Below are 240241 nucleotides of genomic sequence, written 5' to 3'. Positions count from 1 at the left end.
ACTCATCGTACACGAATCTTTTAAGAAGTTAAGGAGTTGATAAATTTAAGTAATTACAACAACAAACTTTAAAGAAAGTAACATGGGGGGGATCAGTGAAATTTCAGTAAGGCACCTCCCACGTTTGAGGAGCTGAGATCTACTCACTTCTCACAGGCATTAGGAGAATAACCAGTCAAGAAAAGAGGGAACACAGCATAAGGCTCTGAACAAAGAGCTACAATCCTACCTTAATAAAAGCTGAAACAAAACTCTACTGAGGTCACTTCCTGAATGAAGCTAGGGTTCAGGAAAAAAATGGGAGTAGTCCAACTTCAATTCACTAAGACAGAACATAAAATTAATGTATTCAAATTAAAATGGAGAAAGCAGGATGTAAACTCTGAGAGCTAAAAACAGTGTCAAAGAGCCTGAGATAACAGCGAGGCAGGAAAGTTCTGGAAGCCAAGAAATTTTGAGAAGCAAGGGAAATAGGTAAACTGTCCGCAATAATTCTGTAGGAAAATCAACTCAGTGATGGCCAACTGCAAGTAGTGACTGTATTGGTGGAATTTTTTCACTCTCCAATGAGAAGATGTCACTGTTCTGACACCTATCCAGAAGCATTCAGCCCATTCTGAAAATGCAAATAAATACACTAAAGACCAAGGGGGTGGGACCTATATAAATAACTGGCCTAAAGAAAGGATTGTCATTGAGAAAGAATGAAACCAGAGAACATTAGGAGATTGGAGATGCAGAAAACCTGTTCTACTTCTCAAAAAGGCTGGAGGGTGAATTTTATAAAGGTATAAAGGGTAGAAGGAAGAGCTCTTGATCTTGACATCTCACAAAACTATAAAATATAATTTGTAGAATGTGGTTTGCACTTGGAAAATATATATCTCTGGCCCTAAATATACTGTACTAGAGGCCCTGTGCATGGGTGGGGTCTGGCTGGCCTGCCCCGATCTGGCAAATGGGGCCAACCGGCTGTGGAAAGGGGATGCAGGAAGTTGGCTGGCCAGCCCTGCCACCTGGTCAAACTCGTGGTTGAACTCCCAGTTGAGGGGATAATTTGCATATTAACCTTTTATTATATAGGATACCTAGGGATTCACTAGGAACAAGTCAAATGCTGCCTGCCTTATTTCCTTTTGGATAAAAGAATAGAAGAATAAACAAACAAACAAACAAACAAACAAAGACACAGTGTATCTTCCATTTCAATAAGGGATTTAACAAAGTGTAAAGTTCTACCAGATAGATCTAAATGTTCCCAAAATAACCACACACTGTAGGATTAAGCATTCCTCTGATCAACAATAGTTCATGTCCAAAACAACAAGAATTTTGATTCAATAATGATTTATTGTCTACCTATTATATGCCAGGCACTATTCTATATGTTGGATATACTAATACACTAATAAATAAGACAGGAAATGTTCCTGTGGCTATCATATTATATGACATTGGGTAGAGGAAAGAAACAAATAGCTGATGATAAATTCTATGACTTTGCAATAAGCAAGAAAGGAGGATGGTAAATGATGGGGATGAGAGGGGTGACATTTCGCAAGGACCTGAAGGAAGGGATGAAAGCTGTGTGTATATCTAAGGGAAGACTGTTCTAGGCAGAGGGAAGAGCAAGTGCAAAGAGTACAGGCAGATCTCAAGAACATGAGAGGCCTTTGTGGTCAGAGCCCAGGCTGGGCGCCACACCAGGAGGGCCTTACAGACAATTGTAGGATTTTGGTTTTTACTCTGAGTAATGTGGGAAGACACTGGAGGGCTTCCAGCAGAGAAGAGATCTGGCAAAAGTTTTAACCGAATCACTCTCACTGCCGATTAGTAAGCAGACACTAAGGGACAAGGGTAGATGCAGGTAGACCAGCCAGGGAGCTACTACAGCAACCCAGTCAATCAGGTTGAATAAAAGCTTAATATGAGCTGTAAATCCAACTTGGCTTCCCAACAAAAGGCAAATCCATCTTAGATTCTCTTACACTTTGTTAATACAAGTATTATATGCAAATTAATTTAGAGCATCATGCTCATTTCTGATAACCACAATGTAGAGAGACACAGGAGAGCATCCAGAGGAAAATAAATAAATGGATCTAAGATAATGTCATCTGACGCACAGTTCAGACATGGAAGAGAAGACTTAGGGTGGACAGTTCTCCTCCATCATGGGGCCGTCATTTAGAAGACTTAACTAGCATAACAGATTTACTCTGCCACTTCTTACTTGTGTGATTTTAGGCAGGTAATATTCCCTGTACCTAATTTCCTTATTTCAAAGCTGATAATAATCTCATAGGGATGGTATAAGTATTATATGAATCAATACTTGAGAACACAGAGAAGAATGCTGTGAGCCTAATAATAAAAGCCACTCGAAATGAGAGGAGCTGTGTCATAATTAGGGAACTTTGAGAAGTGAGGGAAACGGGAGAATTGTCCATAGTAGTTCTGTAGGAAACTGGTATAGTCCAAGAATAAACAGGCTCACATAAACAAAACTAAAATGTACTGCTTGGGTTATACCAGTTTTGCATTTTTAAACCATTTAAGGTAGAAATGTTTCTAAAATATATTCCATCCTAATCAGGATATTGCCTGTACATTATTTTGTATCTCTCTCTTTTTTTTTTTTACAATGACTCACTGTCATCAATTTGAAAATTGTTTACTGACTAAGCTGTAATGTGACAATGTCTTCAAGGCTTTACATTGAATGGCTCCAAACAGCTTTATTACTCTTAATTCTGCTATCTGTGTAGGCTCTGAATTCACTGTCACTTCTTAAAGAATCTATTTCTAGTAGCCCTGCCCACCATAAATCCCCTCCCTGTTTCTGATATGCTACCAGCTAAAACCTAAATGGAAACTAGATAACCATGGAGTTCAATCAGAGAGCGCCCTCTTCATAGGCTCAGATCTGAGGGTGGGTCTCCACTCTGCTGGAGCAAAGTGCATAGACTTTGAGATCCATAGCGCCCTTATTGCTCATACTTTTTACATACTTCCAATACTGTAGCCATAAATGGTGAGATCGCCAAATAGCTCTAGCAAAAACTTCTTCAAATTCCTCAAGTTGAGAGGATAACTTCGGTAAACTTCAGAGGAAAAAATTATGCTTCAGGCAATTTCTTAAAATTGATAGAATTAATGCTTCTGACAGAAATAAGAAAGCATATCAAGAATATAAAGCGTATAGAGTTTAAAACTTACATGGCCAAGAATTATTTTCATTTGGTACAATTGGTTTTGACCACATATTTATTATAAAAAGTGACTTTATAAGTACTTTAGAGAAAATAAATAAGTTGGCTTTTTAGCCCAAAGGAAAAGCTAAAACTCTTTCCTGTTTACATTTCTAGTTGGATAGTGGTCGTTTTTTCCCTATAGATAGAGCAAATATAATCTTCAGTAGCCAAACTGAAAAATATTTCCAACAAAGTTCAAACTTGGGAGGACAAACTGGATTTCAGGGAGTTTGTACTGATTATCAATGACCTGAATTTATGATAATACAGTGCTTGCCATGTAACCCTACTTTATTTTCATACCCAGACTGAAAAATATCAGGCAACACTAGAGCCACTAGCATAAATTTACATCTAGAGCCATAGGAGCAAGACTTGAGCCTTTATCCTAAGGAAAATTATAACCCATGGCAGAGTTTGAACAGAGGAGTGACATATCTCACTTACCTTTGAAAAGAATCACTCTGCTGTGTGGATAACAGACTACATAGGGGCAAGACTATAGGCAGAAAGACCAGTAAGGAGGCTATTGAAATAATCCAGGTGAGTTATGATGGTGGCTTGATGCTAGCAGTAAAATTTGTGAGAAGTGGCTGGATCTTGAATACATTTTAACAGTAAAACCAACAGGACTTACTGGTGAATTGGATGTGGGCTGTGAAAGAAAAAGAGTCAAAGATTACTACAGGGTTTTTAGATGGAACAAGTAGAAGGACAAGGTTGACATCTATTTAGATGGAGAAAGTTGCAGGTAAAATAGTTTGAAGGGAAGAGTAAGAGTTCAGTCAAGTTTGCGATATATGTTAAAGATGAAAGTGAGGGTGTTGAGAAGGCAGTTAAATAAATCTGCAGCTTGGTGGAAAGATCAGGGATGGGGATAAAAATTTGAGAACTGTCAGCTAGAGATAGTTAACCAAATATGTCTTTTCAGTTAAGACCAAAAGGAAACAATATTAATTCTTCACACTCCCAATGTGCTGAAAACTATTACTTAGTCCCAACCTTGAAAGGAAATTTGGATGGATAAATAAAGAAAAATGTTACTTGAAACAACCCCCAGTCCCGAGGAGCCATCTGTGAACTAAACAGGGAGGTTCATGAATTTGGCCAGAGCATTACATTTTTTCATTGGTTTATAGCAAAGTAGACACATCTCAGGAGGACAAGAAGGTTGACTTGGACCAAGGAAGGGAAGGCAGCTGACATGAGAGATGGTCAAAGTCAAGTAGCTTAGAATCAGTTCAGGTCAAGGCCAACTGGGCATTTAAAGCATAGAAACCTCCTTTTGGAACCAGCTTCTGCCTCCCAGCTAGAGTATGAGGTGACTAAAGATTTTACACTTTGGTTAATTGGTTAATAGTTCCCAATTGGCTCTAAATAGCTTAAAATAAGCCTGCATCCCTATTGGCCTCTACCTCAGGCTTCAGAATGAGGCCATGTTTTCTGATCCAACTGGATCACTCTCACGGCCGATTAGCAGAGGTAAGCTTGCTTTCTGGTCTAAAGGACAAAGAGAACTTTGTTAAGGCTTTGAAGTTTTCTTCTAAATTATCCTGTAAGACTCTTCCCAAAGATGCTAATGTTTATTTGATTGTAGAACTCCTTTGTTGTCTCTCTCTCTCTGGAACCCAAGCAAGTGGGAGATGTAGCAGAAAGTACAATGAATCCAGTTTCCCAAATTGAAGAGATGGGGAGTGGATAAATCACATTATAAATCCCGAGTGCCTAACATCTGAACTTCAAGGAGGATCAATCTGGAAGTTAAAAATTGAAGGGTAGCCTGGCTGGTATGGCTCAGTGGTTGAGCACTGACCTATAAACCAGGAGATCATGGTTGGATTCCCATTCAGGGCACATGCCTGGGTTGTGGGCTTTATCTCCAGTAGAGGCTGTGCAGGAGGCAGCCGATCAATGATTCTCATCACTGATGTTTCTATCTCTCTCTCCCTCTAGCTTCTTCTCTGAAATCAGTAAAAATATATTTTTAAAAGGGTAAAAGCTTTAATCCCATGTTCACATGATTACATTCAATTGAAATTATAATGGATCAGCCTTACTGTTACTTCATTCTTTGTCATTAAAGGCCCTCCTGATATTTGTCCACCTGTCTTCAATCTCGTCAGGAAACTTCTTTGGTTAATAAATATGTTCAGTGCCTAGAAAACAATACAACATAAATCCCAAGACAGCATGCATCTTTCCTGGAGACAGTCAGAATGTAGTGGATATTGAGGATATTAATTTGGATTCTATCCAGAAAGGAATCAAGGCCTTATGGCCTTGGAATTTGGATAATGCCTTTGGGCTACAAGATGTTATTTTCTTATCTCAGTGACTCTGAATGGTTTAACTTAAGATTAGGTAAAGCTTCAGCAACCTCTGTGAGGGTGACATCAGTAAGCAACTGAGAAAATTGAAAACTTGAGAAAACACTTGCAGGAGCTCTCATACTGAGTGTTTTTCTCTTCTCGGCCTTTTCACTGGATTTTGTGATTGGTGTTACCCAAAGCTTTTTTTTTTTCCTCTCCCCTATTGCAACACTGGAATCTCCCTAAAATTAGCCAGGAGCAGGAGTCAGTTACAGCTCACTGGGTAGCTTGATAATATTTAGGAAATACTTCGGCATCCCCTCTGAATTTATTTGGTGAAGAAGTCCTTAGGCCCATGTTTTATACAAATTCAATATGAACCTGAAATTCAGGAACAACTCCAATACTTCAATAAAATGGTGCTGAAAAATCTATGATGCTTAAGAGCACAGACACTCTAGAGATACTTTTGGTAGTCTGGATCCATGCCTCAAAGTAACACTCTCCTTAGTAAACTGGAGAAACAGTGGGGGTGGGAGACAAAAATCTCCACCTATTACTCAATTGGAATTTCAACCCTGGCTCTCCTCTAAGGAGAAAGCTACTGGTAATAAAAATTCAGAGTTTTCAAGGCTCAGGACAAGGCAGCGCATTAGGCCAGGCCCCAAGACACTCATCAGTGAGCATTAGGCCTTGGCAATCCAGTACCTTGAAGCTCTCCACTGGGGCCACAGAGCTTCTGACATGTATGGAGATGCTGTGGTCAAGCTGCCAACTAGAATAGTAATAGGGTGATGAGTAAAGGCAGAATGGATAAAAGAAAATTACCTAAGTTTTAACAAAGAGAGGAGGAGAAAATGAGAAAGAGAATTCTAGGGCATTAACTAGAGAATATGGATCTGTCTTTATAGATTATAAATAATGGTTGATATTGATATGCCATGAACTGTGTTAAACAATGTATAAGCATTATCTTCTTGAATCCTCACTGTCACCCTATGAGTAAGGAACTATTATAATTTCCATTTAATAATAGTATACATGAAGACTTAAAGAGGCTAACTAAACAGCCCAAGTCTAATTAAAAAGTGGAGGTGACCACATTTTAACCCATTTATTCATCATAATGCTCAACTAATTAGGGAGAGGGCTTTGCAAATATTTACTATAGGATATCGGTAGTATCTTGTAAAACTACTTCTTCACTTCTCCTTGTATCAACATCCTTTACAATGTGACTTTGCAGCATCTCCCATCAAGAGATATAATGTATTTCCTTTCTTCTTGAATCTGCTTTGGCTAATAGAATGTAGCAGAAGTAATAGTAGGCCAATTCTGAAGCTAGGCCTCAAGAATCAATCTCTCTCTCTCTCTCTCTCTCTCTCTCTCTCTCTCTCTCTCTCTCTCTCTCTCTCTCTCTCTCCCTGAGAGCCAAATAGCCACACAGTGAACAAGACTGAGCTGAACTCCTGGAGAGTGAGAAACCACTGGACCAGAAATGAGACAATCACACTCAGGCCATTGTGTACCAGCAAGCCTCCAGCTTCTCTGGCAACTGACCTCAGATGTATGAGTGAGAGCAGCTGAGAACAGAACTTCCCGGGTGAGCACAGACAAAATTGTCAACCCATAGAATCATGAACTAAATAAATGGCTGTTGTTTTAAGCCATGGGTTTTTGAGGTGGCTTTTAATGTAGCAAAAGCTAATTGATACATTCTCTTAACTTTTCCAAAGTCTTTCCAAATTATCTGTTTAGTCAGGATGCTTTGGGGCTGCAAGTAAGAAGCCACTCTTACTCAACTGCTTAAACAATAAGGAAAACATATTAATATACACATAAAAGACTTGACAGGTTAAATCCAGAGTTGGTTAACTTAGTGGCTTAATGATATCATCAAAGACCTCGGTTTCTTTCATCTTTCCACTGTATCACCCTCAGCATGTTGACCTCTGCTCTGATTAAAGCTTCCCTCGTGGTCAGTCACAAGATGGCTACATTCATTTCAGGCATCACATCTAAAAACAACAATGTGGGAAATGAGGAACTGTTTCTTCCTGTGAATCTCTCTTTTTTAATGAATTTTTATTTATTTTTATTTTTTTAAATATTTTTTTATTGATTTCAGAGAGGAAGGGAAAGGGAGAGAGAGATGGAAACATCAATGATGAGAGAGAAACATCGATGGGCTGCCTCCTGCATGCCACCTTTTGGGGATTGAGCCCGCAACTCGGCATGTGCCCTGACCAGGAATCAAACTGCGACCTCCTAGTTCATGGGTCGAGGCTCAACCACTGAACCACACTGGCTGACTTCAATGAATTTTTATAATAACAAGGGAAACTTCCCCAGGGGACTTGGATAAATGGATTAAACTAATAAAGTATACATCTGGTTTATGTTGGAAAATGGTAGACATCCAACTAAACTTGGTTCTGCCTTAAGGAAGTAGGAAGGCATGTCTTTCATATAGGTAATAAAGGTAGTGCTTTTCCACCCACTGTAGAGGGGTTGTTTCTGGGGATATTTTCTGTTAAGAAATTTTATTCCAACCATGAGTTTGGGTGCTTATGAATTTCAGGCACAGAAGACAGAACATGCAAGATCTTCCTGAACTGTACCTTGGTCTGGAGGGAATTTCCATCTTAGTATCAATATCATGCTGATGCCTCTACCCACTGACTATGTAGGATATCTATATATATAAAAAGCCAGTGTCCGTGACGACCAGGATGACCAAACGATCGGTCACCATGAGGTGCATTGAGCACCTCTCGGTTCCTCCCCCACGGCCCACAGGCTCCAATCGCAGCAAGGTGGGTGGCAGGCAGGCAGGGCAGTGAGCATGGCGAGCAGCGGTGGGCAGGTGGGCGGTGCTGCAAGTGCAGCAGGGCAGCGGGTGGGTAGGCAGGGAAGCGAATGGGGTGAACAGCAGCGGGTGGGTGGGTGGGGCAGCAAATGAGGTGGGGCGGGTGGGTGGGCAGGTCTACAAGCACGGTGAGGCAGGCAGGTGGGCAGGGCGGCAAGCAGTGGCAGGCTACCAAACACGATTTTGCACACTGGGCCTCTAGTAACCAGATAAGAGTGGGCAAACCATGTTAACTCCTTACCCAATAAATGAGATGCATGAGAGAATGCAAACCCTGTGGAACACATAATCTTTGGCTCATACAATCTGTGTTGTTGGAAAAATTTTACTCAGATGATACACATAAAAGATGATGTGAATAAACTCTAATTTGTAAGATTATAAAAGTTTTCATGATTTCAGAGAATTAGAAGGTCAGCATGGGCCCAAGAAATCAGGTAAGCTTTCTGAAGGAGATGAGACTCTGAATCATAAAGACTAATACTACTAATAACAGTAACAATAATAATATTGAAATTTTGTTGCATGCTTATTATGTGCCCGGCAGAGTTTAACTGCTGTACTAGTATATGTTCTCCCTCATTTAATCCCCACAACAACTCTATGCAGTGAGCAATAGTACCATCCTCATTTCTAGGTGAAGACAGTGGGGCACTGAATCAGGATCACAAAGCTGTAAAGCAATGAACTGGGATTCAAACCTCAGCAGTCTGGCTTCAAGTCCATACTCTTTGTGGTCAGAAAGGGATTTTTGAAACAATTCTTATTGCAGACATGGAAGAGAGGGATAGTCAAGGCATGAAGAAGCATAAAAGGCATGGAGGGACAGCTCAAAAAATGGATGACATCAAACTTGCATTAGTTACCAACACAGTTTCTCCTTGCACTTATTATATTGCACTTATTATAGTGCACTTATCATGATTTTCACTGAGAGGACAGCATCGGGGCTCTACACTACCTTGGTAAAAAGCTATGTTTTTCTCAGTAAGGTGAGAATGTTCAGTAATAGGGAGTAATTAGAGATCATAGATTCCCAGATGACAACTTCAGATGGCATGGCAATAATTTTGTTCTCTTTAAAGCAAACCTATATCAGTGGAATAGAGCAGTTGTTCTCAACCAGGGTGATTTTGCTTCCCAGAGGACAACTGGCAATGTGTGGAAACATTTTTGGGTTTTACAACTTGGGGGAGGGTGCTACTACATCTAGGGATGCTGCTAAACATTGTACAATGCCCCAGACAGGGCCCCACAATTGAGAATTATTTGAGCCCAAATTTCAAGTGCTAAGGTTAAGGGACCCTGGTCTGGATAGTGCTATAAACATAGTGCTCTCAAGAACTAACATATGTACATGATTCTATCTCAGTCAGGACCAAGCACAATAGTAAACTACCTATTCCCAATAGTAAAGCTGCCAAGGTGTGTGTGTGTATCATATGTATAGACACTTTGAATATTTATAAAGGTAGTGTTTATTAAAATACATTTCATTTTCAAAATGTAAGAGGTATCAGCTGTTAAAGTGTGTATATATTTTTGGGACATCCTGTATGTGTATATATACACCAGTCTCTTTACATACTGGGGGTTTAATGTACAGCACAGAGAATAGAGTCAATATCATTGTAATAACTATGGTGACAGGTGGTTACTAGACTTGTGGTGATCACTTTATAAGGTATGTTGAATCACATGGTTCATTTTATTCACTAATTTTTCCTGATTTTATTATTTATTTCATTCAATATCAAGTGTTACTAATCCTACTTAAAAGAAACAGAGAATAAGCCAATTTAAATGTCTTGCCCAAATTATACAGTATTTTAAAATGCATTGTGTTAAAGAATTCATAGCAACTGATTCTTTCAGTTTCCATGTTTTAATTATTACCGTTAGACTTTTAGCTTATTTCCATTTTAAAAATGCTTTGTCATCAACTCCTTTCCTAGAGTAAGTTGCATATGTCATCTATGCCGTGGCAGGTGTGTACTCAATGGAGGACAAGAACTGGTATTGGGGTGCCTGAAACTCCATGCCTGAGTAATGTGCAGTGCGATTGCTAGATTATTCTTGGTCCATCCTGAATACAGAACTATGGGCAGTGGCATGGAAAGAATCAGAACCTTAAATAGATTGGATATATTTCACAACTGGAAATTTTTAAAAATTGGGGTCATATTTTTGCTTCACTATTTAGCACTTTCAATTTGTTGGCCATTTCTGTGCTATACTTGATTTAGATCATTTGCTATTTATGCTTTGCTTGTGGGTAATACAGGTCACATTTTAAAGGCTATAGTAACAAGAACTACAACCTTCCTTTTTTTAAAATTATTTATTTTTAATTATAATTGATATATGTAAGGCACCTATTTGGATTCCCAACACAAAGCAAAAAAGAACTATGAAACTATGAGGAAAACTGCCAAATACTATGATTTCTAGCCCTCACAACACCTCAATCCCCTCCCCCGAAGGACTCTGGTATAATCCTTGGGGAGGTTTTGTAAATGACATTTTGTTTGCTCATCTATTGGAATGTGCTGTGTCAAAGCATTATGTTTGAAACTATAAACCTGAGGTTTTCTGCAATCATTGTACAATTAAAATGAACCTTGGTATTTCCCTTTATGGCTAAGCAGATGATAATCTAGCAAGCAAATACTATAACATGTAATGGGAATTAGCATGGGCCTCAATTAACCTTAAATAATGGCAAAGAAATTAACATTGGCAAGCTTCTGTCACTTTTGAGCAAGCAGATTTGAGTTCTTATATTCATTAATTTAAATTTTCTTTAGTTCTTCAAAGAACATGTTAGATTGTCTATGGAATTGTATTAAATAAAGGCCAAAGGCTTATCGTATAAGTGAATTGTTCCACTGCTGGCTGTGGCCCCATCCTCCCAAGGACTTTGAATCTGCTTGTAAGAGCTCCAGGAAATGTAAAAACAGAATAGGTGACTCATCCCCATGTACCTGGCAGATAAGTCACAGGATCCAATCCTCAATGTAAGAGTTTAAATATCATTAGAATTTGACTACATACACAAGGTTCTACCATATTGACTAATTAATTCAACAAAACAGCTTGTCCATCAATCAGATTTTTTAAACTGAATTGATTGGTACACTAGTTGATTTAATAAATGTCAACTGATTCAATGATAGTCATAAAGTAAAATAAGAATAATCATTTAAAAACATGATGATCATTACCTACTTGAGTTAAAGTTAATACTGGGATAATTAGCTGAGTTACCACAAGTTTGTCTCTGTCTCTCTTTAGGGATTATATAGGATGATATCCTCTGGGGGGTAAGTTATGTTATTATTAGGGTTAGAGGTAATGTGTACTTGAAAGATTTTTCTTAGAGTTTTGTGAGTTTTTTTCTCTTTTTCTTTGTGTTGAAAATGCCTACCCACTATCTCCCTACCAGATCTACATGTGGTTGTGTATTTCTAGATGGATATTTATTCTATTCATGCTTTGCTTGTGGGTAATGTAGGGCACAGTTCTGAGATTCAGCCATTATAGATATGAATATATAATTATATAGTAAAATAGTTCCCTTAAATTAGCCCTTTTATTCCTCTTTATGGCCTCAAGTTGAGTAGTCTCAATACCAATTTTATTTTAGTTTTTAATATATTTTTATTGATTTCAGAGAGGAAGGGAGAGGGAGAGAGAGATAGAAACATCAATGATGAGAGAGAATTATTGATCTGCTGCCTCCTGCACACCCCCCATTACAGATTGAGCTGCAACCCAGGCATGTGTCCTGACCAGGAATGAACTGTGACCACCTGATTCATAGGTCAATGCTCAACCACTGAGCCATGCCAGTCAGGCTCAATATCAATTTTAATAAAATGTTATTCACAAATCACATTTTATTAATTTTGCTTTTTTATTATTTATTTCATTCTATTCTCACAATAACACTTTGGGCAAATAGGACAAATATTAGTTTCTTTTTAAAGCTAGTCTATTTATATCAAATGGAGACAAGCTACTAGTATTTCACTGGATTGCCTTCTCTCCACTTTTACGAATTCCTGCTCACCTGGACCACCCAATTAGTAAATGGTGGTGTTAGAATTAGAACTCAGGCTGTATTGGTGGTATTGTGCATATGCCATATATTAATCTACTCCCAGTAGAATCCTATTGCCAAACAACTTAAATATTTCTGCATTCAATAATATCAAACACAATAGATACATATCATATGGAACATCGCATCTATTCAGGTCAGGTGTTGCTGCCAAGCAGTTTTCATAAGTTTTTGGATTTTGGAGTTGCAGATAAGGAATTGTGACATGTATTCTTCTAGCCCTGGTGCTCTCTACCACTATGTGAAGCAACTAATCATTTAATAAACAATGACTACTTGCACACTTTTTTCTCCTACTCTGGATGGAAACCTATTGGTGGTCATCAGAGAGAATAATTAATCCCAAGTATTTTCTCCATTGCCTTCATTATGCACAAGATGCAATTCTTTCTTTTCACTATTGAGAATTACACTACACTTGACACAAAAAATCACTCAATTTTTCACCTGTTTATTTCTTTCTCTTTCAACTTCTCTATATCACAGACAATTCAAGAAGGGAGAGTGTGTCAAAGGGGGATATAGGATGCCCCTACACAGTAAAATGATTCAAAGAGATTCAAGAGGATGAAGACTGAGAAGCTGTGACCTTGACAACCAGAAATTCACTAGTGACCTTTGAGGGAGCAGTTTCCTCGGGGTTATGGGAATGGAAGCCAGAATGCAAAAGTTGGGGAGCAAGTGGATGATGATGAAGCCACGACAACTCCAAAATCCAAAAAAAATTAAAACTTAATTTTTAATTAGCCAGAATCAATGTCCTTTAAAGGTTTTCATCGTGTCTATCAGTTCCTTTTGCTAGTTCCATGTACTTTCTTATTCTCATTAAAATCTGCTTTTCCTCAAGCACTGACAATCAAAACACAACCAAAGCTGGTACTTATTAAATTGTCTTTTTCTTTCATTGAATTGCTGGCATTATAACAATTTTGTCTTCTAACATAAATGAACAATATTTCAACTATATCAAAGGTTAATATACTCCTGTGAGCTGGCCTGAAGATTGTCTTACATGATGTATTTACATGAAGCATCTTTAGGAACATCTTTCCAAAATTCCAAGGAACTGACTAGCAAACTAATTGCTTGACCTTAAGAATTTGCCATTTTTCTAAGTCAAAAGTTTTTGCATAGCAGCAATTTCATATGGTTCAACTTCAAGTTTTCAAATGCAACGTTGATAAAAACTGAATATTGCCACAATAGTTCATTGTTCTCTAATTATGGTGGGCTGTGAACCAATGATTTAGGATGACTAAGAGCAATTGGAACCTGAGTCTTCATTGAACTTTTGCTAAATTTTTTAAGTAAGAGCTCTTTGTTCAATGTAGCAAGGTACCTAACAATGGCAACTTCCAGGCTTGCCTACAACCAGTGGCCAATGCTGACCTTTGTTCTATGCCATTCTCAAGAGCTTTTGTTCTACCCTTCCCAATGGGCATGGATATGACCTATCCCTGTTGTTCTGGAAACCTACTTACAGATTGGGACAAAAGACATCAGACACTTAGAAAAATAGTATCACTCTCTCTGGGTCTGACTAAATGAATTCCTTCATCCAATACCCTACATCCATATTATTGTTATACTAGAGGCCTGGTGCACGAAATTCGTGCATTCGGTGGGGGGGGGGGGTCCCCTCAGCCCATCCTGTGCCCTCTTGCAGTCTTGGACTCCTCAGGGTATGTCCACCTGCCGGCTTAGGCCCGCTCCCCTAAGCCAGCAGTCAGATATCCCCCGAGGGGTCCTTAGCACTGCTGTGGAGGCAGGAGAGGCTCCCGCCACTGCCACTGTGCTCACCAGCCATGAGCCCGGCTTCTGGCTGAGCGGTGCTCCCCCGTGGGAGCGCACTGACCACCAGGGGGCAGCTCCTGCATTGAGCGTCTGCCCCCTGGTGGTCAGTATGCCTCATAGCGGCTGGTCCTTCTGCTGTTCAGTCAATTTGCATACTAGGGTTTTATTTTATAGGCTGTTCACTAGTCTTCAAAAAATATAAGCACCATCAAGGAATAACTATGGAAAAATGACATGGAGAGACACAGTTGTCATTTCTTTACTGGCCAAACTCCTTTACTGCCCAGTAACACCATAGAGATTTACACCAACTACTACTACTACTACTATTACTACTACTGCTACCCTAATACTATGACCACTGTGTTAGACTAAAGAGGAAACTAATACTATGCTTTATAAATTGGCTCTTATTCTGCACCCATAACTGATAAAAATTATTTTTTAAACAATGCTATGAAAATAAAGAGCACAATAATTCAAAAATAACAACTGGAAATTATTCACTCATTCATTTGTTCATTCATCCAGTCAAGCCAAAATTCCCAAATGAGAATGGTATTCTTAGTAATAAACTTAATTTTGTCATAAATAATGAATGAGCCCTTTCCAGGACATTCTCTGTTTATGTTTTCTGATCCTTACATGATATCTTACATAGAGTGGACATTTCAGTAAATTCTTGAGGCAGGAAAGAAGGAAAGAAGGAAGGAAAGGACAAAAAAAAGAATAGTAGGGAAGAAGAAAACTTACATTTTTTTATGTAATTGAGGTAACTAGATATGTGACATTTTAATGAAGGAAAACAAGATGTAAAATGGTAAACAAAATACTATGTTAAGAGGCCCCATGAATGTGAAATAAGGACTGGGTATTTGAACTCTAAGAAATGTTTTACTGCCCAAGCTGGTTTGGCTCAGTGGATAGAGCATTGGCCTGCAGATTGAAGGGTCCTGGGTTCTATTCTGGTCAGGGGCACATGCTGGGATTGCGGGCTTGGTCCATGCAGGAGGCAGCTGATCAATGATTCTCTCTCATCTTTGATGTTTCTATCTCTCTCTCCCTCTCCCTTCCTCTCTGAAATCAATTAAAAGTAAAAAAAAAAAAAGAAAGAAAATGTTTTACTACTTTTGGTTCTTAACCTGTGTTCTCTCCTATTCCTTGTTCCTTATCCAATAATCATAAATATGCATATTTCACTTGGTGATATTCACATTTGAAATCTGATCATGTATCATCTAAATTCAAGAACTCACTGCATTATTTTATATAGTGATATTTTGTATTGGTAAGTCCTGATGAAAAATGTGGAAGAGAAGACTACACCTCCCCCAAAAAGTTTTGTATCTACAGTGCTTCTATGAAACAAGTCCAGATATCACAATACCAGCTAATTTTTTCTGTAGTGACTTGGTTTTCACACACTTCTATCTTTCCAGTTTCATTGTAGTTTTTGTTAAGGACTTGGGGACTTGAATGACAGTGATATTTCCAATCGCTTTACAACATTTTATTTCCAGTACATATCACCTCGAAATGTGTTCCCTTGTGGCACATAGCAGGATCATTACATTAAAAATGGAAGGTGTAGTTGATGATTGCTACTCTAATTACCCAGAGTGTTTGTCAAAGGCATTAGGCAGGACACATAAGCTCCATTTTGCTATTATATTGACTGTCAGGTTTACAGCACATCTCTGCTAGCATAGAAGACTTACCCAACAAGTATATTTAGTGGAACAGACCTTTGCAACTGGAATAAATCCCCCTCAGCATCAGAATAAATAGACAGTGAAGAAAATGATTTAGTGATCGAATTGGTTTATCTATACCTTAAAAATAAGAAGCCTATCTAGAATCAGTGTTTCTCAACCATTTTTCCAATTATTGAGACATTTTAGACATATTTTCCTGATAGCTTACCCATGAAATTTTAATGCCATAGATATACTTTGTATCTGTTTATGTACTGTTGCCCTTTGGAGGAATATAAACCACTGTAATATCTAAACTCTTTTCTCCCTACCAAGAACAATTTCCATCCTCATGACAATACATGTCTTGGATTATGCTTGCTAGTAATTACACTGATTACATGTGTCACATATCTAGTTACCTCAATTACAAGCATTGATTAATTCAGAAGATGTTTCATCAGTTCTATATGCAAAGATACCCTATTCTGGTGTATACAACTCAAGAGGATGTAAGATAGAAAATGGTTCTTTAGTAAATCATATGTTGCCAACTGAGAGATCAAAACTCATTCCTCTCCTAAAAGTAAGGAACCTCTAATAATATTAAAGAGCATATGGTTCCCAAGTAAAATGGTGTCCAAGTCAAAAACCTTGCACCCACAAATTCTGCCTTTGCTCTCAGAAGAGATGAGACTATGAGCTTGCAACAGCTACAATTCCATGTGCTTGTTTATAAGCACACATTTATTGAGCTCTGACTATGCAGACTTTTAGCTCTATGAGGGCAGGGTCTGTGTTCAGTTTTGCTCACCATTGCAGAATAAATGAAAGAAAAAAGGGAGAAAGGAAGGGAAGGAAAGAAGACAAGGCAGTATGCTAACTGATTTGAAAACTGCTTCTAAGAATATTATATTTAGGGTGAAGATAGATATGTAAACAAATAAATAAAACGAAATATCATAATCATTTCAATTGAAAATTTATATCAATATGGTGAGGTTACAACCCAGTAATTAGTTCTATCAAATTAGAGGTGGGAGCAAACTAAAGTGGGTTATGAAAATGTTTAGAGAGACAGGCTATATTAGGGTTTTGGGGGGCCCTAGGGCATTCTTGATTTGTGGTCTCCTTCTTCCATAAAATACACTTAAATATAACGTACAAGATGAGCATAACTCTCTGAGCATTCTACCAGCACAAAGCCAGGAGGTCCAGCAAAGACCTCCAGGAAGGCAAGATGTTTAAGTGAAATAGACCCTAAGGATAAGCTGGAAGAGTAGCTGAGAGATACAGAAGAGTGTTCTAGGTAGAGGGAACAGCTTGTTCAAAGACCTAGACGTTGAGGGAACTATTATGATTGATGAAAGAAAGGCAAAGAGATAGAAAAAGAAGGGGTGAGAGATGAAGTTAGAGAGGAAAGTGAAGGTAAAACTACAGTTGGCCCAGTGTTAAGAAGTCTGGCTTTATCCTAAAGAAAATAAGATGCCATTTAGTGAGCATACAATAGAGTCTACAGATGTTAAATTATAAGATATACAACTGAAAATTATATGATATCATTATCAACCAATGTCACCTCCAATATATATATTTTTAAAAATAAATAAAAATAAAAGCTTCTATGTTAGGAACCAACAGGAGTAGGTTTGCATGTTGGATATTCATTCAAGCTATACTGTAGCCAATGGACTGGAAAGGGTGTGGTGGACATTCTGGGGGTCCACAGGCCTTCTCTTCAGGGCCCATGTACATATATCCTCAGCTTCTGAAAATATTGTCTTTTAAAAGTCTCACAACTGAGTCCTTCAATGGGAATTGTCCCCAGCCACAGGGAGCCAAGGGCAGACCCTCTCCGACAGCACCCATGGCCATAACTGGCTAATGAGATACAAAGGCCCATCCATCTTATCTCACTCAATCAGGGACAATCTCAGCTCCTAACCTCCCTGAAGGATCGACTGAGGCCTCTGCTGTAACCATGTTGCTGGTCACTTCTTGCTCTACCTAATCCTACTTTATTAGTTTCCTATTGCTGCATAACACATTACCTCAAACTTGGTACCTTTAAAAACACACATTTATCATCTCACAATGCCCATGGGTCAGGAGTCTGGGCACAGCGTAACTGGATCCTCTGTTCAGGTTGCCAAGTGTTGGCCAGACTGTATTCTTATCTAGAGACTTGAGTCTAGGTGTTGACAGAATCAATTTCCTTGTGTTTGTAGGACTGAGGACGCCAGCTTCTTGCTAGGGCTGTTGATTGATTGGAGGCTGCCTTCAGTGCCAGCAGGCCACCAGCAATTCCTAGAGGCTGCTTAGTTTCTTTCATGTGGGCTTCCTAACAGCCACTTACTTAAGCCATCAAGGCGAGTCTCTAGAACAGTGGTTCTCAACCTGTGGGTCGCAACCCCTTTGGGGGTCGAATGACCCTTTCACAGGGTTCACCTAAGACCATCGGAAAACACATATATAATTACATATTGTTTTTGTGATTAATCACTATGCTTTAATTATGTTCAATTTGTAACAATGAAATTGGGGGTCACCACGACAGGAGGAACTGTATTAAAGGGTTGCGGCATTAGAAAGGTTGAGAACCACTGCTCTAGAACAAGTCTGCTTAGACATAATATAAAGTAATTGCAGGAGTGATGGCTCATCACCTTTGCTGTATTCTATTCATTAGAAGCAAGCCACAGGTCCCATCCTCACTCAAGGAGTGCAGGTTGCATGGAGGTGTAAACATCAGGAGATGGCAGGTATCTTAAAGTCTGTCTGCCACACTCTCACCTTCCTCACTTCTTACAGGTGTATGTCCTGAGAGCAGACCTCAATAAACCTTCATGCAAGCATCCATTTTAGAGTCGATACCCAGGGAGCAGTATTGGAGGCAGGGAAGTGAGCTAGAAACTGTTGCTGTAACATCAACTATGGGGATAGCAGTAGGAGACTGAGCACCAAATTCTCTTTCTATTAATAAATGTATATTATTAGCATTTAGAATGACACATGGCCTATCTGAAAGGAAAACCAATTCTAAAAATTACAAGATGTCTTCAAGGAAGGATACATACAACAAAAATAATTCTTTTCTATATCTGTAGAACAGATTAAATATAACTAATAAAAATTAGGCTTACTATGTTTCACAGTGTCAAAATAAACCTCAGACCACAGTCACATAATCAAAAAAAATAATTAGCACTTTATTTATTATAGATTGTACTTTTACAGATTGCAGAAAAAGTCAACAAATAGAGCTGCACTAGTAGAGATTGACAGAAAATACATAAGCAATAGTTATAATAGGATCAAATTCTACCTTGTTTATCAATACTTCCATTTTTATCCATCCCATGTACAATAATTACTTTTATCCTTGCTTACTTAGTCATATACAGAATGATATAAATAATATTCATAATTATTATAGGGATTCTCCATTGGAAAAATATTTTTCCTTAGGTCTCCAGAGTGTAAAATATATATAGTCCTTATTTTTGAAAATGCTTAAATACTGATGGACTTTTAAATCAATAATCACAAACACCAAATGACTACACTTACACACTGTGTTGTCAGGGAAATACTTTAAAATATTTGGAGTAGTCAACAGCTTATGATTCCAATGGTCTTCACAGGTATTACTGATTCACTTTCATGCACATTCAAATTTTCTTACAAAGAAGAATGGTGAAACAAAATATGTAATCTGCCCTTAATAATTTATGGTGCTCAACAGTTGCACAGAAACATGTGTGAGTTTCTTGGGAAGCAGAACAGCAGCCCTTCAAAGAGGGGTGAGCCGCTCATCCTCTGTCATGAAAGTGTCATTAATGTGCCATCCCTTCGTATCCAGGGGGTCACAGGGGATGCCATTTTCAATAGTGATCGTGTTTTCACTCTTATCTTCAGTGTCATCCACTTCAGATGGTTCTTTGTTCTTCCTAAATGCACATAAAAAGAATTATTGGGATCCAGGAGAAATCATGGTCTTCTACACAAATAGGGAAAGCAGGAAAGGAAAGAGGAAACTTAGAATGATGAAAAATTGATGCTATTTATCTATATATATAAAACCCTAATACACAAATAGACCAAAAGGTGTAAAAACCGAACAATTGGTTGCTATGACGTGTGCTGACCACCAGGAGGTGCACACAGAACATGGCGGGTGTCAGCTGCAGAGGGATGGTGGAGCAGGTGAGCAGGGGCACCATACCAAGGCAGGGCACCAGTCGCTGTCATCAGGGCAAACCTCTGATGGTTTCTGAAAATTCTTTGCTCCTGTGCACCACAGACCTGCCCAGCGCTTGCACCTGCAGCTGATGCTGGCCCCACTCACACCTGCTGCCAGCACCAGAGCCACCGCTCGCACCCACTGCTGGTGCCCGGCACTGGTCCCTATCGCTTGGCGCCGTCAGTGGGTGTGAGCAGTAGCTGCCATCCCCAACTGCCCCTAAGGGCTTCTCCATCTCCCCCTGCTCCTGAGGGGTGATCAGGGCAGCAGCAGCTGCTCACACCTGCTGATGGCACCAGCCCCACTCACACCCACTGCCAGCACCAGCCCCAATCACTCCACGCCATCAGCAGGTGCGAGTGGGGCCTACTCTATCAGTGTGTGGGAGCAGTGGCAGCAGGAGCAAGGCTGCTGGCAGACCGGGGACCTGGGGCCACAGTGGGAGGAGCCGGGCAGGGGCTTGGAGGATGGGCCGAGACCAGCCCCTATGCCCACCGCAGCCTCACAGCCCACAGTTCCTTTCAAGGTGCATGAATTTGTGCACTGGGCCCCTAGTTTTCAAATAAGCTTCAAAGATCATAAAGAGCTGATGTGGTGAAAAGATGCTATCAAGATAAGAAGTCTGCATGGATGACATATACATATTGATCAAAATGAATGATCTTACTTAGAATACATATATACAAATGCATATGTATATTTATATAAATGAATATGTTTGCATACATACATATATACATTACATTAACACACAAATTGAATGAAGGCATATGGAGGAAATGTATGGTAAATTGGTAAGTTAAAAAATTTGGCTCTAGGACAGCGGTTCTCAACCTGTGGGTCGAGACCCCTTTGGTGGTCGAACGACCCTCTCACAGGGGTCACCTAAGACCATCCTGCATATCAGATATTTACATTACGATTCATAACAGTAGCAACATTACAGTTATGAAGTAGCAACGAAAATAATTTTATGGTTGGGTCACAACATGAGGAACTGTATTTAAAGGGCCAGAAGGTTGAGAACCACTGCTCTAGGAGAACTTAACAAAAATTGAATTTAAAAAAAGTAATAAATTCCTCTCATAGAATTTGACAAATTAATGGTCTGCAAATGTTGAGTGAAAATCAAATTGAAATGACATATGAAGAAGCAAACTCACATTACTTTAGAGCAAGGAAGTAAACATTATATATTGTAGGTATCATTGCTTGGCTCTACTTATTACAAAACAGTTGTATTTATTTTTAAGCCAAGTTTCTGGAACTCAAAACACATTTTACTGATTATATTACAACTTGTAGCTATAATTCCAGGTCATTTCAAAAATACTACACGACAGGATAAATTCTGAGTTTTCATTCTCAGATCCTTTGTAGACACTGCTACCCCACCCAAGTGGTAAATAGGCCCTTAATATTTCTTTGGAGTGTGGAAAGCTGTAGCCTTTAATTCAAAGTTCTTCCTGTCTTTTGTGAAAGACCAAAAACAGTTGAGCCAATTATGCTTGGTATCATAGAGGTAAGGAGCAAAATGGAGAGGTGGGTACCTCTAGGCCAGTGGTCGGCAAACTGCGGCCCCTTGAGTGTGGCTCTTCCACAAAATACCACGTGCGGACGCACACGTACAGTGCGATTGAAACTTCGTGGCCACACTCAAGGGGCCAAAGAGCCACATGTGGCTCGCGAGCCGCAGTTTGCCGACCACCGCTCTAGGCAATCACAGAGAGGAAGAGTTTCCCTGAGGCTTATCGCAAGTTAAGTGTTGGGGCACAGTGGAGGCATGATGTTAAGCACAAAGCTCCCAGACTTACCAATTATTCTATTGTCCCAGGAATCTAAGGAAACTCCAAAGAGGCAGACCTGAATGATCACATGTCTGGGATGATAGGCATTGCTGTGGTGACTGGGACAGACTCCCACCACTATGGAAGTGCCTTAGAACCTTAGTAACTCTGGAAGGTGAGGAGGTGGTGAAGATACCCCAGTGATGACTGAGGTAGGGTTTCCTATTAGTCCTATATGAAAGTCTACTCCAATATGCTTTAAAGAATATGTTGTAGGAAGAGAGAGAGAAAAGAAAGAGCTTGTGTTTATGAAAGAATGGTAGCTGATGTAGAAGGAATAACAGAAAATCACCACTATAATAATAATTTATTCTAATGAGGCTCATCAATGGATACTAAACCACTGTGTGAGAAATAATTAAGGAACAGGATATTTATATGGTCTCAATATATCACCCCACAAGCAATGTACTAATTATAAAGAGACATTTGTATTTTGTTAAAGGAGGAATTTGGTGAACATCACCAACAAATGAGACATATTCACAAGTGCCTCCAGATGTGACATACTAAAATTATATAGTATATATGTAATTCTGTGTCCCTGCCCCACCCCATCACCAATTTTTTCCCTTAATCTCTCAGGAGGAAGTAATCAGAGAAATCAAAATCCAAATAAATGTAAAGATACGTTGTAAAACAGCTGATCTGGACTCAGCACAGAGTGGGCTTAGAATTGGATGAACAGACACATACGTGGCTGGCTACCTAGTTATACAGAGGGTAAATGGATGGATCAATGAATGTATATCAATGAGTGACTGGCTGGATAAAAAGTTAATGGATGGATGGACTAAGTTACTCAGACAGTACCCGAAGGTGTATCTTGAATGGAATCCACTGCAAAGAAAGAGGAAAGAGAGAGAGAGAGAGAGAGAGAGAGAGAGAGAGAGAGAGAGAGAGAGAAGAGAGAGAGAGAGAGAGAGAAGAGAGAAGAAGAAGAAGAAGAAGAAGAAGAAGAAGAAGAAGAAGAAGAAGAAGAAGAAGAAGAAGAAGAAGAAGAAGAAGAAGAAACAATGACGACAGAAGGAGAAGGAGGAGGAGGAGGAAGAAGGAGGAGGAGGAGGAGGAGGAGGAGGAGGAGAGGGAGGGAGGGAGGGAGGGAGGGAGGGAGGGAGGGAGGGAAGGGAAGGGAAGGAACACATACACGCGTGATATTTCCTGTATCTCTTGTATTGTTATTTTTTCAAATGGATGGAGGAAAATATTCATTATCCTACCTTAGGAATTAAGAGTTAGTATAGATTTTGCCAGGCTTTGTTGATGGTTTATTAGATAATTTCAAATAGCTGGAGTTCGTAATGAAAGTAGCATCCAATAATGTAGATCCCACTGTCATCACTTGAAAGTATTGTGCCATTTTATATGCCTCTGTCAAATGTGTCACTATAAGACCCAATGCTGGGTTGAAAGTTGGGGGTTATAATCCCAGAGACCTAGGAAAGGATAGGCTTCTGTGTTTCTCCATCCTCAGAGTGAGGCACTACAATGGCTATTCCAGGCCCCAGCAATCAGTGATCAACACAGGTTGGGGTAGGCATAGTTTTATGTGATGAGAAGGTCCTCCTGCCAGATGATGTCACCTACCAGAGGATTAGAATACCTTGGCCCCTCCTCTTCTGGACAGGAGTATTGTTACTTTCCACGTCCTCCAGAAAGCAAAAAACAAAACTGACATTCTGTAACGATCAATCCCATCATTTCATTTATAGTACCCAACATTCATTGAGTAACTATGTTTTAAGTGCCTACTATATGGTGGAAGAGACACAGTCCATGTCCTAAAGTGAAAAGAAAAGATTCAATAAAACGGAAAAACTCCAAATTTCACTCATGCTCCCTCCCTCCATTTTTTTATGGATTATAAAAGAGAGGAGTGATATTTCAGTAGGGATGAAGCCCTGGAAACAAATGTATATTTATAAATTATCATTAAAAAATGCCTAGCTCAATCAATTTTCCCCCAAGTCACTCCCGATTGGGCTTGGAGTGAATAATAATATCCATAATAATAAGGAGATTTTAAACAGTCCAATCTTACCCTAAAAATTTCTGTGTTAAGTATGAAAGCCATATTATAAAAATCTTAGTGGACAGAGCAGTCTGAAGTGGGTGGCAATGTAACACAGTGTTGGAAATAACAGTTGCCAGTGTTTATTTACCAGTTTCTTCACTTTAAAAATGTTTTTATGGAATTGGAAGAAAAATTGCAGACAGCTGATCCCAGGCAGATCACTGCAAGGAATCTTGCCTCCTGCTCCTCAACCACAAAGGAAAAATAATCCATCCGTCACTACAAAGGAATGAGGAGGAACTAAAAAGGAAGATGCACACAGATGAGGACAAGTTTTATTTTTTAGAAGAAGGATTTCTCAACCCAAAGAGATGCTGAGTGAAACTGCTGTGGAAATTTAGCAAACTGAGCTGTGTCAGTGGCAAAGTAGGTACATATTGTTCTTTTGTGACCTTAGAGTCAGTCATACAGAGTCTTGACATTGCTGGGCTTCACAAATTGCAGTGTCAGTAACATTCTGGCTGGTGGACGTGATAAGCAGTTCAAAGGTGATCTTACAGTAGTAATACAGCATTTTGTCACGTTTCATAGTGCGTACTGTAATAAACTGATTCACTGCCTGTGCTAAGAATAATAAAACTTAACTATCTTTCTGAATCATTCCGATTTGTTGTTCTGAAAAAAAAACAACCCTGAAAAATAAAACTAAGCGTTAAATGACTTCCGCTGTTCCTGCAATGTCAGGTAGTTCAGGAAGAGAATAAAAAAAAAAGTGACGGGCCCAGCTGGCATGGCTCAATGGTTGAGTGTCGACCTATGGACCAGGAGGTCACGGTTCGACTCCTGGTCAGGGCACGTGCCCGGGTTGAGGGCTTGATCCACAGTGTGAGGTGTGCAGGAGGCAGCTGATCAATGATTCTCATACATCACTGATGTTTCTATCTCTTTCTCCCTCTTCCTTCCTCTCTGAAATCAAATATATAGATATATATTTTTGAGTGACTAAAATACCTGAAACTAGCCCCTAGGAGCCTTCAGAGTGAATAATCTCCCACAGATCTAGAGAGAAGAGGGACAAAAGAGGGGACAAAAGAAGTATTGTGTGTCCCTCAGAATTAGGGGGTGTTAATGAATAGGGATTGCTCAAGATAAAGTAGTGGTGGCGAAAGAGTACTTCTGTCTTCCTTCAAAAAGACAGGGCTGAAGAGCCAAGGCCCAAGAATAGCCATGAAAACAACAAAAGATAGACAAATATGACTTTTAAACATATAATAAATTATTGGGGAATTGGGGCTGTACTCATAATCAATATGGATGATTCCTGGGGAAAATCGTGTTGCTGGAACAGTTTCAGTGGGCATTGCAGCACAGTGAGATTGGTGGGCTTTGGGATCAAGCCTGCCTTGTTTTAAACAATGGTACCAGTACTTTCTAACCATATATCTATAGGCAGATTGCTTTATATCTGCCATGTGATAGCAATAATAATAATAATTAGTATCTATTACATGGCAGAAACCAGTGCTTTGCGCACATCATTTCATTTAATTCCCATTGCAATATTATGAACAGTGTATTGGTGTCCCTACTTTTCATATTTGAGCTAAGATTCAAATATGTAGAATAACTTGTCTTTCAGAATGCAACAAGATTGGTGAAAGCAGTGAACCTAGAACTCTATTTAGTCTCGCAGGCTTCACTAAAAACACATATGTGATTCCTATTGAGTATGTACATTTAAGAACAGCAAAGAAAAAAACATAATTATTAAGCTCTAAAATTTCTGAAACAATTAGGGAGCTAGGTAAAAAATATTCTCATTTGCCATATGTGACATACTAAAGGTCACTCAGCTAATAAATGCCAGGGTCTGAGACGAACCTAAAACCAATAGTATTGATCCAGTGCTCTTCCTACTAAAACACACACAGCACATCATCGACATCACCACCATTACCATTATCACATCACCCTCACTATTATAAGCATCATTGTCAACATCATCATCCACCATCACTATCACCATTATTACTACCAACACCATCATCATCATCACCATCATCATAAGGCTGACAAGAGAACTAAAACATCTACATCTGGGCTGGGGCTAGACATAGATCTAGTACAGAAATCATTGTGAAGTATATGCAGTTCATCTTGTCTCCCTCAAGACTAAAGGTTTAAGGGACAGATCATATATTTTCCATGATTAGAAAAGGCTTTCATCACAAGTATTAGGGCTCTCTCCACTTCAAACTATACCTTCTCCCACTCTGAAATAATACTCTGCACAAGAGAAACCCACCAGATTATAGCAAACTTAAAACACAACTAATCAATTCATCTTCAGAACGTTGTCATAATTGTCCTGACTATATTTGCTAATTATTGATGCTCTCCAGGTTTACAAAGAGATTTGTCCATCTGTTTTCCTAGTTTGAACATGAAATGAATTTGTGGAGGCAAAGCTGTGACAACAGCCTCACTTCTCCCAGGCAACAGATTATGATGCTACACACCCAATTATTATATTACTGTAGAATCTACTCAGAAGGAAAGAGCTGATCCCAGCATAAACTAGCTGAAAGGCCAGCAAATGGCAGGATAATAAAATAATAGTAACAGCTAACACTTATTGAGCGCTCGCTGTATGCCAGGCACCACTCTAAGCACTTTACTGCATTAACTCTTTTTACCCCACCAAGTTAATTATTTCTAGTATACCTCACTGTTGCTATAGACAAGTTATCTACACACAGAGGAAAAAATTAACCAACATGATTCTAGCACCACAAACTATATTCTCCTGAGCTTGATTTCTCTGACTCATTGCCTGTGCTTCCTGATATTCATACAGTTAATGGATTATATATAAGAGCAGAATCAGGTGATAAATACTTGGAATCTAAGCAGTTTATCTCCAGAGTCCATTTTTTAAACTCCTATGCTATATTGGGAAATATAGGAGATAAAGTCAATCCATAAAGGTTACAATCAATAGAATCCATAGAATTATAGCATTTTAGGATTAATGCAAAACTGTAAAGTATTAAATGTAGGTATTCAAATATTACAGAGAATATTTCTTAATATTCTAAAAAATAATAATAAACAACTTGTACCAAGTCTCTTTGTATCACATATCATGCCAAGTTCAAGAAAATCAAGCAAGCACAACTTGATCTCAATCTTTGAGTTTAATTTGGGACTAGACATAAATCACATTTATTCCACAGCATTTCACTTATCATTTGTGAAAAATTATAAAGCCCATGATTTAAAATGATTCCCATGTGTTAGTAACTAAGGCGAAACATATGGAAAGTAGCAAACCTCAGGAGAAACATTGAGTTGAACACACACTTGGCCAAACAGATCTTACATGTCCTATCTGGGCATCAACCCTTTTGAAAACAATGTATGTCCCACTTATCAGAATTTTCCTTTCTCGGTATCAGAAAGAAAGGTTTAGAAGCACCCAAGTGGTCCAGTGAAGAGTTGAGGCCTCCCTCCACTTCCCATCTGTATCAGAGGTACTTGTAAACAAAGTTTTCTCCTTTCATCAAACTGAGAAATCCTGTCTCTTCTCAACCTGCCCCACAACCTTACTAACTCCACCACTAGTCTGAAGTTCTCTCTTGAAGTAATATCATTCATTTAGACAGCAAAATTTGCAAGTGTCCCAGAATCCAGGTAAATAAACTCAAGGAGTAGAAATTTATTCATAAGGTGCTAAATTGGAAGCTGTCAAACTAAATTAATTAAAGTAACCTGAATATTTATTAAAATGCATCCCATTCAGAGATTCTAATTTAGTGGGTCAGTGATAAAGCCAAGGAAACAAGTGCTCCAGGTGAGTCTGATGCAGGGAGTTTATTCAAAGGCCACTTGGAGGAACGCAGTTCTATATCATACCATAAGCACTAGAGGGATGAGCATCATCAAAGGGGGGAAATATAAAACAGCCAAAAAGTATCTGGGACAAGATGGCGGCTACAGGCACTGGGCCAAGAAGAGGTAGGCCAAGGTGGGGAGGAAAGAACTGTGGAACTGCTAGCATTTGGAGGTGGATGACTACCAAAGACTAACTCTGCCTACCCAAAAAGTCTGCTTAGCTCTGTATATCTAGCTTATAAAATCATAACGTAGATTTAAAATTGACTCTGGATATGTAACATTCATATGGTGTAGAATAGAGAGAATTATAGTAATGGAAAGAAGCATAATTAAATAAGGGACATTGGACTCCAAAAAGCCTCTAAAAACAAGAGCATAAGTGATATTTTTTAAATCATCATTTTTTTTCAAAGTTTCAGATATAAGGCATTATCTTCAGCTAGGGACAAACCCTCTCCTTATTTTTCCAAGTCATGAGCAAATAGAAAAACACTCTTTAATCATTCCCTTCCAATATCTTACCTTCTACGTTGCCGGATTCCTGATAAAACCAACAGCGTGATTGCAACTATGACGATACAAAATACCACACCAAATATAATAATCCAGATGGGCACAGATGGGTCAGTGGGTGGTGCAAGAGTGGAAGGAATTTTTAAGAATTCCAGAGTCTGGTCATTCAAAGAAAAGGCACTGTTGATCCGGTTCCTATTCATTCTAAAATACAATGACAATAAAAACAAACAAAACAAGACAGAAAAAAATTAGGAACAGAAAATGTAGACCTATCTCTCCATGATTAGGCAGTTTGACGAGGGCATTCAGCTGTGGTATTCTTTTCATAAGTGCTGTGCTCTTCTATGCACTACTGCCCTCCCTTGTTGCAAATGTCCTAGAAGTAACCAGAAGTCCTGAACTTTGAGCTCTGCCCACCATGTTTTATTTCCTAAGAGGTAGCATCTAGATTAAAATGACAATAATCTATTTAAGGTGATTTGCATAAATACCAACAGCCCCGAAAGATAAAATTATATGTTAACAAGTGAATGATGAACATGACAACAAAAGAAAATCAGGAAGAGAAAAGAAAACATTAATCCAGGAGCAGTTGCAAATCCATCAGTTTGGTCTTTTTCCCCCCATTAATTCAACAAACATTTGTGGAAACCTTACTAAGTACCAAATACTGTGCTAGGTGCTATAAAAACAATGTGAAATAAAAATACTAAAGACCCTACAGTCTAGAATCATGACAGATCGGCCCCTCTACAATCACAGTGCAAAAAATGTTCTATGAAAAAGGCAAATATGGGTACAGTTGGGGAGCCCAGCAGAGGGCTAAGTACATCATAATGAGAAGTCAGGGCTGCTTTCCTGAGAAGGCAACTTTTGAACTGTGTTTTGAGGAACAGGTAGGAGTTCTTTAGACCAAATTGTGTAGTGAGTACAGGAATGGAGATATGGAATAGTATGATTTTCTCAGTAAACTGCAAGTAGTTCTATATGACTCAAGTAAATGGTGCTTTAGGAGTCCAAAAGTCTAGAAATCATAAAGGTAAATGTGCTACTTTTCCTGGGGAAAAATCTGCATTTTTGGTGATGTTACCAGTTAGGGAGGCATGGAAACATGCCTTAGGGAAGGGTTGGTTATAAAGACTTCTTTGACTGAAACCAAAAAAAGTTAATTTCTAACTGGAATTTGAAAACTAGATGAGATTTCTTAGAGATACGGTATGACCTTTACTGAATTCACACTGGACAAGCTGACTTCATCTCCCTCTAGAGCAGCCCTGAAAAATAGAAATACAATGTGAGTCTTATGTGTGACTTAAAAAATTTTAGGAGCTGCATTTTTTAAAAAAGTGAAAACAAACAAGTAAAATTAATTTTAATAATATATTTTGCCCAATACATCTAAGAAAAAATAATTTCAACATATAATCAATATTGCCTTGGTTCACGTCTTATTTTGTATTAAGTATTTGAAATTCAGTGTAGTCTTTACACTTAGAGCATATCTAACCTTGGACTAGCTACATTTCAAGTGCTCAATAGCCACATATGGCTGGTGACTACTGTCTTGTACAGTGCCCGTATTGAACTTGACAGTAATGGCTTGAGAATCTCTGCAGATCCGCACCAAGCTATCAGGAAAGACCTCCTTTAGCAAATAAAAATCTATGCTGAGGCATGATTATTCATTAATATAAAAGATAATCCCAACCAGATAATCTATAGCAGGAGATAATGTCAATGTGATTTTTACCAAACTGTAGAATGTTTTCTTTTTTTACAACCTAATATTGATAGTCCAGGAACACAAATATTTCCACAAAATAATGAACTCCTCTACTAAGGTGTAAGTCAGAGTAAAATGAAAAGTTGCTCTGCATTCTCATCCTATCTATTTGGTTGGTTAACACTTTGCCATTCTATCACCTTTCGGGCTGATTAGAAGTTCCAGTTCAGTACAGACTAAATCTCAGTCCACCATTGAAATCCCCAATAGGTATCAATCAACAAGAATCTTTCAGCCAAGATTGGCCTTGAATATGGGCAGACCCTCACAAAACAGCTAAAACAGACATCTTAGAACTGGTCAGTCATTCCCTCACCTGATTCTATAGGTGTAAACACTCCAGTAGAGAGAAAAAAATCACTGGACTTGGTGGCAGCATGCCTGGGTTCAAGTCTCACTGTTTATTTTTCTAGCAAATCAATTAATCTCCCTGAATCTCAATTTCCTCATTTATAAATGAGGAATAAGAATAATGACTCAAAAATGACTGGCATTGGTCTTAAATGCCACAGATGCATAAAAACATGCCTGTGAACCAAAAAGTGTTGGGCAAATTAGGTATAACTAATATTATTTTGCCCAACTATGTAGATCCTTCAGACTTGAAATTTCTCTTACCTGTACTGTAAGTACCACATCCTTCTTTTCACTCTATCCTTTGCTCTTGATATTGTTTCCTTTATTTTCATACAATCCTGTTGAGCCCTATCCATTCCCTGACATAAATTTCCATTCTATTAGCCATCCTCACCCCCTGAATATTTTCTCCTGCTATTTGAAACAAACATTTTGTTGTGAACATATTCATCTACATATCTACCTTCACCCCAAACACTTCCTCCTTAACATGAACTGAGGCCTGGTTTAACCACAAGTGCCTTCATTTTCCTTGTAGCCCTCCCACACCACAGGGCTTGAATAAAAGCCCTTTTCACGTGAAATACAATATTCCTAGATCTTACTACCTAAGTGGTGGGTCTTAACAGTATTCTTAGTAGCAAAAGTGTAGGAACAATTTAGTTCAAATCATCATTTAAAGCAGATTAAATCATTTCCCATTGGTATAGATCAGGAGTGGGGAACGTCTGGCCCGCAGGCCAAATAAGGCCCTCAAAATCATTTGGTCTGGCCCTGCCAAAGCATTCGTGGTGAGTTAATGAAATGTTTGACCAAATACCGCAGGCTAATTTTTTAAGTTGAACATTTTCTATGGCCTACAAATAATGTTATAAATATCCAAATGGCCCTTGGCAGAAAAAAAGGTTCCCCACCCCTGGCATCAATAACTTTGCTTCAGCAAGGGAAATAGATGATTGTTCACACAAAACCTTTGGCATTTGATCATGTGCTCATTATCTTAAATGTTAATATTTTACAGAAAGCAAATGAGTTCTTTCACTAGGTATTTCACCTGGGTAAAGACAATAATGTGAACCTTAGTAACTTATAAATCTATAGTAAAGAGAGTTCTGTACTTTGTTTCATTTTTCTTTTTCACAAAATACAGGGTGTCCCAAAAAATGTATACACATTTTGCATAATAATTAATTCCAATGGGTTAAATCTGAAAAGAAAGAAACATCAACTGACCTATCAGCTGGTAAAGTGTGTGTACATTTTTGGGATACCCTATAGTTTGTTTCTTCCAATACACCTTTGCCCAACATTAATCATGCGTGGGACCTGAAGTTTTGATACATAAAGTGTGCACAGTAATTGAAATAAAAACAAATTGCATCCTTCTGCTTCTATGACATAAAGGCTACATTTCCCTTTTCAAAGTTTGTTATGATCACAAGGAGAGGAAGAGGGGAACCGTGAGGAAAACCTGTAAATCTTGAAATGGGCAAAAAAATATCACTGAGTATCTGACAAGAACACCTTTCTGGACAATTTCTGCCTTTTATTGTTTATGAGTTATTTTGCAAATCTGTAAGTTGTATATAAAACTAACATAATGTAAATGATCCTGTCCAAAGAAAATCAAGTGAATTGTGTCTGGTGGAACATGATTGATGACTACTTGATAAATAAACTGGTGATCTTTCTTTAAATGAATATCACCATTCTTCGATTCCTATGTATGCATGCTTCCTTGAAGTCTCCTTTGAACTAGTTTTAATATTTTACTAGTTTCCTCATTAATGAATGAAATAATAAAGTATTTGATAGAATTTATTTTTTATTTGTATGAATCCTAATTTTACCTCTTTTTCTAAAAAAGGTATCTTTTACAAATTGGTAGTCACAAAATAGTCATGGGGACTTAAAGTGCAGCACAGGGAATATAGTCAATAATATTATAATAACTATGTATGTAGTTATCTAAAAGGTATCTTTTAAAGATAAAGACTATAACATTGACTAAGGAAGGTAAGTTCTTAGAGACCCAAGAAATCTGAGCTAGGGGTATCATATTATTCTTGTTTTATAAATGAAAAAAAGAAAGCAAAAGAGGAGAAGTAATTTGTCTATATTCAAATAATTAGCAAGAAGCAAAACCAGAATTAACAACCTAAACATATGGCCTCCAGAATCCATGTGATGAACCATCACACAATAGTTCTGTACAAGGTGTTCTTGCTTTTGAAAAAAAGACAGTACTAAATATTCTTAGCTAATATTTAAACCAGGGTCTCTCAACCACAGCATGATTGACATTTGGGGTCTAATAATTCTTTGTTGCGTGATACTGTCCTGGGCATAGTAGGATGTTTAGCAGCATCCCTAACTTCTGCCTGGTGGCAAACTTCCCTCTGCCCCATGCTGTGACAGCAAAAATATCTGGAAGCATTGCCAAATGTCTCTTCGAGGGAAAAGTACCCCTTAATGAGAACCACTGATCTATAATCTCTAATACAAACTAGCAAAATAAAATCCTTGACATCTTAGTAAATAAATATTGTGAAGCAGAGATAACTTTCTTTAATGCCTATGAAAAGAGTTGAATTAATCAACAGGCTGATTTCCTGGTAGAAGGCATATTTCACAGTGATTACCTTATGGCTGACTGTATCTCATCAGCAGGAAGTGTGTAGTTTTTCGTAGGATCTGTAACCACAAACCAGAATGACACCCTCTGGGTTATATTGCAAAGTAAGACATGGGAAATTCTGCAAATGATGGGAAGAAAAAAAAAACACTGTAAGCAAATTATACCACATTTCATTGGACCATCTACTCTGGTGTTATTACCATCTTAAGAGATGTCTTAGCTATTAACGAAAAGTAATTTCTACCATTATGAAGAGAGGTATTATTAAGAATAAAATTACATAGGAAATTTCTTTTTTTCAAAATCATATACTTGAGGACCATTCCTTAAATAAGGACTCTATCAAAAAAATAAAATCAAGAAGAATTATTTAGTAGAGAGCTTTAGGGACCTCACTTTCCATCACCTGTTAACTGGCAGCACCCCTGCCTTCCAAACACTGGGCCTCTCTGAACCACTGAAGCTTCTCGGATCCAGATAAATCCATTGCCCACTCTTGATCCAATAGTTGCTCTAATGGCCACTATTTCTGTCCCTCTCCCACTCCAGTATTGGGGCTGGACCAATAACAGACCTCCAAACTGAAGTGTTATGTTCAGTTTACCATAAACCTTTGAACACTGTTTTTGCAGTTACCTGCTTTCCAACCGTAAATTGGAAATGTGCTTCCCTCTATTCATATACATGTATCCACCCACCCAAGGGCACCCTGACCTCTGTGCTAAGGAGACAGTACTGAGGCCTCTCAGCCAATGCAAGAAAAGAAAGAGGAAATTTGACAGACATCTCTGGTTTGAGACCCTGACACCAAGAGAAGGAGGCCAAGCCTAGAGTGCAGGCCGTCTGCCTTCAAGCCCGTATGGAGAAACGGAGTGATCCTTTCCCTTGTGCCCAGGCCTGGGACTCTGCTCCTGGTGCAACAGGTCGAAAGGAGGACAATACCACTACCCTGCCGTTCCTGTCTGTCATCCACCCTGATGCAAGGACATCACCAGCACAGGTTACAGAGTCACAGCTGGAGACTGTGAGAGAACTGTCATGCTGGTGTCTTATTATTTGAGGCCCTGCCACCACCAACTCCTAAGACTCAAAACCACAGTTCTTTTACCCTGATGAGTGCTACTCTGCCCCTGCATGAGTCAAGGATACTACCAGTCACCCACCAGCATCCCAGCTGGCAGGTCTGCCAAGCCTCAGAACCCCCTCTCCTTGTCTGGTAGCACCCACATATAGAATCACTGCTAATAATCAAACATTTGCCTACCTCCCACCCACCCACTCACCCCTACTGCCTTTTCCTAGGAACACACTAATGAGGAAGGCATTTTTCACCTCTGCTTGTCCAGTTTGCATACTAAAAAGTTTGTTCTTATTTTAAACATTAAGTATAGGCATCGTTATTATCTTGGAGATTGTCACAGTCTTTCTTTCAAAGATTCATATAATAGGATTCTTCCACTCCAGCTTGGTACTGTTAACATTTGGGGCCAATTCTTTCTTGCTTGTTGGGTGCTGTCCTCTGTATTGCAGGGTTTCAGAAGAGTCCCTGGTCTCTAACCTCTAGGTGCCAGCAGCATACCCACATTGTTAAAATGTCATTGCCAAATATTCCAGGATGTGGGGGTGGAGAGGCTTGGAAGGAGGGGTATGTGTGTGTGTGTGTGTGTGTGTGTGTGTGTGTGTGTGTGTGTGTGTGTGAGAGAGAGAGAGAGAGAGAGAGAGAGAGAGAGAGAGAGAGAGAGAGAGAGAGACCCAAGTGGAGAATCTCTGAGAGACAGTGACCTCTACTGGCAGAAACTGTTAAGCTTGTTCTCCCAAAATGTGTGAGTTAAAACATGTCCAAAATACAGAGAGATGAACAAAATAAAGTGCATGCTTGGCAAAATTATTTTCCCTAATTTTGTAGAATGCTGTAGTGTGTGAATTATTCATGGTTTTGCCCTTATTAATAATCAGTGTAAAGTGTTTTTTTTTTTAATGAGCTACTCATTTAAGCTCTTCAGGTAGCTAAAAATTAAAAAGTACAATAGCAACAAATGCTGGTAAAGATGCAGAGAATTGGAATCCCAGGCAGTGCAGGGGGTGTCTGTGGGTCCATCCATTCTGGAAGTGTTTCCTGGAACAGAATGTGGCTACCAGCAGTTCTCTTACAGAGAGAGAGAGAAAGAGAGAACTGTATCAGTGAGACTGTTCTCTGTCAAACTCTTTCTCAGAGCTGAGAACTGGAACAACCTCAATGTCCATCAGTAGGGGAATGGATCACGTAAATCTGGTCTGTGCTATCAAGCGAGTCCACAGATTGAAGGAAAGAAAGAGCCCAGGGCATCTGGACTATTGAGCCAGATAATTCTGTGTTGGGTAGCTGTGCTGTGCATTGCAGGATGTTTAGCAGCAACCCTGGCCTCTCTCGAGTAGTTGTCATTAGGCCACCTCCGCTAGTGACAATCAAAAATGTCAGCAGGCATTGCCAAATATCTCCTGAAAGACAAAGATCACCTCCAGTGAAAAGCTACTGAACTAGAGCTACACTTTCATAAATAAAAGGATAAATCTCAAAAATACATTTATTGAATGAAAAGGATGGGAGGTGTAATGTTATATGTAGCACATGCCATTTTTATAAATTAAACAAACACCAAGTAATACTGCTGGCATGAGAGAGGAAGCAGGAGCCAAGGAAGTGGTCATTTGAACACTTGCCTATGATTTTCTTCCCACCTAACATCTCTTTAAATACTGCTCAAACATGAATTTTGTGGTATTTGTCTTTAGAGGCAGAAAATAGCTGTATTCTCTCTTGGAGCTTGATTTCTAAAGGGGTGGGGACAGATGATAACCAAGTAAATAAATGTACACACTGCCAGGTGGGAGAAATGCTGTAAGAAAAATAAAACAGGAAGAGGAATGCATATACTCCATCAATTCTTCCCTGTGTCCTCCTCACCATGAAACCACACTGTCTCTTACTATGAATTCAAGTTATTTATTCAGTGTTTCTTTGGTGTGCCAACTCATGCTTTAATACAGCACTTTGGCAAATAAAGTAAAAACATTTGAAATAAAAATTCCCAAAAGACTAAAATGATGCTGAAAAGAGTAAAACCAACATTTTCAACGAAGATAGTTACTGTTAGATACAAAAAGACTTGGACTAAAACTCTATAAATGACGCTTTTCTTTTGAGGATTACTTCCTGTTATTTGCTAGATTAGAGACTAGGCTTTTCACTCTACATGACTAGAAAGGGCTTGAGATCTTAGTGTGTCAATGAGAACACTGCTGGCATTTTGAGTAGGAAATTCCTCATTATGTGGCGATGTCCTGACATGGGTATCACATTGGTTATCTCTCATCCCCACCTTCTAAATGCCACAACAATTTCCTATAATAGATATAACCCAACAACACACCATTTCCATATGCAACCTTGATATGCTACATGGCTGGAATCAGTACTATACCCAGGTGAAAAACACTTGTAAATCTCTTCAGACATGTCAAGGTCATGAAAAACAATGGAAGATGGAGAAACTGTTAGATTGAATCAGCCTAAAGAAGAATAGATTCTAGAACAGAAACAGGACATTAGTCTAAAAAAGGGAAATTTGAAAAATGCCACAGTTTAATAACATAGAGCCAATGTTAATTTCTTAATTTTGATATATTTATCATAGTTATTTAACACTAGAGGCCTGGTGCACGAAATTAGTGCACGGGTAGGGTCCCTAGGCCTGGCCGGTGATCAGGGCCTATTAGGGCCTCCCGGCTGCTGACCGGGGCCTTCATTCCGTGCCGCCCCCTGGTGGTCAGCACATGTCATAGCAAGTGATTGAACTCCCGGTCTCCCAGTCGAACTCCTAAGGGGACACTGCATATTAGCCTTTTATATATACAGATAATAACATTAGGAAAATGGGTCTAGAGTAGAAATTCTGACCCTCAGTGCATTTTAGGCAGCTAATTCTTACTTGTGAGAAGTTGTCTATTCTTTTGAAGGATTTATGCAGCATGCCTAGGCTCTACACACCAGATGGCAAGAACATATCAAATTGTGAAAAACAAAATGCCTCCAGACATTTCCAAATATACTCAGGAGCAGTGAAGGGACAAAATACCCTCAGGTTGAGGACTATTGGGATACAGAATCTCTCTGCATTATCTCTGCAATTCTCTTGTAAATATATCTTTTTTTCAAATTAAATACAAACACACAAATACAGGAGCAAAGCAGTTATTTTTAAAGTTCCCTGGGTACACTAAAATGATCTACAAGAATAAAATAAGACAATGGATTAAAAATAGTTCTTACTTGCTTCATGGACAAAGAGATAACAGATACACATGTACTTAGAAAATCAGGAAGAGCTGTGTTCAAATGCAAGATAATGGCATCTGTCAGCATAAGGGTGCTTTTAATATTTACACAAAATTTTAAAAATGTGTTCTGTTGTGTACTAAATTTTATCCAGTATTTATTAGGATACCGCCCCCCCCCCCACTGTACTGGTGTCTTAGGAAGCACTATTTCCATAATTTACCCAAGACTGATATTACCAAAAAAAGGGCAATACTTTTAGCTGCATAGGGTCTTCTTCAACCGAATACTAAGTATACCTCCTGCATGGCGCTTCCAGGGAGAATAGTAAGTCTAAGGCGTTAAACAAACAAAAAAGTCACTGCCTTTCCTCAAGTGTGGGGAGCCCTGGACTGAAGGTGATTCTCCAAGAATTGGCTCCATTGCCATTTCTCATCAATGGCGCCAGACAGGGCCAAGTGCATCCAAGGGGTCTAAGAATCAGGCTCTTGTTTCTGGAAATCAAAAGGACTAAATAGGAGCTGGGATGCTGTCTTACAAGCACAAGGCTGTTAATCCCCTTACCATGGATACAACAGCACGTTGTTCCTTGTTTAGATCACAAGACTTTTCCTTGAATAGGCAGAGGAGGAAACCCATTTGTGCCCTACACCATTAACTCAGAAAGAAAATGTCATGCCTGAGTTAGACTTCTACCTCTCTTGCTAAAAATGATAGATTATCTTAAAAGGCAATATCTGAGTAAAATTTTACATTTAGATTATATTTTCCATAGAAATTATTTTCAATATTTCAAAGTTCCTGTGAAGCTATTTTAGTAAATCTGGCCTAAATCTTATTGTAAAATCTTGAAAACACCTGGTTGTCATCTTCAATCAAAGTCCCAACAAAACTTCAAGTAACCTGACATAACGAAATCAGAACTTTCTATCATTTAAATTTTTCTATACATCTTCTATTCTAGTATTAAGAAAATCCAAAAAAAGAAAACCACTTGATATCAAGGATTGTAAGAAAATACTATGAGCACTAGGATAGGGGTGGACTACAAGGGGTCAGTGGGAGAAAAAAAGGGGCATATGTAATACTTTCAACAATAAGGATTTTTTTTTAAACAAAAAACATTTGTTAGTAATGATTCCAAAAGATTCATATTTAGTCCGTCCTCCTATAATATCTGGTAGAGCCAGCTTCGTGGGTGTGGGGGCCTAAGCTGTATGAAACCTGGTTTTACCCATCATTTAAATATCAATGCCTACCACATACTACTTTCTATTCTTAATTATCTGGATCCAACCACAGTAATAGAGTTCAACAGGCCAGCCTCAGTAGACCACAATAAAAAAAGAGGTCCATGTTCCCCTCACCATTGCCTTTGGTGCTCTGTCAGCTCTTGCTTCTTGAAGGCATTTGGAGCAGCTGGGTAGCTTTCCTGTCACTTCTGGCTATTACAAAGTCTCTCCCCTCACATACAACCAGACAACTGTACTCTCTGTGAGCAACTCTCCACCTGACTGGAGGCTGAAAGGGAATCAAGTAAGGCGATCACTCAGAACACACAGTCACTGGTGCGGCATGGGCCCCAACTCTGCATGGGCCCAGCTGTCAGCACCTCACCTGGCTGCAGGGTGTATACACATTGGAACTCAGTCCCGCCCGAGTGCTATGGGGAAAAGAGTGGAAATGCCACAGCCTCTCTGTAGCCTCACACCCTCTGCCTCTCTGAATCCCCAGCCTTCTCTCCCACTGCCTGCTTGGGCTGATGGGGACTGGACCGGTTCAGCTCTCCAGCACCCCCTGCGTGCATGCAGCCAGGCCTCCCTTTAGAAAGGACATTCTCTTTCACAGTCAGTCAGTGTTACACTGGACCAAGAATATGCCAACTGTGGGTTTCCCAATATGCCAGGACATCCTCAGGAGATACTGAGCTTGCTGTCATTGGAGGTGATTAAGCTGGTATAAGAGATACTATAGTAAGGACCAGGCAAAAAGTGGGATGAAAATGAGAGTACTCATTATTCGGTTTATTTCTTGACTATCGTTAGTGAGTTACTCTTTACATTTTCAATTCAGTGCATCTCAGTATCTTCAAGTTTTCTGTAATATTCATAGAATAAGGAATAATGGGGTGGGCAAAACAATAGACAGCAAATGTTCAAGATTTGAATCCCTGAAGCCATCCCAGAAAGGGATATTTCCAGAATTCACTCTGTTTCACACTGGCACCAAAAGGCCTCTGAAAGGCAATATACTTTATTTATTTATATATTTATTTAAAATATGTTTTTTATTTATTTTAGAGAGAGAGGAAGGGAGAAGGAGAGAGAGATAGAAACATCAATGATGAGAGAGAATCATGGATAGGCTGCCTCCTGCACGCCCCCTACTGAGGATTGAGCCAGAAACCCGGGCATGTGCCCTAACCAGAGTCAAACCATGATCTCCAGGTTCATGGGTCAACGATCAACCACTGAGCAACACCGGCCAGGCAAGGCAAAAGACTTCAAACCTGAGCCAGTTGCCAAGTGTGTCTTCCATGCACCCACCACATGGGATATGGTCACCTCTCTGCAAAGTTATCTTTAAGCTCACCTAGCATTCTGTGGTGCCCTTTCCCACAGGGGAAGCATTTGTGTAAAGATGAAGCCTCCTTTATGGCAGGGCATGTAAAATTCGGCCCAGCACTTTGAATTGCATTTTAAACACATCCTAATTCATTAGGCAGACTTGTCACTCAGCCCCAACAACAGTATTGCTGGGACTCAGAGCCTGAGCCTTTACAGAAAAAAGTTTGCTGACACTGATCTAGCTTTGCATTTTTTATTTATTTTTTTTCAACTGATTCTGGCAACAAAAACCTTTATATATCTTCTGCACCCAATTCCAAGGAAAACATATTTTGGCAATTAATCCAGGTCAGATACTCCAAGACTCCTACAATGCCCAGAGTTCTGAAAAAAAAAATGTTTTTAAAGTGAATTCCTCAAAATTAATCTGAAATGTTTAAATGAACTTTTCCTAAGAATGGAAACATCTCATTTAACAGTAATTTACAAGATGAAATTTAGGCACTTAGAGGATATAATAGTAAAATGAGCACAGCAACATATAAAACCTGCTAAATAAGAAGGACTAGAAAATAAAAAGAGATTAGTTAAGGGATTAGTAATGTAAGATGACTAGTAGCTTTTTTTCTTTTGAATTTTTTTGTGATGCTATTATCTAATTTTTGTTTAAAAAAATTATAAATAATTGTGAAAAGAGTACTGGAGGTTCAAGGCATCAAATAAAGGCAAATATATATTTTCTAAACATCTATAAAATAGTAGAGTTCACTCAGAGCATAATTTTGTTTTACTATAGACTTCATATATGTATGTGTGTGTGTGTGTATGTACACACAAATACATGGATCACATGTTTAATTCACTCCCCCCAATTCCACTCCTACCTTATTTCTTGTATTTATAGCCCATTCATCATATATTGTGTGGGTTTGAGGGAGACCAATAAATAGCAATCCTCGTTATCAGCTTCTGATGCATTATAAAGTTAAGACGAAAGAATGCATCAGATAGGAGACCAAAATAAAAGGCTGGGTTGGAGGATGTGACTTTAATCAGCAGACAAATTTCCTTCCTAATGTAAAAAAAAATCCTTAAATGAAATCAATTCCTCTACAGTGTCCCATGTAGAACTGAACTGAGGCAGCTATCACCACACACTGGAGTATTATACAAGATATTCAACACCTTATGACCTGCACCTACCAAGCTAAACAGTGCTCAGCTGTAACCAGCACACACAGCATTCCAGGTGTGTGCCTGCCCATGCAGGGCCAGATTCTGTACTTACTGTAGGGAGCAGCAAATGGCTGCGGCCTGAGGGCAGGAAGGCTCTGAAAAAGAAGAGAGCCCAAGCCCAATTTCTCCTTGCAGCTCACCAATCAGATCATTCATTTTTACCTCTTAAGAGAAAGAATGAGGGATAGAGGAGAGAGAAACCAGGAGTGTTACCTTAATCACAGATAGAGATAGTAGGAAATATCATAAGTAGAGAAAATTCTTCCGGATGAATAGATAAAAATGTAAAACTATTAAAAATTGTCCTAAAGCCTTTAAGAAAATAAACAAGGTACTATGATAGATACCAGCAAACCTATACATATTTATTTTCAAAATGAGTACTATGGATTTATTTGTCCCCCTCCCTCCAAATCATATCTTGGAGCCCAAACCCCAAATATAACTGTATCCTATATAATAAAGAGGTAATATGCTAATTGACGATCACACCCTCACAAGATGGCAACGGCCACAGCCACAAGATGGCAGCGCCCAGTCCCCTCAGCCCCGGGGGGGGGGGGGGGTGCCGCAGCAGGTGTGCGGCGCGGCTGCCGTCAGAGTCCCCCAGTCCCCTCAGCCCTGTTAGCAGTGAATTTTCATGTGACCATTACCTTTTTAAAAAAATCCTTACCTAAGGATATGATTATTTCTTTTAGATCATCTGTTCTTGGGGAGCAGGCCAAAGCCAGCAGGTGGGCATCCCCCAACGGTCCCAGACTGTGAGAGGGCGCAGGCTGGACTGAGGGACCCACTGTGTGCATGGATTTTCATGCACCGGGCCTCTAGTTTGGAGATAAGGGCCTATAGGAGGTCATTATGGCTAAATTAGGTCATAGGTGGAGCCCTAACAATATAGGATTAGTGTCCTCATAAGAAGAGATACCAGAGAGCTCACTCTTTCCCCTTCCACTTCCCCTTTATTGAAGAGGTCACATGAGCACACAATTAGCTGGGAGCACCTGCAAGCCAAAAGAAGAGCCCTCAGAATGAAATCTACCTTGGCAGCACCTTAAATTTGGACTTTCCAACCTCCAGAACCATGAGAAATAAATTTCTGTTGTTTAAGCCACCCAGTCTGTGGTATTTTGTTACAGGAGCCGAGCTGACTAATACAATGAGAGTCGAGTTCTTATCTATACTATCTATCTATTCATTAGCAAGAGAAATATGCATACAACAGAAATGCAGAAAGCTTTTGTAAAAGTTAAACAAAAATGTGGTTCCCTTAAAATGAGATTAATAATGTTTTTTCATAATCAAGTTTTAAATTATTACACTATCTCAAATAATACTGCAAGTTATCAATTAAGATTTTTCACTGTTTACTTACTCTGTTTTTTCTCTGTTGGGAACTTTCCTCATGGAGAAAGCCACCATTGCTTTGAAGAGATATTCTTCATTTGTATCCCAGGCATACTGAAGAGAAGTAAAACAGAAATAAAAAGCAAAGAGGCATGAGGTAAAAATTAGTGCACTGGATTGCCCTGGCCTGTGTTGCTAAGTGGTTAGACTGGATTCAATTCCCATTCAAGGGCACATGCTGGGTTGGGGATTCACTCCCCGCCCCCAGTCAGGGCGTGTGTGGGAGACAACCAATCAATGTATTTCTCTCACATCACATCTACGTTTCTCTCCCTCCCTCCCTCTCTCTCTCCCTTCCACTCTCTCTGAAAAGCAACGGGGAAAAATATGCTCAGGTGAGGATTAACAACAAAAATGGTGCACTGGATCCTAATTGTGGTCACAGTATTCCACCCCCTCATCTTTCTTATATACTAAAAACTGGAAACTATGATAGATCATATCACCATAATGTTCAGGATAGAGTTTCTTGTACATTCTATCATTCCAAGTGTGGTATGTTTTCCATTGTATTATCTTCTTCAGATCTGCAGTATTAATAGCCAATAAATATGACATTTGGACAACTCATAATGGACAAATACAGTCAGTTCCCTTCCTCCCTTTCTTCTTTCCCACAGAAACTGATTCCCCCTCTCAGCTTCCTTCCTTTATAAACATCAGTGCAAATTTTCTTAGCTTGAAACCTGAGTGTATGTACATGTTACGGGCTGAATTGGGCTGCCTCTCCCAAAGAAACATTAATTTTTATGTCCTATCCCAGTACCTCAGAATGTAATCATAGTTAGAGATTGTGTCTTTATGAAGGTGATTAAGTTAAAATTAGATCAATAAAGTGGGCCCTAATCCAATATGACTGGTGTACTTACAAGAAGAGGAAATTTGGATACACACACACACACACACACACACACACACACACACCACACACACCACACACACACTGAAAGAAGACATGTGAAGATATAGGGAGAAGACAACCACCTACAAGCCAAGAAGAGAGGCCTGGAATGACTCCATCCCTCATGGAACTCAGAAGGAACCAACCCTGATGATACCTTGTCTTGGATTTCTAGCCTCCAGAACTGAAAGAAAATAAACACTGCTGTGTTTAAGTGACCCAATCTTTGTTACAGAAGCACTAGGAAACTAATGTAGCCTACTCATATTATAGTGAGTAATCAAGTATTACTGGAGAAAATCACAAAACAGGGTTTCTTGGTTACTCTAAATTCATGGTGACCTACTCCCAAATTGTCTTAGGTTTCCCCATCAGTTTTCTTTCTCTCATGGTTCACAATAACTATTCTAAGCCCTCTTCAGTCCCCACAAATCTCAGTGCTATCCATCACATCTCACTAGATGCTCTTGCTTCATAATTTATAGATACATCTCAAGTCATCAATTTAAACTCCCCCAACCTCCTGTCACCAAATACAAGACTTCCTCCATAGACACACATTCTATTTATATCCTTCCCTGAAGGGACAGATGTGGTTTTTCTCCTCCTGTCCATGGCTATTCCACCCACTTCTATTAGGAACACTTCCCTTCTGCCCTCCTCAGGCTCTAAACAATATCAGTTTCCCCCCTCCTGTTGTTCAATGCTCCTTGAGCCTGTCATTTGACTTTCAACCACACTCAAGTCTTTCCCATAAAACAACAGCAAAACCGAATCACTTTACTCAGTCTTCCTTTTTCCACCTACTTATGTCTCTCTCTAGTCCTTCACAGCCAAAATATTTGAAAGAGTTGTCCATACTTCTCTCATTATATGTTCAATGACCATGACCACTTCTTCTTAAACCCCCTCATTATCTGCCTTCCAATTCTGCAATTCTAAAAGCACAGCTCTCTCTAAAGTTACCAGTTATCTCCACATTGTTTAACACAATGAGCATTCTTCATTCTCATCTTGCTTGGCCTCTCAACAGCATTTGCCGCTCTTGAAAACTCCCTTCATCTTGAAGCGCTCTCTTCCCAATTGTGATACAAGAGTTTGTTAGTTTTCCTCTTGCCCCCTTTGCAGATTCACTGTCTTCTACAAGGACTTCAAGTTTTAGAGAAACTCAAAGCTCTCTCTCCTCTTGGACCTCTGTACTTTCCCCCCTGGGCACTGTCATTTACTCCATTATCATCTTAGAACAAATGACTCAGGAATGTATATCTCAGCTCTGTCCTTGCCTATTTATCAATAATAGCTCAAACACAATAAGTTCAAAATTAAAGTCTGTTATTGTCTTTACCTGGTTGCCTAACTCATAAATAGGACATCACCCATCCAGTTGCATAATTAGAAACAAAAGCTCCATCCCTGACTCATCCTTGTCATACCATCCCAGTGGCTCTCGAATCCCTTCACTACTCTCTACACACACACAAGTATCTTTCAGTGTGTGTGTGTGTGTGTGTGTGTGTGTGACAAATGAACATCACCTCTCACCTACGCTATGCCAATCACCTCCTAATTGATGCCACCTTTCTACTCTAGCACCCTCCAATCTGTCTTCCACACTGTTGTTAAACTGTCTTCCAAACACAAATTCTATCATGACATTAAAGGTAATATCAAAACTCCCTAACACAGTCCACATATTCTTTGGCCTGACCCCTCCTTTCTCTCTAAGCTCATCATGTGTCATGCTCCTCCTCACTGCTCCAGTTCCAGAAAACTCAATCTCCCTTCTACCCCTCACTGTCACCAAGTTCCTTCGTGAAGAATCCTTTGCACATGCTGTTTCCTCTGCCCTTTTTTCTGTTATCCCTTAGTTCACTTCTACTCATGCTTCAGACCTCACAGCAAATGCCAGGTACTGAGGCCAAAACCCACTTGTACTTCTCCTTCCGGTAATATTCGTCCAGAATGCACATTTGCATTTGGTTCACTGACTATTTAATGGCCAACCAATTCTCTGACTACTATAATTCCATAAGGATAGGGACAAGCCTGGGTTTAGCTGCTCTGCATCCCTAGAACCCAGGATCCTGGGATAAACAGTATATAGCACAAGGAGAGAGAGTGAATCCTGCAGCCAGACTTGTCTGGGTTCCATCTTACCTTTACCAACTGCTGACTTGAGATCTTGAGCAGGTCACTTACTTTCTTTGCACCGCTCATCCATTTGATGAGAATAGAAATACCTGTACTACATTCCTCAAAGGGTTATTGTGACAGCTAAATGAGCTGATGTGAGCAAACTGCTCTAGAAGGTGCCCAACTAGAAAGTAAACTAGGTTCTCAATAATGATTACTCATTGAGTGAATAAAATAAAACATAGCCTCTAAACAGTATACCTCTAAGTTTCTTTAGCGGTTCTCTACTGTTTATAGTCTAAGCATCTTAATATCACCTTCTATTGGGGGAAATTTTCACAGACCATACTGGAAAACTGAAACTAAAGTTATAAAATACCACCTTATTAATTCGATACTCTTTACTGTTCCTATAACTACATGAGCACCATAAGTATTAAATTTCAATTTTATAACTATACATTTCATGTTATTATTTTGATACTTAGGAAGAATTAAGAAACTTCATGTGAGAATGTGAAAATTTGTGCTATGAAAACTCTTAAGCGGATGAAATATGACCTCTTTTCAATGTCTACAAAACTGAGGCTAACAAAATTCAAATGACCACAATAGTGAAGCACAGAACCCAACCAAGACCTAACTGCCAGATTCAGGCCCCTTTGCTGCACTATGCTGGGTTGAAATGTTCAACAGTGCAAAATTGTTTTGTATAATACAAACCTTCACATATTTTCTAGCATAAACTGTAAATAAAGTATTTTAGGCAAAATCATTTTATTAACAATTTCTATTTTACTATAATATTTTCATTTTTAAGAAGATACTGGATTTGAGGTCTTTAGAAGCAAGCTATGCAACTTTAAAATAACCAGGTAAAGAGGCTCATTATTAGAGAAAGCACAATGTTATTAGCAAACAAAATTTAAAATGAACACACAGGTTCTCCACTTACTGCTTTATCTCCCAGAGCTGTTCTGATACTAAGTCTCACTTTAAAAGCATTTTCTGCATCTGCCAGAAAGAAAAAAGAGCAGTGTATGATAAAATCTGCCCAAACTGAGCCTAACAAATCCTAATATCTAATGCAAATGAAATAAACAGAACACAGAAATGCAAATAAACTGCTCCCCAAGTTCCTCAAGTTTAACTGTAATCACCTTAGGTGGTTTAAAATTGTCTTTCAAACTCATAAAACAGCTCAACTTTCAAGCCACAACATGTCTATAGATTTTGAAAAATAAAGAGGTCTTTCAATCAAAGACTTATCAAACATTAAAAATTATTCATCTATTTTTAAGTTTCAGGGCTACATACCTGGTTGACAGAGTTCGGCATGAATAGCAGTTACCAGAAAAAAGAGCAGCCACAACATTCTTTCAGAGAGGAAAACACAAGACAAACCAAGGGAAAAATAATCCACCCTCCACTTAAAGCTGCTTTAGCCATTCTGTGACCTGGATTAGAATAGCAGAGAAACAAGCAAACCACCAGCTAGAAGGTTTAATGATTAATCCCCATCACTTAGGTTAATACTTTGATAAAACAACCCCATCTCCTGTCAGTTATTTACAAAAACCTGTTTGGAAAACAGGTTAGTTGTGCTTTGCAAACTCTAGCTTGAAAGAATGTTTCCTCTGCTGACTCAAAGTCAGAATTCCCCCCCCACACACACACTCCCTTTGTTGTCTGGTTAAGTGCAGGATGGAAAGAATTGAGTCCTCTCTGGAGGTTTTTTCCAGGTATGAACTTCCCATCTTTTCAGGCCTAAAGTATCTATCTGGCTGACAGATAAGCTATCTTAATTTGGAAAGCTAATATCACTCCTTTCTATCTCTGGAGACAAAGGCCTTGCAAGAAGGGCCTTACCTGACTCACACTTCTGCAGGTACACATCCTGGCCCAGCCTCCAATTCAAAGGGAATGATTTTGGTCAGACCGAAGGTGTGGCAGCTGTGCAAAATCACAGCTGATGACATAGCGCAGCACTGTCCAATGGAACACCCTGTGATGATGGAAATGCTCCTAGCTGCACCACACAGAGTGGTAGCCAGTAGACATGGGTGACTGTTGAGCACTTGAAATGGGGCTGGTGCTGCTGTGAAAGGAATTCTTGATTAAATTAAGCAGCCACATCGCTTCTCGGCCTTTTGGCTAAGATCAAGTGTAAATTAAGCAGCCACATGTGGCTGGTGAGCACACTGGTCAGTGATGCCATAGAGCAGTCATTAAGAGCTGCCCACCACAAACTAGGTCTGCTGGGTTCTTTCTTTAATCCTCCAAAGAGCACCTCACTGGTGCAGTTGTTCTAATTACCTTACAGCGAGGAAATGAAGGCTCCTGTTCAAGGCATTGGTGGCAATGGGAGGAGTGAATAGGTGTCACTTGAACCCTCTCTCCGCCACACTGAGCCACACTGCATCTCAGGTCATCATGGTGTAAAAGCTGAGACTGCAGCAAAACCTCAGAGATGCTCTGAGTAAGATAAAGAATGGACGAGACTCCTTCCCTGGGGGGCACTCTGTAGAGGCCAGTAGAAGCCCCACAGAGGGTCCATGTCAGGGCTGTTCTCTCTTCCATTCTGCCTCTTCATGCATTTGCTCCCCAAACTCGACCTTGTGGCTTGAAAACCATGAGTGGGAAAATTAGGTTGGGTGACCCGGATGTTAAATAGACAGTTTGGATTTTTAAAGCAACAATGAGAAAATGCAAACAATGACACTTCTTCAACACTTTGAGAGTCACACCATTTCCCCCTCCTAATTAGGGTGGTATGTTATCATCTGACCCTTTTGTGTTTGCTAACTCCACCTGAGGAAACTTGTTTGCCTTTCCTCCACTTTGGTTGCAAAGGCTCAGAGTCAGGCGAAGTTAGACTAGAGGGAGAGGCAGCCAAAAGTTAGCCCAGCCATTTTAGAAATTTCACTATTAGGTAAAATGGAAAGTTCCTAGAAGTAAGAGTTAATATAACTAACCCCTGCAAACAAAGTCAGACTAGATCAAGTTATCATGGCAAATGTTAGACAAGATAAAGTCATCATGGGAAGGAAAAGTCAATAGAGACTGTAAGAAAGGTGAAAACTGGCATCAAGGAACAAAGCCATGTTAGAGACAGAAATCCAATTCAGCTTTCCTTTAGCCTGAAATGTCATAAAAGTACCAAATACCTCTCTTTTGCTTTTACTTAATCATCTACATGACTAGAGTTGAAGACAGGAAAATGCTGAATTGTAATCTAAGCCATTCATTTGAAGAGAGAAAATATTTTCCCTTTTAAGTTATGATTTCTCAATGTTGTCTCATTTTAAAAACAACAAAAAATTTGCAACACAAATTCTGTACAGAAAACATAGAAAAGTACAAAACACCCATGATGAACTAGCACAGATGACCAATATTAATATATTTTAATAGTTTATACATACTTTCCTTAACCTTGGATCTTCTTGCATGATGTTGCTGTCATTTTGTCTCATTGTAGCAGCACTATCAGAACAGGATGATGTAATGGGAATAACATGAACCTTGTCGTCTTCCTCACTTTAATGGGATTACTGGTCTTCCACAGCATCTGGTGAGTCACATTAAATTTGATGTGTTATAAGATAAAAGTCTCCTTTATTTCCAGTTTACTATTTTCTTTTATCAATAATTAATGTTGAATTTTATCAACTGTCTTTTCAGCATCTCTTAATATGATCCTAGAGTTTTTACCATTTGGTGCATTATATTAATAAATTCCTTACACTGAATACTCATTTTGATGATTTTTAACATGCTTCTAGACTCAATTACTGCTTTTTCCCTGGGTTTTTAAACTTATTTTCATAGAATATCATGTAGCTAATTTTTTAAAAAATATATATGTTTTCATTGATTTCAGAGAGGGAGAGAAAGGGAGAGAAAAAAACATTAATGATGAGAATCATTGATAGGCTGCATCCTGGATGCCCCCATTAGGGATCAAGCCCACAACTGGCATGTGCCCTGACAGGGAATCGAATGGTGACCTGGTTCATGAGTTGATGCCCAACCACTGTGCAACACCAGCTGGGCTCAAGTGCTGATTCTTAAAGTTTATTTTTTCCTGCTTTTATATTGCCATCTTGAAATGTTATAGAAAGATTTCTAGCATTGTCTATGTTTACAAATACTTAAAATGCAGAAAAAATACAAAATTCAGAGTTGAAGAATGTGGACCATATCTATTATGGAAGAAGTGTTATTTCAAAAGTTTCATTTCTTGTATTGCCATTTATTATAGGTTTCATATTTCTTTCTGAGTCCATTTTGGCTACTGACAACTTCCATTCATTTTATTAAGATTTTCCAGTATTCTCATGGACTTTATATTTCTTTGCCATAAAAAAATCTACATTCATTGCTTATATTCCCTTTATATTTTCTGGTGTGTATTTTTTTCTCATTTTCCCATTATCTTGCCATAGGTTTACCTAGTTTTGTTGTTGTTTAATCAAAGAATAAGATCTTGAATTTAATTTTCAATTCTTTTCTTTCTGCTTTGTGATTCATCAATCATATTTACATTCATTAAGTCCTTACCCCTGTTGTCATTGTACTGGCTTTCTTGTTCTTTTTATAACTCTTGAGCTGGTTAATAGGCTTATTTCTTTTTAATCTTTCTCAGTTAATAATGAAAATATCTGTGGCTATTAATTTTCCTTGGAGTATTCTTCTGGCACATGACATAAGAAGTATAGATGCACAGTGATCTCATCCTTCTTTTCAAAAAAGTCTATAATTACGTTTTAATTTTTCTATATTCCAGTATTGCTTAGAAAAGTATTTGACAATTGCAAAAGAAACAGCAGCCCAAAATGAAATGATTAAAAATATCAACTTTTGCCCAGCCTGTGTGGTTAGGTGGTTGAACATTGACCCATGAATTAAGAGTTTCATTGGTTCAATTCCTGGTCAGGGCACATGCCTGGGTTGCGGACTCAATTCCCAATAGGGGGCGTTCGCATTCGTGAGGCAGCTGATCAATGCTTCTATCTCTATTTGTCTCCCTTCTCACTCTAAAAATCAATAAGAACATATAAATTTTTTTTAAATATCAACTTTCATGGGTCCCGTCAGGTGAATAGAAAGAGAAACTATAAAGTAAGGCATTGACTTAAAATATGAAGGTTCTTAAAAGGTATGGATCACTTCAAACATGCTAAAAATGATTTAATAAAGAACTTGATAGCTCAATAAAATAGGTGGAACATAGAACTAGATACTATTGTTCTTGCCTCTTAATATACTGTCTTTACTTTCTTATACTTTTCAAAATCTTGTATCTACTCTTTATTTTCATGTACAATTTTAAGTATTAAACCTCCTGAGAATTCATATCAAACTTGCTTCATACAATGCTCATTTCAGCAATTCCACATATTGGAGCCTAATACCTTATTAGTAGCCATGGTAATGATGACAAGTAAAGCAGTTTCAATCATTCTGAATATGTTACTACTGACTTCCTTCTTAAAAAATCCAATCTTTATTGTTGAAAGTATTACATATGTCCCCCTTTCCCCCATTGACCTCTCCCACCCCACCCCTGCTCCCCACCCCAGGCCTTACTATTGGCTTTCAATGTCCCAAGCTTAGAGAACATAAATAAAAGGTTGAGATTATTGTTGCCATGAGCAATAGGAAACACAGAGAGTCTCTTGAGGCATAAAAAAGAAATTGATTTTTCCATGTTTTTGCATACTCCACAACAGTATTGAAAAGCAGTTTCTCAGCACGTAACTATTGATCTACTGCTCAGGAGGGTAAATTAAATATGAGATCACGTGAAAACATGTGGGTTGTTCTTTTCATTCATGTGAGATGCCTTTTTAAGATCATCAGAGCTGTAAAAGCATGTGGGGATATATATGCTCCATTTACCTTCAATAAAACAAGAGGTAGGAAGAACCAATGCTGCTTTTAAAACTTAACCCCAATTATTGTTTCATTACCACATACAGGTGTTCATAAAACCATAACACCTAAAACTAGTAAACTGTGAAACCATTTCAAATATAACTTTACTCTGCACATTTTATTGGGTTTTGAGAAACGTACCCAGCTGTGACACATTAAAAGAAATCAAACTTTTAATAGCTGAACATTTTGTACCTTTAAAAACTATTGGCTCTACTCATTCATTTTCTAAAAGTTGTAGAATTTTTAATAAATGTGATTCTTCATCATTTAAACTGAAATGAAATTGATATGCTATAAAACAGTATCAAGATGTTTATAGTAATTAGTCTAATATTTTCAGTATAATTAGGAGGTAAAAATTACTTTTCTCTTTAAATTTTCAGTGTTAAGGTACATGGGAAGATAAAGTAGTTTGTCTATTGTGAAAAATACTATTTTAACTCAGTGGTTGTCGATGGAGGTGGGGGTGGTGGATTTTTTTTTCTTACAGAAGTCATTTTGGCAACTCAGGACATTTTTGGTTGTCACTACTGGTATCTGTTGGTTAGAGGACAGGGATGCTGCCAAACATCCTACAAACTTTAGAAACATCTTTTAGGCCTTTATATAGTACCTTTCTGCTCCTTGTATTTGAGTTAATGGAAATAACTGACAAAAGGAAGTACAGGAGATAAAAGGAAACTAAATGTGTGTGTGTAAAATCAAGCATACTATGAGATTTTAACATCATTTGTTTCATATTCTGAAATTATTATAATAAACTCATTTGTTCCACATTCTGAAATTATTATTAAAATAAACTCATTTATCTTTTTATTAAGATGGCTAATAAGAAAGAACAAATGCCTGGTTGCTTGACCCAGTCCAACAGCCCATTCTATATAATAAATGCCTAATATGCAAACTGACCAAACAGCAGAATGACCAGTGGAACGACTGGTCGCTATGACACACACTGACCACCAGGGGGCAGATGCTCAATGAGGAGCTGCCCCTGGCTTGAAGGCCCTGACTGGTGGTGGCGGCGGGGGGTGGGGGGATGCCAGGCCAGCCAAGGCAGGTGCCAGCAGGGACCCCTCAGTCACCCTGCCGGTTGCCCCACAGATCGGCCCTGATCGCCAGCCAGGCTTAGGGACCCTACCTGTGCACAAATTTCGTGCACCAGCCCTCTAGTGATTAATAAGCAGACATCTAAAACACACTATCACTGAATGATGTTTCTGTCCTTCTTGTCATTTACAATGAAGTCATTTCCACATGAAATCTTCATTAGCACCCCTTTGCCTATGTCAGACAATCCAAACTCTTGAACCTGTTAAGATCTGAAGCTAGCCGAAACCGGTTTGGCTCAGTGGATGGAGCGTCGGCCTGCGGACTGGAGGGTCCCAGGTTCGATTCCGGTCGAGGGCATGTGCCTGGGTTGCGGGCACATCCCCAGTGGGAGATGTGCAGGAGGCAGCTGATCGATGTTTCTAACTCTCTATCTCTCTCCCTTTCTCTCTGTAAAAAATCAATAAAATATATTTAAAAAAAAAAAAAGATCTGAAGCTAAGTTGGGCTTTTAGGACATATCCACATTAATGCTGCTGCTCCATCCTCCTCTAAGCCATTCTGCCAGCTACTCTGCAAGTGGGCTATATCCTACCTCTGTTCTTTCTGTGTGTTCTTTTCACACTAGTTCCTTAACTTCAATACTGGGAGCTTTCCCTTTTTCATTTTGTACCTTTAAACATATTAGCCATTTTTACAGGCCTATCTCAGTATCATCTCCTTTGAGAAAACTTTCTTTAGTTTTTGTTATCGATTTTTATTTGTTGTAAACTTGTCCAAACTACTAACTTTCTATTCTCTCTTCCTGCGTTCTTACAGCATTTTGTTCACAGCCATACATGCATTTATTGCTAACATGATTTACTTTCGTATCCTACAAACTTTAAGTTTCTGGAGAGCAGGGGATATATTTGGTTCAATTCTACATTTCTCATGCCCCTTGAATATTTGATAATTTAATAAAACTGAATTGACTTATATGAATTATAAACTGACATTCTAAGTAGCTCGAGACTGTGAAAATGAAGTACCTATGAGGTACACTGCAATTTTTTTCTACATTTTTGGCCAGAAAATAACAACTTCATTATCATTGATAAACAAGAAATCCTAGGCTTTGTAATATTTTTGTTTCCACTCCCATATGATATGCCCTTTTTAAGATGAGAAAAAAATCTGAAGGTTCATCAAATTTTTAGGGTTAATAAAAAAACCATAACCATTATGAACTTTATCCCTTTTTTTCACAGGGTAACATTTTTCTAGTTCAGAGAAAGTTAATCACTACTGTGTGGAAATAAAGATTAATTCAGACAAACTGAGTGAGTGTAATCCTGCCAACTTAATATTCCTAAGGTAGGAATTTAAAGGACATTTTTAAAATATATATATTTTATTGATTTTTCACAGAGAGGAAGGGAGAGCGATAAAGAGTTAGAAACATCCATGAGAGAGAAACAGCAATTCAGCTGCCTCCTTTATACTCCCTACTGGGGATGTGCCCACAACCAAGGTAAATGCCCTTGACCGGGATTCAACCTGGGACCCTTCAGTCCACAGGCTGATGCTCTATCCACTGAGCCAAACCGGTTAGGGCTAAAGGACACTTCCTTAAACGGAATGCCTGTGTGCTTGTCTTCGTGCTTCATCTTGTACATGAAGACCAATACATTAAAATGGGTTCTGTATAGTAAAAGCAAGACTTTACTGACATTTAATCCTAGATGTTTTACTGTTTCCAATATTGTTGGGTTGTTATACAAAAAGAGTATTCTCAGTTAGGTAAGTCATGATTTTTTTTTCTAGGCTAAAATTATTGCAGCCATGCTCTATAGAGTAGCATTTTCCATCCTTAATCTTCTATTTGGCTGACAGTCACCCTGTCACATTTAGCCTAGCCTATAGGTACTTCCTTTGCCAACCTCTATAAAGAGGTGGAGGGGCTATTGGGCCATGTGTCTTTTTGGTTAGAGGTTCTCCTTTTCATAAAAGAATCTTAAACTATCCTTGTTTTGACTGATATACAAAGCATATGAATTAATCAGTATATCAACGTTTCTGCCCTTAAGTTTGGCCAGCAATAATGACCTTGATCCTGCTATTGTGTGAAAGTCATCAAAAGCCTATAGTAAAAAATGTTGTTTTTGAGGACTGCCTAAAAGACATGCATGCTAGACCTTTATTACTACAAATCTGAAATGCCAGATAGGTTGCTGCAACCACTCATCCATCCTGCACCCACCACAGACTTTGTTGTTTTATTAGAGAACTTAGTCACAAAACTTCCACAAGCAGTTGACATGTGAGTTGAAACTTGCCATAATGGGGAGTGGTGACCTAAATGCTGCCCTGAATAAAGCCTGTGATCTCAAATGAAAAGGAAACTTGGGAGTGTCATAGAATTGATCTAATCCACCGTGCTTTGTGATTGTGGCCATAATTTACATTGAGAGTATCTATATAAAACTCTTTATCGTCCTTTGTTTCCCATTTAGTTCTCGGTATCATGATGAAGAATCAGAATTTCCCTGGAGACTAAAAGTCAAGAAAAACTATGTTTCTCAAAAAACAAACAAACATGGACCTGAAGGGCATTATGCTAAGTGAAGTAAGTCAGACAGAAAGACAAATACCATACAATCTCACTTATATGTGGAATATTAAAAAAACTAACAAAAGCAACAAACCAAACTCAGATATGGAAAAGAGACTGGTGGTTGCCAGAGGTGGAATGAGGGGTGGGGATGGGGGGGTGAAATGGGTGAAGGGAGTAAAAAGGTACAAATTTCCAGTTGAATAATAAATAAGTAATGGGATGTAACATACAGCATGGCAACTACAGTTAATAATACTGTATTATAGATTTGAAAGTTGCTAAGAGAGTAAATCTTAAAGTTCTCATCACAAGAAAAAGAATCTGTAACTGAGTAGTGAGATGTACGTAAACTACACTTACTGTGATAATTTCAACATATACACTAATATTGCATCATTATGTTGTACACTTGAAACTAGTATAATGTTATATGTCAATTATATTTCAATTTAAAAAAAGACCAGCATTTGCCAAGTCCTTTTCCACCTAGTAAACAATCCCCATACTACACCTTCCTTAACTTTCTCATCAAATCTTGTTCCAAATTCGAGTCGGGGGGAACTTCAGGCTGTAAGCTTCTTGTGGTTTTCTTATTTGTCACTGGAACTCAGTACTTCATAAATGCAATTTAAACTAATGAATACCTGAAAGGTTAATGGAAAGTGCCCTGCCCCCAGGAGATCCCATTCAGAGATTTCGGGGCAGGAAAAAAAAAAAAAGCTGGTAATAACCGCTTCACTTTTTTTTGTGGACCCAGAATTGTAACTGGAGGGGGTAAAGAAGATAATTTCAGAGTAGGGGGCCGTAGGCAGAGGTTTAAGTGTGGTATTGTCTCCACAGGCCCTACACACAGGGTGCCTAGGAAAAATCATCTGAAGGCTACATCAGGAAGTAGAGGCGCATGCTTACTCCGTGCAGCTGTTTAGCACTAAAGGTCAGCCGAGGGGCTTGTAGGAACACAGTTCCAGTAGGTTCCCAGTTATGTTTCCGATCCGGATTCTGCTCATAGTTGTGGTGTTTGGAGCTGGGAAAAATATGAAAAAAAGTAAATTACTAGACAAGGATCTAGGACCCCCAGGCCTGTTCCCTTATATAAATGCCTCCGACTTCTAGCTCTGAGACCTGGGAGGTTTTCTCTGGAAACTCATGGGCCCCACCCACTCCTCCATGGCTTCCCAGGAACAAGGAGGGAGAGCGGGAAGCGCGAGTTATTCGGGAAGGAACCAACAGTGGGTGGCCTGGGAACCTAGGGAGAGGCCAAGACCGAATGTAGGAAAATGCGCAAGAGCGGGATGGGCCTGGCCAATGGATCTTGCCACGTATCAGAGACAGAACGTCGGAATTGGTCAAGACAGAAGGGCGTGGAATGCAGGAAGGAAGAAATGCGACGCGGACCTGAGGGGCAGAGCCTGGAACCAAGGGAAGGAGCGCAGGCGCCCGCCCTGTGGGTAGGGGCGTGGCCTTGGCCTAGCCCAGAGACTGCGGGAGGGGTAAACTCAGGCACAGGAATGACTAGAGTTAAAAGCAGGGACAGGGCACAAGGGACAGAAGTGGAGTCAGCAGAAGGACGACGAACACCAATAGAGAGGAGGGGCCACGGAGTAGTGTACGCAAGGACGTACCCTGAACCTGAGGGCGCGCCCAGTCCGCAGGGCGTAGCTTTGCTGCCCTCAGAGGCGTCGCGAAGACCGTCCTAGGAGGAGGTTTGAACCCAGGCGGAGGGGAGGGGCGGGGCCACGTCAGCGCGCAGGCGCTCCACTGTGGAAGAGGCTCTGAGGAAAGCCCAGGTGCCCTTAGGAGGCGTGGCCAGGGCGTGGCTTAAGGCATTGTTGGGCGGTCGGGGGCGCAATATGAATACGTAAGCGAATGACACGCAGGCGTGAGGGGCGTGGCGAGACGTGAGGGGGCGTGGCCAAGATGGCCGCCCGCATGAACCTCATCCCTGTAGCAAGTGCAGGGGTTTGTGCTCAGAGCTTTCGGGTAAGGTTCCCGGGCGATGTGGAGCGTGGGCAGCAAGGGGACCTGGCCTAATAGAGAGGACAGGGACCCTCTCACACACACAGCCACACTCTGCGATGCGTCCCGGAGCCGGGGCAGCTGTTGACCTCGGGAGGATGGCCACAGTCCCGGCGGGAATTCTCTGAAGAATGGTGGGGAGGAGGTAGGGAATCGCCCCTTCCTTCTCTAACCCTGCTTCTCCACTCCTGAGTGTCATTGGACAACTACACCCCCTTAGAGTTCTGTCCATTTAAAAGTAGAACAGCTGTCCCAAAGAATTCGGGTGCTGGGGATGTTGCAGTTGCAGAAACCGAGGAGCCTGTATCTGGGTCTCACTCAGACCTGCATTGTTGATCTTCCCCGGAAAGATTCACAGCCACTCCCAGAGCAGAAGGTCGGTAGCATAGCTGTGTTATTTGGACTACTCTGGGCCTTCTCTACTTCTCAATTCTTTCTTCTTTCCTTTTTCTTTTGTATGCAGTCCCGGGAGCTTGAGGGGAAGAAACTACAAAATACAAACCTTGTTGGTGCCTATGATTCTTTGTGGCAGGAGTTAACAACTTTTGCTATAAGGCTCCTGGAAAGTCGTTCTTATAATCAGTGTAATCCCCACCCACCATTTATTTTTGTTGAGAAATATGGGGAGGTAATGAAGATGTGTACACATTAATTTAGGTAGGATTTATTCTCTGTCAGACAGTGAAAACCATATTGCTTTTTGCTTTCCCTTCTTCCTTTACTTACAATCTGGGTATCTCCACTTTGCTATTTCAGAGTCTTGCTGCAATATGGTGAGAAGTCAAGAAATCTCTGGTGGGAAGCTGCCCTACACCCTACACATAATCTGCCCCTGCATATCCTTCAGAAAGGTTACTGTTCTCAGCCTGCATTGGCATCTACAGTGAACCAAAGTTCATCCCACCCACCTTCCCTTCTGGGCCCTGGTAAGGAACTGCACTGTTCTTAAATATTTTCTAAATGAAAACCTTTCAGCTTTCTAGGGCTTTCCTCCTTTACTCAGAAATTGTAAACTCAGTACCAGGACTGAAATTCACCTAATGGTGAAATTCACCAAAGCTTCCATTCTTGTGCCCTGTACACACCTGCCATACAAAAGTTTACCACCACTCATAGTTGGAACACAGTAAAAGTTAAGTGAATTTTGTCAGAAGGTGAATATTGTGAAAATATGATGGGAAGAGGAAAGTGCATATCAAAGGCTGCACTGGGGCGGCACACAAAAGAGGTTAAGAAATGTATTTTGAAACCTTAGGCAACCCCAGATTAGGGACATACTCTCAGAAAAAGAAGAGGGTGAAAGGAGGAAGCTAAGCTTTCTCAGTTAAGACATGGAAACATAACCTCTAATTTAAATTTCAGAGAATTGCAAGAGGCTGACTTTCTATATCAGGAGATGAGAAAATGAAGGGTCAATCTGATAAGAATCAAGGGATTTTTTTCAATGTTATCATAACCTTTAGTAATTTTTTTTTGCTTATCTGTCATATATATATATGACAGTTTAAGAGCTGAGGCATTTAATAAGTACATGATTTATGAGTGATTTTACAAGGCTGTTAGAATCTTTTCTTTCTTCACACATTTCTAAGTCTGCAAAACAGATGAGGAATGTGTAAGTAAAATTTAATGTCATACATAATCAGTGATAGCAAAAGGCATGTAGCATAGAAAGCTTATCTTCCCTGTGACCCATCCAGCCTATGGTCCCATCTTCAAGGACAGACATATTGTCTGTGAAATCCAGTAATGTAGGTCATTCATTCATTGTTGTCTGCTGTGTTTGAGGACTAACATTATTTGTGGTTTCATAATCTTGGGTTTTTATGAGGTACGTGAGTAAGTTTAACCACTTCTCGATAAACTGTTACTTTTCATTTAAGAATTGTGATGGGCTTTAGGCAGCAATGCTGACCTTGTACAGTATATATCTTATCTCTGAAGTGTCTATCTTTTTATGTCTTGGTGTATAATTTTGTTCTTAAAGCTAAAAGGCCATAGCTGACTTGGAATTACTGAATATCTTTAACAAGGTAAGCATTATTTTATACTAGAGGCCCAGTTCACGAAATCCGTGCATCGGTAGGGTCCCTAGAGGCTGCTGGCCACAGGCCAGGGCCTCCCTTCCCCCCAGCTGCCTGCTGCTGTCGCAGCCAGCGGGGGCAGGGTTAGCGGGGGGAGGGGCCATGGGCAGTTGTCCAGACGGCCCTGCCCCCTGGTCAAACTCCCCTTCGAGGGGACAATTTGCATATTAGGCTTTTATTATATAGGATATTTGAAATCCTGTTATTTTAAATATGTATGTTTGAGAAAGGGAAGTATTTATATTCTAAAATTTTATCCAATGAGCTTTGCTGGTGTGACTCAGTGGTTGAGCGTTGACCTATGAACCGGGAGATCACAATTCTATTCCTGGTCAGGGCACATGCCCAGGTTGTGCCTCGATCCCCAGGTTTGTAGGGGGCAGCCGATTGATGATGCTTCTCTCTCATTGATATTTCTATCTCTCTGTCCCTCTCCCTTCCTCTCTCTCTCTAAAAATCAATAAGGACATTTTTTAAAAAGTAAAAGAGTAATTCATCTTAAAATAAAAATATAAATTGCTAGAGCATTGCAGTTTGTTTTTTACAAAAAGGAATTCATTAGTAATGCTAATTTAGTTAAACCCATTGCCTTGAAACTGCTTCATACATGTATTTTGAGAGTATATTTATTTCCTCCACATTGACCGTGTTTTCATTAAAATGAACTGCCCAGAGTTTTAATACATTTCTGGTTGCTGGGTGTGGCTTCCTATCAGCAGGCCCACATCCTACCCAGTTTCAACACTGGCACTTTGAGGCTTAAATAGGAAAAAAATAGTGATATTTATCTGCTTAATAAAGTTTTACTTTTCTTAACAGAAAGTTGAAAGGTATAAGTCTAAAATCCAATATGCTCATATCTTTAAGATAGTTTTATTTCTTTTTTGCTGACCAAAAAAACAACAACAAAAAGTAGTGGTGGCTTGGGGAAATGGGACTTCCCTTGATTAATTCCCACATTAGATATTCTTGTATGTAAGTTGCTAAGAAAAACAGGTGACAGTCAGCATTTGATTTTGCTTTTGTCATATGACACCATCCCTCCCTGTTTTCACCCAGGATGGTCTCTGCTGCCCTGGGCCAGTGAGCATGTCTTGTGCTTATATCCTGGTATAAAGATAATCCTCATTGTTTCTGGCAGCTCAGTACCCCAGCAGAAGGCCCAGTTCACTTGTGACCAAGAGGGAGTGACCCAAGAATGTTGGAGGTTAGCAGAGATAACTGGCAAGTCCTTAGCTGTGCCTGCCACAGAGAGGACTCCCTGTTGGTGGCTATTCTGATCCTGGGATTATAATCCTCATCACCATCTTTCTCATCATCATAGGCTCAGTGTCTCCCTCAAGTGTTTCACTTTGACCATTTTTAGGATGGGGTGAAGCAAATTAAGCTGTCAATGAAGGAGGAAGATACGGCAATTTCAGAAGGCAGCATTTCACTAGAGCCCTGTGTTCCCTGCTTTACCTTCACTGCCCCCCCCCCCCCGCTAGCTAATCACTGGCTGTAAACTCAAATTGCTGTTTGTTGTCATCTCAAGTAGCAGACAGTAAATGTTGACAGTCTTAACTGTGGGGACTGGTAACATGATAAAATAAAGATAAAATCCTTGCACCTGTTACCCACGATGAAAATAAAATCAGTTTCACTTAGTGTATTTTCCCGTGAAATTTAGACTAATTGTCACATTCAAGTAATTTAGGCATGAGATCTTAGACCATAAAAAATACATTTAATTATGTTAATTCTTAATTTAATGAAATACAAAGACTATCATCTAGAGTGGAAATAGTACAGTTTTGTTACTAGTCCAATGATTCTTAACGTCATGATCTCCTTACTTTTAGAAGAGAAACATTTCTTTGTAGAACAACTTGGAATAGAATGGCACTGTATAAATGTAGCCACTAGCTTCATGTATGTACAGTAGGTCCTTGGGTTACATCGGAGATCCGTTCCTACAGCGTGACAATGCGATTTTCGCCATAAGTCAGAACCCACCTACATAAGCTCCTGTGTCACTCACATGGAGCACATACACAGCAGTAATGAAGTGAAACAGTAAAAAAATGTAAAAGAAAGATAACTCCTGACCTTTACTTGTGGTAAATAAATAATAAAAAACATAAAGCACATATGTGCATACGTCAAAATGACGGAACTTTTTTTATATATAAATAAATGGGAGATGGTGACATAACCACGAAACGACGTACGTCAAGTCCGATATAACCCGAGGACTGTCTGTATTTACATGTAAATATAAATTTATTAAAATTGTGTGGCTAGCACTTACCATATTGGAAATGTCCATTGTTAGAGGAAAGAACCATTCTGTCTGACAGGACTGGCCGATATTATAACTGAACTCTATTAGAAAGTTGTTCTATATTTCTCCATTTAATTGTGAAGAACACAAATAATGCTTGGAGAACAAGAGTATAGTAAGTGCTCACCTACAGGCGTGGATGGGTGCTTGGAAACTGTGACTAACCAGTATTATCATAGGCTCATGGATATAATGAATAAGAGTTAAGTTTCTATGGCATATTTCTGTATATCAGTGAACCTATAGTAAAATTGGTTGCCTTATAAGTCATTTTGCTTAAAATTGCAGTTTCCAAGAACTATGTTGAGGGCTTAACTGTACTGTATTTATTTTACAATGTTTTCTTCACAAATAATTCTGTCAATCCCCAGATAATTTAGGTCAGGACACCCAGCCTGTGTTGTCTTTCATTAACTTTCAAGTAGTCTTGAGAAACAATGGGCAGGTTAAGAGCCCCTTGGGATTATATTAACAGCCCCAGAGGTATCTGTAGCTATGGGGAACTAACAAATAGGGCTGAATGAACTGAGCACCAAGAAGTGTGGGCTCTAGTCTCCTCTGCTGATAATGTGCTAATTCAGTGGTTGGCAAACTGCGGCTCGCGAGCCACATGCGGCTCTTTGGCCGCTTGAGTGTGGCTCTTCCACAAAAGACCGACTTCTGCGCATGGGCCACGAAGTTTCAATCGCACTGTACGTGCGTGCCCACACGTGGTATTTTGTGGAAGAGCCACACTCAAGGGGCCAAAGAGCCGCGTGTGGCTCGCGAGCCGCAGTTTGCCGACCACTGTGCTAGGTTAATTGGGTTCAGCATCAAAGTGCCTTTTACAGCCCTGGTGCTCTAATAAAATAATTTACTATGATCATCCTCACAAAGTCACCTGGAGGGTCCTTGTGTGTCCAGTCCTGCACTAAGCTCTAGGCCTACTAGGTCTTTAATTAAATGAGGAAATAGCACATCTCAAGTTAAAGTACAGTACAGGGGCAAGGCACAGGAGAAAAAGCTAACAAACATGTAGAGTAATGCTTTCCAATAGATGTAATGTAAGCCCTGGCCTGTGTGGCTCGGCTGTAGCATCATCCAGTGCATCCGGGTCTCCAGTTGTATTCCTGGTTACGGCACATACCCAGGTTGTGGGTTTGATCCCCAGTTGGGTGCTTACAGGAGGCAGCCAGTCAATGTTTCTCTCTCACATCGATGTTTCTCTCTCGCTCTCCCTCTCTGGCGTGTTCTCTCTCTCTCCCCCTCTCCCTTTCCCTCCTTCCCTCCCTCCCTCCCTCCCCCCACCCCCAAATCAATAAAAGCATATATATCCTTGGGTAAGAATTTATATATATATATATATATATATATATATGCCATAAATATATATTTATGTAAGAGCCATATATATATAATATACGCCACATAGAAATCTAAATACAAGCCAAGTATTTCTAATGAAAATTTAGCTTCCAAATTAATGTATACTATACATGTAAGATAACAGATTTTAAAGAAGTATGGAAAAAAGTGTAAACTGCCTCAGGAATTTTTCATATTGATTACATGTTGAAATGAATGGCCATATTTTCAATATATTTGGTGAAATATGTTATAAAAATTAATTTCTCTTTTAAAAAATCTTTTTAAATGTGACTCCTAGAAACTTTAAAATTACCTCTGTGGTTGGCATTATATTTCTATTTGTAAGCATTAATGTAAAAGGATAAAAGCAAATAACCCTAAATAAATAATGGTTAAAATGTGAGCTTAGTTAAGAATAGTTTTAAATGGAATAAAAAGATAAAGGCAAACAACTAGGGAAAATGAACATAAAAGGGAGTAATATTTATGAGTGCTGTGTGCCTATACACTTTGTTTATGTTCCTAAGAGGTTTCTGATAGCAATAGTGTCATCTCTGTTTTTCAGGTGAAGAAAGTGAAGCTCAAGGAGGATAAGTGCTTTCCTGCCAGGTCACACAACTAGCAACTGGAGAACTAGATTGAAAATCTGGGGACTACACTCTGCACAGGGCCTCTGAGCTCCTGCAGGTTCTGCAGGTGCAGGCCTCCTGCAAGCTCCCTGCTTGGGTCCACTCTGGAGATTGAATGTTTAAAGGAAACCCAGGATTTGGTTTCATCAGGTATGGGAAGACACACAGACACGGAAATGACTGTCATGAAGGAAGAATTTTGTTATACTCACAGATCTCTAAAAATAGGAGGCCTTGGCATACCAGCCAGGGCCACGTGGGAAAGCACCAGGCATGGTCAGGAAGCAGTGAGAGAAAAAGAAGACATGGAAAAAGTCTTTATTGTGGAGTCCATGGGAAAGAATCGGGGAGGCAGCATAAGCAGGTTTAGGATTGGGTGCTTTGAATAATTTCAGTGGGTTCTGGGGCAGAGAAGCTGTCCATAGTTCACTGGTCCCAGGCCCTGGGGTGATTAGGGCAGAGGAATAGTGACCCAGAGATTAAGAACCCTATAAAGGAGGTGGCTGGGGTCTGGACTCCGGATTGGTTGGTTTGCAGATGAAAGGCATACTCCCAGTTGTTTGTTCTCTCTAGGAATTAGCTAACCCTGGGAGGGGCCACCCTTCTACTTCAGCAAGATGTCAGATATCAAAGCATCAGATACAGAAACTGGAAAACATGGTTACTACAATGAGGTTTCTGGACAGCTTCAGCCTCCGGAGCTTCTGCAGGCCAAATGCCAGTGAGGCTCAGAGTGGGGAGCAAATGGAGAAGGTGACACCTTTCCCTGTAGACTGTGGGCTCCAGCCTGACAGCAAACAACCTATTCATTTGTTTTGTATCTGCTTTCATTCAGTGACGTTTATAACATTCTAAATTGTCAGTTTAAGTGTAGTTTCACTACTGGGGATTGTTTTTAGGTAATCACCATGGGTCTGATTTTAAATCACATTCTATTACAATTGCATAACAAAGTGAGATGTCAATTGTTTTAATGTTTTCTTATTTATTGTTCTTTAGCTACACAAGCATCTTAAGGAGCTACAAAAATTGGTGGATATATTGCCATCAATTAAGCATAAGGTAATATTTTTTTTGTAAATCACTTGAAATATATTTTATGTTTCAATCTCAGACTAGAGACACTAACAAGGCCCTTTGTATTGGGAGATGTACTTCACCTCCGTGGATTCTGTTAGTGGGCGCTAGCCACTGGTTTTGCTGCCATGGCCTGAGCATTCGAGGACTTGGGAACATAATGATCCAGGTGACGGACTCGGAGAGTGGTGGGGTAGTCAGGGATCCTGAGTAGGTCCAGTAGTCCGGGCAGGTGGGCATCAGGCAGGCTGGGTCGAAAGACCCAAATTCCACTATGGTACCCTCCTCTGCTCCCGACACCTGCTCCCTCTCAGTCCTTGTGGACACACGTAGAGCAGCCTTCTTGACTCTAGCTACCCTCCCTCAGGCAGGAAGCAGAGAAAAGTTGGACAGAAACTTGGCTTGTCCACCTCTAAATAATAATTACACATATCCTTCAGGACGGATACCTTTGTCCAGCCCCAAGATCAGTTGTTCAATATTCAGAATCCCAAAGGGGCTGCTCCCTGGAAGTCCATATGTTGCTCTCTTTCTCTTTCCTTCCCCATCTCCCCCTCTTTCCTTCCTTCTTCTTTCTCACTCCCCTTTGACTAGGATCCTAGCTCCTAATTTGCATTGCATTTTAGAAAGGAGGATGCTATTAGGCTTTTGAAAAAGAAAGCCTCCTTATTTGTGCACCAGCCACCACCTCATGCCCCCCAAGAATTCAGAGGAGACCACCTGCTAGAAACTCACTAGAATGGAGGGGGAAAATGGGTTCTGCTGTGTTCCCACTGAGGAGTGTCAGAAATACAGAGTTAATTGCAGCCATGGGCATGTGTGATTCTGTCCAGAGAACCTAAGGAGCTCCTCTGGACACGGCTGGTCCCCAGACACTCCTAGAGTTGTTGCCTTGTCATCTGATTCCTGAGTGGTTGTCATCACCATGAAATGATAGTTTGGTGACCCTTTCTCTTGGCCAGGATACCATAGTGGAATTTGGGTCATTCGACCCTTCCTGCCTGATGCCCACCTGCCCGGACTACTGGACCTACTCAGGATCCCTGACTACCCCACCACTCTCCGAGTCTGTCACCTGGATCATTAAGAAGCAGCCTGTAGAGGTTGATCATGATCAGGTACATTCTTTCCATGTTTCTGTATAAGGAAATTCTAGTTTTCCTCTTCAAAACAAGCCTGGGCTCAAACTTTGGGATCAGTTTTTAACTTACAATGCTTATACACTTATATTAAAATGTGCTAACTTCTTGTCTAATTTGGGAATGAATTAGAAAGCTTTAGTGAACCAGGGAAAGGTGTTAAAACATAGAACATAAGCTTTTTGCTTTCATTCTTGACAGTGACCTATATTTTGCTGTATACACATTGGGTAGAGTCTCTATAAAAATTAAAACTCTTTTAAATGAGAAAAAATGAAGGCTGGAAATAGCTGTTTAAAACGTTTTAGTTAGGTAAATTTTACTAAGGAATCTTAGAGTAGAGACAGAATCCAGTAAAGCCTAAATAGAAATTTTATTCTAAGTTGGGAGTTTAGACTTGGTATTTGTTTCTCCTTTAGAAATTTAGTGTATTGTATCAACATACAAAATCCTGTTTAATAAATCAACTAAATTATAAAAACTGTTTTTACTTGTTTATATTGGATTTTTATTGATTTTTTTTCATAACAAAATCTTCCAAATTCTTTTTTTCAAGGCAATGTAACAATGAAACTAAAACACACTAAATGTTGGGATTCCCCCCAAAAAGTAAACAGTAGACCAATATCTCTCAAGAAAGTTTAGGAAAAAAGAAAGCTAAATAAAATATTGAAATGGAATCCAGAGTGCATCAGAAGAAATATATACTTTGTCCGAGTGTAGGATATTTTTAGTATTGCAAGGATGTTTCAGTATTAGGAATGATATGATTAGGTACCTACTATTATTAGCGTCTATTTATATAAAAACCCTGGGTGTTCACCTGTCACATCCAAGGCTCAACCAACTGGAAGGAAGTCAGTCCTGCAGGGGTCGCCTTGGCGACGGCTGCGCCCTCCCCTGAGCTGTTTCTCATGAGGGCAAGGTTTGAGGCAAGAACCGGCCCTCAGAGTGTGGACATACTGAGTCCTGGGTCACCTTGCCAAGGACTGCGCCCTCCCCGAGCTGTTTCCCACGAGGCCTGAGAGAAGAACGTACCCTCGGAGTGCCAGGAATGCCCAGCGGCAGTCAGTCCTGGGTTGCTGAGGCAAAGGCCATGGCGTGGTAGAACTCTGGGTCTGGCCCAACAGGGCGCATGGCCAGCCTTCAAACCAGACCCTGACAGGAGGGAGGAGGGAGCCCCGTTCCTCCTGTTGGATAGTTTGCTGTCAGTTGTCTGCCAGCCAAGAACCCCATTCACCTGCGTATCTGTATAAAGTTTTAATACATTATATTAGAGGTCGTGGTGGTACTGTTTTACCCACAGCGTATACAGGAATTGCTGCAAATTTACTTCCAGGTGGAAGGACCTTTCATTCCCAATATAAATGACCAATTCCATTAAATGAAACTTCAATTTCTAGACTTGATATAAACAGTGAAGTTGCTAAACCTATTAAAAAGGCCCAACTTCTCATTATTGATGAATGCACCATGGCATCCAGTCATGCTATAAACGCCATAGACAGATTACTAAGAGAAATTATGAATTTGAATGTTGTATTTGGTGGGAAAGTTCTCCTTCTTGGAGGGGATTTTTGATAATGTCTCACTGTTGTGCCGCATGCTATGTGATTAGCCATAGTACAAACGAGTTTAAAGTACTGTGATGTTTGTGGATGTTTCATAAAGTTGTCTCTTACAACAAATATGAGATCAGAGGATTCCTCTTATAGCGGATGGTTAGTAAAATTTGGAGATGACAAATTTGATAGCAATTTTCATTTAGGAATGGATATTATTGAAATCCCCTGTGAAATGATTTGTAATGGATCTATTATTGAAGCTACCTTTGGAAATACTATATCTATAGATAATATTAAAAATATATCTAAAAAATGCGATTCTTTGTCAAAAAAATGAGCACATTCAAAAATTAAATGAAGACATTTTGGGTACACTCGATGGAGATTTTCACACGAATTTGAGTGATGATTCCATTGATTCAACAGATGATGCTGAAAGGAAAATTTTGCCATTGAATTTCTCGCATTTTTGGATTCTTTTTTCATTTTGCTTTTCCGGTTGGGTGTTTTTTGCTTCCTCGCATTTCAAATCATTGACTTGATTCTTGCGCTCCTCTGGTCTGCTGTCGGGAGTCTGTATAATATTCGTTATTTCAGTCCGTGTATGCTTAATTTCTAGTTGGTTCCCCAATATAAGATCGAGGGTCTTATTAGTTTTCTTGTAGATCTCATTAAGTTTATCGGCGGCTTCTAAACAGTTCTTGAGAGACCTTAAAAGTGTGGTTCTGAACTTTATATCTTCCATTGACAATTTTGTCCTGTTTCTTTGTCTCCGCATTTTGTTATGCTTCCTTGGTGCACCCCCTAGTGGTCTTTGTTCGCAGTCTTATAGTTAAATCTTGATTGTTGTAGCTAATTCCAGGGAGGGTTTGACCTCCAGGCCAAGTGGCTATGAGAATCAGCTGTGTCAGCAGTGAGAGAACTTCTGTCCTCTAGGGAGGTGCTAATCTAGCCTTTGCCTGAGGCTATCCGGCAAAAGCCTCTGTGCAGGGCTTGGGCAGGGCGGGTAGCACAGGATCAACAGAGTGGGCTGGAGAGAGCAGTTATGGCGGCTCTCAGTCCTGTCCCCAGGGGCTCTGCCTCTCTGAGTCCCAGCACCCGCTGCAAAGCTCGGAGAGAAAGCTGCACTCGCTCTGACCGAAGCCAGACAGTCCCACTTCTCCCGTTTGAGTCTGGGTCCCTGAAGACTCCCCTGTATCTGGAGCTCAGAGTCTGCGACTCCCTCCCGATTGAAAACGCCAACCGCGCCCTCCGCCGCCAGCCCGCTCGCGCACTCCGCACCTCAGAAATTGACTTCAGCACTGCACCTCCTCTGAGTGTCCGTATGCGTTTCTCTTTCCTCCTAGTTGTAGGACTTCCACTCAGCCAGCGCTCCTGTGGTTCTGGGTGATGTCCCTTCCGTTTTTTGGTTTCACTTTTGAAGTAGTTGTTCAAAGCAGCAAACTCCGGCGTTAACCTATGCCGCCATCTTGGTTCTCCTGAATTTCTTAATAGTGTTACTCCTTCGGGAATGCTGTGTCATAAATTAAAATTGAAAGTGGGTGCAATCATCATGCTATTGAGAAATCTTAATAGTAAATGGGGTCTTTGTAATGGTAGTAGATTTATTATCAAAAGATTACAACCTACAATTATTGAAGCTGAAGTATTAACAGGATCTGCAGAGGGAGAGGTTGTTCTAATTCCAAGAATTGATTTGTCCCCATCTGACACTGGCCTCCCATTTAAATTAATTCAATGACAGTTTCCCGTGATGCCAGCATTTGTGATGACTATTAATCACAAGGACAAACTCTAGACAGAGTAGGCATGTTCCTACCTGAACCCATTTTCACACATGGTCAGTTATATGTTGCTTTCTCTCGAGTTTGAAGAGCATGTGACGTTCAAGTTAAAGTTCTAAATACTTCAGCACAAGGGAAATTATTCAAGCACTCTGAAAGTGTTTTCACTCAATGTGGTGTACAGGGAGATATTAGAATAAGTTTGATCACTTTATCAGTCATTGTTTGCATCACTGTTCTTCTTCTATCGTGTTTTTGTTGTTTTCATATCATGTTTTTGTTTTTATATCATGCCTCTGTTATATCCTTTTATTACTCTTTATTAATAAATTTATATATTATTTTCATATACATTCTACTAATTTCCTTTCATCTCTCACACTTCTATTACAGAGAAAGGGCAAATAGCAATATTAAAATATTTCCGCTAATTAATTCCCTTTTAATGTGCATGAATTTCATACACCGGGCCACTGGTAGTAAATAAAATTGAATTAAATTCCAGTAGTAGCCACTAAAGTTAGACAAAATAAAAGATTAAGAATATTAGAGAAACAATCAGTGGAGTCCCATATTAATTTATAGAAGTCAATTCCTTTGACGTATAAAAATCACAATTAGAAAATATAAGGGATGGAAGAGCCCAACTTATAATGGAAATTGAAAAACTAAAATACTTTGGAAAGAACTTACCATAAAATGTTAACAAGAAAACTGTAAAACATTCCTAAGGAACACAATAAACTTGAACTAATAAAATTTATACCTTGCCCCGTCTGGTTTGGCTCAGTGGATGGAGTGTCATTCTGGGAACTGAAGGGTCCCGGGTTTGATTCTGTTCAAGAGCACGTACCTTGGTTGCAGGCTTCTCCCCAGCTCAGGCCCTGGTTGGAGCTTGTGCGGGAGGCAACCAATCGATGTGTTTCTCTCACATCAATATTTCTCTCTGTCTTTCTCTTCTCTCTTCCACTCTTTAAAACTCAATGGAGCCCTAACCAGTTTGGCTCAGTGGATAGAGCGTTGGCCTGCGGACTGAAAGGTCCCAGGTTCGATTCCGGTCAAGGGCATGTACCTTGGTTGCGGGCACATTCCCAGGAGGAGGTGTGCAGGAGGCAGCTGATTGATGTTTCTCTCTCATCGATGTTTCTAATTCTCTATCCCTCTCCCTTCCTCTCTGTAAAAAATCAATAAAATATTTTTTAAAAACTCAATGGAAAAATATCCTCAGGTCAGGATTTTTAAAAATTTATTAATTAATTTAAAAAATAAAATTTATACCATGTAATTGAATAGAAAGTCATCCTAAAAACATCTTTAATGTCAATTTCCCTTAAGTTGTTATTCTCCATGAATTGTTTATTCTCCATCAATTTTATCTAGTCCCAGTAAATATACCAATGGTTATGTTGTGGGAGGCTGCCCTGTGGTAGGATGTTTAACAGCATTCCTGGACTCTGCCCATTGAATGCCAGTGGTACCCCAAGTATGACAGCCAAAATTTTCTCATCATTCTTTAATGTCTATTGCAAACTCACCCTAGTTGAGCACCACTGATATATGCTAATCTCCAATATCTACTAACTAATGAAATGCATTACATCATGATGCATGAGAAAAAGAAACTGATGTGTCTTCAGTGGCTATGAAAATGGGTTTTATCTAATCAACATGTTGATTTACCAGTAAAACCATATGACTAATTGACTTATGTCTATATATCTTACCAACAGAAGACTGGTTTGCTACAGGGTCATTAGCCTCAAACCAGAACGACACCCACTGGGTTTTATTGCAGATAGGATGTGGGAAATTGTGTAGACATTGGAAAAAAATGCATGATAAAAAATCCATACCCAATGGCATTAGACTATTCGGTGTGATGCTGTTACTACCTTAAGATATGTTAGATGTCTCTGAAGAGTTATTCTATCATGTAAAATGCCTTAAGAAAATTTCACCATAGGAATTTTTCTGTTTTCAAAATCATACACCTGGGTATCATTCCTTAAATAAGGAATTAGCAAAAAAATTCATCAATGAATGGAGAGTCTTAGGGATCTCATTCCCCAATACCCATCAGCTGGCCACACCCCTGTGTCCCAAGATAATTAGCCTATATGGACCTCAGAAACCTTCTGGTTCTCCCTCATTAGGTTTAGTGTCCTCGCCATTCAGCTGTCCACCTCTCAGATCTGGATAAAATCTGTTGCCCACTCTTGGATTTTATTGATTGTGGGCTGTTATTTTCTTTCTATCTCCCATCCCAGCATTGTAATGCCTTCTACGTGAGCTTTTGAGGATAATTTTCACAAGGAGAGATTGAGTCACACCACCTTGAACCAGCCTCCAAAGATAAGCACTATAATCAGTTCCCCAGAGCCTTTGGCTGCTCTGGTTTTGAACTTGGATGTTTTCAACTATAGTGGAAAATGTATTTCACTCCAACATTACCCGTAGAAATGAAAAGAGAGAAATGACATTAGTGTTCAGAGAGAACAAATCTACCCGTGAATGAGTGAAGATGGAAAATTATGTGAGAGTTCCCCTAGCCAGTTTGGTTCAGTGGATAGAGTGTCAGCCTGCAGACTGAAGGGTCCCAGATTCAATTCTGGTCAAGGGCACATGCCTGGGTTGCAGGCTCAATCCCCAGTGAGGGGTGTGCAGGAGGCAGCTGATCAATGATTCTCTCTCATCATTGATGTTTCTGTCTCTCTCCTTCTCCTTTCCTCTCTTAAATCAATAAAAAATATATGTATTTTTTAAAAAGAAAATTATGTGAGTCCATATTAAATCAACGTCGTCAGTACTAAAACATAAAATCCTGAATGGCTTTCACCATTTCCTTAAGAGCAAAATTGCAAAAAGTGACATTAGCAACCATTCTAGAAGAATGAAACAGGAATCCTTTACTAGTACTAGTAAAAGTAAATCCATTGTTTTTCCTTAAAATAGCATGCAAGTGTATTATGTTCATTTTTTCAATAATGAAGCAATGTGCCCTTCTGTTAATGTTCTGTGACTTTATGAACCTGGTAGAAATGATTACATTTTATCCCTTTAAATGTCAAGTACATAAGTCAAGGCCTCCTAGGCCCCTCTGCCTAGAGCCAAACACCTGGGGCCAGCAGTGTGGGAACCTGAGGTTCCCCAGGCCTCAGAGAGCAGGGGGCATTTTGTGAGGTTATAGTGTGCAGGTGGCACTGGCCTGGCATGTGCAGGATCCAGTGCACAGATGGTCCTCATATGCCAACACCCCACATGCTGTCCTTGCACCCTGATGCCCACTTAACCACCTAGCCCTTGTTGATCTAGCCCTATCTGCTCTGCATCTCCAAAAAACAGGAATGATTGGGAACCCAATAGCCCCTGGCGACCCCCACCCCACTACCCTGTAATCATGGGCAGCTACCTGGAAAGGTACCTAAGCACCAATTCATATAATAGGGTTCTTCCACACCACAATTTCTCCAGCTTGGCACTGTTAACATTTGGGGCCACATAATTGTTGGGTGCTGTCCTCTGCATTGGTTTTAGCAGAGTCCCTGGTCTCTAACCTCTAGGTGCCAGAAGCATACCCACATTGTAAAAATGTCATTGTCAAATATTCTTCCAGGGGGTGGGGGTGGGGGGTTGGGAGGAGATGAGAGAGAGGGAGGGAGGGAGGCTAGGGAGGGAGGGAGGGAGGGAGGAAGGAAGGAAGGAAGGAAGGAAGGAAGGAAGGAAGGAAGGAAGGAGGGAAGGAGGGAAGGAAGGGAAAGGAGGAAGGAAGGGAGGAAGGAAGGGAGGGAGGGAGGGAGAGAGGAAGGGAGGGAGGAGGGAAGGAAGGGAGGAAGGAAGGGAAAGGAGGAAGGAAGGGAGGAAGGAAGGGAGGGAGGGAGGGAGAGAGGAAGGGAGGGAGGAGGGAAGGAAGGGAGGAAGGAAGGGAGGAAGGAGGGAAGGAAGGGAGGAAGGAGGGAAGGAAGGGAGGAAGGAAGGGAGGAAGACATTGGTGGAGAACCGCTGAGGGAAAGTGACCTCTACTGGCAGAAACAGTCAAGCTTGTTCTCCAAAATGGTGTGTTTAAAACATTCCCAAGATACAGACAGAGATGAACAAAATGAAGTGCATGCTTGGCTAAAGTATTGTCCCCAGTTTTGTAGAATGCTGTAGCATGTGAATTATTCATGGTTTTGCCCTTATTAATAATCAGACAATGTAAAGATTTTTTAAAATGAGCTACTCATTTAAGCTCTTCAGGTAGCTAAAAATTAAAAAGTACAATAGCAACAAATGCTGGTAAAGATGCAGAGAATTGGAATCCCAGGCAGTGCAGGGGGTGTCTGTGGGTCCATCCATTCTGGAAGTGTTTCCTGGAACAGAATGTGGCTACCAGCAGTTCTCTTACAGAGAGAGAGAGAAAGAGAGAACTGTATCAGTGAGACTGTTCTCTGTCAAACTCTTTCTCAGAGCTGAGAACTGGAACAACCTCAATGTCCATCAGTAGGGGAATGGATCACGTAAATCTGGTCTGTGCTATCAAGCGAGTCCACAGATTGAAGGAAAGAAAGAGACCAGGGCATCTGGACTATTGAGCCAGATAATTCTGTGTTGGGTAGCTGTGCTGTGCATTGCAGGATGTTTAGCAGCAACCCTGGCCTCTCTCGAGTAGTTGTCATTAGGCCACCTCCGCTAGTGACAATCAAAAATGTCTGCAGCCCAGCCGGCATGGCTCAGTGGTTGGGTGTCAATCTGTGAACCAGGAGGTCACAGTTTGATTACTGGTCAGGGTACATGCCTGGGTTGTGGGCTAGATCCCCAGTGTGGGGTGTACAGGAGGCAGCCAGTCAGTGATTCTCATCATTGATGTTTCTCTCTCTCTCTCTCTCTCTCTCTCTCTCTCTCTCTCTCTCTCTCTCTCTCTTCTCTCTCTCTCTCCCCCTTCCTCTCTGAAATCAATAAAAATATTTTTTAAAATGTCTCCAGGCATTGCCAAATATCTCCTGAAGGACAAAAATCACCTCCAGTGGAAATCTGCTGAACTAGAGCTACCCATTTTTTAATAAAAGGATAAATCTCAAAACTGCACTTATTGAATGAAAAGGATGGGAGGTGTAATGTTATATGTAGCACATGCCATTTTTATAAATTAAACAAACACCAAGTAATACTGCTGGCATAAGAGAGGAGGCCAGGAGCCAAGTAAGTGGTCATTTGGACACTTGCCTATGATTTTCTTCCCACCTAACGTCTCTTTAAATACTGCTCAAACATGAATTTTGTGGTATTTGTCTTTAGAGGCAGAAAATAGCTGTATTCTCCCTTGGAGCTTGATTTCTAAAGGGGTGGGGACAGACGATAACCAAGTAAATAAATGTACACACTGCCAGGTGGGAGAAATGCTGTAAGAAAAATAAAACAGGAAGAGGAATGCATACACTCCATCAGTTCTTCCCTGTGTCCTCCTCACCATGAAACTACACTGTCCCTTACCATGAATTCAAGTTCTTTAATTATATTTAATGTTTCCATTGGGACACAACTCAGTGGGTTTAGAGGCTTTCTTTAGTATATACAGGTTGAAAAGGGAAACTTGGCAGATGCCCCCTGATCCAAAGCATCAAGTTCAACATCACCAGTGATGTGATGTGGACGTGATGCACCCTGACACCAGATGGGGAGAAAGCTACTTTGCCTCTGTGATTCTCTTCTCCGAAAATCCTTAGATTGGTAAATCATGAGAAACCCTCAGGAAATATTAAATTGTGAACTCTGGAGTCCATAGTATTGATCCAGCATTAATTTCTTAGTTGTGATGAATGCATTGCTTCAGCAAGATAATAGCATTAAAAGAAGCTGGGTAAAGAGTCTCGAGCAGGGTTTCTCAATCTCAGCACTTTGACATTTGGGGCCTGTCCTCATGTTGGCAGCTGTCCTGTTCCTTGTAGGAAGTTTGGATCATTCCTGGCCTCTACCAACTATATTACAGTACCACCTCTCTTTCATCATATCCCCTTACCTACCACAGTTTTAAAACCAACAATGTCCTCATATGTTTCCAAATGTCCTAGGATGAGGATGGGACACAGAATTGTCCCAGTTGAGAACCATTGTTAGACAGGAACTCTCTGTACAACTCTTAAAATCTAAAATTATTCTAAATTAAAACATGTATATGTCCATATAAATTAATATATAGATATATTTTAGCAAGAGCTAAAGAGTAATTGAAAACCTTGTCTGGGTATGATATAATGAACTATAGATATGACATAAATGTTTACTAAAAACTAACATTGATTAGTCAATATGGTTAGGGATGGTTAGGAAGATTTCCTACTGCAAGGGCATTTAGATTCCATGACCCTGCTCATAAGTGCCAGGTGCAGGTGTTTAGTGCCACTAAGACCCTTGAAGACCAAAGTCACAGTGTCCTGAGGGCACCAAAAGATGAGAAACCCAAGTGGAAGCCAATAAGTCCTGAGATGTCAGAATCTGCACACAGGACTCCATGCCCTGTCTGAGAATAGACCCAGGCCAGTGGGGAGGGCAAAGGGCACCTTTGTCAGAAGGGTTGCTCATCCCTGCCCAGATTTGAACTTCATTGCCTCCAAGCAAAGAGCATCCCTGGTGAGGGGCGCTAGGGAGACTTTCAAAGATGTTGTCATCTGCCACACAAAACTTCTCTGGGCTCTGGGACATGAGGTCAAGGCCCAAATCTGCCCTACACTGTGAGCCCTGGTATTCTTGGCCTGTGGCCAATGTGGGCACTCAATAACTGAAAAGAAGGGGAGGATGAATGAATTGCAGAATGGAGTAATGAACTCTCTTGTTTCTACTCACTGTGTACATTATTCTAAGAGGGACAAAGAGAGAGTAAATTGGGTCAGGACTGCAAAAATAAAAAAGGGGTAAAGGAAAGGAGAAAGATTGCTTCTACAGAACTTTACCCACTCAGAGATATTCAGACAACATAGTAACACAAATAACTGTAGTATACAAAGATTCCTGAACATAGTGTATATAGGGGTAGCTAAGAGGAAATGTAAATGTGAGGAAAGTTGGTGCTAAAATGGAAGTAACATGAAGACTGATTGTATAGACTAGTGGTCGGCAAACTGCGGCTCGCGAGCACATGCGGCTCTTTGGCCCCTTGAGTGTGGCTCTTCCACAAAATACCGACTTCTGCGCATGGGCCACAAAGTTTCAATCGCACTGTACATGCGCGCCCGCACATGGTATTTTATGAAAGAGCCACACTCAAGGGGTCAAAGAGCCGCATGTGGCTCGCGAGCCGTAGTTTGCCGACCACTGGTATAGACTTTAGTGGTTAACAACTAAAGACACAAATTCCTTCCATATATAGATTGTGTATAAATAAGGTGACTTCTTCCCTGATCTTTCTTCCAAATGGGACCACACTGAAGTTCCTCTAAGGCAGTGGTTCTCAACCTTCTGGCCCTTTAAATACAGTTCCTTATGTTGTGACCCAACCATAAAATTATTTTCGTTGCTACTTCATAACTGTCATGTTGCTACTGTTAGGAATCGTCATGTAAATATCTGATATGCAGGATGGTCTTAGGCGGCCCCTGTGAAAGGGTCGTTCGACCCCCAAAGGGGTCGCGACCCATAGGTTGAGAACCGCTGTTCTAAGGTTTGCCCAAGTGGATAAATTAATCAACCAACACTTACTGACCTAAATATGTCTTTTAAAGAGTGTTTTAATGTAATAAACTGAGATGCCATTAGCACAGCTAAATAGAAACTCTACATTTTCAGACTGTAAATATAGATGGGTCTGATGGAATTCTTTAAATTTACTTCAATAATCATTTTGACCAATAGTTTTTACCAAGAAATGATTTTGATGCGTACATAAGTGGCTTCTTTCAGCAAATCACTAAAAAGGTACTAGTGCCCAATGCCTTTCCTCAAGTGTGGGGAGCCCTGGACTGAAGGTGATTCTCCAAGAATTGGCTCCATTGCCATTTCTCATCAATGGCACCAGACAGGGCCAAGTGCATCCAAGGGGTCTAAGAATCAGGCTCTTGTTTCTGGAAATCAAAAGGACTAAATAGGAGCTGGGATGCTGTCTTACAAGCACAAGGCTGTTAATCCCCTTACCATGGATACAACAGCACGTTGTTCCTTGTTTAGATCACAAGACTTTTCCTTGAATAGGCAGAGGAGGAAACCCATTTGTGCCCTACACCATTAACTCAGAAAGAAAATGTCATGCCTGAGTTAGACTTCTACCTCTCTTGCAAAAAAATAAATTATTCTAAAAAAAAACACATTTGGGTAATCTTGGGAAATAATCTAAACTTAGATTATATTTTCTATAGAAACTACTTTCAACATTATAATATGCCTGTGACTTGCAACTAATAGATAAATAAGTCCTAGAGATTTAGTGCACAGTATAGTGATGATGGACAATAATACTATTTTGTAAATATCAAATTTGCTAACAGACTATGTCTTAAGTATTCCCATCACACAAAAAAATAATTATGTGACATGATGGAGGTGTTAGCTAATGCTACAATGGCAATCATATTGCAATATATAAATGTATCAAATCAATATGTTGTACACCTTAAACTTACACAATATTTATATAAAATACATTTCAATTTTTAAAATTCCCGGTGAAACAGTTTTAATAAATCTGGCCTAAATTTTATTTTAAAAACTTAAAAATTGCTCAGCCTGCATGGCTCAGTGGTTGAGCATCGAACTATGAACCAGGAGGTCACAGTTCGATTCTCATTCAGGGCACATGCCCAGGTTGTGGGCTCGATCCCCAGTGTGGGACCTGCAAGACGCAGCTGATCAATTGTTCTTTCTCATCATTGATATTTCTATCTCTCTCTTCCTCTCTGAAATCAATAAAAATATTTTAAAAAAACTACTTGAAAACATCTGTTTGCCATCCTCAATCAAAGTCCCATGAAAACCTCAGGTAACCTGACCTAATTTAACTAGAGCCTTCTTTCCAGAGAATTTTTCATCCATTGTCCTTTCTGGTTAAAAAAAAAAAAAAGAAAGCAAAGGGGGGTGGTAAGAGATCAAACAAAGGATGTGTATGCATGCATATAAGCATAACCAAAGGACACAGACAGTAGGAGTGTGGGGACATGTGCTGGGGTGGCGGGGGGGGGGGGGGGGGGGGGCGGGGGGGGGCAGCAGGGGAGAGGTCAGTGGGGGAAAAAGGAGACATATATAATACTTTCAACAATAAATAATTAAAAAATTTTAAAGCAAATAATAAAACCATTTCCTAACAAAATTTGTAAATAATTACTTCAAAGGACTTGCCTCATTTTCATCATGTTTAATCTAGCTTCCTATAATCCTTGCCAGGGCCAGCTTTTTGGGCACGGGACCAGGGTGACACACAGGCCCCTGCCTTTAAAGTTCTGCTTTTGCCATGTTGAGATTCTTAATCATTTTTTAACAAGGCCTGCATTTTGGTTTTGCATGGGGTACAGTCAATTACATAGCCCATTCTGATTTTTATATCTACAACTATAGAATAGCACAATGGGAATTCCATAGAGATTAATAATTTACGACACATGGTTTTTCCCTGTATGCTTCAAAGTAGTTCACATTATTTAATTTGATCTGATTGATGTTCATTATGAAAGATTAAGACCAATTCACTGTAAGGACTATCATTAAAAAAACAATTTGTCATTGAACTATTTCTAAGAGGTTTTCTCTTGCTAGATTGACACCCTTTGGGATCAGAGGTCATGGCCTTCTATGGGGGCTAGCAAACTTTTCTGTAAAGGGCCCACTAAATATTTCATGTCTTTCCTTGTCTCAGGAAAACAGCCATAGACCATAGGTGCCCAAATTACCATGGCTGTGTTCCAATGGGACTTTATGTGTGGACACTGAAATTTGAATTTCAGATACTTTTCATGTGTCATGAATATTCTTCCTCTTTATTTTCTGACCATTTAAAAATGTAGAAGTCATCTTTTGTTTGTGAACTGCATAACAGCATGAATCAGGCTAGATTTGGTCTTATCCGTTATAGTAATTTCAGGGCTAGCACATAGTAGGTTTTCAGTAAGGTTACAGAATTCTCTGGATTCTACCACAGCAATGCGGTTCAACAGACCGGCCTTAGTAGAGCACAATAAAGAAAGAAATCCATGTTTCCCTCACCATTGCCTTTGGGTGCTGTCAGCTCTTCCTTCCCCACTCCTTGATGACATTTGGAGCAGATGGGTAACTTTCCTATTGCTTCTGGCTATTACAAAGTCTCTCCTCTCACAGACAACTGTACTCTCTGTGAGCAGTTCTCCATCTGACGATCACTCAGAACACACAGTCACTGGTGCGGCATGGGCCCCAACTCAGCATGGGCCCAGCTGTCAGCACCCCACCTGGCTGCAGGGTGTATACACATTGGAACTCAGTCCCGCCCGAGTGCTATGGGGAAAAGAGTGGAAATGCCACAGCCTCTCTGTAGCCTCACACCCTCTGCCTCTCTGAATCCCCAGCCTTCTCTCCCACTGCCTGCTTGGGCTGATGGGGACTGGACCGGTTCAGCTCTCCAGCACCCCCTGCGTGCATGCAGCCAGGCCTCCCTTTAGAAAGGACATTCTCTTTCACAGTCAGTCAGTGTTACACTGGACCAAGAATATGCCAACTGTGGGTTTCCCAATACGCCAGGACATCCTCAGGAGATACTGAGCTTGCTGTCATTGGAGGTGATTAAGCTGGTATAAGAGATACTATAGTAAGGACCAGGCAAAAAGTGGGATGAAAATGAGAGTACTCATTATTCTGTTTATTTCTTGACTATCTTTAGTGAGTTACTCTTTACATTTTCAATTCAGTGCATCTCAGTATCTTCAAGTTTTCTGTAATATTCATAGAATAAGCAATAATGGGGTGGGCAAAATAATAGACAGCAAATGTTCAAGATTTGAATTCCTGAAGCCATCCTAGAAATGGATGTCTGCTACTGTGTTGATAGGGTTGCTGTAATAAATACTGCAGACTAGATAGCTTAAACAACAAAAATGCACTTTCTCACCGTTCTGGAGGATAGAAGTACAAGATCACGGCATGGAGAGGGTTGATTTCTTCTGAGGGCTCGCTCTTTGGCTAGTCAATGGCTTTCCTCTCTTCACATGTCTTCCCTCTCTGTACCTGTGTCCTAATCTTCTCTTCTTTTAAAGACACCATTCGTATTAGATTAGGGCCCATGTATAAGACCTCTTTTTACATTAATTACCTATTTAAAGACCATATCTCTAAATACAATTACATTCTGAGGTACTGGGGGCTAGGATTTCAACATGTGAATTTTGAGGGGACACAATTCATTCCATAACAGCTACTCTCCAGAATTTATTCTGCCCCACATTGGCACCAAAAGGTCTCTAAAAGGCAGAAGATTTCAAACCTGAGCCAGTTGCCAAGCATGTCTTCCATCCAGGGGCCACAAGGGATATGGCCACCTCTCTTCAAAGTTATCTTTAAGCCCATCTAGTATTTTGTTGTGCCCTTTCCCACAGGGGAAGTGTTTGTATAAAGATGAGGCCTCCTTGGCTGGCCAGTGTTTCCCAGTGGTTGAGCATCGACCTATGAACCAGGAGGTCACAGTTCAATTCCCAGTCAGGGCACAGGCCCAGGATGCGGGCTTGATCCCCAGTGGGGGGCATGCAGGAGGCAGCTGATCAATGACTCTCTTCATTGATGTTTATATATCTCTCTCCCTCTCCCTCTCTGATATCAATAAAAATATATTACAAAAAAATAAGATGAAGCCTCCTTTATGGTAGGGCATGTGGAAGTCAGCTCAAGACTTTGCATTGCATTTTAAACACATCCTGATTCATTAGGCAACCTTGTCACTCAGCCACAACAGCAGTATTGCTGGGACTCACACTGTCTGGCAGCAGGACCAGCACGTCCCTCCATTCAGGACGTCCTGCCAAGTGCCAGCTCCTCCTGCCTGGAACGTTGCTCCCCTTACAGGCTTCTTGTTAATCCAGTCTCAGTTTAAATCACATCTCTTCAGAGAGGTCTACTTCTGATCACTCAACATAAGCAGCCCCCAGCCCACCCTATTGTTTTCAAAGTAGTTCTCTTCCTTCGTAACACATGTTTACCACCATTCTCTCCACTGGTCTATAGTCACAATGAAGAGCATTTCCTAAGGACAATCATTGTAGTCAACCATGTTGCCCAATTTGGGTTTGGAAAATGTTGTGTACCATACGAGTAGCAACAGCTACTCTGTGTCACTTACTTATTGCTGGTTTGTTCTTTGTTTTGTTTTTGTTTTTTTTGTATGTGTGTGCAACTTTACACGTGTAAAGGTGCAAGTATGTAGACAGTAGTGGCCCCATGGAATGAGCTGGGGGGAATTTAGCCTATGGTATTTTCCATAAGCCCCTCTCTCATAGCCATTCTATATAAATAGATTTCAGTGAAAGGGAAGCTTGCTTGTAATTTCAACATAGTTCCCCCATAGCCTTCCCACTCATCACTAGACAAAATCTGAAGCCACCACTGTGTTCGAAGTATTCTCACTGACTGAAAACCAGAGGGGCTGTCTCATATGTCTATTGGTCATGGCTATTTTGCTCACAGGATGGATTTTTTTTAATATATTTTATTGATATTTTACAGAGAGGAAGGGAGAGGGATAGAGAGTTAGAAACATCGATGAGAGAGAGACATCGATCAGCTGCCTCCTGCACACCTCCTACTGGGGATGTGCCCGCAACCAAGGTACATGCCCTTGATCAGAATCGAACCCGGGACCCTTGAGTCTGTAGGCCAACGCTCTATCCACTGAGCCAAACCAGTCAGGGCAACAAAGGATGGATTTTAAAAACTAATTTACATTGTAGTGAAACAACTCTCTGAGCATAAAGGAAGACTGGGTTTAGATAGGCTCTCTTTCACTACCTATAATAAATTCAGACATAAAAAGAATGACTTGCTGAAATACAAATAAAACCCAGATCTTCATTTTAGTGACTAATTTTGATAATCCTCTTTCCTCAAAGTGACTTTCAAAATATAAGGGAAAATGAGTTTGAGTTTCATTCTCCCTTTGGTTCCTCTGACCTGCTTAAAGAGCTGAAGTGTAGAAAGTTTTCATGTCTACAAACTTCAAAAAAGACCATTGTTGTTCAGTGTTAAACACAGACATTATTTACACAGGAAAGGCTTATTAACAGAATGCTGAGATGGAGATAAGCCTGCTCAAATGAATATGAAAATGACATGCTCAGTGAAGCAGATGTAGATGAAGATGCTAGCCAGATCTACTTGGAGCCTGAGATTAAGTTGTTTTTCAGATGTTTGGGATAATTTTCCTTGATCTTCTGTCTTTTCATTGCTTCCTCTTAATTCCAAGAGTGTAAACCAACTGGTGTTGGGTACGAGTTGACTTTTCTTCACAAAACCAAAGCATCAAATGATTTAGATTAAAACAGGACTGACATAGTTCTAGATTAAGTATCCTGCCAATGGAACTACTTATCTTGGGTAAGTTTTAAAGGATTGAAAGCTAGAGCATTCAAAACATTTCGAAGAGATAGTCTCCATGCATAAAAGGAATGTAAATATACAATTTACAAGATGATAAGGAAAGAGTTACTAAAGCTAAATATGCAATTTCACTCCTGGTAAATCTCCCAGGAAAAGAAAGCATACCGGAACTACATTTAACCTTTTGGGACTATTTGCGACAGGAATGTTCATAGTAGTTTAGCTGCCTGCTGTGCATATACTTGACACATAATAGGTGCTCAATGAATGTGTGAAATTGAAAGGAACACATCTTTATATCTCACATGTGGCTTCACAAATCCAGCAACACATACTAGTTGCATATATTTATCCATCAGTTTGGATATCTACCATAAATACTTTAAGCAAAACCATTTTATTAATAATTTCCATTTGAATCCATTATTTAATAAAACATCAGAGTGAGGTCTTTGGAATAATTTATTCAAGCTTAAAGACGGGCCCATTACTAAAGAAAGCACAGTGTTATTAGAAACTAAGTTTTAGAAATGAACACATAGATGCTCCACTAACTGTTTTATCTCCCAAGCTGGCCTGATACTAAGTTCACTGTAAAAGCATTTTCTTGCAGAGGGAATGGTTTTGGTCAATGCTAAGGTCTGGCAGTTGTATAAAATTAAAGCTAATGATATAGAACAGTGCCATCCAATGAAACTATCTGGAATGATGGAACGTTCTGTATCTGTGCTGTCCAATATGGCAGACATAGGTGGCTACTGAGCACTTGAAAGAGCAGCATGTGATGGCAAAATGTGCCAAACAGAGCCTGCAAAATTATAATATTTAATGCAACTGGAGTGACCAGAAAACAGAGCTACAAATACTTGGCTGCAAATATTCCCAAAAGGTTAAATTCAGTTCATAGATGTTTTAATAGTTTTATCCAAATTAATAGAACAGAGGCTTAACTTTCAAGCCTTCATTCAGTTGCAAATTTAGAAAAATAACTAGTTCTTTAAGTCAAAGACTTGCCAATCAGACAACGGAGAACTCAATCTATTTTTAAGTTTCAAGGTGACATACCTGATTCCCAGAGTTGAACATGAATAGTAGTCACCAGGAGAAAGAGTCCACAACACAGTTTCATGGTGGAAAGCTAAGCGCAAACAGAGAAAGGAAAATATAAAACAAACCCTGCCCTCCACTTAAAGCTGCCTTAGCCATTCTATGACCCAGATTAGAATAGCAGACAAACAAGCAAGCCACCAGCTAGAAGGTTTAATAATTAACCCCCATCACTTGGGTTAATACTTTGATAGAAGCAGCCCATCTCCTGTCAGTTATTTACAAAAACCTGTTTGGAAAACAAGTTAGTTGTGCCTTGCAAACTCTAGCTTGAAAGAATGTTTCCCCTGCTGACTCAAAATCAGAATTCTCCTGCCCTAGCCGCCCCCCCCCCCCGCCCCCCGCCTCTCGCCCCTTGTCCTTTTGTTGTCTGGTTAAGTGCAGGATGGAAAGAATTGAGTCCTCTCTGGAGGTTTTTTCCAGGTATGAACTTCCCATCTTTTCAGGCCTAAAGTATCTATCTGGCTGACAGATAAGCTATCTTAATTTGGAAAGCTAATATCACTCCTTTCTACCTCTGGAGACAAAGGCCTTGCAAGAAGGGCCTTACCTGACTCACACTTCTGCAGGTACACATCCTGGCCCAGCCTCCAATTCAAAGGGGATGATTTTGGTCAGCCCGAGGGTGTGGCAGCTGTGCAAAATCACAGCTGATGACATAGCGCAGCGCTGTCCAATGGAACACCCTGTGATGATGGAAATGCTCCTAGCTGCACCACACAGAGTGGTAGCCAGTAGACATGGGTGACTGTTGAGCACTTGAAATGGGGCTGGTGCTGCTGTGAAAGGAATTCTTGATTAAATTAAGTAGCCACATGTGGCTGGTGAGCACAGTGGTCAGTGATGCCATAGAGCAGTCATTAAGAGCTGCGCACCACAAACTAGGTCTGCTGGGTTCTTTCTTTAATCCTCCAAAGAGCACCTCACTGGTGCAGTTGTTCTAATTACCTTACAGCAAGGAAATGAAGGCTCCTGTTCAAGGCATTGGTGGCAATGGGAGGAGTGAATAGGTGTCACTTGAACCCTCTCTCCGCCACACTGAGCCACACTGCATCTCAGGTCATCATGGTGTAAAAGCTGAGACTGCAGCAAAACCTCAGAGATGCTCTGAGTAAGATAAAGAATGGACGAGACTCCTTCCCTGGGGGGCACTCTTAGAGGCCAGTAGAAGCCCCACAGAGGGTCCATGTCAGGGCTGCTGTCCTCTCTTCCATGCTGCCTCTTCATGCATTTGCCCCCCAAACTCGACCTTGTGGCTTGAAAACCATGAGTGGGAAAATTAGGTTGGGTGACCCGGATGTTAAATAGAAAGTTTGGATTTTTAAAGCAACAATGAGAAAATGCAAACAATGACACTTCTTCAACACTTTGAGAATCACACCATTTCCCCCTCCTAATTAGGGTGGTATGTTATCATCTGACCCATTTGTGTTTGCTAACTCCACCTGTAGAAACTTGTTTGCCTTTCCTCCACTTTGGTTGCAAGGGCTCAGAGTCAGGCGAAGTTAGACTAGAGGGAGAGGCAGCCAAAAGTTAGCCCCCCCATTCTAGAAGTGTCACTATTTAGTGAATTTTCATGTCACTAAAATGAAAATTTCCTAGAAGGAAAAGCTCACATAGCTAACCCTTGCAAACAAAGTCAGACTAGATCAAGTTATCTTGGCAAATGTTAGATAAGATAAAGTCATCATGGGAAAGAAAAGTCAATAGATAGAGATTGCAACAAGCTGATAACTGGCATCAAAAAACAAAAGTCAGGTTAGAGACAGAAATCCAATTCAGCTTTCCTTTAGCCTGAAATGTCATAAAAGTATCAAATACCTCTTTTTCTTTTGCTTAATCCTCTATGTGACTAAGGTTGAAGACAGTAAAATGCTGAATCGTAGTCTAAGCCATTCATTTGAAATGAGAAGAAAATCTCTTCCCTATTGAATTATGACTTCCCAATGTTTGTTGCATCATTTTTTAAAGGTAAAAACAAAAGCAATTTAAGTTCTTTATAGAAAATAACAGAGAAGCCAAAAGACAAAAGTAGAAGTCACTTGTAATTCCACCAGCATCAATGACCATTGTTAATGTCCAAATATTTGGAACATATCTTTCTTAGCCTTGGGTCTTCCTGTGTGTGTGTGTGTGTGTGTGTGTGTGTGTGTGTGTGTGTGTGAATACAAATAGATTTCTTTTTAAAAACAAAACTAGGAATTGGAGCCGTGTTTAAGAGTAGAAACTTGAAACCAATAAATAAGTCTAGGAGATCTAAGGCACAGCACAGTATGGACAAAAATACTGTACTATAAATTTCAAGGTTGCTAAGAGACTACATCTTAATTGTTCTGACCACAAAAAAGAAATTATAATTATGTTATGTGGTAAAGGTGTTAGCTAACACGATGGTGATAAGCATATTGCAATATATAAATGTATCAAATCAACTTAGTGTACACCTTAAACGTGTATTGTTTCTATTAGTCTCATTAACAAACTTGAGGTTATACTATTGTGAAGCTTTGTCCCCTTCTTGCTTGAACTTAGTGTATTTTGGATATATTTCCACATCATTAACTATTCCTCTATAATATAGTGGTAATGAATCATTTGTTTTTTATTCTAATTTCTTTTTTTAAAAATATATTTTATTGATTTTTTTACAGAGAGGAAGGGAGAGAGATAGTTAGAAACACCGATGAGAGAGAAACATCGATCAGCTGCCTCCTGCACATCTCCTACTTGGGATGTGCCCACAACCCAGGTACATGCCCTTGACCGGAATCGAACCTGGGACCTTTCAGTCCGCAGGCCGATGCTCTATCCACCGAGCCAAACTGGCTAGGGCAATTCTAATTTCTTATTTTCCATTTTCCTATAATAAAAATGCTATAATAAATATTCTGGGTGCTAACAATTTTTTGCTCACTTGTAATAACACCTTTGGTATAAATTCTTAAAATTTAAGTTTTGGAGGCAAATGATATACAAAAAATGTAAGATTCTTTTCAGAACTGTTATGTCTGTGTACATATCTCTCTTGCACTATGTGTGTATTTATTTTTCATTGTCCTGCATCAAATGATATGCAAAAATGTAAAATTCTTTTCAAAGGTTTTATGTCTGTGTACATATTTTTTTGCACTATGTGTAAGTTCATTTACCCGTGTCCTTAAAGCTCTTTTGGCAAATAAAATGGTACAGCAGTGTATAAATACTGCTTTGATTTGCAATTTTTTTGTTTCATGTAAAGCTGAACATTTTATATGTTAAATGGTCATTTGTATTTTGTTTGTAAATTGCTTATTTAATGCTTTGTCCTTTTCTGTCAAAGTGTTTGTCCTCAATTTTTTTGCACCAGTGTGTGTGTGTGTGTGTGTGTGTGTGTGTACAGACATTCTTTGTCAGTTATTCATTTTCCCTTTCAATTTGATATGATTATCCTCTTGCATTTTCCTGGTAAGCAATCCTATATTTCATGTCATCTACACATCATTTTAAATGTATCTCCTACTTTTGAACAGTAATACCTAACTGTTGATGCTGTTGTTGTTTTGTCTCCTTGTAGTGGCCCTATCAGAACAGGTACATCATAATGGTGAGAATAGTATGGAGCCTTGTTGCCTTCCTTACTCTAATGAGAATGCTGATCTTCCACAGGATCTGGTGAGTCACTGTCAATATGATGTGTCTTGAGATAAAAGTATGTTTTATTCCTAGTTTACTAAAAGTTCTTTCTATCAGTAGTTGATGTTGAATTTTTTTCAGCTGCCTCTTCAGTATGTATTAGTATGATCATTGGGTTTTTAATCATTTGGTGCATTAAACGAATAAATTTCTTTACATTTATCCAACCCTTAGAAGTACTCATTTTGAAGCTGTTTAACATGCTACTTTACTTATTTTGCTATTGTTTTCCCTTGGATTTTTAGATCTAATTTTATAAGAAGAATAGCACATGGGTTCCTTTTCATGTGCTAATTCTTGATGATTTTTAAAAATCATTACATTACCATCTTGAAAATTGGATAAAATAGTTCCAATATTTTCTATATAGAGAAATATTTTAAAAGCATAAGAAATAAAAACTTTACCAGTAAATGATCTGGACCTTGCATATTTGGGGCAAACAGTTCTCTGAAAATTTTCCATTTTTTCTCACTTTTAGTCATTTCAGAATTTATTCTTTTTTTAAATATATTTGTATTGATTTCAGAGAGGAAGGGAGATAGGAGCATCAATGATGAGAGAGAATCATTGATTGGCTGCCTGCTGCAAGCCCCCCACTGGGGATCGAGCCCGCAACCCGGGCATGTGCCCTGACTGGGAATGGAACCCATCACCTCTTGGTTCCAAGGTCGATGCTCAACAGCTGAGCTACACCTGGCTGGGCTTATACTTCTTTTAAAATATATTTAGACTCCTTATAATTTCTAAGAAAATCATTGAATTCATTCATATTTTCCAGTATTCTCATGAGCTTTATAGAATATTTCCCATAAAATATGTGTTGCTATGTTCCCTATATATTTGGTAATGAATACATTAATTTTTTTCTCATTTTCCATTAGACTTGCCAGAAGTCTTGCTATTTTTTGTTGTATTTTCAAAGAACGTGTTCTTGGATTAATTTCATTTCTTGTCTTTCTATTTCTGATTTATCTATCTTATTTACATTTATTAAGTCCTCCTGTTAGAGGCACCTCTCACCAACCGCAGAGAGGTATTACCAGACAGGACAGCCCAGAGTCAGTGGAGAGGGCTGTACCCAACATTGATCCTTGTCTTCTCATATAAATGAATTTATACCAGAGACCTTGACTCTGTTGTGAAAAGCCAATTTATTAAAGCAATTAAAGCATGCACCTTTATTGAAAAATCAAAATAAGCAAACCTATATACAGTGGGGGCTTGACTTACAAGTTTAATTTGTTCCGAGACCGAGCTCGTTAAGGAGCTCCTTACCTCAAATTACTCTATCAACTCAATGCAAAAAATCGGCTGAGACAGCTGGTATCTCAAAAAACTCGTTAGTCGGGACACCCGTAAGTCAAGGCCCCACTGTATCTGGCTTATGAAGTGCAGATGGGCTCTCAGCTCATCTGAAGAGCAGGTTGGGTGGGGTCCAAGGCATTATATACCCTCCTATCTATAGGTTTCAAAATTCCTCTGCTGAATTTTTTGGTACACAGTAATTTTTAAAATCTCTCTCTCTCTCTCTCTCTCTCCCTCCCTCCCTCCCTCCCTCCCTCCCTCCCTCCCTCCCTCCCTCCCTCCCTCCCTCTCTCTCTCTCTCTCTCTCTCTCTCTCTCTCTCTCTCTCTCTCTCTCTCTCTCCAGAATTCACGAGAAGCACCTGGCAACTTGATCTTGCCAAGTCTTGAGACTGCTGGCTTCTCGGCTTAGGGCAGTGGTTCTCAACCTTGGCTGCACATTAGAATCACCTGGGAATCTTTTTACAATCCTGATTTCTGAGCCTCATCCTCCAGAAATTCTCTTTGTGATGGGGTGGGGCCACAACATTAGTGACAAAGAAACAGAATTTCCGGAGGATGAGGCCCAGAAATCAGGATTTTAAAAAGATTCCCAGGTGATTCTAATGTGCAGCCAAGGTTGAGAACCACTGGCTTAGGGAGTAAAATGGCCCTTTTCCCTTATCTCTTTTCCCCTTCTTTTCTGCTTTCTCTCATTAGGGAGGTTTTTAACCATTTGCTCTTGTGTCCTTGGCTGGGGAAGATAATGGCTTGTTAGTTACAAGCTGGCTGCAAACTGCCCACATTGTTTGGCCTTGTTTTAACTTTCCTGTCTCAGTTTCCCTATTCCTCCTGCCCTGAAATCCTGTAACACTCCTTCCAGTTGTTCAACTTGTGTTGCTATTCTTTTAATAACTCTTGAATTGACTAATAAGCTCATTTATTTTGAGTCTTAGTTAATAATGAAAACATCTGTGGCTGTTAATTTTCCTCACTATTATAAATTTTCAAAATAATCATAATTATAGTTTTCATATTTTTCTATAACCCAATAATTACTTAGAAAAGTGTTTTCTGCCCTGGCCAGTTTGACTCAGTGGATAGAGTGTCGGCCTGTAACCAAAGGGTCCCAGGTTCAATTCCAGTCAGGGGCACGTGCCTTGGTTGCAGGCTCCTCCCTGGCCCTGGCCCTAGCCTAGTCCCTGGTCGGGGTGCGTGCAGGAGGCAGCCAATTGATGTGTTTCTCTCACATCGACGTTTGTCTCTGTCTTTCCTTCTCTTCCACTCTAACAGATCAGTGGAAAAATATCCTCAGGTAAGGATTAACAAAAAGAAGAAAGAAAAGTGTTTTCTAATTTTCTAAGTACTTTTCAGATTTAACTATAAATATATGTATATATTACATTTTAAATAGTATTCTTATTAGTCTCAAATGCATTAATACATTTTAATCTTAGAATTTATAAGTGGCAGTCTGTACAATTTACCCATTATCTCAAAATATGTTTTATTAAAAACTTCAAATAAGCATCTTATAATATTCTTTTTAAAGGAATCATGAATAAACACTACACTGATAGAGTAAATTTCCTGTAATTATAATTATAAAAGCATTATCCATGACTGTTTCATATTGTTTTAAAGTAGATCAATCATGGTATTAAAGAACTATGAAATGGAAAATTTCTCAAGGTAATAAGATTTTGATATCAGGATAAAGTAAATTCCTGACAATGGGCTGATGTGCTTGTATGTTTGGTCTTTTTTTATAACAACAAAAGAAATTGTCAGATGTGTGGCCCAATGTGGCGTGATTCATCTTTTATTGGTTCTTCCAGGTGAATAGAAAGACAAAACCTTAGTGACAAATGTGAAGCACTGTCAATAACTTGACTTCAAATCCAAAGACACCACACATTACATATCACATAGAAAGTGCTAAAAATGAGTTAATTGTTAAATAGCTTGGTGGAAATCTCTATAAAATAGATGGAAAACAGTTATTGTACAAGTTTTAAGTAGTGAATGTCCACAGGATTTGTATCCTTGTAACTTGCTTCATACAATGCTCATTTCAGCATTCCACATATAGGAACCTAATAACTTATTAGTAACAGTGGTAATGATGACGGATAAAGTAGTTTCGATCATTTTGAATATGTTACTATTGACTTCCAATGTTCCAAGTTTAGAGAATGCAGATAAAAAGTGAGATTACTGTTTACCATGAGCATTACGAAAAGCACCGAATCTCCTGAGACAGGAAAAAGAAATTGATTTCTCCATGTTTTTCATACTCCACGATACTCTTCAAAAGCAGTTTCTCGGCACATGGCTATTGATCTACTGCTCAGGAAGGTAAATTAAATATGAGATCACACAAACAGAAAACACGTGAGTCATTCTTTTTACTCATTCCAGATGCCTTTTAAAGTTTTAGAGTTGTAAATGCATGTGGGCATGTGTATGCTTCATTTACTGTAAGAAAACAAGAGGTAGTGAGAACTGATGTTGCTTTTGAATTTCGATCCCCAATTATCACAAACAGGAATTTTCTAAACCTATAGCACCGAAATCTACTACAGTAAATTGTGAAACCATTTAAAATATGATGTTACTTTGTACATTTTTTATGTTTTTGGAAATATATCTGGCTGTGACACGTTAAAATAAATCAAAACATTTTATCTTGAATATGGAAATCTTTTATAAGATTTTTAAAAATCCTGCACTTTTAAAACTAGTATCTATTACAATTATTTAGCACCACTCACTAATTTTCTAGAATAGAAGTGGTAGAGTTTTAATCAAATGTGATCCTTCACCTTTTAATTGTAATGAAATTGATATATAATAAACAATTTAAAGAGGTTTATAATAATTACCCCAATATGTTCAGAATAATTAGAGAGATAAAAAATGATTCTACTCTCTTTAAACTAAGTGAAAGTGCAGGCCTTCACTTTCTACATTTAAACTATCTATCATTAGGTTAAGATAGATATGGTGATAAAATATTTTTGCCTCATGTGCAAACCGATTCTATTTTAAACCTAGTGGTTCTCATCAAGGGCAATTTTGTCTCCAAAGAACATTTAGAGACATTTTAAGTTGGTGGAACTTCAGGGGGCTAGGAGTTCCGTGATTTCTAATCGGTAGGTGGGGCCCAGGGATGCTGCTAAACATCCTACAGTGCACAGGACAGCCCCTACAGAAAAGTGTTCTCCAGCCCCAGATAACAATAGCACCAAGTCTGAGGAGCTACTTTCACTGTGCAGATGCTTTTGGGTATGAGACCGCGTATTCCTTCTTAGTTTCCCAGTATCAGAAACAGCAACCTAGAATCTAGTATATTGGAGACAGTTGATGCTGACACTTGGTAAATTGGCATTATTACTTTTATTGTTCACATGTATAAATAAATAAGCCAGATGTCATTCTGAGAAAAACCTCCTAGCTGTAGGTGTAGTGAGTTTTCTCATTACCTGTCTCATTATCTGTTCGTCCTTGAACCGGGTACCAATGATGAGGTTCAGTCTTAACTGTTGGGTGCAAGCTACTTAGGTGTGCACAGTTTACCTTGAAGAGTTCTCAGGTTGGACACACCAGTATTATATTGAAAGAATGCAACAAGTTTGCTTTTAATTAACTTTTATACTACTTGTGGAAGTGAAGTTTGACCCAAGTGTCTTCTCTTTTAAAACTGTTTTCCCAAAACAAACAAACAAACAAAAAAAAACTGTTTTCCCTATGGTGACTACAACCTGTTGGTTGTTCAAAGCTCTATATTTATGAAGGTTTCTCTCCATATTGCTACCACCAGTGTAACTTATCAATTTACAAATTTCATAAATCTTTGTTTCCCTTTATTATTATTCTTATGTGGGGTTATTTCCATTAACACAACTAATAAGGAGGAAGAAAGGACCAGTTAAAGGCCTAACTAATGTTTCTCTAAAGATTACCATTTAATAAATTTATAGAATACTGGTTAAATGAGAGATCAGTTTAATATATATAATATATAATTTTTATCACATATTATATGCTTATAATATATTATTTGCTCTATATTCTGAATTTACTATTACAATAAGTTCATTTATCTTCTTATTAAGATGGCTAATTATAGACTAGAATAATCAAACCTATGATCTTATTTCTAATTAAATCTCAAGATCATTATTACCATAACTGATTAATTTTACCCTCCCTTATCTACTTTATCTGATTTGCCTAATTAGAATTTCATTTTATTTTTCTGTTTAAGCCGTATAGAAAAAAAATCTTGCTTCAAATTTTAATATAAAGTTTGTACTCAGATTTTATCCCCTTTACATATCCCATTCTTGAGTAAACATTTAACTATTAGTATTAAGTAACAAGATTGAGAAACCCTTACAAGAAAAGACTATATGGTTGCAGCACCTTCTTCTTGGGACCAGTGAGTTGATTCCCACAAAGGCTGTTGGGGAGGAAGCCACTTTTCCCCTCCTTTGTCCCCACTGGGTCCTGCAGGCCTTCACTTTCTACAACATCCTCTAGTTTAGGACATTGGGGCTGTTTGAAAAACTCCTTTAACTAAAATGCATGTATACTGCCCATATCAATGTGCATTCCACTCACTAGTACCTAATGCTTAGTCCTTGCACTTGATAAGTACTCACAGGTTGCTCTTAATAATAATGTTAAGTTACAGATTTCTGATGGAAAATTGGAATTTATGTAGCTTTGGATGTATCATATGGTTCCAAAAGATCTAGCTGGAAAGTAATAATAATTGATTTTAGGATTAAAACATTCTTAATAATATAAGGGTTGCATTTCTCATAGCCCATCAATATTGGATTGTTTAATATAACTCAGTTGGCTAATCATAATCATAACTGGATTTCTAAGACACCTAACACTGTTGGGAATGAAGTATCTTGAGGTACATTACATTTTATTCTCATTCCTAAACAGAAAGAACATTTAAAACACTTTCAGGATCTATTATAAACAAGGATTTGAAATATTTTTGTCTTCATCCTGATATTTTATGCTTTATTTTAAGATGCAAAAATCTTATGAAACTAGGATATTCAAACAGCTCATCAAATTTTGTAAGTTAATTGACAGCCATAACCATTATGAACTTTGGTTTATTTTTTTACAGGCTAATGTTTTTTTTTACTTCAGTGAAAGTTAATCACTATTGCTTGAAAACAAAAATTAGACAAACTGAATGAGTGTAATTTTGCCAGTGTTATATTCTTACAGAGGGGACTTAAAGGGCAGTTACTTAAATTGGATGCTTGTGTGCCTGTCTATGTGTCTCATCCTGTGAATGAAGACCAATAAATTATGACTTCCATGTAGTAAAAGCAAGACTCACACTGAGTTTTCTGATATTTCCTTGTAGATGTTTAAATATTTACACTGCTTCTTGAATGTTACATTGAAATTTTTCATGGTCTTGGTACACAATGCTTATTTTTCTAAGCTAAAATCTTTGCAGCTAGAAAAATATAGTTGGGCTTTTTGGTCTTTTATATGTGCCTCAGACATGAAACATCTCTGGCCACCAACACAGGCATCAAGTTAGGATGAACTAAGGACTGTATATCTGCTTGGCCTCTGATTGATATAAGAGCAACATCACCAATCAGGTGTCTCCTTGCCCACTGCCAGGGGGTGACTTTTCTGGTCTTTAATCACCTAATAGGCTGTCTGTTGGAGTTTACCCAAAAGTGTTTAGCCCTGCCCATATGTACTTCCTCTGCCAGTCTTTATAAAAAGGTGATGGGGGCCAATTTTCATAATAGAACCTCAAACTACCTTCCTCCTCAAAGCACATGAATGAATCAATATCTCAAAGTGTCTACCCTGAAGTTTTGGCCAATGGCAATGACCTCGTACTCTCTACCACACAGAATAATTCTCAGCACCCTATAATGAGAAATGTCACTTTGGGAAGCTATAAAGACCTGCATGCAAGACCTCTATTCCTACAAATCAGAGGTGCCGGATAGGTTGTTGCTCTCAGCCAATCCCCCATTATGCAGTGTTAATCACAAATGTGGACACAGCCACCAAACTTCCCAGCACAAGTTATTCGGACAGTTTCTGTGAATGAATCAAGAGTTGAAGTGCAAATTGAAATCTACTTATCATCCTGGGTAGCAGTAATCTAGATGCTACTCTGGCCCTGGCCAGTGTTGCTCAGCAGTTAGAGCACTGGCCAGTTAGAGCATTGGCCCACCCACCAAAGGGTCACTGGTTCGATTCCCAGTCAAGAGTAGGTATCTAGGTTGTGGGTTCGCTCCAGGGGGAGAGGGAGTGTGTGCAGGTGGCAACCAGTGAATGTGTCTCTCTCATAGTGATATTTCTCTCTCTCTCTCTCTCTCTCTCTCTCTCTCTCTCTCTCTCTCTCTCTCTCTCCCCCTCCCGCCCTCCCTCCCTACCTCCCTCTCTTGTTCCCCTTTCCTTGATTTCTTCAACTATGTCTTTCGTCCAATGTTGCCTATATTTTCATCAGTTGCATCAAATCCTTGTAAAGGAGTAAACTATTGCTAACTACACAAAAATTAAAACAGTAACTTGCAGAGTCCGTATTTGGTCTCATCTCCTGTTATTTTTTTAAGGCAATAAATGAATGATATTTAAAATATTTTGTATAAATGAAGCAGAGTTTTCAGGGTCAGAGTGAGCCTATAATGAAAGTGTTCTGTTGCAAAGTTGTTCTTTCCTCTGTGTTCCTTGTAGCACATTTGTGAATATTCCCAACTGTCTTCAAGGCAGAAATGAAATGGAGGGTGAGAAGGGAACTAATTTGTGATCTTAAAACCTTTATTGCTGGCATATGAAAAATTATATGTAGCCCATCTTGTTACTACGAAGGGGAAAATGTAGCACTCCATAGGAGTTAAAGGGGCATATATATTCAATGGTGATTTATTGGTAATTTATTGTGTAAGGGGCTATAGTGAGTACTCTAAAAGTTGCTTCCTGTGTTTTCTGGCCAAAGATACTCATACTAATCAGATCAAGACCTGTGGTTACTGTCAAATGATTAAACAATTTAGTAACGAGTTTGATGGCCTTTATGCAAGGAAGGGAATATAGTCCATGGGTTGGGGGGTGGGGTGCATTGCCTCACAGGCGGAGGAGCGCGCTTCCTGAGGGGGTTTGGGCAAGAGCGAGTTTTATATAATGTTAGAAGAGGCAACATGGAAACGGCAGGATGAGCGAGGAGGTCAGGGATTTCTTTATGAGGCTAACAGCTCCTGTTTTCTAGGGTAAAGTAAGCTAGCTAAGCTGACTTGGACAATTGTGATTGGTATGTTTTGGATTTCCTTGACAGGTGGGTCCCATAAGTGCAGGATGACTTAGGCTTAGATTTGTGACATGGGCTGGGCCACTAGGGTGGCCTCTATTTTGTGGGTCCTAATATACAAATTAACTTTACCATTACAAGCCCTTTCCATCTACCAACACCCTTAATACCTTCCTTTCTAGTCATTTCTTACTGTATCAAAACCCAAGTTGGGGCAACTTCAAGCTGTAAGCTCCTTGAGGTTTGCCTTATTTGTCACTGGAATAAAGTACTTGATAAACATGGTTTGACTTGATAAAGTGACTGAATGGCTAATGGAGAGAGCCCTTCCCCCAGAAGTGCCCAGTTAGATATTTCTGGACAGGAAAGAAAGCTGGTTATAACCTCTTTAATTGTTTTTTCTTCTGACCCAGAGTTGTAAATGGAGAGAGCAAGGATAGTATGAGTACTAGATCACTTCATAAGTTATATAAATGTCTAATCACTATGTTGTATGCCTGGAACTAATATACTATTGTATGTCAACTGTTATTGGAAAAAAAAATTTAAATCTCTGGCCAACCTTAAACAACTGTTTTGGATCTGATGGCCTGCTAATTTATCATTGCCTGCATTAGTCTCCTTCCATTAAGTCCCACTTTTCCTTGGCTCCTTCAACTATTTCTTTTATCTAGTGATGACTATATTTTAGTAAGCTCCCTCAAATCATTGGTGGAAGAAGATGAGGTAGAACTAATTGTATACCAATCAACTCAGTAATTTATATAGACTGTATTTGGATCAATTTCTGTGAGTTAATTTTTCAGGCAAATATGACTGACAGTTGAAACATTTTATAAATGAGGCAGGGTTCTCAGGGTCAGAATGTTCTGTTGAAACATTCTTTCTCTGTGTTCCTTCTAGTGCAACATTTGTGAATGTTCCCACTATCTACGAGCCAGAAATGCAATGGAGGTTGGGAAGGAAAAAAGTAACTTAATATGCTATTATAAAAGTTTTATTGTTGATATATGAAGAAATAAAAGTAGCAAATATTACTGAAAGGGGGATATGTTATCTTTCTCCACATGTGAAAAAGACAAATATTCAATGAAGATTTCTTGAGAATTTATTAAAGAAATGTATTCAGTCCTATAAAATGGTTTTTTGTTTGCTACCCAAAAGCGTTCCAACTAATGAATTCAAGACCTGTGAATACCAAATCCGTTTTCACTTGTCAGCCCCTTGCCACATCTTCTCTAATGTTCTTGTCATAATTTTCACCCCTAAACCCAAGTTGGGACAACTTCAGACCGTAAGCCCCTTGAGGCTGATCTTATTTGTCAGGGGAGCATGTATTCAATAATATGATTTAAATGGATGAATCAGATTTCTGTACAGGGCTAGGAAAGCTGGTTATAACCTGGTCACATTATTCTTGTGGACACAGAGTTGTAAATGTAGAGAGAAAGGCAAGCAGAGTTTCAGTCTGTGAATTGTCTCGACAGGCCCTAGACAGCAGGAGCTCACTGGATGCTAGGAAAGTTCATCTAGAGGAGACATCAAGAAATACAGGAGTTCCGTTTACTCCACGCATCTGCCTAAGCGGTTCTCAACCTGTGGGTCGCGACCCCTGAAAATACATCCTGCATATCAGATATTTACATTACGATTCATAACAGTAGCAAAATTACAGTTATGAAGTAGCAACAAAAATAATTTTATGGTTCGGGGTCACCACAACATGAGGAACTGTATTAAAGGGTCGCGGCATTAGGAAGGTTGAGAACCACTGCAATACCAGTTCACAATTCAAGTTCAGAGCACGTGAACACTGGCTCAAAGAAACTCGGGTGAAATGGACATGAAAACTAGCTGGAAGGAACCTGGCTGCAGGATCTGTTCAGTGTTTGCGTGTCCCTCCTGAGCCACCTGCTCTCACTATATTGTATTGATGTTTGGAAATGGGATAAACCGGAGGAAAATCATTTCTTAGGCTCTTAAGTCTGACTTCACCCAACAAAATCACGCCAGTGCTCAGTTCTCTGGCCGGAGGGTTTCTCTAGAGACAAGTTGGGGGGCCGCCCAGGCGACATCCAATTCCCGCGACAAAGTTCCGCCCGGGAGGAGGGGGGGCCAGGAGCTGGGGGTGGCCAGGAGCTGGGCGGAGCCGGAGGGGAGCGCAGGGGCGTGACCACGGTGGAGGGGCGGGCCCAGGCGGAGCTCAGGGTCGTGACCGGGAGAGGGGGGGCGTGACTGTGGCAGGAGGCGGGTGGCCTGGCCTGAAGGCTGAGAGGGGCACCTTCTGGAGTGGCGTGGCCAGGGCAGCAAGTAAGGATCTGGAGGTGGAGTGATCAGTCATATGGGGCGTGGCTTAGAGGCGAGGGGCGTGGCTATGGCCCTGGAACACGGCGAGGGGGTGTGGCTATGATGGCTAAGTTTGCCAGCTGCGGCCCCAGGACTAAGTAAGGTTCCTGCTCCTGGGAAAACGCTCAGGTAAGGGCCAGTGGCCGAGTGGAGGGGGGTGGCTACAGCGGGGGCTGGCCGGCCCGGGGAGGGCTGGACCTTCCTCACCCCAGCACTGCCCTACCTGGTCTTGGAACCAGGAGAGCTGTTTGCGCGTATTGCTGGGGTCACCGAGGGGCGCAGTGGACTAGTTAGGCTGGGAGGGTATTACCCTCCCCCCCTCCCCCCCCCTCCGCAGCCCTCCTCTATGGGAGTCACCAACCAAAAGGCAGAACTTCCTTTAGGGTTACTTGCACTTGACGGGAAAACAGCTGCCCCAGGGGATTTCTGGGGAGTTCCTTAGGAGGGAGTGTTGCCTGGGCTGGTTGGATGTAACTAGCTCGAGAAAGTCCAAACTGCTGTGAAATAGCTGGATACAGGTAAGGACTGCAAATCTGAGATTGTGGTTCCACGAGCCGAGGCGCGGCAAGCTGGGACTAACTTGCGTCAGCATTGTATTTCTTCCCTCCCCTGACTTTGCCGGGGTCTGTGGATGGAGTCATGGCCACCCCCACCCCAACGCGAGGGATCAGCATCACAGCTGTGTCTCAGGAACAAATCTCAGTCTTCTGCTTTCCCCAAGTCCTTCTGGCCTTTTTGTTTTCGTGCCTTGCCCCAAAATTGGAGGAGAACCTCGGAAGTAAATGTTGATGGCTGTGAGTCTTTGTGGAATTCCGTGTTAAATGCTACTGCCTTGAGGCTGGTGGCAACTCATTAATATTCATGTAAGTGCCCTCCCTTCCCATGTATTTTAACTGGGAAAGTTGGAGAGGTACAAGAAGTTAATGTGTACACCTTAATTTGGATAGAACTTATTCTCTCACAGCTACTGAAAACCACATTGTTTTCTGCTTCCCCTACTTTCTTTACTGATAATCTAGTCATCTTTATTCTCCTATTAAAAGTCTTGCTGGAAGGTAGAAAGGAGTAGCCAGATTTCTCTGGTGAGGGGAGCTGCCTGGGACCCTACCCCTGATCCATCCTTGTACATCCCTCAGAGCCGGCACTGTTCTTGGATACGTTGGAAATGGGAAACCTTTCAGCTATGTAGGGCTGTCCTTTACTCAGGTAATTTTTGCATCAGTACCAGGACTGAAATTCACCAAAAGACCAAGAGCAGCAAGGACACGATTCTCTGTGCCTGTACACACCTCTCTGGAGCCAGGGGAGAGGCTGTGAGGGCTCACAGTTGGAAGGCAGTAAAGACTGACTGAATTGTGAGTGAATGAGTGAAAATGAATATTTTGGAAATGTGATGGTAAGAGGACAGGCCACACTTGCATAGTTTGTTGCAGCACATTAAGCAGTCACTGGAAATGTATTTTGAAACTTTTGGCAACCCCAGATTAGAAGCATACTCTCAGAAAAGAAGTGGGTGAGAGGAGGAAGCTGAGCTTTCTCAGTCAAGACATGGAAACATAACCTCTCATTTAAATTCAGAGAATTGCAAGCTGGCTTCCTTTCTAAATCAAGAGGTGAGAAAATTAAGGGTCAATATGATAAGAATAAAGGAATTTTTTCAAAGTTATCATTACCTTTAGTAAGACTTTATTGCTGTCTGTTTTGCATACATGTAAATATCTTAATCAGGCAGAGTTCAATCTACTTGTCATTTAATAAATACATGATTTATGAATGATTCTTTCAGTATCTTTACTTTTTCACACATTTCTAAGTCTGCAAAACAGCAGGTAAGGGACCTGTTAGTAAAATTCAAGACATGCATAAATAATTAGTGATTGCATAGTACTATAGTACAGAATACTTAGCCCTCTTGGGCTTGTAAAAATTAATGGGGATGGAGTCACTTCAAAATGGAGTCGGAACTGTCATCCCAAAGGAGCCTTGCATATCTTACTTCTCAAACCTTTGGATTGTTAAAACTGAGCAAATAAACCTATGGCATTGTATCCCAAACAACTGTTTGCAAAGCTAATAGGAAAGTAGATATGACTACATGACTGAAAACGAAAGACATTCTTTAAAATTAATATCATATGTTCCGGTGGTTGGCAAACTGCGGCTCGCGAGCCACATGTGGCTCTTTGACCCCTTGAGTGTGGCTCTTCCACAAAATACCTACTTCTGTGCATGGGCCACGAAGTTTCAATTGTACTGTACGTGCGCGCCCACATGTGGTATTTTGTGGAAGAGCCACACTCAAGGGGTCAAAGAGCCGCATGTGGCTTGCGAGCCGCAGTTTGCCGACCACTGTGTTAGCCTATCTGCATTTATAGAAATTTCTTCCTTTGCTTATTAACACTCAGAGAAATTCCTTCTATTCCTGCATTTATTCCCCTTTCCTTTCTCATAAAAACCCCTTGTGCCTTCACCTCCTAATCAAAACATTATTTGGGTTTCTGCCTGAATCAGTGCTTCCTGAATAGCTCTTCTATTGAATCTTAAACACTTGTTGCCTCTCACTTTGACCTTTTATTTTTATGTTAACTGTCCCATCTTTAAGGACAAACTTAAGTAAGGATAAATTTTCTGTGAGAGCCAGTAATGTATGGTAGTAGTTCATTCTTATGTATTATGTTTGATAATTAAACATTATTTTGTGGTTTCACAAGCTTGGGTTTTATGAGATCCTGGGTAAGTTTAAATAACCACCTCTATAACTTTTAATGTAACAGACGGGATTGGTGTTAGGCTTGAGTATGAATAATCTCAACTATTGTTACAGGTATTGTAGCCCAGCATTAGCTAAACTGAGTTTCTGTTTATTTGGGTTTTCATGGAACCCTCTTTGCCTCTGACTTTCCATGCTCTGTTGCTTCCTTGATTGCCTTTAACTGTTCCTCTCCATCCCTCGGACTCCTTAATCACTCCATTTTTTCAGTCTCCCTCTGTACACCTGTTGCTCCTTGTTGGAGAGGGTGGGTGTACCTTCTCTTTAGCCTTGTAGCCTCTCCTAAGGACCAGAGCTGCTTTGCCAACTCTCCTAGACCTTTCCTCTCATCTGTACCTTGGACCTCAAATCCAATGTATAATTAGATGAAGAGGGTCATCATTCCCTTCTCACCTACACCTTGTGCCAACTAATGTTTCTCTGTCAGGGATCCTCATTCTACCACCAGCATCATCTAGCTGTAACACCATGAAGCCTTCTTCAGCTTCTTCCCTTTTCTCTACTCCAGTTGAATGCAAATCCTATTGTTTTATTTTTAACCAAAATGGTGATCTCTTAATGCAGAGTGCCTTGTTCATCTCTACTGCCACTGTCAAGTTCAGTATTTTATATTCTCCACTTGCATCACTGGAATTTCATTTTAAACTTCACATTCCCAACTCTGAGCTACTGAATTCCCACCCAAAACCTGTTCGACACAATATTGTCCTCATCTCAGCTCATGGCAACTCCATTCTTCTAGTTGCTTAGGCCAAGAATCATCCAGTCATCCTTGACTCCTCTCTTGCACATTTTACAGGCTGTATTTCCAAGTTGTAGCTAAGACCCAACCACCTCTCACCACCTCCACTGCAACACCCTTAGATCCAACCCCTGGATTATCTGAATGATTTCCCTGATTCTTTCCTGCCTCACATCCCACTTGATTTCCAATAGAGTACCTTGAATGATCTTTTAGAAATATAAATCCGATTATGTCCCTTCTCTGCTCCAGAAACTTAATCGTAACCCCATTTCTCTTAGAGCAGTAGTTCCCAATAGAGCTGATGCCCCTTCTCCAAGGAACATCTGCAATGTCTGGAGACAGTTTTGATTGTCACAGTTGGAGGGAGGGTGCCACTGGCATCTAATAGGTAGAGACCAGACAGACTACTAAATGTCCTACTATGCACAGGACATGCCCCCCCCCCAAAAAAAAGAGTTATCTGGTCAAAAATGTCAACAACGCCAAGGTTGAGAAACCTGAGTTGGAGAAAGAACCTTTACAGTGGCCTAGACATCTACTTGATCTGGCATCCATTACCTCTCAACCTCATCTCCTATCCTATGCTAGTTCACTCCTGTCATATTGGCCTCTTTACCATCCCTTGTATGTGCCAGACACACTCCCACCTCAGGGTCTTTGCACAAGCCATTTCCTTTGCCTAGAATACCCTTCACCCTGATACCCATATAATAAATTCCTTCACCTCCTTCAATCCTTTGCTCAACTTCACTTTCTCAATAAGGCCTCCCCTGAGCAATTTATTTAAGAATCTGACACCCCCTTCTCACTGGCACTCCAAATTCACCTAACCCTGCTGTACTTTTCACTGAATCCATTATATCATTGCTGTTTATTGTCTGTCTCCCCCTACTAGAATGTAAGTTCCACAAAGGTAGAGACTTTGTTTTATTACCCTGTTGATCCTAGAACAGTGTCTGGCATTTAATATGTTTGATTGACATCTTGATGAAAGAATGAATAAAAGAGTGATGGGGGGAAAAAAGAGTGATGGAATTGAAGGAAGGATGGTTGAAGGAATCATCTCATCACTGACTTTCCTGGATCCACTCTTTGCCCACTTCCATCCATCCTACGCTGTGCTGACAGTCATTAGAAACCATCAGTGCTTCCTCCTGTACACATGGAATAATATTTGAAAGTCTTCCAGTCTATTGGAAATTTATATTCTCTGAATTAGTCTCAAATCCAATCCTTCCCTACTTTCCACTGCATCTTCTGGGCATCTGCTTGACCAATACCTTAACAAATATTCATAGCAGACTTGAGATTATGGGAAGTTCAGATACATTTGGCTTCATTACCAAAAACAGTATTTTGATTTTATAAAAAAACACAAGGTCATTTTCAGAGTCAGTGTCCCCTGCAGTGAGATGGACTGTATTCCTAGGAGACAAACAGAAGTTCAGACTTCCAGACTATTACATGCAGCCCACTATTGGGTGGGCTTTGTGGAAGAGGAACTAGAACAGCGGTTCTCAACCTGTGGGTCACGACCCCTTTGGTGGTCGAACCACCTTTTCACAGGGGTTGCCTAAGACCATCCTGCATATCAGATATTTACATTACAATTCATAACAGTAGCAACATTACAGTTATGAAGTAGCAACGAAAATAATTTTATGGTTGGGTCACAACATGAGGAACTGTATTTAAAGGGCCAGAAGGTTGAGAACCACTGAACTAGAAGGTGAGGTTGACATCAGGCCTCTGGAGCTCTTGTGTCCTCCTAGTCCTCGAGAGCCAGTCTGGAAGTGGGCAAGAGACACTTCCTCTGGGTGAAGTGTCATCAGGTGCCAGCCTTGGCATTGTGCACAGATGGCATGATTACAGAATGCAGAGCAGTCCCTAAAGGCAGGACTGCTCCAGCCTGTTGCGCCAACTCAGACTTGTCCTAGGGCTTTCCTGATGGCTCTGGAACTAGACCAAGGATCAGTTATCCAGACTTCTCTGGGCGCCTCGGTAACAGGTCTCAGACCCTCACATTGCCCCTTGTGCAGGGCCAAGAGCACGCCCACTCATCTTTACAACTCCCTGCTGACCTTGTCTTATCACAACATTCTCTTTGAAGGGCAGACCAGCAAGTCCCTTCTGTTGAGTATACTTTGTCCTTGGCATTGTGTTCCTAGAATTTACTGTCTTTTTAAAAAAATCTAGATTATAAGCAAGAAAGAAGTCCTTTTCCACATGTTTTCCCACCTCCCCACAACACTGGGATTGATTATGAAATAAGCCCAAGGTTCTACCTGTTTCAACTTCAATTGTTCTCTTTGGCCTTGGTTCCTAAGCACCCCTGCCTCCCCCACAATATCCTCCTCATTGCTGACATTACCCCTGTCCATCTCTCTGTCTTTGTGCCTCCTATTAAAATCGTCTCTCTCCTATGACACATGTTTCAGATGTCACCCCCTCCTGAAACTTAGAGCCTCTGTCCTCTACTCTCATTGAATTAAGTCAGGGCTGTCTTCACATCTGACTTGATTAAGAAGTATTTGTTTAATTGTGTTAATTGAAATAAACCATACTCAGAGGAAAAATATTGTATAATTCCACTTATATGAAGTATGTAGAATAGGCAAATACATAGAGACAGAAAGTAGAAAAGAGGTTACTGGGGTTTGGGGCATCATGAGAAATGAGGAGTTATCTTTTAATGGGTAGAATTTATACAGGGGGTGATGAAAAATTTTGGGTATAGATACTGGTGATGGGTACACAACATTGTAAATGTATTTAATGCCACTAAAAACATGAAAATGATAAATATTATGTATATTTTACTACAATAAAAAGGTAACCAAAAAAACCCCACAAAAGTTGTTTGTTTAAATAGCTTTTCCTTGTAGATTGCAAGTTTGTGGGAATGGTGAAAAAACATAACTTTTTCATCTTTACCCAGCACAATGCTTTGGATGAGATAGTCACTCATTATTGCTTCAAATCAGGGATAGAAAGAAAACAGAAATAAGGTACATTTTGACATATCTGCTGCCTCCAAAATGTATATATACAAACACACATAAAACTGCTATAAACAAAAGTGATTCTAATTTGGTTTGAGAATTTCCAACTCCTTTTGTCAGTGAAGACATACTTGAGGTGTCACTGCCCTAAAGACCCAGGTAGGAAGTCAGACCTCTGTGTGTTTGAAGAACTTCCTGCCAGTCCCCTTTCATGTGGAGTCATACATTTCTGCTCCCTGAGATCAGTGTGATCATTGGCAAAGTGTTGCGGACAACAGCACACAGCACATACAATATTTGTCCAGGCACATGCACTAATAGCTAATTAAAAAGAATTCTGCCTTGAGCTCGCAGTTGTTCCTTTCAGGGTAGTAATAGGAAGTAACTGCCCTATGCCTTCACTGGACACACCTCACGGTTCCCATTGGGTTTAGCCTTCTCTCCTCTGGCTCAGATCTGGTGGGGTCAAGGGTAGAAGAGCTAGTTCACAGCCAGTTAACAGCAATGAGGTACATGAAGAGAAGAGATGGTGAAATCAGGACAGGTGCCTCCTTTCTCTGCATTCCTGGGTATCCTAATGTGCTTTTGTTTTCATCTTACACTCTTCTTGGAAAGACAGTGTGAATGTTAAAGTTCAAGCCTCTAAGTGATGTGTGTCTTTAGTGGCTTCTCAGTTTCTCTTTTTTGTGCCTTTTGGCAGCTGCCCTCCTCTGACATTGCCAAATTGTTTAGAGGCCTCCAATCGGCTGAGGGCAGAATCTGAGGAGCACTAACACCTGCTGAGAACTGGATTGGTGTGTATTTCCCTTCCCATGGGATGTACATTTCAAGAAGCTCCGAGAAGGGGACATTGCACACCTGGAAGCTAGAGTTCATGTCTTGTTCCTCTTTGCATCCCAGCCCCCAACATGATGCCTGGGGCAAAGGAAATGATAATAAATGTTTCCATGAAAATGATTACTGGCAGAATTCCCATCTCTGTGACACCAGATTGGGTTCAATAGGTTCCTCTTGCAGATCAGACAGAACTTTGGGGGTCCTTCATATCTTATAGGAAGGGATATGAGACCCTCCTCTTTAAAGACATTTAAAAGTGTTTTCATAAATGTATATAAGTACATTTATACATTTCAAAGTGTATAATAAAAATACAAGTGGGTGATGGTGACGTGTAGGAAAAGGAAAAATCCCTTCATATTGGGAACATACTAGCAGTCACTTCACTGTTCTCAGTTCTTGAAATTAGGATCTAGGTCAGCCGTGGGCAAACTACGGCCCCGTGGGCCGGATCCGGCCCATTTGAAATGAATAAAACTAAAAAAAAAAAAAAAAAAAAAAAAAGACCGTACCCTTTTATATAATGATGTTTACTTTTAATTTATATTAGTTCACACAAACACTCCATTCATGCTTTTGTTCCGGCCCTCCGGTCCAGTTTAAGAACCCATTGTGGCCCTCGACTCAAAAAGTTTGCCCACCCCTGATCTAGGTCTTTCCCTCTTCAGATCATCAGGTAGCCATCATGTGCCAGACACTGTATCCCTAAGAGATGCACCTGTGACCAAGATAGAGATAGTCCCTACCACCATGGGGCTTAGATACTGTGGAGATAGAGTCATAAATTACATTCCTGGTGAGATATTTAATTCAACTCTGACCAAGAACAAAAGGGCCCTGTGCTCACCAAGAGAGGCCACAGTCAAGGGAGGCTTTTAGGAGGTGACAGTGGATGTGGTCATCAAAGGGTGGATAGGAGTTAACCAGCCACAGGGGGAGTGAGAGTGGTCTATTGAAGGAGGAACAGCTACATAAACCCTGAGATTAGAGGGAGCATCAGAAGTTGGAAAAACCAAAGTCCATGTGGCTGGTGTGCAGATAGGAGTGTGAATTGGACATGAGGTTGAGAGGTGCTAGAGCAGGGCTAGAGCACTCAGCTGTGCAGCCAAACCATACTCATTGTTGCTCAAATGGTGTCTGAACAGTTGTCTGAATGCATCTCAAGTAATCACTCTAACCAGCGGTTCTCAACCTGTGGGTCGCGACCCCTTTGGCGGTCGAGCGACCCTTTCACAGGGGTCGCCTAAGACCATCCTGCATATCAGATATTTACATTATGATTCCTAACAGTAGCAACATGACAGTTATGAAGTAGCAACGAAAATAATTTTATGGTTGGGTCACAACATGAGGAACTGTATTTAAAGGGCCAGCAGGTTGAGAACCACTGCAAACACTTTAAATTCTATAGTGGAGTGAATATATAATCAAGGAACATTTTTTTTTCATTTTTGAACTTGTTTGCTTACTTGATACAGGGATAGAAGTTTCAGGAAAAGTGGATGAAGCAGTATTGGGTGGGGAGTGGGGAAGAAGCATTCAAAGTTAACATTACCATAATTTCAGAACACTGTAGTGAATGCCTTGGAAAGCATAGTCTTCTGAGACTCTCAACTATGAATATGTGAGAGGTAGGGAGGTCATCAGTGCAGTCATAAATGAATATTCAAATTGAATCTACTTGTAGATTAGTTCAGGATTAATCTGCATATTCCCATTAACCAAGGGAAATATTGCTACACTTAAAATTGGCAGTCACTAGTTATATTTAAGCTTGGATTTCAAAACCACCCCTGACTATTTTGGCAGGACATATCTTGGATTGTTGTTTTTAAGCAATCCATATGCAGACTAATTTTTTTTTTAAATTTAAGCTGCCTGGAGGGAGCCTTCATCTTTGGTTACTTCTTATATATAAAGTAGAGGGCCAGTGCATGAATGCGTGCATGGGTGGGGTCCCTCGGGGTGACCTGTGGGGATTGGGCCCCAGCTTGCACCCCCAGCCTCGCAGCCCCACAGCCCCGCCTGGCACCCCACCGTGGCCTGGCACCACCCCCTCACCTGCTCCAACATCCCACCTGCGGGGTGATCGATCAGGGCGGTGGGGGGGGGGGGGCAAGACCCCCCTCCCCCCCAGCTTGGCTCCCTCAGTCCCTGGGAGCCGGGTGGTGGTCCCACCCCCCGCCGTTGGTCACTGTCTGCAGGGCGATCGGTGGGGCCATCAGGCCCCCTCTCACACCTGCCTTGGCCTGGCACCGCCTGCTCACCTGCTCCATCATCCCACCGTGGTCCTGCTCTAGTCAGGGCCCATTGGGACCCGTAGTGCCTCCACTGCCTTCCGACGCCCACCCCACCTGGTGGTCAGCACACGTCATAGTAAGCGGTCAAACTCCTGATCAAACAATTTGCACATTAGGCTTTTATATATATAGATATCATGCTAGACAGTTTGGGTTTCAGGAAGTATCTTTTTCAATTTTAAGAACGGTACTGTAAACAGTCTATTTATTCTTTTGGTTAAAGAGGATAGTTTCTCTGGACCTCTAATATTTGCCAATCTCTAAGGAAAGGCAGGGTGCCTGACTTAGTCATCCAGACTCTGCCAATGAGATGACCAATGCCTTTGAGGAACAAGAGTGTATAAACTGTTGACTCTAAGTTTGGGCCTCTCTCACCCCATGGTGTGTAGTGATAGTCTGGATGTTCCCATCTTACTTAGGGGATTCCACATGGTCCTCAATCTTGACTATTTACAGCTTTTCCTCCTCTCTCCTCCTGCCTCTGGGTTATTAGGTTCCTGCAAGTTCCCTGCAAACTGCCCAAGACTTCAAGTCAGAGATTGTGGTGATGAGTAGCCTGCGGGTCATTCTTCAAGCCTCTTTATGCAAATCGCTGTGGAGAAGATGCCAGATTCTGAGATCCATGCCAGTGAGGCCCTGCAGCCTCTACACCTGCAGTTACAAAACCCGGAACCGAGCCCGTGAGTACCCTGCTGCCTTAAGTAGAGCAGGATGCTTGTTTCATAACAGTCATGCATGTTAAAGATTTGTGGATAGGATGTCAGTGGCATTCCAGAGTGGGTGTATATGCCTTAAGAACTTTGAGAATTAATTACTTGTTTCTCTATCGGTCCTCTAAAAGGATTGTGGAAAGTTCTTTTTGCCCCAGTTTTACTGAGATATAATTGACACATAACATGTATAAGTCTAAGGTGTACCACATGGTGATTTGATACACATGTATATTGCAAATGATTACCAGTATATATTACTGTATATTGCAGTAAGGTTTGGAAAGTCCTTTCCTTGACCAGTTTGAACATGTTAAAATTATGTCCTACAGAAATGGGACAAGGGTGAGATCCAGTTTCAAATAATTTGAAACCTGTTCTTTATTGTTCCTTGTTAGCAATTGTCTTTTTAAAAATATATATATTTTTATTGATTTCAGGGAGGAAGGAAGAGGGAGGGAGGGAGGGAGGGAGAGAGAGAGAGAGAGAGAGAGAGAGAGAGAGAGAGAAACAATGATGAGAGAGAATCATTGATCGGCTGCCTCCTGCATGCCCCTGTGCCATTGATTGGAATCGAACCCAGGACCCTTTAGTCTGCAGGCCGACGCTCTATCCACTGAGCCAAACTGACTAGGGAAGCTATTGCTTTTTTTTATTAAGGTTGGTCCACAGATTGTGAATGATTTCTGTGGATCTGAACATTCTAGAAGATGCATGTTAATGATTGCCAGCAGTTCAAAACAGTAGCATCACACCCTGGAATATTCTTTCCTGAGTTACACATTGTGGTTGCTTCTAGCAGACCAGCTTGTTGAGTGTATGCTCTGCTGTAAACATAGCAGATCAAGTGAGGCAGCAGATGGTCTCTGTTGAAACCTCTCACATCTAATCCCCCTGCCAAAAGACCAGTTACCATCTACCTCTCTATGGGGCAGGGATTCTCCACTGCAGCACCACTGACATGGGGGTGGGTCATTCTGTGTTGTCAGGGGCTGTCCTGTGCACTGTAAGATGTCGGATGGCATCCTTGGCCTCTACCCACTAGATGACTGCAATATCCCTGCCCAGTTGCAACAACCAAAAATGTCTACACATTACCAAATGAGCTCTGAGGGACAAAATTGCCTCTGGTTAAGAAATGATAGGAGAGGATAAACTGTGTATTTGTGGAGAGATGAGTTTGAGTTTGTAGAGAAATTAAATGGATAAATATATCATTGGAGAGGTATTTTTCATATTTTCCATTAGTTTAAAGGGGTTGACTCAGAGTTTCCAAATATTGGCTTGCTTCTAGGTCAAGGTTTCTCTATTTTTTCTCTTTGGGTTTAGTCTCTTTTGATCCCATTTGCACATAATAAAAGCATAGGTAAGAGAAATGCTTGTAAAATAGGCATGATAATCTAGCTAAAGCCAAGGACTTGAAACTGCTCCATAAATATATTTTTATTGAGAGTGTATTTTATTTCCTCTCACATTGACCGTGTTCTCATTAAAATGAACTGCCCAGTGTTATAATACATTTCTGGTTGCTGGGTGTGGCTTCCTACCACCAAGCCCACATCCTACCCAGGCTGGCTTATTCTCAATATTGGCACTTTGAGGCTTAAAGTGGAAAAAATATTTATCTAGGTAATAAAGTTTTACTTTTTTAACAGAAAAGTATAAGTCCCTAACACTACCTAGTAGTTAAATAAAGTGAACCACAAAAATGAGCTTTGTAGGCAATTCCTTATTTTCTAATAGTCCCACCTAAAAATGAACAAATAGTATGTCAATTGCATCTCAATAAAACTGGGGGAAGTAAATTTTGTTCATTTGTGTAATTCTACTAATATAGAAAATATAGGTGAAATATAGTATATAGGTGAAATAAATTTTACTAACATTTTATTTAACATAATAGATCCAAAATATCACTTTAAAGTAAGATGAATATAAGGATTATAAATGAAATGTTTTACTTTCTTTGTTTTATACTAAGTCTTCAAGGTTCCTCAGTGTTTTACATTTATAGCACATTTCAATTTCAACTAGTCACACTGGGTGTGTGGGTACCATGTTAGAGAGTGCAGGTTGCCTAGGAGTAACAGTAGATGAGAGGATGCTTAATGTAATGTGCAGCTGTCAGGAAAGGGGTTTGAACTGACCTTGAGAGCCAGTAGGATTTTCACAGATGGGAAAAAAACAGGCAGATGTGATCATGTGAATGCAGGAGGTGTTCTGGGTACACTTGCTTGCCTGGTTGGAGAGACTATGAGTGAGAGGTAAGGTTAGAGAGCCTTAGTATCAACTTGTTTGGTTTTCTCTATCAGTAAGGTAAGCATTAAGTTCCTCCTTTGTGCCTGGTACCAAGTTCAGCCCTGGGCCTGTAGCAAAAGTACAGGATTCAGGCCCTAGGGCTTAGAGTTGACACAGGCCCCTTGAGCAGATAAAGTAAAGGCACATTGCATGAAACATGGTTAAGTGCTAAATGGTGTGAGGGTGAATGCAGTGTGAGTTCAGCAGAAGGAAAGGTCAGGGTGGTTGGAGAAAATGTCAAGACTGGAGTTTGGGAAGATGGAGTAGAGGTGAGAGAGGAGGCAAAGCAACCAAGAAGCATGGTATGAAGTCTGGGCTATAGAGACCAGAACTAGGCTGGTGGTCATGGGTGAGACAAGAAAGAGATAAACCTAAAATATTTTTAAAGAAAAAATAATGTGGTAAGTAGGGTAATCTATATATATATACTAGAGGCCCAGTGCACTACATTCGTGCACTGGGGGGGGGGGGACGGTCCCTCAGCCCGGCCTGCACCCCCTGGCAGTCCAGAACCCCTCGCTCCTTACCGCCTGCCTGCTTGCTGCTCCTTACTGCTCGCCTTGCTGCTCCTTAGCTCTGTTGTGGAGGCGGGAGAGCTCCCGCCACTACCGCTGTGCTTGCCAGCTGTGAGCCCGGCTTCTGGCTGAGCGGCACTCCCCCTGTGGGCGTGCACTGAGCGTCTGCCCCCTGGTGGTCAGTGCACATCATAGCGACCAGTTATTCTGGTTGTCCCGCCGTAATGGTCACTTAGGCTTTTAAAGCCTAATATGCAAATTGTCCCTGTGGGAGTTCACCAGGAGACTGATCACTCGCTGTGATGTGCGCTGACCACCAAGGGTGGCGCAGAATGAAGGAAGGCCACGTCCGGCAGCCGGCAGCCAGAAGGAAGGCCCTGGCTGGCAGCTGGAAGGACCTGATCGTCCCTGATCGCCAGCCAGGCCTAGGGATCCTACCTGTGCATGAATTTCATGCACCGGGCCTCTAGTGTGAAAGAAAGATAAAAAGAAAATGAGCCCTCCCCAGTTATGTTCTTTATTATATTCCTTCATTCCACAACTGATTGAAAGCCAGCTCAGTTCTCATTTGCAGAGCAGCAGGGGAGGCACATTGTATGTGTAGGGGAGGACAGATTATTTTCATTCTACCCTTCTGAATTATTGCCCCCCCCCAAATAAAGGAGAGACTAATCAAAGGAAAACAAACAGAATTTTAATAACACGGATGCCAGGCCAAAAAAGTGGGGGGGGGGAAGGGGTTTGGGGAACAAGTTAACATATAATATGGATTTATAAAAAAACATTAATTGTCTTATACATTTTGATAAGTGGCAGCACCAGCTGCATTTGTGACACAGTTTGGCTTCATCTGGAAGGTCATCTGGAAGGACGTTTGGCTGTCCAGTCTAATTAGCATATTATGCTTTTATTATTATAGATGTCCCCTTGCTGTAGTTGTCTCTTCATATACTGCTATGGATAAGCCCCTGTAGTGCCCCTCAGCAGCTGAGCTACTGAGTAGTTATCAATGAGAATAAATGAGATATCCTGACTCAGATTATATCACTCATATCCAAACAACCTATAAAAACAACTTCATTCTTAGATCAAAATAATTTCACTCTTAAAAACAACATTAATTTTTGTCATAAGTAGATTTTAAATCATATAAAACTGATACACAATAAGTGTGAATTCTCAAGTTCCCAGCCACAAGTCTGAATATCTCAGAGGTGTTTCTAGAAGTTTAAAAACATCACACAATCAAATACAGTTGTTTATTCCAACAATAGCAGTTCAATACTAAATTTAAAAGGCATATACCAGATAAGGCACTACAAGACAATAAAAAAAGAGGAAGATACGGTTCCTGTCTGCAAGGAATTTGCATTCTAATCCAATTATAATATGAGTATATTATACCAATTCATATACATTTTCCATTTTATATTTCTGAAACAGAAAGTTCTTGTTCTTCACAAGTTATTTTATATTAATGGAGAAACCCAAAATATTGATTTCAGACCTCTCTACAGGCGAGAGTACTGCATTATATGAAAAAATAGAAAGAGAGAGAGAGAGAGAGAGAGAGAGAGAGAGAGAGAGAGAGAGAGAGAGAGAGGAAGGATACTTTGAGTTTGTCTTTGCTTTTAGCTCCAAGATTTCTCTACTTTAGCCTTGTTGAAATCCAGGGTCAGATCATCTATGCATTGTTTAGCTGCATCCTTGGCCTCACCCACTAGATGTCAGTAGCACCCTCCTCCAGTTATAACAATGAAAAATGTCTCTAGACATTGCCAAATATCTCCTGGGGGGCAGAATCCCTCTGTTGAGAATGACTGGCCTAGAAACTGCCAGGAGAGCTTTATGTTTGTACTGCTGGGGTACTTTTCCCAAAAAGAAAAGGTTAAGATCTTGCACTTCCAGCTTTGGGCAGCTACCTCAGAAAGAAGAATGTTTCCTATGTAAGAGTGAATCAGAGGCAAATTTCTGTTTTTTGTTTTTGTTTGTTTTTTTTTAATGAAAAGAAGGGTGTCAGGGACCCTGCCATGCACAAGGATATTTGACTGTATAGCAGCTGCCTTGTCAAATCCTTAGACTCATTCATAGCAGTGAGGTGAGGTGCAGAGGGTCATTAGTAATGATTTCCTGTTGGTCTTGGTTTTACCCACGTATGGTGCTTCTAAAGGGCAGAGAACTGTAACACCCCAAATTCTACATGTGGGTTCAATCCATCATGCATGGATGTCTCAGAAGGTCTGTCTGTGTTATCAGGAAGTCTGTGGAGATTTCAGGGACTTGCCACAAAGACTGTTCCAAACTAAAGAGGTTCATTTGCCTATATGCATCAAAGCCCAATAAAACACGAGCAGGAGTATGCAGCAAAGAAAGTAAAGGTTTATTTAAGAAAGTGGCACCAAGCCTGGAGACACAGGTGAGCTAATGCTCAAAGACCAGGCTCCCCAATGGCCTGTATGAGGGCAGATTATATACGGGAACAATTATTAATCATTGTGACTAAGGGAGTTGAGGTCATGGGATCTACTGATTATTTGGGGCCAGGATAGGAAGTAGTGGTTATTGATGTCAGCTGTGGTGTCGTTCTGTCCAGTCTTGTGAGGGTAAAGATGTTATGCTTTCATGGGCCTGGGACTGACACACAACTGAGGCCAAGATGCCATGTTCAGTTTGAAACTGTTCCCTTGATCAACAGACCTGAGGTTTTGTTCCTAAGACCTTATGATGCTAACCAGAACCTGAGGTCCTAAGGACTTTGTGATTAAGGGAGTGGACATGCAGTATGTCGTGATGCTATTGACTGGACAAAGCTAGCTTGAATTAAGGGGGAAAGTCATATTAAAGAAATGAAGTTCCTGTGCAATTACAAGACCTGGTTCTTGAATTTTTGGTAGAAAAATCAACATTAGTGATGTTATCAGTGCGCATGTGGGACAAAATGTGTCTGTACACTTAATATTATAAACAGAACTCCAAGAACCTTCACAATGGTAATATTCTACCCAGGTTTTACAGAATGGCCTCGTAATCTTCAAAATATTGCATACATAAGAGGTGAAGTCAGCATACACACTTAAATAGGACCATATAATTCCTCCAATGGGATTTATCTCTCTCTGGTTCTCTTTGGTCTGACATACTTCTCTGCTGTGATTCAAGAAGTATTTGAGTCTGTCCTTAAGGCCTTAAGTATCTCTATTTCCCCCACTTTCCTTTCTTCTGAATGATATGACAGTGTAGGGGAAGAAAAATAATTTTTGCTCTGTACTTCTAGGTTCTGGACTGAGACCCAACCCCCTCCAATAATAAAAGACAGATTAACAGGAGAAAAAAAAAAACAAACAAAAGTTTAATAACATGGATACCTCCTGTATACATGGGAGAGACTCAAGAAAACTGAATAACTCCCCCAAAAGGCCCAAGCCACCACCTTAAATACAGTCTTCAGCGAAAGACAAAAGATGTTGGGGCAGGACTCTAGTGTAGGAGGTTATCAGGAAAAGCACAGTAAACAAGAGTAAGGTTGTTATACAGATTTAAGTCAGTGCCTTCTCCATTGATCAAAGTCTATGGATTTAGTCTTCTTCCTGGTATAGAGAGGGCTATACCCTTACAAATGGAGATTCCCTTATAAATATAAATGTCTCTTACAAGAGGATAACTTCTACTGCATTTTCATACCTTCTCATGTATCAGTTGTTTCTTTAAAAAATTCAGCCTAAAATAATTCTTGTGCCAGAGATATTGGGGTGACTCACTCTGCTCTCCATCAACAGGGCCCCTAAACCCTGAACATCTTATAGGTCTCAAACTAACAAGAAATGACTCCTTTTCTTCTCACAATCATCAGTATCTTTCTTAATTTTTCCAAAACCCTAGAGAGCAGTGATGGCGAACCTTTTGAGCTCGGCGTGTCAGCATTTTGAAAAGCCCTAACTTAACTCTGGTGCCGTGTCACATATAGAATTTTTTTGATCTTTGCAACCATAGTAAAACAAAGACTTATATTTTTGATATTTATTTTATATATTTAAATGCCACTTAACAAAGAAAAATCAACCAAAAAAATGAGTTCGCGTGTCACCTCTGACACGCATGTCATAGGTTCGCCATTACTGCCTAGAGTGTGCTCTAATGTCAACTGGCAGTCTACAATATTACATTGTGTGTAAGGAATCCAGAAATCTTCAAAACAGCAAGCAAAATTACAGGATGCATGCAATGCAAGCCTTTATTTCTCCTAGCCAACCAATTAAAACCTTAATGGTTGATTGAACATTTGCTTTCCAAAAATTACTTCTCCTCTTTCCCCATTTACTTTGTTGAAAATATGTGCATTATTGAAAATGTCATTAATATGTTCCTGTGTTTAAAACTAGTTTAGCAGTCTGTTCTCTGTATCTATGAGCCTGTTTCTATTTTGTGAGAAAAAAGAAAACACACCAAAAAACTCATAGACATAGACAACAATATGGTGATTACCAGAGGGAAAAGGGTGTGGGGGGGGGTAGAAGAGGGTAAAGGGGGGATAAAAATGGTGATAGTGATGAAAGGAGACTTGACTTTGGGTAGTGAACACATAATACAATATACAGATAATCTATATTATAAAAGGCCAGTGGCCGTAACACCGTAATGCCGTAACGACCAAACAACCAGTCACCAGGAGGTGCATTGATGGGTCTCGCGGCGCTACGGGTCTGGGGTCCCACTGGTGCGGCGGGTCTGGGGTCTTTCACGATTTCGTGCACTGGGCCTCTAGTGTACTATAAAATTGTACACCTGAAACCTATATAATTTTACTAATCAATGTCACCCCAATAAATTCAATAAAAATTTTAAAATACAAGTAAACTGGGCATATCCCTAAAAAAACCAGTTTAGCAGGTGGAGCCCAGGAAATTATCAATTCTAATCTCTATGCATTTTTCCTGTTATCATAAGACTATGCTGCATTTGGTTTAAGTGAAATTAGAAGGTGGACTGAGAGGCTGCAGTTTGACAAGACATCAGAGTCTGCTCCTTTGCAAAGGGCTCTCTGACCTGCCCATGTCCATGTCCTCTGCTTTAGTCAGTCCATGAAGCCCCTAAGTGGCTAAGTCCTGAGACTTCTAGTTTCCATTAGCCTCAACACGCTCTCCACAAATAAAACCGCCTGATGTGTGATCCCAGATAAGGGACATCCTGATGGCAGTCCTGATGTGCTTTCTCCTAGTGCACCCACTCTGGGAAAGAATGGACCTGGTCCCAGGGGGCGAGCGCCAGTCGCCCATCAATATCCGGTGGAGGGACAGTGTCTACGATCCTGACTTAAAACCGCTCACCATCTCTTATGACCCTGCCACCTGCCTACACCTCTGGAATAATGGATACTCTTTCCTTGTGGAATTTGAAGATTCTACTGATAAATCAGGTGAGAGCCAGACTGATAGTCTCATCTGGAGTTAAAGGCACAGTTTCATATGGGCACAGGTTATATCACACTGTCTCCATGGAAGCACACCTCTTTTGTTAGCAATGATGGGACACATTGGACTTACTTTTTCAATGTAAGTTTTTATGCATATTTTCTTAGTATAGGTAGTATTTTTATTGCTAAATAAGCATATTTCTAAGTATAGATTTATAATTGATATAGAAGATAGGGTGTGAAATGAAAAACTGTGTCCAGCCAGAACCGGTTTGGCTCAGTGGATAGAGCTTCGGCCTGCGGACTCAAGGGTCCCAGGTTCGATTCTGGTCAAGGGCATGTACCTTGGTTGCGGGCACATCCCCAGTGGGGGGCGTGCAGGAGGCAGCTGATCGATGTCTCTTTCTCATCGATGTTTCTAACTCTCTATCCCTCTCCCTTCCTCTCTGTAGAAAATCAATTAAAAAAAAAACTGTGTCCAAAATTTATTTTGTAGGGTTTATGAATATGTACTAATTTTCTCTGCTTGTTGACTTTACAAGACACTTTTATGTTAAATAGTAACACTGTTTAATTAGATTTAACTGATCAGATTTCAATGCCTTTGGAATGGTGAAAAGAATATTCATGTGTGCATGAGGTTTTAGTCTTAACAACTAGCTAAAGCTAGTAATATATTAGAAAAATGGAAACTCGCATTCTGTTAATTTTGTTAGTTAAGCAGTGTTACCTAGTTTAAAATAAACACACTTTTATTTTTAATGTGTTTTTATTGATTTTTTTAGAGAGAGAGAGGAGAAGGGAGAGGAAAGAGAGATAGAAACATCAATGAGAGAAACATCCATCAACTGCCTCCTGCATGCCCCCTACTAGGATTGAGCCCGTAACCTGGGCCTGTGCCCTGACCGGAAATTGAACCAGTGACCTCTTGGTTCATGGGTCAACACTCAACCACTAAGCCACACCGGCCAGGCAAGAAACACAATTTTAACAGATTTTAAAATTCACACATTATATTGCTTTTGAATATTTTTTTTCTCTTAGTCAGATATAAATTAATCTGAATGATTTCAAAGTTTACCTGAAACTTTAGAGTGTGATGAATTCTACACAGGTTTTTCCTTTCCTTTCCCAAGCCAAATTTGATGTTATCAAATAGTCCTAATTTCATTGAAATAATTATTATTTGAAATAGTGTGTCTTTTTAAAGAGAGGTTATCAACCTGTGCCAATTTTGCCACCTCTTTTTTCCCAGGACTGGGGACATTTGGCAATGCCTGTAGGCATTTGTCATCACAACTGGAGGGTAGTGGTGTGACTGACATCTAGTGGGTCGAGGCCAGGAATGCTGCTAAACATCCTACAATAGGCAGGACAGCGTTCATGAAGAGTTATCCAGCTTCAAATATCAATAGAGCTGAGATAGAGAAATCCTGATTTAAAGGAAATTAATCTCCTCTTCTGAATATGAAGAAATGAGTCTGTGAAAGTTCATAAATCAAGTAAAAGTATGGGTGTTCACTCCTGTGTTTATCCTGACTCTAGGATTCTCAACCGTATCTTGGTTTTCCTTGCATTTTCCTAGTGATGCTCTGATACCTAGACATGGCCCTCTGACCAACTGCAAACAGACTGATCCTGCAATGGGGTTCATCTCTCCTTAAGGGCTAAGGTGTCTCTATGTTGTACCCCATTTTTTTCTTTCTCCTCCATGATATTACATGATCCCCAAACCCTAAACATCTTATTTACATTTCTCAAGCTAGAAACTACTCCTTTTCTCCAGATTCATCAGTGTCTTTCTTCTTCTATTTTTTAAACCCTAGAGTATGCCCCCATCTCAACTGGAAAACTATATTTTATATAAGGATTCCAGAAATCCTTAAAACAGGAAGCTAAACCATCTTGCACTATGGTGGGCTCTACTTGTCTACCTTAGAGCTCTACCATTACTCCTGCCAGAGCTAGAGTAATGGACAGACCCAATCCACAGAACACCAGCTCTCATATGTTCACTCTGGATGCATAGCAATCCCCTCAATTAATTAGTATCAGCCCCAGCTGGTCCTTAGAAACCTTCTCTTCTGACAGTTATTGGTGGGGTGCTCTCCATGTCCCCATCTGTCACTGGTGGAAGTGGGCTTCTTGGGATGCTGCAAGAATAAGAATTTCCGCGCCCTAACTGGTTTGGCTCAGTGGATACAGCATCGGCCTGCAGACTGAAGGGTCTCAGGTTCGATTCCAGTCAAGGGCATGTACCTTGGCTGCGGGCACATCCCCAGTAGGGGGTGTGCAGGAGGCAGCTGACCGATGTTTCTCTCTCATTGATGTTTCTAATTCTCTATCCATCTTCCTTCCTCTCTGAAAAAAATCAATAAAATATATTTTAAAAAAAGAATAAGAATTTCCTGAGGCTCCCATGGGAGGATGAGGTATTGTGGAAAGCTTTATTGATGAGGTAATATTAAGGGGCTTTCTTTCCAAGGTCCCACTTCCCTCTATCTTGCCATGGAAAAAGTCCCATTTTATCTTCAGCAGGGCTAAGATCAAAACCATTACTTAGAGTTTCTGCTCCATATTTGCACAGTTCAGTCCAGCATCTGGCTAGCTTAGTTTGTGTTCCCAGCTGTGGTCCAGTGCATGTGGAGGCCATATGGCCATGGGCCATGCAGCTTCTAGGGCCACATGACTCTGGAGGCACATGGCCCATGCGGGTCATGGAGCAAATGAGAAACAGTAAGTAGTACAGTGGGAAACAGGAGTTCAAGTAGCAAGAGGAACAAGAGAGAATTCTTTGGGGAATTTTACCCTTCCAAGATTTTTCAGGCTTGTAGTGGATCCACCCCTAGCCTATTATATTTGTTCCCAGATTAGACTGACAGACAAGCACCTTCCCTACATCACCCTCACTTTACTTGCATGCACCCATCTTCCCCTTTGTTGGACCCCTTCTTCCAGTGATTTTCAGGAAATGGAATGGTGGTTCCCTGGGAAGAGTAAAATTGCAGCTTTCTGGTGAAGCTGCCCAAATGACCATGCTTACAATGTTTGCCCTTCCCTTTGCTCCTTTCCTATTATTACTATTAATAAACTAGCTAGTTAAAATGGTAACATGAGGATTCTAAATAGTGATCAACCTTCTAATAACTTTGATAGTTTAGGGACTTGCCAATATTTTATTGCTTTATTGAGCTAAAAATCTTAGGAAGTTGTTTAATGGGTTTCCTAATCAAGTGAGTCAATCCCAAGATCGTTCAAGGCAAATAGTTTTTTATTTTATTTTTAAAAATATGTTTTTGTTGATTTCAGAGAGAGGAAGGGAGAGGGAGAGAGTTAGAAACATCAATGATGAGAGAGAATAATTGATCAGTTGCCTTCTGCATGCCCCCTACTGGGGATAGAGCCTGCAACCTGGGCATGTGCCCTGACTGGGAATCGAACCTTGACCTCCTGGTTCAAGGGCCAACGTTCAACCACTGAGCCACACTGGCTGGGCGTTTTGTTTTAATTTTCAGTCATGCTCTTCTCATTTGAACAACAGACCCAAGAATTTTCATCCACCTATTTGCAAGGGCAATCTTATATGAAAAAAAAAAAACACATACATTTTCCTCATAATAGTTCCCTAGATACTTCCCAACACAGCAAGCTGAATTATTCCTTAATCTTACCTCCCCTAGGTGAGTCAGTTTCACACTCTTTTTACAAAATGCAAGAAAGTTTGTAAGGAGGTTGCTAATTTTCCACTTGTTTTGTCAGGAAGGACTAAAATAGGTAATCCCTTTTCATTGTGTTTTAATAATTATTTTCTTTCAGATATCATTAATCTTTAATAAGTACCTAACTCTATCTCTTTTTCCACATTTCAGTGACTACCTCCTATCTCCTGCTTATTCTGCACTGCTATTTCTCCATGCTGTTTCAAAATAATAACATTCAAAGAGGAAGAAAGAATGAATGATCATAAAAAATAAAGAAAATTAAAAGAAAGCAAAGACATCCTAGAAAGGAAGGAAGGCATGAAACAACTCTAATTCTAGAAAAGAAAGGATCTAATAAATACTAATGTCTATAAATTTCCCAGAAAATAACGTAGGAAATGCTGCTACAGTGTGCTTTACAAGGAAATGAGGATAAAGTGTGCAAGGGAACAAGCTGGGGAAGGTATGTGACAAAAACAAAATATACCAAACCTTATGGGATGCAGCAAGAGCAGTGCTTAGGGAGAAATTTATAAATGAAAATGCCTGTACTGGAGAAGAACTTTCTCAAATTAATAACCTAGTCTTCTACCTTAAGAAACTAGAAAGAGAAGAGCAAACTAAACCTAAATCAAACCAAAAGAAGGTCATAATAAAGAGCAGAAATCAGAAGTTGGTTTTTTTTTTTGGAAAGTTCAACAAAATTGACAAATGTTTGGCTAGTTAGACCAATGGGGAAAAATAAGAGAAGACTCAAATTACTAAACTCAGGAATGAAAGAGGGGATATCACATCATGATCAGCCTTACAGAAATTAAAAGGATAAGAGAAGGGTTGTGAGCATTTCATACCACTGCCCTCTGCTGAGTACTGTGTTGTTTGGCTCCCTTGAATAGAATGCAGTTATTGATTTTAATGAGTGCATATGAAGGATGCAAAACATTGTGGGAAAGGGCACTGAATTATATCTAGGCTGAGTCCTATAAATGATTCCTATAAATTATCACCTTCACTGAGATTACTCTCATCAGCAATATCAGGCATTATATTGTTCTCCTAAGGATGCTTCCTGATCCATTTGGCTTCACTTACTTTACACTTTTAGGAGCATCACCCATGAATCTACTAAGAATGCTTATACAAACATTTTAAGTTCTTCCGTATTTTTGGTCCTATATCTACTTTTTTGGAAAAAACAAAATAATAGTTTTTAGTAAATTTACAGAGCAGTGCAGCCATCATTACAATCCCCATTTAGAGCATTTCCATCACCCCAAAAAGTTTCATGCCCATTCCTGTGTTTTATTTTATTTGTATGGGACTTGTGTGTTATCTTCCCCTTCACCATCCTTTTCTCTGTTAGCTCCCTCACCTCTACTTTGGGGAAGAAGGGGCAGGAAGAGATTAACCAAAGAAGTTTTATGCATATATGTATAACCCATGGACACAGACAATAGTATGGTAGTCCTTGGAGGGTCAGGGTAGAGAGGGTCAATGGGGGGGTGGTAAGGGGATATCTGTAATACTTTAAACAATAAAGATAAGTTTTCTAAAAAGCAAAAGAAGGGAGTGAACATTACATAGGCGGTTTACCTGACACTATGCTAGGTGTTTTATATTTGTTATCTAATTTTTACATGTTTAATCTCTTCTCATCTTTAGAGCACAGAAAGAACAAAATATCAACAACCTCAAATAAATAAGTATATAAGTATTTGATATATCTTATGACTGCTCTGCTTTCTAATTCACTAACTTCTGTGTCCATTTTCTGTCCCATTTCTTGCCGACTGTACTTGCCCTTCTCATCCACACATCTGCCCTGCCTGGCTTCACCATTTTCCTTGCTCTTGTTGAGGTCACCAGTGATGTTTCAACTAACAAACGCTTTCCAGTCTATTTTTTTAGTTCCTGTTTTCATTGAGGATCTCCTAAGTGTCAGGCACTGTGCCAGGTGCTCATAATAGAAAGAGGAAGAGGGGAAGGTTTTGCCTTTAAGGAGCTATAGTGTGGTAGGAAGACAGAACTGTGGGACCATCTAAAGGGGGCCACCATTTCTCCTGCCCAGCCTACTGTCACCCAGTGGAAGCACGTGCCCAACATGGTCAGGACGTCTCATTTTCAAGTTAAGTTGGAAGCGTGGATTTTTATGTGAAATCATCCAGATTTAAATGTTGGCAACGAATGTAAAAATGTCTTTAGTATTATGTGGGTGAATCCAAACACACCTGAAGACCTGTTCTGCCCTTCTCACTTGAAGCCACCCACTGGTGACATCTCCTCTCTGCCTTGCTCATTGTCTTTGGAGAAGACACACATCGTAAGTGTCCAGGAAATTTTGCCACTGTGTTTCTGGGGATAGGAGAGAAAAGCTTACAGTCTCATCTGCCCTGGTCACTAAACTTGGGACCCGAACTTCAATTGAATTAAACAGATTAGATTAATTATTTGCCAAAGTCATGCTCACAATATGGAGCTGGCATAGAAAAATAAGAATTTTGGGGAGTCGTTTTATTTTTATATCAGTACACTTTAGTACCATCCTCCTATTAATTTAGTGAATCATGTGGTATTATTCTCTGCACCTTCCCTGCACCCAAAGAAAAGTAGTCATTGGTGTCTTTGCTCATTTCTTACAAAACTTATTTTTAAAGAGGAAGTTAGGTAAAATATTTTCAAAAGCCAGTACAATACATAGAAGACCATTGTATGACATGTCTAGTGTATTTGGTCCTTGGGATCACTGTACTCAATCATTTGCGCATATAAAATTCAACAAATGATGCGATAAATGCTAAAGATCATTATGATAGATGAGATGGATGGTTTTCATGTTGTATTCGTTTAACCATGAACAGATATCACCAAGGTCTGATTAGATGGAAGAAATGAGGAAATAAAATGCTTTAGCAAATTCAAGCAAAAGAAAAAAATTAGCACCACCCAAAACCTGAGGAAGGGTGAATTGAAAAACTCACATCCAAATATTTTGCCTGTACTGTAATGTATTGATTTCATGAGTTTCAGAAAACATTAGTCTAAAGAAAAGGCATTTATTATCCACCACGGTGAACCTAGTGGTGAAGTGTATGGATGACACAGTATTCATCTGTCCAAAGGGAGATGGGTGATAATTTTTAACTTGCAAATTTCCTATTCTATTTCAATGAAAGGGAAGGGTATCTACAAAAATTGAAAAGCCAAGTATCAGTGCATAAAAAATAAATAGAATACCTTTTGTCCCCATATTTCAGCTTTATGAAATTGGGTTGGATATATATGCTAAGAGAAATATACATTTTACTGTACCCACAAAAAACTGGGCACAGTAGATGCAGAATATAAAAGTAAGTCAAGAATTGACCTTTAACAGTTGTATATAGCTTGGAGTGTAGTTAAGTCTCAGTGTCATTCAGAGTGCAGATCTCCCCCTTAGCCATGTATTAACTGCGTGGAAATTAAGTTTATAAACACTTGTATACAACACAGTGTGTTCCACTTAAGACAGTTCATATAGAAATTTCACCCACAGAGGTGGCCTTTCCCTCCATTTTCCACGGTGTGAAAAACTGTCCCCTAAAATTGTTGGATGTGTCATTTCAGTGATCAAGGGAGGACCCCTGGAAGATAACTATCGATTGAAGCAGTTCCATTTTCACTGGGGGGCCATTGATGCCTGGGGCTCTGAGCATACTGTGGACAGCAAATGTTACCCGGCAGAGGTATGTTGAGAAGCTCGGGAACAGTGACAACTGCGGAGGAGTGGGGATAGTTCTGAGTTTCTAGTTTGAAGAAATTATCAGGAAGAATCAAGTGATTCCTATAAATCTAAATAGCTCTCTCAGGGGCATATTAGATAGATTATTCCCAATTATTACATGTAAAATGATAACTGCCCTCATCTCAAATAATATAGCTTAAGTCAACCTTAAGATTACAAAATGGACTTCTTTCAGAATTCTAAGCTAAGTTCAAATCATAGGCTAAAGTAAAAACCTAGGCAACAGTGCAGGACCACCACATCTAATTAATCCAAGTGAGAGATGGTGGGAACCGAAATGAAGAAATAGACATAAAGAGTGAGATTTAGCAAGCATTTCTAACCTGAGAGCAACAGCACTTGAGGCGGGGTCCTCTTTAGGAAAGGAGAGGAGAGGAAAGGAAGGTAAGCATGTCCTTGAGGGTCTTACTTGGGAGGCTGGATAATGAAACATTCATGAATGATGGATGAGGAATAATTTGTAGTGAAATATAGGGAACACATAAGCACATAGAATTTCTTCTAACAATTTCCCCCCTAATTTAGTTTTGTGTTAGCTTTAAAAGAAACATTTTAACCGGTTCTCACTCAAAGAAATGTGTCTTCAACTCCTATCTAATTCCGTAGGGAGAATCTATTTCTCTCAAGATAAGCATCTCTCCTTTATATGCAAATGGATTTGGGATATGAGTGTTTCATGCACACCAGGGTGAGAATGGACAAATGTTGTTCCCTCACTGAAATGTTACTCACTCTGCTATATATATTTTCTTTTCCAAATGTCTTCCAAATTAATATCTGCTGCTGCATACATTTCTTCTTGTTCTTTATTTTGATTTCGTATGCTTTTCCCAGTGGCTTTATTATGGGTGAGGAAACATGTTAATGTCGAATAAGGCTATTTTTGGTCGATCCTGAGTGGTCATGTGTCAAACCATCTTTTAATGGCATTTCAGCTGCACCTGGTGCATTGGAATTCAGTCAAATTTGAAAACTTTGAGGATGCAGCACTGGAAGAAAATGGTTTAGCTGTGATAGGAGTATTTTTAAAGGTAAGAAAAAGTTACTAACTTTAATTGATGTGTATTATTCTAGGATGAAAAGACAGAATATTGCATGACTAAGTTCTAAGAATATTGGGATAAAAATAAACAATGGTTAAAATACCAGATTATTATGAATATATTTTAAATGGTGTAAAAATGCACGGTCCAATAGAGTAGTCACAAGCCACATGTGGCAACTGAGCACTTGAAATGTGGTTACTTTGTGGAACGGTTTTTAATTTTAATGAATTTAAATTTCAGACCTTATAGTTAAATGGAGGGGCACCTTTCCCTGCAGGCATGCTGATCTTATCAGCAAACAGCTTGCTCTTTTGTTCTGTTCTAATTTAATTCAGTGATATTTATAATATTCTAAATTACCAGTTTAAGTATAGTTTAAGTAGTGTGGTTTGTTTTTATGTAATCACCAGGTGGTTAATTTTAATTCACATTCTGTTGTAATTTCAAAAGTGAGATGTCAATTGTTTTTAATATTTGCTCATTGCTTTTTCTTTAGCTAGGGAAAAATCATAAAGAGCTACAAAAATTGGTGGATACATTGCCATCAATTAAACATAAGGTAATTTTTTTTTTCAAAAGCACTTGCAATATATTGTATGTTTAAGTCTCAGAGTGGAAATACTAACAAAGCCCTTTGAATTGGGAAATGGAATTAACTTCAGTGTAATTCAGGTTATCTTTGAAAGTTTCCTAGACAACAATTTGGCTTTTGGTGCTTGTATGTTGAGAGCACCCCTGGCCCTCAGGGTACAGCAGGGATTTCTTTGGTGGGCACTGGCTGCCATGCCCTGAGCATTCAAGGACTTGGGAACATAATAGGTCCCCTCTTCTGCTCCCGACACCTGCTCCCTCTCAGTCCTTGTGGACACACGTAGAGCAGCCTTCTTGACTCTAGCTACCCTCCCTCAGGCAGGAAGCAGAGAAAAGTTGGACAGAAACTTGGCTTGTCCACCTCTAAATAACAATTACCCATATCCTTCAGGACGGATACCTTTGTCCAGCCCCAAGATCAGTTGTTCAATATTCAGAATCCCAAAGGGGGCTGCTCCCTGGAAGTCCATATGTTGCTCTCTTTCTCTTTCCTTCCCCATCTCCCCCTCTTTCCTTCCTTCTTCTTTCCCACTCCCTTTTGAGTCTAGGATCCTAGCTCCTCCTAATTTGCACTGCATTTTAGAAAGGAGGATGCTATTAGTCTCTTGAAAAAGGAAGCCTCCTTATTTGTGCACCAGCCACCACCTCATGCCCCCCAAGAATTCAGAGGAGACCACCTGCTGGAAACTCACTAGAATGGAGGGGGAAAATGGGTTCTGCTGTGTTCCCACTGAGGAGTGTCAGAAATACAGAGTTAATTGCAGGCATGGGCGTGTGTGATTCTGTCCAGAGGACCTAAGGAGCTCCTCTGGACACGGCTGGTCCCCAGACACTCCTAGAGTTGTTGCCTTGTCATCTGATTCCTGAGTGGTTGTCATCACCATGAAATGATAGTTTGGTGACCCTTTCTCTTGGCCAGGATACCATAGTGGAATTTGGGTCATTCGACCCTTCCTGCCTGATGCCCACCTGCCCGGACTACTGGACCTACTCAGGATCCCTGACTACCCCACCACTCTCCGAGTCCGTCACCTGGATCATTAAGAAGCAGCCTGTAGAGGTTGATCATGATCAGGTACATTCTTTCCATGTTTCTGTATAAGGAAATTCTAGTTTTCCTCTTCAAAACAAGCCTGGGCTCAAACTTTGGGATCAGTTTTTAACTTATAATGCTCATACATTTTTATTAAAATGTGCTAACTTCTTGTCTAATTTGGGTATGAATTAGGAAATGTGTCAAATTAACCAGAAAGAGAAGTTAAAACTTAGGAAACAGCCTGGCCAGTGTGGCTCATTAGTTGAGTGTCAACCTATGAACCCAGAGGTCACTGGTTCAATTCCCAATCAGGGCACATGCCCAGGCTGTAGGCTCAATCCCCAAAGGAGGGCATGCAGGAGGCAGCCAATTAATGATTCTCTCTCATCATTGTTGTTTCTCCCTCTCTCTCCCTCTCCCCTCCTCTATGAAATCAATAAAAATATATTAAAAGAAAGAAAAGAGAACATCTTAAACAAACAAATAAAAGGGTAACTTCTGGGTCTTTAGAGCTTCTCTGTGTCTGCACTTTAATAAAAATAATCAGCTCAAAATAATCCTTCTGCCAAAGGCATATTTTGGGGTCACAAATTCTGCTCCCCTTTATCTCCAAATGGGGAAAGCTTTTCTAACTATGTATCAAAACCAGAATTCGTAAAGAAAGCAACTAGTGAATTAGACTGTGTATTTTTTTTAATTCTGTGTGACGAAATCCATTATAAACAAATGGCAAAATACAGATCTTGCCTGCCCATAAGCCTGGGCTTGGTTGCCTATACATTTAATCTGCTACTATCCTTCATATGTAAAAATTGACATGACACTGAAAAATAAGTAAATAAAATAAATAAACCATAGGTCAGTGTCCTATATGGAAGACTTTGGAAATAAAATTTCAACAGAAAAAAAAAAAAAGATAGACCTGTCATCTATAATCCTAGTCACCTACAATCTAACCACTCAGTGTTAATCATTGTTTGGGTAAATCCTTCTGGTTTATCTGTATAAATATATGTAGTTTTTTAAACAAAATGGAATCATTCTGTATGAACCATTTTGCTGCTCTTTTCACTCATTGATGTGTGGAATACTTTGTAGATAATAAACATTATCTTCAGTATTATTTTTAATGGCTATGTACCAATCCACTTTATAGATCTAATGGTTTTTGGGCTATTCCTAATCTTTGCAATTTGTGAAGAAAAAAAAAAACACCCAAAACCCAGAACAACCTTAGTTGCTTAGACACATTCCTATTTAATGAGGGTATGATGATGTAATTTGTAAGTAGGGGAATTTTTTGGTGCTTGCCTCTGGTCCCAATCCCGCCTCTGTAGCTCTACTGTGCCTCAGGTTGTCCTTCAAGCTGTATTGCACCTGACTGAATAATGAGAAAGGTTGTGAATAGGTTTTCCGGCTGGCTTGAAGTTGAGTGTCCACCCCATAGTTGCCCAGAAAGGCAAGGTGCTACTGATTAATGCTATTGCCACATTAATGAGCCCTTGATTTGGGGTTGCTCCTTTTGTACTGAGCTGCTGTGTCTAATACATCAGCCACTAGCCCGATGTGGTCATTTAAATTTAAATATAAATACATTAAAATAAAGATTAAATTAAAACATCACTTCCTTGGTCACACTGGCCACCGTTCAAGCGCTCAGAAGCTATCTATGGTTTGTGTCTACCCTAATGAACTGCAGAGGACCTTGCCATAGTTTAAGAAAGTTCTTTTGGACAGTGTCAGCAAGGTGCATCCCAGTGTCCAGGTGCGGTAAGCAATCAAGGATACATTGTGTTAACAATTCAGTTAAAATTTGAAAAGAAAAAAAAAAAACCACCAAAAAAACACCCCACAAAAACATTTTTGGTGCTGTTACTTTATGTACCAGGCCTTTCCTTTTTCATTCAGTGAGCTGCTGTTTTAACTATTTCAAGACGGGGTTCCTGGAATCAAAGATGAAGTGACTTGTTCTTGGCAAATGGCCAATATGTGGGGGACAGGGCCTTTGACCCGTAGTCCTTGGGTTCCAAGTGCCCGGTTGGTTTCCTCCCTGTCCAGTGCTGAAGGCATTCCTACCCAGAATAAGTTCTGCTGTGTCCAATTTTAGAGAAATGTTTCAGAGTCGTAAAAATGAAAGTAATTTATTAATGCAGTGAAGCTGTTTTTCCATTGCAATTATTTATGCTTCCTGTTTCTATTTCTAGCTTGAGCAATTTCGGACCCTGCTTTTCACTTCCGAGGGGGAGAAAGAAAAAAGAATGGTGGACAACTTCCGCCCCCTGCAGCCCCTCATGAATCGCACTGTCCGCTCATCCTTCCGTCATGATTATATCCTCAATATACAAGCAAAATCCAAGCCTTCGACCAGCCAAGCTAGCCCCTAAGACGCCCATATGTAGGTGGTGTTTTGCTTTAATACATAATAGGTTTTTAAAAACTGTTAACTAAGACTATTCTAAACACCTAATACTAATTATAGAGGTGCATTTCTTGGTATGGTAGTGCTCCTTCAGTCTTTTATTGATAATGATGTTAACACTGAAGTAGCAACAAGAAACACAAGTTTCTCTTAAAGCAACCTGTTGGTTTTTATAATGTCTTTTAATGTCTGACATTTTTTGAGCTGTCTTTTTATATTATCAGTTAGTGGTTATATAAGTAGGGATGACAATCAAAATATTTAACCACTGGTAAGGCACAAACTGGTACTTTCTGGCTGAACATTGGTCATGATTTTAGGTACATTTTATTTTAAAACATGGATGAATTTTCTTTTATAAGGCCTTCTCAGTGAGCATATTTGCTCTGATCTTTAGTTATCTTACTAGTAGATGATATGTTTGCTTACTTACTATCAACTTATGATACAGAAAAAAATATTATGTAATCCTAGGAAAACAAAGATTTACTGATACCTGAAAATATTTTTGCATTTCTGAAGATCAGATATTTTACTTAAAGGCCTGATCATATAAAAAGCATATACAGTGTAGAAAATTTTAAAGAAAATGCTTGAAGTGCCTGGAACTTACAATTCTTTCATGACATAGTTATGGAAGTATTTTTCAAATGATTAGTAATATATAGTTTATAATATTATTTTGCATTATTTGTACACTGTTTCATAGACAAAACAGTCTTAGCTTCCCTTTAAAACTGCCTGAACTTTATTTCCTTAGTTGATGTTCTAGGCAAGACAGGTGATCAAAATAAGTCTCCCAGTTTATACAGTGGCTTAGAAAACTTTTGCTACAGTAAGAGGGGGAGAAACTTGTCAGAATGGCTGAAATCTAGGTAATTCTACATATTCCATGGAATCCATGCCACTGTTGCCCCTGCTTGTAAATATCTTGGAATGTTTCTAATGGCCAATAAGCCTGTGTTCAGACTCCATATTGCATTAATTAGTAGTATTTCTTTCATGAATATGTTAATCTGGTCTGCAAGATAGAGTTGGATAAATATACTTAACACTACTAGACCATACACTGAAAAAAGTTAAGATGATAAGTTTTATGCTATGTGTATTATTAATTAAAAATAAATAATTCGGTAGGAAGAAAAGATAGAATTGAAGTTGTATATGTAAACTTCGGGGGATATATCTGCCCTAAAGAAGGTTGGAAGGGGGAGTGAAGGCATTTGCTTCTAGGGCGGATGCCTTTTCTGGGAAAGGAAAGCAAGTATACCTTGGAAAATGAATATAATTCTTAAAAAGATAAATTTGGGGGGGAAAGTTTACCTCAATTGATCTGTTTCAAACCATAGTTGTCTTTGAAAGGGTAAACACATAAGATATACATTATTCCTCTCACACAAGCTTCCCTCCTAGGCCTCTTGCAAACTCTCATTGCAAAATTCTATTGCTATGAGTGTTCCAAATTGGAGCCAGAAGCAATGTACAGAACACCCGCTTACCCTTATATCTTAGAGATACAAAGGGTGTACAGTTGACCCTTGAACTGCATTTGAAATGCGTGGGTCCACTTACACGAAATTTTTTTTCAATAAATATGCACAGTACTGGAAATATTTTCTCTTCCTTATGATTTCCTTAACATTTTCTTTTCTCTCGCTTACTGTATTGTAAGAATGCAGTACATAATATACAAAATATGTATTAATCAATGGTTTATTATCAGCTAGGCTTCTAGTCAACAGTAGGCTATTAGTAGTTAAGTTTTGGGGGAGTCAAAAGTTATATACATATTTTTGACCGTTCAAGGATGTCAGTGCTCCAAGCCCTGCATTGTTGAAGGGTTAACTGTACAGGGTGGGGCAAGAGTAGATTTATAGTTGTTTGTATGGAAAATAATACAATAATTAATAAATTAAAATACAAGAATAAACTCAGTGTTTTGCATACTCACAACTGTAAACCTACTTTTGCCCCGCCCTGTATTTCTAGGGTGTTTCTCAGTTTATAACTCCTGATTTACTTACACCTCATGTTCTGGTGTAATTTATAACAGAACCCTCTTCACTCTTAGCCATGTCCTGTATGTATGTCTGCATAATACATTTTTGGTCACCTTCCCTGCGGAGGTTATGGAAACTGCCTTGGGGTGTGGTTTCATGCATGCCTTAGTTATCTGCCCCCAAAAGGGATAATAGAGATTCCCTGGCTACTGAGACACCCTAGCAGGAAACATTTTATGTCTTCATGTCTCCAAAAGTGTTTTACTGCTACCTTCCTAGACCTGAAGGGGATAAGATCTGTCAAAGGGCTTGAGAAAGAATTTTGTATTTAAATTGCTGCTCATCTTCATTAAGTAATGCTAGATTAATAAAACCATCTTTATAATATTAGTATTTGTTGAACGAGCTTTTCTTCCTATTAGTTGTTTTGAGTATGGAACATGTGTGTAAAATTTGCGAGATATCCTAACATGTAGATCAGAAAGTGAATGGAAAACTCATAAGGATTTTACTAGAGAAGCCAGAATGGAAAGAAATACCTGCTCCCCCTCAGCTCACCTCTTTTTATGAAACCAGGGCATGATCTGCTGACATCACCAATAGGGCAAGCTGCCAGCCCCTTTCTCCTTTCCCAGTGCTACATGGGTTAGCAGTGGTCGGCAAACTGCGGCTCGCGAGCCACATGAGGCTCTTTGGCCCCTAGAGTGTGGCTCTTCCACAAAAGACCGACTTCTGCGCATGGGCCACGAAGTTTCAATCACACTGTACATGCGCGCCCGCACGTCGTATTTTGTGGAAGAGCCACACTCAAGGGGCCAAAGAGCCGCATGTGGCTCGCGAGCCGCAGTTTGCCGACCACTTGACCGTTAGGGTAATGTTGGCTATTCTAAAACCAGGCATCCACCTCAAAAAAGTTTAGGAAGATGTGTTTCTGGGGGACATGATATTAGCAAAAATACAGTATTGAAATTGCTTTAGGTATTTTTGTCACTAGAAGAAACACATTATTTACTTGATATTTATTTAACTTAATGTTGTATTGTATTTTTAATTCAACTTGGTTAGTTAAGTTGTTTCATATAAAATGTTATTGATCAAAGTGGGTAGTTCATTTAAGTGAATAAGCTCTAATTTTACCATATAATTAGTACATATAAACAATACCAGCTACTTTACAGATAAATAGTAACGCATTCTTGTGTTTATGGACTGAGTGTTTATGCCCCCGCCCTCTCCCATCCAAGATTCATATGTTGAAATCCTAACCCTCAAAGTGATGGTATTAATAAGTAGAGCCTTTGGGAGGTGATTATATCATGAGGCCGGAATCCTCATGATGAGGTTAGTGCCCTTACAAAGGAGTCCCCAGAGAACTTTCTCACTCCTTCCACCATGTGAGGACACATGGAGAATATGGTCATCTATGAATCAATAAGGAGGTACTTAGCAGACACCAAATTTATTGGCACCTTGATCTTATCCTCCCAGCCTCTAGACTGTAAGAAATAAATTGTGGTGATTTATCAGCCATCCAGTCTCTGGTACAGTGGGGCCTTGAGTTACGAGTGTCCCGACTAACAAGCTTTTCCGAGATACGAGCCGTCTCTCGGCCGATTTTTTGCTTTGAGTTGACAGAGTAATTTGAGTTAACAAGCTCCTTAACGAGCTCCGTCACGGAACAAATTAAACTCGTAAGTTAAGGCCCCACTGTATATTGTTACAGCAGCCAGAACTGACTAAGATATTGTCAGTATATGTACATTTTTATTACTGTTTTTTTTTTTAATTCAACCAGTCTTCAGAAATGGTACTTTTGTTTGGGTTCTAGGTGGGGAGATCAATTCTGCCACCATTCATTCTCAAACCACCTGAAGTTGTGTTGCTTTGACCTTATCACTAGACAAGACTCAAATAACAACTATCATTGTATAGTTCTCTCCTCCAAAGAAAACTTTTAATCAGTTTTTACAAATTAGCTTTTTTCATATTAATATGCATTCATAAGTACTTTATCTTGCCATTTTAAGTTATAACTGTAATCTGGAATATATATATATATATATATATATATATATATATATATATATACATATCCATCCATCCCTCGGCATAGCAGTGAGGGTTGCAGAGACTTGAGACCCTGTTGTATGTCCTTGGACAAATTTAATACTGAAATAGTAGGTAAAGAATGAAATTTTCTGCCCAGCCAGTATTGCTCAGTGGTTGAGCATCAACCCATGAACCAAGAAGTCCCCAGCTCAATTCCCGGTCAGTCAGGGAACATACCCAGGTTTCAGGCTCAATCTCCAGTTGGGAGTGTGCAGGAGTCAGTAGTCTCATTGATGTTTCTATCTCTATATCCCTCTCCCTCTCTCTTTAAAAATCAATAAAAAAATGTTTTATAAAAAAATGAAATTTTCTTTCCTGAGGGTTTCTGCATTGACCATTGAGTGAATCCTAATACCATTGTCCTACTAGAGCAAGAAAAAAAAAACTAATTGAAAGAGTCCAAACTTGACATTCAGAGTAGACATTTTTTTAAAAAAATATATTTTATTGATTTTTTACAGAGAGGAAGGGAGAGAGATAGAGAGTCAGAAACATCGATGAGAGAGAAACATCGATCAGCTGCCTCCTGCACATCCCCCACTGGGGAAGTGCCCGCAACCCAGGTACATGCCCCTGACCGGAATCGAACCCGGGACCTTTCAGTCCACAGGCCGACGCTCTATCCACTGAGCCAAACCGGTTTCGGCGAGTAGACATTTTTTAAAAATCATTTTATGCTTGCAGTAAATAAAAAATATACTTATGGGCTATCCTTTGGTCTCTTTATATTAACTAAGACATTTAATAATAGCATTATCTACTACATGATTTATATAAGTAAAATATTTTTTAGATAATCAGCTATTTTCTACTGACAACATAAAATAAAAATTTAGGCATTTTCCCATAGAAGACACATAAACTGAAATATACTTACTTGAGAATAAGTAGATATATTTTAGTCACCAAGGAAAATAGGAAATGTATGTTATATTGCAGAGTAAAGATAACCTTGTTTTATTTATTGGAATATCAAAGCAGAATGTATCTTTGCATTAAATGTTTACATACCTTATTTTTATCTTATGATTTATCCATTTAAATCAGTGGTTCTCAACCTTCCTAATGCCGCGACCTTTTAATACAGTTCCTCATGTGGTGGTGACCCCCAACCATAAAATTATTTTCGTGGCTACTTCATAACTGTAATTTTGCTACTGTTATGAACTGTAATGTAAATATCTGATATGCAGGATGTATTTTCATTGTTACAAATTGAACATAATTAAAGCATAGTGATTAATCACAAAAACAATATGCAATTATGTATGTGTTTTCCGATGGTCTTAGGCGACCCCTGTGAAAGGGTCGTTCGACCCCCAAAGGGGTCGCGACCCATAGGTTGAGAACCGCTGATTTAAATGATGGTAACTATAATTTGGAAATGACTTTTAAAATTAGGAGTATCTTCCTAGAAGACATTCCTTCTTGTTATTATGTGAAAGTCTAGTGCAATTTATAAGAAATGTTACAGCAACCCGAACACTGATGCTTTCAGTATGGCAGTAATTCTCAGCATAAGTCCTGGTCACAGGAAATAGAAAAATGGTGATTTGCATAGGTACATTCTGCATCACTCAGGGCAGTCTCTAGTTTCAGAATATAACTGCCAAGTCTCTACCTTCAAGGAATTAAAGATTCAGTGCAAGAAGCAGACTTGTGAAAGCAACAAAGTGCAATATGTTGTGATAGGTGTTACGAAAGGAGAAATATCTACGCTTGGAGCGCAAATACCTAACCCACTTTTGAGGGGGTGGAGAAGTTTTCGCACCGGTGATGATATGGCAGCTATTGCCAGGCACCATGCCAATACGTAGCATACGTTTGAAAACTATTGTTACTATCTCGATTTTTACAGATAAACTGAGGACTAGACATTAAGGAATTTACTCAAGATCAGAGAGCCAAGGCTTGAGTTTCCTAGTCCATCCAACTCCAAAGCCTCTAATTACTGATGCACTGAACCGGACAAGATCAACTTGGAGGTGTGTTACTCCAAGTGTCTAAGAGGGAGTAGGACAGGATTTATGTAGAGTTTGTGCTTTCGTTGAATGATTCCAAGGAGGAACTAGGGGAAGCCGGGGCAGTTTAGTAATCGGCTAGCTCAGTAATTTTGATTTGGAGGCCAGAGGTACAAAGCTAGACCAGGGAGTTAAGTTCACCTCTGCAGCCCGCAGATGTGAATGGAAAGGGGTGAGTCTGGAGCTTGGTCTGAGGCGCTGATTGGTGGAGTCTCGGCAGGAGGCGCAGCCCGGGAAGTCGGACTGGGAAGCAAGGCGAGCTGGGGGCGGGGGGAGGATGAGGAGAAAAGAGGAAGAAGTGTCACTTTAACCTCATGGCCACAAGCCATTCCACTATGGTGTCGAGAGCGGTAGGAGGGAAGAGATCCTTGCAGGCCGGCATAGCGATTCTCGAGAAGGAGACATTTATTTGTGCAGGGTTTCGGAAGACGCGCCAGCGACGGCAACCTCCCGTTTTCTATGTTGGGTGCGTCTGGGCGGAGGCACGCCCGCGCTCCGGAGCGACCGCCGGGCACGTGGTTCCGTCCGCAGCTGCGCAGCTGCGCGCTCCCCGGAGCCCGCCTTTCCGGGCAGGCTCTTGTGGGCGTGGCGGCGCCGGCAACATGGCGGCGCCCCAGGCGGTGATGCTTCCGGACAAACTAAGGTAAGTTGTGCTGAGGGAGGTGAGCTGGTTAGAAGAGGGGACGGAGCGGGCCGAGCCTGGCATGGAGGGTGTGCAAGCAGGAAGGAAAGGGGAGGTAGCCGGCGGCCGCGGCGGCTCGAGCCCTCCCGGGACGCTCTCCTGTCCCGGATGTCGGTGGGCTCTCGGTGGGCTCCGGGAGGTGAGCAGGAGAGCAGGTGGCGGGATGAGAACACCTGCCGTCTGGGCGGGAAAGGGCGAGGGATGGCAAATGCATGTTCTGTAAATAAAGCACGGGAAGCAAGATTTCACTCCCGAGCGGCCGAGGGATTTCCTGTCACTGGGCGCCGAGGAGAGCGGAGCCCAGGCAGGCAGCGCCTCAGGTGCGGCCACTGACGCCGAGTGTGCTTGTCTGCTTTTCGCAGCCACAAAAAGTACAGGGCCGCCCTGAAGAAGGAGAAACGGAAGAAACGCCGTCAGGAACTCGCTCGATTGAGAGACTCAGGTAACTGGCCTCTTACTCCGTTTTCTGTGTATGAATGAAGTTGCTCTCCCACTGCCCTCTTAACTTGCCCCTGTCAGAAGGATGCTGAGAATTGTATCTGGTAGGAATTGCTGGGGCTCCTGCTTCCCAAGTCAAGTTATGTTAGACCCATGTCGGAAACCTTGTTACCGTACTGCAGAGGAGGAAAAGGTCTTGGTGAATCATCACCCACTGATTGTGTGTAGGTACTTAGGAACTATCAAATATTACAGGTGCACACATCATGAATTACAGCAGCTAGCACAGCCCTTGCACGTATTAAGTATTCGGTGAATGTTTTTCTTTGCAAAACCAGCAGGAGTTGAGGATTTTAGACATTTTGCAAGTTTCTCTCAAACTTTAGTAATATAAGAGACCCTTTGTTGACTCAAGTTGTTATTGATACGTTATTGAAATATATAAGTATAAAACTAGTTACCAAACTCTTACTTAACTATAAGTAATATATATACAAAACCAAGTGAAATTACACATCCAGTAAAAATCACATCTATATTAATGTGATGTTACAGGTGATGGGAGACAGATACAACATGAATATGGCACTGATTGGAATTTGAAATCCTATTACTAATACTATTGCCCTGTGGTTATTTTTCTGTTAAAATACTGTGGAACATTCATCTGTACTGGCCATGGTATCATTTGTCCTTCACATGGCGAATCTAACATTTATATGTTAAACCTCTCTGTTTAATATAATGAAATTAGTACTACTAACTTAGTTATAAAATTATATAGTAGTTACAAATGTAGATGGAAGCACTGAAATCATATTGGACTACTGAGTTATAATGGTTGCTGTACAGATTATCCAGAATATGCTTATTAAGTTATCCTGACAATTCTTGAAGTTCACAGACCCTGGCCTTAAGTAACTAGGATTCTTGGGCCTTGAGAAACAAAGCCATAGAAGTTTTATTTACCACTGGAGTTGCCTAGTAATTATTTAGAGCAAACATGTTAAACTCAAAGGCTAACACAGGCCAAATAAAGAAGGTTTAAGTTTATGTGGGCTGCAAAAAAACCAAAAGCATCCATTTTCATAGAAACGTAGGTTTATTTCAATAGAGATATGCTGAATACAAAGGGTTGCAATAAATGCGTAATCGTTAACATAAAATAATAGAACATTTTAATAAAAATTAATATCTTTTTCTTGAACATTACTTTACCAGACACTGAATTACTGCACAAATTAATAAGCGTAACACAAATAAACCTATTTTTCTTGTTCTTGGAAAGAGCAGTATTTCCTGTTGCGCACACCAAAAAAGTCAGTCCAAGACTAATGACATGGCCATTGGCTGCTAAAATATTCGCTGCTGGTATCAGTGGAGAGAATGGTATGCCTGCACGTAAGGGGAATGAATGCAACATGATTAGTAATCAGTCATTAGCGATGTTGTAGTTCATTATTAATAATTATGTATAACAGAATATTGTAAAAATTAAGTTATGGAATTTTTATTAAAACACTAGAGGCCCAGTGCACAAAATTCGTGCACTTGGGGGTTCCCTCAGCCCAGTTTGTGCCCTCTCGCAGTCTGGGAGTCCTTGGGGGATGTATGTCAGTCTCTGTCAGTCAGACATCCTTAGCGCTGTCGTGGAGGTGGGAGAGGCTCCCGCCACCTCCACTGCGCTCACCAGCCATGAGCTCAGCTCAGGGCTTCTGGCTGAGCAGTGCTCCCCCTATGGGAGCACACTGACAACCAGGGGGCAGCTCCTGCGTTGAGCGTCTGCCCCCTGGTGGTCAGTGCACATCATAGTGACCGGTCATTCTGCCATTTGGTCAATTTGCATATTAGCCTTTTATTATATAGGATTTCTTACATGCCATTATATTGGCTGGGCCACAGACATATTCATCGTGGGCCGCATGTGGCCTAGGGGCTGCGAATTTGACATGCTTGATTTAGAGGCAATGCTTGGGATATTTAGAATGGAAAAAGTGTGTTTAACTGCAACCTTTGTTAGCACCTCCTTTTTTATTCATTTAAAACTGGTCCACTAGAGGCAGGATAAAGTATCAGGGATAAAAGGAAAAACAGGGTGAGTTCAAGTTATTGATGCTGTTAGTGATTTCCCCACCCCCTTAAAGTTCTCAGCTACCTTTATTAACCTGTTTTCTTCTAACACTTTTTTTTAAACCTCTTACTTTTTTTCTTTCCATTTTAAATCCTATAGCTGTTGTTTGTATTGCATTGGATTTTTTTTTAATCCCCTTTGACTTTGCAGAGTGCGTTGGGAGTGAGCCTTTGTGGAGAGGCGGTTCATTATAGCACACATTAGATGGGTAAACAGTGCCCAGAAGGTTAGATTATAGAGGTATTCTAAAAAATTGCTATAAGAGTGAGTTGACAAATGATTGGTAGAAATTTCTGAAATGTCGGCCTCTCAATTACACGTAGTCTCTTTAGCACCAGCTTCTACTTAAAATAACCTGGAATGAGCTGCCTTGTCAGCAAGTTGTAAAACTGGCATGATTCCATACATAATTGCATGTATAATACAGTTAGATATATTGTATGATCAAATATATGCAAGGATACATATATGTAGAGAATAGGCTACACCCAAAACTTTTAGTGATCACCTGGAGTGTGTGAGCTTGGTTTGAGGCATGATGAGGAGTTGAGCAAATCAGGCAACAGATACTTTTGCATATTGGCTGTGTCTAGGCCAGTGGTTGGCAAACTGCGGCTCGCAAGCCACATGCGGCTCTTTGGCCCCTTGAGTGTGGCCACGAAGTTTCAATTGCACTGTATGGTGCGCGCCCGCACGTGGTATTTTGTGGAAGAGCCACACTCAAGGGGCCGCAGTTTGCCGACCACTGGTCTAGGCAGTGTCTAGTCCAGCGGTTCTCAACCTGTGGGTCGCGACCCCTTTTCATTTTGATGCTCAGATTGTACCAAAGTTGGGCAGTTAGAGCCTTATTATTGGAAAGTTTTGAAAACAGGACCATACCATAAATGTAAAAATTAAAGAATGTATCTGTATTTTTTCCCTGTAATATTGACTAAGGTTTTGTTCTCAGATAGTTTAATAAAACATTTAAATTCCCCCAGGACTCTCACAGAAGAAGCAGGAGGAAGAGGAGGAATCTTTTATTGAACAACAAGAAGAGAAGCTGTTGGAGATAGAGAGGTCAGCATAGACTGAGCACTTCTTGTGAAGCCAGTTATTTCATTTGAATATTATGTCTTTACTAAGGAGTATGAGTCTTTTTTCTAGCACCCTGTCCAAAATAAGTCTTATAAAATACCTTGGATAATTAAATCTCTAGCTGACAGGCTATAACTAGATGTTGTCATATTTTTAATGGAAGTATTTTTCTGTTTTTGCTAATTCATAAATGTTTTCGAAAAAAATCCAAACAAGAAGTGTAAAAAGTGAAAGGGCGTTAATGAACTCACCACACCCAAAGATAGTCACTGTTAAGAATGTAAAAAAGAGCCCTGGCCTGTGTGGCTGAGTTGATTGGAGCATAGTCCTGTACACCAAAAGGTCATGGGTTCGATTACCAGTCAGGGCACATACCCAGGTTTTAGGTTCAATCCCTGGTCGAGTGCCTACATGATGCACCCAATCCATGTTTCTGTCACTCTCCCTCCTCCTTCCTCTCTAAAATTCAGTAAAAAAAAATCTTCAGGTAAGTATTAAAAAAAAGAATGTAAGAGAGAGAGTGTACATGTATTTCTACAATAGGATGATATTTATATGTTTTCTGTACATTGCTTTTTTTGCTAAATATGTAGGTCATTTAGTGTTGATGCAGAGATCCAATTCAACCAATTCAATGGCAACATAGTATTCATTGTATAGATATAGCATAATTTATTCTTTATTCATAATTTAAAATTTACTAATGGACATGTAAGTAATTTACTATTAACTAACATTTGCTTACTATGTACTATTAATTTACATTCAGGGTTTTACTATTATATAAAAAGTTGTATTTAAAAAGGCACTGGCTGGTGGTTCAGTGGTTAGATCATTGGCCAGAGCACTGAAGGGTCACAGGTTGGATTCCCTGTCAAGGGTATGTACCTCAGTTGTGGGTTTGATCCCGGTTGGGCAGCATATGGATGCAATTGATGTTTTTCTTTCACATCCGCCTTCCTCTCTCTCTGAAATCCATGGAAAACATGTCATCTGGTGAGGATTTTTTTTAAAAGTTGCAGTGACCATATATATCCTTGGTAACTGTCCTGTTATTTCCTTAGGAAAATGCCTGGAAATGAAATGGTTGCGATCAAAGGATAAATACACATACAATGTAGATGGGCAGGTAGGAAGGGCTTCCCAGTTTGCAGTCTGCAGCCCCTCCAACAGTGAATCAAGGTGCCCATCTCCCCATACCTTCACTTGCACTAGGTATTATCAATTTTATAAACTCCTATAGTCAAAAGTTGTATTTCATTGTTTCAAATGTACATTTCTTAATTAGTAGGGTTGAGTATCTTTTTATATATTTTATTACATATTTATAGATTGCTTGCTTAAGTCTTGCATATTTCTCTTTTGTTACATATTTTTTAAGTTTGTTGTGTGAGCAATGTTATTACTTGATTAAGAATATTCTTTATCTGTCATATGTGTGATGTGTATTTTTTCTCATTTGTCATCAATCCTAACTTGGCTTACAGCATTAATTACCATCATTTGATTTTCATATTGTCAACTGTTATCATGTTATCTTGCCTTGGTGTCTGACTTAAAAAAGGCCTCCCTCATTCCAAGATGCCAAAATATTGTGTGTTTTATTCTCTAGTATTTTTCAGGGGGTAGTTTTGTCTTTGTTTAAGTTAAACATAGTAATGTTTAATGCTACTCACTTGTACACTTAAAAATGGTTAAAATGGCAAATTTTTATGGTATATTTTGCCACAATAAAAAAAATAAAAATGTTTTAAAAGGAGAAAAAACTTTATAGACACTCTCTATTTAGTATGTTCATTAGAAATGTTGCTTCTTATAATTAATTCCTGTTATCTACCTAAGCACATAATTAGATGAATTGATCAAAATGCCAAACAGAAAAAAATGTAATAGTGATTGGGAACATGGAGTAGATTCAGCCAGATCTGCATTTCAGGCCTGGCCCTGCTACTTAGTAGTTGTATTCAAGTTGCTTAATCTCTAAGCTTCAATTTCCTTGCCTTAAATACAGAGATAAAGTCAATCATAGTACCTACCTCATAAAATTGGGATAAATGCATAATACTTAACATAGTGTTAGCAGATAAGAGGTGCTGTGATAACTCTGGTTCTTATTATTATAGATTTCTGTTATAGTGCTGTTACACAGTTGATCCTTGAACAACATGAGTGTTGGGGGCACCGACTCCCTGCACAGTCAAAAATCCATGTAAAACTCTGAACATTTGCAGTATGCCAGTCTCTATCATGGCTAAAAGACGTGTTCCTAGAATCTGCAGTTGGAAATGGAATATATTTTCCCCATAGATTATTTGAAATTGTGACTAGGTCCCTAGACATAAAACCTTATTTAACTCCTAATGTTGCTGAAGAGATGTAGAACAATTTCTCATATTTCATTTCCCATTTCGAGATTCCATGGGGAAATGCAATCTGGATTCTAAACACCCCCGATTGGCTAATAAACTTTTGAGCCATAACCTATCTTTAAATTAGAAACTTGTGATATTTGATGTCCAAGACACCAATTTAAGATAGCATCATTCTTTATAATTGGTCATTTTTAAAATAAACTAGACACCTGCTAATTTATTTTTATAACTCCTTGTCATCTTTTCTTAAAACTAACTTTCTTCACTTTAAAGACATGATGATTTAGTTTTATTTTCCTTGTTTCAGTTGTTTCAGTGCTTGGGACAAACCACAGGAGTCTCTTAACTGTATATAGTAGCAGTCCAAAGGCTTATGGCAGAAGATGCCATTTTTCCCTACTGCTGCAATCCTGCAATTGCCACTTTTAGAATGTGCAGAATAGGAAGGGTAATACATTTTGAATGTGAAAAGCTATATGTGGCTTTGAAACTTGTTACTTGCTTTATTGGCATCTAAACATCACTATGGTCAACCGACAGGGAAAGTTGTAGTGTCATTGTTTTATGTGAGAAATGTCACAAATACAAAATGTAGTAGTGATTTTAAGCTATTGCCTTCTAGGAAGACAGTTGCTGAAGTAAGTGTAGTGCTTTTCTAAGATCATTACTCATGTCTTCTGACCCTCTTACTCCCACTTAACTGCTTTCTAGAAAATGTCTTTCGTGATAGTTTAATCATTTTCAAACATGCCATTATTTGCTATTATGTGTGTTTGTGTGTATTTGTAGATTATTGCCCATTTCTTTTATTTGATTGCATTATCACATTTATAGGCAAAAATTACATGAGGAGTGGTTGCTGCGGGAGCAGAAGGCACAAGAAGAATTCAGAATAAAGAAGGAAAAGGAAGAGGCAGCTAGAAAACGGCAGGAAGAACAGGAGGTACAGTATTATCAGACAACCAGTTGACTAGTTAACCCAAAACTCATTAAGAGTTATATATCTTGATCTTAAAAAAATGGATATCACTCATTTTATCAATGGTGTAAAAAATTGTTTTATTTGCCCTGTATGTGAAATGTTTTAAAAAGTAAGTCTGAAAAAAATATTACTTTTCCTTTTTTCCCCCCTGTAAAGAGAAAGTTAAAGGAAGAATGGGAAGAACAGCAGAGAAAAGAGAAAGAAGAGGAGGAGCAGAAGCTACAAGAGAAGAGAGAAAGAGAGGTGATTCCTGTCACAGGAGGATAAACGCACTGCGTATCCTCTTAGTGAGCTGATGTGGCAAGTGATGGGGTTGAAGATTAAGGTATAGGCACAGCAGGGCTTGGGCTCCAGTTTTTTGCTTAGAAAGAGTCATGTTTTTAGTGAAGTATACACTAGAGTTTGCTTCTGGTGCTCTAGAGTTTTTCATCTGTGCATTGGCGGATACTTTAATTAAGGTTTTTCTTCAGCTTTACCCATCTTACCCTTTTCACCAGGGATGGGCAAACTCTGTAAAGGGCCAGAGTGTAAACATTTTAGGCTTTATGGTTCATACGGTGTCTGTTGCAAACACCCAGCCCTGCCAGTGTGCCGTGAAAGCAGCCAATAGATACTCTGTAAATGAATGGTTGTGGCTATGTTCCAATAAAACTTTATTTTTATTTACAAAAACAGGCAGTGGGCCCCTGCTTTATACTATGTACCACTGTAGAGCAAATGCTGTTGAATATGGGTTGACTTACAGAATAATACTTTGTATGGTTTTCACATTTGATTTATAAGAGTTAACTGCTTATGACATGTCGGCAAGAATTAGTTGATAGAAAGAAATCTGGAACTCAAATTTTGAGGAATTAGGAAGGTTTTTTTGTTGTTGTTAAATCTTGACTTCCTTTCTATCTTGGGCTATAATACAATTGTAGCTAATACATAGTTGCTCATTTAAAAAAATTTATAAGGTTATATGTACATATTTCCTGTCTGTATCTTCAGGATTCTTTTTAAAGATCTGGTATATTTTGTTGCTGTTCCTTAACAGTGTATTTATTTCAAAGATACCACAGTTCATCTTTCCTGAGTCATTCATCAGGATGTATCTTTTCTGTAATATTGCTGGGTTTGATTAGTATAAAATTGGGTAATTAAATCACTATATCATGGGGAAAATGCATTTATTTACACCCTAGTCATGATGGGTAGAAGCAGCCTTTTTGACCTTTGCTTTTTGTGTCTCAAGCTCAGGCTATCAGTTAATTCCAGTGCAAGTTTTATTAGACACCCTTATTTGAGCACTGCTTTCCAGATTAAGACAAGACCACAGTAGTTTTCTAGGAGCAGGGCAGTTGTTTGGAACTTGTCATTTTTTAATAGAGAGTAATCAATTCCCATTTCAGTAGTAGAATGTTCTTTAATTTCAGTCTTTCTGGCATTAGATAAAAGCTAAGGCTTTTTAAAAAAATACTAAGGCATTTGTTTCAGAGGAAGTCTGTTGAGACATTAAGGAGAAAGGGGTAAAATGAAGTAGATTCTAAGCTTATAAAAGGGTTATGCAGTCTCTTTCCGCTTTGTGCTAGATACTTCTCTAGTGGATAGAGATAAAGTATCAAAAATGTCCCTGCTCTCATTGAATTAGTTTTCTAGAGGGGAGAGCTGGATGATAAGTAAGCAAAAAAAAAGCTTATTTTAAGTGCTATAAGATCATGTTAGGTGCTGTAAAGAAATAAAGCAGAGTCATGTGATAGAGTGACAAGGGTAGGGGAGTACTTTTTTAGATTGCCTGGTCAAGGAAGACTTCTATGAGGAGCCGATTTGTCAGCTGATACCTGAGTGCAGAGATCTCAGGGAGAAAAGGGGTCCAGGCAGAGGGAAGAGGCCTGTGCTTGGAGTGGAAAGAAGGCCAGGGTACCTTAATCCCAGAGACCAAAGAAGAGTGGCAGGTGGAAAGGTCAGGAGGGTGGGCAGGGTCAGATCATGTAAGACCTGGATTTGAAGGAGGAATTTGGATTTTATATTAAAAGTAATGGGAAGCCATTGTAGGTTTTTTAGCAGGGAGTGACTTCATCTAATTTATATCTTTACCTTTAACAGAGCATTCTAACTTTTGTATAAAGAAGCGGGTAGTGAGCAAGGAGGCAAAAGTGGAAATAAGGTGATCAGTTAGAAGGCAGCTGTTCCAGATAGGACATGGTGTTGGTTTGGATGAGGGTAGTGCTTAATACAGAAAAGTACACAGATTTGGGGTGTGTTGAGGCAGAATTAATAGGACTCTAGCTGGTAGATTGATTGTACAGGGAGGGGAAAAAGGGAGGGGAGCCCTGGCTGGCGTGGCTCAGTGGATAGGGCATCAGCCTTCGGATTGAAGGGTCCCAGGTTCGGTTCCGGCCAAGGGCACATGCCTGGGTTGTGGGCTTGATCCCCAGTGTGGGGCGTGCAGGAAGCAGCCGATCCATGATTCTCTCTCATCATCGATGTTTCTCTCCTCCCTTCTTCTCTGAAATCAATAAAGAAATATATTAAAAAAAAGAAAGGGAGGGGAGTTTAAGCCATACACTTGTAGGTTTTTAGTTTGAACTGAAATGGGGTGAGAGGTAGGGGAAAAGTAGTTTTCATTTGATCTTTTAAGTTACTAAGGACTCTTACATGACCAGGTAGAGTTATTAAGAAAGAAGCTAGATAGATGAGTCTTTTATGTAACGCTTTAAGGGTCTAGGGAAGAAAAGTCCGTTGACCATAATTTCAAAAACTTGTTTAAATGCCAATGAAGTCAAATCTATTGGCATATTGCAGGACTTCCTTTGCCTTATTGAAAAGTTTGAGATTTTTCATCAATCCTAATTACTACTGTTCATGTCACATTTTAGCATCTATGAAATGTTTATGATGTTTCTTCTACCTTTGTGTTTTATAACATAATACCTCATCTTAAAAACTAGAACATGACATATATGCTCAGATACACTAAATATGACTGTTACTGTTCTAAGATATTTTCAGTATTTTTGCAATCTGAGCCAGTAAATGTCCTATTTGAATGAAAACTCAACTTTGAAATCTTTTCAGAAGATTAGTGCTGTAGAAAGCAAATCAGAAACTAAAACTTTCTGTATGAATGGGTTGTTAAAATTTTTACACATGAGATTCTTAACCAGAGAAACCAGATGTGACTTACCTGACTTCCAGGTTTTCACTAGTCCTATGTTTGCACCATTTGTAGGAGGCTGTGCAGAAGATGCTGGAGCGGGCTGAAAATGAGGTATTTTCAAAACCTTTCGTTAAGAATTTGAGACTGATGAGCATTTCTTTAAAAACAATACTTCCAGCAATGTTATTTTTGCGGTTGGCTCTGTAGATCGTGTCTAAAATATCTGGGGTCACTTTTGCACCTCTGATTTATGTAACAACAAGAACGGCAGAAGTTAATCAGTGAATAAAAGCAAATGGTATTGAATCACCCCTGTGGGCTGTACTTGTTTATACTCCTTAATGTATGAATAAGAAACAGCATACACTCTTACCCTCTCCCCCCAATGGACCCTTTACCTTCCTGCTTCAGAGTAACCTTGATTTCTCTCAGTGGTGGTTTTCTAAAACAGTGGTTCTCAACCTTCCTAATGCCGCGACCCTTTGATACAGTTCCTCATGTTGTGGTGACCCCCAATTTCATTGTTACAAATTGAACAGAATTAAAGCATAGTGATTAATCACAAATAACAATGTGTAATTGTATATGTGTTTTCTGATGGTCTTAGGTGACCCCTGTGAAACGGTTGTTCAACCCCCATAGGGGTCGCGACCCACAGGTTGAGAACCGCTGCTCTAAAAACTCCTGGCCATTTTCAGAATGCCTGGACAAAGGGAAACCTTGGTGACTGCTCTTGGTCGCTGTGGTGATGCCTGATAATGGGTGGTGACTGGGAACCAAGAGAGACACACAGTTTGTGTCTCAGCCCAATTGCTTTTCAAGTCTCCATTACATGTTACAACTTAAGTTACATGGTACAACTTAACACATTGTATGCGGGAAACGTGTTTACACGTTTTACGTATTTATACGTTCTACCAGTGTAGTAGAGCGCGGGACAAGTATTAATACGTTTTTTATAGACTAGCGGTAGAATGCGGGTAACGTATAAATACGTAAACTAAAGTTATCGTAATTTTACTGAACGTTGCCATTTGCGCAAAAAATTAGCAAAAATGGCCCACGCCACCTGTTAGCGCGTGATAAAAACTACCCGCAAACAATGTGTTAATATTACTAAGATAATCCATCTTTATTTTTGACCAAAACAGTTGAATACATTTTAAACATTTAATTCTTAATGGATCATGGTTATTTTCAACAGTTGGAAAATAGTGCCACATGGCAAAACCCAGAACCACCCACGGATGTAAGAATAATGGAGAAAGATCGAGCTAACTGTCCATTCTACAGTAAAACGGGAGCTTGCAGATTTGGAGATAGGTAACTAATTTTGCTTTATCATGTCAGAATGAAGTGCCTCAAAATGTTGAGCTTTTTGAGTTCTGTTTTTAGAGGTGACTTGGGCTTGAGTTTGAAGTGTTCACAGTCAGGCATCTGCTATGTTCTTACTGCTTCTCCAGTTCCCCACTGTCTGTTCTCTGCTTCCCCCCCACACATCTTACCCCTACCCTCTAATAAGGGGTTTAAGGCTGAAATGAGTGAATGTAGGGAAAGCAGGTAGAACAGTGTCAGGCAAATGGCGAGCACTCTTGGAGTGTTTTTTGCTATTATTGCCATTATTCTCTGAGAAACTCTTATTCCCTGCCTCTTTTGCATCAGTGTTTTTGAAAAAAGACATTCATGTGGAAAATTAAGTGTTGATGTCTTCATTTAGCGATGTCTTCATACCTACTGTATGCCAAGCAATGGCGATTTTTATAATTTGGCCTGTTTATGAATGAGTAACTCAAATTAAGTAAATAATTCATAATGATAAATGAATCCACCCAAGGCAAAATCTAATTATTACTATGCATTCTGCAGAAGAAAATTTCTAATCATATATTAATGTCCTGTTAATTCCAAAAAGGGATATGAATAGTCAATTTCATACGTATTCGATGAGAAACTGTATGTTGTCTCTCGTGTTTATCTTATTCATAAAATTATCCCTGCCATGAGATAATTTCCTTCTTTGAAAATATGAACCTTCTCTATCTTTCTCTTCTATTTCTTTTTAAATTTAAGCATTAATACCATTTTACATTTTTTTAAGAACAACGGTCCTCAACCCTAGATGCACATTAGAATCACCTAGAAAACTGTAACAAAAAGTATGTCCTAATTCAATTTGAATAAATCAGAGTCTCTGAGACTTGGGCAGCCTTAGTTTTGAAATGTCCTCAAGTGTTTCTAATGTCCCCCAGGATTGAGAGTCCCAAATGCAGGGTGGTTAACTCCTTTTATATTTTATAATAGGATTATATATGCCCAGAAGATCTTTGAAAGGATTCACAGGATCTGGTCAATAGTGAAAGTTTCCTCTTGAGGAACTGGGAACTAATGAAACTTTATTTCCCTTTGTACTTTTACAAGTGTTTTCCAAATGTATGCTCAGTTTCATCAAGAAATAATGATTAATGTAAAACACCAGTGTGCAATTAAGACTCAGCATGAGTTTATATTTGTGTAGATAGTTGAACCAGATTGCATTTAAGGTCTTCCAGCTGCAGGTTTCCTCATTGTTGAAACATATCTCTAACATTTCCTTGAATTTTAAGTGTGTGGTCTTCTGATTCTGGGATTCTCCTTCTGTTGGGCATAAGATAGAAGGGAAAATGTCCTCAGCAGTTTCAGGAAATCACTTGACAGTGCTTAATTGCAGAAAAGGTTATGGCCTATCAGGCTCTCAAAACTCACCCCTGAGAGTCTTTTCAAGGAAATACTGACAGTGGTCTGATTAGTTTGGGAACATTTCTTAATATTTTGATAGGCATATGACATTTTACCATCACAACTATTTAAAAAAAGTAGGACAGCAATTTGGATATTTTCATTGTTCAAGTGGTGAGTTGTGAAATCAAATTCTAAGAAATTAGCATTTACAAAATCCAGCACCATCCCTTCCAACAAAAACACTGCCCTTTTTACAGGGAGCCTTAGGGACTTGCTCTGGATCGCACAACTGTTCTTTTCTGTTGAGATCTGTCACATCATCAGTCAGCACTTCTGTAGCCTAAGCATTTCTTTGGTTTTGTTTCTGTCATTAGTACAGTTCAATTCTAGAACCTTTCTGGAGTTGGTATATTTTAGAGTCAGAGCTTTGAGGGGGGTTGTTATTTTTTTCTTCCTAAAAGAACATAATTACTGATGAAAGGTAAAACTTATCAGAGTAGTTATTTATACCTTATGCATTTCCTGCACTAAGGAAATGCATGAGGTATAAAGAAAACTCAGGGTCTCCTGCACTGTTTAATAAAATAAAAGAAATCAAAATTAAGGAAAGGAGGAGAAAGTGGGCTGTGAATGTGCAGAATATTTGACACTGGATTTGAATATATCCCAGGCAGATGGTGAGCTATATAGTTCCTACCAAAAAGGAAGAATGAGCAGTATCTCTGGAAAGGCAGAAATTTTCCTGGTATTGGATTCTAAATTTTCTCCCATTAAATACTATGTAAAGACATTGAATAGGAAGGTAAACAGTAACTTTGATAGATGTTTTGTTAACAGTTGCATATGTAATTTTCATGAGAATGTTTCTTACAGAGACCTTCAATAAATGATTGCAGCCTAATTGCAGTGTGTGTGTGTGTGTGTGTGTGTGTGTGTATGTGTGTGTGTGTATGTGTGTATATATATAAAAGCCTAAATGACTATTATGACTGGTTGACTGGTCAGTAGCTATGACACGCACTGACCACCAAGGGGCAGATGCTCAACACAGGAGCTGCCCCTTGGTGGTCAGTGTGCTCCCACAGCCAACCTCCTGCAGCTGGCCAACCTCCTGCTGCCCCCCCTACCCCCCCACTGGCCGGCCAGGCCGAGGGACACCCCCCCATCTGTGCACGAATCGTGCACCAGACTTCTAGTGTGTGTGGTACCTGGAGTGTTCCCTTGAAAATAGAAAAAGAGGTGCCATCAGTCAGCTTTACCTGAGGGGCATTTGGAGACCCACACCATTTATTGGCTGTCCTTGGGGTAAGGTAATGTTAAGGTATGTGATTTTGTGCCAGTCTTACTTGATTTAAGTATCTGAGTAATGGGTAAGTGGCATGTTCTAAACAAGGGGTTCTTAAACATGGCTGACCTTCAGGACCAAGTGGGGAGTTACTTTGAAAATATGGGTCTCCCACTCTGAAATCCGAACAGATGATCCGTGTGCAAAAGAATCACACAGGCCTGGTACCACAGCATTAGACTGCTTTTCCAAACCTCTTTTTATCTTAGCTGAGTTCAGTAGGAGCTGTAGGGCTGGCCTTGAATATACTCAGATTATATGGCCTATCTCCAGGCCAAGGGGACGTTTTCCCTAGATGGGAACTTTGGCTCTGTTCCAGAACTCACAAACACTCATTTGACACCTTGGGAACTAAAACCAAGTTCATTTAGATGTAATAAACCCATGAGCAGGATGTTAACCTTGTTAAATTCGTTTCTTGTTTAATTCTGCATGTGCTTCATACTTGTAAAATTCTGATTCACGGCTAACACTGCCAGTTAGGTTGAATCATTGCTCTTTGTTCTGTTGGTAGCTGTACTTGGGAAGATGGATCTCATCAGAAGGTCCCTAACTGAATAATCTAGGCGGGTCCTTTGGAAAAATAACATTTCACATTAATGAACACTGACTACACATTTCTGAGCTAGGCACGGTGTGTGTGGGCATTCTGTGTGCAGTATCTCACTAGGTGTACAGGTACATACTGTACACATGGAAAGTGAGGATGAGTTAAACATTTAGTCATTTTAGGGCCATTATTTTTCCCAACACATGCCTAGTTCTTCAGCTTTTTTCTTTCTAAAAGTTCTGGGTTGGTTTTTTTTTTTCCTAAAAATTGTGCCCTAATCAATTTTATAACTAGAAACCTAATCAGGAAAATTTTGATGATTTGGAATTGTGAAGTACATTTCTCCCCCCTCATTTTATTTTAGGAGAAGGATGTAAATAAAAAAATAAAAGATATTTAAAGAATTATTCAGGTATGGACTGGTCCAGTTTACACAATGAAAAGAAAATTGTTCTTCATAATGGTTAGTCTTCTTCAATTAAATAAAAATTAATTACAGTTGCCATACCATTTGATGAACTGTAGGTTAACTCAGATCTCTTGGATCCTTTCTTAATTATCAGCCATGTGACTTGGGTAAGTGCTTGCTTCTTTGCAAAGTACAGAGCCCCAACTGTCCCAACAGTTTGCAAGGATCACAGGGGAAAAATGTAAAAATGCCATGAAAACTTACGTTATACATGTATGAGGTTGAAGTACTCCATTAGTTGGCAACTCTTAGATTACCCTATTCTCTAAGCATCAGGTTAGTTGAAGATTGTCTAGAACAGCTGTGGGCAAACTACAGCCCGTGGGCCGGATCCAGCCCGTTTGAAATGAATAAAACTATTGAAAAAAAAAGACCGTACACTTTTATGTAATGATGTTTACTTTGAATTTATATTAGTTCACACAAACACTCCATCCATGCTTTTGTTCCGGCCCTCTGGTCCAGTTTAAGAACCCATTGTGGCCTTCGAGTCAAAAAGTTTGCCCACCCCTGGTCTAGAACCAGGATTGTATTGTTCTCACCTTCCTCCTAAGTCCCACATGGGGTATCTAATGGCAAATGAACTTGGAAATAATTTTTGCATTTTAACGGGAATCAATATATTGCTCAGTCTTAAAACAGTTTTCTTAAGTATTGAAAGTTGATGTCTGAATGGATTTATTTCACAATTAAGTCAAAACAGCCAAGTTACTTGAGTCTCCATCTCCAAATTTAACGCAAGCACTTTATGTGTAATTTATAACTATTGGACTACTGAATTTAAACTTTCCTTTCATATGCAGGTGTTCACGTAAACACAATTTCCCAACATCGAGCCCCACCCTTCTTATTAGAAGCATGTTTACAACATTTGGAATGGAGCAGTGCAGAAGGGATGACTATGACCCTGACGCCAGCCTGGAGTACAGTGAAGAGGAGACCTACCAGCAGTTCCTGGACTTCTATGAGGACGTGCTCCCTGAGTTCAAGAACGTGGGGAAGGTGATCCAGTTCAAGGTGGGCATGCACAGTGCGCATGAAGGAGGAGATTGGGTCACTTCCCACTGAAGTACCCAGTAGGACAACAGAGCTAGGATACAGGCTTTCTGCCTCGGTGGGGGTGTGTGCCGTGGTACAATGCCTGGCCCTGTGTAGGCCACCCAGGCACTCAATGAATGTTAGTCCCCTCTCTTGGTAGAGGTACTACATGAACTCATGTACTAGCATGACAGTTCCTGGGTGTCAGGGACTAGATGGGAAAGGCTTTCATCTCTTCAGTACCTTTATGATCTAACTCTCCTAGCTGGTGAATTCTCTGCAGAAGGTCCCTACAGACAGTAGTCCCAGCATTCAGTTAAAGGCCACCTATGGTAGAGAACATGCAGTACCTCCCTTCCTCCCTCCCTCTGTGGGTAGTGGGTCTCACCTAGAGCTGCAGTGTGCACAGTGTGATACCACTCCACTTACTGAGTTTGTTGTTATATTGTTGCATTGTATTGATGGTGCCAACCCAGGTACATGTTCTTTTTTTTTTGGAAGTACACTGGAACATAGGTCTTGATTCCTTTTCTTTACATTATTTTTATTCATTGGATAATTTCGGTACTGAACATAGTATTCCCAAAGTCATGGTTTGTGGTGCAGCAAATGGGATGAAAAAGAGGCATTCAGATTGCACAGAATTAAGACAACAGGAAAGTCAGATGTAATAGCCACTGCTCGCAGGACCTGGTAGTGGAATCCTATCACAGTGAAGACTCCTACTTTGTGAATGATCAGATCCAATCCTGAATGATTCTGTTATGTTAGGGTAGGAAAATGTCATATCTTTTCCCATAATTTGGGAAAAGATAGGAATAAAGTTGTTTTTTTTCCTGATTGTTGGAAATAACAGTTGGAATAGCCAAGAGTAGAGCAACTGCTAACCAGCAGCACTTGTGAAATTCAAAGCTATACTTATTTCTACCGATTTTAAGATTTTAAAATGTTCTTCCCCCCTTTGCCTTTTATTTCTGTTGTGCATGCCTTTCTGTCTTCGCACTACTTCTCAGCACAACCAATAAACACTCAAGTATAATTGCCTGGTTACCCACAGCATGGAGCCACATTAGTGGGGTTTGGCTAGACCTGCATTCTGGAACATGTCACCTTACCTCTCCATGCCTTTTCCTCATCCTAAAAGCGAGGGGATTGGACAACATTAGTGGTTTCCCTCTCGGGATCCCTACATTACACTGCTCCATGAAGTCAGTGGTGGAGCCACTTTCAAACTTCAGGCCAGACCAGCCAGTGTGGCTCAGTGGTTGAGCTTCGACCTATGAACCAGGAAGTCACAGTTCAATTCCTGGTCAGGGCACATGCCCAGGTTGCAGGCTCAATCCTCAGAGTGGGGCATGCAAGAGGCAGCCGATCAATGATTCTTTCTCATCATTGATTGTTTCTATCCCTCCCTCTTCCTTTCTGAAATCAATAAAAATATATTTAAAAAAACAACACACAAAACTTCAGGCCAGTTAGTGGAAATCACACCATTACCTGCAACTAGCCACCTACTAACCATGGTGTATTTGTTTTCTTTTGTTTAGAATTTTATCAGCCTAGGTCATGCTAATCACATTGGTAGTTATAAATGGAAAGGTGTTTGTATAGTAAATTTTTAGTAGGAAAATTTCCAAAACATTAAATTTATCATGGAAAATTAATAATGGGTCTTTGTGAATCATTGGCTTAAGTTAGCTGTTCTCAACCTGTGGGTCGCGACCCCTTTGGCGGGCGAACAATCCGTTCACAGGGGTCGCCTAAGATCATCCTGCATATCAGATATTTACATTACGATTCATAACAGTAGCAACATGACAGTTATGAAGTAGCAATGAAAATAATTTTATGATTGGGTCACAACATGAGGAACTGTATTAAAGGGCCAGAAGGTTGAGAACCATTGGCTTAAGTAATCGCTAAGGTCCCTGGTACAGCTGATGTGGCTACCCAAACAGATCCTGCCTCTTTTTGGATGGGTGCTCTAATAAAAATACTCTAGAACAAATTTGTAAAATTAAACATTTATTTTGAAAATAAAAGCTGAACATTACTATGAATATTTGAGGACCTTTGTATACCATTATATAAAACCAAATAAAAAAATAAAATAACCACCTGGCCGGTGTGGCTCAGTGGTTGAGCATCGACCTATGAACCAGGAGGTCATGGTTCGACTTGCCCAGGTTGTGGGCTTGAGCCCCAGTGTAGGGCATTCCAGAGGCAGCCGGTCCATGATTCTCTCTCATTGATGTTTCCCTCCCTCCCTCCCTTCCTCCCTCCCTCTCCCTTCCTCTTTGAAATCAATAAAAATATTTTTAAAATGAAATAACCAAATTAGATATGTCATTTTCTAAGGCAAATGAACAAATGTTCAACCTAACTAGTAATAGGAACAGTGCATATTAAAATGACAGATTATTCACACCTTATCAGGTAAAATATTATAAATTCTCTTAATACCAAGACTGGGCAAGGATGTGTGAATTAGTAAAACCACTTCAGAGGGCAGTAGTTGTCAGTACCTAGTGAAGTTGTAAACTTACAAATCTGCACGCTACTTGTGTGGTCATGCACACAGGGGAAATCCATCCACCCACAGACACGTGTTCCAGAATGCTGGCTGCTGCACTGTTTGTTGACGAAAAATTGGAAGCACCTTGGATATCTGTCATTTGAGGAGTGGACAAATTGATTTGCTAATTTGATATATTCAGTATACAGTAGTTAAAATGAGTCCTTAAGTTTATGGGATTACATCTTGAAAAAAGGATGTGGAATAAGTACTGTTTATGTAAAAGTTTAATATGTGCAAAGCAATGCTATACATCATCTATATATATATATGTTTCTTTGCATATGTATACATAAATATGTGTATGCCCATATATGCATAGTGGACATACATTTCTGTGTGTGTATGTGTTACTGTGGATATTTGTGTAAGTGTGTATTTATGTTTGGAATGTGAAGGATATGCCCAACCTTAGGATAGCGCCTATGTATGTGATGGAGGAGGGAGAAAAGGATGGAAGAGATTCAGCTGGGTCTTTAATGTTTTACATATTTAAACATTCTCTGTCAAAAAGGAAAATGTCAGTGTTAAATCTGGGTGGTATGTAGATGGGCTGGCTTTTTTTTCTCGATTTCTGTGCATATGTGAAACATTTCACATTTATGGGGGGGAAAGATCTGGATGAACAGGAATCAGCTAATTGGGGCCTGCAAAACCACTCTGTGCTGAAGTATACCTTAAATAGACGTGAGAGTGGGGTAGTACCTCGATTTTGGAATCTTCTATTAATAACTAGTTTTCATAGTGTTGACCTGAACAAAATGTATTTAATGGCTGAAGGGCTTCTTTTCCTTAGTTTTTTTTTTAATGATAGAATTCTTCATTGCTCCTTAGGTCAGCTGCAACTTAGAACCTCATCTGAGGGGCAATGTGTATGTTCAGTACCAATCGTAAGTATTCTGAACATAAAATGTCTTCACAGTTTGTCACAGTATAGTGTTGTGACTATGTTGGTGTCTGGGATTGTTTCCACGGAATAAAATAGCTTTCATATGCATGGTATTTTTTAAAATATATTTTATTGATTTTTTACAGAGAGGAAGGGAGAGGGATAGTTAGAAACATCAATGAGAGAGAAACATCGATCAGCTGCCTCCTGCACACTCCCTACTGGGGATGTGCCCGCAACCAAGGTACATGCCCTTGACCGGAATCGAACCGGGGACCCTTGAGTCCGTGGGCCGACGCTCTATCCACTGAGCCAAACCGGTTAGGGCTGCATGGTATTTTTTTAAAACGTAAATATTAAGAGCTGATATAGAAATATAGGAGGGATTTGAAAATAATACATTTGGATTTCATTCTTTGTATAAGTACATAGTTTTGAATCTTTTGTAATATAGTAATTTTTTACTGATATAATTTTAATAATTAAAATACAAACTGAAAGGGATAAGTAGAATAGAGGAAAGTATAAATCAAAAGAGCCAGGAATTGAAGCCCCAAGTAATCTCTGTGTAGTTAGTGTATCAATTCTGCTTGTTTTGTTGTTTGCCTGGCCCACACCGTGGCTAATGAGTTAATTTAACCATTGTAATAAGAATAGTGATCTTAACTGAGAAATAATTGACACTGATAATGGGAAACACTTCTGCATTTTTAATGGTCCCATCTTTTGGTTTAAGAAGCTTTGACTCAAGCCAGTTTCCATGCATCAGAGCCTCTCAGAGAGTTGGTAAAAAGGGTTCCTGAATAAATGGTGAGCTTCAGCAGCTGGAATGTTCTAATGAGTACTCTCTTAGTAGTACAAAAGCAGTAAGCTTGGAGGTCCTACAATAAACGAATAAAAGGGTTTGTTAACAACAGCATTAATCTACATATTAGAACATTACTGTAAAGCGTGTCCTTTAATTTGTGGTTTAAAAGGGAAGAAGAATGCCAAGCAGCCTTTTCTCTGTTTAACGGAAGATGGTATGCAGGACGACAGCTTCAGTGTGAATTCTGCCCAGTGACCCGGTGGAAAATGGCAATTTGTGGTAAAATATAACATGATGATTTCCCCCCAGTTATTCTACTGTTATATAAAAGGAAATTTTTAGTGAAAAAAATAATATTTTAAAGAAGTCAAGCATAGCTTTTACCTCACACAGTAAATGAGCCGAGATCATTGTATAAAAGACATTACATTTTAGATCTGTAACAGACCTTGTGTGTCTCTTTGTGCATGATATGACTGAAGTCACAGTGTATTGGTGACGGAGTTGGGCCAGAATTGGGTCTTCTCGTCCTCAGTGCTGGGGCCCTGTGTTTAATACTTTAGGAAGCCTGAGAAGTTGTGGCCCTGGAAGCCACCTTTCCTTATTGCGGTTTCAGAGGTGTTTGCTATTGATGGCTCCCCTCACTTAAGCTGTGTTGTTTTCCCCATCTTTATCCCTAATGAATCTTTGCCACCTAAAATGTTACCTGTAACATCCCTTGCCTTACTTGAAATACATGCTTTTGTGCAGTAGATTGATTCTAGCTGTGGGATGTGGTGAGGGCACATTCAGTCAGACTGACTCATCGACAGTGGCCCCAAATCAGGAAATGAGTCAGTCCCTTGAGAAGCCAGCAATTTTGATGGCCTTGTTCTTTTTTATTTCTCTTGGATGGGCTTATCCAAACTGTATTGCTAAGGTACCGGAAGCAAAGAGATGGAACTATTTGTGTCTTAAGGGAGCACATTCCTGATCCTTTACTGTTCTTTGCTTTACACGTGTCTGCTTAACACCTCTTATTTAAAAATACATAATTTACAAAGTCTGAATCTTTGGCAACCTGGTCGTAATGGATGCTGTCACTTAAAAACCACTTATTGAAGAGGGGGAAAAGATTTTGGAATCCCTTGCTTTGGAAAACGAGAAGAACCATTATACCTTAAGATTAAAGGCTTGGGGGATGAAAGAAGTGGACCCGTTTTCTCCATAAAGGTGTTTATTTTTGTTAGTTCTGGCAGTCTAGTATGGTTTCACTGAGGTAATTCTGAGTATGACTTTGACTCTCCCAAAGCAGGAGACTATTTCACTTGTGTTTTGTTTTTCAAAAATAACAGTTTGGTTATTTTTCCCACTAACTAGTGATGTTGAGCATTTTTTCGTGTCCTTGTTATTGGCCATTTGTCTATTTTCTTTGGAGAGATGTGTATTCAGATCCTTTGCCTATTTTTATGTAGGTTACATGTCTTTTTACTATTGAGTTGTAAGAGTTCATGATTTATTCTACAGATAAGTCCTTTATTAGATCTATGATTTGTAAATATGTTCTCCCATTATGTGGGTTGTCTTTTCACTTTGACGGTGACCATTGAAGCACAAAAGTTTTTAATTTTGATGATAACCCATTTATCTAATTTTTTTTCACTTGTGCTTTTGCTGTCATATCTAACAATCCATTGCTTAGCCACATGTCACAAAGATTTTACTTGTATGTTTGCTTCAAAGTTTCATAGTTTTGTGTCTTACATTTAGGACTCATCCATTTTAACTTTCTTTTTGTATATAGTGTGTGGTATGGAGGTATTTCTATTTTAACTGTTTTACATATTTGGGAAATTTACTGCTTTAAAAAAAAAAACTTTGAAGACCCCAAAAAGATTTCTGAGTTGTTCAACTGGATTTCACTTTGACAAGAATCTTTCATATTAAAAATACTTGGTAAATTTAAAAGCATTAGGCCAATGTTTACCATCTTCTTCTTAAAGTGTTAATTAGGGATCTACATTGTCAGTGAGTGGGATGGTGAAACCCTAGAAAAACTTGGAGTTACCACTTGTGTCATTTGCATGCCACACAGTAATCCAGTAGAGAAATGGGATATCCTGGCTAATTAAGATTTCTGATTCGTTACTTTTCACAGTGCCATTTGTTAGAGCACTTGAATATATTTGAAATTCTGAGAACCAAAACTGTGACATCAATTTATATTATCTAAATAATATAAAGAAGAAAATAGTTCTGTCATGTCCAACATAAGAAATGTACTTTCTAAAAAGGATAAAGTGCCAGCAAGAAATGCTATTTCCTCACTTTGCCATTGCAGGTTTATATGAAATGCAGCAATGCCCAAGAGGAAAACACTGCAACTTTCTTCACGTGTTCAGAAATCCCAACAATGAATTTTGGGAAGCTAATAGGGACATCTACCTGTCTCCAGATCGGTCTAGCTCTTCCTTTGGTAGGAACTCAGAGAGGAGAGAGAGAATGGGCCACCATGATGAGTACTATGGCAGGCCCAGGAGGAGAAGAAGCCCCAGTCCGGCCCGTTTCTATAAAAGAAATGGAGAATCTGAGAGGAAAAGAAGTACCCACAGGGATAAGAAGTCTCACAGACACACAGCAAAAAGTCGAGAAAGACACAGTTCACGAAGTAGAGAAAGAAAAAGGGACCGCAGTCGGGGCCGGAGCAGCCGGAGCAAGAGCCACCGTAGCCGAAGCAGGAGCCGGAGCCGGAGTCGGAGTCCAAGCCCTTCTAAGTTCAGAAATTATAGTGGGAGAAGGTCAGGTAGTAGAGACGGAATTATTCATAGTCCCAAATCCAAATAAACTGATTGTGTTTTTAAATGATTGTATATGTTATTTATTATGGCTGCTCCATACCTGGGTGGGGGCTCTGAATTTAAGTGGATTAGCAAGTCTGGTAGAACCCTATTATCATCTATAACTCTATTTAAAAATATTAGCACGGCTGGTGTGGTTCAGTGGTTGAGTGTTGACCTATGAACCAGGATGTCACTGTTCGATTCCTGGTCAGGGCAAATGCCCATGTTGTGGGCTCGATCCCCAGTAGGGGACATGCAGGAGGCAGAGGATCAATGATTCTCATCATTGATGTTTCTTTCTATCTCTCCCTCTCCCTTTCTGAAATCAATAAAAATATATTTAAAAAAATAATTTTTCTAATAACTTATATGCTTCTTTTAGAAAACTTAAATGTATAAATAACATAAATATCACTTGTAATCCTAACCCTTAAAGATAACCAGTTAACAATGGAGCATTACTTTAGTCTTTTTTTTCCCTCTTCTTATGGGTGTGTGCACATTTTTTACACAAAGAACATAGATGGCTGCAGTTGAATATGGTTTTTGTCACACAAAATATTGTCATACTTTCTCAAGGCCAATTCTTAATGTTATTTTTACTCACTGCATAGTGTGGAACTCTTAATTTATTCAACCATATCCTTGCTCAATTTTAAGTTATTTTGACTTTTACACTATTAAAGAACCCTGTGCTATAAAAAATCCTGTGGTAGATTTCCTTACTTTCATACATTTCTGATTATCTCCTAAGGATAAATTACATCAAGACATATGAATACTGAAGTATTTCCAAATTGCCCTCCAGAAAAACTACACAAATTATCAATAATAAATTTTGCTATTCCCACATCCCACATTACTTTTTACCAACTTGGTAAATTTTATGTGTTTAACTTTGTTTCTGTACACATTGGCTAAGTAAAACACTTTTTCTGTATTTAATGGCCATTAAATTTGGTTGTTTGCCCTTTATTAATAATCTATTGGATTTTTGTACATGCAATAGTTGATCAGTTTGTTTTACTTTAAAATTCACTTTCTCAGTTTTAAAGTACTAAAGGGTAGTCAGTTTTTTTTTCTGCCTCCCTCCTATCCCCTATTTGCAGTCCCTTCTCAGAGGTTTCCCATTAGGGTGTTCATCTTTCTTTATAGTATATTGGAGAGTTCTCTATATACAGGTAAATTTTTGTCATTTTCAGGAAAATTGGAGTCGTTGCTATTGGATATGCCTAGTGTTACAGCAATTCTGGTAAAAAAAGAAAGTGGTCTATTTTAAAAGCTTAATGTAGGGGAGGCTGGGGGAAGGTCAAGGGGAAAAAAAGGAGACAAATGTACTACTCATAATATTTTAAGCCATAAAAAATATTTAATATAAGATATTGTTCTTAGATTTCAGATCATAAAAGCTCTCACCTTCCTCATAAATTTTTAAATTTTCTTAGTAACCTTTCCATTGACATACTAGGGATCTTGAATTTCAGAGTATATGGAAACAAGGACTTAAGGATACACAAAATAGCGAAGTTAATTAGGAATAGAAATTTCTTCAAGATTGACATTTCTGAGTGATATCTGTTGAAAAAGCCCTTTAATCTGTAGTCTATAAAAGGAAGTTGTGGTCCAGAATACATTTTACTTTAAAAATTGATTTGCTTCAGGCTTTAAATACATTTTACCATAAAAATAATTGTAAATTTTCTGTAATTATTTACAGCAAAGCATGTCAAACTCATGGCCCGCAGGCCACATGCCTCATTTACTTGGCCTGTATTAGCCTTTGAGTTTGACATGCTTGATCTACAGGATTCACTAATGCCAAATAGTTATCACCGAATTCAAAATTTTTAATAACTTTCCTAAGTACAGCCAAGTTATACACAATTAAAGGTGGTATTCAAAGCTGAACAGTCTTTAGTGAATCATGGAGGGAAAAATGTCATAGAGGTTAAACACCAGCTTGTGCTCAATCAAGGTTATGAGTTATAGTATTAAAGGGCAGCGTCATATGGAGGGGAAGAAGCAGTTTTTATGTTCTTATTGATTTCAGAGAGAGGAAGGGAGAGATAGAAACATCAATGATGAGAGTATCATCAATTGGCTGCCTCTTGCTCCTCCCTCCTTACTGGGGCTTGAGCCTGAAACCCAGGCATATACCCTGACTGGACCTCCTGGTTCATGGGTCGATGCTCAACCACTGAGCACACCAGCTGGGCAGGAAGAAACAGTTTTTAAACCACAGACCAGTTCATTATCCTGAAAAATGTCCATCTTAAATATTAATGTTTTTAAACTTATAACCTAATTACCACTTATAATTCAAAAATTCCAACTCTACATTGCTCACAGCCCAAGGGCCTGTTTTCAGTGAATAAATAGCAATGTATTCCAGCCGTGGGCAAACTACGGCCCGGATCCGGCCTGTTTGAAATGAATAAAACTAAAAAAAAAAAAAAAAAAGACCGTACCCTTTTATGTAATGATGTTTACTTTGAATTTATATTAGTTCACACAAACACTCCATTCATGCTTTTGTTCCAGCCCTCCGGTCCAGTTTAAGAACCCATTGTGGCCCTCAGTCAAAAAGTTTGCCCACCCCTGTTTAGACTCTTCTCAACCTGTGGGTTGCAAACAATGAAAATACATCCTGCATATCAGATATTTACATTGCGATTCATAACAGTAGCAACATTACAGTTATGAAGTAGCATCGAAAATAATTTTATGGTTGGGGATCATCACAACATGAGGAGCTGTATTAAAGGGTCGCAGCATTAGGAAGGTTGAGAACCACTGCTTTAGAGGCTAACAGGCTCTTTAAATCGAGAACTATATATATATATTTTTTTTTTTAGCAGACTAGCAACTTAATTTGATGATAGTTGTTTTTCTGGTTCATAGATATTTCTACCTTCTCCCCCCCCCCACCTTGGGCATGTACTATTTGTCTCTTTTCTTGTTTCCTCATTCTTAAATATTTATCTTTTTAGTATCTAACATTCCCCACCTGTAGTTAATAGGAGGTCCCTTAACTAAGCTTTGATTTGCTGCTTATGAGACAGTAGTTGGCAAAATTAGTTTGTTCTATGAGTGTGCTAGTACCTCCAGTTCATGGGATCAAGGGTGGGGGGACCCAGTTGCTTTGGAATACAACTCCTGCAGTAATAGGAGTTGCTCATTCCGAAAGAGTAGAAAAGTCAAGTGCATCAGGTTTTAAAAGCGGCATTTATTGATTGAAAATAAATGTGCAGATAGGCTCTCTGTAGCATGGAATCCACATTATTTTTTAATGAAGTATATGAAGACTCCTTATATCTTCCATTTATCTTGTGTGTGCTTTTAACAACCACCATATTCAAATGGAGGTGAATTTTCAACGTTACTGAAAAAAGACCTTAGAATTTTTCCTTCAGCAGCTCTCCATAGTTTGACAAGCTTTTGGGAAGAGATAGATAAAAACACACTACAATAGTGTACATTGAACATTTATTACAACTAATTGGCGATGTGATGAGACAATGCACACATGGCCTGAATATTGGTCACAATCACAAGAAAGCTTAATCCAGCCCAGCAAATACAAATGAAAGTGTAAACCGTGAAGATGTGTTTACATATGGAGTATGTATAAAAGTGACATTGAAATAGCTCTTAAAAATATAGGGCCTACTAATGCCATTTTACCTCATTCAGCTCTCACTTTTATATGAAAGATGGTATGCTTATATTTTTATAAGATTTCTCATAACTATTTCTCAATGCTATTGAAGGGCAGGAAGCTCCCTAAAGTTTGCAGCACTTGTAAGTAGCAGGAAGCAATAAAGGAGAGCAAAATAAATTTGGCTGCAACAAGCACCCCAGAAGGAACCTTAGTGCTTTAAATGACATAGTCAACACTTTGTGAAGAGAGTAACATTTTCCATAAGAATCTGTCATGAAGAATTCCTGGCAAGTCAACATTCTATTTTATTTTGGGGCATCAAAATCCAACTAAGTGACTAAAAGATTATGACCACAAAATTTGTCTCAGGAGTCAAATGTTCGTTGGCCTTAAAAATAATATGCTCACCATTATCAAACAATCTCTTCTTCATCCCAGGTTTGGAATGCCAAAGAAATAATTTTCAGTGTAAAACGGTATAATTCCAATTTAGTCTATGTGTATTCCCTTTGTTTTTAGGTATGTAGTTTCCAAATAGGGTCTTTGGTATAAATTTGATGTTTTTCTTTTAAAGTTTCAACATAGTTTTCATTCATTTGATATGTGATATGTCAATTCCCTTTATTCTCATATATACTGGAGTGCACTGGCTTTTGGCTTCTTAAGTTTCCTTTGCCAAAGACAGTAATTAATAAATGTATTTAACCTGATTGTCATTTTCATAAGATATCCAATTAAGAGAAACAGACCTATAAACCTTAAAATACCCAGGTACCTTTCTTTTTCTCTATCATTCTAATTTATGTCAGTCCCTTAAATTATCAATTGATTAACCAAAATTCCCTTTAAAAAAAATTGTGTAGGCCTGAATGAAGCAGCTTAGTGAAACAGTAATACTGACAAGACATCTTACACCATTAGCTAACATGGACATGAAGGCAGTGACCATCTACAGTGTGTGAAATGCCACAAGAAGTCATCAACAAGGGAGGAGAATTATGTCAGTCCAATCTCTTCAAGAACACTACGTGGGGTTTCAGCTTCCTGTGGAGGGAAAATGTGAGACTCTGGTAAGCAGATGTGGGGTGGCTTGAGAATATGAAATTGACATAAGACTTGCAATTTTCAGAGAAGAAGGAAAGCAGTTCAGTGGTATGGGCGTGTTCTGTGAGCCAGTGGTTATTTAGGGTTTTGTATCCCATACATTGGAAGCAAGAGAATATTTTCAGCATGCATATTATATATATATAATATATATATATATATATTATATATATATTATATATATATGCATATTATATATATGTATATATATATATATAAAATTTTTAAATCTTGTTGAAAGTATTACATTGATTACTGACCAATAATTGCTGTAACACAAAAAGCAGTCAAACCCATTGGCAATTTTAGAAATCATTGCTACCGAATTATCTAGCTACAGGAAAGGCAAGTTATCCTAGTGTTAAAATTCACCCCCCTGCCCCCAAATAAAAAACAGGGGAAAACCTGAGCTCTCCCAATCCTTCACATAATTTTGGTTTCCATGCTTTGGGGGGGTGGAGGGGATGTCACATGTATTTATAGAAATGTCTTCCTCTCAGAGTTTTTACTGTTTTTCATTTCAACTGACCCCAGCAGAGCTTCAGAAACTCGCCTCCTCAAACCTCCCCAGGGCAACCAGACTTCAGTGGAGGCAACATACACACAAAGAATGCTCTGGGATAAAAGGCAGTTTTATCATATATAACAACCAATACTCATTTTTAAACATCAAAGGAAGACAAAGCCGGCATATCTAGAAAAAAATTATTTAAAAAATTCCCAAAGTGGCTGATTTTGCACTTCACTAAATATAAAGGGACCAAGTAGATCAAATTTCAGTATTACTCGCAACAGTTTTATAATTAAAAGGCATAGTATATTTTCATGAAGGAAAACAATGTAATTTTTAGTATCCAATAATTACTTACTTTTGCATCCTAATTGTGGTACAGCACAAAATAAAGAAAAAAATATATTAAATCATAAATCCATATATTAGATGGTATGTAAAACACTACATGGAATAATCTTAACTAAATTACACTTAAACTCCATGGTCTGTTGCCTTATTGGGAAAGCAAGGATCAATAACACTTACCTTTATGTGTAGAGATTAAGGGAGATAAGTCTTAGTGCCTGATTTACAGGAAGTGCTAAACATCTGTTAGCTGATAGCTTACACAGTTGAAATCTAAATGAAGGTACTTATCATTCAGTAGCAAATGAAGCACTATAAACCAACTCTCTATATGAAGTTCATATGATGACCTTTAGTATGTTTGTATATTAATGAAAAATGGGTAAAAATCAGCTTTGGTAAAAACGATTATTTTTTTTTGAAGTATTTTTGCTCCTCCAAAATTGAACCTCAACCTAACCACACTACAAAACTAAATATGAAAGATAAGAAAAGTTAAACATTGCCACAAGGTTACAAGCAGCAAAATACAGAATGGCGGGAATTATACAGCATTGGTGACTCAGTTAACAACAAAAAGGTAATGGGGAAGAAAGCAGAGGAGTTATTAAAAACTGAGCCTTAAGAAACATCTGCTAGATACAATGTGGGCCTTGTTGGAATCTGGTTCTAACAAACCAATTATAAAAATACATTTATCAGATTATGAGATTGACACAATACCTGCTGAGCTAAGGAGGCAGCTTGTTTTTCAGATAATTGGGAAAAAATGAACCAGGAATAAGATATTAGGAATTCCTTTAATCTTATGGGGTGTGGTACTTATCTTTTAGGGATACATACTTTAGTTTCAAAGATAAGATGTCTAGGGCTTGCTCTAAAATACTGAGGCAAAATGGGGTGGTGGTGGCTGATGAAATAAGTAATCAGAGTATTCTGCTGATGGTTATTGAAGTTGAGCAATGTGTACATGAGGGTTCCTAGTACTATTCTATTTGCATGTCTCAACTTTCATGATAATAGCTTTTAAAGAAAATCCAATGGAAATTATGTAACACTCCCAAAGAGTGATATAAGCCAATCTCTTTCATTTTTAATATTTAGCATTAAACATAAAATGCACTGAATCATATACACAGTAAAATGAAACAATTTAAAAATAATAATTTTCATTTAACATTAAATAATTTTTAGTGTCATACAACCATTTTAATGTATTAATTAAAAGGGTGCCTACATTCAGTTCTGTAGTTACCCATGTAAAAATGTCCCTCATCCTAATTCCCGGGAGCTGGCCAGATTTCCCCTGTGTGCTCACTGCCTGCAATCTTATATAGCATTTCCCAATGAGAACCATGTTGCATATCAAATATACATAAAATATTTGTCCTTTCTAAAGGGCCTAGATTCAAAGAATTATTTGCATATTTTATTCCTTTGAGATTTGTACAGGTAGTATATTAGAATTTCTTCCAAATTGTGTTTAGAATAAAAAAACATAATTTTCACATGTTCACATTGAAATTGTAGCTCAAAATTACCGAGAAAAATTATTGCTGAAGAGTCAAATTCATAAAAACATAGAAGTAGAATGGTGGTTACCAAAGTTTGGGGGAAGAGGGAAATGAGGAGTTGTTTAATGGGTACAGAGTTTCAGTTATGCAAAATGAAAAATTTCTGGAGATCTATCACAACAATGTGAATATGCTTAACATTACTGAACTGTATACTTAACAATGGTTAAGCTGGTAAATTCTGTTACGTGTTTTATTTTTTTACCACAATTAAAAGAAATTAGCTGGAAAAACAAATGTAAAATACATTATCAAAAGGAATGGAGAAGAAAAAAGTCATTCACATGAGACAAAGTACATGCAATACTTTTATTTTAGACATGCAAGGAAAGCTATTTCAGACTCTACTAATTTAAAGCAAGCCGCTGTATACAAAAAACAAAAGCAGCAACATATTGTTATAGCTCAGCACACAACATCCAGAGCAAACAGGCATGAGACAATGCATATTTATGCATCATTAAAACCAGATAAATAATACATTGCAGGGTGGGATGGAGGGGAAAATGGAAATGAAAGACCAATGTTTCCCAGTGCTTTCAATGTATAATGCTAAATTTCTCATTTGATAGCCTATCTAGGTGCCATGGTAATGGTAAGAACTGATCTGCATGCCTGCCTGATACACATTTTCATGGTCTTCCTTTAGTGGTAAACCAGTTTGAGCATCTTTTGAATTTACTGTTTAATGATAGCTTACTTAACTCAGGCTTTGAACTCTCTAGGTATAAACAATGAATTATTTGGTACTTTCCTTTTGTGTTAAAGTATGTTGCATGTTTTATTGAAAGTATAAACAATAATGATCAATATTAAGAAACATAAAACCATAGTTAATAAATTGTAAGAATTTTAAATGAAGACTAAATGATAAAACCACAACTATTCAAATATAAGTATTTAAACTGAATATTCAAATTTGACTATATATACTTAGTATTAATGCTCTGAAAGGGTTACTTGCTATTAAATAGATATTGCAGATCAGATTTTCTGACATAGCTTTCTGTTTAGTTTTTAAAGGAATTGTTTGATCTTCAATAAATGTGGCATTACAAATTTCTTAAAAACTGTGTTTTACCTTAAATTATGTCACAGTACAGATTTTACTTTCTTGTATTTCTGAATACTTTTATGTGATACATTAAACACATTAGCTCATATAGACTGTAATACAGTTACACTAAATATAGGGTTTTTTTTCCAACATTTGAACACCAAGCCACACTATGTATTATGGCACTGATTATTTGGACCTAGCATTTCAGTTGTATTTTCTTTGGTAAACATTGTAGTGATTGCTAGGTTTTCTTCTTAACAAGATTAATCACAAATGGCTCACAAATGACATGGATGTGTTTAAGATGAAATATTACTAAAACATTCATAGGTCACATTTTTTTTCAAGAAGAAATTAAACCAGCTGCAAGCAGGAATAAGCTACATCAAGATCACATAAAGAATGAAAATAAAACAGAAAAGAGGAACAAAGTTACAATTGTAAAGGTGTTGATTTGAAACATTCTATTATTATAAGATGGTCACCAAGCTGAGGATATTTTCTTTCATAAGTATATCAGCTCTCTATTTCCTCTGTAAGAGTCTGCATACACGTCGAGTAGTCATTTAGTACACTGGGACATTAAAATATTCATGACGTGGCTACAAAAGAAATGCATATGTTCTTATACACAGTATACAAACTGACAGACACAATCAGATTTCTAGAAGGTTTAGTGCACAGTAAAGAAAACTTAAATTTTTGATTTTGTTCTTTGGTTTATAGCTGAATATTTTAACTACTAAACACTGTCCAGGAGTTCACACTCATCTTTTAATTTTACTATATATATAGATCTATATCTAGATATAGATATATAATCAAAATGACCTACATCCTACAGAATCCTAAAATATTTTCAGTGTAAGTCATCTGGTCAATGCTGAGTTAACTGAAAATGCAAGTATCTTCTCCCTCCCACCAGAACATTCAAGCTCATCAGGATTTTATTCCACTAAGTCAAAGAATTTAAACCCTTAATGAAAATCATCACATCCTAAGGTGACCATAAACACTTTTGTAGACCCTAAAGGAAAATCTTTCCCAAGAAAAAGTAGAAAAGTAGTCACCCATCTGTATTTTAAGTAGCAATGGAGGTTTTAACGGTTCACTTAGCTTAAAAAAACAAAAACATCCAAAGACTAGGCCTTTGAGATTAAGGATATATTACTTTTAAGATAATCCTTTAAAGAAATCTCCAAACAGATTTGTTAAATGTCTATGCCTACAAATGTATGTAAAAAGATGTTTCTCACAGGTAACCTGAGGTGAGGTTTTAAACTGACCTTAGAGTGTCCGGAGATGGATTTCTAGAGACGCCAAGAACCTCCTGAAACTAGAGGCAAAATTATGTGCAGATTTTTCTGAGAAGAGGAACCTTGGCCCTTCAGACTCCTTGGGATTATACCCCCACCAATATACTTGTGACTCAAAAAAAGTTTAAAACTTTTATATGAGTGCTTTAAAAATATCCTCATTTTAATATTTCTTCAACTTGGCACTTTGAAATGTTAGGCTACAAAGTCATGCAAATTGTTCCAGTAAAGTATGTAATAGATCCCTAACAAAATAACCATTAAATACAAAAGTATCTGAAGAGAAAAGCCAGTTAAATTTTAATCCTCAGATAATTCCTAAATAGTTTAAAGAGATAACTGCCCTTTCCCCCCCCACTCAGAATCAATTATACTGAAATGAAACAGCTTAAAATAATAATAATATTAATAATAAGTTAAACCCCCAAATGCTTCCTTTTCTTCTGGAAGCTCTCATTTTCCCAAGGGAATTCTATATCTGTATCAATAGCATTAGTGAGTCACAGTATTTAATAATACTTTTTGCCAATGAACCTCTTTCAGTATTCTCTGTGTAAAAAAAAATAATGATGGATCATTACAAGAGCAAAATTCCCTAATATCCGTTAAATTAAATAATTGGGACTATCCCTTGGGATTTAATGTAATTACACTTTTCAGATAATGCTAAAATATAAATAATGAACTTATCATTGCAAACTGAATTATATATCCTACTACATTTTGATGCATGTCAGTACTCCAGCACGTATTCTAGTATGCTTTCTTACACCCCATGAAACTCTTGCTGTGATACACATTCATTCTGTTTTCTGGAGAGAGAACAAGAAAAGTTTAAGTCTGTCAAATAACCTTTCACCTAAATAATACCAATGATTTTGAGTACTTATATTATAGCTTTTAATCTATGTTTTCTCTCTTAATTTTATATCATGGAGCGCTTATGCCATTAAAAGGAAAGTAAATTTTTCCAAATAGGGCTGAGTATACAGCTACTCCTCTCCAGAGGAGACTTACTATGAAAGAGAACAAATAATTCTACAGGAACATTTCTCAAAGGTGACAGACCTTTCACTACCTTTAGGAAAGGGTTGGTGATAAACCAAACTATCTTTTATAGCCAATGATCCAGATTATTGTACTTAAACAAGAAATTTGCATTCATCAACTGTGAAGGATAGTCTTCATAGAAAGAAAACCTTGTTTATTGGAAAAACATCCTTTGAGAAAAGAAACCCTAAATAATGTATTCTTTTACCACATTTAAGTTGCTATAACATTTTAAATAACTTCCCATTTTAGACTGTGAGGGTCTGAAAATGTGCTATAAACAAATGACTTAATGACCATTTAAGGTTGATTTTTAACAATGATAGATATGTCCATCACTAACCAAGGATTAAACATGACTCCAGTATCCTAGGCCCTTGTACCACCAGTACCTCTTAGGAGTTATGGAACACTTATATTTAGAATTAGGGAGGGTGAGAGTAAACGCTGCCTTAACATACAAGGGGCCCTGTGCAGAATTAGACCTACTATATTCTACTTTTCAGCAAACTGACTTTCTTAATACGCTAAAACATCAGTGATGTAGATTATGTGGGAACACAGGCCAGAATGAAAATAGAAAAAGTTTTAATCCAGTTGTATTACACAAATACAAATAAAAAATTGCCCTTAGTACAGAATCTTGGAGACCGATTTTTTGAATAAAGATTGGGCACTTATTTTCAATTTGAAATGGGCCTTCAATCCTGGACAATCCTTATGCTCATCACTGATTTGCTCCCCATTAAGTTTATTCCCAAACCTCAATATTTCCCTCAAGCTTTCTGCCTCTTTCTTCTGTCCTCAGTCCCCAGCAGCTCTCCACTAGCTGATGCAGCTTCTCAACACCAAGAAAATGACAACACTCTCAGTTTCACTCAACCAACTCATGAGGAAAAAAGCAATCTACAGCTTTCCCACATTATCTGCTCAAGAAAGGAGGAAAAACTGGACTTGTCCAAGACCAGTGCTCGATTCCATTCCCATTCACCCTCCCAATATACGTTTCCCTTTATTCCTGTTTTTCATCAGTCTCTGCATTAGCTCCTTTTCCTTAGTATACATATGTTCAACTCTCCTCCATACTAAGAATAATCTTTTTCTCACCCCCCTACAAAAAGGACCAGATGGAGTGGGAAGTGTAGGATAACAAACATTGAGAGGAATTAAGTTACACCTATTCTCAAAACCACCCATGTTCCTTAAAAAAGACAAACCCATTACCTTAAAATTCCCCAGACATTCACCATACAAGGCTGATGATGCAAAGGAAAGTGAGCTGGGAAAACTACAATGAAAACTGGTAAGCTAGCAATTATCTGAAGGCTTAAGGCTTGTTGAAATGAGAATTGCTAAAGTAAACTAGTGGTATTGAGTCCAAAATTGAAAACCTAATCTCTGATTTTCTCTTTCTAGTAACAATGTAGTTAATGAGAAAATAATTTACATTTAATGAAAATAAATAAGTGTAATTTGAAATTACATCTCTACTCCACTTTTTCTTGCAAATGGGCATCATTTATTCCTTGCATTATAAAGTGATATCCTTTGTCCTTCATGTTCTAGAATACAGTAGTCCTTTTGATTACTTCTCACTGAATTCTGTAGCAAAGTCCTTACTCCCAAATCTAGAACCCTATTCCCTGTGCTGAAGAATAAAGGGCCAAAGGACCAGAGAGTATCCAAACTCACTAAGATCTATTTTTAGCAATGAATAAAAAGAAGCACTTTTTAAGTACCTTTTAGATGACAGGGCTGCAGTGCTCATTGTGTCAGTGTTATTTCACAACCAGTTGTGAGGCATTAGGAAAATCAAGTGATATTTTTACAATAAGTTAGTAATGGGTGGTAAGAGCAATAATTGCTCCAGATGGTATCTAAAATGGTAGCGTACACAAATGCTTCACTTTACATGCTGAAACTTTCTTTCTAGCAAATTCTACCCTAAGTTTTACCTAACGGATCAACACAATGTCTACTCTTCCATTCACACAGAATTTTGTCATTTAAAAAATAATAAAATAAAATATTTTATACTTATAATGTACTTATAATACCTGCTTATTTTACAGTTCTAGGAAAAGGGGGGGGGGGCTCAAACATTTTCAGAGTTAATACCATTAAGTTAATGTTCTTCTCCTAAATCTTCTCTCACTGGATATCCCTTGAGTATCTTTTCCATAACATTACATAGAAACTGATCTCATTTCTTTTCAGTCAGATAACAGTTTCATGTATGGTCATCCTGTAATTTTCTTAACCTGTTTCCCATTGATGGACATTTGTGTATGTTCCAATGGCTTAATGTTATAGTGACCGTGTGTCTTGGTGAATTTGTACATTTGTGTATTGGTGTATTTGTATATTTCTGTTGGATAAAATTCCTTGAAGTATAACTGATGTGTCAAAAGGTATATACATTTAACCATTAACAGAGATCACCAAACTAATCCTCCAAAATGGAATACAAGTTTAAGTGCTCACAAGCAACAAACAAGAGGGTCTCTCTCATCTCTGCCAATCCAAAAAGAAACAAACCAAAAATAGGTCTAACTTATATTTTAATTTATATTCTCTTAGCAAAAGGACCGTTTGTGTCTTTTCACCTATGATTGACTTATTCATAGCTACTGCTGTCTTTTTCTATTGTGTTGTTGATCTATTTCTATTATATTTGTCTTAATTTTTGTCTTAAAAATAATGATGGAGATAATTACATCTCTATAAACCCTGCTCTAAAACCTGTTACCAATACATTACTTTCTCTGGCAGTTAACTGTACTTTAAAAAATTTTTAAAGCAGATTAACTTAGCAAATATAACTTTAGACTATATGGAAAGTTTGACACATATTTTAGGGTAATTGTGTTTGTCTTGTTCTTGCATTTGGGTCATAACTTGAAATGTACTAAATTTAATCAGGATTTTCCAAAAAACGATTTCTTGGAGTCACTGAATTTTAAACTCTAAGTATCTTTACTAAGTAAATTCTTTAAGGCTAATTGGGTATAAAAAACACACACAAAAAGTCTATATGCAAGCCTGTATGTGCTAATTCTGATCATTTAACTATTCCTCCTTTACGAAATTATCAAATCCCTAATGTGGATGGCAAAATGAGCAGACTCTAACTGCCTGAGGGTATATTCAATTCTGTTTCCAGGTAAAACTCAATTACCTTAATAGATGTTAACAGATTTGGTGGGTATTGGGGGAAATTAAATTATGTAGTGACATCGTACAAGCTTTGCTGTGGGTACGTGCTGAACGCAACCATAGATTATCTCCCCAGGTACTGGTTATCGAGTAAAGTAATTTTGGTGAATCACAGAGGTTATTTTTCCAGGAATTTACATGTTCTTAAGGATATCTGTCCTCCTCTCATAATATTCAGGGTTTTTGTTTTCTTTTTTGCTCCTTCTACCTTTTGATTCATTTCTATTTAGTCATTTATACTCTGGACTATATACAGGGTAGGGCAAAAGTAGGTTTATAGTTGTAAGCACACAAAACACAGAGTTTATTCTTGTATTATTATTAAATATTGTATTATTTTCCATGAAACAACTATAAACTTACTTTTATCCCACCCTGTATTATATTGAAAAGATGTAGCAGTCTTTAATGTAAACGCAACCTACAAATGGAATCTTTAAATATTCTATGGTGTTAAATTAAGCCAGGATTTCTCAACCAGGATTTCAGCACCATTGACACTTGAGGCCCGGTAATTCCTTGTTCTGGGAGGGCTATCCTTGTCACTGTTGGATGCTTAGCAGCATCTTTGGTCTTAACTTACTAGATGCCAGTAGCACCCCCACCACCAGTTGTGACAATCAAAACTGTGTCCAGACATTGCCCAGTGTCCCCTGAGGAGGCACAATTGCCCATCTCTCCAGCTGAGAACTACTGAGTTAATCTAATTATCTCTGGTTGGTGAGTAAGTTTGTGTTCTATTGTGTTTGCCTGTATTTGTTAATTTTCCTACAATGGGAATTTTTAAAAAACAATAGAAGAAAATAAAAAGAATGTGTTAGTAGGACAAAAAAGAACTGAAACCCTAAAATTTTTCAGAAAGCACATTTTAAAGAAAAAAATCATCACCAATAGCTAGTAATATGCTTTTTGCAGGCCCCAACCCTAGGGCTCATGCAATCAATTTAGTAAATCAGGATCAGCACTAAAAAAGGGAAGAATAGAATAGAAAATGTGAGATCACAAAATAAAAAATAAGAGTATAATATTTAACAAAAGTTTTTTTCCAGTTTATTTGTATGTAACTAGTGTGATATAAAATGTATTTATTACTGTGGGTTGTCAAATACTTTTGAAAATCAGGTTTATGGTTATTGAACATTTTAAGTTATCCAACTTTTCATTATTACAAATAACCCAGAGTAGCAAGAGTTGGCTCGAAATGAGTTAAAATCAAACAGTGGGGGAAGGGTGTCCTCAAAATTCTGAAAAGCAGACAAATACAGAGAGCTCAAAAACATACAAACATGGAGCAAAATGACTGCAACGTGAAAACAAGTGACCAAGCACATTGGCCAAATTGTTCCTTACAAACTATAAAGTCATAGGCAAGATTTGTTCGCCTTTCTGATTTTTCTGTATCTGCCCTTCAGTATTTTCCATTTTAAGGATTAATGTAATCACATCTCACTTATACAGAATTTGTTCTAGCAGACCAATGAAGTTTATCTATAAAAAATTAAAATATGGCCCTGGCCGGGTGGCTCAGTTGATCAGAGTGTTGTCCTGTACACCAAAAAGGTTGTGGGTTCAATTCCAGGTCAAGGCACATACCTGTCTCTTTCTCTCTCTCTCTTCCTCTCCCTCCCCTTTTCTCTCTCTCCCCCCCCATTTCTCTCTCTCTCTCTCTGAAATCAGTTTAAAAAACCAATATACTATGGTGAGAATTAAAAAAGAAAATTAAAATATGCTAGCATAAAAGACTACAGCCTGGCCCTAGCCAGTTTGGCTCAGTGGATAGAGCACTGGCCTGTGGACTGAAAGGTCCCGGGTTCAATTCCAGTTAAGGGCACATGCCCGGGTTGCAGGCTCAATCCCCAGTAGGGGGCGTGCAGGAGGCAGCTGACCAATGATTCTCTCTCATCATTGATGTTTCTATCTCTCTCTCCCTCTCCCTTCCTCTCTGAAATCAATAAAAATATTTTTTAAAAAAACAAAAGACTACAGCCTGGCTAAATTTTAACCCAATTTAAAAGAAAAAGAGTTAGGCTTAAAGGTTTTAACATAAACAGTGGTAATTGTAAAGGATTTATAGGAGTTTGTCTTAATAGATTTACATCAAAATGCTTTTTCCTGCTAAATGATATTATATATATATATATATATATATATATATATATATATATATATTTGAAAGCATCTATCTGTTTTAAAACAATGTAAGATTCTTGAGTTTCAATAGCATGCCAAAATATTCTTAATTAGTAAAGTTTTAATTAAAAAACCCCAAACTTCATATTAAAAGACAATGTTATTAAATCCTTCCAGAAGTACTTATTAAAATAATTTTAAATTACAAAAGATTTATTTTCTAAAGAAATCACTTTTTCTTAATGCAGTCAAACAGATTACTACTTCCACAAAAATATGGCATAGTACTAAAATATATCATGCAGCCCCAGCACTAATTTCCATAGAGCACCACTTTCTAGACAGGCAGGTTAATAGCTGCAAATCCAATAAATCTATTCATAAAGTGTATCATCTCTAAGTAGAAGCAAATTCATGAGAGTAATGCTTGCTTTTGGTACCTCACTTATTTTCATTTCTCAGGTTGTTTCAGTGAGAAACAATACCAACAGCAAACAAAGCTCAAAAGGAAACCCCCACAAATTTCAAAACGATGCTGTTAGTATAAAAAAGAAAGGCTGATACATCTCAAAAAGCACTGATCAACACCATCATGCATCTACCGCTGAGGGTTAAAGGCCAATGCCCAATAGTTAAGTTTGGATCTTCACGGATCAAGCAAGGACTTGGTATCATCTCGCGTGCAACAGTCTTTGCATAACACTCCATTTTATCCATGCCACAAAAATGGTAAATTTAGTAGTTACCAATAAATAAGTTGGGGGTCAAAGGGACTAAAGTCTTAGACTGCTCTTTATCATAAGATATCCTCAGACAAACCTCCCCATTCTTCATTCTGGCTCTATAAAATTAAGGAGCAAAGAAAAACTGTTAAGTGCCTTACTTACAAAGAAAATGCACTCTATATTCCCTTTGTTATACGTTAATAAAATGAATCCAACTGTACCACTCCCCCTCTCAACCCCCCTAAAAAGTCTAGCTTAAAATAGATATTTAATTGGTATGTGTAGGGGGGAGAAATGTTCAAAGTACAGGGGGGGGGGAAAGAATGTCAATTTAGTAATCTCAGCATGTTGCATTTTAATTTTTAAAAAATCTAGTTAAGTACCAGTGGCATGTTAAGAAAACATATTTTAAATTCCAACAGTCAAGCATTAAGAATTGGATAATGGACAAAATTTTCTGGGCTTTACCTCCAAATCTAATTATGTTTTCATAAAACCGAATACCAAAAGGAATAAACACAGTTCAGTCTAGAATTGTCAAAAGTAAAACCCTTGTTTATCGAGTAATTAAGTAAAATAAAAAAGGTATCTTTATTACTTAATCGCAATGTCTCATATGTTAGCAATTATCAGAGTACACATTTAAGTTCTCAATATTAACTATAATATGCTAACTGAAAACCTACTTTATCCACTACTGTCTACCCCGTTTACCTACAGAAGGACTACCTAAATAAACGAAGGACTACCTAAACAAACTACATGACATTTACATATTGGGTAAAAAGGAAATTTTAAAGAAATTGTTCTAAAGAAAATAAACATAATTAAGGATAGAAATGTATATTTCACAAATTAAAAAGGACTAAAATCAAAATCATTTTCTGATTTGCGTATATCTTCAAGCCATCTTTGGTGTTTAAAAATAATTAATTTGAGTAAAAAAACCTGACACCAAACAGAAAAATCACAATATAGTTGACCCATGAACAACCACCTACTGTGTGTGTGGCGGGGGGTAGTGGTGTTAGGGCCACCAACACCATGCAGTTGAAAATGTCTTAATGTACTATCACTTTTGACTCCCCCAAAACCTCAAGATGTCCCTTAGTATCCTCGGGGGATTGGTTCCAGGATCCCTCGTGGCTACCAAACTCTGAGGACAGTCAAGTCCCCTACATAAAATGATGTAGATCAATGCATACAGTTGGTCCTCCACATCCGGGGACTCCCAATGGAGGAGTACAGGCATTTATTGAAAAAAAAAAAAATTCACATACAAGTGGACCTGCAAAATTCAAACCCGTGTTGTTCAGGGTTAGTTATACATGAAAAACTAGGTTAAAAATCAATTACTTAGAACTTTTACAAATTTACAGCTGCATTTAAGGCTGTCTTTACAGCTATAGACTAAATGAATACTACATCCCAAATTATAAGACCAAAAAAGCTACTTTAGATCTATGTGTTCTGATGAATGCAACAAGAAATGATCTGAAATATATGATTTATATCTAGTATATATCCAATTTAAAAATTCCAACTATTAATAATTTGGAAAATGAAATTTCCAGTCCAAAAAGTAAAAGATGGCATTGGACATCTACTCTGTTCAATACAGAGAAATGTCCAGGAGAATGATGAATTTTTAAAATAATATTACTGAAGGACACAGAAGTTGGTATTTAAAACAGAATGTTTAAAATATACATACCATGACAATACACGAATGGGGGCTGGGGGAATGACAAGAGCACAGTGGTTAAGACTTCACACAGCTCTGGTGTCTAGGATACCTGGGTTTGGAATCCTGGTTTTGCCAGCTGCTACCTAGGACTAGTTACCGGACCCAATGAGCCTCTACTTCATTTGTTGCAAAGGCTCTCATGACTCTCAGGGCATCCTGAGGATTAGTATAGGATGCCTCATATTTAAGTGCTCAATAAGCATTAGCTATCATCTTACTTCTCTTCTGTTGTCATGGTGTCCATATAAAAATGTTTTTAGCAGTTTGTGGAATGATTTTTCTCATATTATTCCATCAGCTATTATATGAACAAAATTTTCAAACATTCTTCCAGAAATGTAAACATGTATCATGTATCAACATATAAATGAACCCATTTCAGGAAACAAGCAAGCATCTTTTCACCTCTAGATTTCATGTGACAGTATGTTGGTGAATAACTTGAATAACAGGTTAACCCATTAACCTGAGGCCTTACTCCCCAAGCTATATAGACTGTAGCTTGGCTTCATAATGGCCTTAACTTGCAATGTATTATAACTCACTCTAAATTCATAATAGACCAGCCACCTTCTGCCTTCCCAAAAACTGAATGGCAAAATTAAGAAAAACGATTCACTCAGACCACTGAATAGAAAATGTCTTAATGTACTATCGCTTTTGTTTATGTACCAAAAAAATGTAAACATAGTTATAGATGAGAAATAGAGCCAAAGTTCTCTTCTAAAGACAAGAGAACTTTGTTATTTTTTAAAAACTAGGGTGAGATGAATAAGAAAGTTTTACACAGGACTATAGTCATACTATGATGTCTCTCCATTCCTACTTTCCCCAATTGAAGATATAAAAATACTACTTCAAAAAGGGAGACATTACTTATTACTCTAATACTTCAATAGAGGAGAGACACACACACTCACATACATTCTCTCACAAATAAATATAGACCTGTAATAACTTTTTTTTATCAGCTAGTACATTACTTGCTATAAAGTTAGCATATTTGTCATACTCTAAAGTCTAGCAATTTCCCAGTACAGTTTTAAAAAATCCAGACACAAGGAGATATCAATACCCTAAACAAAACTCTCCAGAAAAAAAACCCCTTAAAATTAAAAGTTTAACTTCAATAACTTTAGAAATGTTTTAAGGCAAATATAATTAATCAGGAAATGAACTTGGAGGAAATACCAGGATCTGATAGAACAGACTATAGTTCCATAATAATGAAATATGAAAGTGATCAAGGGAAGGGACAAATATAGAAAATCTCCAATTATTGATTCTGGTTCTGACCTAATTTTTAGAAAAGTCTGATCTGTGAACGGCAAAATAATGAGTACTAACCCTAAAACCAACTTAACAAGAGTAGACTATGAGCTTGCAATCAGCACACCTGATGTTAAAAAAATTCTCCCCAATGACATGTTTGCAATCAATTAATAAACCACCGTAGCAAACTGTACACATGTGGAAGAGGAGCTATGCTCATTTCACTACTGAATAGTGAATGGCATCAGGGCAGCTAATAAAATGCTTCACTTTTGCAGGTATCTTAACCACTGTCTTGGTAACTCAAGATCACTAAATGTATAATGCATTGTCTCATATTTTATATATGTGTGGCCCAGATGATGTCATCCCAACTTTGAGCAATTTCCACAACTGACATAGTCAGTGACTGATGCAGAGGGATTATAGAGGTCAATGGTTAAGAAGTTATAATGGAGAAAAAGAGATTTACCCTTCTGTTACAACAGAAGTTCTAAAAAATTGGATTTAAACAAAACATATGAATAAACAAAACAAAAAGTCCCATACATATAGAGAACAAGTTGGTGGTTACTGTAATGAAAACATGCTACATTTGTTATATTGCGTAGTCCCTTCTTCTTATGCTATAAGCTTTGTTTGATTAAAACCACAATTATCACTAAAGCATAATTCAACTTGGTACCTGAATTAAGGTATCATTAAGTTTTTAGGAAAAGGTAGCCTTATCTATGAAATTTTAAACTTCAGAAATCAAAGGTACAGAAGCATCAACTATACAATTAACCCAGAACAACTGTAGAAATTAGGACGGGAAGGAGGTTTATTAATGGCTCTAGTGATATCAAGGCAAGATAAGAATGTAGTAGCTTGACAGAACATGTATTGTTACCTAAGAGCAAAGAAAAGTACTTTTCAGTTTGTTTTCCTAACACAAAACTATAGGGTTCTACAAAAAGTAATTGTAACACTATGGTTTGCTTGGCTACATTTGCACTTAATGGACATGAGGTGAAAATATGAAATTTGGAATGAAAATGCCATAATCTCAGTCAACTCCTGATTATCTACATTAATGAGAAAAGGGGTTATCTTAAGTAATTCAGAACAATGGATGGAGAGTTCTCAAATTACTGTTAATATTTGATGAATCTTTTCCCTTCTTAGTCTGTCCTTTAAAGCTTTAGACTCTAGTTTTTTGAGGTCCAAAACTGGCCATCAATATGACAGACCATTTTCAAAGTAAATGATCCATCCATAGATAATGGAGTTGACATGACTGACATATTCCAATCAAAAAACTGCACGCGGACACTGCATGCCGAGCATGCTTCAGAGTAATTTCTGAAACTGTGTAAGAATGAGAGATGACTGACACTTCCTAACAAAAGCAAAACATGCTCGTGTCTAGAGAACTCCCAGCTTACCTCCTGCAGCAGATCGGCCTGCTCGATTGCCTTAAGGACATTTTTCTTAGATGTTTCCTGAACTTCCCCTCCCAAAAGAAACTCATCCAAAATAAAATAAGCCTTCTCGAAATTAAAGATGATATCAAGCTCACACACCTGAAAAACAAAACAAACAAAAAATAATAATAAAGCAAAAGATAAGTATAGAGAATAAAATCTGACCAGAGTGAATCCATCTAAGTTCTTTCTCAAAATGGCAATCTTGTTAACTAAGCATCATTGATTCAGTCAGTTTAATTTTCAAATCTCAAGTACTTGAAAACACAATGCCTACATGCTAAGTCAGACCAACTCTACATGGGCAACTCTTCTACTCATAAAAGCTGATCTTTGAAAATACCCATTTCCTGGGTAATGTGATTATAACTGCCAACAAAAATCTATATTCTTCACTAAGCACTTCTACATATTACTCTTTGCAGTTGGACTCCTTTCTATTTCACTATTTTAAACCTCATTCTTACCATCATAATTAAATGAGTAGGTCTGTGGGGTCAAGCAATTTTGGCAGTTAACTGACTAGGCACACTGACAAAAAAGAGTCTTTCTCTCTCCCATAGTTACTTTCAAAGAATCAGAATCCCCAAGACAATCAAACTTGTTAAAGAAAAGATTAAAGAAATAAAACTATGGCATTCAATTCCTTAAAACAAAATGCTACTCACACTGCCAAAATACTTGTCAAGTAATTCCACGTAACGATGAATTATTTCCAGGGTAATTAGCTCATTGTCCTGATCCTCAATAGCACAGCAAAAATACAGACTAGCGTATCTGTAACAAAAACAAATGCGAAAAAAATTTACCCTATAATCATGGTTCCTAAATATATTTTCATATCCTATTGTGAAAGACCCCATGTTTATACAGCTTATTTCCTCTTTTACAATAGTACAGATTAGTTTTTTCCTAGATTACAAATGCAATAAATGCCGAAGAGAAAATCTGAAAAGTATAGGCAAGCAAAAAAAGAAAATAATAATAATCATTCAATCACACAATCTAGAAAGAGTATTTTGCTCTTCTGCCTTTCAGGCTCCTTTCTATGTAGATACTAAAACATAACTGACCCAGGTTGTTCTGAAGTGAAATTAATTTTAAAACAAAATGCACTTCATGACTAATTCAAACTACAAGTAAACAGGAAAGAATATAAACTCTCCAACTGAAGGACTTACTGATATTGAAGGTATTGCCAATGTGAAAACAATGTTCTGTAATGTTTTATTAAAATGTAATATACACAGAAGAACCCAAGTCATAAATGTACAGCTTAATGAGTTTTCAAAGTGAACCTGCTCGTGTACCAGCCGCCCAGATCAAGAAACAGATTACTGAACCCCGTCTCCTAGCCTCTCCAGGTCACAACCTCCCACCCTCACGGGTAACTACCATCTTGGCTTCTAACAGCATAAATTATTTTTAAAAAGGAAGTTTCTAGGATTGTGCAATAAACCCCAAGAAAAGAACAACAGTTCCAAGTTATTATAAAAGTTAGACAAAAAGAAGAGGAAACTGAGCCCTCGCCTCAATTTTTCCAAGTTCTACCCTGTTGAATTGAAGTCTAGGTTATTCTCCCTTGAAGGAATAAGGTTGATAAACTCATATTCTCCTCCAAATTAGCATTTTAATGGTTATACTTAACCCAAGAAAGCCAAAACTTATTAACATACAATCCTTCAAGGCATATCAAATGACCAAGTCCTTTGAGGAGGATTAAAAGAGCATTTTCAAATGGTTTAAGTGTATTTAAGGACTTTACAAAAAAACAAACCTAAGACATTCTGAACAAATTTCAATTGAGATTGTGATTTTCGCTGAGTAGCATTTAAGTGATTTTTAGAAAACACAATGGGCAATTTACTGCTCAAAGCAGTAATGCAAATATATAAATGAGCAAAATCTCCATTCAATGAATTCCCGCTCTTCAGTGTGAGAATAACTATTTACATAACAACCTACTAATTTCAATATTATCAAAAACATCTCATCTTACTTGATCTTTCCAACAGCAAGCGTCATCATCGTTGATTACAGAAGACCAAAAAAAAAAAAAAAGTCCAAGAATACAGGACCTGATAAGTGGTTGTACTGGGACAAGAAATCTGATCTTCAGACCTTAACTCCAGGCACTTTTCCATCTATCACACCAACATCTCTTGTCATACACAGCATGACTTTTTGCCATATTCATTCTACCTGACTTCTACATCTAGTCATTTATTTAAAACAGGGTAGGAGGCATTTGAATGTGTTCATTTATTATCAAGAAGGACATAAGAGGTGGGCACCACCTCCAACTTGAACAAAGCTTCTCCCTCTTTTTCCCAGCACTAACCTGTGTTTGTTTATCTGTTTAAAATGCAATGGGATATTGTAACTCTCCATCCTCCTGAATCCATGCTCACCAAATAGAGTTTTGAATTTGGGGAAGTTGATACAAAAGACACATTAAGGTGCTCTGACTTAAGAAAACTAAAGATTAAAGGAACTGATATTAAAAATACTAGATTGAAAACCAGACATAACTAGCTAACATGAACAGAGTGCTAAATGATTCCATTAGAATTTACTACTAGTTTTGGGTAAAATTTTTAATTATAAGATTTTTTAACTTGAATCAGTCTAATTTAAGCTTAAAAATATACACATTTTTGCCCCCCCCCCCACCACCAGGATGCAAAAATCAACAGTGACAGTGCAATATTTAAGTTAATACAATGGAAGTATTTGCCCAAAAGAACTTTTAAAACTAAATTTCATCTGGTAATACCCTATACCTACCAATATGTTAACAGTAGATAGGAATTCAAAACAAAACAAATCCAAATCAAATCCACAACTAACTGAAGTTTTCATTGTATTCAGTTGCGAATAAAATAGCAGCCATTGTTTTACACCATGTACTAATGGTATCTTCATTAGAAATAATCTGTCTAGTTTGTGGATAATAACAGTTACCTTCTGTCGAAAGGATGTGAGCTTTTCAAACTTAGTTCTTTTTCATTTGTCATAATTTCCCAATAAAATAAACAGCTTCAGCTCCCTATGTGACTATGTCTTCCATGAAGCCATTATATAGCCACTTACAGGTATAATCTTTAGAACATTCTATAGTTTCAAAGGCGTTTAAAGTCTCAAGAATACATAGCTGTTATTTTTGTTTCTTCCTTTTGTCTTGTTTGCTTCAATATTGCATCAAATGGACTCAATGAAAAGATTTTTTTCAATGTTACTGTTACGTAATCTAATGCTTGTACAGTCCTTGCTCCATAACCACTGTATTGCCTCTTTACTTACAAATCAACAGCATTTTAACACTAGTCAATTCTAAATATTTACTTCTAATATTTCTAAAATATTAATTTAAATATCACCAGACGTATGCGTCTTAAGCACCAACCAGTAATATTAAACACACACACACACACACACACACACAAAAAACCTCCACAACACATTATCTAATGTTTGCTCTTGCTCAGAATGGTAAAAGAGCAACCAAATTAAATGAATTCTTTATTGTAGGTGAGCATCTAGTTATCAGGATTATAAGAAGGTACTTCTTTCCAGAAAGCTTAGGAGAGAAAGAGAAAAATAACGGGTAACATTCATTGAGTCCTCATATTTTACCATTTTAATCCTCACAAAAACCCTTCCAGAGATACCATTATTACTTTTATTACTTGCATTTAAGAGACCCAGGCTTAATTGAGCAACCTCCCCAGGAACAGTGATTTGACTCCAGAGCCCAAGTTTTATATTAAAAACTATAGCCAGGAACTGTATTAAATAAAGTAACCCAGAACCTGGCAAAAATTAAGACATATTCAAAGCAATATTTTAACAGATTTGAAAAGAGATAAAAATTGCTATAGTGATTTAGTAAAAGATTACCAAGAGAACCTGAAGTGTACTCCCTATTTTTAGAAATGGCTTTAAAAAATTGAACAATGAGCTCATTTTGTTCTCTTAGTGAATATTTGTAAGTCTGAATCTGAAGTAAAATTAATAATAGACTAGTAAGAAGAAACGTATGTTTAGTTATTTTTAGCGAGTGGATTAAGGCTTACTCTAATTACTGGCACTCAGAGAGCATCTGAAAGTGCCTATTCTTACATTCAAAACACATGACTTCTCCGCAGTCAGCTAAATATCAGCTGATGGTGGGTGAGTGTAACTAAATAAACTGTTCTCGGTACCCACGGTGTCATTAAAATTCTTTTGTTAGTAAAGAAAATCAATACAGTGCTCTTCGAGGAATTCTCAAGTTAGTAATTTGGAGACGCATTATTTTTTAATTTTAAGACTTTAATCCAGTGCCTCTTCCAGAACATGCTGCACAAAATAGGAATTTAAAAAAGCATAGTGTTCTGTCTTCAAAACACTTAAGAGCATTTATTATAGAGATGAGGAAACGAAGGCCAAAGACTGGTTCAAAGTCACAAAACTGGCTAAAGGCACAAGCGGAATAGAACTCAAGCCCCCAGACTTTCAGCTATACTAATTTTATCCTTACTTCTTTCCCACCGCTCCCTCCCGACAGGGAGAATTGTTATGCAAAATGCTCAGAAGGGATAAAGTGGAGGAGACTACTTGAGGAAGGAAGACAGACAGCTAAGTGCTAGTTCAGAATTTCCCTGGAGCTAAGTGGTAATTCTTTTGCCTGAAAGGTCTTCTCTTCCAGCTGGACTAGGGACAAATAATCACCTGTTTATGTGAACCAATACATATGTCCTTAGTACAATAGGTGTTTTCAGTATGCATAGAAAAACGGATTAAATTTAACTTTTGTATGTACATTTTATCTTGATAAAGCCTTAAGTGCACCTTTTATTTATAGGAGCTTGATGCAAGTATGAGAGTCAGGTTACATTTCCCTTTATAGCCTTTAAAAGAAAAGTCAGTGGCTCAACATGGGTAGGCTGAATACTGCATGTAAGAACACCAACTAGTGCTTTTCATCCTTGTTTAACAGGCCATTTCCTTCCGCTGCAGGAATCTCCATTCCTGGGATTCATTCCCTTGCTGGTATTTTCCTTCTCCACACGGGGGACTCCTTCCCCTATCTAGAAATAAGCTTAAGTCTCACATCTTTTTAAAAATCCTGTCCCCCACTCCTATGTCTGTGGTTGGTTACCACCTCTTCTGTCCTTCAGAGCAAAGCTCCCCAAATAATCTATACTTACTGCTTAAATGTCTTCACCTCTTCAGCCCATTTTTTGGAGAGTTCTGTCTCTTGTATTCCATTGAAAATGTTCCCACAAAGGGCATTGTATGAAATGCTCACTGTAAAATCTAATAGTCTTTCTTTACTATAATTGAACTTTATGCAACATTTGGCACCAGTGACTCTCTCCTCTTCACCATGTTACTGACCCTATGCTTACCCTCTCCCCCTTTTCCTCCTACTTGAATGTTGGTGATCTAACATATTATGCCTAATTACCCCCCAGACTTCCATGCCAATGCCTACTCCAAGAAAACTAGGCATCTCCAAATGGGAGTCACACAGGCATCTCAAAGTCAACTTACCTACCACCTCACCATTCAGCCTGTCAGTGGAACCAGAAATGTGGAATCCCTCCATTTCCCCCCTTCTTTCGCTGCCCTCCCACCGTCTAGCAGTGACCAAGTCTTATTAAATTTACCTGGGTAACAGCTCTTTCCACCTGCTGAGCACACAGCAAGAGGTCTTCTTTCAGGGACTCATAATTCGGTCTCCAAACAGATCTCCCCTCAGGTTCCAGTCTCAGTCCTTTCCCCCCACCCCATTCTCTGATTACAAAGAGCAAATCTTTTTTGATCACTGGTCAAATCCTTTGCCTCCAAGCTTAAGATTTGAGCTGTAGCCCCTATGTCAGTCACTAACTAGCATATGACCTTGGACAAGTCACTTCTCCCAAATCCTCATTTTAAAAAAAAATAAAGTTGAAGTTTGATCAACAGTAGTAGTTTTCAAACTCAGGAACCATCTATACAGAGGGTAGAGGCCAAGTGAGCAGGGGTACAGGATCCCAGTTTTTATTCCACAAGAGCACCTCCACTTCCATTTGTTTCATTTAAGGTTCTATCCTTGGGGCAAAAAGCTTTTTCTTTAATCGTATGAAAAGTAATATAATTTATATGTCAAGTTACCTCAATTTAAAAAAAATCACTTAACTAGATATTCTAAGACATTTCCCAGCTCTAAAATGCTATGACTTTTCTCAACAAGTAGTAAGTCGAACACTGAATATAAAATCACCCAAAGATGACTAAATTCATTTTATTGGAGAAAGGGTTCTACAGTATTTTTTAAATTCTCAATGTCCTATAATCTCCCTTACTTCCTCCACTATTTCCCCCACAATATGTACCATCCACACTTGGAGTGGAATACAGGAAAGCTGCGATAAAACCCAGATTTCTCTTCAACCCTCCTCGTAGTCCATACTGTTAGTTCTCTACACATCCCCCATAGAAGAGAATTTTTCACATGCAGCAACCCTTGTATCTTAAAAACAGTAAATTATTCCTAAGGGTAAAGAAATAGGGGGAAAAAACAAAATAATTATATTTCTTTTAACATGATTAGAACAATCTTGAGAAATTTATTTTCATATACTTAGAATTTCAGCTGCTAATAAAAATATATGCATTTTTAAAAAAGATAAGTGTTAAAAATTTTTTACTCTATTCTTGGCAAAATTATCAGATCTAATCACACCTCTACCACAGCAACAAGTATACATCCAATCAATAAACACTACTAATAGATCCTGTATATACACAAAATTTTTAAACATTTATAGGACTCAAATGGTCTAAGTATTCAAGGTGTTTAAAAATGAATAAGATTCTAAAAGTCAGCTGAAAGGCATGTCAATTATCAGTCTTTATAGACAGAAGAGGGAGAAAATGCTTATCTAAATTCAGAGAATTACAATTTAAAATACTGATTCTATTTACCCCTGGCAAAGGGATGAATTCATTGAATTTTTCTAAAAAAGATGATTAAGACTTTAATTATATAATTAGTTTTAAAACAACTTCCCTGATTTTATCATGTTAGCCTGGGTAATAAAAACAAGTTATTTTTTAAAAAATACAAAGCTTTAACTTAAAACCTTTTTCATCTAAATCATTGTTAATTGTTCTCTCTCAAAAGTCTGCAATTTCCAGATTACAAATGACCAACGTTTGATTCTGCTTTCCCCTTTCTGAAAAATAAAAATTATACCTCTTGTAAACAATCTTCAGATCTCGCCACTCAAGAAAGCTGCACATTTTAGGCTTCCGTGCTAAAACGGTTTGAACAAGTTCTCTTGTGATCTTTTTCTTCTCTTTGTCTGATAGTGGGACATACCATTTCTGCAGCCGAAGCTTTCCCTGACGACTAAAAAGCAACATAAACTGCATCTGTTAAGATAAATAGAATCAAAATTACATGCAATACTTTGATTCAATAAAGTTAAGATTAAGATGACATGTTTCACAGAGAAGCTTGGTGGACAGGGAGTTTAACTGATGAATGATTTAGCCATCAATATTTCTATGCCAGTTAAAATAGCCAGAAATTCTTGTAGAAATATATTCCCACCAGATGCAGAGCTCCCCACCCCACCCTGTTCCACTTAGTTTTGGAGTCTGCAGAACAAAAAGAAAAACAGGCATTAAGTTGAAGTGAAAATTTTGTGGTAGAAGAAAGACAATTCTTGCAATTTAAGAAACTATTGTCTATCTGTGCTATACATTCCACACTCTCTATATGCATCAAAAGAGAACTGTTAACATCAACTGAGTTAGGTACATTTGAAAGAAATAGAAGACCTACTATTTTTCACCCTTAGGCTGTTCTTGTTCCAGGATGAATTACTTGTAGGCAGGCTGCTATCACTTAGAATGCTTTCTTCAGTTTATGCTTACATATTTTATTTTATTTATCTTTATTTTTCAATTACAGTTTACATTCAATACTATTTTTATGCTTACATATTTTAAACAGATCTAAAATATTAACCCAAAATATCCCATAAACGCACGTTTTCCTTAATAAAAGCCTAATTTTATGTATCCCTTCTCATCTCACTTTTTAAAAATTCCAACATAAATATGCACACAATAAAGTGATAATGTATTCTGAAAAAGAACATAAACCTTTGAAGAGCCCAAATAATGCACATCCAAAACCATTATACAAAATACTTCATTTAAAAATTTTAAAAATAGCATTTACAGATGGAGTGGATGCTGAATTCCAGTGTATTTTACATATACTATGTTGTATATATTTATTTGGAATCTGCAAATCTGTTGATTAGTCTACATGTTTAATTTTCAAGAAAAACTTCTTGTAATTCAACTGATCTTAAGTATAAACAAATAAGCACTGTTTCTACAAAGGTAATTTAAAGGTAGAATTCAGACAGGTATTTTTATTTCTTTTAACTATTCTAAGTTCCTTAATAGTGTTACTGCAAGTAAGATTCCAGCCTGATTCTTAATATTCGCCACACCATCTTGAATTTGAACATGGGGTGGGAGAATTTACACAACCAATTTAGAATAAAATGGGTCCTAAATTTTGCTCAGAAATTATTGTCGCTTTTTGTACTAATCCAAACACGCATCAGCAAGATACTTAGAAAGGTATGATGCAGCAATTTAACTTTATTAAAGTTAAAATTGGCTAACTGCGCCTCACTTAAAACACTTCACTGGCACAAAATTAACGAACAGTATTTGTGGTATCAAAGTGCCTCCCATTCAAGTCCTGTTAAGATAGCGGCGTTCGAAGAGGACAGCAAGTAAAGCATCAACTGGACAACGTTTAATGCAAGCCCATTTCCAGAACTTGGGAGAGAACAGACCGGTATTCCGGGATCTTGGTGGCCAGGAGGGGTGGGGGTTTGCTTTCGAACGGAGTAAAGGGCTTCAAGGCTGTCTGTACCGGGGTTCTATATCCCCCTCCCTAACACTTTATAGGACGAAGAAATAATTCACTCTTTAAAATGAATGATGTGCAGATACGGGACGAACAGCAAGACGCAACTATTTTCTCCCTCTTGTTAAAAACAATGCTTTGATTTTGCCGCCAAGCACAGGGGCACCTCAATTCCTCGAGACTGCTATGAAAAACAACGGGCTCGGCCACGGAGCAGGCTCGGGGCCAGCGGTCCTCTGTCCGGCCGCCTCCGATGCTTCCCCACGGGGCCGCACTCCATCACCGATCGCGCCCCGGCGAGGTGACAGGCAAGGAGCGGGGCAGACAATGGCATCCGCCGCCGCGCAGGGGGCGCCAAGGGTCCTCGATCGCCGCCACCCCCCGGCCGCGGGCCCCTCCCGAAAATGCCCCACAAAACTTGAGGGGCTCCCCGAACCACAGGTGCCGCGGGGCCGCCGCGGCGTCCGGGGCTGTGACCCCCCGCATCCCGGGACACGGACGCTGAGAGAAGTGAGTTGCGGGGCGTCGCGCCCCAGTGGCGGAGCGGGCGGGCGCGGGGTGGGGTCGCGGGGCGCGCGCGGGGCGGCTGGGGGCGCGCCCACCCTCCCAGCCCACTCCCGGCCCCCGGCGCCCCAGCTGGTCCCCCGGGACTTACGGCGGCAGCCGGCCGCGGGCGCGGCGCTGCTCTGCCAGCGGCGGCGGAGGCAGAGGGGAAGCCCCTGTCGCTGAGCTGAGAAGAAGAAGCCGTGGTGCTTGTGGGGAGGGGACCCGCTTACTGGAGGGAAGGCTGAGGCGGCGAGGGGAGGGCGAGCCAGCAGACCCCGCCCCGGGGGCCGGGCGAGGGAGGAGCCGGGGCTGCGGCGAGCGGAGGGGCGGGCTGGGCGCTGCGCACCGAGCTGCCCACACTCGCCTGCAGTACCGGAGGCAGCGCAGCCGACCGCACAGAGCCGGGAAGCCGATTGGCCAGGTCTCTACCGAAAGGGGTGGTCTGCACCGGAAGCCAGGCCACGTGACCCGGAAGCGGCCGCCGCCGGACCGGCGCGACTGCGCACTCCGGCGTGTTCCTTCGGGAGGCGCGCGGCGGCAGCCCAGGCTATTCGGTGGTGGGAGCACGGGGTTCCATGGGACCCTTTGTCGACCCCACTGTGTCGGGTAGGGAAGGTCGGGGCCGCGGAGAGCCTAGTTCGAGCTCCGATAACTCCCAGTGGCCCAAGAGGGTGGGACGGAGGCGTGACAGCTGGTGATGATGGAGAGGCGAGAGAGGGAGTGCTGCAACTCTGGGGAACACACGTCAGCTCTGTCGTGGAGCTCGTGCACGCGTTCAGGGGCCTTTTGCAATTACTCTGGCTCTAAACTGTGCGGAACCCGGCCCCTCCTTCCCATCGCACTGCTGCATCCCTAGACACCTTTCACCCCAAGCCGTTTTTAGTGTCTGCCCTAGGCTTCCTTCGCTCGGGGACGCCCACCTCCCCCAACCACCTGGGTTCCAGTTTAGCCTTGCCAATGACTTGCTCTGCCAGGCATGCCCTTCCTCTCAAATGTCACATCTCCCACGAAGCATCACCCTCAAACCCTGTGAGAACGAATCTCTCTTTCACCCACATGCTCACTAAGCCTCTGTTTAGCATATCTTGAATTTTATTAATTTTTCATCCCAGCCTAGTACAACTGTCTGATATATAACACAGTTAATAAATGTGAGTGGACTGATAAGGATTATAAAATGATAGATTTATTAAGAGCTGTAGTACTGAGCATCGTGTCTGGCACATAATGGATGTCCGTAATTTTTTGAATGAAAGAATGCATGATTCATCTAGTCCGACTCATCCTCTACAGATGAGGAAAGAGGAGCCCCACGGGACTAAGTGACCTTGTTTGAACAGGCAGGGATTTCTCATGTCTAATGCTATTCATTACCCGTCACCTAGGTTCTTACAAAGGAAGCTAGAAAATTGCTTTTGTTGAGCTATGCCCTTTTTTGCGGAGGTTCCCAAACATAGTCACCAGAATTTTTTAATGGCCCGAAGTGAAAAAGAAATGCTAAGTTTTTCATGAAGCTAAATGTAATCAATTTAAAGGAATCTTTGATTAGGGATTATGTCCTTTTTGTGTGTTTAGGATAGTACATAATAGAGATTGGGGGGCCTTTTTAAATAAAATGTATAACTCCTCTTTTAAGCACTATTATGTTGCTTGGAAAATTTCCTACTAACATGAATGATTAATGTATACTGGAATATTAAAGAGGTGGTCCACCCAAAGCACAGAGATGGCTTTCTGTAGGTCTTTAGGTCTCCTGCCCCAATTTCTCTCAGTTTCCTGACTAATCATGCCCCAAAGGTACATGGTAATGACCCATTTCTCTCTTACTACACTAAGCAGATGCCATGCCATGAAAACGTGCCCTCTGAATCCAAACTGCTTTTTTTTCTTTTTCAATACAAAACATATTTCCTCAAGGATAACCACCCCCAAGTTTAAACTCATTGGTTATGCCCCTAATGTTGGTCTGTTGTTCTGAAAATGAGGACGGGAGACTTGCTGATGACATATTGGCAGTCTCTGGTGTTCCTAGCCAAGAAAGGTGGGGGTTGGAGGTAGGGAGGGAAAGGAATTATGGGAAAAATAATTAGCAGCTGAAAGCAGCTATTACATAATCTTGGCTGCTTATTAATTTAGCAGAAGGAATGGCTTATTAAATTCTAATAGCAACAGCACAAATGCAAACAACCTAGCAATTAACAGTGCAGGGCCCATTATTTTGTTAATATGTTCTCTTCTTTTGGCAAGTCTATAAGAGCAAAATTTATAGAAGCAGATGGTCTTTTTCAGTAGATTATAGATGGTTTATTCCTCAATCTTAGTATTAAGTGCTAATTGTGCATTCACCCTGAAAGACAAAAGAAGCTCTGTTACTGTCTTTGTTAGTAATTAATCGCTTGACTTTGATTACCAAAATTTTTAAATTGTGGGCTTTGTTATATGCATGTTTCTTCTCACCTAGTATCTTCTTCATCTATTATGTTAATAAAGTATCTTTTTAAATCCTCTGCTTTTGTTATCTGCGTAGTCCTGATTTCTTGGTTGTTAATGATGGCACAAAATTATTTTTATGAAAATTAAAAATCAAGTTTTTAACTTGTTCCTTTTTTGTACAAGAGATATTTATTAAAAAACCATTTTCACGGCACCAGAACATGTAGTTTCTTGATGCAAGGTTGCCTGATGTTACTGGTTTCAATGGCCCAGGTAGGTAAAGGAAAATTCAACAAGGTCAGAAGAAAGAACAGATTTATCTTTAAGTAGTAAAGATAATTTTGTCTCACATATACAGAAGGTGAAGAATTGTAGTATATCAGATAACTTGCCTGTTATTTACTTTTTTTAGATATAATTGACATGTAACATATTACTTTCAAATGTACAACATAATGATTTGATATTTATATATCTTGCAAAATGATCACAATAAGTTTAGCTATTATCACTTGTTTCTTAAATTTAAAAAAGGGCCTATCTTTCATGTATGCTAAATTCAAGAGCTAAGGGTAAAATAGAGAGTCTACTTTCTAACAGTAAAATGTTGAGACTTGTTATGTAATCTTTTTAAAGTTTTCAAAAATAGTTTTAGTTTTCTGTTAAATGTATGTTGACCATATGATTTTATCTCCTCTCCCTCTCAAAATGCCATTAAATGAAAGAGAGAGAGAGAGAGAGAGAGAGAGAGAGAGAGAGAGAAATGTTTAAAGTCTGTATCTACAAGGACAATAAGAGAGGATGTCAACGGGAAGTCAGGGTACGCTGTCGCTCATCAGTAAACACTGCAATTTAAGTAAAAATTGTAATATGTGTATGTTGAGAATATGGAGAAGCAGAAGTGAGGGGATGTTGAAATATTGCTAAATCCTCATGCACTAACAGTAAGAAAACAGATAACATCTAACATAAACCAAGAAATAGAATTTTTAGTAAATTCCAGAAGCAATAATGTCTCTTTTTCCAGGGACTGAATCTTGAGGTAGGATGTAATAAAGATTATTACTGCATTTAATTTTACTGCAGGTTTTACTTAATCTTCTTAAAAATTATAATAAAGTAGATTTTTTTAAAACCCTTCTGTTAGTATTACAAACTCGTACAGAGTTCCTTCAGCTAGTCTATGCTATGTCATTTATAAATTATTAAAATGGAATTCAGTGCTGAATCAGTGTAGAAGATCACAATAAGTATAAAAAAGATTTCCAAAGATGAAGTTGTTCCTAAGAGAAAAGTGGCCTAAAATGAGAGTCGTTAACCAAAGCATTTCAAAGAGATAGAGCTGTCACTGCCAAAGTCCTCAACAATGAGCTAAAGAGAAATGTGGAACATATGCTCTCTCTTGAAACCTGTTTCTATAGCTTTGAATAAATTGTAGGAAAATGACTCTTCCTTTTTAATATTGGGTAAGAGCAGTGATTCTCAACCTGGGCAATTTTGCCTTACTCTGACCCGCCAGGGGACACTTGGAAATGTCTGGAGACATTTTGGTTGTCACAGTGGGGAGGAGGAGGGAGTTGGTGATGCTGCTGCAATGTACCAGACAGCTCCCACCACAGAGATTTGATATGTTTTCAACAAAACAATTTCAGATAGTATTCTTTTGACGTGGTCCTTGAAATGAAATGTTTCAGCAGTAATCTAGCCAGTGCTTCTAGGATAGTCTCTAGAGGACTTGGGAAAGCACAGATTGCTGGGCCCCCATCCCCAGAGTTTCTAATTCAACAGGTCTGAGGTGGGGCTTGAGCATTTGCATTTCTAATAAGTTTCCAGATGCTGCTGATACTGCAGGTCTGACCACACTGTGAGAACAATTTCTCTATAACAAAAAAAAGCTATGATATATAATTGGAAAGTGCTCAAAGCCAGCAACTGGGATATAATTTTCCCAGGCAAATCATCTAAAGGTAACTTGAGATCTGAATATTTTTTTTATAGCTGACTTCATTAAGCCTAATAACATTAGGAGAGTAATATTCCCAGTTATGTGAACCTGAAGCTAAATCTTTATGCACAATCCAGAGTGGCATATGATCATTGTATGCCCTATACAAACTAATATACAATAATAGTCTGTTAGAAATTAGAGCGCTTAGAGAAGCCTGAAAATTAAACAATAGAAGTCAGATGCTCACTTGATGAATATCACTAGTCTAAAAATATTTTCCAACTAAGTAGGAATCTCCTCTGAAATATTTTGTCAGCAATTGCAAACATGAGATAGAAAAGAGAGGGTTAGAGGGAACAGCTAGACAGAATCAATATCCCCGGAGATATTGACAGAAACCACTATGTGGTCATCAAAATCTGCCCTTTCTGTTCCTCAGCCACACCTGCAGTGAGGTTTGCCCATGGGGCTGAGATCAGCCAATGAAATGTGGATGGAAGTGATGTTAAGCCATGGCCCAGAAAATCCTCCTACAGGAAAACCACTTCCCCCTCTCCCTCCAGAACTTTGTTTTTGCTCCCTGGATGTTGACACCAGAGTGACCTTGGAAATCAAGCTTGAAGATGTCTGAGTCTCTGTCAGTGTGGAATGATTGTATGAAGCGCACTCACACACACACACACACACACACACACACACACACACACCCCACTACCACCATCATCATTTCTGCCACCAATTATACTTTGAGTAAATGAGAAATAACTTTGTATTAAGCCGTTGATTTTTCCAGATTCATCTGTTACAACTGCTTGCATTTACTAGCCATTTTTGCAAGCTCTTGCATGTTTAGTTACAAAGAGAAGGAACCATAGTGATTGGGAGAGCAGTGAATTTTCAAGTGGATAGCTTTTTCTCAATTCTAAACCTGCTTTTTGTGCTACTTTATGTGTCTCATTTACATTGAAATTAGAAGAGACTTCTCAAACAATCTGAGTCCAGAATTTATAATTCCTCATCTATCAAAGGGGCAAAGAAAGCTGATTTGAGGTTGTTTTTTACAGTCCTCTGGCAAAGGCTAGCATTTGTATCAGGCAGTAAGTAAGGCGACATTTTAAACGTCATAAGGCTGAAAGAACCAAGGAAATAAAAAAGGGAGGGCACATTCCAGTAAAGTTCCCTAATTTTCAAAGGTGAATAATAATATCATCTGTTTTTTAGAATTAAGAAATCAAAATTTATAAATTTTTGTGACCAGATTATGCCCTTGTCTTTTAAATACTATAGGAGAAAGTTAAAACATCCTAAAGCACTATTTAGAATAAATGGACATTTTAATAGAATGATTTGAAAACAAAAATCAGCATTATCACATACATTTTAAATATAACAAATAGAATTTTATTCCAATAAAATTAATAATAAGGAAACCAATAAATTTAATTTAAAAGCAGGGGAGGGTGGGTAGGAAGAGATCAACCAATGGATATGTATGCATATATGCATAACCGGTGGACACAGACAATGGGGTGGTGAGGGCCTGGGGGTGGGGGAGATGGGAGTGGGCTGGAAGAGGTTAATGGGGGAAATAAGGAGGAACCAATGTAATACTTTCAATAATAAAAATCTTTAAAAAAATAAAAATGGCCAAATATATGGTAATGGAAACTGATTTGACTTTGGGTGGTGGGAACACAATGCAATATGCAGATGATGTATCGTAGAAATTTACACTTGAAAACTATAGGATCCTATCAACCAATTGCATCCCCATAAATGTAATAAAAATCATTTTAAAGGTCATTTCATTCACAAATTTTGTTTTACAGATGAGGAAATTAAACCCCAGAGAAATTAAATTGTTCAAGATTAGAACTAAGTAGCAGCTGAGGAACCAAGAACCCTATGTTTTGTCTCTCTAGGTGATTTTTCCTAGAGAAAAACACCACTATTGCCCATAAACTACTAGCCCCTATCTTTACTTCTTGTTTTATTAGTTTTTTTCTGCCTCTCTTCCCCTACCATAGCATGTGAAGGATTCTTCTGTTCATCCCCCTTAGTATTGCACTATGTCAGACCAACAAACTGGACTATCTCAGCCCCTTCCTTCCACCTGGTCCCATTTATTTCCTTCTGAACATGGCCACCGAAGTGGTTTTTTCTGAAACATAAATCCAATAGAGATTAGACCCTCTGCTTAAAATGCTTCAATTTCTTTATTACCTCATTTAGTAAGTCTGGGCCAGACACTCCCTGGGTACTGGGGATAAAATAGAGAACAACTTAGACATAGAACTTTCTAACAGATTCATATGGTATGATTGGGGTGGGGACACAGTTTACACCCAGGCATTCCAATATAGTGGAGTGTTTCAAAGGGGGGAAGGTCAAGGTGCTGTGGGAGCACGTAAGAGTGCCTAACCCAGAGTCTTGAGGATAGTGATGGATGGTGGGTCAGAGAAGGTTTCCTGGAATGCACAGCTTTTAGGCCAAGATTGAAAAGACAAACTGGGAGTTAGCTGAGAATACAGGGCAAGAGTATTCCACACAGGGAGAATAGCATGTACAAAGATGAAGAGATGAGTACATTACTGTTTTAGGGACCTGAATGTGGCCAGATACTCCTGGGTAAAGAGGAGTTGTCAGAGAATAGGAGGACCATATCATGCAGAGCCTTTCAAACAAGATTAAAACATTTGGGCTTTTCCCAGCTGGCGTAGCTCAATGGTTGAGTGTCAACCTATGATCCAGGAAGTCTTGGTTTAATTCTCAGTAAGGGCACATGCCCGATTTGTGGGCTTGATCCCCAGTATGGGGAGTGCAGGATGCAGCTGATTAATGATTCTCTCTCATCGTTGATATTTCTATCTTTCTCCCCCCTCTTTTCCTCTCTCTGAAATAAATAAAAACTAAAAACATTTGGGCTTTATATAAGGATATTGGGAGACATTGGAAGATTTTAAGCACGGGCAATGCCATTATTAGATTTGAGTATTGGAGTTTCAGAAAGCTCACTCTGGGTGAAAAGTGGTTAATTGTAGGATATATTGTAGTCAGAGTTTAGTTGTAGATAAAATAAACCATTATAACCGGTACAAACAGAAGCAGCCTAAAAGTGATTGAAAGAGCTGGAAGAGAAAAGTGTAGGATGAGTTTCCAGGAAAACCTTCCAAAATAGCACTGCAGAACTTGACTGCCAGGGAAATGCTGTGCCTGCCATTATCAGTGAGCTGGAATATTAAGAAGCTGTTTCCATAACTGCTGGCTTCAGGCCTATACCTCCTCTGTTGTGATCGAGAATTCAGAAGTTGCCGCCAACAAAATGGATGCCATGGATCTTGGCTCTTTTCAATCATGTGGCTAGGAACTGGACATTGAACTTCCTCTTCAAGTGACATTGAAAGCCAAAATGCTTCCATAAACATCCTTGCCGGCACAAATAGCAGAGGCAAGCCCCCTGTACATGGTATATCATTTCCCCTTTCAAATCTTGTCTGGGCACAACTTATTGTTGGAATCTACATCACAACCAGAAGCCTAGCTAAATGGTTTAGTTTTCCATTTTCTCGAAGGAGCACCACAAGTAAATTGAAATGGATATTGAGTAAGCAGATTCACAATGTCCACTGCAAAAGTCAAGAATGGTGGCCAAGAGACCAATTGAGAAGCTGTTGAATAATTCACACGAGAAGTGAAGGTAGCTTGAACAAGAAATAAAGAAAAGGAGATAGATTGGAGAGAATTTAGGAGGTAGGATTGATTGGTGCAGTTTGGTTTGATGTGGGAGTAAGAGGAGTGGGTATAAAGTCAAGGATGATACTGGGGGAAGATTCCCTGAGAAATGGAACTGGTAGAGAAATGATGAACTCATTTGTCAAACTTCAAAATCAGATATCTGTAGGGCCTTCAATTGGACAGTAAGAATTGTTGACACAAGTCTGAAGGCTCAGGAGTCAGGTTAGGGCTGGAGCTAGAGATTCGTGAGTCATCAGCATAGAACTGGTAAATGAAGCTGAGTAGGAGGATGAGATCACTCTAGAAGAATGTATGCAACAATACTATTGCTTTTAAAAGTACTGTTAAAAACAGAATTATAAGATGGTTCCCATGATGTTTGTCACCTGGCGTTACTTCTATGATTATGTTAGGTTATCAGGCAAAAGGGAATTTGCAAATATAATTAAGATTATTACTAATCAGTTAACCTTAAAATAGAGAAATTAACAGATTGTAAACGACACATACAAACCTGGCAGGAGGGAGATAGCAATCAAAGACTCAAATCAGCCCTGACCGGTTTGGCTCAGTGGATCCAGGGGTTGATTCCAGTCAAGGGCATGTACCTTGGTTGCGGGCACATCCCCAGTGGTGAGTGTGCAGGGAGCAGCTGATCGATGTTTCTCTCTCATCGATGTTTCTAACTCTCTATCCCTCTCCCTTCCTCTCTGTAAAAAATCAATAAAATATATATTTTTAAAAAGACTCAAATCAGGAGGACAGCACAGACCTGGAACTTTTTTTTTTGTCTGGTATTCCTCACTCCTAAATTCAGTAGCCCCATTCCTTGGGAAAACTGTTTTCTTCCCCTACCACCGTCACTCCCATTCCAAGGATGAAAATTAAAATAGAAAGATTACCCAAGGGGGCCTAACTTAATCATATAGAACTCTTTAAGCGAGATTTCTCTGACTAGTAGAAGAAGAAATCAGAGTGATTTGAAGCATAAGAGAGATTCAGTGAGAGGTGTTTCTTCATTGGTGAGTGTGGGGAGGGAGGCATGTGAAAGGACTTGAGAGTAGCCTCTAAGAGATGAGAATGATCCCAACTGACACTCAACAGCAGCAACAACAACAACAAAAACCCAGGCACCTCAGTCCTATAACTACAAGGAACTTAATTCTGCCAACAATCTGAATGAGCTTGGAAGGTGTCCCAAGCTCCAAATGAGAACACAGCCCCAGTTTATACATGACTGGACTCTTGACCCACACAAGCTGAGAGATGTTGGATGTTGTTTTAAATTGCTAAGTTTGTGTTGATTTGTTCTACATTAATAGAACACATACAAATACCTAGGATACAACTCAGGAATACTAACTTTTATGGGCAGGCAGGGGGAAGCCTCCAAAGAAGACTGAGAAGTAGTGGTCAAGAGTATGGGAGGAGATCCAGAAGAATGTAGAGTCATGAAGCTAAAGAAAAAGCTTCTGATAAGGAGTAAGTTCTCAAATGTGCCAAATATTGCTGAGAATTCAAGTTGAAACAGAAAGGGCTCACTAGGTTTTTTAAAAAGCCATGTGAAGTGATGTGTAGAAATACTGCAGCATATGGAGGAAAAAAAATGGAAAGGGAGAAGTGAACACAGCTCTTTCAGGAAATTGTATTTAAAGAGGAGGAAAAAATAGAGAGGTAGCTGAAGAGGGGGCATGGCATCAAGTTAGAGATGCTGTCGTTGCTTAAGGAGGGAAAGACATGCTGATGGGTAGGAGTTAGTAGAGAGGGAGAGGTTGAAGATATGGGGGAAAGGAGTAAATACTCAGTACTACAAAGATGCTGAGTAGTGAGGAAGTGATGCAAGCCACAGCACAGGTAGAGAGACTAATAAGAGAAGGGACATTTCTTTCATTTTGCTCAGAGCAATGAATGATAGGGAAGGAGCTTCTTTATCACTGATATAGAAGAGGAAATTATCTGCTGGATTTGGAAAGGGAGGTGGAGATGGGTTGGGCAGACTGTAGCAGGTTTCTACTCGAAACCTTAGAGAACTTGAGAGAGGCTTCTGGAGCAATGTGAAAGGATAACTGAGGGCATGGAGAGTATAGTGGAGATGAGATCAGTGACTTGGTCGTCCTATACTTAATTGCACTGATAGAGGGTTGGGATTTGCCAGATGGTTGAGATAGAAGGAAAGACTGAAGTGATGAGGCATGGAATTCAAGTCAAATAAGGAAAACAGTGACAATGAAAGTGGGGAGGGAGGCTGTGGATGCTGATAGAGCAAAAAGAAAGGAAGTAATGGGGTTGAGGAAAAGGAAGACCCTACCTCTATTAAGGCCAGATTATAATTAGAGCAACTGAATGAGACACTTGGAGGTATTGGAAGATATCTATGTGAATGTATTATTTCAGAGGCATGCAACAAATAAGGGCAGAGTTGGTGGCCAAGTGAAAAGGAGGTGAAGGTCATCGGAGCAGAGAAAACCAAGAAAGGGACTTGCTTTAATGTTGAGTAGTGAGTTATCTATGTGGATGTCAAAGTAGTGGGACTTAATGGAAAAGGTGACAGGAATCCAGTTGCTAAATACTTCAAAGAAGGACAGGGAGTGGTATATAATGGCAACAGGAGGAGTAGGATGTGACTTTTTATAAAAACAACTTATTGTGATACAGTTCACACATCACACAGTTCACCCATTTATAGTGTGCAGTTCAATGGCTTTTAGTACTAGTATATTCAGAGTCCTGCAAGCATCACCACAATTAATGTCAGAACATTCTCAACACTCCAAAAGGAAACCCCACACTCCTTAGCCATCACCACCATCCTATTTCCCTATCCCTTCCCAGCCCCTGGCAATCACTTATCTGCTCTCTGTCTATGGATTTGCCATATAAATGAAAGCATACAACATGTAGTCCTTTGTGTCTGGCTTCCTTCACTTACCTTAGTGTTTTCAAGCTTTATCCAAGTTATAGCACGCATTGGGATTATATTTCAGAGCATTATTTTAATGGATGAAAAGAGTCTCCAAAGAGCTTAAGGGAGGATGTCAGGCAAACACTTCCCTTGGACACCAAGTCAGCTATGGTCATTAACATTCAGTGCTGAAAATTGTTATAAGTACCTCTTTCTCTTAGGAGTATCTAAAATAATTCAATATTAAATGCTAATGAATGCTTCTTCCCTCCCTACCCCCAGCAGTAAATACTGAAAGTCTTATTTAATTACAAGAACTGAGTCAGTCATTGTTGCTTCATGTAAACTACTTGCCTAAAAAACACATTCATCTTGTAGAGGAGATAATGAGCAAAATTGGCAATGCCCTAATAAGCTCTAAATTAAGCATACATAATGTGCAAAATATAAGAATCAGCCCAAAATTTCTATTTATTGATGATTAGTGTTAATAAGAACAGCAGCAAATGTCTTTGTTCTGTTCACTTAAAAATTATAAAAACAAGGTAAGCAAGCAATTAGGAAGTTAATGTGAGGATTCTGTTTTCATTCTGATATTGGAATAATTTCCTAACCTATTGGCCTTAGAAGCCCTGTATGGCTTCATCTTCTCTGGTCTTTGGCTGATTTTCAACTACATTAGTAACAGAAACTGTGACAATGGGAGCAGGGCCTACTAAAAGCAATAAAACCAAATGAATACATCTACCTCCAGGAAATGTCCATTATAAATAAGCATAAGAGACTGTTGTCTGTATGAAGGGACCAGAGCCTCTTATTAATACTAGTGGAGGAAGTAATCCAAGAAGCTAAATGTGCTGATGAGAAAAGTAAGGCTCTCTGAGGGAGCTCAGATTGTAAAAGACACATACAATCTTGGCAGGAGGGAGATAGCAATCAAAGACTCAAAGCACGAGAATAGCACAGACCTGTAATAACTAATGCAAGAAAGGCTAGCAAGAGGGAACTGAGACTTGCCGAAGGGTATTTGAATTAGAAGGTTCACTGCTGCAGTGCATTTTTGTTTGTTTGCCTGGTATCCCTCACTCCTTTTTAACTCAATAGCCCCATTCCTCAGGGAAACTGTTTTCTCCTCCTACCACCGTCACTCCCATTCCAAGGATGCAAACTAAAAGTATGCATCCTTCAGGTTTGGACAAATCATATCTAAGAATATGAAAACAATTTTCAAAAGAGATTTGTAACATATCATCTGCAATCTATGGGAAATAAAAGTGCTTCTTGAAGACAGGAGATGAGCAAATGCCTTAGTTTTCAAAAATAGGAAGAAAGTAAGTCATGCAAATGTTAATGGGGATTTCAGTATTAATTCTCCCTTAAGAATATTATATGGGTGGTGTGTGACTCCCAGAGAGAGAAGAGGTGATCCTTAAAGAAACCAGCATGGATTTACTAAGAAAAGACAGCCTGACAGACAGGCCTTGTGGGTTTTTGGGGTTTTTTTTTGTGTGTGTTTGTGTGTGTGTGTGTGTGTGTGTGTGTGTGTGTGTGTGGTTTGTTTATTACACTACTAGATCAAAGGGATGCTGTGGACATAAAGTTTTCTGTATTTCCACACGGCATTTTAAGACTTTCATGGTATCCTTGTAGGCAAGATGGAGAAACTGCATGGATGATAAGATAATTTACCAGCATTACCACTCTATCCTAAGAATGCTGATTAATGGATCTATCTTTGTCAAATCTGGCACGTTTTGACAAAGGTCAGAGCTATTTTCCTAGCATGGTCATTTTTAAGTAACCTGGATATGGGCTGAGTGAATCTGGTTATCAATGTATGGAGAACAAGAAACTGGGAGGCAGTAGGAATAAAAGCAGATGATAAAGCAGGTTCCAAACTTGCATTGCCCCCGGAATGATGTACCAGTTAGTATCCTTTAGAATAAGGCAGGACAAATGTGTGAATAAATGCATAAATGGCCACCTCTGTTAAAATGAAATTTAAATAGGAGAAGTTTTAGTGTTCTATTCTTGGAACCAAAGTTAAGTATGTAGGGAGAACTTACTAACTAGCAGCATGTGGAAAAGAAGATTGGAATTTTAGTGGCCTGAAACAAGTAAGAGCCAAGAGTATGACTAGGCTACAAAAGAAAAGAAAAGAAATCTTGGATTGTTTAAATAGAAATATATTATTCTGACTATTCTATGCTTTTGATAATCAATCTTACTATACTTTGATTTATTATGTTCAATTCTGGGAAACATATTTCATGAGGGACGTAGACCAACTTCAACTCCTCCATAGGAATTATATCATATAGTGCTATAAATCAGGACATATGAACAACAGGGGCGAAAGGATGGCTCTCTTACAGCATTAAAATAGATGGGATATAAGATAGAATTTGTTTAGTTCAAGAGGAAAACAAGGATCTGTGGATGAAAGTTACAGGGTGGTAGATTTTAGATAAAATATAAACAAGTACTACTAATCATTAGGAACCTGATACAGAAATAGTGGAGCTTCCAGTTGTTGGAAATGCCCAAACAAATGATATGGCAGAGGGGGTTCATTTACTACATGAAGGGCTGGACACTCCTTAAGCCTCCTTTCAATTTGGGGGCCCTGCAAAGACCACTTTGTTTGGTGGTGTGTGTAAGTGTGTGTGTGTGTGTGTGTGTGTGTGTGTGTGTGTGTGTGTGTGTGTGAGAGAGAGAGAGAGAGAGAGAGAGAGAGAGAGAGAGAGAGTTTTGTTGCTCTCCACTCCAAACAGAAATGAAATGTTTTCTAAGTTATATGTCAGAAATCTAGAACAGTCAGGCACAAATGGGATAGAAGGCCAGTATATGGAATTTCCTTTGGCTCTCCCCCATAATGCCTAACACACAAGCACTCAATGAAGGGACCCTTTTCTTGAAGCTTCTCTGTGTTTCTTATTTTATACCCTCATTTATAGTCATGATTTAATTGCACTGAGGTGACTCCTTTCCTCTTAAATAAAAGTCTTTCTTTTAACTGCTTTCTTTTTGGTTGTGGATATCTATTAGCTTAAGAGTGAAAAATCATGCATTTTTACTACTAAAGAAACGGCAGCTCTTTACTATAATTTGCATCATTGTAAATTCACATCAAGTAAAAATACTTTCCTAATTCTCATCCCATTCTCTCTCCAACAGGACTTTGTTTTGGAAGGTACTTGGTGTTTGCCACAAAAGCCTGAAAGAGATTTTTAGAGCCCCAAACAAAATAGTATGCCCTTCAAGTCAGGCTGACTCAGGATTTAAAATTTGTCTTTTCTGCATATCTTAATCAGTTTACTTAATCTTTCAGAACCTCAGTTTCCTCATCTATTAAATGAGGTTAGTAATATATACTTCAGAAAGTTATCTTGAAGATGAAATAAAATAGAGTGTGCCAAGGACCTATCATAATGCTTAGTACATAGTAGCATATAATGGAATGTGAATATTATTAATTTCTCACACAGTAACTTTTCAACAATTCTCAACTCTCCTTATAGTGTGTGTGCGTGTCTGTGTTACCCGTGGTTGAGTAGGCTCCAGCTCCTGGCGGCTCTACGAATGAGTGCTGTCCACACTGTTCTGTCCTCAACAGCTCTGCTCAGCTTCTGCAGACTCATGCCTATGGCTTCTTTTATGGAGTCAATTCATTTCCTATTTGGTCTTCTTTTCCTGCTGCCTTCTATTTTCCAAGCATTACTGTCTTTTGCAAAGAACCCTGCCTCCTCATGATGTGCCAGCTTCAGGTTTGTCATTTTTGCCTCCAGGGATGTTTCAGGTCTAATTTGATCTAGGACTCACTTTTTCATCTTTCTGGTAGTCCACAGTATCTGTACAGCTCTCCTCCAATACCATATTTCAAATGAATCAAGTTTTTTCCTATCAGCCTTCTTCACTGTCCACCTTTCACATTCGTACAAAACAATTGGGAATATGAGGGTGTGGAGGATCTCAGTCTTGGTCTGTAATGACACATCTTTACTCTTAGTGGTCTTTCCTAATTTTTCCTTTGCTGCACTTCCAAGTCTCAGCCTTCTCTTGATTTCTTGGCTGTAGTCTCCATCTGAATTGATAACTGAACCAAGGTAAATAAAATTAACAATTTAGAGGGCTTCATTGTCTATGTTAAAGCTGTGTATTTCTTTTATAGTCATGATGTATGTCTTCTTGATGTTCAAATGCAGTCCTGCTTTGACACTTTCTTCTTTCACTTTCATAGGAAATCATTTCAAATCATTGCTACTTTCTGCCAGTAAGATGGTGTCATCTGCTTATCTTAAGTTACCAATATTTCTTCCACCATTTTCACTCCTTCTGAGTCTAGCCCAGTTTTTCATATATGTTCTAAGTATAGATTAATAGGAAGATAAAATGGACCTTGGTGACACCTTTACCTGTAGGAAACCATTCTGTCTCTTCATATTCTGTTTGGACAGTGGCTTGCTGTCCACAATACAGGACAATCAAGTACTGAGGCATGCCCATTTCTTTCAGAGCAACCCATGGCTTTTCATGATTGATGTAGTCCAAGGCTTTACTGTAGTCTATAAAACAGACTAAAATTTAACTTCTTAACACTGTAATATTTCTATTTAAAATATTTAGTGCCAGTGCCCATTTCTTTCCCTAACCTAATCAGTTAACTGCAGCTAAAATGTCTTAACTTCATAATTACTTATAGGTTTGTTAAAAATAAAATGGCATGATGGTGACCACGTTCAAGGCATGTGTTTATCATTAGCCTAGAATTTTTCTACTACCCATTCTGTGTCTAGGTCTGAAGCTATAGTTTTCCCAAAATACCTGGCCCAGAGAGGAGCAATTGAAGGGTTCCTTCCTCTGTAGCCTGCCACAACCAAGCTCAGAGCCCTGATTCTTTCCTTCCTGTTCTTAGAAGAAATTGGCCTCCTCTGTTTGCTTTGAAGTCATGAATCTGGATCACAGTGAGCAGTACGCTTTGCTTAATGAATCCTTAGGAGGACAGAGAAAAAAACAGACTCAAAGACATGCTGGGTTGGTTAACCAGCCTTTCCCTGAACACTGCCCTGCTCCAACTTACACTGAAATAGGGAGGCTTTTATATAGCAATGACTCCATCATCAGTAGTTCTGTCTATTGAACCTAAGATGCATAGTTTATATTTTTGATTGATTTTAATCTGACTTGGCAGCTTTCTTAAGTATCGTGGCCATCTGCAAGCAGGAATAATGAGGGCTTTGTACAAACAGCATAGATGCCGGGCTCTCTGCCTCATTTCCCCCTTTTTGTCTCTTGACCTCATGTTCCATCACCTGCTAGTGTCAGGCTCCTGTGGCTTGCTCACGAGGAGATAAGCCCAAAAAGTAAGGGGAAGGAGAGTAGAGGACACATGAATTATAAACAAATAATCAGATGATGGTGAGTGCTACCCTTCTCTGCATCTGGAACTCCAGACTTAGAATATTAAAATTCCTTGAACAAGCTATGTTCTTTCCCACCTCAGTGACTTTAAACACTAATGGAAACCTTCCTCAGCTTTCAGAAAATCTCAGCCCTTTTCACCTTTTCAATGAGGCCTCCTTGACATTCCTATGTCATAGCCTCTCCTATGACCTACTGTTGTCTGTCCACTCCTAGTAATCCAGAGGCTAGTTACAAGCAGAGACCATGTCCTTTTATTTTCTGTAACTCAGAGACTTTACATAATGGCTGGCATGTAGAAATTGTGCAATAAGTCTTGGTTGATTGACTGAATGGGTCAGGAGAGTTGAAGGCCAATCCTTATTACATAAATAGTATGGAACCCCCGTGATATTCCAGGGGAGCCATACAATGCAAAAATAAACAAGTAACTCTGTAAGAAGTACCAAGAAGTGAGGGGAAAGGAGTGACAGTGGAAGACACACAATAAACAGATAAACAAACAGGTCAGGAGGTGATAAATAGCAAGAGAGAGAAATTGTAGGGAGGGGCTATGGGAGTTGCTATTTCAATTTTTGAAATTGAGTGGAAAGCCTCCCTGGCAAAGTGATATCTGAGCACAAATCAGAAGAAAGTGAGGGAATGAACCAGTAGAATCTGGGGGATAAGCCTTCCAGGCAAAGACAACAGGAGAGTGCCAAATCTTACTACTTGATGGGAGAAAGTATGTCATATTTGATGTAAGGAATTAGAAGGAAATTAGCATGGCTGAAGTAAAGTGAGTGAAGAGGAAAGTGGTGAGAGGTGAGATGAAAAAAAGAAAAGAAAAGGAAGGCAAAACAGACAAAAGATGCAGAATCTATTGCCTTTAATTACTAGGGTTTGGACCCAGGTGAATATGGTAAACCATCAGAGAAAATGAGACCCTGAATTTGTGTGGTTGGAAAGTAGGAGAAAAGCCAGAGGAATGGAAGGGGATGAGGGAGGAGGGGGTCCTAATTCTGAAATAGGAGACAATACTAAAAATAGTATTCTAGTATACTTGATGTTCTTCCCAGGTAAATGATTACAATATTCAAAGAATAAAATTTAAACATCAGCACAGGAAATTAGTGAGTTGTAGGCACTAGGATGGTGGGGTCACAAAGAACATCACATCACATCCTTTTACTGTACAGTCACTAATGATGCTAGGCTGGTTGATCAAAGTAATGTGGAACAAAGAGTATACAGAGATTTCTGCAAGGCATTTGGCAAGGTCTTGGTATCCTTGTGGAAAGATGGATAGATATGATCTGAATGGTCATCCTGCTAGATGGCTTTGTTCTTTTTTATTATTGTTTTTTTTATTGTGGAAAAGTACACATAATATATAATTTACTGTTTCAACCATTTAAAAATATACAGTGGTATTAAGTACATCCCCAGTGTTGTGCTACCATCACCAGAACATTTTCCATTACCTCAAAAGGAAATCCTATACTCAATAAGCAATCACTCCCCATTCTCCTCTCTCCTCAGTCCCTGGTAACCACTAATCTTCTTTCAGTATCTATTGATTTATTTATTCTGGATATTTCATATAAATGGAATCATACAAGATATGCGGACTTTTTTTGTCTGAGTTTTTTCACTTAGCTTATGGTTTTCAAAGTTCATCCATGTTGTAGCATGTGTCAGTACTTCATTCCTTCCTTTTTATAGCTAATATATATACATACCACATTTTATTTATCCATTCATCAGTTAATGGAAATTTAGGTTGTTCCTACTTTTTGGCTATTGTGAATAGTACTACTATGGACATTTGTGGACATTTTTGGTTTGAGCACCTGTTTTTAATTCTTTTGGATTTATACCTAGGAGTGGAATTTCTGGGCCATATGGTAGTTCCATGTTTAACTTTTTGAAGAAATGCCAAACTGTTTTCCACAGTAGCTACACTATTTTCCATTCCCACTAGCAATGTAGGAGGATTCCAGTTTCTCCACATTTTTGCCAACACTTGTTATTTTCTGGTTTTATATATATAGCTATCCTAGTGAGTATAAATGGTATCTCATTGTGGTTTTGATTTACATTTCCCTAATGACTGATGATGAGCATCTTTTCATGAGCTTGCTTGTTGGCTATTGCTACATCTTCCTTGAAGAAATGTTTGTTCAAGTCCTTTGTACATTTTTAAATTGGTCTGTTTGTCTTTTTGTTGTTGAGATGTAAGAGTTCTTTATATATTCTAGATATTAGCCCCTTTTCAGATATATGATTTGAAAATATTTTCTCCCATTTTATAAGTTTTTTTTTTACTTTCTTGATAGTATCCTTTAATTCACAAAAGTTTTTAATTTTGATGAAGTCCCATATATGTATTTTTCTTTTTTGCTTGTGCTTTTGGTATGTGTCTAAGAATCCATTACCAAATCTAAAGTTATTATTTAACCCTAGGTTTTCTTCTAAGAGTTTTAGAGACCCTATCTACTGATAATCTATATATCAGTGATGGCGAACCTTTTGAGCTTGGCGTGTCAGCATTTTGAAAAACCCTAACTTAACTCTGGTGCCATGTCACATATAGAAATTTTTTGATATTTGCAACCATAGTAAAACAAAAATTTATATTTTTATATTTATTTTATATATTTAAATGCCATTTAACAAAGAAAAATCAACCAAAAAAATGCGTTCGCGTGTCACCTCTGACATGCGTGTCATAGGTTCGCCATCACTGCTATATATTCATGGAAAAGTTGGAAGGGACAAGGAGCACCCTATATATCATGTAACAGTGGGAACTGGAGGCCTGAGGCAGTCTGTGAGAGGCCAGGCCTTTTGCTGAGAGGAACATCCTCATATTAGCTCACCAGGAGTTTATTTCCCAGCACCCACTCAGTCTTCAGATCTTCAGACCTTACAGGCCTTTCCCCCAGTGCTCATTAAACACTAGCTTCCTTTCTTCAGGGGCAGAAGTTAACTGGGCTTTAAGTAGGGTTTCTACAGTTTGTCAGAGGTTAGGAAAGACACTCTGAATAGGCAGACTCCAAACAGTAACAGAGCCACTCATGCAGCTCTGCAGAGCTCAGTGCACGCCTGGGCAAGGAGTCCCAAAACTATATTCCAAGAGGTGATTAGGAGCCACTTGGCAGCTTCCCCAGGTCATGCAGGGAGTGGTTGACTTGGTCTGGGGTGATGGCCAGACAGAACAGGAGATATTAGCTTCTGCACATACTCTTCCCTCAGCTATGAGGTTTTCTAATGCAACTTTACTGGCTTTTCTGCCTCTTTCTTCCATTTTTAAGGACCCTTGTGATTACATCAGACTCACCTAATAATCCAGGATAATCTCCCTATTTTAAAGTCAGCTGATTATCAACTTTAATTTCTCTTTGCCATGTAACATTACATATTTACAGGTTCTGGGAACTAGAACATGGACATCTTCAGGAGTCCATTTTTTCTGCTTGCCACACCTATACTTTCCTTGTCATCTCTAGGGCTTGAAAGATCTCCAAACTGTTAAGGAAAAGCCAGGGGATGGAATTATGGCAGCTTTATCATCCTACTTTTTTCTTTCATTACAGATACACTGATCCAGGGCTTCTGCAATCTTTGGGCATAAGCCTTGTGAACACCTAGTCACTGGTCATTCCAACTCAGCCAGATGATTTGCCAACAACCCCAGGGTATATGTATCTACCCCCTCCCCCAGTGAACCCTTCTGTCTTTCCAAGACCATAGCAGTAGGTCAAATGGTCTTTACTCCACATTAAGTGACAGCTATCCAGTCTCATGGCAGGAACAAATACTACACACAGTGCATAATGCTGGGGCAAGGTAGGTTTATTGAGGAAACTTAGAGAAGGGCCAATTAAATGTATGACAGATGATGGACATACATACACTGTACATACCACCTCCCAACTCTTCTCTTCCCATAGAGAAGTGTTAGAGGACAGGACACACTTGAAAACACCGAGGATTGACTCCAGTAGAAAGACTCTGCTCCTCTGTATTTATAGAGAAATGGAGAGGGACAGGAGGCACCCAATGGGGAGTGCACCATCAGGAATTAGCAGGACTTAGTAATCGTCAGTGCAATGCTTTGCTGAGGTGACAATCACCCTAATCTAGAATTTGCAATCACACTTCTCAGCTGAACATTTTGAAGTCCTTCCTATGAGACGGCCTGTTGCTAGGCTCCCTGAGGAGAGGCACAGCCCCTTCAGCAGACTCTCTCTCTTCAGATGGCAAACTGATCAAATTATCAGATGACACCCAAATGGAAAGTGTACCAAATTCAGGATTTTGAAATATTGAAGCAAGCCAGAAAGATAAGTAAAACCTAACCAGATAATGTTTATTTGTGATTTTTTTCTTTTTTTCCTTTTCTTTCTTTTCAAATGTGTCCAAATACTCCAACATCAGTGAGTGAAATGGGTCACCCATGGAAAAACCTCAGACATTTTCTAGGCCAGTATATATATTTCTGGGATTAATTTTAAGGACTTAGTTTTTCCTTCAAAGAGTAACGAAAGCTATAAAGAATATATGCCTGCTAAAGAAAAATCAGCATAAAAATAGCTACTAGAGCTCTTAACAGAACCCAGAGGCTACCCAAGTAGCCTACTACAGAGTGCACTAAAAGTGCCTGAATTTATTTCCAACATCCCATAACAGATGAATGTTAAAATTTCAGCAATATGTCTCTCCTTCAGTCTTAGGAGCAGCTTTCACTAAGAATCTTCCCCTCCAGTTACCATATATAATGCAATTTATGAATGGAGTGTGTACATGTGGGTGGGGGTGAAGGTAGAAAAAGTACCATTTAGATACAAAAGCAGAAACTATAAATTATTTCAGAGTCAACTTCCCCACCATAAGAGTTTTAGAACCTCAAAATCCATCACACTGCTTATATAATACTTTTCATCTTCAATATCAAGCTAATTACTTTCCACAAATTTATGAAAAAGTAAATCACAGAATCCCATTCAATTTTTAACTATGTATAATATTTATGAATCCACAAATTGCAAATGAAAAGTAAGAAAAAGGTAATAAAAGTGATCTGTTTCCGACTGGGAAACATGCATTAGAAAATTCGAATCTGCTCTTGCAAAGTCTTGTTCCCCAGATTTTCTCTTGGGGCCCTGGACAGTTAGCATAATGCTTACTGATTTTCAGATCAAGAATGCCTCCTAAGGTTTGAATTTTCACAACTGACTTAATTTTGACAGTTTTTGTTGATATCAGAGAACCTAGCTCTTCACCAGAACCAGAAAAAAAATCTGTATAAAGTGACCTAAGAACATTTGTGCCCCCCATCCCCCAATCCAGTTCCAATCATCACCATTTGTAATATTCACATAACTTAAACTTAAATCTTTTGGCTTGCATTGTTCCTTCGACATGCAAACAGCAGGGGTAGAAAGGGAGATGATAAATAAAGCATGCAAGAACGTTATAGTTTCCAAGTATTTAAAGAGAACTCATTACGGCAAGCAAGATTTCTAAGTAATATTTGGTGTTTGAAAATACAAACAAGTGTTTGTTTCATGTGATAGCGTTTGAACTTAAGTCAACTGATTACTTAAAACTTCAGAAAAACAAATTCATATATCAAAAACTATGCCTACCCTAGCAAAGAAGAAAACAGGAATTGTTCTAAAACACAGGGTAAAATTTAAGTGCTATATCTGAATGAGATGACATGTTCATGAGCAACACATAAAATTCAAGTCAGTAGGGAGCCATTGGATGATTATAAAACAACAAAGCTGAGTCTCAAACCGTCCTCAGGTAGGAATCTTCAAAATCATCCTTTCTGTTAATCTCAGTACTACCAATTTCAAACCCATGTTTTCTCTTGAAGTTGCTTGCTGCCCAGAATGTTGTTATTTGATAAGTTATAAAAATAAGTATAGAGAAGGGCACTAATCCCAATAAACAAAAGTTTTTGGAATGCTGATAACAAATAATCACCTCTTTTAGATAAAATTCTGCCTCAAAGAAGATGTGATGCATTGTGAATTAAAAGAAAAAACAAAACAACACCACAAAAAAACCTATCTTTCACTTACAATTCTCAAATCAATGATGAAAAGTCCCAAAGAGAAATGTTGAAAAGAATATTACATCTTCTCACTTCCCCAAGATGTCATTAATTTAGCACAGGAAAAACAGGTGAATATATACTTTTAAAGTATTTTACCCTCTTACAATCTATCCACAAGTCTACAGTAATAATTAGCATGATGATCTGGAACACTACTACTGTTTAATTAATACGTGAACATCTTCATATTATTATTATCAGGAATAAAAATGTTAGACTATAGACTGAGTGCAACCATCTGGTTTCCCATTCCCTACAGGGAACGTTTGGTAGGAATTGATGTTGCTAAAACAGGGATTGTTGATGTATTTTAGAAACTATGACTGTACTGAGGTCAAATATGCAAATCCAGCTTCTCTCTGGGACTTCCGCTGATTCCTGGTGTCTTTTTCACCCACCTGCTTCATTCCCTTCAAACTTCTTTAGGTGTCCCCAAATTCCTACCTCTTTAGTTTTCACACCCTTCTGTTCCGTGAGCCAAACGTTACTTCCATATCACACCTGCCCCCTCTCTCAGTCATGCAATTAGGATCAGCACTTTTTCCTGTTTTAATTTTTTTCTGAGAAGTAATTTACCCCTTTACACTATCACCCTCTATAAGGAAACATCCATTTGGCATCCTACTTTGTCCTGACCCCAAAAGATGAATGAAATTGTGTTTTAATTAAAGTCAGGGGCCAATGGATTAAGAGACAAAAATTTGCCCAGCCTGCGTGGCTTAGTGGTAGAGTGTTGACCTAAGAACCAGGAGGTCACAGTTGGATTCCAGGTCAGGGCACATGTGGAGATTTTGGGCTCAATCCCCAGTAGGAGGTGTGTAGGAGGCAGCCGATCAACGGTTCTCATTATTGATGTTTCTATCTCTTTCGCCCTTCCTCTCTGAAATCAATAAAAAATATATTTTTTAAAAAGAGAAAGAAAACCTTGAAGTTCAAGGCTCATTTGTGGATATAGCTTAGACATTTCAAGAAACCATCTAGAATTTGTTTGAAAAGTAAATATAAAACTAAAAGAAACTTAACTGCATGGTTAATGTGGAAGCCTCCTATATAAACTTAAAACTTCTTCTCTTGTTTTTAAGGAAATGTCTCAAAATTTCTTACAATAAGAATAATAGAAATCCAATCAGCAATACAAAGGTCCAAATTGTAGAGAAAATATTGCAATTCTACTGAAAAGGAGCCCTACTTTCTGTGAAGAAAAGTGCAAGTTGGCCAGCCCTGACTCAGCACAGATGGGACAATAATAGCTTAAATTGAATTCTTCTGCTGCAGGATTATCTATTTCATTAGGGATTTAGACTCAGAGAGAGAGCTGGGCATTTTTGCTCATTCTTATTCTCAAAATAATAATATTCTTTCCTTGAGCCAGCCAATTTTATTTAAAGTTTTCTATAGCTAAGACTGCTATAAGCTATAATACCCAGGAGGCTCTGTTGTGTGTTGCAAAGAAATGGCAAAGGTATATTACTTTTTATGCTGCAACCCCAATGATCTCCCCCTTTCTATCGCATTTTTATTTAAATTATAAGACAGAAAAAAGTTGAATTTCTCTGTCATCTCTAGTCTGTGCCCATGCTAAATTGTTTATAGCTCAGTGAAAAATGTTTACACAACACAGATTCTTTAAATTTTTAAGTTATAATTGACATACAATATTATATTAGTTTTAGGTGTTCAACCCCATGATTAGACATATTATCACTTATGAAGTGATTACCCCGATAAATCTAGTACCCATCTGATTCCATATAGAGTTGTTACAATATTATTGACTATATTCCCTATGCTGTACTTTACCATGACTATTCTGTAACTACCAATTTGTACTTCTAAATCCCTTCACTTTTTTTTTTTTTTACCCAGCGCCTTAATCCCCCCCTCCCCTCTGACAACTGCCAGTCTGTTCTCTGCTTCTCTGGGTCTATTTTGTTTGTTCATTAGATTCCACATATAAGTGAAATCCTATGGTATTTGTCTTTCTCTGCCTGACTTATTTCACTCAGCATAACACCCTCTAGGTCCATCCATATTGTTGTTACAGATGGCAAGGTTTCATTCTTTTTTATGGCTGACCTGTATTACATTGGATATCTATACACTTCTTTAAATATTCATCTATTGATGGACACTTAGTTTGCTTCCATATCTTGGCTATTGTAAATAATGCTGCAATAAACACATGGATGTATATGTCTTTTCAGCTTAGTGTTTTGGGTTTCTTCGGATGAATACCCAGAAGTGGAGTGGCTGGGTCCTTCTTTGTCTCTTGCTATAGCCTTTGTCTTAAAGACTATTTTGTCTGGTATAAGTATTGCTAACCCACTTTTTGTTTCATTTGTTTCCATTTTCATGGAATATCTTTTTCCAACCCTTTACTTTCAGTCTCTGTGTGTCTTTCAGTCTGAAGTGAATCTCTTACATAGCTGCAGGTAAACCCAGGGTGGCCCAAGGGCATACGGGACAGGACATTTGTAGTGCTGAGAAAGCAACAATCATATGCAGACTCAGAAGCAAAGTCAAGAGCAGGTTTCTTAGATCTGGCTTGTGCTGTCTATCTGGGTCCCAGGCCTATCACAAACACATTGCAAGAGTAAAGCATCCTAGGTAAAATTACCCTGTTTCCTTTAATACTGTGTATCAGTGCCACTATTAGTTATTTTTAGATGCCAAGATTGAAGTGCTGTCTAGCTTCTGCTATGTTTCATGAAATTTATTGATATAGTTTGGGAGACAACATATTCTAATACAATTTGTTCCAACCCTGGGTTTTCATTGAAATCATCCAAGGAGCTTTGAAGGAAAATACTGATGCCTAGGCCTCACCATTTTAAAGTAAATCTCTCTAGCAGCGGGGCCAAGGTCGTGTGTGTGTGTGTGTGTGTGTGTGTGTGTGTGTGTGTGTGTGTGTGTTTATATGTGTGTGAACTGTCCATATGATTTTTTTCAATTAAATCTTTATTGTTCAGATTATTACATTAGTTACTCTTTTTTTCCCACCATAACTCCCCTCCACCCAGTTCCCACCCCACCCTCCGCCCTCACTCCCCACCCACTGTCCTCATCCATAGGTGCACGATTATTGTCCAATCTCTTCCCTCACCCACACAACCCTTTCCCCCCTCAAGAATAGTCAGTCCATCCCCTTTCTATGTCCCTAATTCTATTACAATCACCAGTTCATATTGTTTATCAGATTATTTATTCACTTGATTTTTAGATTCACTTGTTGATAGATGTGTATTTGTTGTTCATAATTTGTATCTTTACCTTTTTCTTCTTCTTCCTCTTCTTAAAGGATACCTTTCAGCATTTCATATAATACTGGTTTGGTGGTGGTGAACTCCTTTAGCTTTTTCTTATCTGTGAAGCTCTTTATCTGGCCTTCACTTCTGAATGATAGCTTTGCTGAATAAAGTAGTCTTGGTTGTAGGTTCTTGGTATTCATCACTTTGAATATTTCTTGCCACTCCCTTCTGGCCTGAAAAGTTTCTGTTGAGAAATCAGCTGACAATCATATGGGTACTCCCTTGTAGGTAACTGATTTTCTTTCTCTTGCTGCTTTTAGGATTCTCTCTTTGTCTTTTGCTCTTGGCATTTTAATTATGATGTGTCTTGGTGTGGTCCTCTTTGGATTCCTTTTGTTTGGGGTTCTCTGCGCTTCCTGGACTTGTAAGTCTATTTCTTTCACCAGGTAGGGGAAGTTTTCTGTCATTATTTCTTCAAATAGGTTTTCAATATCTTGCTCTCTCTCATCTTCTGGCACCCCAATAATTCGGATGTTGGTACGCTTGAAGCTGTCCCAGAGGCTCCTTACACTATCTTCGTATTTTTGGATTCTTTTTTCATTTTGCTTTTCCGGTTGGGTGTTTTTTGCTTCTTCGTATTTCAAATCTTTGACTTGATTCTTGCGGTCCTCTGGTCTGCTGTTGGGAGTCTGTATAATATTCTTTATTTCAGTCAGTGTATGCTTAATTTCTAGTTGGTTCTTTATCACAACATTGAGGGTCTCATTAGATTTCTCAAGGATCTCACTACATTTATCGGCGGTCTCACCAGTCTTCTTGAAGATCTCACTACATTTATTGGCGGTCTCACCAGTCTTTTTGAGGGCCTTATTAAATTTATTGGCGGCTTCTAGACAGTTCTTTAAAGACCTTAAAAGTGTGGTTTTGAACTCTATATCCAACAGTTTGCTTTCCTCCAATTCTGTTGTTTGTGTCCTGTTTCTTTGTCTCTGCATTTTTTATGCTTTGCTGTGTTGATAGAGTGCCTTTCTGTGCTAAGTGTCCCAATTACCTGAGGTAGACATTCTTGGTGCACCCCCTTGTGGGCTTTGTGCACAGTCTTGTTGTAGTTAAGCCTTGATTGTTGTAGTTATCACTGTGAGGAATTGACCTCCAGGCCAATTGGCTGTGAGAATCAGCTGTGTCTGCAGTGGGAGACCTTCTGTGCTGGAGACACCCCTCTGGGGCTAGACTTGCTTCGATGGGGCTTTGGTGCTCACTGCGTCTGCCCCCTGAGTGTGTCTTTATGGTTCCACGGAGCTGCAAACTGGATGGTCCCACTCTGACCTCTGGGCTTCCTGGCTCCTGGATCTCTAGGGAGGTGCTAATCTAGCCTTTGCCTGAGGCTATCCAGCAAAAGTCTCCCTGCAGGGCTTGGGCGGGGTGGGTCCCACAGGATCAACACAGCGGGGCTAGCAATTATGGCTGCTCTCAGTCTTGCCCTCAGAGGCTCTGCTTCTCAGTGTCCCAGTAATAGCTGCATGCCCCACGGAGAGAAAGCTGCCCTAGGGTTCTGAGCGATGCCAGACAGTACCGCTTCTCCCGTATGAGTCTGGGTCCCTAGAGACTCGCCCGTAACTGGAGCTCAGAGCCTGAGACTCCCTCCCGATTGAAAATGACAACCACACCCTCAGCCGCCAGCCCGCTCCGCATGCACTCCGCACCTTAGTGTTTTACTTCAGCACTGCACCTCCTCTGAGTCTCGGTATGTTTTTCTCTTTCCTCCTAGTTGTAGAACTTCCACTCAGCCAGCCTTCCTGTGGTTCTGGATGATGTCCGTTCCGTCTTTTAGTTGTATTTTTGAAGTGGTTGTTCGAGGCAGCAAACTCCAGTGTTTACCTATGCCACCATTTTGGTTTCTCCTCCATATGATTTTTATTGCAGTCAAAATTGAAATTTCTGGATAATGATGAGAGTGAAGCTTTGGAAAAACTTTGAAATCAGATAGTGTTTGGTATAGATTTCTGCCACTCTACTCAGCAGCTGTATAACTTTCTATGGGTAAAAACTCCTCTTCTGGGGCTGTTTCTTCATTTGTAAATCAGGGAATATATCCTGGCACATGGTTGGTGTATAGTAAATGTTAGTTCTCACCTTCCCAGTACCTGCTGACTTGCTCTGGAAAGTGCTACTGTGTCTCCATACATCTAAGAATGAAATTAAATTTTCACATGTATGTGGAGAGGGTAGGGAGCTGTAAGAACAAATGGAGGAGGACAGGATAGGATTGTTACACTGTCAGAAGTTAATGAAAGAGAATATAACAGGAAAACAAACAACTGGCTGAACATGGAAACAAGAAAACCACTAAGTGGTTAAAATATAATTATGCAAAGGCTTCCTGTGGAACAGATTTAGGATGGCATAAGAGCCAGTCCCTACCAGGGATAATAAGTAGGTGCTATGGGTCAGGCCTTATCCTCATGGAATGTCTGTATGGAGTTGAAGTCTCAAGTAGAGATACCTTCAAGCAGAAGAAAAATATTCACCAGGGGCCTCTACAACACCCCAGGTTAGGCTGAGTACCCTCCTCTGGGTTTCTCGTGTTACCTGTAAATTAACATTCAATATTATATTCACAGTAACTACTTATGTATTGCCTAGAAGACTGAGTTTTGTGGGAGTTGGGGAGGAGGGCTGTGTTAATTTATGGACAACACTTGAAGGCCAACCATTATCAAACTAAAGTAAGTCAAATCAGAGCCTGGGTCAGTGTGGCGGACCTTGGGATAGCCTCTCCCCCTTTTTCTTGGGAATGCTAAGTTGGTCCAATTAGAGGAGGATCTAATGTCAGGAGAGACAAAATCTGTAGCCGTTTTGCTTTCATAAAGAATGCCAGTCTTAACATGGTGACAGTATTACATAGGAAAGCAGTGGAAAGAGTCACATGTAAATGGAGCTGGGGTCCTTACTACTGGACTTTATCAGTTATATGAGCCAATTTTATTTGAGTATGTTTTCTGTATCTTACAAGCCAAAGTTTCCAATGGATATGGAAAGGCAGTCTCATGCACACAGTCTTTTGATCCCTGCTTGGCCATATAAGAATAGGCTTTGGGTCTGGAACATGTCATTACTAAGATATAAAGACCCCACACACCTTGTACTGGGTTTATGGCCTTGTGTGGGCATGCTCAACGAGTGTTCCTTCATTCTGCTTAAGTGTGTATGTCAATATCCCACAGGCACACACCCAACTTTCAGTATTTTACACTCCAAGGGTAGGGGTTAGGGCACTAGAGGGTTATGCATAGGCTGCCTGGGGGAACCTCTAGCCATGGGGGACCGGCTCCCACTATTGAGGCTGATCTTGCTAAGTTTCTTCTCCACACACATACTAGTAAAGCATTGTTCCATCCAGTTCTTGTGCCTGCATTGTGTATTCCTTGGCAACTCTGATGTGAAGATGTGATGGGCAGAGGTTTTTGGAATCTTCCTCTGGGATTAGCAGCATTCTGCTTGACAGTTATATATAATCAGATTTTGCACAAAGGTATAGTGGGCAGATTATCTTTAGATAAGCAGGTTGATGACTGAATTTCTTACCATCAGTAGTTGAATTAATTAGAACTTTTTGAAACAGGTGAGAAAGCAAACAAGAAGGGCTTTAGTGCTGGAGAGGATGTGGAGAAAAAGGAACACTTGTGCACTGCTGGTGGGAATGCAGACTGGTGCAGCCACTATGGAAGACAGTATGGAGTTTCCTTAAAAAACTGAAAATGGAACTCCCATTTGACCCTGTGATCCCACTTCTAGGAATATATCCCAAGAAACCAGAAACACCAATCAGAAAGGATATATGCACCCCTATGTTCATAGCAGCACAATTCACCATAGCTAAGATCTGGAAACAGCCTAAGTGCCCATCAGTAGATGAATGGATTAGAAAACCGTGGTACATCTACACGATGGAATACTATGCTGCTCTAAAAAAGAAGGAACTCTTACCATTTGCAACGTCATGGATGGAACTGGAGAGCATTATGCTAAGTGAAATAAGCCAGTCAATGAAGGAAAAATACCACATGATCTCACTCATTCATGGATAATAGAGACCATTATAAACTTTTGAACAATAATAGATACAGAGGCAGAGCTGCCTCAAACAGATTGTCAAACTGCAGCGGGAAGGCCGGGGAGGGTTGGGGGGCAGGAGATAGGGGGGTAAGAGATCAACCAAAGGACTTGTATGCATGCATATAAGCATAACCGATGGACATAAGACACTGGGGGTTAGGGGAGGCTAGGGGACTGTCTAAGGCCGGGGGAAAAATGGACACATATGTAATACCCTTTGTAATACTTTAAGCAATAAAAAAAATAAGAAAAAAAAATAAAATAAAATAATTTAAAAAAAAGAAGAAGAAGAAGGGCTTTAGATAAAAAGGGATTTATTGGAAGGGTCTTCGGATAATTCATCCATCCCATGGTTTGTCTCAGTGGGATAGTGGTGAGATTAATGGAAAGATGCCCATAGATACAGTTAAAGGAATATATTTTCTTTGATGTCAAATGATACAGAAACCTAGCTTCACCCAACAGCCTCATAAAACAGGAGACAATGCAGCTTGCATCCTTGATTCCTCTGGGATCCCTTTAAGGTAGGTGAGCACAGAGTAAGAATTTTGCTGGGTGATAGTAGCTCTCTTCTTCTTCTTCTTCTTCTTCTTCTTCTTCTTCTTCTTCTTCTCTCTCTCTCTCTCTCTCTCTCTCTCTCTCTCTCTCTCTCTCTCTCTCTCCTTTCTTTGTTTTTGCTCTGTTAACCCCTTTCGGTCATACTGCAGAACCTGACTACTTGCTTGCCTATTCACCAGATATAAGAAATAGACACAAAACAACCCTTGCACATTCCTCATTTGTCATGAGACTGGTGACATTAAAAGTTAATTTCCCATGAGTTTCTGGGCCTGAGCCATTAGGCCTGCCTGAGGTCCATTCTACTTCTAGAATAGAGGCCAGAACTAATAAACCAACTCTTAGGGAAGCAACTAGGGCAGCCCTAGTAATTTCAAGGACAAGATGGGGATTCTACTCTCCTCAAGACATTACCTTCCCTGCCTGTCTCTGCTTCTCTCTGCAGGTTTCATCCAGGATGTTGAAACCCTGGTTGCTGGCAGCTCAAGGGCTTACATCCTCCCAGCACAGACACCTGAAAAGAAAGAGCTCCTTTACCTTAGGGCTAATTTGAAAATGTCCAGGGAAAGTCCTCTGATGGAGCAAGCTTGGGTCATGTGGCCTGTCTAATGAATTGGGTTATCTTAGTCAGCTGGAGTAGCTGTAACAGAATACCAGAGACTGGGTGGCTTACGCAACAAACATTTCTCACCATCTGGATCTGGAAATTGTGAGATTACGGTGCCAGCATGGTCGGGTTCTGGTGAGAGCCCTGTTTCTAGTTTCCAGATGGCCACCTTCGTGCTGTGTCCTCACAGGGTGGAGAGAGAGAGAGGAAGCAAGCTTTCTCCCATTGTCATAAGGTTCTCTGCCCTCATGACTGAATTACCTCTGAAAGGCCCCATCTCTTAACACAGTCAGACCATAACGTGGGTGATGGGAGCTGGGAGGAGGGTATTATGATTAGCAGTGCCATTAAAACCACACAGTTGGAGCTGTGAAGATGAGTCCCTCAAAAGAAAGAACGGGCCATTCTCAAAAAGTGGGGTCGTGGCCATGTAAAATAAGTAGATCCCACCACAACAGTAAATAGTAAACCTTTGAAATCCAAATAACCGTTACCATTAATGCTACTGACCCTGTTAAGGAAGAGATGCCATCCCCAAGAGCCTCATTTCTTAAAGAATGTTGCCCAACAGAGCTGTTTTTCTAATCATGTTCAGTCATGACAAATATTGCTGTGCTCCTGTCCCATCAAGGAAACACATAAGAACAGAGGGTGACTGTATGGTTCTATTTCCATAAAATGTCTAGAGTAGGCAAATTCATAGAGACAAAAGGTAGATTAGTGGTTGCCAGGGGCTGGGAGGAGGTGGGGGGTGATAGCTAAAGGATATGGAGTTTCTTTCTGAGGTGATGCAAATATTCTAAAATCATGGTGATGGTTGCCCAATTTTGTGGGTATACTAAAAACCATTGGACTGGATACCTGAAATGGATGACTTGTATAGCATGTGAATTGTATCTCAATAAAGCTGTTTTCTTCTTCTTCTTCTTCTTCTTCTTCTTCTTCTTCTTCTTCTTCTTCTTCTTCTTCTTCTTCTTCTTCTTCTTAAAAGAAGAGGGCTGAAAAGAAACTTAGAAACTGGTGAAATAAGAAAAGCATATGGACACCCCTTCAGCAAACCAGACCCACAATTGAAGATAGTGGATGAGGGACAAGGTTTTTACTGAACTCATAGCTATTCCAAGTGAGGTATCCTCACCAGCAGCTGCATCTTCCGGGAGCTTGTTAGAAATGCACATTCCTGGGTCCTGCCCCAAACTCCCAAATCTTCAGAATCCCTGGGGATCATTAAAGTTGATGAAGCATTAATTTAACTCATTACTGTTGTTAATAAACAAGAACTCCTTACTTAACAGTGTCCACGGGCTTTCCAAAACTGCAGGTCCAACAATAACAGTAACATATTTTTCTAAAATGTTATTTGGACAAAGAACCCTTAATTCTGTACTTTACAGATAGTGATACCAACATAGCAGATCTTATTAACATCCAATGGCTACTTGCAGTAAAGATAGTTCATTTGCTGGAAGCTGCTAAAGCAGTTAACCAGACTGATGTGTCTTGAAGCTGCAAGTATTTTCTCTCTAACCTGCTGGAAAGATCCCTCTATCATATTTCTCCAGTGAAGATGCTGAAATTGGTGTGAATGCAATGAAAGCGGAGATGCAGGTGGAAATTCAGAGATAGTTTTGTCATCTTGAAAGCCAATTACCTGCTCCAATGCCACATTTCCAGATCCAAGGTTTGAGGACAAATTTATCTCCCGTGATCATGTGAAGCATTATAAGTGCTTCACACATATTAGAAATACAAAGCCAGAGCAAGAAAAACAATCTTAGCACTGCTCCTGAAAATATTCAGAAATGATCTTTAAGCCATGCACAAAGCTCGGCTGGTGAGCCTGCTTCAGTGAAATTGCTCTGTCATCATCCACCTAACTTTTAACTCTAGGAGGTACATTTTGACTGTGGTCAATGACTATTAGGCAGGGAACGTAATAAATCGGGGGCAACATTACCAAGAGCAGAATTCCATGCTGGCAGTGCCGGCCAAAATCATTGGGCGCCTGCTCTGAATTCATTTAAAAGTGAATGTCCATTTGCTGCACAATTGTAAATGTGCGGGGCCATGGTTGAAAGGGCAGTCCAGCCACTGTCTCGTCTCAGATGTTGCTGTAGGCTACAGTAAAATGTCACATTTTAAAAAGTGAGCGCTATAACTTTTTATAGTAAAGTAATATTTTAAAATAAAATTTTAGGTACAGAAGTTCATTCTAAGGTAGAATATTTGACTCTGGCCTTGACTCGGGCCATTGGACATGTGGTTAAAATGTGTATTTTGTGCACTCCTGGTTCACAATGGACCAAACTTAAAATTAACATTAGATATCCAGGTTCTTAAAAACAATTCCTTGGCCTCCCCCTTACCCCCTGCTGCAATTTCTCATCAGCTTGTGTCCTCATTCAGCTCTTCCTGTCTTCTTCCCCTTCTCTGCTTTGTCCCTCCCAAAAGCCAAACACAATTTCCTTCTATTTGCTTAGGGAAGCAATTCGGATCTCCCTGCTCTATCTCCAAAATAAAGGAGGGCCTACCACTTGAGCTACTCCAGCTAGGCACAACAGATTTTAAAAAAAATACTTTTTTATTGATTTCAGAGAGGAAGTGAGAGGGAGAGATAGAAACATCAATGGTGAGAATCATTGATCGGTTGCCTCCTGCACGCACCCAACTGGGGACCAAGCCTGCAACCCAGGCATATGCCCTGACCTGGAATCGAGCTGTGACCTCCTGGTTCATAGGTTGACACACAACCACCAAACCACACTGGCTGCGTGCACAGCAGCTTTTTGATATCAGTCAGATTTGCACTCTGAATTATGTTTATTGAATAATGTTCTTGATTTGTACTAGAGGCAGGATTAGAAATGAGGTGGCCTTGAGAAGCAGTCTCAATATTAAGTTGAAATATATGATGGTCACAGCTGGTTGAATGTTGGCAATTTCACATGGTTCGGCCTGATATATGCTGTGTGATAAACATGCACAAAAATAGTGCTCTAATCCAATTCATGCTTTGAATCAGTTAGAGCTTTGGTTGTTTCCCGGAGCTGCTGTAGCTATTGGCTTTGGGGGAGAACTTTCACTGAGCTGTTGGAGGTATTGTTTCAATTTTTATTGGAATTACTGGGAGACTTGTCTGTCAGCTATTTGCTGTGCCAATCTTTTTCTCCTCTATCTGCTTCTTTGTGTTTAAAGTTAGCCATTTAGAACTTGGATACCCAGGTGCACAAAATGTGCCCAAGCCTTAGATAGCAAGTAAATCAACCAGTAAAGAGAATTCTAACTTCAACTTGTAGACTTTAAAATTTGTATCCAGATTTATCCCAGAGCCCTAGAGTAAAGAAGGTACAGTACATTTTAAGGTTATTTCTTGTTAAGAGCCCCTAAAGATAGGGGACATAGAGAAATGCTAACTGCCCCTTGTTCAACATCCTTGAAAATAAATATTAGCTATATTTTGGTGTAATGGATTTGGGATAAGAAACTTCTTCGTTGATAAAAAAGACTAAAGATAACATATACTAAAATAATTTGAATTTTACAGCTAATACCCTGCTAATATTTTTAATTTAGCACCATCTGTTTATCTGAAATTGAATTTCTGGCAAATAGTCATGCCAGGAGATGCTGTTTTTATTTATATGTGCAGCTGAAGAAAAGAATAGTGAAATCTGTTTGAGTTGAGGAAATATGTTTATAAAATGTTTTTTAAAAAATCTGAGTTGGCTGAGAAAATTACTTTTTAATCTAGTGGCAGCTGATTTCATTTGGCTGGTGTTCAGTCTAAATAGTTTATGTTGGAGACAGATCATTTGTTTTATATTTGGATGCAGAATAACAAACAGAGTCTTTTGAGCTATGGGGAGGACCAGGAGATTACAAACCTCTTATTCTCCCTATTAGCCTACCTTTCTAATTATTTCTCATTTGTTTGTTTGTTTTTTCACCAACACAAGTGGCATGCAATAGGTCTGTAAATTAAAAACTCAAGTGGCAAATTGTATGCTACCCAGTTGCCCTCTTATTTTTATTCAGCTGTAAGAAAGTCACAGCCTACATATTAATTGGCATTTGTTTACAGGAGAGGGAAATGGTGACTTTTGAAAATATGACTCAGTGGAAATGCTTCTTGTCACACTGGCTTACAAATAGAATCACTGCACCCCCTTTGAGTACTCTGAGTGATTCCACTGGGAGCCTGATTCTTCCCAACAGAGTGTTAATTAAAGCCAGCCACCTCTTGGCATCTTGCTGTGTTCCAGCTACGCTTCAATATCCTCCAGCTACCTCTTTAATCAACAACATGTGTTGGATGTCTACTTTTAGTGAGAGGCACTGCAGCTACCACCCTGATTTCAAAGGCAGTGATAAGGAGAGGGGTTTTACTGCATTGCTTCAAAGTCAGGACACCTAAACCTACATTAGGAACCATTCATATCTGCCATTGATTTGGAATAATTGAAACTTCCCATGTAAGATGTGGATTTCATAGAAAAAAGAGATCTGGGCTTTTTGTCTTTGTACCCAAACACTTAGTGCACAGGTCTCATTGTGTTTATCTAATAAACCTGCTTTTCTTCCTGGGCAGTATGAAATTATCATGTTATGTGCCAGCTTCTCTTAATATTGTGAAAACAATGCATTATTTTGACTGTAGAGGCTGGCTTTCAGTGATGAACTTATTACTCATAAAGTGCAATATATTCTAAAAGAAAATTGATGTATTAGTTGGCTCTGCTACCATAATAAAACATCACAGACTGGGTGGCTTAAATAACAGAAATTTATTTATCACCGTTCTGGAGGTTAAGAAGTCCAAGACTGAGGTGCTAGCTGATTCAGATCCTGGTAAGTGCTATTTTCCTGGCTTTCAGTTGTCAGAGGGCAGAGAAAAAAGGGGAGGGGGGAGAGAGAGAGAGAATCTTTTTCTTCTTATAAGGCCACAGTCCTATATAGTTAAAACTCTACCCTTAATGACTTCATTTATCCTTAATTACCTTCTAAAAGCCCTATATCCAAGAATAGTCATGTTGGGGGTTAGGGCTTCAACATATGAATTCTGGGAGGACACAATCCATTTATTTGACTGGACTAAGAGGCACTTTAATATGAGGGCTCTCAAATTACCATAAAAAGAACCAACTTTAAAAAAGTTGGCATTAATATTATTATTATCTTTAAATTTCATATCTCTAAAAGAAGTCCATTTTTAGGATTTTATTTAAAGTTTGAAAATATGCCAAACTAATCTATGGAGTATTAAAAGTCTGGATAGTCATTCTGGGGGAAGAGGCAAGTGACTAAAAGGGGGCATGAAGGGGGCTTCTGGAATGCTCCAACGCCCCACTTCATTTGGGTACCAATTCAAAGGATATGATCAGTTTGTGAATATTTGCTGAGCTGTTCATATATAATTTGTGCATTTTTCCTGTATGTGTTTTATAGGTCAATCAAAAGTTAAAAAATAAGAAATCTGAATGATGCATTTAATACCATATGTAAACTACCCAATTATCCCCTTGTTTTCCAACTCAGAACTAGAAAAGACAGAGGTCTTCTCTAGTTCACAAAGCTACCAGAGGTTAAAATCCAATGTGTTGTAACATATGAAGACTAGCCTTGTACAAGGTTGAGTATAATATCTTCCCACGGGCACAAGCAGAACTGCAGACGCAGTGAAAATTTCTGGCTGACACTGCTTGGTGCTGTTTTTCTCAGCCCGGTAGCTCAGCAGCTGGAAGCTAAAAAGGCATGTTTCCAGGGAGAGGAGGAAGGTTTTCTATGGAAGGGACAGCGTGGACTCCAGATCAGGGCCATATCCCGGACCTTCTGGAGAGTGATAGCAGCTTTCAATGAGTTGTAAACAAACACTGCCATGTTCCAGGAAGTTCCGGCTGCCCTAGGAGGAGGCTTTGGATCTGTGCAAGTGCCAAAACTGGCTTTCCTAGATGATGTGTGGAGCTGAAGAGTCAAGTGATACGTTTGTAACCCTGGAAATCAGTGTCCCTAAAAGCGTTCTGTTACCAGACTAAAGGGGTCCGTTTGCCTGCCCATATCAGAGCCCAATAAGACATGAACAGGAGTCTTGCAACAAAGAAAGTAAGGGTTTATTTTACGGAAGTGGCACTCACGCAAAGAGAGAGAGACGCACAGGTGAACTAATGCCCAAAGACCTGGCTCCCCAGTGGCATCCAGGGGATGGTTCTATAGGGGAAAACCATTAATCATGGTGACTAAGAGAGTTGGGGGTGTGGTCTCTCCTAATTGGTTGGTGCTAGGGTAGGGGGTCATTAGTCATTGCAGCTGGTCCTGATGGCAGCCATGGCGTCATTTTGTCTGGTTTTGTTGCTTTTCTAGGCCAGGAGCTGAAGCACAGCTTATCTCTAGTTTGACCAAATCTTTGTCTCTGTGGTCAAAAGACCCAGGGTTTTGTTCCTAAGATTATTTTATGTCAACCAGAACCTCATTGTCCTGAGGACTTAATGATTAAGAGAGTGGACGTGCAAGGGGGAAGGAGGCAGGTGAGTTAGGTTCTGAATGAGGCCGGTTTGAATCAGAAAGAAAGGAGAAGAGGTCATATTAAAGAAATGAAGTTTGTACGCAGTTACACACCCAAGATGGAGCTTGTCTTCCTGAAGACAATTGCAGTTACAGAGTTTGCACTTGTAACCTTCCAGGTTTACAAATAGGTTACTGCTCAAATTCCAGAAGACAGGGATCATGCTCCATTGTTCCTAGCTCTCACATTCAGTATTTTATTGTTTCACATTGTACTTTAACTTCCTACAGAACATTAACAGCACTAGCCAGTTGAATGTTTTCAAAGCTTTTATATTTGCAGAGCTGACTGTGCCACAGGGCTAATGGAAAGTTCATTGTTTCAGGAGTGCCGGCTCTTTCAACAATTACCTTCTTGTTCTTGTCTGTCATTGTAAAGCAAGCACGTTTACTTCTACTTACCTTTTATAAGTTGTTGAGATGTAATTTTAAAATAACTGGATAAGATGCTTGTCAGGGAGGAAAATTTTTCCTTCAAGGATCTTCTGGTTGGTCTAATAATCAAAATGACATGAGACAGATTAGCAGGAGAAAAAACAAATTAAAGTTTAACCTCCTGTATACATGGGAGATACCCAGGAAAACTGAGAAACTCCCCTAAATAGCAGAAGCCATTACCTTAAATGCCATCTTCAGCTAAAGAGAAAAGAAGACGTTGAGGATGGAGAGTCATTTATGGGAGGTGACCAGGAAAAGCACAGTAAACAAGGGTAAGGCTATTATACAGACTTAAACCCATGCCTTCTCCAGTGATAGTGAAAGCAGGCCCTAGTGAGAGAGACACCCTTACAAGTAGAGATTTCCCTTGGTTTTCAGAGCTTCTCCCATGTCTACTGTTTCTTAATATTAACCAGACTAAAATAATATCTCCAAAGAGGCATAATATGAGGTGGCAAATTCTGCTCCCCTTAATGCTTTTACAATAAATGTTGGAGCTCTTTGTCATTATTCCCCTGTGGAAATGTACCTTTGTGGAAAGTAATGATTTTTAAGTTGTTGAAAAATTCTGATTTTGTGTTTGTGGGTTGTGTGTGTGCACACTGGCAACAGGCCTATCTCTTGGTACTTTATTAAGTTAAGAGACTTTAGACATTCACGATCTAGGCTCTAGGTGTTGGTAAATTTTCAAGCATTTAGGAATGTAGCTATTTTTTCACCATTATCCATCTTTTGACACTCAAGATGTTTTTGGACCACTGGCATTGGATTACGCAAGAGCTTGTTAGAGTAGATTCTTAGGCCAACCTTAGATATAGTCTATAGTAGCAAGCTCTCAGTAATTCTTCCAGATAATGCAAATGAAACACCAAATAGTTAATGGCAGGAGTTGAGAAATACCTCTCCTCAAAACATATCCCACCTGGACAGAACTACTATTATTATTTAGGACGAATTTCCTTAGTTTATGCCACTTATTGTGAAATATCTCTGGCTTGCATAGCGCAGTAAGTCATTTTCAGTTCCAAGCTTTCATGTGAATCCATCCACTTGGGCCTTTCCAACTTGACAGATGGCAGAGAGCAGGTTGACTGGGTAGTGAGAGTGGGAGGAGGGAAGTGGAGTAGAAAATACAGTGCCTTTGGTGGAAGAAAGTAGGCAGACTGCATAACCGTGGCACCCTGGAATCATGCTGTAGGGGTGGGCAAGAAGGCAAAAAAGAGCAATGACAATGATCACAATAATGGTAAATAACTGTTGGTGAAGGGATTCCTAAACTTGTTTGATAATAAGAATACAGATTCTGCAGAGGCAGGGAATTATGGAATATTTACCCCGGTTTATGCTTTATTAACCATGGGCTTATGCCATCTGACGTCTTAGGGGAGAAATATCTGTATTTTAAACAAATGCCTCAAGTGTTCACATTCACAGGCATGACTGAGTGAATGGCAAGTCTGGATGACTGACTCTATAAATATTATTTCTGGAGCTCTTAATAAGCCTAAAAAGTCGTATGACATTTAACTAACTGCCTTTTGTAATGAAGAAGTTCAGTAGCCCATCCAATGTCACACAGGCAATGGGCAACAGATGGAGGATTTCATCGCCGATCCCACTCCAAAGCCTTTGTTCTTTCTACTCTGTCATACTGTAACCTTCCATAAACTGTTGTGATTCCAGTCAAGGGCACATACCTCAGTTGCAGGCTCCTCCCCAGCACAGGCTCCGTTTGGGGCTCATGCAGGAGGCAACCAATCCATGTGTTTCTATCACATCAATACTTCTCTTTGTCTTTCCCTCTCTCTTCCACTCTCTAAAAATCAATGGAAAAATGCCCTTGGGTGAGGATTAAAAAAAAAAAAAAAGGAGTGTACTTGCATATTAAATTCCTTAAATTCACTACTTTTGGGACTTCAAATGCAACATTTGACCTTCATCTATATTTAATCGCCTATTGTTGGTTACAGCCACCTTTTTAGATTTGTTTCAATAACTTCTGATTCTTAGTCTGTCATTTATGACAGTGTGTGCAAACCCCAAAATGATCCATTGGGATGTGGAAAAGAAGTTACCTTTTTCATAGCAACATTTATAATTTTTATTGTATGTGTCTTTGATAATATGTATAACATAGTATTATAGTAGTATAGCATGTATAAAATGTATAAATACATATAAATATTCTGGGGTTTACATGATTTAAAAATTCCCACATTTTGGGATGCTGGCTCAATAAGATTTATGAACTTATTAGGCAGTATATTAACTCTTTCTACCAGAATCATGTTATCTACTCATTTGATGAAATGCCTTCATTCTTGTCAATTCAGTTCATGTTTATCTTATGTAGGATCATGTACTAAATGTTCCTGTGTATAAGGATAAGACACAGATAAGACATATTTACATATTTGCTGCTCTTAGGAAGTTTACTATCTGGAATGGAGATGATGATAATGGCAGTGATTTTGGAGGAGGTGACAATGATAATGGTGGTGAGGATAGTGATGATAATGGTGATGATGATAATGGTAGTAATGATGATGGCCAAGAAAGAGAAAAGGAGAAGAAAGCCTTATTTATGATTGACATTAAAGAAAAAATGAACTTAACTATTTCTCCTTCCTGCTCTCTGTTAATGTAACATCTTTCCTTAGCAGTGATACTCTCCCCTGCTTGTTCATCTTGCTTCCCATGTAGCTTAAAAATACTTAAGTCATCTTCAGCATATACTATAATTCTCAGTTTCTTAGGATTTAAGCCTTGGGAGGAAGAGGTTTTTCTAGGCCCCTGCCACTCTTCTGTATTTTGGTACTTGGTGCTCCACAAGCTGTGAAAGCTGTGAGTCATGACTCCCATATGGTGGGATTCCCTCCCCTCCCCTCAATCCACATGCCTGCCCAACCATCTGCTGCCACTCTCAAGGTTATGGAGCAAGAGATGAAAGAGGGACGGAAAAGGAAAACACCAGGAAAAAGAACACTGTTTTATAAATAAACTTGAAAAAAAAGATGTATTTTCTTATTACAAAAGCAATTTGTATTCATTACAGGAAAATCAGAAAATGAAGCGCAATAACAAAACAAACAAAACAAAGCAATCTCCCTCAGAGCATCATTAATCACGCTAACCATCTCCATGTGCATTTTTCTAAACTGGCATCCTGTATCTATGTAGCTAGTTATCAAACAAAATGAGATTATTATCACATTATTTTGTAACTTGTTTTTTAAACTGAATCATGAACATCTTTCCATGTCCATAAATATACCCCCACACTAGCATTTGTAATGTTTAAGGAGTATTCGCTATGTAAGGCATTATTCCAATTGCTGAAGTTTATATACAAAAATTAGTAAGATCATCTCTGCCTTATGTGGGTATAACATAATTTCTCCCCTATCTAACATTTAGGTCACTTCTATGTTTTTGCTTCTACAAACAAAGCTGTGATGAATATTCTTGTAGCTAAATTTTTGCATATACTCATAATTTTTGAATGATTGCATCAGCCACTTTGTTTGTCCCCTGGGTTTACTCCCCATCCTTCTTTGCCTTGCCCTTGTCCTTACAGAGAGTTCTTCATTAAACCCTTCTCACTTACCCCATGGGAGTGTGCCATCTGTTTCCTGGCAGGCCCCTGGATGGTAAAAGCATGCTCATATTCCTGGCATATTCTGAATCCCTAACTGCTTGCCTACATTTGGGAACCTGGGATGGATCATCTAGAAAGGTCAAGAAGTCCCTTTTCTCCTTTGACTTAAGATCTGGACACCAGTGAACATTGACCAGTGACCAGCTATCTCCCATTTCTTTCTTCTGGACCTCTCCATAACTACATGGCAGTCTCTCAACCTATGACCGAGGCTCTCTGGTAGGGGACACAAGAAAGAACCAGCTGCAGCTTTCTCCCAGGGTCTGTGCTACCTTCACCTTGTTCTTGATGCCTGAAACCCTCCCTGGAATCACAGTAAGCTGGGAGAGGTTGTGTGGCCATTTTTAAAAATTCTTTTAAAGACCTGAGTTCATAGCACAATTTGTTTCTTCAATTCTTTCTCCATTCTAGTTTTAAATGGTATTACAGTATTCTTATTAAATAGCCAGAACTATATTTTTAGAACTTCCCTGATACAATCTCTTTCTGTGATTCTGTCTTTTCTGTGAATCAGTAGAAATTTGTTTTCTTTTTATTTTGTTTTTATTATTTTTTTTAAATATATTTTATTGATTTTTTACAGAGAGGAAGGGAGAGAGATAGTCAGAAACATCGATGAGAGAGAAACATCGATCAGCCGCCTCCTGCACATCCCCCACTGGGGATGTGCCAGCAACCCAGGTACATGCCCTTGACCGGAATCGAACTTGGGACCTTTCAGTCCACAGGCCGATGCTCTATCCACTGAGCCAAACCGGTTTCGGCAGAAATTTGTTTTCTTAAAAGTCTACATCCAATTTTACCTCCCTTGCCTTTTCGATTTTTAGATTAAGCTATTATATTACTTTGTTTAAAGGTTCTTCACACTCTGTTTAACCAATTGTTCTTGGGTGTTGAGAATTAAGTGTCTGTCCTATTTGTGTGTGTGTGTGTACCTTCTGTTCAATGAGATTGCTAACAAGATTAGTCAATAATACCAAATATTCTTCATGTTAGTGAGATGAAACTTTTTTATGTCTATGTATTTGGGGTTCCCATCTTGTCACTGTGCTCTAGGTCCCTGCTCCTTGGTACATTGCCTTGTTCTGTAATTCCAATTCCTAGAGGTGGACACTTACAAGGAGTTTGGTTTCAAAGTTAGAAAGATCTGGAGTTAAATCCAATCACTTATTGGCTTTGTCATTTTAAGGCTTCTTTCTTTACTGAGTCTCAGGTTTCCTGACCTACCTCACAAGGTTGTTGTGAGAAAGAAATGAGATGACCTATATGGAAATAATCTAGCAGGGCATGTGAAAATATGGTTCCTCAGACTTTGTAACTTTCTCCTCCTTCCTTCCTCTCTTTTTCTCCTCCCCAGCTCTCTTCCCTCCTACCCACTCACCCCCTTCACAGCTCCTCCTGCTTCCCTTCTTTATTTTCTGCTTCCTCTCCCCACTTCACTGTACCGCTCCCAACTTACCATTTCCCCTCTTCACTTCCCTTTCCCCTCCCCACTTCTCCTTTCTTCCTCTCCTCACTTCTCCTTCCTTCTCCCCACCGCCTCTCTCCTCTCCACTTTCTCGGACTGTAAGATTGACATGACAATAATCAGGATTAAAAACCAGGTCAGAAACATATCAGATAGAGTTCCATTTCTCCTTAAAAAAAAAAAAAAGACCATAAAAGTACAGGGAATTGTACTCTGAAGTAAAACTCTCAATTATAAATCCATTATTCCAGAGCTCTTTCATGAACTCTCTCCTTATAACATCAAGGACACAAAGAATGACAGGAAGTTGCTTATAACAGTCATTATTTTTCCAGTCTTTGAAAAATGCCTGTCCGATGTTCCAGAGACTAAAGATTTGGCATGGCGAATCAAAAGATAAACTCACAAAGTGATTACATAATATGGCAAATTATCTTCTCTGGTGTCAGGGAGCTGGCTGGCTGACATGAACCAGTTTAGTAATTCTGAGGTGTTTGGAGTTGGAATGATGATCCCTGATTTCAGGAAACTGCTGTATCAGCTGACAGGGCTACTCTCAAGGCTAGCTGGAGGAATGTATCCTGAGCTCTTCGTACCAGAATTCAGACTTCACTTGCTCCCTCTTTCTCAATGTTTATACATTCTTAACTTTTCAAGGAAAACAGATTGTTCTTAAGAAATTTTAAGAATTTGCCCCACAATACTATAACAGAAAATTTATTTTTGTCTTAAATTTTATAACATAATATTTTATGTATAGTATACAAAGTAACAACTGTAATATATAACATATATATGTAGATTGTGAGAAATACTAAAATATAAACACACAGGGGCTGGAACATTAACATCTGGGCTCTCTTCATGATTTCTACTTCTCCCACCAAAATAACTGCTCTCCTAAGTTTTGCGTTCCCTTTTTATTAACAACAAAACACTTTTATCACATATAGATGTATTCCTAAACAATTTGTTTAGTTTGGCTTGTTTTTGAGCTTTATAAAAATGGCATTATAATAATGTAGTGTTTTTTCACTCATGTTTCTAACATTCATCAATTCATCCATATTGTTTTCTGTAGCTGAAGTTCATTCCTTTTTACTACTATTCTTTTTAAAAATATATACATTTTATTGATTCCAGAGAGGAAGGGAGAAGGTGAGAGAGATAGAAACATCAATGATGAGAGAGAATCACTGATCATGCTGCCTCCTGCATGCACCCTACTCGGATAGAGCCTGCAACCCAGGCATGTGCCCTTGACTGGAATAGAACCTGGAACTCTTCAGTCTGTAGGCCGACACGCTATCCACTGAACTAAATCAGCTAGGGCTACTACTATTCTTATATTCCATTTGGTGAACATATCACAATTCATTTATCCATAGTCCTATCTATGAACATTTTGGTTGTTCATTGTTTCCAGGTATTTTCATAATAGTCTTGTTATTATAAATGAGAAATATACTAACAAGAATTTTTAGTGTTCCTTTGTCAAATTGACACAAACATTAGATTGATCTGTCTTTTAGCTTTTTCTGTTTCATCATTGCCATTTATCTTGTAAAGAAACTTAGATGCAGGAAAAAAAAAATTATTTGCTCATATTCTATTGTCACTGCTGCTATTTCCACTACTATCAATTTTGTAAACAATTTAGGCTCTATCTTGGTTCTTCTTGTCTGAACAAAGAGCCTCTTCTATTTTGATACAACTAGAACTAGAAATATATTTATTTTGATCTCACCAAACTTATGATCTAGGAGGCAATGTATTACAGTGAACATAATATAAGCTCAAGAGGCAGAAAGATTTGGGTTTTAAAATACTGGCATCAGCACTTGTAGCAGGGGTAATCTTGTGCAAATTACTTTCTTCTCCCAATCCTCATCTGCAAGATGGAGATAACGTTGCCTTCCTCACAAGATGGCTCACCGATTGTGTCAGGTCAGACAAGTGAAAAATCCAATCATCAGGCCCACTGGCTGTGAGCCTGACCTACGGGACTAATGATCTCACCATAATAGCTATTTCTGGGCCAGGCCCCCTATCTAAATTCTTTTAGGTAGTTAAGGGAGAGGGGAAAGTTTTTTTCTTGAGTTTGCTGAATCATGATTGCTTTAGCTCAAAATTATTCACATGTGAAAGTAGCACATTTTGGGGTGGCATATTCTGCTCCCTTTCAGTAACATTTAAAAAGTAATTAGATTATTTTAATTATTACAAATTAAGTAATTTTAATCAATATATATATTTTTAAAAAGATACTCTCTGACTCAATAATTCTAAGAGGTTTTTTTTTTTAAAGAAAAAATAATCAGTGATTTACACTTAAGGCCTATATCTTTAAACCAGTGGTTCCCAACCATTTTTAGCCATGCCTCCCTCCCCATGACATAGAATTATTATTATTCAAAAAGTGAACTCCTATTCATGTGGGGGAAGCCTTAAAGGCCATTAAGTTGGTCTACACAAGCTTCCAAAGAACATGGCATCCATGAAAGAGAAAAATAAAAGAACAAAAGGACAGTTGAAGTCCTGAGGAAGAAATCACTAAGAAATTGTTAAAAAATAATAATATGAAGTGATATAAAAAAATAGCAAATAAAGTTTCAAAACATATAATAGAGAACTGAAATGCATAAATATGTCACAATATATGTTTATATACTGTATATGAGGCCCCTAGAACCATAAGAAATGCACAAAATTCACTGTTAATAACTCATTCTTGAATTGCCCTCCTTAAAAATCAAGTTGCTCCCCTGTGGGGCGTGTGCCCCATGTTGGGAACCACTGCTTTAAACACAAGGATGCAAATGGCCTCTCTGTGGGACGTGGGCTTCCTTACAGTATGATGGCTGAGTTCCAAGGGCAAGAGAGCTAGGTGAAAGACACATGCTAGTATCACCGGGAGACTTTTAAAGAATGTCTGCCTTCAATTCCCAGAAATTCTGATTTAATTGGTCTGGGATGGACTTAGGTATTGATATTTGTATAAGCTCCCGAAGTGATTTTGTGTGGCCAGGGTTAAAAACCACTGCCCTCATACAGAGCACATGAAACAAGAGATTTGCCTTCCCCACTGTCTGCTCCCAGCAGTGTTTTATATGCTATTTATTGGGCTCCAGAGGTTCTAGTCATGTCTTGTGATGGTCAAAGGCCTGCCAGAGAAATAAGATCAGGAAAATGCCCAAAGCAGTTGGATAACTAAATGTGATTTTACAGAGATCCACAGCTTCCCTTTGGCTGCTTCAGAATGATGGTGGATGGGGTGAGAGCCCATGTGTTTTACCCAGAATATCCTGGAAAGATGGAAGGGCTGAGTTGAAGAACTAGACTGGGACTTCTGGTTGCCCTATTATTGAAGTGACAGATGAATCAAATGCCAACTGAAGTATCCCCCATACCTCCTGAAGATACAATCTCTGCACCTGAGAAATCAATGCCCTTGTTTTATTATTTGATCAGTAGCTAAAAGAAGCAGATAAAGATGAATGTTAGCCAGGGCTCATCTGATGTACTCTCAGTAGATGCCACAAGGAATTAAGATCCTGTTACTTTTTAACCTGACACAAGATGTCACCATTGCTCCTGTGCTTTTGACAGGAACAGTATGAAGTGAAACAGCCGTGAGAGTGCCTTCTGTTGATGGGGTTCATTAGCCCATAGTCCATTCCATTCTATCCAAGTTCAAATAGTTATGTATAAACACGTATTTGATTTTTACCCTTATATCAGATATGGATCAAAGTTAATATCTCTTTGTGAACACTTCACGAAGAAGCTTTGGTGGAGGTGAATGTAAAACAAGATAAGATTACGTTTTTATAGGATAACTGGAAAATTGTAGATCATGTTTTCATTTGGCCTCACTGCTACTGAAAATGTTGAACTGATCTCCTGTTACCATGCTTTTGGTGCCAAAGTGGAAAAAAAGGCATGCACATGATCCCAGGGTGCCAATGACTAAGAAGTGGGGAGGTAAAAGATCTTTGCCAATGGGGAAGAAAGGGGGACATCTGTAATACTTTCAACAATAAAGATAAATTACCAAAAAAAAAAAAAAAGATCTTTGGAGCACCAAAACATCATTGGAGATGTTGCCACGATGGAGAAAGTCATATTCACAGCGCTTCTCTTGCATAGCTGTACTGGTATGTGTGGTTGGAAGAAATACTATCTAAAGACACTTGGAGGGGAAGATGGTGAACTCAGAGTATAGTTGAGTGAAGAATAGAATTTTGGAAGTGGAGACACATTACTGGGAACATTAAGAGAGGGTGGGACTATGATGCATCCTCATGCTCTGCCATTCCCCTACACTACCTTTCCTCTATATAAACATTGAACATCACATAAAGAATATCCATGTGAACGGGTACCTAATTATTACTGTGCTGCAGTTTTCAAAATATTAGTATCAATTGATTTAGCCTTTGGAATTACTATGATTAGTTTCTTTATTTTTCAATTTTTCTATAATGAGTATATAACTAGTAAAAAAAAAAAACACCTCAAAACAACACAACCTATAATACTGTATGATTCCAACTATAGTCATATGCCACTTAGCATGGGGATATAATCTGAGAAATGCATCCTTAGGTGGTTTCACTGTTGTGCGAACATCAGAGAATGTACTTACACAAACCTAGATGGTATAGCTTATTACACACCTAGGCTATATGGTATAGCCTGTTGCTCCTGGGCTACAAGCCTGTATACCATGTTATTGTACAAAAATATGAGATGAAACCAAGCACAAGAGAAAATGATGCCATCAAGAGACCCAGTAAACATGAGATGTATGAGTGTGCTGCCCACATAATATGGCATGCTGTTTTACAGCGAACTTTGTTTTTTAATGAGTAGAACTGTATACCTTAAAATAATGATAAAAAGTATAGTATAGTAAATACATAAACCAGAAACATTGTCATCTATTATCATTATCAAATATTATGTACTTTACATAATTGTGTGTGCTATACTTTTATACAACTGGCAGGGCTGCATCACTAGAAACACATAAGTAACGCATTGCACCACAACATTACGATGGCTGCCAAGTTACTAGGTGATAGGAATCTTTCAACTTCATTATAATCTTATGACCACAGTCATATATGTAATCTGTTGTTGACAGAAATGTTGTTATGCAGCATATGATATATATGACATTCTTTTTTTAATTTTTAAAAAATTATATTTTTATTGATTTTTGAGAGAGAGAGAGAAAGAAACATGGGCTGCTTCCTGCACACCCCCTACTGGGGATCCATCCCGACACCTGAGCATGTGCCCTGACCACAAATCAAGCCAGCGACCTCTTGGTGCATGAGACAGCGCCCAGCTAACTAAGCCACACAGGCCAGGGCTGTATATGACATTCTCAAAAAGGCAAAACTATTTAGACAGTAAGAAGATCGTGGTTACCAGGTGTTGGCAGGGGAGTTATGAATAGGCAGAGAACAGAGGATTGTTAGGGCAGTGAAAGTACTCTGTATGATATTGTAATGATGGATATGTGTCATTATGCATTTGCCCAAACCCACAGAATGTACAAGCACCAAGAGTGAACAGTAATGTGGACTATGAAGTTTGGATGATGATGATATATCCGTGTAGGTTCATCAGTTGTAATAGATGTGCCACTCTAGTGGGGGTGTTGATAATGAAGGAGGCTATGCATGTGTAGGGCAGAGGGATAGGGGAAATTTCTGTGCCTTCTCAAATTTGCTGTGAACCTATAACTACTTTAAAAATTAACTCTTAAAAATATTATTCCAGAGATTTAGAATAAAGAGAGACACACATGTATTATTTAAATATTGTTATTATAATAAATTATTATTGTTATTAAAAGTTAAGAAAATATCATGGATGGAACTGGAGAGCATTATGCTAAGTGAAATAAGCCAGTCAGAGAAAGATAAATACCACATGATCTCACTCATTTGTGGATTATAGAGAACAACATAGACTGATAAAAAGGGACAGACCCAAAGACTGAGAAACAGCGATCAGGCTATCAATCCCCAGAAGGAAAGTAGGGGAGGGCGGGGGTAAGGGGAAGAGATCAACCGAAGGACTTGTATACATGTATATAAGCCAAACCAATGGACATGGACAACAGGGGGATGGGAGCATGAGTGTGCGGGGCGGGGGGGGGTGGGGGGGGAGGTTGGGGGTTAATGGGAGGGATGAGGACACATTTGTAATACCTTAACTAATAATAAAAAAAAGGAAAAAAAAAAGAAACAAAAGTTAAGAAAATATTATCATTGATTTTCTAGTCAATCTAGATGCAGATGTTGTTAAAGCTCTGGATTAGTCAGGGTCCCGGAAGGAAGTACGTGACATATTCA

At 39.1% G+C, this 240241-nt stretch overlaps 4 protein-coding genes and 1 pseudogene across 34 annotated transcripts; 2 read left to right on the top strand and 3 right to left on the bottom strand.

Annotated features, from left to right (window-relative positions):
* Positions 1 to 19228: 19228 nt before the first annotated feature.
* Positions 19229 to 57212, bottom strand: CLTRN (collectrin, amino acid transport regulator). 7 transcript variants are annotated; one of them, XM_036304014.1, is made up of 10 exons: positions 57106 to 57212; positions 56393 to 56507; positions 49320 to 49465; positions 47764 to 47992; positions 46850 to 46908; positions 43307 to 43387; positions 42829 to 42914; positions 33343 to 33456; positions 28567 to 28761; positions 19229 to 19993 (listed from the first exon to the last, which is right to left on the bottom strand). In XM_036304014.1, exons 6-10 carry the CDS (start codon positions 43343 to 43345, stop codon positions 19837 to 19839), a joined length of 591 nt encoding a protein of 196 aa, XP_036159907.1. In that variant the 5' UTR covers positions 43346 to 43387; positions 46850 to 46908; positions 47764 to 47992; positions 49320 to 49465; positions 56393 to 56507; positions 57106 to 57212; the 3' UTR covers positions 19229 to 19836. The 7 variants fall into 7 exon arrangements, with proteins under 7 accessions (XP_036159907.1, XP_036159908.1, XP_036159909.1 ...); XM_036304015.1 differs by lacking the exon at positions 47764 to 47992; XM_036304016.1 differs by lacking the exons at positions 43307 to 43387; positions 46850 to 46908.
* Positions 56975 to 135952, top strand: CA5B (carbonic anhydrase 5B). Of its 18 annotated transcripts, XM_036304006.1 has the most exons (15): positions 57350 to 57463; positions 58256 to 58425; positions 63819 to 64032; positions 64882 to 64944; positions 65922 to 66077; positions 87620 to 87717; positions 91211 to 91381; positions 105905 to 105998; positions 108835 to 109021; positions 117080 to 117277; positions 124579 to 124697; positions 125692 to 125787; positions 126299 to 126361; positions 127313 to 127468; positions 129634 to 132238. In XM_036304006.1, exons 9-15 carry the CDS (start codon positions 108889 to 108891, stop codon positions 129811 to 129813), a joined length of 945 nt encoding a protein of 314 aa, XP_036159899.1. In that variant the 5' UTR covers positions 57350 to 57463; positions 58256 to 58425; positions 63819 to 64032; positions 64882 to 64944; positions 65922 to 66077; positions 87620 to 87717; positions 91211 to 91381; positions 105905 to 105998; positions 108835 to 108888; the 3' UTR covers positions 129814 to 132238. The 18 variants fall into 18 exon arrangements, with proteins under 18 accessions (XP_036159888.1, XP_036159886.1, XP_036159899.1 ...); XM_036304000.1 differs by lacking the exon at positions 105905 to 105998 and having other exon boundaries at positions 91216 to 91381; XM_036303999.1 differs by lacking the exon at positions 105905 to 105998.
* On the bottom strand, positions 94557 to 94701 carry LOC118654894 (annotated as a pseudogene).
* Positions 135953 to 136268: 316 nt separating the features above from the next.
* Positions 136269 to 160036, top strand: ZRSR2 (zinc finger CCCH-type, RNA binding motif and serine/arginine rich 2). The gene is made up of 11 exons (XM_036303988.1): positions 136269 to 136621; positions 137023 to 137102; positions 140210 to 140288; positions 143513 to 143621; positions 143817 to 143903; positions 146875 to 146913; positions 148007 to 148125; positions 152688 to 152901; positions 156332 to 156387; positions 157364 to 157473; positions 159515 to 160036. Exons 1-11 carry the CDS (start codon positions 136293 to 136295, stop codon positions 160015 to 160017), a joined length of 1725 nt encoding a protein of 574 aa, XP_036159881.1. The 5' UTR covers positions 136269 to 136292; the 3' UTR covers positions 160018 to 160036.
* A 3183-nt stretch (positions 160037 to 163219) lies between these two features.
* AP1S2 (adaptor related protein complex 1 subunit sigma 2) lies at positions 163220 to 191051 on the bottom strand. Of its 8 annotated transcripts, none has more exons than XR_004966878.1 (7): positions 190778 to 191051; positions 188419 to 188597; positions 181862 to 181970; positions 181155 to 181292; positions 176730 to 176824; positions 165648 to 165656; positions 163220 to 164718 (listed from the first exon to the last, which is right to left on the bottom strand). XR_004966878.1 is itself a non-coding variant. In XM_036304449.1 (6 exons), exons 2-6 carry the CDS (start codon positions 188595 to 188597, stop codon positions 164671 to 164673), a joined length of 483 nt encoding a protein of 160 aa, XP_036160342.1. In that variant the 5' UTR covers positions 190778 to 191050; the 3' UTR covers positions 163220 to 164670. The 8 variants fall into 8 exon arrangements, 5 of the variants coding, with proteins under 5 accessions (XP_036160342.1, XP_036160343.1, XP_036160341.1 ...); XR_004966879.1 differs by lacking the exons at positions 163220 to 164718; positions 165648 to 165656 and adding exons at positions 167507 to 168873; positions 169558 to 169607; XR_004966877.1 differs by lacking the exon at positions 165648 to 165656 and having other exon boundaries at positions 190778 to 191050.
* Positions 191052 to 240241: the final 49190 nt, after the last annotated feature.

The sequence above is a fragment of the Myotis myotis genome, unplaced genomic scaffold (assembly GCF_014108235.1).
Source record: "Myotis myotis isolate mMyoMyo1 unplaced genomic scaffold, mMyoMyo1.p scaffold_m19_p_4, whole genome shotgun sequence".
In the NCBI taxonomy this organism is placed as follows: domain Eukaryota; kingdom Metazoa; phylum Chordata; class Mammalia; order Chiroptera; family Vespertilionidae; genus Myotis; species Myotis myotis.
Note: the sequence above shows the minus strand (reverse complement) of the source record. Positions and strands in the feature narration are given on the sequence as shown.

What these genes read in the sequence shown, in the direction of transcription:
- CA5B (XM_036303991.1), top strand. Translation starts at nt 86,013, where the DNA reads ATGTTTGTTGCATCATTTTTTAAAG. An exon ending in CAAAACCCGGAACCGAGCCC is followed by an intron (nt 109,022 to 117,079) that starts GTGAGTACCCTG and finishes GCTTTCTCCTAG; the next exon opens with TGCACCCACTCTGGGAAAGA. An exon ending in TGCCATCAATTAAACATAAG is followed by an intron (nt 126,362 to 127,312) that starts GTAATTTTTTTT and finishes TCTCTTGGCCAG; the next exon opens with GATACCATAGTGGAATTTGG.
- ZRSR2 (XM_036303988.1), top strand. Translation starts at nt 136,293, where the DNA reads ATGGCCACAAGCCATTCCACTATGGTGTCGAGAGCGGTAGGAGGGAAG. An exon ending in CGCTCGATTGAGAGACTCAG is followed by an intron (nt 137,103 to 140,209) that starts GTAACTGGCCTC and finishes AAATTCCCCCAG; the next exon opens with GACTCTCACAGAAGAAGCAG. An exon ending in GTGGAAAATGGCAATTTGTG is followed by an intron (nt 157,474 to 159,514) that starts GTAAAATATAAC and finishes TTGCCATTGCAG; the next exon opens with GTTTATATGAAATGCAGCAA.
- CLTRN (XM_036304009.1), bottom strand. Translation starts at nt 47,269, where the DNA reads ATGTTGTGGCTGCTCTTTTTTCTGGTAACTGCTATTCATGCCGAACTC. An exon ending in TGCCGAACTCTGTCAACCAG is followed by an intron (nt 46,909 to 47,211) that starts GTATGTAGCCCT and finishes TCTTTCTGGCAG; the next exon opens with ATGCAGAAAATGCTTTTAAA. An exon ending in CAGCTCTGGGAGATAAAGCA is followed by an intron (nt 42,915 to 46,849) that starts GTAAGTGGAGAA and finishes ACTTCTCTTCAG; the next exon opens with TATGCCTGGGATACAAATGA.
- AP1S2 (XM_036304448.1), bottom strand. Translation starts at nt 188,597, where the DNA reads ATGCAGTTTATGTTGCTTTTTAGTCGTCAGGGAAAGCTTCGGCTGCAG. An exon ending in TTGACAAGTATTTTGGCAGT is followed by an intron (nt 181,293 to 181,861) that starts GTGAGTAGCATT and finishes TTTGTTTTTCAG; the next exon opens with GTGTGTGAGCTTGATATCAT. An exon ending in AGGCCGATCTGCTGCAGGAG is followed by an intron (nt 169,608 to 181,154) that starts GTAAGCTGGGAG and finishes TTTTGCCTCTAG; the next exon opens with TTTCAGGAGGTTCTTGGCGT.